The sequence below is a fragment of the Prionailurus viverrinus genome, chromosome B3 (genome assembly GCF_022837055.1).
Source record: "Prionailurus viverrinus isolate Anna chromosome B3, UM_Priviv_1.0, whole genome shotgun sequence".
Classification (NCBI taxonomy): Eukaryota; Metazoa; Chordata; class Mammalia; order Carnivora; family Felidae; genus Prionailurus; species Prionailurus viverrinus.
In genome coordinates this window covers 58,700,093-58,988,450 of record NC_062566.1, presented here as the reverse complement: position 1 = coordinate 58,988,450, position 288,358 = coordinate 58,700,093, and the positions used below count along the sequence as shown (strand labels likewise).

General features: G+C 41.2%; 3 protein-coding genes, 1 long non-coding RNA gene and 2 pseudogenes across 4 annotated transcripts; 3 read left to right on the top strand and 3 right to left on the bottom strand.

Moving 5' to 3' along the window:
• Window positions 1-69,933: 69,933 nt before the first annotated feature.
• THBS1 (thrombospondin 1) lies at window positions 69,934-85,650 on the top strand. Its single transcript, XM_047863183.1, has 22 exons — window positions 69,934-70,107; window positions 70,701-70,796; window positions 71,053-71,612; window positions 72,537-72,612; window positions 72,910-73,109; window positions 73,222-73,344; window positions 74,257-74,350; window positions 75,797-75,970; window positions 76,267-76,443; window positions 76,741-76,914; window positions 77,169-77,296; window positions 77,408-77,560; window positions 77,931-78,149; window positions 78,604-78,711; window positions 79,229-79,388; window positions 79,502-79,620; window positions 80,857-81,091; window positions 81,273-81,500; window positions 81,671-81,942; window positions 82,376-82,473; window positions 82,578-82,717; window positions 83,556-85,650. The coding sequence occupies exons 2-22, from the start codon at window positions 70,730-70,732 to the stop codon at window positions 83,561-83,563; spliced, it is 3,513 nt and encodes a 1,170-aa protein (XP_047719139.1). The 5' UTR covers window positions 69,934-70,107; window positions 70,701-70,729; the 3' UTR covers window positions 83,564-85,650.
• Window positions 85,651-88,793: 3,143 nt separating this feature from the next.
• FSIP1 (fibrous sheath interacting protein 1) lies at window positions 88,794-284,890 on the bottom strand. The gene is made up of 12 exons (XM_047863184.1): window positions 284,689-284,890; window positions 279,308-279,440; window positions 271,840-272,023; window positions 267,235-267,389; window positions 265,759-265,852; window positions 241,842-241,940; window positions 239,139-239,263; window positions 236,308-236,418; window positions 228,972-229,130; window positions 212,457-212,597; window positions 98,958-99,468; window positions 88,794-89,800 (listed from the first exon to the last, which is right to left on the bottom strand). The coding sequence occupies exons 2-12, from the start codon at window positions 279,431-279,433 to the stop codon at window positions 89,754-89,756; spliced, it is 1,752 nt and encodes a 583-aa protein (XP_047719140.1). The 5' UTR covers window positions 279,434-279,440; window positions 284,689-284,890; the 3' UTR covers window positions 88,794-89,753.
• On the top strand, window positions 91,062-91,434 carry LOC125168230 (60S ribosomal protein L28-like). The gene has a single exon (XM_047863185.1). The coding sequence runs from the start codon at window positions 91,081-91,083 to the stop codon at window positions 91,294-91,296; it is 216 nt and encodes a 71-aa protein (XP_047719141.1). The 5' UTR covers window positions 91,062-91,080; the 3' UTR covers window positions 91,297-91,434.
• On the bottom strand, window positions 165,308-165,439 carry LOC125169365 (uncharacterized; annotated as a pseudogene).
• On the bottom strand, window positions 237,666-237,984 carry LOC125168229 (cytochrome c-like; annotated as a pseudogene).
• LOC125168231 (uncharacterized) lies at window positions 250,288-271,012 on the top strand. Its single transcript, XR_007153049.1, has 3 exons — window positions 250,288-250,397; window positions 254,297-254,466; window positions 270,884-271,012. It is a non-coding gene; the product is annotated as an uncharacterized LOC125168231 (long non-coding RNA).
• Window positions 284,891-288,358: the final 3,468 nt, after the last annotated feature.

Below are 288,358 nucleotides of genomic sequence, written 5' to 3'. Positions count from 1 at the left end.
CTTGGTGCCTCTCTCCACCACCCCTCCTCTTTAGCAAGATAGCGAGAACTTCTTTACATGTTGGCCGGGTTCTGATAGGAAAAGTAGAAGCTGCGAGACGCTTTAAGGTCTCAATTTGGAAGTCCCCTGGAACATCATTTCCTTCATGTTCCATTGGTCAAAGCAAGTCCCAAGGCCAGCTGGAGTCAGAGGGTGGGAGAGAAGCCCTGCTCTTGATAAGAGAGCAGCAAAGGCATGTTGCAAAGGGCATGAACCTAGGGAAGGGGGTCCCTCGCGGGGCCACTTTTTACAGTTTGCTCCAGACTGCTTGTCACAGGGAAGAACAATCTGACGCAACGGAAAGGGAAGTGGGACGGACAGCTGATGGTGAGATCCAAGCCTACTCTCTGCCTCTTGCTACTAGTGAATGGCCTCAGGCAAGTGACCTCCCAAGTTTCTTAAAATAAGAACTTTTATAACAGGGATGCGCAGTGATTTAGTTGGAAAGAATAACATGAGACAAATAAAATTAAACCACACTGAAATGGTGGGGTGTGATACAATTTTAACAATTTTGAATCCATATACTAATTCTGTATTGTTTGTACCCTTCCTCCTCCTTTTAAAAAAAAAAAATTTATGTTTATTTATTTCAGAGACAGAGAGACAGAGCACAAGCAGGGGAGGGGCAGAGAGAGCCAGAGACAGAATCTGAAGCAGGCTGCAGGCTCTGAGTTGTCAGCACAGAGCCAGATGCCGGGCTCAAACCCACAAACCATGAGATCGTGACCTGAGCTGAAGTCAGACACTTAACGGGCTGAGCCACCCAGGTGCCCCTATCCTTCCTCCTTCTAAAGGTGCTCAGTGCAAATGGCGGGTGACAGCAGAGGGAACTTCCGCATCCCAAAACGAACGGTCTCAGCGAACAGGCCTAGGTTTCAAGCCCTGCTCTGCCTCTAACTTGGGAAATCACCTACCTTCTCCGACTTGGAGTGTCTGCATCAGTGAAAGTACATTTTTGCGAGGATTACTGGCATTTTTTTCTTGGATTTGTGAAGATTATCATGAAAGACCTAGCACAATCAGCACCACGCCTTTTGCCATTTTTCAAGCATTTAGATTGTGACCCCCGAAAATGAAACTCCTAACTTGAGTCATCAGTTTTGCAAAAATACCAGTTTATCCTGAGCCTGTGTAGCTTTTTAGGCTTAGCTCTATTTTTTAAACAAAGTCAAAAAAAAAAAAAAAAAAGCTTTATTACCTAAATTGGTTTCTGTGGCTGGGAACTCTGGCTGGGGGCAAGAGATCCCATCGTGAGGATCAGAGCAGTGGAGGCTGCCCTCAGCTCAGGCTTCAGTGTGGCCTTGCTGAGGCCTGGGTTGGTCCTCTCTCTCCAGGCCTATGGGTGGGGCAGTCACCCAGACACCGTGCCTGACCTCAATTATTCTACCCCAAGGACCAGTCTTTCTAGGCTCCATATTCCAGCCAGTGCCGAACACGACTCGTATGTGCAGGAGCGTCATATCTGGGTATTTAAGCCACACTGTCTGTCAACCCGACTGGAAAAGGTGACATCGCAGTGCTGCTGCTCCCATCGCTTGACCTGGACGTAGCTGGCCTGTTCTACTTTGTGTAGTTTTCTGTCTTCCCGGCTCACACTGTGTTCAAATCCCCACTCCTCATCCAGCCAAGTACTCTTTTCCTGTGAGTGGACCCAGCTTGGCCTTGTGACCAGCACTCAAGTCAGCTGGACTCGGCTGCTCACACAAATCGATGTGGATGGCCCTGAGCACTAGGGTCCTGGGAAAGGGAGAGAGGTCGAGGAGATGACTAATGAGAAAGGAGGGATCGTGACACGCTTGGCCTCCTCCAGCCAAGAAGAACCTAATCCTGAATGGAACTGAGGGGATGGGCCCCTAGATAAAACATGCACCAGATGTAGGCGGTTTCTGCCTGGGCTGGATATCCCACTGCAGTCCGTGGTAATGGAGCCACATGGAGGTGGAGGGGTGCCGGCTTCCCAGGGCAGGGCTTGGCAGAAAGGACCTAGGAGTTCTAAGAATTGGATTCTCATTTTGGCTCTAACGACCTATGTCTTTATCTGTACAACAAGCCACTGACAGGTCAGAGGTTCTTAATCTGGTATATGTGGACCAACAGTGTGGGTCTGTGAGTCCCCTGAAATGAGGTTCCAAATTCCTATGGGCATCCTCCATATAAGTAAATCCAGTCCAAATGGTCTATATGAACTCAATCTGTAGTATTTCAGGAGCTTTTGCCATCCTACTCTACAGACATGTTCTGAGTTTTTTCATCTCTGGGTAAGGCCTTCCTCCCACTTACAAGCTTTCATCCTATATATATATATATATATATATATATATATACACACACATACATATATGTGTGTGTATATATATATGTTTATATATATATATATGTATATATACATACATACTGTATATATAAACATATATATGTATAAATATATACATATATACATACATATAAGATAAACTATATATATAAACATATGTATATATAAACATATATATGTATGTATATATGTATATATATATGTGTGTGTATATATATGTGTGTGTATGTATATGTATGTATATATATATACATACACATATATATACACATGTTTTTTTAAATGTTTATTTTTGAGAGAGAGATAGAATACAAGTGGGTTGGGGCAGAGAGAGAGAGGGAGGCACAGAATCCCAAGCAGTCTCCAGGCTCTGAGCTGTCAGCACAGGGCCCGATGCAGGGCTCGAACCCACGAACCGTGAGATCATGACCTGAGCCAAAGTCGGATGCTTAACCGACTGAGCCACCCAGGCGCCCCAACTTTCATCCTATATTAATCAGCCAACATCCAAGCTCAAAAAGGACGGTGTAGGGTATCATCATGGAGAAAAACATAAGGTCAGCATTAAGTTACTGCCGGGATTGTAGAGAATTCCAATAAAATGACATAGCATGAAGATCTGGCTCAAGTCATGACAAATATATGGTTCTTGCTAAGATCAGTTGTGCCTGCAGAATTCCTATTTGGGAAACAGAATGTTCCTGTCAGACAATTTAGCTATTCCTTCCTCAGAGAAAGCTGAAACTAAATAACCACCCACAAGAAGGTATTATAAATAAGACAGTAACATCATTAGCTTAATCCAGTACAGGGCCCTTCTAGACCCAAGCCCCAGGCAGTACTTGCTTAAGGCGAGCAACATTTTTCCAGGAAAAAAAAAATATGAGTCATGCTGATGTCACGGGACAGAATGTAATGCCGCCAGGATGTAATGTCTGTAGTGATAGGAGACCAGGGGTAGACAGCTGGGAAAAGAAAGCTCTAGAGTCCACCTGGCAAAAAAAAAAAAAAAAAAAAAATCCATACTGGGGTCTAGAAGCAAGCAGGCAGGTTCACCAGAGCTTCTTTCATAACTTACTGGCAAAGAGCTGAGGAAGCCGGGAGACTGAGTGTTACTGGTTTTCCCTCATTGTCAAAATCCTTGCTTTCCCTCATTGTCAAAAAATCCTTAGCAAAAGGAATGCTGAGCAAGCACAGAACCTGTCTCCACTCCAGACCAGAGCAGCTCATGCCCCCTCAGTAGAATTCGTTTGGGGATGCCCTGAATGTGCATTCATTCACCGATTCATTCCAGAAACATTCTGTGATTTTATCCACCGTGTGCCATTACTGTCCAGGCATGGGGGTTACAGAGATAAACTAATGTTGTCCGTCCTCAGGAACTCAGAGTCCAGGACCAGAAGACACGACGGACCACTTGGTAGGCCTGAAACAGGTGCACTTCACCTACATGAGAAGCTGAAAATTAGCCACTGGGTTTTTCAAAATGGAGGTTTGAAAGAAAGAGAGAGGAAGGGGAGAAAGAGAAGAAAAAGTCTTCCTGGAAATTACCAAGCCCTATCATCTGCTGGCAAGAATAAAGAAAAGCAAGCTAATTTTGTGTGTGTGGTGGTGGGGGGGGTGGTATTATGAAAATTAAACACTAGTGGGAAAGAAAATTCACCACAAAACCGTTACAAAATCCTGCATTCAGAAAACAAAGAGTCTGTGATTAACTAGGCCACAGCTCCCTTGAAAGTTGATTGTACTCAAGAACAAAATGTTTCTCTTGTGTTCTCAGCCTAGAAAAATGGGCCTTGTGCAGCAGAAGAGTGGGAGCTTAGAGGAAATGGGCAGAGAACTTCAAGGCAATAAATAATAGTTAATTTTTAGGGGCTTGTGTGCCTGGGACTATTCCAGGCAGCTTATATATACATTTGTGTGTGTGTGTGTGTGTGTGTGTGTGTATACACAAACATACATATACATATATACACATATGTATATATATAAACTGTATATATAAACATATGTATATATAAACATGTATGTATACATATACATACATATTGTATATATAAACATACATATGTATAAATATATACATATATACATACATATAGATAAACTATATATATAAACATATGTATATATAAACTCATGTAGTCTTCACAGTCCATAAAGTGGGTACTATTATTAGCCTCATTCTGCAGCGGGAAGAACAAGCACAGAAAGGTTAGGTAGCATGTCCAAGGTCGCATAGCTGGTCGAAAGCAGAGCTAGGAATTGAACTGAGCTTGCGCCGTGGGTCTTGGTAGCCCTGCTTTCCTGAAGCTGCAAACACGGGGAGGAGGTCTCTGCTTCTTGGCAGCATAGCCTAGTGAGGGGCCAGAAAGCCTGAGCTCGAATCCTGATGGTGTCACTCGGTGGTGTATGATTTGGGGTAAGTTATTTAACTTCTCAAGTCACAGGAGGTTCTCATTTGTCAAAAGGCACTGGCCGTCTTCTTTAAGATTATTGGGAGGTTGTGAGGATTAAGTGATATGAAAATAAAACCTCTACCAAATTCCTTGCTTACGGGAAAGCACTTTTGCCTGACTGTGGTATACGTTCCATCAGTCGGTTGAGCATCCGACTTCGGCTCAGGTCATGATCTCGCAGTCTGTGAGTTCAAGCCCCACATCGGGCTCTGTGCTGACAGCTCAGAGCCTGGAGCCTGTTTCAGATTCTGTGTCTCCCTCTCTCTCTGCCCCTCCCCAATTCATGCCCTGTCTCTCTCTCTCTCTCTGTCAAAAATAAATAAACATTAAAAAAAAATTGTAAAAAGAAAAGGTTATTACTTAGCATTTTCCCAGAACTTTAGAATCAGAAATAACTAGATCAACATCCCAGAGATCACCTAGTCCAACACTTGGATAGTGACATTAAATCAGATCTGAGGGCCCTTTCCCTTTAATAGTCTATAATTCTTTAATACAGCATACTATTACAGACATTTTCAGTGCTCAGTCTTATACCCTGCTAGATGCTTAGTGTTCGGTCAATACCCACGCAATGAATTCTGAGACTTTCCAAAGAGGCTAGGGGTACTTAACTTGGGTGCTGCACAGTCCAGAGAAGTGGGACTCTGAAATAATATGAAAAATCAGTGTGTGCCTTTTACTGGAAAACAGGCACACAGCTTGCATTATCTCCTCAAGAGTTCTGTATACATGCCTATATATACATATATATATATATGTATATATATATATATATGTATTATAAGAACCATGTTTTCTATAGGTACAATGATCAAAACATACTGGTGTAGGTCCCCTTTTTGGAATCAGAATATGATGCCTATGTGGAAAATAAAAGCTTTTTTTTTTTTTCTTTTTTTTTTTTTTTTTTTTTTTTTTATGAAATTTATTGACAAATTGGTTTCCATACAACACCCAGTGCTCATCCCAAAAGGTGCCCTCCTCAATACCCATCACCCACCCTCTCCTCCCTCCCACCCCCCATCAACCCTCAGTTTGTTCTCAGTTTTTAAGTCTCTTATGCTTTGGCTCTCTCCCATTCTAACCTCTTTTTTTTTTTTTTTTTCCTTCCCCTCCCCCATGGGTTCCTGTGAAGTTTCTCAGGATCCACATAAGAGTGGAACCATATGGTATCTGTCTTTCTCTGTATGGCTTATTTCACTTAGCATCACACTCTCCAGTTCCATCCACGTTGCTACGAAAGGCCATATTTCATTTTTTCTCATTGCCACGTAATATTCCATTGTGTATATAAACCACAATTTCTTTATCCATTCATCAGTTGATGGACATTTAGGCTCTTTCCATAATTTGGCTATTGTTGAGAGTGCTGCTATGAACATTGGGGTACACGTGGCCCTATGCATCAGCGCTCCTGTATCCCTTGGATAAATTCCTAGCAGTGCTATTGCTGGGTCATAGGGTAGGTCTATTTTTAATTTTCTGAGGAACCTCCACACTGCTTTCCAGAGCGGCTGCACCAATTTGCATTCCCACCAACAGTGCAAGAGGGTTCCCGTTTCTCCACATCCTCTCCAGCATCTATAGTCTCCGGATTTGTTCATTTTGGCCACTCTGACTGGCGTGAGGTGATACCTGAGTGTGGTTTTGATTTGTATTTCCCTGATAAGGAGCGACGCTGAACATCTTTTCATGTGCCTGTTGGCCATCCGGATGTCTTCTTTAGAGAAGTGTCTATTCATGTTTTCTGCCCATTTCTTCACTGGGTTATTTGTTTTTCGGGTGTGGAGTTTGGTGAGCTCTTTATAGATTTTGGATACTAGCCCTTTGTCCGATATGTCATTTGCGAATATCTTTTCCCATTCCGTTGGTTGCCTTTTAGTTTTGTTGGTTGTTTCCTTGGCTGTGCAGAAGCTTTTTATCTTCATAAGGTCCCAGTAATTCACTTTTGCTTTTAATTCCCTTGCCTTTGGGGATGTGTCCAGTAAGAGATTGCTACGGCTGAGGTCAGAGAGGTCTTTTCCTGCTTTCTCCTCTAAGGTTTTGATGGTTTCCTGTCTCACATTTAGGTCCTTTATCCATTTTGAGTTTATTTTTGTGAATGGTGTGAGAAAGTGGTCTAGTTTCAACCTTCTGCATGTTGCTGTCCAGTTCTCCCAGCACCATTTGTTAAAGAGGCTGTCTTTTTTCCATTGGATGTTCTTTCCTGCTTTGTCAAAGATGAGTTGGCCATACGTTTGTGGGTCTAGTTCTGGGGTTTCTATTCTATTCCATTGGTCTATGTGTCTGTTTTGGTGCCAATACCATGCTGTCTTGATGATGACAGCTTTGTAGTAGAGGCTAAAGTCTGGGATTGTGATGCCTCCTGCTTTGGTCTTCTTCTTCAAAATTCCTTTGGCTATTCGGGGCCTTTTGTGGTTCCATATGAATTTTAGGATTGCTTGTTCTAGTTTCGAGAAGAATGCTGGTGCAATTTTGATTGGGATTGCATTGAATGTGTAGATAGCTTTGGGTAGTATTGACATTTTGACAATATTTATTTTTCCAATCCATGAGCAGGGAATGTCTTTCCATTTCTTTAAATCTTCTTCAATTTCCTTCATAAGCTTTCTATAATTTTCAGCATACAGATCCTTTACATTTTGGTTAGATTTATTCCTAGGTATTTTATGCTTCTTGGTGCAATTGTGAATGGGATCAGTTTCTTTATTTGTCTTTCTGTTGCTTCATTGTTAGTGTATAAGAATGCAACTGATTTCTGTACATTGATTTTGTATCCTGCAACTTTGCTGAATTCCTGTATCAGTTCTAGCAGACTTTTGGTGGAGTCTATCGGATTTTCCATGTATAATATCATGTCATCTGCAAAAAGCGAAAGCTTGACTTCATCTTTGCCAATTTGGATGCCTTTGATTTCCTTTTGTTGTCTGATTGCTGATGCTAGAACTTCCAGCACTATGTTAAACAGCAGCGGTGAGAGTGGGCATCCTTGTCGTGTTCCTGATCTCAGGGAAAAAGCTCTCAGTTTTTCCCCGTTGAGGATGATGTTAGCTGTGGGCTTTTCATAAATGGCTTTTATGATCTTTAAGTATGTTCCTTCTATCCCGACTTTCTCAAGGGTTTTTATTAAGAAAGGGTGCTGGATTTTGTCGAAGGCCTTTTCTGCATCGATTGACAGGATCATATGGTTCTTCTCTTTTTTTTTGTTAATGTGATGTATCACGTTGATTGATTTGCGAATGTTGAACCAGCCCTGCATCCCAGGAATGAATCCCACTTGATCATGGTGAATAATTCTTTTTATATGCCGTTGAATTCGATTTGCTAGTACCTTATTGAGAATTTTTGCATCCATATTCATCAGGGATATTGGCCTGTAGTTCTCTTTTTTTACTGGGTCTCTGTCTGGTTTAGGAATCAAAGTAATACTGGCTTCATAGAATGAGTCTGGAAGTTTTCCTTCCCTTTCTATTTCTTGGAATAGCTTGAGAAGGATAGGTATTATCTCTGCTTTAAACGTCTGGTAGAACTCCCCTGGGAAGCCATCTGGTCCTGGACTCTTATTTGTTGGGAGATTTTTGATAACCGATTCAATTTCTTCGCTGGTTATGGGTCTGTTCAAGCTTTCTATTTCCTCCTGATTGAGTTTTGGAAGAGTGTGGTTGTTCAGGAATTTGTCCATTTCTTCCAGGTTGTCCAGTTTGTTGGCATATAATTTTTCATAGTATTCCCTGATAATTGTTTGTATCTCTGAGGGATTGGTTGTAATCATTCCATTTTCATTCATGATTTTATCTATTTGGGTCATCTCCCTTTTCTTTTTGAGAAGCCTGGCTAGAGGTTTGTCAATTTTGTTTATTTTTTCAAAAAACCAACTCTTGGTTTCGTTGATCTGCTCTACAGTTTTTTTAGTTTCTATATTGTTTATTTCTGCCCTGATCTTTATTATTTCTCTTCTTCTGCTGGGCTTAGGCTGCCTTTGCTGTTCTGCTTCTAGTTCCTTTAGGTGTGCTGTTAGATTTTGTATTTGGGATTTTTCTTGTTTCTTGAGATAGGCCTGGATTGCAATGTATTTTCCTCTCAGGACTGCCTTTGCTGCGTCCCAAAGCGTTTGGATTGTTGTATTTTCATTTTCATTTGTTTCCATATATTTTTTAATTTCTTCTCTAATTGCCTGGTTGACCCACTCATTCGTTAGTAGGGTGTTCTTTAACCTCCATGCTTTTGGAGGTTTTCCAGACTTTTTTCTGTGGTTGATTTCAAGCTTCATAGCATTGTGGTCTGAAAGTAAGCATGGTATAATTTCAATTCTTGTAAACTTATGAAGGGCTGTTTTGTGACCCAGTATATGATCTATCTTGGAGAATGTTCCATGTGCACTCGAGAAGAAAGTATATTCTGTTGCTTTGGGATGCAGAGTTCTAAATATATCTGTCAAGTCCATCTGATCCAATGTCTCATTCAGGGCCCTTGTTTCTTTATTGACCGTGTGTCTAGATGATCTATCCATTTCTGTAAGTGGTGTATTAAAGTCCCCTGCAATTACCACATTCTTATCAATAAGGTTGCTTATGTTTATGAGTAATTGTTTTATATATTTGGGGGCTCCGGTATTCGGCGCATAGACATTTATAATTGTTAGCTCTTCCTGATGGATAGACCCTGTAACTATTATATAATGTCCTTCTTCATCTCTTGTTACAGCCTTTAATTTAAAGTCTAGTTTGTCTGATATAAGTATGGCTACTCCAGCTTTCTTTTGGCTTCCAGTCGCATGATAAATAGTTCTCCATCCCCTCACTCTCAATCTAAAGGTGTCCTCAGGTCTAAAATGAGTCTCTTGTAGACAGCAAATAGATGGGTCTTGTTTTTTTATCCATTCTGATACCCTATGTCTTTTGGTTGGCGCATTTAATCCATTTACATTCAGTGTGATTATAGAAAGATACGGGTTTAGAGTCATTGTGATGTCTGTATGTTTTATGCTTGTAGTGATGTCTCTGGGACTTTGTCTCACAGGGTCCCCCTTAGGATCTCTTGTAGGGCTGGTTTAGTGGTGACAAATTCCTTCAGTTTTTGTTTGTTTGGGAAGACCTTTATCTCTCCTTCTATTCTAAATGACAGACTTGCTGGATAAAGGATTCTCGGCTGCATATTTTTTCTGTCTAGCACCCTGAAAATCTCGTGCCAATTCTTTCTGGCCTGCCAAGTTTCAAAAGAGAGATCAGTCACGAGTCTTATAGGTCTCCCTTTATATGTGAGGGCACGTTTACCCCTTGCTGCTTTCAGAATTTTCTCTTTATCCTTGTATTTTGCCAGTTTCACTATGATATGTCGTGCAGAAGATCGATTCAAGTTACGTCTGAAGGGAGTTCTCTGTGCCTCTTGGATTTCAATGCCTTTTTCCTTCCCCAGTTCAGGGAAGTTCTCAGCTATTATTTCTTCAAGTACCCCTTCAGCACCTTTCCCTCTCTCTTCCTCCTCTGGGATACCAATTATGCGTATATTATTTCTTTTTAGTGTATCACTTAATTCTCTAATTTTCCCCTCATACTCCTGGATTTTTTTATCTCTCTTTTTCTCAGCTTCCTCTTTTTCCATAACTTTATCTTCTAGTTCACCTATTCTCTCCTCTGCCTCTTCAAGCCGAGCTGTGGTGGTTTCCATTTTGTTATGCATTTCGTTTAAAGCGTTTTTCAGCTCCTCGTGACTGTTCCTTAGTCCCTTGATCTCTGTAGCAAGAGATTCTCTGCTGTCCTGTATACTGTTTTCAAGCCCAGCGATTAATTTTATGACTATTATTCTAAATTCACTTTCTGTTATATTATTTAAATCCTTTTTGATCAGCTCATTAGCTGTTGTTATTTCCTGGAGATTCTTCTGAGGGGAGTTCTTCCGCTTGGTCATTTTGGGTAGTCCCTGGAGTGGTGCGGACCTGCAGGGCACTTCCCCTGTGGTGTAGTGTATAACTGGAGTTGGTGGGCGGGGCCGCAGTCAGACCTGATGTCTGTCCCCAGCCCACCGCTGGGGCCACGGTCAGACTGGTGTGTGCCTTCTCTTCCCCTCTCCTAGGGGCGGGATTCACTGTGGGGTGGTGTGGCTCGTCTGGGCTACTTGCACCGTGCCAGGCTTGTGATGCTGGGGATCTGGCGTATTAGCTGGGGTGGGTAGGCAAGGTGCTCGGGGGCAGGAGGGGCAGGCTTAGCTCGCTTCTCCTTAGGTGATCCACTTCAGGAGGGGCCCTGTGGCAGCGGGAGGGAGTCAGATCTGCTGCCGGAGGTTTGGCTCCGCCGAAGCGCAGAGTTGGGTGTTTGCGCGGAGCGAGCAAGTTCCCCGGCAGGAACAGGTTCTCTTTGGGATTTCGGCTGGGGGATGGGCGGGGGAGATGGCGCTGGCGAGCGCCTTTGTTCCCCACCAAACTGAGCTCTGTTGTCAGGGGGCTCAGCAGCTCTCCCTCCCTTTGTCCTCCAGCCTTCCCGCTTTCCGAGCAGAGCTGTTAACTTATGACCTCCCAGACGCTAAGTCGCGCTTGTTGTGGGAACACAGTCCGTCAGGCCCCTCCGCTTTTGCAAGCCAGACTCGGTGGCTGTGCTTGGCCGGCGAGCCGCCCCTCCGCCCCGGCTCCCTCCCGCCAGTCCGTGGAGCGCGCACCGCCTCGCCGCCCTTCCTACCCTCTTCCGTGGGCCTCTCGTCTGCGTTTGGCTCCGGCGACTCCGTTCTGCTAATCCTCTGGCGGTTTTCTGGGTTATTTAGGCAGATGTAGATGGAATCTAAGTGATCAGCAGGACGTGCGGTGAGCCCAGCGTCCTCCTAAGCCGCCATCTTGCCGCCTCCTCCTGGAAAATAAAAGCTTTAAGAGACTTGCAAATAATAAACTTCACCAGCCTAGCGCAGAAAAATATGGAGTTTACTGCTGAGTTGGTCACCTGAACACAGATGTGCAAAATGCACGCATCAACGTGAAAAGGTTGTGTGAAAAGACACGAAAAGACCAGCGTTCCAGATATTTCCTGGTTTTTGTGTTTCTAATGTGGATGTTAATAGCTCACTCTTTATGGCTGCCCTTTCATCCATTCAGAGCACATTATTTTATGCCTAACTATGGAAAAATTTGGATCCACCATTTCTTACCTAGATGCCTTAGACAAGTCACTTAACCTCTGTGACCTTCAGTTTGCTCACCTGTGCGGTGCCAGGTATTCATGACAACCACACACAGTTGCTCTGAAAACCAACAAAATAATGTAAGGAGCACACCTAACACATTGCCAAGGGTGTATTAGACACTCAACAGATGCTGAAATGAAGGCAGGAAAGAAATGTTCTTATCTTATTCTAAACCATTGAGACCAACTTAAGATTTGCAAAGTGTATTCCACAACAACTACTATGATCTCTTGAAATCTGAGGAGAATCCTCACCCACTTTCAGAGACACTCCTAAAAGAGCCGTCAGCCACTGCGTGAAGTTCTGGTGCAGATTTTAATACATCTCATTGTATACACATATTCCCCCAAGGCCAAATTTGGTGCCAGGCTTCATGTGCAAGTCACCATGATTTGTATTACATCTCCAGATTCAGTGAAGTTTCTCTTTAAAGTTGCTAATTTGAAAAGGAAGGAAGGAAGGAAGGAAGGAAGGAAGGAAGGAAGGAGGGAGAGTGGGTAGAGTAGGGTAGGGTTAAAAAAAGTTTTGTTGTCTAGCAGAATCAGGATTCAACCCAGATCTGTCTGATTTTATGCTCCATGCTCTTAAACACCAAACCATTCAGCTTCTAGAGTCATATTCCCAAACAATTTACACATTTGTTTATACTTTGTGAACAAAAGTTTCCTCCCAACCACTCACTCACTGCCACCTCCCCCTCCCCGCCATCATCTCTTTACCTCCCTCCCCACCACACACACACACACACACACACACACACACACACAGATACACAATGAGTCCTCCTCTCTCTCCCTGCCCAGGGAGGTAACTGAATGCCTCACCATGTTGCTCAGAGCCCAGACTGGCTCTAAAGGTGAGGATGCTTCCTTCTATCCTCTGACTCATGAACTCTTCTCCTTTTCTCCAGTCCTTAGTATGACTGGTTCCTGGGATTCCATCCTTCACCCAGTCTTCTTCCCACCTTACATGTTGTGCCGTGGCTCACATCTCTTTGCTCACACCTCCCAGATCTACGGACCAGGCAAGATCTCTCTCCTGGGCCTCAAGTTCCGTGTCTGCAGGTGCTTTATCTCCAGTGTTTGCCTTGGTTTATTCACTGGATTGTTAGGTCCTCAAAAATAAGAACCACGTCTCATTTGCCATCATGTATCGCTCAAGGCTCTCCACTACAGGAGGTATTTCATATATTTTTTAATATAATGTATGGATCAGTGAATGAATGAATAAATGTATTCAGGTAATGCCTGTTTAATGATTAACAAATTAAGGTGAAAAATATATTCAAGAGGAGAAGCTATGCATGGTTTTTTCTTCTCTTCTAGAATAGAATATGCTGGAGAATAGCCTAAGGAAACGTGTATTCCATAAGATAAAACAGAGGTGCTAGAAAGTGGCATAGTCAGATATATTTGACAGACACTTGATTTTAAAAACTTAAGCAGGTCATTTGGATCCTCTAATATGCTCACTATAGTTCAAATGTCCAAAAGGAAATAATTTTCAGCATTTGTTAAATGTACTTGTGTAGATTTGTGTTTTGGTTTGTTTAATGCTCACCAACTGTTCTGCACACTGAGATTGCATGGATATCCAACTGGGAGACATGATGCTCCAGAATATCAGATCTTTGACTGACTTGTAAGAAAATAATTTTAAAAACAAAAACAAAAGCAAAAACACTTTAACCTTAACCCAGTCCTAGTATTCAAGAGCTTTTGACCTTTTCTAAGAACCACTCACTAGATCTATGTAGACCATTGGACACAAAAGAGAATTCAGCATTGGCCTGGCGTGAGTCACACCCCAGAGGCTCAGGGAGGAGATGTGGGTATGTCTCAAGGTCGCATGGGTTCTCTATCAACCCACTTGTCATGTGCAATATGGTTTTTTTCCCTACCTCCCCAACCAGAGTGATATTTTGGTCATGAAGCCCACACGCACTGGCTCTCAACTGCAGCTCCTCTCTGGGGCCCGCCTTGGGGTGGGAGCTGCTCCTCATGCTCCAGCAGCTGCAGGAAGCACTGAGTGACATCACCTCCCCCCTAAGCCAAGAAGCCTCCACAAGGTCAAGCCTGGAGCAGCCATCTTTAGACAGAAAACACACAAATAATCTACCTCTTTCCGCCCTGCGGAATGAGCTCACAACTCCAGGGATCCCAGCTCTATATGTGTGCCAGGTGAGGTCAGAATTAGTGTCCTGGCACTTCTGACACTCTGCAGGTGTTTCATTCATGGGACACCACTCAGCCTGTACCAGATGGCGGCGTGGGAGATGGACGTCCAGCTCTAGACCTTCCCTCACTTCAAGTTATAAAAGGCCTTTGGGGGACAGACTCGCCCATTTTCTTGGACTGGGTTGTATGGATGTTGCGCCAATCAGAATGGAATAGATACTGGAATAGGGTGGGGATGGAGAAGAGCTCCTCTAGAGAGTTCCCTACCAATAAAAATTCCTGGCAATTGCCTCTCTCTTCTATCATCAACTGCTATTCTCTGGATCACGGAAAATCCTGTGCTGTCGGTCATATATAAGGACACAGTTGAAGAGCTCAAGGAAAGCTCACTGGCTCACTGTAATGTAAGCGGAATTCTGTTGAACAGGACAAAAGGCCCCGCAATGAGTTTGACCAGCTGGGCTCCCTGCTCCCTACCCTGCTTTTTTCCAAAGCCAAGAGACAAAGAGGGTTCAAAATCAGTGTGTATTTGAGTTCCACACACACAAAAAAAGCTCCTTCAGGAGCTTTTCTGCTAGCATTGCTGTTCAATTGCTGATACAGTTGGCCTGACTGTACCCCGTTTGCTCATCACAGATAGAAAGTGGGTGTGAATGAAACCCATGTGTCTCTCTGGACTCCTCAGAAGGTTCTAGTTCGATGCCCATGTTTCAATTCCCCAGACTTTCCTCATTTGAATCTTTTTAGGGTTGAGCTTTTTCTATGTCAAGAGCCGTGTGTTTATCTGCCTGATTCGGTGACTTCTCAGGGACACTCACGTGGGTACGATAGAAAGATGTAAATGAAGGAATCCCATCACACACTGAATAGCAGCACCTCATCTGATGACTGAAGCTGAGGTGGCTTGTTCAGGAAAGGAAGAGATAGAGAAAGAAAGCCAAGTGGAAGAAAGGGAAGGAAGGAGGAAAGGAAAGGAGAAAGCCCAGGCTAGTCAGGAGTCCCTTGGATTTTACTAGTAAGTCTAAAGATATGAAACCTGGTTCCTCTGAAAATGAAAGAGAATGAAAAAAGCCTCCCTGCTTCCCCCGATTTGTGTCCTGATCCCGCCAGCCTCAAGACTGAGGAGAACCAGGCAGCCACCTGGTTCTCAGCCTACAGGCCTGAATGTCTGTGAGGCAGGAGCCTCACTCCCCGTGTGGCTGCTCAGAGGGGCCCTTGGAGGATCTGCTGTGGGCGTTCAGTCCATTCCTGCCTCTGGTCGGGACTGGCCCTCAGGAAGCTGGTTCACTCCAAGGTCATTCTCTTCCGAATTTGATGAGCAATCCTCAGAAAAATGGAGGGGGATCCAAAGTTTGAGTCCTGACTTCAAAAACATGCCAACAATTTATTTTCCTCTTGGGACTTAATATGTCCTTCAGGAAACTGCAAAGGAACATGAACTCGTGAAGATTCCTGCACATGTGAGACCCCGTCCCTTCATGGCACACAAAAGCCTATACCGGGGCAGAGGGAAATGCCTGGACCTGAACAAAAGACCTATCTCTAGCTGCTGTCAACAACAGTCGGCTCATGGCAAACTGGGAAGGGCCAGAGTGAGAGTCTGAATGCCTCACCCCCAGCCTACTTGGGGCCAGCATTGTCACATCTGTTCAGCATCCATCATATCCGGCCCTCTACCGGCCCATCCATGACACAGACATCCCTAAGCAAGTTCATGAAGCTTCCAAACTTCTCCTGAATTTTTCTCATCCCCAAACAGAACTAAACATGCCCATTCCCAGGAATTCACCTAGCTGCTGACTTGAGAGGGCACTTGAGCAACCGTTGTTGCAATGGAGCAAGTAGGGCATGGGCTTTGGAATCAGATGGCCAAGGTTCAAATCCTGGCTCTGCATTTAGTTGCTGGTAACCTTGGCAAAGTAACTTAATCTATCTGAGACTCAGCTTACCCGTGTTTGATGTAGTGATAACAATAACAACATTGTTATGAGAATTAAATTGTGCTATCTCTTTGAGAGCAGAATCCGCTTCATCTGAGTACTCAGCCTGTAGTAAGCACTAAATAAATATTTACTGGAGGCATGCAAAATGCTTTGCCGGCGTTGAGCACATAGAAGGCTGCAGTAAGTGGAGAGCAGTATCTTCCTTATTATTGTCTGCCTCTCCTCACTCGGAGGAACTTAGTTTGGCCATTGAATCAATCAGGGTCCTGACAGGAAACAGATGGTGCATTCCAGTTGAGGAGAGCTTAATGAAGCAACCATTTGGAGGGGTAGGGGCAGGATTAAGGGACCCAGCCGGGAATGATCCAACATTTCAGAACTAGCAGCAACAGAAAGAATGCCACCTCCCCTAAACCTGAAGGGGAAATGCTACCAGAACCCTGAGAGAGAGCCATAGTTGAGGGGGCAGCTCCAGAGAAATTAAATGCTTCAGTGGAGGAGTGGAGCCCAAAGGGAGATGGGAGAATGAAAACCCCACCCTCTGCTCTCCCACTGATGCCTCCCAATGGCCAAACCCAGTGCTCCCTGAAGACGTCCACGCAGGTCACAGAGCTGAGTGGAGAAGACAGCACTGCATCCAGTGGTGTAAAAGCACATGAAATCTCCAACGGGTTTCGTTCACGTCCGTCTTTCCTAATCTACATAGGTTCTTGCGCAGTTTTGTACTACAAAAGACAAGATCTTTTCCCCAAGAACAGGGGCCAACAGGAGAGTTTGAAATTTCACCTTGTATCCCTTCCTGTTGGGGGAGTCTAGACATCTGGGGCCCACCTGTTCCGTGAAGTCGGCTCCACAGCTGTACCGTGCCTTTGCTGCCCTTCCTCATACTATAAATGTCTGCATGTAAAATCTAGCAATGGGCTCGCTGTGCTTCAAAAAAAATGAAAGGTGAATCCAGGCATAAATAACCCACAGGTGAATTTATTTGTTAATGTTTGCAACACTTGGGTGATTCTTTAATAAAATTTACCTCCGCTAATATATGCAAAATTTTTAATCTACCCACATTTGCATGCCATCTGTTGTATCTGTAACCTTAAATACAGCGTCACTTTTGAGACGCTGATATATCTATGGAAGGGGATATACCATGTGAGCTATGTGAGCCACCAGAAGGTCTCTGCAGAGACCGCCGGGTCTTTGAAGATTAGCCGCATCTACTCTCCCAAAACAGCAGAGTTAGGGGGGTGGAGGACATCTTGCTAACTGGCATCCAGCCCGTCCACCCAACATTGGCCAGGGGACCAAGGCCTTCCGACTGGACATGGAACACATTGCTGGTATCCGGAAGACATGCTAGCCCACTTCAGGCTCACTTCATCTGTTAAGTATACGCAGAGATGCATCCAGTGAGGCGATAACCATGTTAAAATGAAAGCACACCCACGGTGAGATTGGGTTGGTTCTTCACGGGCCCTGCTTCAATCTGCTTACCTGGTCCTAAGAACGAGCAGAGTTTAGACACGAATGGTGGCAACGAAGGTAAGGATGGGGATAACCAAGAATTATGTGGCACTTATTGTGTTCTAGAGACTACAAGAAGTGCCTCACATTATCTCAAGCCACCAAACAAGCATGTGTTGTAGATTTTATTTTATAGATGTGGGAAACAAAGCCAAGCGATATTAAGTTACTTGCCCAAGATAACAGAGCTAGTGAGTAGAGGAGTCGGGATTGGAATTTGAGTAATCTAACTCCAGATTGTATTTTGAACCATTGAGCAATTCTGCCTCTGATTCTCTCCCTTAAATATTCACAGAAGGGGGAAAAAGCTGGAAGAATATGCGCTTTTCAAGTTAAGAGTGGCTTTCCTCAGAGAATGAAATAATGAGTGGATTTTTCCCTCTACTTTCTACGTGTTTGCTCTTTTCCTGATTTTATTTAGGAATCAATACTTTAATTTCATGCTGGTAAATATAAAGTTTTTGTCAAAAAGCCATTTTAAGGGTCTGGTACCCTTATGAAAGGCTAAGTCCCATAGAGGCCATTTTCCCCTCACTACTGCAAACCCTGTGCAGAAGAGAGGCCAAGAAAAAGCCCACATATACATGGTCAACTGATTTTCAACACAAGTGCAAGTCGGTGAAGGAAGAGCAGCCTTTCCAACAAATGGTCCTGCCTCCAGCGGATAGCCGTGGAGGAAAAAGTGAAGACTGGCCCTTGGCTCTCACTGTACACCAATAGTACCTTGGGATGAGTCACAGGCTTTCATGTAAGACCGAAAATTATAAACCTTCCAAGAGATGATAAAGGAGAAAAACTTTGTGACCTTAGGGTAGGCAAAGTTTTCCTAGATGGACAACAAAAAGAATGGACCCTTCTTTAGAAATGTTTTTGGATCAATGCTACTTCATCACCGTTAAAAATTGTATTCTTTTTTTAATGTTTATTTATTTATTTTGAGGGAGAGAGAGAGCGTGCAGGGCAGGGGCAGAGAGAGGGAGAGAGAATCCAAAGTAGGCTCCATGCTGCCAGCACAGAGCCTGACGTGGGGCTTGAACCCACAAACTGTAAGATCATGACCTCAGCCAAAATCACCTGGCTTAACCAGGTGAGCCACCCAGGCACCCCAAAATGGGTATTCTTAAGGCACCCGGGTGGCTCAGTTAAACATGCAACTCTTGATTTCGGCTCAGGTCATGATCTCATGGCTGTGAGATCAAGCCCCAGGTGGAGCCCCGAGTTCTAGTCCACAATGGGTGTGGAGCCTGCTTAAGATTTTCTCTCCCTCTCTGTCTCAAAAAATTAAAATTAAAATTAAAAAAAGGTTGTGAAAAAAAAAAACTTCTGTTCTTTGAAAAACACCACTAAGAAACCATACCGGCAAGCCATGAGGCCAGAGAAAATTTTCAAAGCACTTGTACCCAGAATATGTAAAGGACACTCAGAGCTCAATGAAAAGAAGACAATCTATTTTCTTTCATAGGGGAAAAAAAATTGAACAGACACTTCAAAAAAGAGGAAACACGAAGGGCCGAAAACACTTAAAAATAATGCTTAGCATCTTTGATCAGCGGAGAATTCTGAATTAAAACCACAATGAAGGGTGCCTGGGTGATTCAGTTGGTTGAACATCTGACTTCGGCTCAGGTCATGATCTCGCAGTTCGTGGGTTTGAGCCCCGCGTCAGGCTCTGTGCTGACAGCTCACAGTCTGAAGCCTGCTTCGGATTCTGTGTCTCCCTTTCTCTCTGCCCCGCCCTGGCTTGTGCTGTGTCTTTCTGTCTCTCTCTCACAAATAAACAAATATTAAATAAATAAACAAAATAAAAGCTAATAAATAAATAAATACAACAAACCACAATGAGATGTCAGTACATATCCACTGGGATGGTTCACATGAAAAAGATCAACCATAAGTATTGGTGAGGATGCAGAATAACTGGAACTCAAACTACAGGTGGAAATATAAAATGACACAACGCTCTTCTGAGAACAATCTGGTGGTTTCTTCAAGGATTAAACGTGAAGCTACGACACAACCCAGCCTTTCCTCACCTAGGTATTTACCAAGGTAAATGAAAACACACGTCCACATGAAGACTTGTATGTAAATGTTCATAGCCGCTTTATGTGGAATGACCAAAACAGGAAATGTCCATCACCATGCAGCCTCTCTCTCCAATGAGATACTACTCGGCAATAAAATGGAGCAAAATACGTATACGCGCAAAACACGGACAAATCTCAAAATCGTTATGCGGCATAAAAGATGACAAACCCCCCTCAAAGAAGAATACGTACCCTATTGTTCCATTTATATGAATTCTAGAAAACCCAAAAGCACATGCAGTGACACAAAGCAGAGCAGCGGTTTCTTGAGAACGAGGAAGGAGGGAGGGATGGCAGAGGGGCCTGAGAGAACTTTTGGGGCTGACGGAAATGTCGGTTGTCTTGTCTGTGGTGATGGTTTCATGAGCATATGCATTTGTCAGTTATTACCAAATTGTACACTAAACACATCTGCAAAGTTGCTTAAAAAAAAACCAAAAAACACCATTTTGCTGAGCTCCTGGTCTTGGGACCCATTCAGCAACGGCAGCCCCCGCAGCACCCTGCTTTGCCCTTCCTCCACAGCGGCCCCCGACTTCACACAGCCGCCCTGGCCCACCCTGCCACACAGCCCCTTTTATCTTGCTCTTTGCCTTACAACAGGCCTTTCATCCCTAGAGCCCTTTGATTTTTCCAGAGGTTTTACTACAGTGAAGGCTACATGCGTGCATTTAACCTATAAGAATTCCGCTCTAGACGTGAGGTAATAAAGAAAAGCAATTATAGGCTCAAGGGATGGGGGATGGGCCAAATGGGTGGTGGGCATTAAGGAGGGCACTGGGATGAGCACTGGGTGTTTTATGTTAGTGACGAATCACTAGTTTCTACTCCTGAAACCAATACTACTCTGTATGTTGACTAACTTGAACTTAAACAAGTTACAAAAAAGTAAAATCAAATAAAATAAAATTCCAAGAGAAAGAAAAAAATAAGAAAAGCAATTACAGTTTTTACAAGTAGAGAAACGGTGCACACAGCGAGTGATTCCCTGCACCTTTCCAGCCCACGAGAGTCTGAGGGGGGTGAAGGGGCTGTACTCGTCCTCCAGATTGTCCACCTGTCTCTCATTCTAGGGGAGTCTCATCATTTGAAGCGGAATTCTCGGGTTTAAACCACACGTTTCCGTACGACACAGCCTCTAAGTGAAAACCAACCATTCTGGCTTACACTCAGATGAGGCAACATTGGCCTGTCCCAGAACTAGAATCAGAGACAGTTCTATTTTTTTTATCTTTTTTTTTAAAATTAATATTTATTTACTGAGAGAGAGAGCGAGGGCGCAAGCAGGGGATGGGCAGAGGGAGAGGGAGACACAGAATCCAAAGCAGGCTCCAGGCTCAGAGCTGTCAGCACAGAGCCCAACACGGGGCTGGAACTCACCAACTGCGAGATCGCGACCTAAGCCGAAGTCGGAATCTCAACCCACTGAGCCACCCAGGTGCCCCAAGTCAGAGAGAATTGTAATTGAGCTGGAATCTCCCCAGTCACAAGGTTAATTGTGCTAGACTTGATTTGCATCACAGGTGCCAGCTTTTGAACCACACATAAGATGAAGCTTTTCTTTATCTTTTCCAATTTTCACAACTACCCCAAGAAGTGCCTGGGGCGAGTGTTATTACCCACGCATGACAGATGAGGAAGCAGAGCCTGAGTGATATTATGACTCGCTACCTACACAGCTAATAAGGAACAGCCTCATTCCAAGAACCGACATCTTTAGACAGCAAGTGGAGGGCTCCTTGAACCCTATCACCCCTCCACAGGTTGCCATTTTTCTTATTAGGCAAGATCATCACTTGGGGCCTGGATTTGTCCTGAGTGTCAAGGAGTATCCTCCCAGTGACACTAAAGTTATTTTCACAAAGCAAACAGAAGCTCCTACTAGTAACAACTTCCACCTGTGAGTAGTGTCTTCTCTTTTAATTAAAAAGGAAATTCTGTGAATCCAAACATGGTAGCCTTGTGACTCTTAAACCTACCAGTCACGGTCAAAATTTAATTCGCAACCAAGCTGTCAGTTATCCAAGCTTTGGGAGGAAGTTCACAAACCCAGAGGAGCCATCATCCTGGGGGAGTCCCGAGTGTGCCCAGAGGTCAAGAGATGGGTCTGAGCCCACTTACCACATGCCAGGCACTCCCAAATCTCCACTGACGGGGACCTGGCACCAAACAAATCATATTTAATTCCCAGGTGTGACCCAGATGAGAAACTAAAAGAATGGTTTCCTGCTACAGGATGCATACGCTGGAGGGGAGAGACATATGCCCTGATAGTGCTACCTACATCAGGGACATGTTTCCTGCCGTAAATGAGTTTCTGTCCCATATGAAGACGCACGAGCTTAGCATGGCCAATTCACACACGTAGCTTCACAGATTTGGTAGCAGTCTCAATTATCCTGGTCCGAGGCTGGAGAGTTTCCATGAACTCCGATGTATGGGCTGCACGGCTTATGCTCTTACCTTCTCTCACTAAATTCAGCCGTAGCATAGAGAGAGGCTCCAAGAATCAGGGGAAATCAGGGTGCCTGAGCTCTCCCAGCTCGTCGGGCAGAACCAGGAGGATATGTGACGGTTAAAAGAGATGCCAAGCACAGAATGCTAATTTCCCTTGTCTGCTGATCCATGCCTCTCAGAGGGAGAGAGGAGCTCAGGAACCTTGGGGTGCAAGCAGTTTGGGTCCTCATTTACAGAGTCCTGCCCAATAGACACCAGGCCTGTGGCTTCGGCTGTGGATTCGGTTTGGCCACATTACTGTCTTTTTAGGTCAAGGCATCTTTCTGCCTATACCTCCAATTTCCTCCCTTCTGGCCCAGTAGCAAACCAGGACCATAACAAACAGGCCACTAATGATCTGCAGATGAAGGAATGTCAGGAAAGTAAACAAATTTGCTTTCCCCTATTGCGTTCCTTCCCTTAAGGGAAGAAAGTAAGAGAGGCAGACTTAGAACTAAACTCAGAAATTTCCCAACAACACGTATCTCACCAGCTCCTGCCAAGGATCACCGGCTTTAAAAATGCTCTGCGGGCCGGAGTTCGGACAGCTGTACGCAACTCTGTCCGGAGCTGCCGTTGAATTTTTTCAGCTGTTTTCCAGCTGCCGGAGAGGGGCATGGAATAAAACACAGAGCCCTCACTCCTTGGCCAGGTGGGAGAAGCAGAGAAAAGGAGCAGGAAAAGCACTGTGGTTTCTTTCTCGAATGTACTTAAACAAACAAACAAACAAACAAACAAAGCCTTCCCTAGAGCACACACTGCTGGATTTCTCACCGAGCCTTGGACGCAGAAACTTCGGGGATGGTTCTCTGAACAGGGGGGATCAGCACCAGATCTGAACTACTGAAGGCCCCGCATCACGAAGAACTCCAGCCACCGGTAGGGGCAGCTCAAGGTCAACTTCATTTTAACAAACGCACTGCATTCTCCAAAGCCTAAAACACTCAGTGCATGGAAGGAGAAAGTGAGGCACCTAACAGAGCTCAGTGGCTGCCCAGGGTGTTCCTTCTGGTGCACTCCTAGAGCCAAGAACGAGACTCCATGCCTTTCGGACAGCCCAACCAGGCCAACTCCTGGGCATCCTGCCCCAGAATCAGACTGACAGGGAAAATATTCTATATGGGACTTCTCAGTATTTGAGAGGTAAACTATTCACGATCCAGTTCCATGATCCATTTTTAGACCTTCGTCATTTGCTAAAGCACACAGTCCCAGCCTGCTTGCTGCCTGGGGACACATCAAAACAGGCTCTAGGTAGACAGAGACGATCCCACCGATGGCAGCCCTACCTCAGCATTGCTTCATTAATCTCCATCCACCCTCACCTGGTAGATCGCCTTGGAAATGCGGCTCATGAATGTTGAAGAGCTGCCGGGTCAAATACAGTCATTAGGTTTCATTACACGCTAGTTGGGAGTTCATGTCTTCCTCAGGTCTGGGTCTGGACTACACCTCTTTGCCACTTAGAAGGTAGGAGAGCCCTCGGGTGTCTCTCTGTAGCACTTCCTACTAGCCCACAGCAGCGGTCGGAATTCCAATCCCAGCGTCCATCTATCACTAGTGGCAGGGGGGATGAGCAGCTGCCTCGTCCATGGTGGCATTGTTCTCTGTCTTTTGTCTGTCTGCTGTCTCATGATACTCATTTGAAATAAGGGATGCTGGGGCGCCTGGGTGGCTCAGTCGGTTGAGCGTCCGAATTCAGCTCAGGTCATGATCTCGCAGTTCGTGAATTTGAGACCACATCGGGTTTGCTGCTGTCAGCGCTGAGCCTGCTTCATATCCTGTCTTTCTCTCTCTGCCTCTCCCCTACTCATGAGCACATGTTTGCTCACTCTCTCTCTCAATCTCTCTCTCAAAAATAAATAAAACAAATAATTTTTTTAAAAAATAGGGGGTAGCTGGGCGGCATTACTGTGTGTGCATGCATGTGTGTGTTCAGTTTAATTTAGATCTCTAACGTCTTGAGAAAAAAGATAAGTTTTTGGTAATAGTAATCCATAATTTATAAAGTGTAAAGTTGCACTTGGATTGTGAAAGGGCTATGTATAGAAATTCATGCCATTAGTACATTTATATCTGAGTTCCTGAGCCCCAAATACCTGAAAAACTTGGCCTCTCTTGGCAAATTCACCACAGCACCAGGCTAAGTGCCTGGAGTTTGTCTCATAAGAAAATTCCTTGATATGATGAAATTATTTAAATGTGGCTATGGTACAAGCCCGGATGGCATCAGACTTTTAAATGTGACTATGGTCACCTTGGTAAAAACAAACAAACAAACAAAACCACTTACAAATTCTCTTTGTGAAACAGACAAGTCTCCTGCCTTTGAAGGAATATCATTTCTTGCTGGATTAAAATACAGCTTTTTGGCAAAAGAGCCGCTGTTCCAAATTCTGTTAGACGGGTGCAATATTTGCCTGTATGTTTCCAATGCCTACATGAAAAGACATTTTGGTTCATGAGCCAGTGAATGTGATAACTTGAATGCTAAGTCAGGAAGGAAAAAAATGGTATTATTAGAGAGGTGGGGTTTCTGACATTTTCATGTCTTTAATTAATGCTTACACATGTTTGGAAGCAATAAATGGGCTCGCAGTCAGATTCCAGAGCCCACGCACAGTAGCCATTCCCCCTCGCACATTCTTGTCCCACATCAGGTTGCTCTCCAAAAGTTAGTGTTCATTCCTGTTTACTTGTTCTCATCAAAGGAGACTATTATTTCAGAACCTTTATCAACAATGATAAATAATGATTGTGTTCCCCTGTTTACAGGACCCGCGCTAGATTCTGGGATGCAGAGGGAAAAATACAGGCATGAGGGCATTATAGTCTTTAGAACAGCTGTCCAAATAGACAACATGCAGAAGCGCAAGGCAGCCTAAGCCCAGGGCACATGCGTGGTTCAGGCAGCGTTCCTCAAAAGTGGGCTGAGGCTTCTGGAAAGCTTGCTGGAGGAAGCCTGTGCCCTTAAAGCAGAGAGAGGTACCGCCAATGACAGCACAGCAGAAGACACTTATGGCTGGGGTTGGTAGTTTGACGATTCACATAAAGCTGGTGGTTGGAAAGTGCACAATGGATGGCAGAACTAAAGCAGCCCCTCACATGTAGGAGGAAAGAATTTACAAAGGACAGACCTAGGAGGTGAAGGCAAGAGGGTAAGTGAAGGTCCAGACCACAGAAGTCTCATAAGCCAGGCTTGTGTGCCTCAAGTATAAATCAGATGCCACTTTATGAAGCTTCCATCAACCATCTATGAGAATTAATCCAGGAAATCTTAGTAGACTGTTTCACTTCTTTGTTTTTTTTTTCTGCCTTGTTTTGTTTTTGGTGCTTTTTACTTCCCATAAGCTTTACCTTCAGGTCCCTACAGTTTGAGTTTGATAGGGTTGTCAGAAAGGAAACATAGAAGAGATTACAGGTTGTGTAGTTGCTACTAAAGATTAGAATAGGAATTCCAAAGGCTTACTCACATGATAGAGCAACACCACCACTCCCAGAAACAAGCAAATTAACGGGCAAAAATTGAATACTTTTCTTGACCACATGAGGCACCGATCCAACTCTGGTTCTATCTTTGGTCAGTGTTTTTCCTGAAAATCTGCTTTGTAATTGGTCCCTTTATTCTCATCCTGAGAGACATATCTAGTGGATGAGGCAGCTGCATCTTTGATGTGAAAAGAGCGTACATATATTTCCAAAGAAGCTATAATTCACAAAATGCTCAGGTGTATCCCGTTTGATCTGCACCACAGTCTCCGAGGGCAGTAAGGACAGGCATTATTATCATTCCCATTTTACAGGCGAAGCAACTGAGCTTCAGACAGAGCACTATGACTTGCCTTAGGTCACATAGCTGGGGACAGGCTTGAGTCTCAGCCCCCTGGATCTACGGGGACTGTGCAGAAGTCTCGATCAAAATCCCACCCTCTTCTCTATGTAGCCTCTTGCTTAATATTTTGATATTAATTTCTTTTAATGTTGAGAACTCTGTGGTCTTCTCCAGACCACTTTTTAGACCATACCTATGCAAAAAGAAGAAAATTTTATGCCCGAGTCTGCAACTACCATGGTCAGAACTCCTGTTTACTACTCTAAACGCTGTGTTTTTAATCTTCCACAACAGCTGTAGAATATAGGGACTGGTATCCAGATTTGGCAGATGCGAAATCAGCTTGAACAAATGTTCAATGACCAAGCTCAAAAGAGCTAGTAATTGGCAAGGTGGGAATTCCCAAGATGTCAATTACACAAGCAAAAAATACCCCAGTAGAGGTGGGGGATTATGAGGTAGTGATTGTTAAGGTGTGATTTCTGGCTCCCCTGCATCAGAATCACACAGGATTCCTATTAAAACTTCATATTCCTGATCCAGAATGTCTGAAGGCTGAGACGCAGGCCGGGGGATCTACGTCTTCACAGGCTTTCTGGAAAATCTTGGCCAATGCTCAAAGCTGGGAAATACCAGCAGGAGGCATGGTCGGAACTGTGTCCCATGACTCAAAGAACCTGGGAGAATGGCATACATGGAGGAGGTGGAGGGGACTCTGAAAGAGGCAGGAGGGAGAGAAGGAGCCTCGAGGTTTTCACGTATCAGGAAAAAAGACTAGTTTGGGTATAGGAAAAAGATCACAAAATTGAGAGGCTACTGAGCTTTCGATCAACAATCTCCATGCTTCATCTCATTTCTTCTGTCAAGGAAGGAGCCTCAGCTGGGGATGCAAATCTGCCTCTAACCCACTGTGTGGCTCTGGGCTATTCACTTGACACCTCATTTTGGCATCAGTAGAATTGAGTGGTGGGGCCACATGATTGCTAATACATTGTCTACTGCCAAATTTGTTTTTCTAGAGTTCCATCCTCTCCCTCTTTCAAGTCTCAATCCGTGGTTTGGTTTTAGCATTACCTTCTTTCTCCTCCAGCAAGATTCGGCAGGAATATTTTGCAAGGCTCAAGGGCCACAGAAGTCCTGTGAAGGAAACTAGCTTAAGGCCAGGTCTTGGTAGAAGGAGCTGCGCTCCAGCAGAATAAGCACTACCATGGATGGAGAGATGCTGCCACACAGCTGTCACATCTGAGGGCACCCACTGTCCCACAGCCACTCCTGGGAGAGTATTTCCAAAGTCCACATTTCAGTGATCCCCTGACTTTGATAAAGCCTGAACACTCATTATGATAGGGAGGCTGATGTGTATCACATTGTCACTTAGTACCCCTTTGGCCAGCTGCAGAAAGCTGGAGAAACACTGCTTCAGCCATGCAGGCAAGCTGAGACAGGGGGCCCATGGTCCTGCCATCCTGGGAGAGGCCTGATCTGATCAAGCAGAACCTGCATTAAGTGTAATGCATTCTAAGCCAAAACAATGAAAAATAGTTTTCATTTTCATGGAGGGGCCTGGAACCATACATCCTCCTTGAAATGGAAAGGGAAATTTCCTTCCTAATCCCTTTTAAATTACTTTGTTCAACACATATGAAAGACATCAATCCCAACCAGCAAAGTTTCCAAGGAGTTTTGTGATTCAGCATCCTCAGCACCCAGTACTGACAGGAGAGCTGACTACTAGAATTTGAAGAACGATTTTACTCACTCGGGGTTAAAAGAAGAAAAAGGGGCACCTGGGTGTCTCAGTCAGTTAAGCAGCTGACTCTTGATTTTGATTCAGGTCATGATCCCACAGTTCATGGGTTTGAGTCCCGCGTCAGGCTCTGCACTGATAGTGCAGAGCCTGCTTGGGATTCTCTCTCTCTCCCTCTCTCTCTGTCCCTCCCCTGCTCGCTCTCTCTCTCTCTCTCTCTCTCTCTCTTAAAAAAAATAAACTAAAAAAAAACTTTTTTGAGGAAAAAGAAAAAAAGTCAATTCCCCTGTCTGAGTTCCCCTAGGCCATCATAACAAAGCAACACAAACTGCGTGGGTTGGACAACAAAAATAGATTTTCCCCAGTCTGGAAGCTCGAAGTCTGAGAACAAGATGTCATTAGGTTGGCTCCTTCTGAGGGAGGGGCCATGAGAGAAAGATCTGTCCCAGGCCCCTCTCCTTGACTTCCAGATGACTGCCATGCCCTTTTAACTTCACACCATCTCCCCTCTAGATGTATTTCTGTTCCAAATTTCCCACTTTTTTCCCCTTTTTCATCAGGACACCAGTCATGGACCATTAGGGTCCATCCCAAGGACCTCATTTTAACTTGATTACCTCTAAGACCCAATCTCCAAATAAGGTCACATTCTGAGGTACTGGGGATTAGGACCCCAACATATCTTTTTTGGAGGTAGATACAACTAAACCCATAACACCTCTCTCCTCATAAAAGACAGCTCCATGGTTCCAAAGGAAGGAGAAGAGCAGCAGGATTGATGTGTTTTCATGGACACGGCACCCTGAGTTTGGGGTGCTGAAAGAAGGGAATAATTCAGAGAGAATAGGATAAGCTCCAGAAAAAAATCCGGTCAGAGAAGAAGGTCCTATATAACCTACTGAGGGAATAGAAGTTCTGGGTTCCAACAGAGCATGATTTAGGTTAGCAAATTGCCAGAGCAATGGACTTCATCAATGGGTGGCCCTAAAATTCTGGAAGAGTCAGCTGTGGTGCAGGCTGTGCACAAGGACCGGGGGACCACACCCATCTACCACCTGGCTGCAGATGGCAGAGAGGACCCAGGGCTCAATGCAAGCCCACATGCAGCTGAGGCCTTCTCCTGACCCCTGGGAGGCCCCACAACCACCTTCCTGGAGAGGAGAAAAGATAGGAGTCGAAATCTGAAAGACTGAGTATTTACCCAAAAGCAATGTTTCCCTAAAGGTGACTGTTTTAAACTAAGAGACACTTTTAAACCAGAAGAGTCTTAGATGCTTTAATTGGCAAGTTGAACTACCAAGAAAGTTTTTCTTTCCTACCCAGCTGGGTGAAGGTGCTGGATCAAGATTAGATCCATTACCAAAAAATTACAAACTATGTTTTCTTTGAACATCCAATTCATAATATGCAATTGCCAACTCCCATTGTTCCTCCAGAGGGGAAAGCAGTTACAGACTAAGCAAGGAAACTTTTTTTAATATGAAATGTATTGTCAAGTTGGTTTCCATATGACACCCAGTGCTCATCCCAACAGATGCCCTCCTCAATACCCATCACCCCCCCTCCCCTCCCTCCCTCCCACCCCCCATCAACCCTCAGTTTCTTCTCAGTTTTTAAGAGTCTCTTATGTTTTGGCTCCCTCCCTCGCTAACCTTTTTTTTTTTCCTTCCCCTCCCCCATGGTCTTCTGTTAAGTTTCTCAGGATCCACATAAGAGTGAAAACATATGGTATCTGTCTTTCTCTGTATGACTTATTTCACTTAGCATAACACTCCCCAGTTCCATCTGAGGAAACTTTTGAGGTGCAGTTGAAAATCTAGTCCCTGAGCAGAGGCAAAGATGAAATCAAGAGTGAGAGGAGCACCCATGATAGGTGGGTGAGTGTTTAGAGCCTGGGAGCATCTGTGCAGATGTTACAAGACATTGTTTCAGTGCACATGAGACCACATCTTCACCCTGACCAGTTTCCTACATACTGTCTCAACTACTTGGCTGTGACAATACCAGCCAATTTCCCCCATCCCACCTCTCCTGTGAAATCCCAAGTCCACTGTGGTCTTCCTCCTGAACCTCTCCTCCTGCCTCCCAACCTGTCTCTGGATTTTGTCATTCCCCATTAATCTGCATTCACTCTTTTAAGAGTTCAATCCTCATTCACTTAAAACAACTGCATATTGAAAGCTTTCTCCAAATGACTTCTTTGAACCAGTCCATTGCTCTGGAAGGGAGCTTTCTTTCAGCACAAAAGCTAAGCAGGCAATAGCTTTGGGGGAAATGATGATATCAGGATTTGATGATGGAGATCATGCCAAATTTCAGCAGAGAGCCCCAGGGGGCTGAAGCGACTATGTGTTTGCTTTGGCACTGGTGTCCTCAAGCCACAGAGCACCATTTATGGAAAAGCAAATGGAAGCCAGTGGGCGAGTGAGCAGGAGAACAAGGAGGCAGTTGTGGGTATCTGAGCTCAGTTCTGAAGACGGTGCCCAGGGGCACCCACCTCCATGGGCACTCACCTCCGTGAGCACTCACCTCCAAGGCAATGGAGCACAAATAAGCTCCAACTTTCTACGTTGTTCATGCCTGATGTTTTTTCCTCCCATTCTAACAGAGGACTTAAAATAACACTTAACTAATTCTGTGTCTGTGTTGGCTTATACCTTGCATGTTTGAGCCTTCCCTACTTACAGATGTGGAACCTGTGGACTGGGAGGAGTATAGCATAGCCCCTGCCTGTCACTCCCACCTCTTCCAGAGCACATGAGCCTTCTCCCTTCAGACAGGGTTCCTTCTGCTGGGCCCCTTGTGGCAATGGCTGTGACAGCCTGCAGCTGCGGAGTCTTCTCTCCCTGCCAAAGCCCCAGTGGTCTCTCTGGTAAACAGCACTGGGGACTGAGGGGCAGGAGGACACTTCTGTGGAATCCACACATATCTGGCCCTGAGAGTCAATGTCTAATGCTCACCACCTCCCACTAGGCCTGAACACAGGGAACGAAAGGGGAGGAAACAAGAGCGACAGAGAGCCAGAGGACTAGAGGAGAGGAAACCAAGAAGGGGCCCCTTGACATTTGGCAGACTTCACTCTTGTGCCCACAGACAGCCTAGCCTCCAATGTTGTATCTCCATTTAAATGCTGTTGTATTCATCCATCTCCTCTCTAGCACAGAGGAGCAACTCAAAGGCGGAGAGGGGGATTTGTTCATCTCTGATCTCAGAGGCCTAGCATTGTGTGGTTCGCAGGTGTTCCTCACTGGCCTAGGCAGCTGACACATCACATAGCCTTCTATATGACAAATGTGCTCTGGGATCCAAACAGCCAGCTCAGATGCCTCTGCTACTATGTGACCCCTCTCTACCTACCCCCCCACCACTACCACCTGTCATACATTTCACCTTGATTGGTGGGCTCTGTGGCAGAGGCCACATAGTCTGAGGGACCCCAGTGTTCTCATCTGCAATGAAAGGATGGGGTTGAACCAGATCATCATCCCAGGGCCTTCCAACACCAAAGTCCTGAGGGTGTAGTACTGCAGAAACAGATTTGTCCTCATCAATCAGCTTTCTTCAGGGTTTCTACTGAGTAAGCCAATGTGTTTTATATTCCAGGGCCTCAAACACCCAGACCTGAGCAGAATCAGAGAAACTTCCTCTCTCCCTCTCTCTCTAGGGTTTGCCTTTCCTTCAGGGCTCAGCAGAGGGACTGAGTCCTTCCAGAAGCTATTACAGATCTTTCCACCTCTGCTTCTCCTTTGTCACTTAGCAGTAAGCACCTCAGCTTATTGTTCAAGCCTTAGCATCTTGCTACTCAAGTTGTGGACCAGCAGCCTCAGTAAAACCTGGGAGTTTGTTAGAAATACAGGCTGTACCTCAGAACTGCTGAATCAGAATCTACATTTCAATAAGATCCCCACGCGATTGTTCCATACAGGAAAGTTTGAGAAGGACTAATTTATCAGATGATCGTCAAAGCGGGTGTGATTGGAATCACCGAGGGAGTTTTAACCAAAAATATGACCCCAGGTCCCACTTCTCAAAATTCTGACTTAATTGGTTATGGGTGTGAGGTGGGCACTGAGGGTCTCAAAATCTCCCCCAGATGACTCTAATAGAAAGCACAGCTTAAGAACCACTGCTTTAGCATCTCTCCAATTGGGTCTTCTATTCCTTCATCCAATATCCAGCTATTGAACAAAACAATAATCCCTGTTTATAATTAAGTTATAAGTAGATTTTAAATCAATGTTTGGCACTGCTAATTCTAGTGAGTCCCAAGTTTATATCTTATGTCTTCCCTGGGCATGGAGGGCTAGGGAAGGGGGCTCAGACACAAGTTCAGCCTGGTAACTGACAGCTTTCCAACCACAACCTGAGATTCTCTCAGAAGGCAGAGTAAGGACTTGTCCTTTCATATTTAGACAGAAACAGAGTCCAGGGACGAATCAGGCAGATGACTAGCCTAATGGGCTCATTGTTGTTCCTGGTTAAGAATCTATAACTCTTGAAAGGAGGATCTGAGCTCTTTCCCTCCCTTTGGATTTAGGCCCAGTAGGTAATGCACTTTGGATGAACACCCTTACCACCAGGAAGCTCTAATCACATGAGCATAGTCCAACCTGGGGTCCTCGCCAAGAATGACAACACCAACTGGCAGGAGGCAGAGATAGCCAGCCACCATCTATGAAGGAATAAGCCTGGGGAAGCTGGCCAAATGAACTCTTCTTACATCACAGAAAAGTGCAAGGAAGAAGACAGTAAGACCCAGCTCAAGGTTTTCTGATTCCGAGTCCATACTGGGCCAGAGGATTCCTCTCCTTTCTCAGGGAATGGGCTGCCTGACTAGGGCCTTCCCAGATTTTTGAAGCTTGGTAGGCTTAATCCTTTATATGGAAAACTGGCTTACATTGCAATCGGAGTAGTTCATTTATAAAAAGAATTTTATAGTCCTGAAATGGGTATCCAGTGGAAATGGTAGAAAGAAGAGATCTGTCCCCAGTAATCTTTTTTAAAGTAGAGGCATTCATTTGCCAGGTACAGTTGGGTGGAAGAAGAGAGGCAACTGTGTGACCCAGAGCAGCTGTGTGACCTTAGATAAGTCACCTCCCTGATTGGGGCCTCAATTTCCCCATATGTAAAAATAGGGCTCAATTTGGATGATCTCTAACTTCCTATGTAAATATTTTATGTCCTTCTAAAGGCTGAAGCTTTCATTCCAAAGCCTTGTATTAACTGCTACAATCTCAAAATTTGATGACATGGTTCCTGATGGCTGGAGCTTGGTCCGTATTCCCATCAACTAGGAATGTGTAGAAAATTCCCGATAAGATGTAAAAGGAGATAATACAGGCAGCATGAGTTACTATCTGCCCTGACCACATGTTTTTGAAGTTCTTGACTTATTCCATTTTATTAAGCAGCAAAGACGAATGAACTCTTTGAGCCCACTCCAATCAGGCTGTCACCTCTACCTCTCAAATGCCCTTTCAGAGGTCACCAATAACTTCACATTGTAGACTGAGTGGTGGCACAGCTTATCTTTTTTCTACACCTCCCAGTGGTATTCCTTGAAGTTGACCACTCCCTTATCCTTGAAATATATTCTTCCTCTGACTTCCAGGACAACCCCCAACACACATGCCTCATTTTACTCCTGCCTCTCTGGCTGCTCCTACTTGGTCTTCTCCACTTGTTCTCCCTGTCTTCCCAACCACTTAATGTTACAGTGCCCCTGGTCTTTCAATCTCTTCTCTTTTCTTCTACATCCACTCCTCTGCTGATCTCACCAGTCTTGTGACTTTAATACTACTAATGATTCCCAACATTACGTCTCCAGCCCTGACCTCTCCCTGCTACAGGATGCCAAGTAAGCCTGAATGGCCAGAAATGCTCTAGATGCAGGGATTTGTTTTCCTAGTATAAGAGGGATAGAAACCATCTTGAGGCTAGCTGGTTTTTTTAAGGCTTTCTTTGTAGATAAAGATGGGTATTTGCTACTTACTAAATAAGCAACATGTTTTTCAAAATTCATAGAAACTTATGAGGAACAAGACAATACTCTAGAGAAAACTGGCTTTTGTCTCAGGCACATTAACTCATTCATTCACTTGGAGCACAGGAAAAACATGCTCATGAACCTGAGGGAAACATCCTTTTGGGGAGAGGCCAGGAGACCTTGTCCTTGGGGTACCTCTGACTCAGCAATACAAGGAGGAAAGAGTAGGATGCCTACCAACGAATATTTCATGTTTGCCAAATGAGTGAATGAATGAAACAAAGAGGGCATAGTTCTGTGCTGGCAAATGAACCAAAAAGCCCATTAAAAGGCAGATATTCAGTGATTATACTTTGAGCACCAAACAAATGTAAGAACCATGGTAGATTTGCAGGAGATGCAAGCTAAGATCACATCCTTCCTCAGGCTGTGTCACAGAGGCATTAAAATCCTTGCCCAACAGTCTAAGTTTCTAGGATCAATGAGCCAGGCTATCACACCCTGAGAGGCCAGATCCAGCCCTCATTTTGTGCTACCTTCCCACCCTTTGAGCTCCTTCACCATCAGTAGCCATCCAACGTCACAGGCCTATTTGTCCCTTCTTGCCTGAATGTATATGATTTTTTTTTCTTTTTAATTTGCAGCCTTTGAAAAATGAGTACATGAGTGAGCACAGAGCAAAGATTCTGGGAACTCTTTCTCAGAAGCCCCTTTTGAGGAAAGACTTCTAGTTCTTCTCTGCTTTCACAAGACTGGATAAAGATAGGCAAAGAGATATGAAGGAGGGACCACATTCTCAACAAGGTTAACCTTAGATTTGATGACACTCCAATAGATCCACAAAGCTCCACCTTTGGGTGGGTTTCTGAAACATGGAATTCTACCAGGATTTCAATCCTGGCCTTGGCTTGCCTGCCAAGCCACACTGTACACAAAGGTGAAGAACACCTTGTGCATTGAGCCATGTGTTCCCTCCAGTCAGTGCATGAACAATGTCTGCCCACACAGATTGCCTTATTACCAGCAGGAACTCACAGAGGGATATGTTCTCCCTTCTCCAAGTAGACAGCACAGGGGAGCTTCCCACCTCTGACCTGGAGGCTGAGCCAGGTCTTCCTCACCTTCTGTTTCCTGTGCTGAGATCCCATCAGAATAAAACACTGTAAAGGCTCTTTTATAATGGGACTGGCAAGGCTTGCCTTTATTTTTTTTATAATCACTATATTTTATGGTCCTTTTAAAATCACAAAACTGAGCAGGAAAAAGTTAGGAGATTTCTTGTTTATCTACTCTATTCAACAACTGGGCTGCTGCATCTCTAGTTTTCCCCACTCTTTATTAGGAAGTGGACACTAGACATTTTTCCCGCTGTGACCAAAGCTGCAGAAAGCTCAACCTGTTTTCAATTACCCTGTTGAATGCTGCATGGTTACCTCCCTTTTTGCATGGAAGGAAACAATAGCTAATGCTTTCCAATTCTAGTGTGGCTCTTAGTCCCTCTGAAAGCAGCTGACATACATTCCAGCATAGGGTGGGTCCCCCCAAAGGGTGATTGAGGATAAAGTGTGGGACCAGAGACAAGGGAGCAAACTAAATAGGCACCCACAGTGTTAGGATCCCTTCTTACAGGTGGGGATCAGGGGTGTCTGGCATATCATGATGAGGGCATTCCAACGCTGGGTCCTTAGTAGCTAAAGAACAAGATAAGCCTGTGGAGCAAAGACTTTGAGCCATACCAAAATGGCAGGGGTGAACAGGTGGTTATTCAAACTTTTAGTATCTACAAAAACCTACCTGGAGGCTATTAAAATCCATATTCCTGGACTCAACCCCTGTACTGCCTGCCTGGAAAAGGAAGTTAGTAGTTGACTATAATCCAGAGTACGAAGGGGTCCAGTGAGGCCAAGAAGAAGCTCATAGAGCAGGCAGAGCATCAGGACTAAGTGATTTAACTACCTTTCCTGTTTGACTGCTACTTCCAGCAGGCCTGACCCTGTTTATGCAGTTGAACCTGTACGAAAATAGACCTCAGCTCCCTCTTTTCCTTATCACATTAGCTATTGCACATTTTGGGACCCACACTTGGCTTCTTGCCCCGTTCCAACTCTTCTTAACATCTAACAATCCATCCTCCTTGTTAAGGTCTTGCCATGCTCTTGAATCTGACATTAGATACCACGACAGTTTTGACTTTTGCTTCCCTCTCTTCCCATTCTCAATACAGTGATGAGTTGCAAGTTCCCTCCAGCCACCCTGCCTTTAGCCAACCTGTACAGGTAAACATGCCTACCCTGGTCCAAGTCAGCTCCAGATCTTCGCATTCTTGTACCTTGGCATAAGCTACATGTGCAGAAGTCCTGTGGGATTTTTCCAGCTCCAGAGGAGAATCCACATACTTACGAAGGTAAAGAGTAAGTGGGGTGTGTTTAGAAGGAGAAAGGATAGATGGCAGATAAGGAGTAGTAGCCAGAGAGAAAAGTCCACATTTCAAGGTCAGTGATAACATCCTCCTTCCAATCAGAACATTTCCAAATCCCAAATACTGTTGGGAAATGAGAGACTGATTTTTTCTGGAATCAAATAAAAGCTTTGGGATTAAGCAATAGGCAAGCATACTCTCTAACATCTTGATGGAACTACATGGGAAGGTGGAGTCTGCAGCATAACGGAAATGTAAAAGAAAGTCTTACAAAGTTGACCATTAGTGGAAGAACTTCATTTCCTTGGAGTGGGCCAGAAATGGGCTGTGGAGGTCGTACTATTGCTTAGCTTCACCTGTAGTTCAAAAGCTTTGGCGTTTAGAACCAGTAGGAATTCTGAAGTCTAGTCTCCACTAGGCTCCACATGATCCCCCAACTGGCTTTGTGATCAAAGAACAAATTATGTCCCATGCAAAAACCCATATACTAAATACCCCACTGCAATATGACTGATAGAAAACAAATTTGATGCTCTAGGGAATTTATTTACTCTCATTCTCTCTCTCTCTCTCTTACACACACACATACACACACACACACACACACACACACACACACACATGCATGCACACACAACTTTGAACTGCCTAAGATCAAGAACTGTTCCTTATTCAATATACTCTATGTTCCATAATTCCTGGGGAATACTTTGTACATAGTAGGCCTTTAAAAACCATGCTAATAAGCAGGATTCACTATATTAAAATAAGCAGTAATCTTGATAATCTGACCATGGGAGGATCCATGAAGGATGCCAACTACAATTATCTCCAGGGTCCCTCTCATAAGAATGTCATCCCACAGATGCCCATCCGTCCTCATAGGCCCAAATCAATCAAGCAAAAGGACTAAAAGAGACTTTTCAGGCCTTGTATCTCCTTAACCTCTTGCCAAGTTTGCATGGTAGTGAGCATCTATGGCCAAGCAGCAGTCCCTGTCCATAGTCCAACCGTTGAAGATTTAGGGATTTGTAGCCTAGACCTATAACTTGCTTGGAGAGAGTGGCAGTAGTTAGGCAAGTAAGGATAGACAAGAATTATCAGTTTTACTCATTTTATCAAACTGTAGAAAAGCCATTATTTATCTCCCTCAAGAACCCCTTGTTGGTAAAGATTTGCAAGTGTAGGTTTGGGGTCCCTGCTGTTTTCTTCACTTTTCATAATGAGTCAACCATAGCAGGTTCCCCCTTCTTGGATATCAGCAAAGACTTTGGGAGAAGACTCATAGGTTTATGGGTCTGCCTCCTTTACATAAGGATGAGAGATCCCTGGAGACATTTTTCATCAGGGCTTGTCCAGGGTTTGGGCCAATCCCACTGCATTCCAGATTCCTAAGGTTTAGCTGAAAACCTTATGGGAACAGAAAGCCCTCTAAGTAGGAGAGAACCAACATCCTCACCCTAAAATATTATTGTCTTTCCTGGTAATTTTTTCTCTGATAGTTTGTCTTTTGTGAATACAGAAATAGATGACTTCCCCCAGAAAAACATTTATTCAAAATGTGTTGGGGTAAAAAAAAAAAAGGTTATAAAGCCAGTCTTCTGATTCCCTAGTTTTTTGTGCCCCATAAACAATTTGAGGAAACCAAATATCACATTTTCTCAAGGAGAAAAGCACCTGCCATTTTGGCAAATCAGGTGTGATACGATCTCAGAGAGCAGAGAAAGTTGCCTTGTCTTGGGTTAAAGGCCATAAGGTCAAACATAAAAGAAACAAAGATTCTGCATTGTTGAGCTGAATGGCCACCCAAAAATCCCCAAGAATGAACTTTTAACTTTCTCAATGGAAAGACAACCACAAGAAGTTTGGCAGCTCATGGAGAAAGTTCCTTCATGAATGTGTGACCTTTACAGCATTTTTATACTTCATCCTTATACAGAATTGACCCAGGGCCTGAAAGATGTGTGTCTTTTCCTGTTTTGTTTTAATTGCAGACTCAGAACACAGGGTACAGTTTTGCTTCTGTCTTTAGAGCTGTCCTTGCCTTGCCCTCCAAAGCCTGAAGCCAGCTGAGCATTTTTGGCCAGACAGAAACATTCTCCAATCCCAAGAATGCCCAGGAACCAACAGACCTAGGTGGTTCCTAAGCTTATTTCCTGTGTTCAGATTCTGGAGTGGAATCCCAGTTTGGCCTTGCTACAGAGGCTGGAAGGTAGGAAAGGTGAGAAATTCTCTAAAATGTTTCCAAGTTTTCTATTTACTGGATAGACAACAAACCAATAACTTAGGAGGAGCTAGACTGCTGGCAGCTATTTTCCAAGAATTTCCAAATAACTATGCATGGCCTAAGGGAGGGAGGTAGTAGAAATAGAGTAAGAAGGGAGGCAAAGTAAAATAAAATGATTTATTGGTGCCCTTGGCAATTTAAGGTCAGAGTGGACAGCACAGCTAAAATATATCTTGCTACTGCACTAGGGAAATGAGCTGAGGGAGGTATCAACGAGAGCTGCGAAGGGTAGGAATTTCGCTAGAAAAGCCGACTCTAGGTAACAGTGGTGCTGAGGAACTACTCCAGCAACTCGCCAGGTTATATGCTGTTTGTTTTAACTAGGACTATGTGAGAGAGAGAGAGAGAGAGAGAGAGAGAGAGAATGCATGTGTGTGTGTGACAGAGAGAGAGAGAGACATATGGAGATAGGCTATAAGATTGGAGGAGAAGTTAAAGGGTTGAGAAAGTCCTCTGTTCTCCGTAATTTAATTAGAGGAGGAAGAATCACTATCTGCAGTGGATAAAATAATACATTAGGAACATGAGAAGTCAAACTTTTGAGAAGTCAAGGGGGATTCAAAACCAGAGACAGGACAATGATCAATGAAAGAAACTGGCATAGAAGTGAAGTTCTTTCTTAGAGATACACAACAGACATGAGCCTCATTCCTGCTAAAGCTAATGTTCCTCCCTTACTTCAAGACAACGCAGGAGTCTCTGCCTGGCAAGATAACATGGTCTCTCTCAGGATCTAGCTCATTTCTCCCGCTGGCCACCAGAGAGTCAAGTTACAACCTAACCTGGCCAGGAAAGTGCTAAATCTGCAATGAGAGGAAAGCCACCATACCCTAAAGGAGCTGCAGGTCCCAGACAACATGTACCAGCAGGAGTCAGTAAACTTTAACTGGGACTGGATCCTGAGATAGTAGCATCAAAGAGAGTGGAATGCAAATTTGAATAAGGGAGAGATCATTGCTATGAAAGCACACCCTTTGACGTAGGATTTATCAACCCTGGTAAGCACCCAAGCTGGTGGTGTTAACATTTACTAGAATGGCACTTGCAAACTAGGTAAAAGCAATGGCTCACAGTAAGTAAAACAGAAAAGTCAGACTACCATGATACATTATGGAAGAAGAGATCGCAGATTCAAAGAAGTGGGCATGAGGTGGGGTACACAATGGAAGCTGGAAAACCTAGGAGGAGATTATGTTCTGCACGTGGCCAGGAGGACACTGCCTTTACCAGAGTGATGAGAAATGTACTGTGGAGACCAGAAGCAGCGGTGAGAAGCTTCGCAGTGACTATCCTCTGTAGGTTGGGCTGACCAGAGCAGATGCAGACGCTGTTACAGAACTGGGCTCCCTGAAAGCAATGGAGATGAAAGGAAACAATAAACACAATACAAGCCAAATAACAGCACTTAACTGTCAGGAACAAGAAGAACTCAGTACTTGTCTTGAGCAGCAAAACTGGAGTGACAGCCAGGATGCCCAACACAGAGGGAGCTATGGAATAGTTAATAGAACGTGGAATCCCTAAGGGCAAGAAAGAGGAGTTGTCAATGCAAATATTTCTCAACCTGTATTGTCGAAAGAAACCAAGACTGGATGATCAGGAGGCTAAGGGCAAAAAGCTGTGATCTCTTGCCCAGTTTCCGGAGCTAAACCAGTTTTCAGATCTATTTTTTGACTGTAGGAGAGGCCAGGTACCCAAACAGAATGATCCTGCAATGCCACAGCATGTGTGTGAGGTGCTGATTACCTCAGTCTTCTCTAAAGGGTCTTATGGCCATTTACTCAAGTAACCATAACCTGAGGAAAAGGGAATCTCCTAACACTTTGAAGACTGATTGATGCAGAGACATTCACCACTGTTACTATGGCGGCATGGGGGTCCTGGATGTATAGCTGATGGAGGAGAAAAAAAAATTAAGCTTTGTTCACAGATGGGTCAGCCTTATGACAAATGCAAGCCAGAAATGGACTTTAGTGTTCTCAGCCCACCCGAGATTGACCCTGACAGATAGTAGTGAGAGGACATCCTCCCAATGGACTTCTGGAGATGCACTTGGTCACTCACTTTGTGAAACACATATAAACATATAAGCAATGGTAAGCAACTTGGCTGGTTGGTTAGTGACCTGAGAGGAGGAAAATTAAAAGATGAGGAACAAGTCAATCTGGGGAAGAAGAATATGGAACCAGGCATGAAGTGCAGAGATTTCTGTATCTCATGTTAATGCCCACCAAAAAGCACTCACCATGAGTGAGGCACTTTACAGTCAAGTAGACAGAATGACTTGGCTAGTTGATGTCAGACAGCCTCCCTCATTAGCCACCCCAGAGCTGATAAAACAGACATGTGAACAAGGTAGTTCATGGTGGCAAGGATACAGGCTATGCATAAATCCAGCTTTCAATAAAAGCTGACATATCTACTGTTGCTGCTGAATGTCCAGACTATAGCAACAGAGATCATTGCCAAGTCCCTGGTATACAGAACCATTTTTCAAAGACACCAACCAGCTGCTCTGGGGTGCACTAATTACATTGAACCCTTTCCTACATGAGAGGGTCAGCAATCTAATTTGAATGAAATCAGAACATATTCAGGGTATAGGTTTGCCTTCCCTGCCCAAAGACCCTCATCCAGTATCACCATCTGAGGGCTTACCTCATGTTTAGTTCACTAACACAAGATCCCACAGAATATCCCATCACACCAAGGAACTCACTTAAAACAAAGGAAGAATAGTAGTGAGCACACGATCATGGGGTCCACTGGTCTTATCACATACACAGTAGCTTTTGATTTTACAGGATGAAGAAACAGTCTTCTTAGGGTGTTACTGAAGCATATTACAGTTCATGCTTCAGGATGGGGCATCATCCTTTAGGATGCAGTGAGCCCTTTTAATCCATGAGTATTACATGGGACCATGTCTTCTCTATATAGAGTACATGGTTCCAGATAAAAGTATGGTAGTTCCACCTACCATACCACCCAATGATCTACCCAGGGAATTCCCTCCATAAATTCCTGGCTCTGAAGATATAGAAATTCTGGCTCCAAGAACATAAATACTTCCACCAGGGGCACTGCAAGAATCCCATTAAACTTAAAACTTGGGTTGCTATCCAGGCACTTTGGACTTCTTGTGTCAAGAAATCAACAGGCGAAGGAAAGACACTATCAGCCTTGCAGAGGCAACTGACCATGGTCATCAGAAGGAAGTTGGACTGTTTTTGCACAATGAGAGTAGAGAATACTATGTTTGGCAATGAGAAGGACCTCTGGGGCCTCTCTTGGTAATCCCCTAACCAACTTCAATGATAAATGGATAAAAGCAGGAGTCACGGCTTGAGAAGAGCTTGATGACCAGAGCTTGATGATCATCTCTTTCAAGGATGAAGGTCTGGGTCACCCACCAGGTAACCCTCTGGATCAGCCAAAGTTCTAGCTAAGGGGGGAGTAAATCTACAATGGGTTGTAGAGGAAGGATTTGATGAGTGTCAGGTATGCCTGAGAACAGATGCATCAATGAGCACTATAATTTCTCCCATTAAATTTCCTTTTGCACATCTCCCTAGGAAAAGAGATTGACCATAATTCTAGAGGATCTGTTCCCAGATAGAATGGATTTTTTATAAGAAACCAGCGACTTCAAGAGATGCAAGGGTTATCCACTTCAGTGGATGCTGTGATACATTACCTGATTCTCCTCTTCAGTTCTGAGCAATTATTCCCCCAGTTGCCAGGACCATTAGCTGCTGAATGTTAGTAGGTGAGTCCTTCTCTAGGAATTGCCCTTGGCTAAAAGGAGATACCTCGTCTAAGGTTGTACCTGCTCCCTCTTTACAAGAGGCACCTGCAACCAATGAGTGGTCAGGCCTCAAAGGCTCAGCCCCTTTGCCTGAGTTTGGGACAATTCTAAAGGGACCTCTAAACTCCAGATCTCCCCAGGATCAGCTGAAGTCATTATTATAATACACCATAGTTCAACTTCTTCCTCTACCCAACTTCTCCCCTCACTGTCTCACAGATGTGGAGGGCACTCCCTAGTAAATTTCCTACACACAAATCTCTAGCTCAGAGTCTATTTATTTGGAGCATGATCCGAAACACAATACGCACACAAATCCTTAAAAGCATTCACACACGTTGACCCCATAGTCTCACATTCAAGATAGTTTAAGTAAATAATGAGAGGTGAAAGAAGAGTTCTGAGTTTGCTGTTGTGACATTATAAAAACTATAAAACACCTAAACGTTCAATAAGAGGGGATAACTAAAATAATGATAGAGAGTCCTTTGTAGCCATTACAATTCATATTTTTGGAACACATGTAGTGATGTGGGAAAATGTTCACAACATAATTTAAGTGAAAACAGTGGAATGTAGAACTATAAAATTATAAATGGTTCATAAACATATCCCTTAAAGAACTATAAAGTGTAAGAGAAATTAGATGACCCCATGGTGCATGTATGAGGAAAATCCAAGAACACAGTCAAATTTTGTTTGGGTAAAATTCTATCTCACAGCCAGACTGACTTTTAGATAAAATAAAATACAGTGAGATCTCCAGCACTGGATATTTCAAGAATGGCATAAATGACTGCTTGGCAAGCTTGATGTAGAGTGGAATTTAGTATTAATTTAAAATTTGAAGGTACCTTACGGCCATCTGGAATGCCATTCCACGGTGGGGAAGTGTCTTGGAGATGGGTGGTTTTAGTCTGCTTTCCTTTGCTTTCCCTTGGTTTGCTTTGATTTGCTTGGTTTTTCTTAGTTAACAACTTAACTCTTGAAGATGTCTGGTTTCTTTGGCTTACTTCGACAATTCAGGGAGAAGGAATTTGCTTGATCATTCCCACCTCAAAACCTTATAATCCTCAGGCCTTTATCACAAGCATTAGAGGAAAAGAATTCCAGTAAAAGAAATTCACTTAGTTGACAGCACCAAGAATTTCTAGGCAATAGGAAGGAGTGACCCAGCCCTAATACTAAGGGGGGAGGGAATGCTTTTTAAAAATACGATTTTATATTTGGATCAACTAACAGTGATAGGAAGTTATGTTTCATGTTCAAATCATCCGCTGGGCATAGTGTCTCACTTTGTAGAGCCCATCCACAACAGGGCCGTTCAGAGAATCTGACCCCATTCCACTGCCAATCCCCTGACATTTTCTAGGTCTGAATAAAAATCAAACATTCTCATTTTCCCAGTTCTTTACCCCCACCCTCAAGATAGTTCAATTGAATGCACCTGAATGCATAATTTGCAAATTATTGCATTGCACCTGAATGCATAATTTGAAGGTTTTAAGGAGTGAGATTTAAGGCAGACACATCATCCCTAACCACTACTCCAAATTCCCATGAAGACAGCCTATTCTGAGGAAGGAGGAGACTCCATTCGTGCTCCAAGGAGAGAAGAGTCCTTTGCGCATCTTCTTTGTGCCCTCCCTTCAGTGAGAAGCATCAGGCCCTGTTGCTGCCCTCCTTGTCCTTTCTAACCAAGGAGGTCCTGGCCTGGCCGTGGATGAGGGGTCCCTCAAAGCAAACGGAGCCCACGATTTGGTATTCTCAGTAAGTGGCCAAGGTCGTGCTGACAGTCTTTCCTTCCCTCTTCACCAGGTTATTCTCTGTAGTGTGATTAAAAGGCAGGACTATGCCCAGGGGAACTGGTTAGAGAACTAAAAGGGATGAAGGGATCCTAAAGTAACTGCATGACGAAACAAGCAAACCAACTGAAAAATAAGGGTAGTACAGAGGACTTCATTCCTCTCCATTCATAGACCTGGGGAAATCTCTTTGCTGCAGGGCCATCAATTAAAGAAAATTCCACGTGGAACAGGAGCACCTATGTTTATTCAACACCTATTTCTAAAGTTCTCACTCTAGGTCAGGCACTCTGCTAGGTGCTAAGGATATGGAGACCCAGACTCTGCCCTCACGGAAACTATATTCTAGCAGCTCAGAGATTTGTTAGGAGATTGCCCTCCAAACCTGGCATACAGAATGCCACCGCCAGACACAGCAGTCCTGCGGGCTCATCCATCCCTTAGATATTCCCAGAAATCCCAAGAAAGGGAAATACCAGCCAAAAACATCCTGAGAAAAAGGATAACCTGAAACAACTCAAGAGTATCTTCAGAGCTGCACCTGTTTCCCTCTCCTGCTCCACAAGCAGGGAGACAAGACGGAACTGGCGAGAGCAGATGTTCCAGGTGCCAAAGAAAAGCAGAAAACTCAGCTTGAGTGGCAGCCCTGGGCAAACCTGCACAAGAAGCAAAGTTGTAACCATCCCAGCTTAACCTCATTATCAATTCCCCCAGACGCTACATCCACCTTAAGCTGCCTCAAATATGCCCCAAAGCCTCCAATGAGCCCAGACATGCCGTAAGACACGAGTGTCTGATTAAAAATACAAATGAGGTTTAACCTCACGGGGGATGCCTCAGCAGCCCCCGGCCAATCCTCCACCCAGACAGGCACAAGTGGTAGAATGGAAAAAGCAGAGGTGTGGGGCCAGAGAGACCTGGTTCTCCACCTTCGTTCCACCACTCACTATCCTGTGACTGTAGGCAAGCTACTTAACCTCTTTTAAACTCGATGTTCTTGGCCATAAACTGTGGATAATAATGCCTGTCCGTATGCATTGGGGAAAAATTAAAATACAAACCTGCTCTTCGTTCCTTATTGTATCCCTCCTCCTCTTGTAAGGGAAATCTATAAATCTCAGCAAAAATAAAATAAAATAGGCATTGGCAGCAACCCCACCCCGATAGGGAGGCCCACCTGTGTTTGCTGTTGTTGGTCACCTTGGCCAAGAGGTGGGAGAGGGGACCTGGGGCAGAGGTCCAGGGCATCACCCTAGCAGAAGCCAGGCCTCTGGACAAAATGTGTGGAGGAAGCTGTCAGTATTATAGCCGCCCCCCCCCCCCAACAAGAAATAGCATACAAAGCAAAATGCATTGTCAGTTGCTTCAAAAAGTCCTGTGTTCTAATAGACGGTCTTGGCCATCATGAAGAGAAGAAAATAGGACTCGGCTTTATGTACACAGGTGATGTCACTGGGATTCGCTGCCTGTTGCCTGGCAATGCCTCAGGGCTGGCCTACCCCCACTGCTCCCTGGTACTCTCTACCAGGCAGCCTGTGCTCCGTCCCAAGTCAGCCGGCTCTTCCCCCACCACTGCCGAGCTTCTGTTTCCCTGTCTCTGTGCCCATCATGCCGCTCTTCTCTCCACCTGGACAGCCCTCCTTTCCCGTTTGCCCCTCACTTTCCCCACATATACATGTTCCAACTCAGACCGACCCTCCCCCAGTCACAGTAAGGTAATAGAAGCCAGGGCCCAGGGTGTCTGTGGCCCAGAGCCCAGGGTTTAGCTGGAGCCAGCCAGGGTGCCGCTGTGCACACCGCCGACCTGGGACTTACTCTGGTATGTGGCTCTACACCAGGGTGCCCTTAGAACCAACTCAGGAGCTTTAAAAAACATAAAGACAGACAAAGCCCACCCCAAACCTACTAAATCAGAATACCTTGGGGGGAGGGGATGCCTGGGCATCTGTATTTTTAAATGATTCCCCCTTGGATTCTAATGTGCAGCGCTAGCTAAAAATCACTGCTCTCAGATAAAGACTGTTCTACATAAAAGAAATTGGATGCCATGGTATGACTTCAAAGACTCTACAAACAGAGCTGCTGGAAAATAACACAAAAAGCAGGTGTTGGACACCCTGAACATTTACAAATCAAAGGAGCCAGGTAACAAATAGTTTGGAATGTCCAAAGACCCAGGTAAGAAATCCATGAAAGGTTTCATTATTTCTCAGGATTTATTGGCTAGCAGAGGGGTGGAAAGAAGTGGAAACTGAAAATGCCTGGACATTTGTCCTGAAATTAACCAGCACCTGTAGGTCTGTACTTAGCAACAGTCATAAGTAAAGATATAATTTGTAAATATATCTAGGACAGTAGAAATCTCAGGCAAGAAGCAAAAAGGCTTGCTTAAGGACAAAGCATACAAGGACGTGAGAGCTTCTTTTTTGTTTTAGGGAGGTAAGTATGATAGGAGGAAAGAAACACAGCAGACACTGCATTTTTGGACTTGAGTTGTGGCATTTTGCACAGCAACTCACGAAACTTCAATTGCTAACGTGGTTCAAATGGCCAGAGAGAGCAAGTCACATGGGTTGAATATTAGCCAAAGATTATGAAGGAAAGGTGAGACTCTGGCAAGCCTCCTGCCAGAAGAGGTGCTCAGCAGGGTGTCCTGGGGTCAGTGCTTGCTCAGTTTAGATTTAATTTTACATTCTAGCTAACAACATGGAAAAGAGAACAAAAGACCCCTGAAAGAAATCTGAAGAAAATTTGTAAATGAAGATGTTGGCAAACCCCTGGGAGAAGAACAAATTCAGATGGATGAGCCTACAAGGTTTAAGCTACGGACAAAACAGCATAAATCTGAGATTATTTATAAAAAGGCAAACTAGCTTGTTGGAGGGACATTAATCAGAACCCCTTATCCTACAGAAACAAAAGTACCCAAACCACAAAAGTCTCTAAACCGACAGAGGTAAGAGTGGCCAGCACCCTGGTGAGGGAGGGTCAGGCTGTACAGGAGTCAGCAAGCTGACCCCACCCCACCCCTCTGACCCATCCTTCAGATCAGCATCAGCCACATTATGGACAAAGGGAAAGCATGCTGACTGTATTGATTACCAGCCATAGGTGGCTTCTTGCTAGAAAAATAAAATGTTACAAGATATGTCTAATGACAAAAATAACCCACCCCAAGATCTTTTTCCCAACCATTGCCATACTTGGAACAGCATGTGCAAACAGCCAAACTCTAGAAAGTTTCCATCCTTCTACAGCAGCCTGATCTAAGAAGGAAAAAGGGAGGCTGAGTTGGCTGGTCAAGGGGAGAAAGGGCTCTCAAAAACTGCCATGGACTGACAGCCTGCTGTGGCCATAGCCCGTATTAGACATGTAATTCACATCGCTCCCATTAATACAACAGCAGAGCTGTGAGGCAGCTGTTTATACTGCTGAAGAGGTTAAGTGGCTTGCGTGCGAATACACATAGGGTGCGTGCAATCGGCTGTATTTGAATTTGTCCCCTGATCTCGGGGTCTTTGCTCTTTCCCTCTGCTGCCCAGTCACCCACTGTTCTCTTTAAAAGGGCTCCTCCCCCGTTTTACTCCTGACCTCAATTCCACCTCTCTGCCTCTGTCTCTAGAGCCTTTGGATTGTTTGGACACTAGCACACCAACCCTTTCACTGATGCTCAGCCAATGAGTAAGCTTTTCCTTTATGTATATATTGATGGTTCCCACCAATCTCATGGCCCCTGTGGCTCACTACCATGCCAGGGAGGAGGACAAAGATCCCCTTCTTCTGGGGGTGCCTCTACTCCTTGGAAATGTTTCATGGAGAATTCTAGTGAGTCACCTTCTGGCCCAGTGGGTCAAGAATCAGGCAGAAGGAGGGGCGCCTGGGTAGCTCAGTCAGTTAAGTGTTCGACTCTTGATTTGGCTCAGGTCATGATCTTACAGTTCATGAGATTAAGCATCATGTAGAGCTCTGCGCTGACAGTGCAGAGCCTGCTTGGGATTCTCTCTCAAAATAAATAAATACATTGGCAACAAAAAAGAACCAGGCAGAAGGCATTAAAAAGGAGCTATATGGTAGTTAGGCATTTAAAAGGACATGAAGGGAAATGCAGGATCCCTTAAGAAGGGTAGCTAGAGCTGTTTAGAGGGTAGACACTGGAGCTAGAGTGTCTGGGTGTATATCCTGGCTCCAACATTTTCTATATGAGTTTGAGCAATTCTCCCTGCCTCACTTTCCTCATCAGTAAAATGGGTTGTAGGGAACATTCATAGTGAAGTACTCAGAAATGCTCCTAGATGCTAGGAAAACAAAAATGGAGCAGAAGCAAAGATTCCAGAAGTCTCAAAATACATTCTAAACATCCCTCAATGAAGAATTTTCACATACTTACTTCTCTTGTTTACTTCTCCAGGGACTATTCCATGTTTCTCCTGTTTTGTGTAGACCAATATACCTCTCAAGTTGTTCTTATAACTATTTATCCCAAGTGAAATGGGAAATAACCAGCAAACAAAGGGTGCACTGAAGCTGGGTGGCTGTCGGCGTCGGGTCCTTTTGGGCAAAAAGAAGAAAGGAGAAATGATCAGGAAGCGGGATCCCCAAACGCCCAATCAACATCTCCAGCAATAACAGATGCTTCTTGCTGACTTTATATAAGGCTTTTATATTTGGGACCACCTGAACAAACTGAGAAGCTGCTGAGATATTGAAATTTTCAATCTGAACACAGGGTGCCTGAACCCAAGCAGAAAGAAAGAAAGAAAGAAAGAAAGAAGGAAAGAAAGAAAGAAAGAAAGAAAGAAAGAAAAAGAACGAAAGAAAGAAAGAAAAAGAATGAAAGAAAGAAAGAAAACAGATGAAGAAGTCCAAACAAGCCTGCTGGTGCCTCTTCTTACTACACCATCCAAAAACCATCTGCTGTGACAGCTGGTCCTGTTTCTGCCACCAAGGTGAGAAGACTCGACGAGGCCCCCTGCTTACTCAGGGGCGTGGGTCTCCCGTGAAAGAGTTCCCTAGCACACAGCCTCCAACATGAGCAATAGAAAACACAGGGAACAAGGAAATGATATTGTACATGGTTTTACTTCAGCAACTGGCCCCAAAGGCAGCTTTGGATGCCATCTTTGGATTTCTTGAGATTTTCCAATGTCTAGAACATAGAAGGTTCTAAAAACATATCTGCAGGATGAAAAAACTCAAAGAATGCCTGCAAGGGTGGCCAGGTCACTGTAATCCACTCCCAGAAATAGGGAAAAAGCATTTCACTAAACAGAGCACGCAATGATTAAGAGGCATCCCAGCATGGGACAGAGAGAACCAGACTTGGCGTCCAGCCTCAAGAGTAGTGTGTGAAAGGATTTCCCAAGGCTCTTGTTAAAAAGGCAAATCCCAGAGGCGCCTGGTTGGCTCAGTCCATTAAGCATCAAACTTCGGTTCAGGTCATGATCTCACGGTTTGTGGGCTTGAGTCCTGCATCTGCCTCTGTGCTGACAGCTCAGAGCCTGGAACCTGCTTCAGATCCTGTGTCTCCCTCTCTCCCTGCCCCTCCCCCACTTATGCTCTGTCTCTCTCTCTCCTTCTCTCTCTCTCTCTCAAAAATAAATATTTTAAAAAAAAAATTTTTTTTAAGACAAATCCTAGAGTTCCACTCCCCAGGAACAGAGATCCTGGGACAAGACTCAGGAATTTGCCTTTTTTTAAAAACAAGTTCCACAGGTGATGTCAAACCAGGTGGTCTGTGATTCATACTCTAAGGAACAACTGCTCTAGGTCCCCTTTACTGGTAGCCTTACTTTGAGCTTCAAAGATGATCTGAATGCTAGCCACCTTTTCCCCATAGGAACTCCTTAGCATCTCAACAATGTGTGGATATCACAGCCTCCAAAACCTAAATGCAGATAGAAATGTTCCAGAGGAGATGGCATGGAAGTCCATTCATCAGCAAACAAGTCTCAGGTTAGCCAGATGAGGAGTTTCTGGTGGGGACGAGCAGTAAGAAAAGGGGAGTAACATTGTCCGAACCACAGCCCCTGCCCCACTAACATTCCTGTCACGTGAAGTAAGAGCCTTCTGCATGAAAGCATGTGTTCCCAGGAAAGAAAATTCCTGGAAAACAGAGAGGTTTTTATTGCTTAGTTTTAGAAAGGGGACAGGGTCAATCCCTCCGTTATGATAAAATGTGGGTAAATTGAGAGCTCAGTATCCTGCAAAACATTATAAAAGTTTAATTTTATATTATTACTGGCTTAATTCCTAATGGCAGATTTTTAAGAGGAACAAAGTAATAATGAGCATTCCCCTGAGACCTCCGACAGAGACAGAGTGGGACTTCAGAGCTGAGGGATGTTCCACGGGAAAGCCAACTGGTCTTGGAGGGTGTTTGCTTGCAGCCTTGGGTCTCAGACACACAAAATTCAAGAGTTGAGGAAACAGCCCCTCCCGGGACCAGGAGTTCAATGCCTCACCAGGTGTGTGTGAGGGAGAGAAAGCAAACAGGACTGAGAAAGAACTAGCAAGCTAAACTCCTAACCTTAATCCACCGAAATGAAATGCAATCTGCCCACTGATCCAGGCGAAGGGACCAGAAAGACAATGCCAGGCCCTCACCTGGAAACTGCTGGAATGCAGTCTGTCAGCATAGGGCTCTGCTCTCTGCAGCAACCTGATGCCCTACGTTCTTCTAGACCAAGAATCTTTTCTATTCTGTTCAACTGGCATTTGTTGAGTGCCTAATGGATACTCTGGGAAGTGGAGGAAACCAATCCCTTCAGCCCAGTGCACGTGAGTATACCTGGGCAGTGGCCAGCATCCTACTCGAGATAAGAAGACACCCGTAAAGTCCCCTGTGGAATTTTAAAGAACAGTGTATGATCAGAAATTCAAATAACAAGATCTGAAAGCACTAGCTACTTAAAAGGAATTGTATCCCAAAGTTTTTGTTGTTGTCATTTTTTGTTTTTTAATTCATCCCTTAGAGGTCCAACACATTCATCCAAAGGGACAGTGTTACCAATCCTCAGCAGGTATAGGGTCCAAACCTAATGAAGTCAGAGTGCAGGCAAAATTATACCTGTGCAGTGAAAACAAGGAAAACATTTCTGCTACATGATTATCATTAACTTTATAATTAAAAATTATACTATAACTTTATAAAATAATTTTTAAAAACATTTACAAGTTATCTTTAATGATAACAGCCTCAGGAAATAACATTTCATCAGAATTTGCTGAAAAAGAGGAGATTTTTATAAAAAGGAAGAGGAAACCTGGACTCAGAAGGACTTTAGATTCTTATCTCACATGCTTTTAAAAAAAAATGACACTTCCTCTTGATAAAAAAATCATGCATGTTGTGGAAATGTTGAAAATTTTGAAAAACACATTAAAAATTAAAAGTAAAAAATATAGATTATACATGGCCAGGAGGATGCAACTGCTGTTAACATGCCATGGTATTTCCGTCGAAGTTTTTTATTCTAAAAATATATGCATGTGGTTGTTAATTGGAAGACACAAGCATTTTTATTATCCGCTTTTTCATTTTTTACTATAAAGTTGCCCATTTTATCACCATGTCATCAACACTGTGTTTATTAGCTTTCTTCTTAATCCTTGCCAAGTTGATAAGCCAAAAATCGTCTCATCTTAATTTTTATTTGTCTGATCACTAGTGAGGTTGGCCTTTGCTTTCCTTTGATTTAATGACCACTCGTATTTTTTTATATATATAATTATGTTTTGTGTCTCCTGCCTACTTTTCTGCTGGAGTATTTGTAGTTTTCTTGGCATTGAAAAGATTAGGGATATATATGAATATCTCCTTGGCCATATATATGTTACAAATATATTCACTGTCATTTGATTTTGACTTGGTTCATGGTGCCATTTAACTCTCAGAATCTTTAGTTTGTGTATAGTCAAATCTACCCATATTTTCCTTTTCAGTTTCTTCCTGTTTTTAAGTATAGAAACAACTTCCCCACATGATCCACCATCCAGGTTCATTTTCTTCAAGTTGGTATGATTTGATTTTTATATTTTAAAAAAAAATAATGCATTTACATGATTACAAGGCCAAATTTATAGCTTTATATATACACTCAGAGGTCTTGACTCTACCCTTGCCTCCCTCAGCCCCTCACTCCCATTCTCTGGAGGTTATCATTTTTATTATTGCCTTGTTTACCCTTCCAGTGCCCCCTTTTTGCAAACTTTAAAACAATTATCTATTTGATCCTCTGGAATTAATAGACAGCATTGCATATTGAAAAGGATTGTGTTTTTCCACTAAATTTTCTAATTGGTTATGATTAATATCAGAATGTTGATTTCTGAACATTTACTTTTAATACATTCATCTTGTTGAATTTTGAATAAATTGTCAGTTTGTTGTCTTAGGTTTTTAGATAGACGATCATATCACTTTTTAAATTTATACTGATAATGTCATCTACCTCCACATAGTATATTCTTACTCTAACTCTTATTTTGTTATATTGAAATAAACCACCATGTTTCTTTGTGTAAGTTTATAAATATAACTTATAATACTACTTATGATTTTTAATCATAAGAATCTTTTACAGCTCTCAAAGATAATGGCCAATGCCATTGGAGGTGCTGTTATCATTTATATTGGTTAGGATGGGCTAAGTTATGTTGCTTTAGTAAACAACCATGAAATCTTAAAAGCTTAGAACAATGAAGGTTTTTCTCTCACTTAGAGAAATCATGACCATGCATCGTGGGAAGCTCAGTTCTGTGTGAGCCAGGCTCCAGGCCCCATTCCATTTCCAATCACATTTTATTGGCCAAATCATTCCATATAACCATGGCTGCTTGAAAAGAACATAGAAATTCTATCCTACAATTTGCCTAAAGGAAAACCACTTGGAAATATGAGTGGACAGCACTAACAAACTACTATGTCAGTCTAAAGCACACACATCTATATACACACCCACAAATGTACATGAATAGATTCTTCACTGTTGATGATAGTTTTTAACATGTCTTGGGGTTTGGGTGGTGACAGAAGTAATCCATGTTAATTGTACTAACAAACTAGATGATTTTTATATAGACTCTCTAATCCAATAATGCTCGCCTTCCAATTCAAAGATTGAATTTTTTAAATTGATGAACTGTTGGGGCTTTTACTTATTTCTTCCCTTCTCCTTAGAGAGTCTAAATTAATTAAATTTTACTATAATTTGCTGGTGGATGATTTCCAAATTTAGGTTCATAATCATGTACAGCATAGCTAGTAATTTAATTATAAATGCAAGTAATCCCTAAGAGGCTATAGTTTGCTTCCAAATATTACTCATTTCAGAAAATTTGAGTAACCCATGCTCTAGAAAGTTCATTGCTTTACGACACTGATCAGCAGATGATCACATATTCATAAACGTCCAGTAATTACTAAATAATTCAGCCTGATAAATCATTTCTAATTGTGCCTAAGTCAAAGATATTATTTAATCTTTCTTCATTTGAGGTTAATTGCATTTATTATATAAAGCAACTCTTTGCCATGAGGAAAGTGGAATCATTCAATCCTCACCATCCCAAACAGAACAGGATCTTCCACTTCCATGGTCTCCATCATGCCCACGGGGTTGGCATACCTAAGACATGAAATCACATAGACATTCTCTTAGGAATCCCCCAAAACATGTCTGTGAATCAAGAGCTGGCAAATATACAATTATGGTTTCAAATCACTGGTTAGTAACACAGAAAACCTGCGTATTTTTATAGCATGCACTCCTTAAGAGATTTATCTATTGACGTTAAAATCCCCAGTAAAAGTTCTTGGTATGGAGGGTACCAGCTGTGGTAATAACATTTGTTAAGAACTTACCATAGCCCATACATCATGCTACGTACTGGCCCCACCTTCTCATTGAAGCTCTCATCTACCCTAAGAAGTAGGAACTACTTACTACTTTTATTTTACCAGAAGTGCACTGAGTCTAAAGAGAGTAAGGGTTTTAACCAAAGTCAGACAGCAGGAAGACCAGTTAGGAGGAATTGCAATGTCGTAAACTGTCAGGAGCTTGCAGGAGGTCACCATAGTGGAACTAGAGAGGAGGTAATTTGAGATACACTTTACAGCAACAGCATTGCTGATAGACTGAGTGTAACGGATAAAGAAGCAGCAGCAAACAGGAATGACTACCAGGAGTCTGGCTTCGGTACTATGATGATGGCACTTATTTACATGAGGAAGATTGGAAGAGAAATAAGTTGGTATGTGCCCCACCCAAAAAAAAAAACCCTTTATAATCGTAACACATGTAATGCATATAATACACACATATGCATATATACATCCTTTAAACATGATCCTGGAGGAGAATGTTCTTTCACTTGCTGTTTTTCATATTGTCCTAGTACAGGAGACCCTCAATCATGAGGATTTTGTTTGTTTGTGGTTTAGTTAACGATTTGGTCTGTTAAAGTAAGGCACACAATGCTGAGGAGAAATCTAGCACCAAACCACCCTTGAATGGACCCACCCCTCGTCTGGTTTCTATTAGCCTTAGCACTCAGCTAAGTTAGCATTGTTTTAAAAAGGCTATTCTTTGTCTGTTCTCCCTTGGAGTACATGTCTCACTTGTAACCCAACTATTTTTTGCCAGCCCAGAATTTTACTAATACTGAGCAAGTGCCCCGTTTTGGAAGACAATTCTGAATGCATGTTCCTAACTGTCATAGGGTGTCTTCTATTGTTTTTACCTTCACTGTTTTCCTTCACTGGTGTTTTTGACCTGTGTCTGGAAATGTCTGGTTTGTACCATTTTAATTTTATAAATGTTTGTGTCATTTTATTTAAATTTTAGGAAATAATGGATATTTCAAAGAATAAGCATTTGAACTCAAACAATTAAAGGGTAGAATTAAACAGAGCATGGGATGACCATTTGAGTCATGACCAAAAGGGCCTAGAAAAGCCTTTCCAGTATGCTCTGCAGGGATGTCTGTCCAGGCTCCAAAACATCAAAAATTTGGATACTCCCAAACAAGTTCTCGGCCACTCAAAATAAACCACCAAATCTGAGGAGATGATATACAATTAATTCTATCAGTTTTTTGGTTCACTGTAGATGTAAAACCATGTCCGGCCTTCATTTGCCTGCATATGTGAATAGCCAAAGAGCTCTCTCTGTCATGTGAAGAAAAAGGGAGCAAATCTAATCACAGGTATAAATATCCTTCTAGAACCGCACTTTAGATAGCATGGTCCATGGAACAACAGTTCCTTGGGATACTAACAAGCGTCCTGAAAGAGAAATAAAGATCTGTGGTCATGTAGCTATGCTAAGTTAAATAAGTTTAAACTATGTTCTTTATATAGACTTCACTATATCTTTAACATGATATTAATATGCATTCTGAATCTCCAATGCAATATTAAATATGCTCTTAGCTGTTTCCCAAATGTATGTAATCACAGAACCCTATTTTTTGAGAAATCTTTTGTGACACATATTTTGGGACTCTCTAAGGGAAAGAAAAACATAAATCAATGTTTAGTTGAAAAGACAACCTCATTTAAAATGAGCAGATGAAGGGAAGGCCACCATTTGGATCACGGGAAACTAACTCCTCATACCTAATATGGAGCCCATTTCTCCATTTGGTCGCTAATACTAAGATTTGTCCTTGTAAGGGATTCTCAGCACCTGTAAGTAAACACCTGTAGTAAATTGACCCTTAAGCATTATCATACTACCAACTGTAATGAAACCAAGTCTTGGACCAAATTCTGTTTCATATGCAGGCATTTATTAGATAAAAATTTATTAACAGCTCTTACAGCATGTTGTTAGGTAATGCCAGAGAAGTCCTAATTTTCTTTTTAGATGTTGTCACTAGCACCTTGAGTGAAGTGTTTCTTCAAGGCATACCTGACAACATTCCAGAGGAAGGATTCCAAAAACCTCAGAGTCCATATCAGACATCCTTCAACTAGAAATCCTTCAACTAAGTGGCTGGAGGGGCACCTGGGTGGCTCAGTGGGTTAAGCGTCTGACTTCAGCTCAGGTCATGATCTCACCCCTCGTGAGTTCGAGCGCCGCATCTGGCTCTGTGCTGACAGCTCACAGCCTGGAGCCTGCTTCGGATTCTGTGTCTCCCTCTCTCTCTGCCCCTCCCCAATTCGGGCTCTATCTCTCTCTCTCTCAAAAGTAAATAAACATCAAAAAAAAATTAAAACAAAGTGGCTGGATACAGGACAATTGAGGAGTCAAGTCTCAGGCACTGTCCCTAAGGGAAAGACTACAGGCTTTGCTGGATTCTTATGTTCTCTTTATTACAGCTCATAGAATGGCTCTAATATTTTAGTCAATCTATGTAACTATATTAATTTTCTAGGGCTTCCATAAGAAAAAGTACTACAAACTGGCAGACTTAAATAGGAGAAACTTCTTTTCTCACAGTTCTGGAGGCTAGGAGTCCAAAATCAAGATGTCAGCAGGTTTGGTTTCTCCTGAATCCTCAGAAGGCCATCCTGCTTGCTGCGTCCTCACACGTTCTATCCTCTGTTCATGCACATCCCTGGTGTCCCACCGGGTGTCCAAATTCCCTCTTCTTATAAGGACACCAGTCATATTGGATCAGAGCCCACTCTAAAGGGCCTCAGTTTAACTTACTCATTTCTTTTTTTTTTTTTTTTTAACGTTTTATTTATTTTTGAGACAGAGAGAGACAGAGATGAACGGGGGAGGGGCAGAGAGAGAGGGAGACACAGAATCGGAAGCAGGCTCCAGGCTCTGAGCCATCAGCCCAGAGCCCGACGCGGGGCTCGAACTCACGGACCGCGAGATCGTGACCTGAGCTGAAGTCGGCCGCTTAACCGACTGAGCCACCCAGGCGCCCCTAACTTATTCATTTCTTTAAGGGCCCTGTGCCCAAAGACAGCCACATTCTGAGACACTAAAGGTTAGAGATTCAACCCATGAATTTTGGGGAAACATGATTCAGTCCATAATAACATCCTAATTGCTGATTGCATCAAAGCAGCACATCTAACGTCCATCTTGTTAATTCGTAAGTCACTAATTTTCACAGGAAGGACCCACTACTGATTTTTACGATGCTAATCAGTAGTTTCGCCACTTCTTTACACCACTGGCTTTGCCATCAGTCAGGTACGAGGGCACCAACTGACAGAAGCTACTAGCAAGGGAGGCTGGTGAAATAAGTTTCTGGCTTTTCCACTTGGAGGTGGGGACTTATATAACTGGGCTCTTTCTTTGCAGTATCTGTATTGCTCCCCATATTTCAGCCTACGCAATACGATATCACGGGTGTGCCAGCTTCAACTCTAGGGGCAGCCAATTACATCAGTAGAGAAGCCACACTCAGGGCTGGTTCTACAGCAACGTTCAGGATGCAACACCAAACAAATGCTCCAGCTATTCCTAAACTCAGCAGGGTCCTTACTGGAGCAACCTGGAGTGGGGTTTGGCTGTATTTTATTATTTTATTTTTTAAATTCTTTAATGTTTATTTATTTTTGAGAGAGAGAGACAGAGCATGAGCGGGGGAGGGGCAGAGAGAGAGGGAGACACAGAACCCGAAGCAGGCTCCAGACTCTGAGCTGTCAGCACCGAGCCTGATGCAGGGCTCGAACCCACGAACCGTGAGATCATGACCTGAACCGAAGTCGGATGCTTAATCGACGGAGCCACCCATGCGCCCATATATTTTATTATTTTAGGTGGTCGTCTGCCTCCCAGAGATTTGGTGCATTACCTCACAGATAATTCTTGAAATAATTCCTGTCTATGCTTAAAGTGGTCAGAATTAGTTGCTTTACAGTCAAGTCATCTACCAATTCTCGGATGTCCAGAAAGCACATACAGTGGAGTCATCTTCTTTCTTACATAATCAATCACAGGTTGACCAGCTGACCAGCCTACATTTAGGCATCTTGGACCCAAAGCAAGGAAGAGAGGAATTTGAGATTTATATTATATCATAACTGGAATGTACTGTAGCAATCATCTAATACAGATGAAGAAACAGAGTTCTAGAGAAAAAAGATTTCTCAAGATCACACTCATGTTCATCCTCACCACCAAAAGGATGTTGTAAAGTAACCCCTGGGGCGCCTGCGTGGCTCAGTTGCTTAAGCACCTGACTTCAGCTCAGGTTATGATCTCGCCATTCCCAGGTTTGAGCCCCACGTTGGGCTCTGTGCTGACAGCTCAGAGCCTGGAGCCTGTTTCAGAATCTGTGTGTGTGTGTCTCTCTCTCTCTTTCTGACCCTCCCCCACTCACACTCTGTCTCTTTCTTTCAAAAATAAACATTAAAACATTTTTAAGTGGGGCGCCTGGGTGGCGCAGTCAGTTAAGCGTCCGATTTCAGCCAGGTCACGATCTCGCGGTCCGTGAGTTCGAGCCCCGCGTCGGGCTCTGGGCTGATGGCTCAGAGCCTGGAGCCTGCCTCCGATTCTGTGTTTCTCTCTCTCTCTGCCCCTCCCCCATTCATGCTCTGTCTCTCTCTGTCTCAAAAATAAATAAACATTAAAAAAAAAAAATTAAAAAAAATTTTTTTAAGTAACTCCTATAATTCATTCCATAATTTTCAGCGTAAGAATTCTTTTTCTTTATATTTAATCTCTAAACCTATTAATGTCACACTGGAAGATGAATACAATACATATTCCTAGTTGTTGGGGCTTTAAGTTAGGAGACAACAATTTTCTGTTTCACTCTAGACTCATAATCCATGGTGGTGGAGACAGGTATCAAGAAAAGAAAACACAGCTGGGCCTTTACTAGAGACATGCCTGGGCCAAGTTGTGCTACCTGTGCAACCTTTCACCTTGGCAGGGATCCCCCAGCCTTGGCAGTGATTCATCAGAGGGTCATCTGGGCATGTCTTGCTCTGTCCATCTCCATTTCACACAACAACTCAGCTAGGCTATTAAGATCAGCATCCTAATACATGGCAGTGGAAACTTCCCTGGTTGGGGGACCAAGAGAACAAGACGCTTGTGCCTGAACCTGGCCCACATGTCCTCCCCAACCAGGCCCAGCTAGCCAGGAGAGGCACTGTTGTTTTTTTATGGATGTCATCCGGGGTAATTCATTCCTCTGTGTTTGCCATTTAGCCATAACTGTGGTTGGAGAGTTTTTTTTTTTTCTTTGAGTTTTGTGTGTGTGTGTTTTAAACCTAAACTGTTCAAAGAAAATATGTGTTGTTCTTGGGCCTCTGCAAAGCATGTTTTCTGAATTAGATGCATTTTCACAGAGAATTAGTCTTAAAACCCCTGTGAGCTTAAAAATAGACCAAGAACTAACTGATTCCTCTCTCTTTGGAATTTAAAGTGTTTTTGTGAGTGGGTATTGATTTTTCTTTTGGGGGTGGGTGCAGAGGGAGTAGCATAATGAAGCAGATCAAGAAAAGAAAGAACAAAAATTTAACTATTTCCATACTGCCCATACTTTGAGACTTACTTACGTTGATAATAAAGCTTATCCTGGATATTCATTCATTTATTCATCCACACCTTCATTCACAAAAGTTGACTGTGTACCTATCAAGTTCAAGACACTGTGCTAAGAGAAATGGAGCATTTAAGAGCAGGATATTGATGTACAAACAAATTGAAGGTACCCTGATTTGAGCTTCTGCGATTTTTGACTAATTAAAGCTCAGGAAAAGTGGTATCTATGTTGCCAGCAAAACTGCCAACAAAGGAGTTATCAGACAGAACAATCCACAGTAAGTTTCAGCAGCCAAGAAAGCTCATTTCATTATACCCGTCCAAGGAGAAAGTTAATTACTGGCTTTGGTTAATTGCTCACCTGGCTCTGTGGTATTATCTCAACACAGAAGGCAAGAGAAGGCAAGAAAGAGTTGAAAGAACAATCCTTCCGAAATACACTGGAGAGAATCAAAACTACCGATGTTCCTCTCTGGGACCCTTATGACTGGTCAGATTCGCTTGCCCAGATCCTAAAGGGGCTTAGTGGAAGCAAAAAGGCTAGGTGTGAATGTTAATATATTAGTTAGTCTTTCTTCTGTATGGAAATGTCCAAGCCTTTCTGAACAGAGTCTTTCAAGACTCAGCTTATAAATCTCTGTGACCTCCGCACCCCCAAGCCTCCCCACACAACCAAGCCAGCCCAGACCCCTACTCAGCACTCCCACACATTCATACTTACCCTTGCAGTAAGCATTGGGTATTTGTGGGTCCCTCTCCTTCACAGGCCTGGTGGATACATGGTGGGTCTTTGGCACATAGCAGGCACTCAAAAAATGATACATACTACGAAGGTAATGAAATACGTTTTCAGAGCATGTATGTACAGGAAAACATAAACAAACACTCTCTGTGCACACTGAAATAATAAACACTACGTTAAATGTGGTTTACATCCATAAATAGAAAAGATTTGGCAAACGGCAACAACAACAACAACAACAATGTATCTCACAGGGTGCACGTAACCTGCCACATCTTCCAAATTACCGAAAGAGAGGTAATTAGCCTAAAGGTAACTCTCAACTCTGATCACTAAGAGTATAGAGCCCATTTGTTTTTAATAGCAGGGAGCATTTAAGAACAGGATGTTGAGACACGTACACACATGCACATTGGAGGCACCATGATTTGAGATACTGAAATCTTGGATCAGCTAAAGCTCGTGTTGATGGAGCTCACTCCTCAAACTTTGCAAGACTATCACATGTAGAAAACCTGTGACGTTATAATGAAAACTTAGACAAGTTCATCTGCAACATTAGTTGGGTTACGTAATTACTATTCTGCTCTACAGTAATGAGGTATCGGCAGTAAGCAATTCATGTAGATTATTAGAATAACTAGCAAAGCCAGGTCGTACTTTCCTTTCCCCCTTCTGGCTTCATTTTTTTCTCCAATGTCTGTAGAAGGGTCAGTGTCTATGGTATTCCTGACATCGTGCACTTAGCAATGCCTACCACACATGCACATAAGCACAGGCACCAAAAGACGGAGATCCTATGCCCACTGTCCTGATGATCTTTGACATGCCTGCCTCTGTTATCCTGGGGAGTGCTCCCCACTCTCCCTCCCTCCTCATTCCCTCTCAGATGCCTCGCCTCCAGGGGAAGAGTCAAGTTAGGTGGGCCTAAAACGTATGTAGTTTGGGAAGTCCTACGTAGGAAAAGTATTACAAACTTATGGGTTCAAAATCAGGGGAAAACGGATGTTCGTTTGCAATGAGACAAGTCACAGCGAACTAAAAAATACTTCACAAATACCACAAACATCACGAAATCCGGAAAAAATAATAGAGTATTTGTATTAGACACTTCTGCAGTGCTTTTCCACAGACTACCTTGTGGCTCCATACATTTAAACCTTTGTCTCTGCCCCGTTACACACATGTATCCCACGTCAGACACTACAGGACACACGCCACGAGGTCGCCTCTAACCCTGAACCTTCATTCTAGGACACCAGGTAGGCAATAGTAACGTTCATGGAAGCTCCTCCAATGCAAGGAGGGCTAGCAATTACTTCACTACACAAATATATCTCTCTACCACATCCCTTTCACCAGATCCAAAACCTGCCTGTGGCCACTGTAACTCTCCAACATGAGAAGCATGACAGAGGCAAGTTACGGTGAAAACGTCGGCGGCGCTGTGGTTAAAATCTTACTTCTGTTTTTTGTTTTTTCTCAAATGTTTATTTATTTATTTTTGAGAGAGAGCGCGCAGGGGAGGTGCAGAGAGAGGGGGAGAGAGAGAGAAACCCAAGCAGGCTCTGCGGTGACAGATGAGGGACTTGATCCCACCAACTGTGAGATCATGGCCTGAGCTGAAACCAAGAGCCAGACGCTTAACCAACTGAGCCACTCAAGCACCCCTAAAATTTTACTTTTGTGCATGTTAGTGAACGTACAACCGTGAGTCATTGCTAGAGCCTCTCCAGGGCCTTGGAAGGAGCCCAGGCACAGGAGGAGCCCTGAAACTAAAGTTCCATCAGCCTGTTGATAAATCCACCACCATCCCCCACCCACACCTCCTACCATGAATCCAACCTTTACCTCCCAGGTTTGACAAGACCATGAGGCTCAAGGTGCCAAGCCCCATGCCTTAAGGAGGACAGACAGACTGACAAGGGAAACAGGAAGGGGAATCCAGAAGGTGCCCTCTGCCTTGGGACACCTTGGGACAAAGAGGGATGGGGGCAGCGGGTTGAATTCTGATGGAAGTCAGGACTTCAAACTCAAGCAAGGGGACTCAAGGTCACTGGGTAATGAGCATCTAACTCATTAAGATGAGAAGGAGAAGAGGGGTGCCTGGGTGGCTCAGTCGGTTAAGCGACCGACTTCCGCTCAGGTCACGATCTCGCGGTGCGTGAGTTCGAGCCCCGCGTCGGGCTCTGGGCTGATGGCTCAGAGCCTGGAGCCTGCTTCCGATTCTGTGTCTCCCTCTCTCTCTGCCCCTCCCCCGTTCATGCTCTGTCTCTCTCTGTCTCAAAAATAAATAAACTTTAAAAAAAATAGTTTAAAAAAAAGATGAGAAGGAGAAGAGAGGGGGAGGAGGCAGGGGAAAGAAGAAGAGAAAATGAAAGAGAAGAAGGGAAGGGGAAGGAAATAAAGAAGAAAGGGAGGAAGAGAAGAGAAAAAAGAAGACATTTCTTCCGTGTACACCTCTTCCCTGGGAAGCAGCAGTGTTTATCTGTGTGTCATAATAACATTTACAAGCTTTCTTCAGACTATACACTCATCCTCTTAAATTAGAAAGAGTGAGAGTTCTCTTGGCTCGGCTCTGCAAAATGCCAGTTGTCATGATCTCACCAATAAAAAAGGGGGAAAAGGGGGAAAAAAACACCTCCCAAGAGACTGATATCACTTAAAACAAATGCCCGGTGGCCCTGCCATTTGGTCAGTGTCCACATTCCCCAGTGGCATGTGAGTTTTTCATCCAGACTGAAATTGGACACCAATCTCCATGTCATATGCAATCTTCAAATTTCTCCACACAATAGTTGGAGTTTTCTTTATGTTTGCTTGTCTTACTCTTTTTAACTGACTCTCATAATTTTTTTCCAGGAAAAAAAAAATAACAGAAAACTTGGAAAGATCACTTAATCTGGACTGCACATGTGAAGACTGTTCAGAAAATTTGAAAAATTATAATTTATAAATGGGTGGCTTGAAGTAGCATGTTGAACCTCAGAAAAGTTAAATTCTTTGGGAGGAATGTGTTTAATCAGCATCAGGAACAAACTCCCTCACGGAAGTCCTGGAAACTATCGTTTCATAGCTTTGCAGTGTCATAGACTTCCTTAGTGACAGGGACCCCTGGAAGCCACCTACTTCCAGATCAACTACCATCCATGCCATTGGTAAAGACATTCAGAAAACATTTCACAACCCATCCCAGGAACATTCCAAAGTGTCATAATCCTCACTTTAAGGAAATCGTTATTTCCAAAGATACTGCCATTACTCCACACACGTTGTAAAAATAAATAGACCAACACCTTTACACCCTCAATAAGGAAAAAAGGTACAGAATTAAAGCACATTCTATTCCACTGCAAGCTAACTTGTCTGTTCTTTTTCCAGGCCTTGAACCACCTGTGAGGCTCTCAGACATGACCCAGGTCCTCCCTGGGCCCTTCAGTTGTGAGCAGAACAACTAAACTTCTCACTCTACAAAAGATTTGGTTGCTGATGGGCTGAAGGATTCTTTCATAGTTCCTGGAGAGCCTGCAAGTCAGAGTTACTCTAGTTCCATAAGAATCAAAGTGATTCTTAGGGGCGCCCGGGGTGGCTCAGTCGGTTAAGCATCAGGTCATGATCTCATGGTCCGTGAGTTTGAGCCCCGCGTCGAGCTCTGTGCTGACAGCTCAGAGCCTGGAACCTGTTTCAGATTCTGTGTCTCCCTCTCTCTCTCTGCCCCTCCCCTGTTCATGCTCTGTCTCTCTCTGTATCAAAAATAAATAAACATTTAAAAAAAAAATTTTTTTTTAAAAACAAAGTGATTCTCCATCGTGTCCAAGGCTGGGTAAATCTAAAGTGATGGTGCATTTCTAAAGCACTTGGCAATCCCAGCATCGAGCCAAAATGTAGCACCTCTCCCAGAAGCAGAAGTAAGTATTACAGAAAAGTCAAGAGAGAGAGTCAGGAAACCACAAGAGTCAGGGACTCTGAGGAGAACAGAAAGAAAAACAGACGCAGCTTTGGTCAACAAGCTGTGTTCAGCATCTTCTGCTCTGCCCTTCCCTCCTCCCTCTTCCCTTCACCTCCTGGTCTCCCACCTCTCATACCCTGTTGGTAAAAGGCAAATTGGAAAGTTCTTCTGCTGATTTTAATACTGAAACATCTTTGAAACCATATGAAATGAATCTCGAACAGCAGAGTGCTATCAAGGGAAAGACTGAGCTGGAGGTCAGGGCCCCAGAGCTGTTTTCTGGATTTCCACCACTGACAGGCTCTGTGACCTTTCTCAAGTCACTTCACCCCTCTGAACCAACTTCCTCATCTATTAACTGAGTGGCTGGACTAGATGGCTCTTTTTTCTGACTTAAAAAGTTCCAGGATTTTATTTTTGGAGGAATTTCAAGTGCTGGGAAAGAAACAAGACACTGGGAGGGAGGTGTTCTTCGGATGCATTACACTTACATCGACCAGTGATTTCCCTTCCCCTTATCTGTAAGGCTGCCTTTGGAAGTGCACCCTTCTTGTGAGGTGGCAAACACAGAAAAGAAAAAGTTCCCGCACTGAAACCCAAACCAGCCCATACTCATGAATGCTCCGGAAGGACACTGAGATGATAAAGCATAAAAGTTGCACAGAGTATAAGGTCTGAGGATCTGATGCATGACATGGTGACAACAGTTGATGCTACGATATTATATAATTGGCATTTGCTAGGAGAATAGAACGTAGGTATTCTCACACGCACCAGAAAGGTAGCCATGGGGCGTGATGGATGTGTTCATTAACTCGACGGAGGGAACCCTTTTGCAATATGCACATATTTCAAATCAGCACGTTGCACGTGTATTGCCAATATCTGACCATTTTACTTGTCAGTTTTACTTCAAGAAAGCGGAAAATAAAAGTTGGACAGAGAGAAGAGTGTGAAAGGGGAGCTGAAGAGGCTGCTGCGAAACAAGGCTTTCACCATCCACCCAAGTTAGCCCTGCACCCCCGCCCAGAGGACCGACGGGTCTTTTGTCAAAGATGGCATTGGAGGCCTGTCATTATTTCTGCTAAGAGGAGTCCCCTCACATCCCTTTCTTGCTAACCCTCCCCACTTCCATCTCTGGGCCCAGAGGCAGAGATCTCACCACCTCGTTTTTCCATCTTCTCACCCCATGTCCTCGATTTCCTAGCAGGTCCATTTGCTAACTCCTTCCCTCGGGGTGAGCTACTCCCCAATAGCCTTTCCTTTGTGTGTATCTCAGCAGTGCCGGGTATCTGCAATTAGTGGGCTGCTGGCAAAGGCACAGGAAAAGAGAGAATGGCACAACTGCTCCAGAAAGCATTTGAATAATGTCTGTGCAGAGTCCTTAAAATATTTTATCCTGTGACCTATTCTCATTTCTCTTATCCTAAAGAAGCCAGAAGAGGTGCAAGCAAAGTATGAGTGAAAAGGCAATTCAGACAGATGGAAGAGAGCTGCACGCGTTGGGACGTTTGTGGCTCTTAGTAACAGGAACAAAGTGGCTTAAATAAGCAGCACATATCCAGAGAAATCTGGAGATATGACAGCCTTCAGGACTGGTAGTCTTAGAAGCTCAAAAATGTATTCTAACATACTATATTCTTTTTATGTCTCTGCTCTTTCTTCTCCAGCGTTGGTCTCTTGCTAAGTTTGGCTCCCCTAGTGGCCAACAGCTCTTATTGCATTCTTGTTCACGTCCAAATGGAACCAGAGAAAGCCTGATTTCACAGAGCTCTTTCTCAAAAATAAGAAAGCGCTTTTCCCAGAAGTCTTCAGCAAACTTTTCATTGGCCAGAATTGGATAACATGCAAATTCCAAAATCAATCACTGTCTGGGAAGGGGACGATGGTCGTGGAGAAGGCAGTTATCCTTATTGCTTCTCGGCCTTTTGGCTAAGATCAAGTGAAGGCAGTTATCCTGAAGCCAATAGTTCTACCTCTTCTTACTGAGATCAGTTCCCAGAGAGTACAGCCTCCGTCCTGTTGGGAGGGGTGCAATGTATGGGAGTTCCCTCATGCACCCCAAGAGCTACGGCATATCTACGTGAAATGGCACAAGTGGTTAGGGAGGTGGTGGGTAGTCCAGTCCTTTTGTGCCATAAATTCACGTGCGCACAAAGGGATTTGGCAATTCAACTATTACAGCCCTGCCCAAGCCCAAGCCTTTGGGTACTTACAATAGAGTCCTTATATATAAGAAAATAAAAGTTATTCGGAAAAACTGAACACTAAAGAACGTAAGCAGATGAGTTACATGGCAGACCTAATGCATGTTTCAAAGTTTCACAGAAAGAAGAAACAGTGGAACATAAAGCCACTGGAGAACATCTCATGAAAGAGGGGGATGGATGTTTGACTGAAGAATAAGAAAAATCCGTTGGAAACTTCCCTCTGGCCCTGACCATCAAGGCAGCTGAACTGAAACAACTTTGAGCTATGAGCTAGGGCAAATATTCAGAGGCGATGAATTTGTGATGTCTTCATTTTAGAGATGCTATGATTTTGGTCTATTCTAGAATTCCACGATTTTTGGGTGCTGCTCACTTCGAAGAAATTTTCCACGGCTAAACACCTGCAATGTATTTTTTTGAATCCCTGCACAAAATCACAGCCCACCTTGCTGTTCTTTGCTAGATAAGCAAAATTTTTTCTCAATTATCTTGCTCTCCTTAATTGCATGTCATTTTTAAACTAGGTATTACTGGGGCGCCTGGGTGGCGCAGTCAGTTAAGCGTCCGACTTCAGCCAGGTCATGATCTCGCAGTCCGGGAGTTCGAGCCCCGCGTCAGGCTCTGGGTTGATGGCTCAGAGCCTGGAGCCTGTTTCCGATTCTGTGTCTCCCTCTCTCTCTGCCCCTCCCCCGTTCATGCTCTGTCTCTCTCTGTCCCAAAAATAAATAAACGTTGAAAAAAAAAATTTTTAACTAAGTATTACTGACAGTCCTTTCCTCCTATTTACTGGCAGTGTTTTTAGGTCAATCCCACATCCAATTAGGGGAACTTAGAAAAAGGAAATCCTACAGCAAAATGCCATATGCCTTACAATTTAATTTTAAATACATAATCCTCAAGGATGGCAACTTGGCAAAGAGAGAACTGGACCGTCTCCCTGGAACACCCATCACTCAGGTCCATGTCAGATTATTGGCCTGAAATCCCAGCATTTGTAAATGTGGATATACACACACAAGAGGGACAATATCCCCCCAATTAAAAGTGTAGGCTTTCTTACTCTTTTTTTCATTCCTGCTTCTCTCAAAGCTTCCTAGAGGTTATTTAGGTTTCTAGGGAATATGTGCAGCACACACGGAGCAGCCGGAGTGTGTGTGAGTTTCTAACAGCTGCCCAAACACCCCTTCCACCGTGATGGGTCCCTTCCAACAGAAGGACCTTTGTGACCTGAGGAAGGCCTTTGTGTTTGAGATAAATAACCCCTACACCTCTGTCAGCTTTCTTTGACAAGACAGCTCTTCCCTGCCACCATACAGGTCACCTTCCTAGCTGTAAAAGCATGTTGGAGGATGAAATTTTTCTCCTTGTTTTGTTGAAAGAAGCCAAGTTCCAAGAAAAATCCAGAGGGATTCCTAAGGTCCCTTAGTCACGGAAGCAGCTAGCCCTGAGGGGGCATTCCAGGGAGCTTTTACTCTATCCTTGTGGCTAAGCCCAGGGGAGATGATTGTTTTATAAAAGAAAAGATGTATCCTGCTTCTGTGGGTTTCTTGTAGACTTGAAGCCCCCAGCTGATCTGTATAAAAATAGCAAGTGGGCGAAAGGAATGGGGGAGGGGGGCATCAGCATGCCATCCCTCCAAACACTGTTCCTAAGTAACTGATATTATGAAGAATTATTGGCAACTGTAAAGAAAAAAAAAATGCCTCTCCAGGAGCAAACAGGATGCTAGCTAGCTAGGGAAGGAAAGGGACATATATGGCTGCTGCCTCTGGAATCTTCAGATCTACTTGCATGAGTCATTACCTATGACTTCCACAATAGGAATCTGATTTGACGAATCATCCAATAGAAACTTTTATTTCTGTCTCTCAACATGTGAAATCTATCTGTCAGGTTTAGTTATTATTTGAGCAACCAACAAACATGTGTCTTAGGAGCATACTTGTCATCTTCCAGAAGCACTTGATGTATACTGAGTAACTAGAAAACACAGATGCCGCAATCCGCGCACACGTGCACGTTGTCACACAACACTCCCACACAAGAAAAGCGACAGGGCCCTTGTGGTGAAGGCAAAGTCGTGGGCGTTTCCAGCAGTTAGGAGTCCTGCCAGGTGTGGGGACTGAGAAGGAAGGTGAACCAAAGGGCTTTCCCCAGCCTGTGGCACAGCTCCTTATTTGGTGAGGCTACTACCTGCGTCCTGTGTCTCAGGGCCAGCCTGACAGTGCAGGGCCACAGCAGGGGAAGTGTGGCTGCTGACATCCCGGCCCTTAGAGATGAATGGAATTCCAGGCAGCTGGAGTCATGCTGGCTTGAGACGGTGGTTTGGAGACCAGACTTCCAATGACAGAAGCATTAAGCAGCCGCGCTCATGGCAATTGGTGCACCCGCAGAAATGTAACCCACACCTCGGTTTCGGGAGCTGAAAAATGAAAAGAACGTTGAGGGAGGAAAAGGGGAAATAAAATGATAGGCAGAGGGTAACGTATTACTTTCTGGGTCTGTTCTGTAAATAGTTTAAGACCCCAAGAGCCAGATGGTTCCGCAAATCCTCCAACCGGGAGTCACGTTAAGAAGCACGAGTGGGCATAAAAACTGTTTTTCAAGACACAATTTCAGTTTTGGCTTGGGGGAAGAGGACAGGAGTAAGTTTCCTTAACATTCCTGACTAGAAAGAAGCCGTCCTCGCGGGTGCCCTTCATCAGAATACGCATGCCGCCCCCAAGCGGCCAGCCGTGGAAACGCCGTAGCCGGGGCGAGAAGCGACCTTCTGCGCGCCAGGCAGCTGCAGAAAGTGTGCCCCGACGGGCAGCGGGAACGCGAGCTCCGCTCACCGCCCGGCTGGCCGACGCGTCCCGCACCCAGCGCCCGTGGGGGGGCGGGCGAAGGGCGGGAGAGGCCGAGCGCGTGGTCGCACACCCCGCCCCCCCGGTGGATGGAAGAGGGCCCCCAAATACCCCCAGAGGGAACTTCTTTAACGACTGGTTCTTTCTTGGCCGCATTTACCCCGTCGGACTCATCTGGCTTTGCAAAGGGTCTCGGTGCATAAGTGTCAAACGTCGCCCAGGTATTCAGGGAGACGCGTTTGCTTGAAATCCCGCCCGGCGACCCCCCCCCCCGCCCCCACCACCACTATGGGCCCGGGGGCGGCCAAAGCCCGGTCGCCGCTCGGGGCGCTCACACCGGACTCCGGAATCCAAAGTGCCGAGCGCGAGTGCGCCAAGGCTGCGTGGGCGGGCACCTATTTTTCTGAGAAGTTCCACCGCTCCTCGGCCCCGACCCCCGCCTCCCCCCTCCCTTCACTCTCTAGCTGGAAAGTTATGCGCCAGGCAGCGGGGGGCGGAGAGAGGAACCCAGACTGGCCCCCCTCCCGCTTCCTGCCCCGCCGCCTCCCATTGGCCAGAGGAATCCCCAGGAATGTGAGCGCGCCTTTAAAAGCGCGCCGCTCCGCCGCCTCGCCAGCCACTGCCTTCGAGCCGGCCGCAGAGTCCCGGCTCCCGCGAGCCTTTCTGGCGCTGCCTCCGACTCCGGCGGCCGCCTCCTCCTCGGGTGCCCCGCTCGCCCCGCTCGCCCCGCGCCTCTCCGGGACTCGCCGCCTGTCGTTGCTCCCTAGCCGCCGCTCCGGGTCGCTGCACCCGTGTGCACACAGGTAAGGAGTCCCTAGGTGGCCGCCGAGGACCGGGTGCTGCCCTGGCCAGACACCTCGAGCTCTGAGGCTTCAGCCCCTCGCGGACCCTGGATCTCATACCTCTTCGCCTTTCCCCGCTGTCTCTCCCAGCTGATGGGAGACTTTTCTCGTGGAAGGGCTCCAGAGCTATTCTTTCCCGCTTGGGGTTCACAAACCAACTCGTCAGGACGCCCCTTCCACAAGATTTTCTTTGATTCTTCCATTGCTCCCTACACCTTTTTTGTCACTGGTCTAGACCTCTAGTTCCCTGTGCCTCCCTGCACACCCGAAACTGCGGCTCCTTGTCCTACTGTTTACCCTCGACTTGCCAAGGGAAAGTCCCCAAGTTGTTGGTCTTTGCCCCAGTGCCACCCCCAAACTTTAAAACCGTTGTCTCCTCCCCTTGATTCTTTTTCTTTCTGATGTCCTGTCCAAAGTAAATACTGTTGTCCTTCATTCCAGCAAATGTGGGGCCAAGGGGGGATCCCCCAGGGCCCTGGCCCCAAGCCCAGCCCCCAGTTTTTGCCCACCCTCCCTGCTTGGCTGCCTCTGAGGATCTGTATTTCCTGTTACAGGCTCCCTGCTGGGCACAAACAGCTCCACTATGGGGCTGGCCTGGGGACTCAGTGTCCTCTTCCTGTTGCATGTATGTGGCTCCAACCGTATTCCAGGTGAGTCTGTATGATACCTTTTGAGAGGGGGGGGAAGATGAGAAGGTGCTGGTTACCCCACGTGTGCCTCCCTGTCATGCTCTCCACTGCTAGCTGTTTCTCCCCAGAGCCCTGATTGAACATCAGAACGCAGTTTTCCTCTGACCATGGCGTTTATTTAGTGCTTTCACTGGTTGCCCAGAGTGTTCGCCCTGTCCCTTTGTCCCCATCCCTGGCCACAGCCTAGAAGGCTCATTGTATGTCCTCTGTTGAACAGAATCCGGGGGAGACAACAGCGTGTTCGACATCTTTGAACTCACGGGCGCTGCCCGGAAGGGCTCTGGGCGCCGGCTGGTGAAGGGTCCTGACTCTTCCAGCCCAGCTTTCCGCATCGAGGATGCCAACCTGATCCCCCCTGTGCCTGATGACAAGTTCCAAGACCTGGTGGATGCCGTGCGGGCAGAGAAAGGCTTCCTTCTCTTGGCCTCCCTGAGGCAGATGAAGAAGACCCGAGGCACACTGCTGGCCATAGAACGGAAAGACCACTCTGGCCAGGTTTTCAGTGTGGTCTCCAATGGCAAGGCGGGCACCCTGGACCTGAGCCTAACCGTGCAGGGGATGCAGCATGTGGTGTCGGTGGAAGAAGCGCTCCTGGCGACCGGCCAATGGAAGAGCATCACCCTGTTTGTGCAGGAGGACAGGGCCCAGCTGTACATCGACTGTGAGAAGATGGAGAACGCCGAGCTGGATGTCCCCATCCAAAGCATCTTCACCAGGGACCTGGCCAACGTTGCCAGACTCCGCATCGCAAAAGGAGGTGTCAATGACAATTTCCAGGTGAGGCCTCTTCTCCAGTTCCTGGTCCTTGGGTTCGACTGCTAGGCAGCTGACTTGTCAGGAGAGCTATAGCAGGAGAGGCAGGATTTCCAGTATAGAAAATATACTGGAGGACCAAGGCAGTGGTTCCCAAACTTCAGGGCGCATCAGAAACACCTGGAGCGCTTGTTAAAACACATACTGCGGCACCCAGCACCCTACTCGCAGAGATTCAGATTCGGTGTGTCCGCGATGGGGCCTGATCATTTGCATTTCTAACAAGTTCAAAGTGAAGCTAATGTTGGTGTTCTGGGGACCACACTTCATAAACCACAGATAGAAGCAAGCAATGGTTTTCCTAGAACTGCCCGTTCAAGTCTTAGATCCTTCATATGCTATTCGCAAGGAAAGGGCTTACTTTACATGCATTCTACCAACTGTAATGTAGCTCGTAATGGGTAGTGTGAGCATGGTATTTACCACTTTGCCATTTGATTCCTCATGGGAATGTAGCCAGTCCCAGGAGCCGCTCTCAAAAAGGTTAAAATAGTGCTTATTTGCTGCCACGGCTTCTTCCTTGCTTAAACGTCTCGATCTTTGCAACCCGGGCTTTGAAACTCCCACATCTAACTCTTTGACACTGGAGAGTGTCGTTATATCCTCTGTCCCTGGTGTCCGATTCCATTTCCTGTGTATCCAAGTGGGCTGAAAACTGATTTCCTTGTAAAATACTCAAGACTTGGCAGAAGGCCCAATTAAGATGGTGAAGTTGTTTGGCAGTTTATGTTGGCGTGTTATTTTGACATGGTCATCTTTAAAGCGCGCTCTTTCAAACTGTTAGAACCTCCTTTGTGTGCTTTTCCTGGCATAAACCCTCTCTCCCACCCATTTCCCCCGCTCCCACTCAACACTACTGGACAAGTAATGTGTGTCCTCTGCCCCCAGGGGGTGCTGCAGAATGTGAGGTTCGTCTTCGGAACCACACCAGAAGCCATCCTCAGGAACAAAGGCTGTTCGAGCTGTGAGTACCATCCTGTTTTGGGGGGGCATATGAGGAAATTGGGGAAGTGCCACCCCAACCAAGCTGAGAAACTTAAGTAATGGTGGTCATGCTTAAATTACCCCAGATGACCTGGTTAAAAGCTACGTGTAGATCACTCTTGAAGGTCCCTTTTATACATGTGCCTCCCCTCCACCTGTGTCCTTCACCCCAGGTGTCCTGTCTTTACAAGTAGGAACTCCAGGGGCTGGCTGGTGAGAGCAGCCGTGTGAAGACCTTCCATTACTTTCCTCATTGTATTGCTTTCTTCCTTGGCAGCTACCAACGTTCTTCTCACCCTCGACAACAACGTGGTAAACGGCTCCAGCCCTGCCATCCGGACTAACTACATTGGCCACAAGACAAAGGATCTGCAAGCCATCTGTGGCATTTCCTGCGATGAGCTGTCCAGCATGGTCCTGGAGTTGAGGGGCCTGCGCACCATCGTGACCACGCTCCAGGACAGCATCCGCAAAGTGGTCAGTGCCCCTCCCCTCAGCCCTTTAGCATGAGCAGCTGAAGGTGTATCGCAGGTGACCCCAAGTGACTGAAAATGAAGTTGGGCACTAATGGCCTTTCTCTCCCTTCTAGACTGAAGAGAACAAGGAGTTGGCCAATGAGCTGAGGAGGCCTCCCCTCTGCTACCACAACGGAGTTCAGTACAGGAATAATGAGGAATGGACTGTTGATAGCTGCACGGAGTGTCGCTGTCAGGTGGGGATCGTTACAGACTGAAATACGAATTGATGGCATGTGTTTGGGGCCAGTCTCTAGGGAAATACTCAGATGGCCTGATACCAAAGTGGATTGTTCTCCAGATGCAGTTGTGACCTCTATAAAATCTTGAAACTCTCAGAATGTTTTTCAAAGTCTTAATTATACCCCAGGCCAAGTATCTGAAAGACAAGTCTACTAAGACATCTGATCTAATTTGCCTGGTTTAGTTCAAAGGCTAAGTGTTGAATGTTAGGTAAATAAGACCTGGTTGGAACATTCCTTTTATTTTCCCAGCCCCCGACCTGTATTCAGCAATGACCCCCAGATTCCCATAGTACAGTACTGGTTGTTCAAATCACTTAGCCTGACACCGTTAGGACGTAACTGTCTACTTACCTCAGATAGCACTGTTGGCGGTGTCTGTCACTAGCTATCCCGAGTGCCACCGGAAGCTGCTTGGAGGGTTTGCCTGACTCACCGAGCAAAGCCAAGCTTAAATACAAATCCAGATCTGTATGTGAAGCAGGAAAAATGCTCACTGTTCTCTTCTCTGTAAAGAGAACATTTTAAAATTTAAAAGCCCTGGCTGAGTTCTGAGTTCATTTTCAGACACAGATGGAAAGACTTGACTCCTGATGTTCAGTGGTTCCCTTCGGACGAATTCTTTGTGCTGTCACTTCTACCACTATGTAGCCATCAAGAAAGACCTCTCTAGGGCATGGAGTGACAAGTAGCTAGCACTAGAATGGTCTCCATAATATGGTGGCTACAAATAGGACAGACAGATGTACTGAAGTCCTTCCAGTAGAGCATTTATACCCAGGACCGTGTTTCATCTTGAAATGTTACAGTATATAAACTTCTGCCTGCCACACACTTAGTAACCCATTTCTCCCTCTTGCCTTCCAGAACTCTGTTACCATCTGCAAAAAAGTGTCCTGCCCCATCATGCCCTGCTCCAATGCCACAGTTCCCGATGGAGAATGCTGCCCACGGTGTTGGCGTAAGTTCTTAAAACCTTATAACCATTCCTTAGTGACTAGCTCAGTTCTCCATAAACCCTGGACCGCTGAACAGGACACTAGAGCCCCACCCCCATTTCCATTGTGTGTTTTAATTCAGTTTCTTGCTGCAGCATCTGGTTAACTGATGGCTTGGCTGCCATATAGGCGATAATGATTTTGGTATAGCTTATTAATTTTGACTTGATGCTCTGAAGAAAGGAGAGATGAATTTGTAGCAGCACTAGCTCTAAATTGGCTGCCTTTTAGAATTCAACACGATGGCCTAGAGTTAAGAAAAATCTCAGCAGAGAAATAGACGGTCTGTAGTGCAAGCTTTGGACTTAATTGGGTCTGAAAGTTGCATCTGTCTTACCTGCAGGAATAGGAGAGAGGCCTACGAATGACAGCAGGTTCGGGGCCCTGGGAGCTTCTCCCAGACACCATACTGTTCCACGGCAGACACCCTATCCCCTGGTTTTTGTGGGCAGTATAAGTTAATCACTTTGCTGAGTCAATATTGAATGTAGTATGTACAGGTCATAAAAATGACCTCATCACAACTAAGAAATAAAGCAGGAAAGTAGCACTCACCGTACACACACACACACACACACACACACACACACACACACCCCTATATGTGTACACTCCACACTGGCCACAGCTCAGGACAAGCAGTCTCATCGAGGCTGTGTTAACGATACTGACACTGGGATGATGGCTTCCGTAACTGCTTCTGCTCAGCATACACTTCAGGTATGGGCTCAAGGCAACAAAGCCAGCTGGAGACTAGTGGAGTCCTGGACTTCAGTCCGGGATTGCTAGGAAGACTTCCAGCTGATGGCAAGAGAAACAAATTCTCGGTCCTGTGTCTGATACAGCTACATGCGATCCTAGTCCTGGTGCCTGGGTGGCTGGTAAACACACCCCTTGTCTTGTGAAAACCTGCGCAGAGCAGACCCCACATGCTAGGGTAAGAGGAGCCGTGCACTGATTAACCTCATGACCGAGTTGGAGGCAGAGCCAAGAGCAGCCACACTGCTTCCAGCTCACCTGCCAGACACATGGTCTGTGGCTCCCCCGATGTCCAAAGTGACTCATATAAGCTGCCTGCGGATCTCCTGGTCTTGGAAGCCTGGGACTAGAAATGCCTACCAAGCTCTCTTCAGTCAGGAAAGGGAAACCCACTGGAAATGCTGAGAAAGGAGACCCCGTGAATAGGTGAACATATGCTACTGGGAGAAGGCTTCGTGGTGCTGACCCAGGCTGAGCCTTCATTGACCCTGGTGCTGTAATGCAATGACAGGGGGTAAACCTTTTGGCTGTTGGCCTAAGAAACCCCTTGCCTTTCACCTTCTGGCAAAGGAAAGAGGTCCTGAGGAGCACAGTCTAAACAACAGCATATCTTGGTGATCGCACACTAAATGACCCCGCTTCCTCTGCAGCCAGCGACTCTGCGGATGATGGCTGGTCCCCGTGGTCTGAGTGGACCTCCTGCTCTGTGACCTGTGGCAACGGAATCCAGCAACGCGGTCGCTCCTGTGACAGCCTCAACAACCGCTGCGAGGGCTCCTCCGTCCAGACTCGGACCTGCCACATTCAGGAGTGTGACAAGAGATGTGAGCATCGTGGCCCCTTAGGAGTGTGGAGAGCTGACTTGTTCTTGTCCGCTTCCAGAGCATAGAGGTTAAGGGGACAGTTTCTAGATGGTCTGAATCTGAACCCCAACTCTGCCCACCTGTGCACCCCTGAACACAGCTTCCCCTCCCTGTGGCTCCTTCCTCAATTGCACATTGGGGATAATAGCTCTCGATAGGGTTATTTTAAGGATTTCACCTAGGTGATGCATTTCAAACGGTTAGCATAGAGCTTGACCCCTTGTAAACACCCTGTAACCATCAGCTTTGCATTTTAGTTAAACAGGATGGCGGCTGGAGCCACTGGTCCCCGTGGTCGTCTTGTTCTGTGACATGCGGTGATGGTGTGATCACAAGGATCCGACTCTGCAATTCCCCTAGCCCCCAGATGAACGGGAAGCCATGTGAAGGCGAAGCTCGAGAGACCAAGGCCTGCAGGAGAGACGCGTGCCCCAGTGAGTGAGAGCGTGCCGCACCCCTGCAGACCGGGCACCCATGGCCTCCTGTTTACCGGGCCATGAAGGGGGGAAAGGTTACTTCCTGGGGAAAAAGTAGAAGCCAAGTCCTGCATGCTCAGCAGCTTCTTTTAAGGAAAAAACAGAAAACCATTTCAAACTGGCCCTCTTCACAAACGTGGTCCTCCTATGTCCGAGTAGGAGAGGTTTCTCGGACAAAGTGAGGAGAGTCTTCTAGGAGAGGTGAGATGTCAGAAAATGGACCTTCACTTTGGCATGTGGTTCACTTTCTTGCAGTCAATGGAGGCTGGGGTCCCTGGTCACTGTGGGACATCTGTTCTGTCACCTGCGGAGGAGGGGTGCAGACACGTAGCCGGCTCTGCAACAACCCCACACCCCAGTTTGGAGGCAAGGACTGTGTTGGTGATGCGACAGAAAACCAGATCTGCAACAAGCAGGACTGTCCAATTGGTGAGTCATGCGGCCCCGGATAAAACCACCCTGGGTTTTTTGTGTAACTGAAACCCATGGTCAACATTCGGGGGATGCTCCCGCTGTGAATGGCCCTGAGTGTTTTGACTACACTGTCCACCTGGCGTTTCGGAGTCCCCTCAACAAGTGAACAGTTACATGTTCCCCACAGTGTTTCACACCGTATTGTTTTGTGAGGAGCGTGGCAGTAACAGCCGCTTATACCCACCATCTGCCTGTCTCTCTCATCCCAGATGGATGCCTGTCCAATCCCTGCTTTGCTGGGGTCAAGTGTACCAGTTACCCTGACGGCAGCTGGAAATGTGGTGCTTGTCCCCCCGGCTACAGTGGAAATGGCATCCAGTGCAAAGACATCGATGAGGTGAGGAAGCGATGGCCGAGTGCCTAGATCTAAGAAAAACGGCTGAATTCGCAGTCTTCCCCTCGGGCGGCGTTCCCTGAACAGTAGGCAAACGGTCATTTTCTCCCATAGTGCAAAGAAGTACCTGACGCCTGCTTCAACCACAACGGGGAGCACAGGTGTGAGAACACGGACCCGGGCTACAACTGTCTGCCCTGCCCCCCACGCTTCACTGGCCCGCAGCCCTTCGGCCGGGGTGTGGAATATGCCACCGCCAACAAACAGGTAGACGACACCACACGAGCAGTGTGTGTGTGTGTGAGGGGGGGGGGGGGTCGTCCTTCACTGAAACCGCCAGGAAAGGCGGGCATGGCATTTCACAGACTCCACAAAGAAATAGGGAAAAGGGTCAGTGTCCAGTCGAAGTTTTAGAAACAGGACAGGACAACCCCATTGTAAAGCCAGCAGGGGAGAAATCGTCTGTCGCATTTGAAAATGCTGCCCTGGAACAAGTTGTGAGCTGATGGGCTAGGACACCCGCAGGGGCCAGGGAAGAGGGAGGGACAGAGTACCCCACACTCCTCCTCACTGAGGAGCGGGATCTGGGGACTCTCGAAGGCTCTGCATATGCACATCAGGATGTTGTCGCCCCCAGGTATGCAAGCCCCGCAACCCCTGCACAGATGGGACACACGACTGCAACAAGAACGCCAAGTGCAGCTACCTGGGCCATTACAGTGACCCCATGTACCGCTGTGAGTGCAAGCCCGGCTACGCAGGCAATGGCATCATCTGCGGTGAGGACACGGACTTGGACGGCTGGCCCAACGAGGACCTGGTGTGCGTGGCCAATGCCACCTACCACTGCAAAAAGGTACAGCCTGCTTCCTGAAAGAATCCACATTCCCCTGATCCACAGAAGAGGCCACGCAGTTTTAAATGCCTGAAGTTTGCAAATGAAACCAACAGATGAAATTACACAAAGGCAGAACGGCACAAATCCTTAACATGAAGTCACTTGGTGCCAAGTACGTGCACAGGGCAGACCCTTTTGGCTGGCGTGCTCCAGAGTTGGTCACGTTTCTCCCAGACGCCAGTGGAGAGGAACTTGCGTTCCCAGCACGCATAAAGCGCACAGCATTTCTACAAATGATCTCTGCCCCCAGGAAAATGCTTAATTTCTTGTCTTCCTGTTAAAAAATACACCCCATCAGGGAGCACAGCATTCGACTCGCTCTCGGTGTGCTGTGTCTGGGGGCCCTGCCCCACGCGTGAGCCGAGAGCCGGGCACGCAGTCTGCAGCTGTCATGTGGGTCATCTCTTTCCAGGATAATTGCCCCAACCTTCCCAACTCCGGGCAGGAAGACTATGACAAGGATGGAATTGGTGACGCCTGTGATGACGACGATGACAATGATAAAATCCCAGATGACAGGGTAAGGATGCTTTCCAGTCATCCTTCTCTTCTTCTACTTAGTAGGATTCAATGGAACTACAGTACATGTACCAGGAAAAAACAACCAAACGTGTATATAGAAGCTAATAGTCATTCGCTGGTAGTTGTAATGCCTAAATATTGCCAAGAGAATATTTACATGAGGGTTTTGGTTTTTCATCTCAACCTTCCATCCCCACCCCCACCAATTTGAACAAGAAATGACAATATATAAACAAGGACCCTCTGCTCCCCAGGTATGTTTCACATTCTTACCTGAGTTGCAGGACAATTTATTTCAGCCTACAAAGAACGGGGATGGTGTCCTTATATTTCCATTTCACTGACGCACAACAAACGAGAACCTGTTTTTCATTCATTATGCTCCGGTTTTTAACTTCTACAGTGATCATGAAGTAGAAAATGTTAGATTTTTGCAGTTGTATATAACACATACGGTTTGAGGCTGGAGCTGGCTGCATGGACAGTGTTGTAAAATACTCCTTTTTTTTTTTCAGGACAACTGTCCATTCCACTATAACCCAGCCCAGTATGACTATGACCGGGATGACGTGGGAGACCGCTGTGACAACTGCCCCTACAACCACAACCCAGATCAGGCTGACACAGACAACAACGGGGAAGGAGATGCCTGCGCCGCTGACATCGACGGGGATGGTAAGGCGCCAGGGGCCATCTTACTTCTCTGCAGCCCCGGATATGGGGGCGTGGCTTATCAAAACGTCAGAGGCTAGAGATTCCAGCCCTTACTGGTCACCTGTTCCCTGCAGGTATCCTCAATGAACGAGACAACTGCCAGTACGTCTACAACGTGGACCAGAGGGACACGGATATGGATGGGGTCGGCGATCAGTGTGACAACTGCCCCCTGGAACACAACCCAGATCAGGTAGGTGGACCCCTGGCACAGCCTCCCAGGAGAGTACTGGAATAGCTCCTGTTAGGCTTCTAAGAAAACAGCACTTAAAGAGTTCAAACTGTTTTGTGCCATGGCTCTTTGAGGTCTCCTAGCCCAGTTGTAGTATTTTCATACAGTTTGCCTGATGACAGCTCCTTGCAGAGTCCCAGAGATCTTCCGTGTGACCATCTTGTAACTTCACTCTGGTCTTCTTTGAGGTCCATGTGACTTACTTTGTGTGATCTACCAGGGTCAACAGAAATTATACAAAGCAAAAACCTGACTACTCTGGTAACGTTAATCGTTTCTAAGACTGAGATGGAAGACAAGATTCTTAAAAAATTAATGACCATTTTCATGGCTAAGGATAGAATCTGGCTGTTAAACCTCCAACTAAAAATACTTGCAAAAGCTCAAATTCCTGTTTGCAATGCCAGATAATTTTGAAGACTGACAAACAGATCGTTCTGTTCTCTACCTATGTGAGAGAGTGCTACAAATATACATGAGCCAGAACAGATTCCATGTCTGAAAATATTTCTTTTCATGTGTAATTGGCCATAATTTTCTAGCAATGTAAGTTAAGGCATTTCTTTTCTCAAATGCTTTGTTGTAGAAACTTAGAAACCAGATTTTTTTTTTAAGTTTATTTTGAGAGAGAGAGAGAGAGAGCGAGCACGAGCAGGGGAGGGACAGAGTGTGGGAGAGAGAGAATCCCAAGCAGGCTTTGTGCTGTTAGTGTAGAGTCCAACGTGGGGCCCTGTCCCAACGAACCATGAGATCATGACCTGAGCCAAAATGAAGAGCCAGGCTCAGTGAACTGAGCCACCCATGCGCCCCAGAATCCAGCTTTTTAAAAATAAAAATTATATAAGATTATAGAAATGATAGATTGAGCTTTTTCTTCATAGCGCTTATTCTTATGAGGTCCTGGAAAACAAAAAGCAATAGGATAAATAGCTTTGGGGCCAGAACAATAAAGTTCTGGATCTTTGGGATAACGTTGCAGAGCAAATGGCACGGAGGGTCCACTGTTTGTGGAGTTTGGGTCTTACCATAAATTTTATTTCTTTAATAGCATTTAATCTCCTGGAAGGGTTGGCTCTCTTCTGGCAGAAACTTACAGACCTGAAACCCCACTGGCCATATTAAACATGGGAGAATCTTTTATAAGTTATCTTTAACAGTCATGACTGTTTCAGAACCATTGGCTTCTGTCTCTTTCAGCTCGACTCTGACTCAGACCGCATCGGAGACACCTGTGACAACAATCAGGATATTGATGAAGATGGCCACCAGAACAACCTGGACAATTGTCCCTATGTGCCCAATGCCAACCAGGCTGACCATGACAAGGACGGCAAGGGAGACGCCTGTGACCATGATGATGACAACGATGGCATTCCTGATGATAGGGACAACTGCAGACTCGTGCCCAATCCTGACCAGAAGGATTCTGACGGTGAGTTAGGGGAGCCACTTTAGGAGACTGACACCATGGCTCTCTCAGAGACCATAAAAGCAAAACCAAATGGATAATTGCGAGGATGAAAACACTATATGCCAACTTAGACAAGAGAGTGAATTTCTGACACCAGCAAGATTTCAAAATTCCACTGAACTCTTGCCTTTTTTGACCTTAGGTGACGGTCGAGGTGATGCTTGCAAAGATGATTTTGACCATGACAATGTGCCAGACATCGATGACATCTGTCCCGAAAACATTGATATCAGTGAGACCGATTTCCGCCGATTCCAGATGATTCCTCTAGATCCCAAAGGGACGTCCCAAAATGACCCTAACTGGGTGGTGCGCCATCAGGGTAAAGAACTCGTCCAGACTGTCAACTGCGATCCAGGACTTGCTGTAGGTAAGGAGTTCTCCAAACAAAAGACAAGTGCATACACGGGAAAGAAGCAAACGTAAAACCTGGCACTTAGGTGTCTCCCTGAAGTATTATGGATGTCTGGGAATGTAACCCAGGAGCTTCTGAAGGGCTGCAGCTGTTAACCCACATCTGGCCTCATTTTCATTTTCTAGGTTACGATGAGTTTAATGCAGTGGACTTCAGTGGCACCTTCTTCATCAACACTGAGAGGGATGATGACTATGCTGGATTTGTGTTTGGCTACCAGTCTAGCAGCCGCTTTTATGTGGTGATGTGGAAGCAAGTCACCCAGTCCTACTGGGACACCAACCCCACTAGGGCTCAGGGATACTCAGGCCTTTCTGTGAAAGTGGTGAACTCCACAACAGGGCCAGGCGAGCACCTACGGAACGCCCTGTGGCACACGGGAAACACCCCCGGCCAGGTGAGAACAAGGCCCCCGAGGAAGGTGCTGGACAAGCCCTAGGGACCCTGTGCTTTGGCCAAGACTAGCCCCAGGCAGTCTTAGATATCAAGTTCCCGGCCCCAGCAACCCCAGCATTAAGTTTTGCTTTGTAAAAACCAAATGGCGGCCTCTGAGAGGGGAGCTCCCTGTAACCAAGAGTTCCCTTCAGATCCAAAGACCATTTCAGCCTCTTCAAACAAAACTTTCCTTCCTCTTTCTGCTTCCTGTGTTTCAAGGAAACACATCATGATTCCTTGATTCAAGGCCACACATCAAATGAAAGGTCTTGGAAAAAATCCAACATTGCAGCCCTCTAATTTAGGCCCATTTGGTACCCTTCAAGTACTCCTTCCTATAGAATGAAATAGAAATCTTGATTCAGCCATGTTTCAACCTTTTCCTTTTCCTTCAGGTGCGCACTCTGTGGCATGACCCTCGTCACATAGGCTGGAAAGATTTCACTGCCTACAGATGGCGTCTCAGCCACCGACCAAAGACGGGTTTCATTAGGTAAGATGGTGCTGATTACATTTCACTTAGTCACACACTGATGGGGAAGGAGGAGGCAGCCAAAAATTAGGAGTGTCACTAACGAGATTTTCTCTTCCCTGCAGAGTGGTGATGTATGAAGGGAAGAAAATCATGGCTGACTCAGGACCCATCTACGACAAAACCTATGCTGGAGGCAGACTGGGGTTGTTTGTCTTCTCTCAAGAAATGGTGTTCTTCTCCGACCTGAAATACGAATGCAGAGGTAGGAGCAACGATACACTGAACCCACGTTTGACATCTCTAATTAAGACTAGTATTGAGGGTGCCCATTATGGGAGCATCTGTTTAAAAGACGGTTTTAGGGACCGGGTTATTTCTATTTTGCTGTTGAAGACCACGATAAAAACAAGGCCTATAGGCTGTGGCTTATGAAATCTGGACTCCTTGTTAAGAACCTCAGTTTGCGTAGCAGTCTCTGTGCTCTCATTCCCAGTAGAAAGATAAACTGTGGACAAACTGGTGTACAGTTTGGACCCCATGAATACTACTTTCAAGTTTGATCTGTTTCTGTGCCTTACACACTACTTAGTCTTATTCCCAACATTCAAGCATAAGAGGGCCTGCCCAGCCTTTCCTTGTGTGTAAGGGTAGAAAGGGTATACTACCGTCAGACTGATGGGCTCAATTAATTCTCACTAGAACCTCAGTTCATTTTCAGTCTTTTTCTCTCTGTGCTTACTTGAGTCTCAAGTCCAGCGCTGGGCCTACCACACAATGTCTAATGTTTACTGGGCCAAGACCTGATGCCTACCAGGATCAGTCAGTAAAAAGACGGATTTTACTCCAGATTTAAATTATGACGTAATCTTTGAGTCTGAACGTGGAACACTCCCTAAACACTGAAGGCTTTAGAAAGCATAGTGTACGTACACCCTGGAAGGTCCTGCTCCGTCAAGCTCATTAACATTTAATAAGTTGACAGTCTTAAGCTTTTGTCAGTATAAAAGTAGAGCTATGCTAAGGTTCATTTGTTAACTGTTAACGCTAGTGCCTTCGTGAATGAATTGGCTTATCTATTTATGTGTTTGTTTATTGAACAGATTCCTAATCATCCAACTGTTGATCAAAAGACCGATCCTAACCAATGCTGGTGTTGCACCTTCTGGAACCACGGGCTTAAGAAAACCCCTAGGATCACTCCTCCCTGCCTTTTCTCTGCTTGCGTATCATTGTGGACTCCTAGGATATGGGACTTGCCTCAAGAAAATGCCGTTTTCCAAATCAGACTCAGCATACAGCCTCTGAATGCAAAGACAATCTTCCAAGAACAGAAATAATTACGTTGGTTTGCTTTCCAAAAAGCAAAAGCATCCCCCGCGTCAGTGGGCAGGTGGCTGCCCCACTCTGTTTTTGTCAGGGTAGGGTGCTAGCGTGAGGCCATCTCTGAGCAGTGGACTCCAAAGCGTTTTCAGGCGTGTGGGAGAAGGGAGGACTCACTAGAATTGGCAAACCACCATGCTTGACCCTTAGAAAGAGGAGGAGCAGGGGCCAAAGCCCTACGGGGAGGGCGTGGCCCCAACAGATGATTGTATGAAGCAAAGGTGGAGCTGTTACATGTTCGGTACTAAATCATTTTCAGGGGATTGAAAGACTTGCTGGATTTCATGATGCTGACCAGTGTTAGCTGATTAACCGCGTACATAGGCACTTAAATAGAAGCAGGGAGGGGAGGGAAAGACTGGCTTTGGGACTCCCTCCCAGAACCCCATCCCTTAGACATCACCTGCAGTGACCAAACTAGGGAATGAGAACTAAACCATTGTAAGGCTGTGCTGGCTGCCACTGCCTGGTTACCATGAAATTGTCGGTTTTATTCCAGATGTAGCTTGTGCAGATGTAGCAGGAAAATAACAAAACCTACCATCTCAGCACCGGGCTGCCTCCAAAGAGACGGGCAGCCGGGCTTGTATTTTTATGGTTAGAAAGGCACAAAATTCTCAACTAAAACATTCCTTTTCTCTTTTTTTCTTGAGTGTCATGGAGTTTTCCAACTATCTTAGACTGTAGTTTTTGGTTTTTTGTTTTTGTTTTTTGGGTTTTTTTTTTTTGTTTTTGGTTTTTTTGTTTTACACACACTTTACAATATAAAATATTTATTTTTTACTTACTCTGGAGGATCTGTCTGAAAGACTATTCATGGAACAGGAAGAAGCGTAAGGACTATCTGGATCATCTTCGTTAGGAGTCTTCATGACTGTAAGATTGTAAATACAGATTATTTATTAACTCTGTTCTACCTGGAATCTAGGTTTCACGTGGAAAGTGTTTGACAGCAGGTAGTGGAGATTTATCAGCAAATCTCTCACAAGAACGGCACAAGGAAAATCAGCAGAGCAGGCTGCTCTTTGCTTTGTGCTCAGAGTGAATGATTTGGGATTTTTTTGTCTTTTCAAGTGGAATCAGTTGCCATTTGCTAGTGTTTGTAACTTTGAAAAAGAAAGCCAAGAGTCCTTTAATACTGTTGTACCCTATCCCTTGTGCCTATTTCCAGGGAGAAGAAAAGCATCTACACTTTGTCATTTTTCCAAAAGAGGAAAGAAAAAAAAAAAAAGGTGAAACTTATATACAAATATTACCTCATTTGTTGTGTGACTGAGTAAAGAATTTTTGGATCAAGCAGAAAGAGTTTAAGTGTCTTACAAACTTAAAGCTACTGTAGTACCTTAAAAAAAAAAAAAGTCAATGTTGTACATAGTATAAAAACTCTTTGCAGAAAAGTATTCCCAATAAGGAAATAGCATTGAAATGTTAAATACATTTTCTGAAAGTTATGTTTTTTCTATCTTATATACCATTGCTTTATTTTTATAAATTATTTTCTCATTGCCTTTGGAATAGATCTCAGATTGTGTAGATACGCTATTTAAATAATTTATCAGGAAATACTGCCTGTAGAGTTAGTATTTCTATTTTTATAAAATGTTTGCACACTGAATTGAAGAATTGTTGGGGTTCTTGTTTTGTTTTTGATTTGTTTTTCGCTTGTTACCCCCAGTTTTTACTATTTACCAATACCTTTTTCTAGGAATGTGCTTTTTTTGTACACATTTTTATCCATTTTACATTCTAAAAGCAGTGTAAGTTTGTATATTACTGTTACGTACAAGGAACGACAATAAATCATATGGAAATTTATATTTATACTTACTGTATCCATGTTTATTTATTCTCTACTGGCTTTGTTATGAGGTGTGGGTAAACTCCATTCCTAAGCCAATACAACATACAGAAGACATTACAGTAAATATTTGTAACATTGACAGTTTCTATCCAATTGAAGGTGACTGATTTGCTTGGAAAACACATTTGCTGCATTTGTGGAATCAAAACAAAACATTAGCCTGCCCTATTAAAAACAAAGCAAGGACTCAAAAGGTGGACCCCAATAGGATACAATTTTATGTTTTAGAAAGGTAATTAAACGTTGAGCCCATTTCAGAGTACAGTTCTGTTTCTAAAAAGAACAATGAAAACAAAGGGAAAAAAATATAAGCGAGGTGCACACAATGCTCACGGCTACATTTTCTGGCCCATGCATGACGGCACTGGATAGGTAGCATACAATTACATATCATCGAGAAGCGTTAGAAGTGTGAATGAGGGAGGAACCGTCATTACCAAATTGGGCCAAACTTTATAGACATACCCTGTCAGAAGATGAATTTACCTTTGGTCAAAAACAGGACTAAAAGGATTTGGAAGAAATCCAAAAAATACACATCAAGTATCAAATTTTTAAAGAGAAGACCAAAGCATTACAATAAGTAGAACTTGAGTATGGGTGAGCTAACAATGAAACCAAAATATTGACTAATTTCCAGTTTTAATAACAAGTACAATCAGAAATCTTGTGAGTAGGTTAAAGGTCTGGCTTTGGGGGTCCATGAAACACCACACATGACTGGCTGAGACAGATTCTTGTTGATTTTCCGTCTCATTCTAAAAACACTTCCCCCGGGGCACCTGGGTGGCTCAGTCAGTTGAGCGTCTGACTTCGGCTCAGGTCATGATCTCGTGGTCTGTGAGTTCAAGCCCCTGGTCAAGCTCTCTGCTGACAGCTCAGAGCCTAGAGCCTGCTTCGGATTCTGTGTCTCCCTCTCTCTCTGCCCCTAACCCACTCGCATTCTGTCTCTGTCTCTCTCAAAAATAAGTAAACATTAAAAGAAAAAAAAAAACACTTCTCCCATCTAAGGCAGCATAATCATACAGAAGTATAAATTACCAAATCATTTCATGGTGCCTAGGTAAAGAATAAAGAACTATAAGATATCAAAAAGGGCTACAGAGTTTGGAAAACTGATCTGAAAGATAATTCTTTGAAACAGGACATCATCCCTTCTCAGAGGAGCACAAACATGGCAAGTCTTAGGAGAGAATTCTAATTCACTTTTTTTTTTTTTTAAGTAGACTCCAGGTCCAACGTGGAGCCCAATGCGGGGCTTGAACTCATGACCCTGAGATCAACACTGAGCTGAGATCGAGAATCTGACGCTTAACTGAGCCCCTCAGGCAGTCCCAATTCACTTTTTAAGGAGCAAACCTACGGGAACTGTAAAGATCCTGATAGGACACAAAAAGTGTCCAGGAACAGGAGCTATTTTCCCAGGTATCCTTCGTGTTCACTTTGAGACTGACCTTCAAATCGGTAGATTGTACGGAAATAAAAGGCTTGTTAAGAACGAAGATTATGCCATCAAGATGCTAAGAGAGTTTTCCTGCTAAGAGAGTTTACGATCATGTGTTTTAGAGACAGTTGGATTAAAGGGCAATAAACTTTAGGTCCTGTGGGGATTTACAATAAAGGTGGTGCGGGTAGTTTTCCTGAGAAGTCATAGCAAAAAACTTCAATTTTAAGATCCTAAATTTGTTTCTAATAGGAGCTAGCTCTTGCTCTTTCATAGTTTTTCTTCTCGATCTTGTTCTGGGGGAAAGAATCAGGTCTAGAGGGAACCTTAAAATAATAACACTGATTTTTAATAAGAACACTTTCCCTATCAGGGTAACATTTTTTAAAAAAATTCTGGAGCCTTTGCGTTGAATTATATTGTATCCCTTGAATGCACCTGATCTCATCTGAATTGTATTCTAAATTTAGCTTACCAATCCTTGTTAGAAGTACCTTCAGCTGACATGCTAAGGAATGAACTGTGTCACCTCTTTTCATGAAAAAAATCCATTACTTGAGATCATTCTGTATTCCTTCCCTTCTCTTAAACTCCTATAATAGAAAAGCTCAGTATGCCTCAAATACCGTTTGCAGAAACACATTAGAAAGCCATAAGCTCTCACCACCCCCAAAAAAACTCCCCCCCCCCCAACCAGCCCCACTGCACACACTCAAATACCAGAAGCACAGAGATTTAGAAACCTGAGCTCTTCATAAAGTTTGATGGGCAAAAATGGCTCCTCTCTGTCACCACTGCAAATTCTCACCCATAACACCCCTCCCCTGACCCAAACTTTACAATGCATGTGTCATTTTTAGGAGCGTCCAACAGCATGACTTTAACATCTGCTGGTACCCTCCCCCAACAAAACTCAGCGTCAAGATAAATCGCACTGTCACACATTGACATCAATATGAACCATTGTTAGTTTAATGTAAACTGAAAAAGGAGGCTCAAAAAAGAAATCGCTTATCCATTCCTCTAAATGTAATAGCTATAGAGTTTATTTTCCAAAGTCAAGGAAATGTGATATAAGCAATCATTAACATCCTCAACTATCAGCAGATGAAAATGTGTGTGAGCAAAAAAGAATCATGCTACATACCTATTACCCCAACCTTCATTAAAGGTAGCACAATAGCTAACTCATTTTTTTCATCAGAAGTAAATTGGACTTCGTGCCAATTCATTGTATAAAGTGTTGACATAAAATTTTCTCATGAATCCAAGTTACTGACTTGTAACTAGACAAAACTTCTCTCTCAATAGTACCCCAGACCATTTCTTAAGTAGCTCATCTTTATTTGCTGCATTCTACTTTTTTTTTTAATGCCCTCTGGAGAAAAAAGTGTGAGTGTCTTCCCTTTGCCCTCTCTATGTGGTGCTTATGGCGCTTTGATTAAGAATATCATCCATCCCTGCTGCGTAAGTATGACCTTAGAAGGTCCTAGAAGAGGTCATAGGAGACCTCTTCATATGGTCCTTTCATAATAGTTGTGTATTAAGTTAACACCTAGAAAGTGGTGGTCTCTTTCTATGACATCTGTAAGTCTAATGTAGAGGAGCAAGAACAAATTATTTTATATTTTACTAATTAATTAGTATCTGCCCCTCTGGTCTCCAAGCTACTTAAATTTAGAGGGTTTTCCATAGTATTCTCATTGGGAGAAAGTAGAAAGTTAGTAATTGCAGTGGATGTATGTTCACTTTCTCCTCAACACTCATGGTTACTGCTGACTCTTTAGGATTGCCCCTAGTTTCTAGAGGTTATTCCAGGGAGATTAACCTAACTTCCATCTAGGACAGTAAGCATGAATCCTGGAGTATAGCAATCATCAGAGTCCATCCCGCAGCCACAGAATTTGCTTCAGAGAGAATGTGATTAAGGCAGTTCAGTTAAAGTGAAGCACAGAACCTCTGCTCAAAATCCTGACATATAAACTCCTTCCAATCTGGATGATTTATTTGCTGCATTCTAAAAGGCAAATTCTGCAAGATGGTAAATGGTAATAAAAATCAAGTAATTCAAGTAAATCAAACTCTTGCTTGAGCAAAATACCACTGCTAGTAAGGAAGCAAAGTCCAGGCTAACATTGCTTTGTTGAGAAAATTCATTTCTTTCTATGGCAAGTTGTACTTAACAGGCACCAGACGGGAAGAAAGCTGGAAAATCAGGGCCCAAATAAGAAGTCATAGTGATTCCATCTGTCTAAACCACAATGAAGTTGTAACATATAAAATCAAATACAAAGTCATCATAGTACTTCAACTAGTTTTAACAAAGCACACACATACGTAAAATGTTGGTTTTATAACATATCCCTGATGTTGCAAGATTAGCAATAAAACACAATTTCACCAGGCATTTCAGTGAAGAAAAAAATCACTGACCAAATGCACCCCATGTCTCAAAAATATCAAAGAAGCAAAACCTAGGAAGAGAGAATCCAAATATTAAAAATCAGTATTTGAGGAATGGTCTCTATAGATGCAGTCCATGAATGTAAGAATTCAGAAAACAGTTTAATTTACCAACTTCCTTCAAAGCAAGCACGCCCAGAAAGTCATCGCTCAAGATTCTTTCCATTCTTCTGTCACATCTTCAGTCTCCTCTTCATCTGCACATTGAAAACAATAACCACAATTTTTAGGTGATATAACTAAAACTATAACTATTTTTCAGATGAGAGCATCCTGGATTATCCAGATGTGTCCTGTTTTCAATAACATCCTTAGAAGAGAAAAGTAGAGGTATGGGGATGCCTGTGTCATTCAGTTGGTTAAGCATCCGATTCTTCATTTCAGCTCAGGTCATGATCTCACGGTTCATGGGTTCAAGCCCCAAGTCCACTCCTTGCTGACAGCTTGAGATTCTCTCTCTCTCTCTCTCTCTCTCTCCCCCCCCCCACTCATACATGCACACATACGAGCTATCTCTCTCAAAAAATAAACTTTAATAAGAGAGAAAAGCAGAGGGAGATTGGAGAGACACACACAGAGAAAAAAGGCAATGTGAAAACAGAGACAGCGATTGGCATGATGTGACCACAAAGCAAGGAAACCAAAGAAGCAATAGCCTCTCAATAGCCTGAGACAATGGAAGAAGCAAGGAGGCATTTTTCCCTGGAGTCTCCAGGCAGAGCATGGCCTTGCTGACTCTTTAGTTTCAGACTTCAGGCCTCCAGAACTTCAAGATAATTAATTTCTGTTGTAATAATTTGTTGTGGCAACCACAGGAAATGAATACAGGTATATAAATTATATGTCAGTAATGTATTTTTTTAATCTTTTAATTAATGACAAATGATCTGGAGTTTCAGAGAGTGAAGTGAGAAATGCAGTGATATTGTGAACACACGGAGAAGTAATATTAAGCAGGGAGGAAGGCGGGATATATGAGAAACAGACCTCAATATCTCACCCCTGAGATGAGGATAAGACCATGACCCAGGCCTCCGCAAGTACTATTTCTTCTATCTGGAGTGTTCCGCTTCTCGCCCACCCAGTAAAAGATCATCATCCTTGGGGGCTCAACTTAAATGCCACTTCCCCACCTCCCCACGTTCATCATCCTGTCTGTGGTATTGCTGTGCACCTGTCCAGAAGCTCTTACTACACTTGTCTCGCCCCTGCTGTGGTTCTCTGCTTAAGTTCCTGCCTTCCTCAATGGACTATGAAATAAAGCAGAGCAGTGATTAGGCCTTATTCCTTATATCCTAGAGCAATGTCCTTAATGAATGAATACAATGAGCACAGTAGAACCCTGGCACAGTGATTTCAAAGCAATGGCTACACAACTGAATCACCCAACACACCTGAGTCCTCCAACATGGACTTTCAAAAAGACTGGTATGCAGTCTTTCCACCTCTGGCTGCCATAGTGAAAGGAGCTGCCGCCATGTCTGCCCGCCTACAATGGGTGGTCGTGCAGAACTGCTCCAGCTTCCTGATCAAGAGGAAGAAGCAGGTGTACATCACAGAGTCCAATAAGCTGAAGGCTCACAACTCCCTCTGCTACAAGGGGCTGATGCACCGCCAGACTGTGGGCGTGAAGCCGGCAGCCAAGGGCAAAAGGGTAGTAGTGGTGGTCATGAAGCGGAAATCTGGCCAGTGAAAACCTGCCACATCCTACGTGTGGACCACCGTCAACAAGAATGCCTGGGTCCCCCTCAGCAGCATCAGGCACATGATCCGCAAGAACAAGTACCACTCAGATCTGCGCATGGCTGCCATTGGCAGAGTCAGCGCCAACCCCTGCAGCCACAAGCCCATGATAGTAAAGAGAAAGCAGGCCCACCCCACGAAGAGCTTCTGAGCACCTGCCTCTCACTGCCAAAGCAATGAAGATGTCAACCACCGTGTAAAAAAAAAAAAAAAAAAAAAAAAAAATACTGATGTCCAGAGCCAACCCCTAGAAATAGATTTCATTCATCTGGGATGGAACCCAGGCACATTAGTCTGTTTTCAATCTCACCTAGTCATTCTAATATGTTACCAAAGGTAAGAAGCATTGCCTAAGGGATGGACTCAGTATAGCTTAAAATGCCAGACAGCTCTGAGGCAGATGCCAAGTAGAGAGCTTTGAAAACCAAAAGTATACAAAGCATAGATGATCCCATACTGGCTATTTCTGTCTCCAAATAAAGCCATGCAACAGGAGAGAACCCAACCTAGGATATGCTTGCTCTGGTTGTCAAAGGGGAAGTTTACCCAAAAGCAGTACAGGAGGGATGTTTAGAGAGGTAAAACAAACTGGAGAAGGTAGTATCTTCATTAAAATGAAATTTAAGAAGAAAAAGTAGGGATTGAGCACATTATCAAATAATTGACATTATTTTCACCATTAGTTTTTTGTTTTTTTTTTTCCACAACCCTGGAGTAGAGTGACTAGTAGACCAGAGCTTCTCACACATTAACAAGCATACATCACCTACTGGATCATCTTTTTAAAATGCAGAGTCTAATACAGTAGGTCTGGAGTAGGGCCTGGGACTCTGCATTTCTAAAAGCTCCTAGTGATGCCAGTATTTCTGGTCCATAGATCTAGTCTGCAGTGACAATCTTCATCTTTTCATTTTACCCAATATGAATGAAGCAATGGAATCACAAGTTCTCAACTGATAAAATGGTAATACATTATAATATCAAAACACTCCAACATGCCATTGTTTACACTACTAAACAAAATGATCAAGTGGTATTTTATCAGTAGATCGAGTAAATAATCAGTGGCACATATTTATATGAAAAGTCCACCTCAAATCAAGAACCGGCTGAAAGAAAATTAGGTGAAAGTAACTTGAAAAGATAAGCTTAACAAATATAAACTTACTATATCCTCAAGTTTTACATCAAAAGGTGATTACCACTGGACACTTGCAATAGAGCAGCTCTGGTATTTTGATCAAATAAATTTGGGAGGTTAAGTTACTAAGAGCATCTGAAAAGCAGTGAGTAGCCTTGCAAAAGTAATTTAGCAAACAATAACTAGGAAGCCTGAAGGCACTCACAGTTTGAGAGAAACAGAACTTCATCAAGGCAAGGATGAGTCAAGTATTTCCCTAAGAGCAAGCCAAACTATTTTTTAATGGAAAAAAAAAAAAGGTTAGCTAGTAGTGTTACTATTCTAGAATCTCAGGGCTCCACTACAAACTGGGAAGCCTGTGTGACAACAAAGAAAACTTTCTCAAAACAATCCAGTGCCTTGGGAACTGTTCAGGTGGTCTAAGGACGTATACTAACACTCACCCCCTTCAAATCACCCCAACATCCTTCACAAAAGCCGATCCACATACAACCACCTCAAGATACAATCAAGTTACAATCAATGGTGAATCACTGTATCTTACACCAGAAACTAATTCAACACCATACGTTAACTATACTGGAATTAAAATAAAATTTAAAGATACCTAAGTAAAAATTACAATCAAGTAAACTTGAAGCATATTCAGATGGTACATTACCACTGTTGGTAGAACCTGTTCTGAGAACCCCCAACAGAGAACATAAATGAGCTTTGTTACAACTAAACCGAAACACCTATTTCTCAAATAAGCAAGGCAAAATCTTGTAGCTTGCATTAATTCGGCAGACTGAACTCTCCACACCGGGCACTCTAATTTAAGTAAGTCAGATTCGGGCCCTGGACACAGGTATAAAACAGACCAGCAAAAAACTTCCAGATGATCCTGATGCTCAGAGCGGTTAGGAGTAATGCTCCATGGTTTGTAACAGTGCTTCTCAAACTTCACAGTGAGTATCGTTGGGCGATCTTGTTAGTAAATTATGATTTAGTAGGTTTTCTAACAAGCCCCCAGTAACTGAACCACACTCTGAGCAGCAAGGGCTTATAACCTGGGATGGAAATCCTAGGGCTCCAAATGCCCAGGCACATGAAGTAGAGAGGGGCAGACAGGGGGCCATGTCCCCCTGCATGTATGTGCTCCTTCTAAAGGGAACATCCACTCAGCTCTCCTTACTGGTTTAAGGACCTGCTGATTTATCAGGAAAGTCAGAAGCCCAGGCTTTTATGGGAAATCTCCTGATTAAATGTTCAATACATTAGTCCCTCTTATCCACAAGGAGTATGTTCCAAGACCCTCAGCTCATACCTGAGATCATAGATAGTACCAAACCCTACATACACTAGGATTTTTCCTAAACATCCATGCCTCTGGTAAGGTTTCATTTATAAATTAGGCACATAAAAGATTGAAATAACCAATAAAATAGAACAATAGTAACATACTGCGATCAAAGTTTTGTGCACATGGTCGCTCCCAAAATGTCTTGTACTGTACTCACCCTTCTTGTGATGATGTGAAGTGATAAGATGCTTACACGAGGAGATGAAGGTGAACGGCACAGACATTGACATAGTGTTGGCCTACCGTTAACCTTCTGACCTACTGTCAGAAGAATCACCTGCTTCTGGAATGCTGCGGACCACAGGTAACGGAAACCACAGATAAGGAGGGACCAGTATAAGCCAACTCAGTCTAGTCACTGACCTAATTATGTGGACTCTCTCATTCGATCCTTATTGTAAGTATTAAAGCCATCTTATCTTAGATAAGGAAACCAAGGTGTAGAGAAGAGAGATTAAGTAACTTGCCTAAGATCACTGCTAATAGAGCAAGCATTCAAACCCAGATCTGCCTCACTCAGAGTCCACACTCCCAACCACTAGGTGACATCATGCAGGTGGGTGGGCACAGCAGCCCTCCCTCTGCTCCTCTATGTTCTAGTCTGGGATCCTACTACTCACCCACACTACTACAAGCTTTAACTCATTAATTTGCTCTCTGGTTTCTTGTTCTCACTTTCAGTTTACAGTGACCAATCATCCAGTTTGCCAGAGACTAAAGGTTTCCAAGGACAAGAACCATTCAGTGGTAAAACCAGGACACTTCCTGAGCAAACCAAAACAGTGGCCCCAGTCTTCATTTAGGGTTGTTATTTTTAAAACAACCTTATCTGACTCATTTGTTACAGAAATTTTTAAAAGCACTATTCATCATACGGGTCCTATGGGAAGGAAATTGAATTTTGTTTTCCTTGAAGAGTTAGTATAGTTCTGACCCCCCCCTTTTTTTTTTTTTTTTGCTACGTGACAGGCTTCATGTCCCTTTTTGCCCTATTCTATTATTTTTGTTTTTGTTATTCATATTTTCCTCTTTACTATATGAGCTTCTGTTGACAAGGAACTCAAACACTTAGTGGGAAAAAGAATGCTGTCCATGCACGGATGCCTTTTGGTTTGGATTATTTGGAAAGCAAGTCAACATAAGAACTTGAGTAGGGGCACCTGGGTGGCTCAGTCGGCTGAGCATCCAACTCTCAGTTGAGGCTCAGGTCATGATCTCACGGTTCATGGGTTCCAGCCCCACATAGGGTTCAGGGCAGAGCCTCCTTGGGATTCTCTCTCTCCTTCTCTCTCTGACCGCCCCCCCCCCACAACTCCCTCTCAAAAATAAAGTTTTAAAAAAAGATAATTTGATCAAATACTAGACTAACCATAGACCTGAAGGACTTTTTCTCTGAAGTTCCAGCACACTCCGTGGTGCCTCTGAGGTTAGGTGGTACCAAAGAACAATTACTCCCTGCTCTCCTCACACTTGGATGTGGAAAAACTTACGCTGGGGAAACATCCAGCCTCGTTCCAGCCTCCTCCACTCTCCACAAGGGAAAAGAGCCAGTTCTCTGACCAGTGAGTTTGGGGGAAGAAACAGCTCAGCTCAGCCCCTTCCTCCACAGGAGTTAGCACGCCACCCCTCCCCCGCCAAGGGTGCTTCTTGACTCCTCCAGGCTATTGGTTCCACATGGACAGGTTTCCACAGGTGAGGCTTGAGTCTTTTCACCTCTGCCAGTGACTGGGTGTGTGAGTTCACTTGGAGGACGTAGCATTCGGAAGACCATTTGGCTGCCTACACAGGTCACGACAACGCCCTACATTTCATCAGCAATGAAGCCAACCTCCTTATTCTGCATCCGTCACAGTCCATCTATCTCTAAGTTGGTTCCGACCTGGGTGGGGAAGAGAAAACCCTATTTATCAGTCCCCTCAAGCCCCCACAGTGAGTGAGCGCAACACTGAATTCACTGGACGTTGTATCCAGAAAGTCAAATTTTATCAGTAGTTACCGCTAAGCTGAAAGCACAAGAAAAATGGAACTTTTAATACAGCTCTGAGGCAAATCCTTATTTTTCAATACCACGATTTAAACTGGACCTCAGTGGCATTCAGTTTGGTTCTCTTTTTGAAGTTGTATCTGACTCTGCCTTCTAGAAGAATTTTAATACTTGTGACAGACCTCGGTTCATCAAGAAAAAGACTACTATATACAATAGTACTTGCTACTGAAAGAGAAAATGAAAAATGGTCTTTCTCATTCACTCCTGCCTGTTTCTAGAAATCTGCTCTGAATCACATTCATGTGTGTCTATTTCCTAAGAAAGACCTGAATATAATGTTGCAGCTGAAAACACTGCTATTCCTCTTTAAAGTTACGTCTGTAAAGGGCTTTTTGCCAAGAAAACTGGTTTGGCATTCAGTTTTGGTGTTCCCTTTGGTAGAAAGCATAAAATTTCCATTTAGTATTTTAGAATAAAATTGATTAGCAAAGTATTTCGATCTTGAACACTGAGGTTACTAAAGTGAAAAACTCCAACCTCCAATACGCTGACAGGCACTCAAAATGATCGTGCAGAACCTCGATCATTAGTATGTAATAAACAGAAACGTAACAAACAAAAATGTAATAAACAGAAAATAAAATGTGGCTCACATATTCACATGTAGGCCATCTCAAGCCTCCAAACTCACAAGAGTTGTGCTAATCGTACATTAGGGTTATCTGGTGCCTTCAGAGGCATGTTCCATGAAGTTGTAGGTAAACCCTCACAGCTTCTTCCCAGCAAGCCATGTTAAGTTCTAGTTCATTCCATCTTGTTATGTTCTGCTCAGAAGCAGATATACATCAGTGTGACTCAAGTTCCCATAGAAGCAAAGTCATAGTTTAGCAAAGTACTGTTCTAAACCCCCTTACCAAGGGAATGAGATCCCAAATACAATAAATCACCACAAAGTTAGCAGGTTTGCCTACAGTAGACAAAGAGGAGATACTTTCTCTGACGACAACGCTTTATCCAAAAAGAAAGAAAATATACTGCAATTTGAGAATAGAACAAAGTTTTCATAGTTCATTTGTTAAATGAAGATCCTTAGTGGGGATATGCGGAATGCAGCCGTCTAATCGAATTGTGTATTGTAAAAATGAACTCTGCTGTTGGGTAAAAACTTCATAGCTTGTAAAATTTCATTTAAAAAGGGGGAAAGTTCCAAATATTTATAGACAATGTGAGGCTTCATAGTTCCTTATTTATTTATTTATTTATTTATTTAGTGAAAGAGAGAGTACAGTGGGGGGGGAGGGGCAGAGAGAGAGAGAATCCCCAGCAGGCTCTGGGCTGTCCGCATGGGTCTCGATCCCACCACTGTGAGATCATCACCTGAGCCAAAATCAAGAGTTGGACGCTTAACCCACTGAGCCACCCAGGTGCCCCAAGGCTTACATAGCTCTTAAACAATACCACCTGCTTTCATTCACACTGTGAAGAATAAGCGTGAACTATATTTTCAGCATATTATTCTAAAACTGGATAATTTAAATTGTTTCATTTATTAAATAAGCACTTGGTTTAGGACGGCACTTTGGACATCACAGAAGTAACAATAAATCAAAAGATAGGATCTTTGTCCTCAAAAATACTACACAATTCTAAGGAAGAGAAAGTGTGTGTGTGCATAACAACTTCAAGACAGTATGTGTGAAATGATCTGATAGGGGACCAATGTTCTTGGACATTCAGAGGAGAAATCAAACGTTTAAAAGAGAGAAACAAGGAAGGTTACATTCAGAAAGGATGGGGTTGGAATTCATCTGCCATTGAAGGGGTACCTGAACATTCTTCAGAAGAAAAGAGTAGGGGCTAATACAGGGGCAGAGGAAAGCACTGGAAATCCTGAGACAAGATTAGCCATAACCTGAGTAACAATTAGAGAACTAGGTAGAGAGTGATTACAAAGAGATTGAAGTCAGACTGTGGAGGCCTTGAACATCAAGGGAAAGAATTCGGATTTCATTCAGCGGGCAGTGGAGAGCTCAAGAAGTTTTCTGAGCTGGGAGGTGTGGCTATCAAAGCTGTACTTTGGAGGGGTTTGTTTAGTGGGGGTCAGCAGGGGCTGGAGGAGGTGAGAGATCAGAGGCGGGGAGGATGGACCAGATCAGATCAGAGGGTTTTTACTCTGGTCCAGCTGAGGCAGCAGGAAGAACAAAGAAGGGATGGGCATGGGAAACACTGCAAAAGTAGAGCAAACAATACTGAAGGTTGAAGGTGGGGAGCAAAAGAGACAGGAGATTCAATGATGACTCAAACAGAACCTGGGTGAGTGAGGAAACAGAAAGAAAAGAGGAAAATCTGAGTTGAAAAGGAAAGATGAGGAAATCAGTTTGAGGCCATAAACTCATGGAGCCGGCTAGCAGGCAGTTAGAAATATGGGACTGGGGAGTTAGTTCAGAATTAATAGATTATAGATTTCATTGGTAATATATAGATAATTATAGAAAGATATAGATTTAATAGAAAATACATCATCAATAGTATTATCTACGTTAGAGGAAAAGTTGAGGCTATTTAAATAGACTTACCACATACAACACAGATTATGTTAGACTTCTAACTTAAATAATTGAATATTTGTTTATGTCAAAAAATATCCGTAGTGTTTATAACCTGTACCATTGTACCACTGTAAAATGCAACACCGGATCAAGACAAAATGCCTGAGTGCATACAAGTAGCTGGGATGGGAACTTGTGTAGAAACTAATAAAACCACTAATAAAACGCATTTCACATTTTACAAATTCATCCCTTGGAATAAATTCTCATCACTGAAATTCGGAAGTTAAAAGACTAAGCAAACTATCCAAATAATTTGTATCTGTCCAAACTAAATTCTCTTTCATTCTGAAATCATCACCGTTTCCTGTATAGCCACCCAGAATATGTATTAATTACCATTAGGAATAATATATCTCATAAGAGCACTAATTCCAACCTTGATCTCATACAAATGTTGATAAATTTGTTATGTTGCATGATATTGACACCATCTATGACTTCCTATCCTGTTCTACCTTAAACTATAACACCTTTATATTGAGATGCTTAGTATTATTCACCAAAATACACATCTTCTACGCCTTACCCATTTTTGGTTTCTCTGGAGAGCTGACTTCCAGACGATGGTCTTCAGATGAAAGGCTCACATTGATGTCATACAGTGGATCATCCAAGAAAGAGGGCCTTTTCAGTCTCCCAATGCCAATAGTCTTCGACATAAAATAGTCCTTTGTGTCACTAATAACCTTGTCCTTGGGAAATTGGAGGCATCTCAAATTCTCTGCTTCGATGACAAGTGCTTGAGACATGTAATGCCCAGTCAAGGCTTTGGTGAGATAGTAACCTGTACATGTTTCACATTCTGCATTCTCAGACATATTTGCATCTTTTACCTCTGTGCTGGTGACTTTTGTTTCTGACCCATTTAGTAGCTCAGAGAGGACAGATCTGGAAAGATGGGGGGACTGGGCTGTTGAATCCTCTACGTCTTCCTTTTCCCTTTCTGAAGAAAGTCTAATCATGGATTTTTGTCTGAGTGTGCATTCATCCAGAAGACACTTTAACTGTTCCTCAGAGAGAGGTGATGTTGAATCTAACTGATGAAACAAACCAAATGTTTTCATAGTTAGGTGATTGAGTAAACACATTTATTTTTGATAGTTTCCAGTAATACAGTATAAGTGTAAGTGCCAAGAAATCCCTTATACAAAACACTCAAATAGCAAAATCATTCATTTTAAAGTATCCACAATTTCGGGAGAAACGTACAGCATCCCCAGAGAACAGCTTTAGAATCCATCATGCCTACTCAAATCCTGGGAAAATCCCTGAAAACTGATGGAAATAAGTTACCACACCAAATTAACCACTAACACTCTCTCTACATGTGGAAGTAAGTTGAAATGGAGATATTAGAAAAGCACTTTCAATTTTATAAGTCTTAGGACATCAAGTAGGGAAGTAAGCAACCAGCCCATTGATAACCAGCTAGGAATCCTGCCATAATCTCCATTAGGTGTTTCTCTGCTTTCTACTCCTCCTCAGTGTGAACCCCATCACCACCCAATTTCTTAAAAATCTGGGGGGAAAATCTCGGGCAAAGAGGTCAAACTGCACCTGCCCCTGGGGATTTATCACTCCTATGTCTGTCCACAACTTTGAGTGGACAATATGACTGAAGACAGAAAAGGAAGGGTGAAGGGGTGATGCATCCTGAGATGTGTAGTTGTTTCAAAACTAGATCTAGACAGAGGCCAGGGGCATTCCAATAGCAGTGCATTCTGGGAGGAGGATTTGATCACAGACATTGCATCTCTGCTGTACAGGCTATCAGGGCTGAGCATTTCAACTAAGATCTTAAGGATTCAGAAACACTGTTTTCTTCCAGTGATGTTCTTAGGAAATTTAAAAAAAAATCAAATGAAAGTATAGAGCTATGTTCCACAAGAATTCAACTGAATAGCATGCCCCTTGAATCGCATCAATCTCAAAAGGAATAGGATTAAAATATACTGAAAAACACTGAAAATAAGTTCTCCTTCTCTAAAGAGTCAGCACCATTCCTGATTTATATAGTGGATTATTTAGGAAAACATGTATCCTCCTTTACAGGAGAATGCATTATCTGAGAATAAGAAGTCCGCATAAGAAGACCTAATCATGAATTGCAATGGCCTTAATTTCTACTTCAGTAAACTAAAACAATGCTATTGCCCTACTTAGGATCCAGGAGAATTAACCAAATATTCGACATGTATAAAGTATCAAGGAGGGAAGGTATTATTGGATAGTTAATTCCCTATTATTGTGTAATGTTTCTAAGGCAGCTAACAAAAAACAGTATGTAAAACAAGCTTTTAAAACATATTTTGTGTCTTAAAATTACATTTAACTTCATATATTAAAAACTAGTTTTCATAGTGACAAGTACACAAGAAATTACCTGAGAATATATTCTTAATAATTATCTGGGATTCAAAATTTAGATAACTCACTCTAAGATTAATATACATGTCAGAAAATAGGAGTTGGATTATATATTAGCAAATGCTTCTTTTAATTGCCAGACACTTTAGGCATCCAGATGTGGTACTTTATCCATTATTAGGAGAATTCCCTTCACCCTACCATGAAAATCTAGTCAACCAGAAAATAAAGGCAGTCCTTGAATGGTAGTAGATATTTAAAATACACTTTCAAAATCTGCTTATTTAGAATTGTTACATTGGGGTGCCTGGGTGGCGCAGTCGGTTAAGCGACCGACTTCAGCCAGGTCACGATCTCGCGGTCCGTGGGTTCGAGCCCCGCGTCGGGCTCTGGGCTGATGGCTCAGACCCTAGAGCCTGTTTCCGATTCTGTGTCTCCCTCTCTCTCTGCCCCTCCCCCGTTCATGCTCTGTCTCTCTCTGTCCCAAAAATTAAAAAACGTTGAAAAAAAAATTTAAAAAAATAAAATAAAATAAAATTGTTACATAAAATTGGTTACTTTTAAACTTTTTTTAAGGTTTATTCATTTTTGAGAGAGAGACAGAGCACGAGCAGCAGAGGGGCAGAGAGAGAGGGAGACACAGAATCAAGCAGGCTCAAGGCTCTGAGCTGTTAGCACAGAGCCCAACATGGGGCTCAAACCCATGAACCACAAGATCAAGACCTGAGCCAAAGTTGGACCCTTAACTGACTGAGCCACCCGGGTGCCCTACATAAAATTGCTTAAAATGGGTAGACAATTCCCTGAGATTTAGAAAGGGCCCATTGTCACCTTCACAAATCATCCTCACCAAAGGCTTATCATGTGAAATTTCCAGACAGTAGGGGAAGAAAAAAAAAAAAATACTCCATACTAGAGGAGGATGAAGGATTATGCAAGAAGGTCTGGGGTCAGGGATGGGGAGAAAGAGGAGGTAGAAGACAGATAGATTATCTGATATATTTGACCACTTCCACAAATAATATTGATAAAATAGATGCTTGGTAGTTCTGATGATGTATTTGGCAAGATACACAGAAAATTAAGTAAAAGGAACAACAAAGCAATTATGGACAGACTGTGGGGAAAACAAAAAGCTCTATGAAAAGAAAGGAGAGTTAGTCTCAGATAGATAAAATAGCAAATTAAGCAAAAGAAAATAAGATAATTTAGGACAAATAAAAAGTTGAACAAGAAAGGATACCATAGGATTCTACTTGCTTTTGCTGTAAATAATATTTGCATGGCCATCATAATATAAATAGTGATGATAGAGGTAACCAAAAATTGTGATGTGACTATTTGGGGGAAATAAGAGGAGAGAGAAGGAATTTTAAGAGTTAAAGTTAAATCCTTAGCTACCATTACAGGAAGTCAACATACAACTGATATAGTAATACAATACTATTGTATTATTGATATAAAATTTTATATTATTGTAAATTGACATAAAAGTGATCAACTAAGATAGCAAGTTATTAAAAAACAACATAGAGGTAAGCAGTAGGGGAAAATAACTAAAAGAATTAAGAGTGCTTGACTCTGGAGAACAAAAGGGGTAGGGAAGGCTGGGGCAGGGAGCTACCATTTTTGCTTACAACATTTTAACACAACTTGTTATTTTCTTACTATAACAAAAACTAAAATTAAAATGAAACATAAAAATAGAAGTAGTTTAAATCTATTCAATTTTTTTTAATAAAAATGAATTCAAAAATCAAAATCTGAAATAGTACAATGAAATCTCCAACTGATTACATCTTTGGGCATCAGAAGCAAATCACGTTTCACAGAGCCTGAAATTTATAATCTTGCAGCAGGGAAGGGGTACTTCTTTAAGAAAAGGAATACAAAACTGCAAATAGAAAATAGGTACTAGAGGAGTTTCTGTTTCTTAGAATGTGAGAAAGGTCACAACAAATGACTGGAGCCTTGGAAAGCCATGTCCATCTCTTACATTACCTCTTTAGGTCATTTGCCAGAAATGTTTATATAGAAATGTTTCCTGATTGCAACTTAGTTTCCTCTCCCCACTCAAGGCTCATACAAGTGAGGGGCCCTGAAGCTTAAGCTTCATTGGCTTCATAATAAGTCTGCTCCAAGATAAATCATAACACATCTGAGTCTGTGTGTACACAGAAATAAGCTCAACTACAATCACACTGATCCTCTGGGGGAAGCAGCCTGATGGGAAAGAAAACACCAGAGACTAGAACTTGGGCGTTGGTCCAAGCTTTGCCACCTTGTAAAAGTCACCCAAGGGGCCCACCTCCTTCAGTGGCAAAAGAAGGAATTGAAGAAGATGGTCTCTAAATTAACCTAGAACTCTAAAATTGATATTTATGAGTAACTACTCTAATAATAAAAATAAATATAAGAATAAGTTTTCTGTTGACATTAGCGTATCACCTTGATAGAATTCATGAAAGCAAAACAATAACAAAAAGAGAACTTTTATTTCCTTAATTTCTTCACAATACCAATCCTGAACTCAAAAAGTAAGCAAAAATTCCCTGGTCTCAAGACCTTACAAGTAAGTAAAAGTGAACCAACTACACGAAACCTTCAAATTAAGTTAATTTAATTACAGTGTTTTCTGGGTGGCAACACAGATCAGAACCTTCAACAGGAGTCATCTTTCTCACCTTTTGATTCCCTGCAGAGACTTGCCCACAGTGTAAGCTCAGGAGCTCACTGTTGTGGGAATCAAGTGAATTAAGGTTGCTGAGTGTTTTGAAACAGCTACATACTACATTAATATAAGTTATTACAAATGCTGGACTGGACCCTATCACAAACATCCCTAATGACCCTTGATAGATAAAGGACCATAACCCACCCCCATCATTAGGATTACTTTGAAACTCCCGAGCTTAACGAGCTCCATAACTGAGCGACTCCCAGCAAGCACAGTCAAGTAACCATCTGTTTAAGTATTCACCTCAAAGTATTCGTCTTTCACGCCAGTTCTAATTTTCCAGTATTTCATAAACAAGTTATTATTCATTCTATTCCTGTCTCTCACAAAATTCATCCTAGTGCATCTCAGGCTTCATTTTTCCAGACCAGAACCCAATCTATTTATCCTCCTTATGTGAAAGCCCCTCTGTTCCCATCTTCGTTTTAGTAGCCCTTTCGTGCACCTTCTTTCTTGTTTTAGCCAAAACACACACATTCCAGAGTCAAAGAGGAAATACATTGGATTTTCTCAACAGAACAAGAATATAGAATACTTGTGGTGCTAGTTCTCGTGCATCTTGCTGGTCTTGTTGACATACCTGGTGATGTCTTACAGAACAGTAATCACTAGCAATTATTAAGCACCTACTCTGGGCCAGACACTGCTCAATGCGTATGATGTGCATCAATTCCTTTAATCTCCCCAACAAACCGATGAGGTGGGTACTACTGTTATTCCTGTTTTATAGATGAAGAAAGTGAGGCACCAAGAAATTAAGTAATCTGTGCCTGGTCATACAGCTACTAAGTGGTAGACCCGGGCTGTGAATCGATGTAGTCTGGGTCCATAGCTCACGTGCCTAACTACTAGGCTCCATAGCCTCTCAGTGTAAGTGAGTTCTCCCTCTACCATTCCCTAAGTATCTTTTTCCCAACTGGCAGTCATTTTTCTGTCCATTCCCTCAGGTATGAAATCTCTTCCTGTAGAGGATTTTACCGAACTTTGAATTGTATCACCCAGACTACCTTAGTGTCTTATGCAAACTTAAGAGTGCCCTCTCTTTCAGCTCATCTCAGGAAGAAAAAAAAGGGGGATAACCCCAACTCTACTCCCAGGGTGCCCACTATTTACACTTCTCCATCCAGATAAATACCAATTTGGTGTAGGAGCTAAGTCTGATGAGGAGCACAACTTGTAATTGCTGGAGGTAGATCACGGCCTCAATTACCCCACCCTCATCCCTGCCTCTTCCCTTATGCTATATATCTGGAGTTTCCCCAGCCATAAAAATCCCTAGTTATTTGGGCACTGAATTTGTTGACAAGGCAATCAAGAATTTGTCTCTGGTGCAGATAATCAGAAATCCCACTACTGTAAATGAGCAGAGGCTATCTCATCCTTTGATGTAAGCTTATGTGTAATGTTGGGCTTTCTGTGGGTTTTTTTTTTTTCCACAAATGGTGAGTTCCTAAGGACACACCCTATAAAGTCAATGTGGTTATCACAAGTGAGAAAACAGTTAAAAGCCAGAATGTCCTAAATGATTAACAACAAGAATATGGATGTAAAAAATAGCTTCCAATGACATCAAGCTCTACTTCAAAATAAGCAAGTAGAAAACATTGCACCCTTTCCTTAATTGTCAAAAGTTTACAACTTTCCCTTGCAGCCACTGGCTGGCAACACATAAGTAGTAGTTTATTTTAGTAAGGTTTTTTAGCCAGAAGGAACAGCAATCCTTATCTAAAAAAAAGAAAAGAAAAGAAAAGAAAAGAAAAGAAAAGAAAAGAAAAGAAAAGAGAAGACAAGGGAAGGGAAGGGAAAGGAAGGGAAGGGAGAAGAAAAAGTCAAGCAATGATCTAATCCTTCAGCTTTCTCTTGTCTGGAAAACTCTCTGAGGCAGTAGAGATCATTTGGTCTTGGATCTAAGAAATCATCTCATGGATACCAACAAGTAGGAAATGAAGGACAGAGAGACCTTTTGGGGTCGGGAGCTGGGAAGCCACAGGAACCTAGGTCATGTGCTTCATCTTTCTCTCACTGAGTCCCTGTCTCAGGGAGTCCCTTAACTCCCTGCTTGTCTGATGCATCCTCCTCTCTGCAAACAAGCTTTCTCTGCTTATTAATGCTTTCTGCTGTCTCACAACCTCAGCTTGCCTATGTAGCATGAATTGACTCTGGTTCTATTCAACATAACCTTAAGAGTCTAGCACCCACCAATGACTGACAATGATCTTTATGCCCATTGGCTCAAATTTTCAAGCAAGATGGCCTGGCTGGTCATTGACTCAATGGAGAACTGATGATATCAGCTTCAAGGGTCCATCACTAGTCCATTCACCTGTGGTGAGGGTCCCATGGTATGAACATGGCCACCCAAGTCCATGTTTTTGGCAGTGCTGTGGGTAAGGGGGATTTCTCAGAGAAGAAGATGTGAACAGAGCAGGAATCCCTGAAATAAATCTACCATATGTAGAGCATCAGAAGGAAACTTGACACTCAATGAAGTTGTATGGCCAACTTCATTGATTAGAAATCATGGTGTTTTCAAACTTCACCAGTCTCATTCAATCTGAGTACTCACTGAATAGTTCATTGAGAAATAAAAGTAGAATTACTCGTTGGGAAATATTCACTTGTGGATAGAATGGTAAGTTGGACTTCCAGTTAGAATACAGAGCAACCCTACTATCAAGCGCTACCCATATGCTCCCAATCAGCCCATACAGACTCAAAAAGTTCATATCACTTGCTGTGCCTCTTTGAGATGGAGCAAATCTAAAAGTCATGGGCGTAAAATGATTGGTGTTCCTTTTAATGTCTGCATCAATAGTGCTACATTTTCACAGAAGGAAGGCGCTTATTCGTCCTTGTCTTCCTAGCTCCTTCCCTCCCTATTCCATTCTTCCACCTTCCCCTCTTTCACTGAGGCTACCCCAATCACGCAAAGGCCAGTCTGGCAGACACAGCACTCTTAGGAGGCCACACCAGGGACCAAGGGTGCTGGGAGCCAGGTAAGCTCTGGCATACTTCTACCCAGAATAGTCACAGGTTGTCTGGCCAGAGGAGAATCTGAACTCTAGTCAAAAGGGAAGCAAAGGTCATTGCCAAAGAAACTATGTAAAACATTAGGAATGAGGGTTGAGGCAAGGCTGTAAACAGGAAAGTGAGTCAGCCCCCAGGTCAGAAGCCGGGAGGATCCGTGGCTAGAATAACACAGAGTGTGAAATAGGTCAAGGCAAGTGGCTCTGAGATGAGTTTGTGAATGGTGTGGTGGTATTGGAAGGTATGTGGGGCCTGGCATATCAAAGTAACCATGCAGAACAGGACACCGCCCTTGCTCAGGCCACTGATCTTCCCTGAACAGCTGGGCCAGGCAGGGCCTGGAAGGTTTTGCCCGAGGGGTTTGCCTCGTGAAAGGCTGCCATGCCCCCTGAACATTCTGTAATGGTTCTTCAACAGCCCAGCAGCCAGAGCAGATCTTCCTGGCATCAGGAATGCAGACTTCCTGTTGTGTCACTTCGAGGATGGGAGGGGTGGGATGGCAGCGTGGTCCCAGCATGTGAGGGAACGGTGAGCATGGATGGGAAGAGCTAGAAGCTGGAAGTGGAATCCTCAGTTCCGGCAACTTGAAAAGGGGCCAGGAACTCCGCATTAGTGGGTGACATAGTCAGAAGGGTGCAGTTGTGTTCAAAGGAAAGTTAGACCAATTTCACTACTTTGATTTCTAAAAGGATGACCTGAAAAGGGGCTCTAAGTCTTCTATTTGGTGGCAATTTTTCATTCGAGGGTTGCCAGAAGCGGCTGTTTTCTAGCAGTAGAGACAGCAAGTCTGCTCAGATCAGATTCCCCTTGTTCAGAGCAAGTTGCTGGAATGGCCCTTTTGTCACATATCTACAACTTCCTGTTCAGAAACAAGGCTCGGGTTCCAGCGCTGCAGCTAGGCAAGGAGCCTGGCACCCCTGCTCCTCATACTCCCAGCAAAACGAAGCTTGGCTGGTGGGTTGCTGAAAATGAAGAGACCAAGTTTGTAGACAGAGCACTTTTTTTCTGGTGAGCTGGACCACCTACCCACCCCCCATTCTCCAAGGAAATATATCCAGTACGTCACTTTTAGAGCAACTAATTCCCCCTACTATGCAAGATTGCTGGTTTATTGGATAATAACGATTATGAAAATCATTTTCATGGGGCATCTGGGTGGCTCAGTCTGCTGAGCATCAGACTTGACTTCGGCTCGGGTCGTGATCTTACCACCGTGAGATTGAGCACCACCTTGGGCTCTGCACTGACAGAATGGAACCTGCATGGGTATTTCTCTCCACTCTCTCTGCCCTCCCCCCCCCCCCCCCGCCACTCACACACACATGTTCTCTCTGTCTCTGTCTCTCTCTCTCTCTCTCTCAAAATAAATAAACTTAAAAAAAAAAAGAAAATCATTTGGATTTGCATGGTCTTCCCTATTTTCAGTTTGAAAGCCTATTTTTACTATGTTAGAGAGACAGACTGGGTCAAGGGAGGCCATGATGGGGTCAGAAGTCAAAGAGGCCATTAGCTAGTTAAATGCTTTAACCTGGGCCAGAGTCCAGATCAAGCCTCACCCATTGTAGGAGGTCACGTGAAAGATGAGTCAAATTAGATTAATTCAGTATAATGAAAACCTAAAGAACCTCTGTATGCCCACAGGGCTCCCCCTCTAGAAATATAAGCACTTCTCTTGACATCAACTTCCCAAATGAAGAAAGGGTAACCCTAGAACTCTATCTCTGGTATCTTCAACATGCATTTTCTGGGTGAGCTGTGGTCACTACAGGAGCTCACTTAAGGCCAGGTCAAGGGAGTACATCCAACAGGTGTCAGGAAAAATAAATGATCACCCAGTCCAGAAGGGCATGGAGGAGGCCATCTACAAGAGCTGAAACAAGGTGGTGATATGGCATGGCCTACCGGCCTTACACAGCTTTATCGATGGATTGAATAAGATCTCCGGACTCTGACCATAAGCACTTCTTTCCAGAGACATGGGCCCTCAGTATGTGATCAGTGCCACATTCATCAGCTGCTCCAAGGACAGCTCTTCCTCTTGCTGTGAGAAGTATCTCACTATTGTAGCATTATCTGGGCCCTCCCTCCAATCAGAGAGAACCCTCATCTGGACCCCACCCCCATAAGAGATACCCCTTAGAGACATGCGCAGCCCTAGGAACTGGAAAGGGAAACTGAATATTTCCTTGAATGGACAAGAAGCTTCCTAGCAGCACAAGCAAGCCTAGAAACCAACCTGCACTGACATCGAAGTGCTCCGTGTGACCGGATTCAGTTTAACCATCATCCAGATCTACATGTTTTCCTGATGCTGAACGGACCTAACACAGCTTGTGCTCCCCCAAGAGCTACAGATCCGGATATCACTACTGATGTCAATGCCACAGCTCCTCGTGTCACCGGTGAGCACATCACGTCCCTCTGGCCTGCCATCCATGACTTCTCTATTGCTGCTGAGGTGTGAGTTGCTAGCAAGTGTGGTATCGTCAGCTGGCCACACCTGAGCTTATGCAAACTGGATGTCCAGGTCGGCCCTTGGGGCAGACTTTGACCAAGAGGAGAGAGGATCCACTGACTAAAACCCTGTCCCCTCCTCCCTGTGGAAGGATGACCATGAAATGTAGTCACTATCATGGATTCTCTCTGAAGATAAGATCAGAGAGCATAAGATCAGACAAGCAGCTACACTTGCCAGGAAACAGTGGCCTGACCAATACTACATCTTGTACATTCCATCCTCCCTCCTTCTTTGTCTCGCTCCTTTTCCCCACTTCTTCTCTAGGGTTGCTTTCGCAAGTTATGTGGGAGCATATAAGCTTTTGCCTCTGACTGTGCTGTTCCAGACTGAGACAGCCACAATATGCAAGAGCTCCCAAGTCCCGGCAGGTCTCTGGACATGACAGGTTGAGCTGTACAGGGTGAGCCCGGGAGCACAGGGCCAAGAGCTCCACCTCAGTCTCTGCAAATTGGTCAAAGCCTCGCAGGGCAGTGCTAGCCTGGTGCAGGGACCGCAGAGCTAGGGCCAGCACTGTCAAGGCCATAGGAAGAAAAGTGATGCCTCCTCGAGGCTCATGGCTTCACAGCTGGTTCCTACTGGCACTGCTGGACGAGAGCAGGAGGCCAAGAGGCCGCGTCAAAGGAGAAAAATCCTTTGGAGTCCTGGGAGGACTTCTGCCCAGGGCAGTCGGAGGTAGCATGGCTGGAGGGAGACTCTGACGTGGAGCTAAGGAGAGAAGGCCAAGGTCAATACCTTAGGTTTGAGCATCAAGATAAACAGAAGAGAAATGACAAACACCAGGTATAAAAGACGTGATGGTATGGTGTTCGGTAATAAGGCACATTTGCTACAAAAACAAGGCGGGCCTGCCTTCATTCCACGTGGGCAGAGTCCAAGACTAGGCCTGGGGTCTGAGGGAGTTAGGCAGGAGCAGACCCTACCATGTCAGCGTCCAGTGAAGGGCTAGGGCAGTGTGCAAATAGGTGACGTTCCCCTATAGCTTAGATGTGCCTCAGCGCCCTTTCTCCACGTTGCTTTCCCGTGGCCATTTGTGTTCCAGTTGACAAGTTATGTGTCCCTTAGGCTGCATGCCATCTTTTTGAAAAGACAGAAACCCCCAGATGGAGAGGAGGTACCCTGAACAACAGCGTGGAGCAGGAGACAGAGGGTGACGTTTCCAGGTTAAAATCCCAGGTCTCTCACTCCTCAGCTGTTCTGTACTGGACACATTACCCGGCCTCTCAAAGCCTCATATATATAATACATAATATATTATTTATATACTACATATTTATTTTATATATTATGTATATTATATTATGTTTAATATAATTATATATTATAATATATATATTATTTATTTTTGAGAGCAAGAGAGACAGAGCACGAGCAGGGGAGAGGCAGAGAGACAGGGAGACACAGAATCCAAAACAGGCTCCAGGCTCTGAGCTGTCAGCACAGCCCGACACGGGGCTCGAACTCACAGACCGTGAGATCATGACCTTAGCCAAAGTTGGAGGCTTAACCGACTGAGCCACCCCAGCGTCCCTCAAAACCTCAAATTTCTAAATGGTAAACTATAAACTCTAACGACTAGCTGACTCCCGACTAGCGGTGAGGAATCCTCACAACTAACGGTTTGCAACGAGCATGAGATACTGTGTGTGAAGCCAGCGCCCTGCCTGATGCAGAGTAAACAGAGTTCCAGGGAAAGCCACCACATAGATAGTAGCTCTAGGCTTCAATTTGAGGAGCCGACTGCAGTAAGTGGCTAAGGGACACCTCTAGGAAGTCAGAGACTGAAGTCTGCACGTTGCACTTGCGAATTCCAAGTTCCGTTGGCCCCTACCTTTGAGGGTGTCTCTGGGAAATCAGGAATGGGGCTTCGCAAATCATCTAACAACAGTTTGCAGTGCGTCAATTGTCATGCGTACTCCAGGGATTAGTGTGGGGACTACAGCGGCCATTGGATGCTGGGAGAGGGCACCCAAGAAGGAAAGATAGGTGTATGAATCTCAGTCATCCCGGCAGGAAGTTTTACACTGCAGGGCAGACCCTATTAAGTCTCAGTACCATAGAGTAATATAGTGACCATAAAGGACCCAGAAAGGGGCTGGTTTCCAGGTACTTTTATCTTTGCTTGAAATAATCAATGTCAGGGCTCATGATGAGTCGTGAAGAACAGGGATATAGGGGAAGCGGGTTTGTCCCTTGCTTCCTGTGCGACACACACACAGAGGCACACACAGGACAACCCCCTCCCTTTCGCCAACCCCCTCTTTTTCCTGCCCCCTTCCCTAAGTTACCCTAAGATCTCATGCTGCCCCCTCAGCCCTCTCCACCTGGGCACACCCCCCTCAAAAAGCGTCCTCGATTCCAAACCTTTTCAAATGTCCTATTGCCCTCACATCAAAACCTACCTATCCCGAGATGCGTTCCCTCATTACTCTCCCTAAGACTGAGCAATCCAGGTCATTGTGTGACCTTCCTAAGGGACAAGCTCGCATTTTACAGGAGCCTCTTCAAATCAGAATGACTTCATCAAAGGAGTGATACTAAGAATGGGAATGTGGGTCTGTAGGAGGCTGGTAGAAAGTTACGTGGGAGACACCATTTTTAGCACCCTCGAATCAGGTCACAAAGTTAGGCCTGGGTGAGTTCTATAAATGATTGGTCCTGTCAAATCCCATCAGATCTGCTTTTCCTCTTGGGTATGAACCTAGCGCCAGAGAGTTAACTCCACGTTTTACTTGCTAATCAAGGAGAGCTTTTTCTGGTCACCAACAGGCGACCTGTAGCTTTTCCCAGGATTGAGCAAGTGCTCTTGAAGCTTTACCCTGTCTAGACATGTATCCGAAACATCTAATTACAGCTGTACATTCTGTAGAGCACACAAAGCCCCACGTTATTACATAAACATGAAGCTCTCTCTTAATATTGCCGCTCAGTGAACTGTCCTTTTACATTTGCCAATCTGGAAGTGAAGCCACGCTACCACTGAGAATAAGGATAATTTACTGTGAACAATAACGTCCAAGTTTTGCTGTGACCCAAACTGTGGGAGTTAAATTCTCTACAAATCAAACAAAAAAGCCATTTGGATCCGAATTCAGAAAGATCTAAATAGCTTGATGGATATTCTCTCTTAAATGGTGCACTTAATTTTCCCTTCCACAGAGCCAGAGGCTCGACGGCAGAGATAACGCTTTCCACCTGGTCCGCTGGTTGTCGGCCCCCGTGTTAGGCAGGGGTCCGGACCGGCTTGGTCATTAGTCAGCTGCACTGGGCTTGGGCCATGGAGTGGACAGGGTTTACAGTCCTGGATGATCCACCATATGCCAGGAATGCTGATACACATTATCCCATTTCATCTTCCCAGTTCCCCAACAGGAGGAACTGGGAAAGCATTCTCTACGTCAAACAGACAAGGAAGGTAAGGCTCAGAGAAATTAAATGTCTTGGTCCAAGGCCCAAAACTAATAAAAAAAAAAAAATGAAGCCAGATTATAAAGCTAAGGCTTTTCCTACTCCTGTCTTCACACAGATGCTCAGAAGAGCTGATTAGCTTCCATTTTCCGGGGGGGGGGGGGGGGGGGGGGGGAAGCACTCTGGCAGCAGCGTGGGCTCATGACATGCCCTTTCACTCTATTTCACCTCTGAAAATGTGATACAGCAGAGCAGCCTAATAGCCAGAATTGCCTCCGCAAAAGTAATTCATAAACGCGAGGCCGAAGTGTGAACAAGAGGCCCTCTCCAGTGAGTCACAGCTGCCCTCTGCACTCCCAAACCTGGACTGCCAGGATACATCAGCACAGCACCTCCTGTGTCTGCCTTCCCTGATGGATGCAAATTTCTCAAGGCTGGAATCAGGTCCTCCTCATCTCTGTGTCCCCCGGCCTGTCACGTAAGATGGACACACAAGGCAAAGGTTTGTTGGCTACATGAAAACTTCCTGGAGCGTCCCGCCACCTTCTGCAGGGGCCACATGCTCCTATAAACCAAACTCCGTGGTCTTCCTCTGTGCCCTTAATAGCCAGCGGTCCTAGAATGTGGGCCAGTCCCTCTTCTCTCCCATGAATCCTGCTCCTGCCGGGCCCCGCTCTCCCCACACAGCCTTGGAAGGAGATGGTTTAACCAACTGATGAGCCTTCACTTATGATTTGGGCAGACCAGATAATGATACTTTAATTCCTGAAGAGTTTCTTAACATTTCAGATCCCAACAAGGAGAGACAGACAAATTGGTCAAAGGGAGGAGATACTTCTGGTACCCTCCATCTCTGCCTCCACAGGCAACAACTCACCAGACTTGTGTGCAAAGATGATGCTAACAAGGATTCTCCCCATCCCCAACACCCCACCAACCTTGTGCCCACTGACCAAGGAAAAATGCTTCAGATTCATAAAAATTCCAAGTGCAATCAAAAGCCTGTATTGGGGGCCTTTTGCTGTGATAGTCACTAGAAGCCTGACATAGAGGTTTTATTTGGTCTGCCATGGAAATAGAACAAATACTAATCAGTCTTTTTGGTTAGGTTTAATTATGGAAAACTACTCACGAGCTTATAGAAGAGGGCTTCACAAGGATGCAGAAAACCATTTCTTTCCATAAGTGTCCATAGGGAAAGAGTCTTCTCAAAAGGTTCTTTATCAGTAAATAAATACTTCAAATAAACAAGCCAAAGTAGGGCCCTACCTTTTATGGGACATAAATCATAATCATGTCACATTAACAGTCTCTCTTTCGATTTCCAGGGATGAGCTAGGAAGGGCTCTGGTCTCTGCACCAGGTGAGGTGCTGAGTCACTCATTTTGAATGGAATGTGGATCGTATCAAGACTGACAAGTACGATCGATGTTCAGAGCAGTGGTGTTGTTGGAAGCATTGCCTAATTAAATAGGCTAAAATATTTTGGCTCAAGAAATAGAAAAGAAAGCAGTAAGAACTTTAAACCTTTGTGCTTTCTGATTTCATAATATAGAAAATACTGTCTCTGGAAGTGAGACAAAATAACGACCAGTCTGTATTTTCTTCTAATCAAATTTCAAATTAATGTTTTAACTTCAGGTATGCAGGGTACAAACACAATTTCCCCTAAATCACTTACCACTTAATATCAATTAATTTAAGTATGACAGGCTGAAAAATACAAAATGCATAAAAACAAAAACACAGAGAGAAATGGATTCAGAGAAGTGCTTCACTGGCTGGATGTAAATTCCCAAACTATAATTACTATTTTAAAAAAAAATTTTTTTAATGTTTATTTATTTTTGAGACAGAGAGAGACAGAGCTTGAGCAGGGGAGGGACAGAGAGACAGAGAGGGAGACACAGGATCTGAAGCAGGCTCCAGGCTCCGAACTGTCAGCACAGAGCCTGACGCGGGGCTCGAACTCGTGAACCACGAAATCATGACCTGAGTTGAAGTCGGCCGCTTAACTGACTGAGCCACCCAGGTGCCCCTAATCACTATTTTTTAATGTCCAAAATCTTCCCCACATAGACTATCCTTGTAAAATGCCTAAACAATTGATTAAACTTAATCAATCTAGGTTTTTATTATTAGTAAAATGTATGGTTTAGATGAATTCACTAGTTAACTAAGCCAGTTAACTTTTTCATAACTTGTTAAAATTAATTGTGCATTTATAAATTACCCTGAATCTATCATTCCATAGCATAATTACTGTGTTATAACTAACTTACCATATTAAAACTAACAACATGTGACAGGGATGCCAGTGGAGATGAAAATCTAAATGTTTTTAATAACTCTAATAAATATATGAAATGGAAGATTCATTGGAGGTTTTAATATTGTTTCAAAACTGAAACAATAGCATGTTTTCTATCTAATTTATTTCAACATACATTTCATATTTAAGTGCTAGATATTAAAATGTCAGATCAGCTGAAACTCTCAAGTTTGTTACTACCTATGCCCTCTCCAGCCACCACTCCATTTCTACCATTTTCTTTCCAGTAAAACTTCTTAAAATGGTCTTACCGTCATCAGATCCCTCTCTCTCTATCTTCTGTTAAGCCCACTCCAAACAGGACCTAGTCACTAAGCCACACTGAAACTGCTCTTGTCCAGGGAACCAATGTCCTCCCCAGGTCTGAAACAGCAGTCAGTTCCCAGTCCCCATCTCTCAAGACCCCAAGCAGCATATGACATAGCTGATGAGTCTCTCCTGATTTTCTTCCTTCTTCACTAGCTGCTCCTCCTCAATCTTATCAGCCAATTTTTTCTCATTTTCCCAACCTTGTGGATGGATGACCCAAAGCTCAGTCCTTGGATGGGTTCTCTTTTCTACTTATTCACACTACTGTGGCGATCTCATGCATCTATACAGGGCTGACTCCCAAATCTATAGCTCTCGCTTGGACCGCTCCACTAACTTTAAACCCATCGATACCCCACTTCCTATTTAACATGTCCACTTAGATATGAAATACACATCTGAAATTTAACATGTCCAAAACCAAATCCCCGATCTTACCCTTAACCTCGTTCCTCCCAAAGTCTTCATTCCAGTTAATAGCAACTCCAGCTTTCCGGTTGCTTGGGTGAGAAACGTGGAGCCATCCCTGGCTCCTTTCTTTCTCTCTCATGCCATACCTATATATCTGTATACTATATCTGCACATCTTTTTTGTTCTACCTCCAAATATATCCAGAATCTAATTCATTCCCACTTCTTCGGTGCTACCACCCTTACTCATCATCATTTTTCACCAGATGGCTACATAACCTCCAAGCTACTCTTTCTGCTTCCCTTTGTTGCCCTACTGAGTTTTCTCAACCCAGGATGATCATATTAAAAATGTAAGTTAAGGGGCGCCTGGGTGGCTCAGTCGGTTAAGTGTCCGACTTCGGCTCAGGTCATGATCCCGTGGTCTGTGGGTTCGAGCCCCGCGTCGGGCTCTGTGCTGACAGCTCAGAGCCTGGAGCCTGTTTCAGATTCTGTGTCTCCCTCTTTCTCTGACCCTCCCCTGTTCATGCTCTTTCTCTGTCTCAAAAATAAATAAATGTTAAAAATTTTTTTTTAATGTAAGTTAAATCACTGGCTGCTTTCCTGCTGAGAATCTTCCAGTGGTCCCTGGCTCCTTCAAAGTAAAAGTCAAACTTCTTGGGGGTTTGGCTCCCCTAACCACCTCTCAGTCCTTAATGCCTGCATCCCTCACCATTCACTCCCTCCCACCAAGCTCACTGCCTTGAGGTCCCTTGAATCTGATGGGCATGCTCCTGTCTTAGGTCCTTTGCCCTTGCTTTTCATCCTCCTGAAACGCTTTTACTCAGACATCTTTATGACTCGTTCCCTCATCTCTTTCAAGCATTGGTTCAAACGTCATCTCACCGAGCCCTTCCCTGACCTCCCTATGTAAAAGTACAACAGCGTCCACCTGTTCTTGCACATCATATAAGGCTTCCTTGCTTTATTTCTCTCCATACGTAGCATTTGCCCCTTTCCACACACTCCCCAATTCACTGGTTTGTTGCCTAACTCCTCCCACTAGAAGGCAAGCTCCATGGGGCAGAGATTTTGACTAATCATGTCACTACTCTCTCCCCAGAGCCCAGGAAAGCATTTGACCTAGTAGGAATGTAACAAAGACTTGGTTAATGGATGAAATCATTTTTCTTGGAGAGTTACGTGCTGCACGTGTATGTGCATCTTTTTTTTATTCTCTGGTAAAATTTTATCTCCCACCTGATGAGTAAGATTTGCACTATTTAGAATCCTTGCTCAAATAATTTCTTAAATCACTTTTTCTTGCCTTTAGTATCATATAGTAGTGTCACAAACCAATATGCTTCTTTTGACAGTTTAGTGTTTTAAAATTCTTCTTTAATGCCTTTACGAGGAATATGTGTATTTCTCTAATCACCCAGAACAAGCTTTCTCTCTATGGTCTTACCCTCATCCATTTCATACCTTTTATATACCCTTCCTGGTCTCTGAAGGAATTTCACTTGGCAACACCTGCATAAAGCATATTATAGATTTCATAAACAGCCCCACGTCCAAATGCAGCCTTCTACTTTTTTTTAATGTTTGTTTATTTTTCAGATAGAGAGTGCCAGTGGGGGAGAGGCAGAGAGAGGACAGAGGACCCAAAGCAGCTCTGCACTGACAGCTGCAGGCCCGATGCAGGGCTCAAACTCATGAACCACAAGATCATGACCTCAGCTGAAGTCGGACGTTCAACCAACAGCTACCCAGGTACTGCCCCCCAACGCCCCGCAGCCTTCTACTTGAATTTATCCAGCAATTCCATTTTTTGCCCAAGACGCATAACTTTCTTACTACGTTTCCCTTTATTCATTTTCATCACCACATTAGCATCTGACCCTTCAGGACTATTTCTTACAACAAAATAAAACATCTACAATATGGTGAGCATCACTGTGTCAGGACGAAGGACCGAGAATGGAGCTTCACTGTTGCATGGATGCTGGGAGACCATCTAGATTGTTTGTTTCCTTCCTGCTAGCACACAGGTATCTTCTACCAGGACATCAGTAGTATCTGCTATATCCTACTCTCCAGGTTCTATTAGCATGTCACAATATACTGGACTAGAACAGTGCCCTGGGTGATGGCCAACAAACTTGTAGACAAAATGGTGACATTGAGCCACTGCCTAAGGCAAAGCCGTGAATATATTCTGCTGCTCCTACCAGATAAAAACAAACTGTTTTCTCTTCTTATTTGCCTGGAGGAAAAAAGCATGTGTCAGATTTAAAAAAAATTATAGCAAATATTGAGTCATATCTTGAGTTGCTCCAGTAAAGAGATTGTATCCTGAACAGAGCAAACATCTACTAATCTCTGTAAGGTCTTACTATTTCTTTTTCCCCAGTTACTCTAATAAATCTGCTCAGGTCTGTTTTGCAGGACTCTGTCTGGCAAGTTCTTGACCCTGCTTACATTTTTTTTTAATGTTTATTTATTTTTGAGAGAGAGAGAGAGACAGAGCATGAACAGAGGAGGGGCAGAGAGAGAGGGAGACACAGAATCTGAAACAGGCTCCAGGCTCTGAGCTGTCAGCACAGAGCCTGACGCGGGGCTCGAACTTACGGACCGTGAGATCATGACCTGAGCCAAAGTCGGACACTTAACCGAGCAAGCCACCCATGCGACCCTGACCCTGCTTACATTTAAAGGATGTTGGACTTGGAGCACCTGGGCGACTCAGTTGGTTAAGTGTCTGACTCTTTTTTTAATGAAATTTTTAATGTTTATTTATTTTTGAGAAAGAGAGAGACAGATTGTGAGCAGGGGAGGGGCAGAGAGAAGTAGAAACACAGAATCTGAAGCAGGCTCCAGGCTCTGAGCTGTCAGCACAGAGCCTGGCACAGGGCTCAAATTCACAAGCCATGAGATCATGCCCTGAGCAGAAGTCAGAAGTGTCCAGCTCTTGATTTCAGCTCAGGTTATGATCTCATGGTTTGTGGGTTCAAGCCTTGCATCAGGTTCTGTGCTGACAACATGGAGCCTGCTTAGGGTTCTCTCTCTCTTCCTCTCTCTCTGCCCACCCCCTGCTCATGTGTACACACGCTCTCTTTCTCTCTCTTTCTCTCTCTTTCTCTCTCTTTCTCTCTCTCTCTTTCTCTCTCTCTCTCAAAATAAATAAATAGGGGCACCTGGGTGGCGCAGTCCGTTAAGCGTCCGACTTCAGCCAGGTCACGATCTCGCGGTTCATGAGTTCGAGCCCCACGTCAGGCTCTGGGCTGATGGCTCAGAGCCTGGAGCCTGTTTCCGATTCTGTGTCTCCCTCTCTCTCTGCCCCTCCCCCATTCATGCTCTGTCTCTCTCTGTCCCAAAAATAAATAAACGTTGAAAAAAAATTTTAAAAATAAATAAACAAATAAATAAATAAATAAATAAACTTAAAAAAATTTCTTTGGGGTGCCTGGGTGGCTCAGTCAGTTGAGCATCTGACTTCAGCTCAGGTCATGATCTCGCCGTTACTGAGGTCAAGCCCTACATCAGGCTCTGTGCAGACAGCTCCAAGCCTGGAGCCTGCTTCAGATTCTGGGTCTCCCTCTCTCTCGCTGCCCCTCCTCTCTCCCTCTCTCTCTCTCTCTCTCTCAAAAATAAATAAGCATTAAAAAATTTTTTTAATTAAATAAAAAAATAAAGGATGTTGGGCTTATGAATTAATCTCTTTCTGGGAATTAGTGGAGGGGCTATGATTTCCTGTTATAATAGCTAAACTCAAGCCTGTTTACCAGAAGATCCAGAGTTTGGGGTTGTAAAGATCAAGTCGCATAGCTAAGTGCCTATCTATTTCAATCACAGGGATCTCATTATCAATGGCCATTTCTAAAGACCCCCTGCTGGTCATTCCAATGAAAACGCCTGTCCTTCTGCCTGTCATGGTGGCCAAGCTGCCTACCTTGTCTTGTGATGGTGAGGTGCTCCTACTGAGGCTCCGTCATCCCGGGACCCTAATATCCCTAGTACCATCAGAGACTCCCACTCCAACTTGAGCATCTTCCATTAGCAACCCTGGCCTACAGAGATGGCCACTCACTTTTCCCAAGGATGTCCCTAGGCCCCTCATCACTGTATCTCTCAAGTCCTTATTGAAGAGAGTTTCATTAAGATCCTCTCAAGGGATATAGTTAAAATATGGGGTTCAATACCCATGATACATCCCCTCCAACAATCTTATCTCCCTGAGTATTTGAATCCCTTGCTTCTGCAGTCTGTAAAGGAATTTCTAGCATCTCAGTGGGATTCAAGTTCAAGTTGTGGTCAACCAATCGAGGAAACAAGCAGAATCAGTGCCACCCATTCATGCCAGTACACTAAATCCACGACCTCTGGCTGAGTGCTCCCAAAGCAGTAAATTCAACCCATCTAAAATTCTATTCTTCTTTCTCGGACATAGAATCTTCAAAATCCTCAGATTTTGTTTCTTCAAAATTCTCAGATATGTTTCCCAGATTTTTTCAATATTAATTCGCAAAATCTTGCAATCATTTACCACCATAAGCCTCTTCCTAGCTCTGACTTTGTCACTGGTGTTTTGAGGTATGCTGGGATCCAAGTTCATGGGGCGTAAGGGGCATAAGGAAAACTGACTTCGTCATGCAACTCCTTCCCGTGACAGAAAATTCAATCAAGGCAGGAATACCCTCATCGGAGAGGGCAGAGATGCTGCATCAGCTGGCAAGGGTAGGCTTCACGACCCTGGGGATCCAGGGTGCCCTAAGTTTACCCTACCATTCCCCTGTTCTAGTTCTCAGGGTCCTACTTTTTCTCTCTAAATGCCCAAACTTCAACATAAAGGATCTGGCTGTGAATTCAACTGACACTCCAATTTGGGCAAGCCACATTTGGTTTTTGACCTTTTCAACCCTGAACGACAAAAGATATGAGATACTTTTTAGTGCAGTCACAGCAAAGTCCCTAGTTTTTAATCCATGCTTAGAGAAAACAATTTACGAATCTGAGGTCATATTCTTTCTTTAAGCTGCTCAACACCCTTAGATGCAGCTACCACATCAGCCCAGCCCTTCAAATCCTCAGCCCTCCGCAATGTATGGAAGCTCCCACCTGGTTCCCAAAAGCCTCTTGTCTTCAATGAGTACTTCTTTCTAGAAGTTCACAGCAAATATGCTGATTTGCCACTTTATGTTATGGCGTGCAAGAGTCTCATCCCTTGTGTGGCTGCACTTCTCACTACCTTCAGCTCCAACTAAGCCAGACAACCAGTCCAGCCCCACTCCCCTCATTCCTCTGTGGTTCCATTTCCTGCAGCCATTCCCGGTGTCAAATTTCATACCAATCAGCTTTCTTGGTTGCAAATAATAGAAATAACAAAACTGAGACCAGCTGCTTCAAGCAGAAATCAAATTAACTGAAACAATGTTAGCTATTCTCACATAATCACTGAGAAGGCTAGAGAAGGGCTCTGGAAAACAATCAGGAACAATAGGAGGCTACCAACCACAACCAAATTCACCAGGCATGGTTCCAGGCTGTGACCTCCTCCGGACCACTCAGCTAGCTGAGTTAACTAACGGACCAACATCACACCACCAGAGACAGGATGTCACTTCTGGAATTGCTGCCACCACTGCCTCAGGAAACGGACATTTCTATCACCACTGCTGACACTGAGTAGATTCTCCATGCTCCCTGGCCCATCCCTTAGTTCAGAGTGGGTATGCATGATAGGCTGGGTGTAGCCTACGTCCTGTGGCAAAGGCTGCTGGGAAACTGAATCGTGGGGCTTCCCAGATTCTATGATGAGAGGCAAGACCTGAATCCTGCTCAGATTCGCAAAGTGGGGAATTTCCCAAACAAGGAGAAAGGAATCATATGCCAGCCAAACAGATTTTTTAAAAAACACATATAAGTATCCCCTACAAGTATCTTCTTTGTATTATGAGCAAACATCACTACAACAAAAGAAGGTAGATTTTTATGTGACCCAAAGTTGGAAATTTTCCATGCTAAGGGGAAAACAGTGTTGCAAAAGTTTCATTTACCTATGGGTGTTTGGCATCTATGAAAAAGAAAAATGTCTCATGGTGAAGAAAAAGAAAGCTGGTAGAAAAAAAAAATCAAAGTTCCCTTGAGCTTAACTATGCAAATTAGAAGATCTGGAAATAATGCTCTTGACCCCTCATTCTTTTGTCAGGTCTCACTAAGGCTGATTCATGAAAAGTATTTAAAAAAATCTATTAATATTTTCTCAAGGATGTTTTAAAATTTCACAAGGAGCTACAGGAAAATATTTGCTATCAATTTGTTATGGATATGAACATCAAGGAAGAGAAAATTCTGATAATAATTTGGTTCTCCACTTCCCTTTAAACGTGTTTAAAGCACACTATAGCAGAGCACATTAAAGCAATTTGCCCTCCAAGAAGTACAATTAAGAGTAGAAATAACAGAGCAAAAATGGACAACCAGAAATCTTACTGGGGAAGCAGAGGAGGAAATAGGTGACTGAGCAGATGAATTGCTGAGCACTTGGGTGATTATACATTGGCATTGGAGCAGGGCATTTTTTTCTCCATATTAAGAAAACAAAAGATATGGAAGGTACAGAAATACACAGGGAGCTCTCATCTTGAGCAGGAATGTATTTCCCCCCTCCTGTTATAATCGCCTGAGCACTATATAAGTACTTTAATTTATCTGCTTGGTAGCATTTAAATAATTACATTCATTTCACTATGTGTGTTTTTGTTATAGACATCCGGAAGACAAAACATTTGATAAAAATGTGGTTACATGGACCACAAGGAGAAGTGAAAGAAAAGAGGAAAAAGGAGGTAGCAAGAAGGAGACAAAGAGGGAAGTGAAATCACTATACTCTTTTAGTATTTCCTCTGTGGATGTACGTTTGTGTGTGTGTGCGTGTGCATGCGCGTTTGTGTGGTTTTGACTAACAAATTTACTCCATTTCAATTGAAACCTTAAACTTCATAACTCTGTTATTTTTTTCTTATTTCTAAGTATAAAAGCCAATACCAGTTGTTCACAACAGCCAGGACAGGGAAATAACCTAAATGTCTATAGATAAAGGAAAGGATAAAGAAAATGTGGTATCCAATGGGCTATTCGGCTACAAAAAGAAGGAAATCGTGCCATTTGCAACAACATGGATGGACCTTGAGGCATTATGCTAAGTGAAATAAGCCAGACAGAGAAAGAGAAATACTGGATGACCTCACTTATATACGAAGTCTAAAAATGCCAAACTCATTGCTGGAGGAGGTAATCAAAAGGACATGGCCACCAGCTGACCCTTGAGCTGGACCCAGGCAATCAGTGTCTCCTCACCCCCTTCCCACCATCTTTATTCTCAGAATATACACTTTTCCCACTATTCCCACAGTGGGAGCTGTTTCGAGGACATAGCCTTGAGAGACGAAGGTGTTGTTGAGACCATCTGGACAGTAACATGTGACTGAACCTAGTTAAGGCTTCTGTACAAACTTTAAGATTCTATGAGATGGGCACAGACATCTTGTGGGTGACCAGAACAAGCTTTATAGACAAGCTTTCTTGCTTATTAAAACTGGCACATACTGGGGCGCCTGGGTGGCTCAGTTAGTTAAGCATCCAACTTTGGCTCAGGTCATGATCTCACAGTTCGTGAGTTTGAGCCCCACATCAGGCTCTGTGCTGACAGCTCGGAGCCTGGACCCTGCTTCAGATTCTGTGTCTCCCTCTCTCTCTGCCCCTCTCCCGCTCATGCTCTCTCTCTCTCTGTGTCTCTCAAAAATAAATAAGCATTAAAAAATTTTTTTAACTGGCACCTACCAAACTACAGTGGACTGCCTCTTTCTTTGGTTTCTCCTTGCTGTCTTTGTATGGGGGCTGGTTTCAGAGTATACCCAGGAAGCTCCTAAGGTTGCAAACCAACATTCACATAAACAGTATGATGGTGGTTGTCATGGGCTGGGGGGTTCAGACGGGGGTGAGGAGATGTTGTTCAAGGGATACAAACTTCCAGTTATAAGATACATAAGTGCTAGGGATCCAATGTACAGCCTTGTGACTATAGTTAACAGCACTGTATTATATACTTGAAAGTTGCCGAGACAAGATCCAATTACGTGAGGTGATGGAGATATCGACTACTTACTGTGACAATCGTTGCACAATGTACACATATATCGAGTTGTTACACTGTACAACCTTAAGCATACACAATATTGTATGTCAATCATATCTCAATAAAGCTGAGGGGGAAGAGCGAATGCCAGGTTAAGACCCAAAGCTATATATTCAGAAATATGTAGGGGTGCACCTTTAGGTTTTAAATGTAGTCTATGAAGTCAGAGGGATATTGTGACACAATACTGGAGAGGAAAAAAAAGAAAGGAAAGGGGGGAAGAAAAGGGCAAATGCCTTCAAAATATGAGGTTAAAAATTTACCAAATCCTCTTGGCTCCCAAGTGACACCAAAACCCAAAGTGTACCACTTTACTTTCTTCTGAAGTCAAAGCTCTAGTGGTTGTTGCCAAAGCTCCAAGACCTGCGGGGGTCCAGAGGGGTTCAAGAGGAATGATTCTCAGCACTGGAGGCAATGAAGCGGAGAAAGTGTTTACCTCATGCCTTGGACAACAATTTTTTTTTTTTATGTGTTTCAACATAGTTGTCCTAAGTCTGCCAGTGAGTGAAAAGAAACCTAGGAAACTAACAAGCTTGGTCCATAATGAAACGAACAGTTTCATTTAAAGGCAGTAAAAGCAGTAACGACAAAAATGATTTCAAAGTTGCTATACAAAACTCTACAATTATAAATGCGTTCGAAAAGACTAGAGTTGGGAACGAGACAAACAGGATTTTCATATCAGAACTTTGCAATGCAGTGAATAATATGCTAGGGTTTCTCATGGGGTCCTATGATTTTCTGATGTGTTTCTTCCTACCAATTCCACTGGCTCTCAAAGTAGCCAGCAGAGGGCGAGCACCTTTCCTGTTTTGAAATCACAAATGCAAACAGGGACACATTGTAAAGGGCGGTATATGCAATAGCATACTCTAGATATTGGCGACTATATCACAGGGACACAGAGGTATGATTTTTTAATGTAAATCCCCAATAATTTATGAAGGGGAAAAAAAAGAAAGGCAAGAGCAACTTAATTTAGTCATAAAATGGTAGTTCCAAACCCTTCTCAAAATTAAAACAATGAAGTGTATTTTATTCTCACTGCAGCCATTTGGGCAATGGTCAAGTGAATCTTTTCAAGCGTCATAATCCCAGCACCTAGTAGGGTGCCAGCACAGAGAAGATGCTCAAAAAATACATGTTGGTTAAATAAAATGAATATTCAACACGTAGAACAATAATTCAATGAATATTTAAGTGTTGACCTCATGTACATACATTACTTATACTAAAATATACTAAGTCCCCACACAATGTCGATTAAGAAATAAGCAGAGGTGGGAAAGGTGAGAAAATAAAACACAGAGGCAAAAAGAGAGAGAGACAGGGAGAGAGAGAAACATCATTTGCCTTTGGAAAATCCTAATAATTATGCCTATTAACATAACATAAAGGCTCATCTGGTTATGCAATTATTTTCAGGACCTGTGGTAATGATGTAGAAAGAGAGAAACCTTAGAGCTGGAAGGAGACATAGGAGCCATCTAGTTCAACCTCATTGATTCACAGACGGGGAATTTCCCAGAGGGTTTGAGCACCTTGCCCTAGTGTCCTGGCAGCAGAGTTTAAACTGGAACCTGTGTTCTGCACAGTCCCAAAGCCTTGCACAGTCTTGTTAGCTTGCATCAACCACCCTTTTAACCATTCATAAGGAACTCAAGACTTTTCAAACCACTTCTTGGTTTGGACCGCCTCTAATTCCATTCTAACAGCAATGTGACACATTCATTCTCTACAAAACTCATGATTTGACCGAGCCCCACGGCGATATCAGAACTCACACAGGATAGACAGAAATAGCTCAATAACAAATATTTAGATTTCCAGTCTCTCATTTCCCACTCACGAGTTAGACCATTTTTTCCCTCTCTGGCATACTTTTTACCCTACAGTCAGGTAAAATTTAATAGGCAAACTCGTTAAACTGTCTAAATGATAATACCAGGCCCCCTTAAATCCAGCTGGTTAGTGGCAGGAACCAAATGCTTGGAAGAAGGGCAGGTGATCAATGTCCACAACGGATGCTCACAGGAGTCTTTAAAAAGTGGTAGAAAGGAAAGCTACATGAGAGGAAATAAAGTTGGCAGAGCTCATTCATAAAACATCCTCCTCCAAAATTCCTCTTTCCAGTTGGCATTATAGAGAACCATTTGGACGTCATCCACTGGGGTACTGAAAGAACACTGTAGTGCACATCACCTTATTTGAGTCTCTTCACCCCCAAAAGGGCTCACGGACACAAATGATTGGTTACTACAAATGAAGATCTATTACACAGGTGGAAATCTTTGGAGACAAAGATGCCTCAAATAGCCACAGAGGGGTATGAGTAAAGAAGATAACACAAATACATACACAAAATTTTTCTAATTCAAACTGAAAATGTTGTAAATGTTTTTTAATTCCCATTATCCTCCAGAAGGAGGAAAGCAGGAGTTTCTCTCTACAGGACACATCTCAGCAGCCTAAGATGTGGTATCAGCCTATTCCCACCATCAGAGCACAGAAGCAAGGTTCAGGCCCTGGTTATAGAATCAACATGGGTAGATGACAACTGCCAAATGCACCAATGAGTAAACGCTGTCACCTGCCTGTCATCACATCATCTATAGTAACCAGTTCTATACTAGGCAAAAAAAAAAAAAAAAATCCTCAAAACTGTTTACTGACTCCAATTAACAGGGTTTATGGTATTTGAAATTGAATAAGCATTATGACTAATACTGTAAAATATGACATATAAAAATGATATAAAACCATCGTGGTGTTCTATTTGCCTTTCCAATGGAAGAACTATGAGTCATGGCTTCCAGTCTGTTTGCCACTTTGCCATTTACATGATTTAGGACCCAAGTCTGCTCTCCTTCCTGGGCAATGACAAAATTTCACAGGGTTAAAACACGAGCCTCGCCAACGGTGTTCCAGGGCATTTGCAGCAGCCAGCAAACATAAAATAGGAAAAATCCAGAACTCCGAACAGATCACCCAGCTGCCAGTGCAAATTTGTGGCAACCCGTAAGCCTTAATAATATTCACCAAATGATTGATCCGTTCTTGATTACAGGGTGCTAAAAAAAATGCAAATGGCGGTCACAAGATGTGGGTTGAGACCTTTGAAATCAACCCTCATTTCTTCAACCTCACATTTGATGTTTGGCTTTAAAGCCTCCAGTTTTAATGTTACACTCGTCAGAGTCAGTGAAACTGAAATGACTCATAGATACTATAACTCCATTAATATATCACCATTATACCATTCTGCAAGTACTCATGGTGCAAAAGCAGAATGCCACACGACCAAGTAATTCAGCTGCTGATCCCTTCATGATAATGAATAAAGCAATAAGCACGCTTCCTAATTTTAATGAGACAGAAGTATCTTAACGCAAGCTCCCCTCCCCTTGCCTCTATTTTTTATTTATTTTATTGTCTTTAACCTGCTTGTGGGCCAAGAAACCAATTCCTAGCCCGGAGTCAGAGGCATTTACTAATGACCTTTCCAGCAGGGCTCACACATATGAGTGGCTTTCTCCAGCTCACTCACAGACTTACAGACTTGGGGCGGCTTTCAACAGCCCATTTCTACCTGAGGGCCTTTACTTCACTGAATTCTTTAGTGACAGTGATCTATGGAATAAAGAATGCTGCTTGGGGTAGGAATGCACACACGTTTTCGGCTATTTTATATTCAGGCCTGCTGTGACTCAGCTTGCATTTTTCATTTCTGGGGGGAAAATGTCTCATTAAAAGTAAGAAAACTCAAGACAATCCAAAACTCCCTTTTTTTAAGGGAGATGGAGAATAAACTATCAAAATGATGTAGATTTCTCTAAGTAGTGCGAAGAATCGTTAAACAACACCCATTAAGACTAAGTACATCTAAAATAAATAACATATGAGTTTATTCCTTTGGTAAAGTGCATAAATTGGTTGTTTGTTTTCATTGCACTTGTTGACCTTCACTGAGCATATCTGTAAAATAACTTTTTATACTATAATTTTTTTCCCAGGAGTACGGGATAGGAAATAAAAGTCCTCTAATGGAGGGGCGCCTGGATGGCTCAGTTGGTTAAGTGTCTGACTTCAGCTCAGGTCATGATCTCATGGTTCATGGGTTCGAGCCCTGCATCAGGCTCTGTGCTGACAGCTCAGGGCCTGGAGTCCGCTTCGGATTCTGTGTCTCCCTCTCTCTCTGCCCCAACCCCGCTTGCACTCTCTGTCTCTTAAAATGAATAAACGTTAAAAAAAAATTTTTTTAAACAATTCCTCTAATGGAGACAATTTCTTTACATAATTGGCTTAGTCCTTAAAGTAGTTCATTCTTAGGTGGTTGTCATAATATTAAATCAATACATTCATATTCAGACTTTGCCTTTGGAGAAAGTCCTGGCAGTATAATTAATCCTTTGCACCTGAGGTCAGAAATGTGGCAAAATGAGGCATCACGTCAGGCTGGCAGAGCAAAGTTCAATTATCAAGTGGGAAAGAGAACAGAAAAAAAAGGGTCCGATACATGAAGTGACTGCTATTTTATTAGAACAGGGATTATATGTATAAGAAAATACCTAAAAAGCAAGTTGACAATGAAATAGCAAGAACTTTGTGTTCTTATGGGTTTCAACACAGCAGAAGTCATTAGAATAAACTAAAACGGGCTTTTTTGGTTATGTTGAGTACAGTCACAATGTTACATTAGTTTCAGATATACAATTTAGTGATTTGACAAGTTTATACACTTTGCTATATTCACAATATAGCTACCATCTGTCCTATTACATTGCTATTATAATATTATTGACTATATTCCTTATGCTCTGCTTTTATTCCAGTGACTTATTCATTTCATAACTGGAGGCCTTAAAACTGAGCTTTTAAGTGTTGAGGGTACTTCTGGAAAATATCTGCCCACACAAACCCTAACCTTATTTCAGATGATGTTCCTATGTGGAGAGGCCCAACTAGATTAATTTGTGCATTACTAAATAGTGAGGTATCCAAAAGGAGTGGTTTGAAACAAATTGATGACGAGAAAAAAAAAATGGGGAGGGGTGGAACGCCTGGGTTGTTCAGTCAGTCAAGCACCCGACTTTGGCTCAGGTCATTATCTCGCAGTTTGTGAGTTCGAGCCCCGCGTTGGGCTCTGTGCAGACAGCTCGGAGCCTGGAGCCTGCTTCAAATTCTATGTCTCTCTCTTTCTCTGCCCCTCCCCTGCTTGTGAGTGCACTCTCTCTCTCTGTCTCTCTCTCTTAAAAATGAATAAACATAAAAAAAAAAAGGGATGAAGAACCAGATAAACAGAAAAACAGTCTAGCCTGCTTTCTGATCAGAAACAAGCCTGCCCACTACCCATGAGAACGTAGGTAATGCTTATCAGTCTCAAAAATGCCTGAAATTATTCTGGGACTTCTGGATATATCTTGAAAAAGTTGGACAAAATTGCTTCTTACCTTTTGTAAGACACAGTAGACGTTACCTACAAGTGGGAACACCGTGTCTGGCCCTTATATCTGGATTTGCCTGCAACTTACTCCATACTCTACCAAAGCGCTTTTGCAAGTTATGCTTCAACATAAATATTCTTTCATAGGCAAGTTATTTAAATTGGATCTAAGCTTCAAAAATCAATGTCACATTTTTCAACCTTCCGGTTTAGTGTGGTATGATTGGAAAACTCTGCAAAGCTAAGCAAGTGTGCCAACCATAAATGAAAATAAAGTCTGAAGGGGCAGAATGTAACTACACGGTTTACAAGCCTACAAAGGATCTAGTGTCATGAAGTTTATGAGTAACAAACCTTGGTGACAGTAATTTTCCTCGCCTAAAACTCTGTCACCTAAAATAATCTGCAAGATACCCTATTATTACATCTGTATGTAGACCTCCCATCAGGTTTTAGTACCTTAAACACTCAATTTCTGAAATCTCCCTATACACGTGAGCCCTACAAGTGCACCTCCTCCTGGATTGCATGCTTATTTCATGCTGAATGCGCGTGCGTATAAGTGCCCCTCCTGGATTTCATGCTCATTTCATGCTCAATGCACGCGCGTATCCGCAACACTTCCCCTCACTACAGGAAAGTGCATTAACCTCCAGCCGCCAGGCCTACTGTGCCATGTCCCTTCCATGTCCCTACCAGTTAGGCTTGAGGGTCTCAAACAGCTGTTCCAGAGGTGATTAATGACTGGAAATGCGCAGCCCTTTCGTTTCCCTGGGGACAGGTCACCCCAGACCCTCTGTTAATACCACCAGTCAAGCTGTCCTGCTGAAGCAGCATATCATTCCCTTTCTAACGACTGCTCATTTATCAGTCAAATCTGCCAAAATGATTCTTTTCGGGCATGCATCTGAGACACAAGAAGAGGGACCTTTGTTTTAATTGCCCATGACTTGCTCTATCGGCTCCGAGAACTCCAGAGACGTTTTGCCAAGTAGTTTCAAATTCAGAAGCTGAGAAGAGTGTTTCTACTGGAGGTGAAAAGCAGCCTCTAGATACAGAATGTTCAAATCCACCCCGAAAGGCACCGTGATTTACAAGCACAGACTGAAAAGTGAGCTTAGCAGAGAGGATGTTTTGAATATGTAACTAAAGGCAAAACTATCTTATAGTTACCCTCTCTTTGTTCAGGAAACTCCTTTTCGAGGTTGGCTGCCCTCAACAGTTGAGAAAATAAAATTACTTAATTCACGTTTTCAAATTGCTCATGTAAAATGATATAATTCCATTTCTCATCCAGGCGTCAGTGAGCTGCATAATTATCAGGAAGTCCTTGCAAAAGAAGCTTTTCAAAACAAAGCTGCGGTTCAGAGGTATGGGAGTAGCTCTCTGGAGGCATAATTTAGGATTTATTCCATATTGAACACGTACGTGGCTTTGTCTTCTGGTTAAGTGAGGCTCAGATGTCCATCCCTGGACTCATTACACCTTTACCCTTTCCACACCTTTTCACAGAACCCATGACTCAACTCGTGTGTTACTCTGGTTTGGGTGGTGTTTTTGAACAGCCTCAGGCCATGGGACAGTAATTTATAGCTAAAATTTCAGAACAGTGGTTCAAAAAAAAATTATCACTTAAAGGCTGAAAACATACACACCAAGAATGAAGGGAGACATGGTTTTTAAAAGACTCCTTTTTTAATTTCAATTTAAAAATGCGTATTTAAATGTTCTAACACTATCTGCTACGTAAGAACATACAGATACTGAACGAGTATATTGTTCATAAAATGATGAGAATACTGAATGGCATCTAAAGTCCGGAATCCAAAAGTGAATTTATCATCACTATGTTTTACCCTTGAGTTAACTAAAAGAAGTTAGTCACTAAATGCACCATTAAATGCACATAGTAATCTATATAAAATTGTTATCCAAAACAAAAGAAGGAAAGAGAGAAACTTGGCATTGCACTGGCAGCTTAAAATTTCCTAGACAATTTTTAATTCTTTAATATAAGACATTTGCCATATGTTCACAGGGTTCACGGCTTTGTAACACTCACTACAATATAGTGTTTTCATAATTTAGGTTTGATATACATCAGTGGTTCTACAAATTTAATAATCTTAGAGGATGAGATCTATACGTCAGAATCTATTTTTTTTTAATTTTTTAAATGTTTATTTATTTTTGAGAGAGAAAGAGACAGAGCACAAGCGGGGCAGGGACAGAGAGAGAGGGAGACACGGAATCTGAAGCAGGCTCCAGGCTGTGAGCTGTCAGCACACAGCCCAATGCAGGGCTTGAACTCACCAACCACAAGATCATGACCTGAGTCAAATGAGTCACCCAGGTGCCCCTATAAATCAGAATCTTTTAAGGCTCTCCAGATGATTCTCATCTTCAGTGGCTGAGAACCACTGATGCAGACCAGTGACCTCCAAGACCTTACCTTCTTAGGAAAAAACATATGCAGTGACTAAGAACCCAGGAAGAGCAGTTAACAAATACAAAATACTAATTGGGTAAAATACAAAATCTGCACTCACAAGTAAAAGTAGACTGAAAAGCATGGAATGTGTGGTGTGGTAGGTGGTTTGAGGGTGTATCAGGGAGACTTCTAGGAAAGATACATTATACATTTAATTAGAAAGGTCAATGGTCAATGAATCACAGAATAAAGGGGAGGGCATTTCAAGACAAACCCTTAAAATAATCTGAGCACTCAAGCCACAGAGCACTCAAGCCACAGAGTAATAATGGATAGAATGTATCTCATTTTTACATAATTGTTTAAAAAGGAATGCTATTTAAGACCGGGACTTTTTATGGGAAGTTTTTTATTTATTTTGGTGGATTTTTATAATCGTTTATAATTGGAAAATATTTCACCCCGAAGAGAATTGACCTCTTTGGCCTAAGAGTGAATGAAAGAGAACTAAGCAGAAAATAACCAATAACTCAACTACAAAATGAAGACAAGTACGTAAGCATCTGACTGAATACTATTCTAGTCTTTTTTTTTAAGGTTTATTCATTTTTCAGAGACAGGGAGTGAGTGGGGGAGTAGCAAAGAGAGAGGGAGACACAGAATCTGAAACAGGCTCCAGGCTCTGAGCTGTCCGCACAGAGCCAGACGCGGGGTCCGAAATCACGGATGGCGAGATCATGACCTGAGCCGAAGACGAATGCTCAACCGACTGAATCATCCAGGCAACCCTTAGTCTTCTTTTTTTAACAAAGGGAATTATGTCAACAGTCCTAAGAGTTTTAAGCAGCAAAAATATGTATAAAGAGAAGTCACATGCTTACACACATAAACAGATTTCCAAAAGGAAGATGCCAAAAACATTGGAAAGCCGGTGTCTAACCCCTCCAGCAACTCTAGCTGGTAACGTTTCCTGACAGAATAATTCATACTGAACTTCACAACCTGCAGGCATAATAAAGGACAAATACATCTTGGTAATAAAGACATGGGTTTCTGGGTAAAACATACTTCTAGTTTCTGGTCTCCAAGTACATTTTTTCCTACTTATTATGATAATACTTCCCTATGCCTTTGTCCTTCAAGATATCAAAGATGGCTATGATGAATACTCTAGCTCATTACTTACATTTAAAAAGGGTTTCCTGTTTTTGTTTTTACTTACACATGTTTAAAAACCAGAATGTGACCTACTTTCTACCCACAGATGTTAGTGTTGCTTTCTGTGGCTCCTTGACTCTCACCATACACTTGGTCTCTTCCATCCCTACCTGGCTCCACACCACTCTCAGGTTATTCTTCCCAAACCACTATTCTACGGAGTCATCCTCTACCCAGGCACCAATATGAGCTCCCTGTTGAATGGAGTCCTGAATATTCAGTGTGACCCTCCATGATCTGATGATTTTGTCTTGCGAGGGCCAAGGGCAAGTTGCCCCAAGATGTGCCACTTCGGCAGGCAGATTATTTTGAGCTGAAAACAATCAAGGCCCAAAAGACCCGGTCAGAAACTTTGACCTTCCTTCCCCCTAACAGCCTAAAAGAATTTAGATAGAGAACCTGCTCCAGAAGAGAGCTATTACCAGAGATGACTACATTATAATATGAACTAGGTGTGGTAGACAGGAAAGAATTTAGCAAAGTCTGTTTGCTAAAATTCCTCTCCATGTCCTATTACTCCTGTATGGCCTAGCAAATATTTGTTTACCAAACATTTTTCCTCTTCTTGTAAATTGCTTTCCTTCCCTTTGAAATTCCCTTCCTGCCTGTCTTCAGAATCTCATGCATGTATGTATTCCCCGTATGTATGTAATTAAATCAGATTTTCTCCTGTTAATCTGTCTGATGCCAACTTAATTTTAGACCAGCTAGGAGAACTTCCAAGTGTACAGGAAAGGCTTTCTTCCCCAACAACCGCTGCAATTTTGTGTCCATCTCTCCCAAATCTTTCATTCTAATTAAGCCAAAATCCTAACTGCCTTCCATGGAAATCGTGTTTTCACTCACCCATTCATTCGGTGAACCTCTGCTGAGCCTCAGATGAGTGCCAGGTATGGTGCTTATCCTTGGCTCCACACTTTCGTGTATCCCTATTTCTATCTATACACTCGTACCTCAGCCGCTTTTAAAAGGCTGGCTCAAGTGCCCCCTCCTGCACAAAGCTCTTCTCAGCTATGCTAACCCACCACTCAGCTTCTGTACCCTCAGGAGTCCTAAATCATCATCTCTCAATCTGAGTTCACACAGCATGGTCCTAGGACACTTTCAGAGATTCCATTCTTCAACTCAAATTGATAACTCTGGGGCAGGGGTGGGGGGTGGGGGGGTGTTGTTTGTTTGCTTGGTTGTAAGTTTATTTATTTTGAGAGAGCACATGCATGAGTAGGGGAGGGGCAGAGATAGGAAGAGAGAGAGAGAAGTGCAAGCAGGAGCCACACCACCAGCACGGAGCCCGAGGCAGGGATCCATCCCATGAACCTGCGAGATAATGACCTGAGCCGAAATCAAGAGTCGACACTGGACGCTTAACCGACCGACCCACCCAGGCGTCCCTATTAACCCTGGTTTAAACAAAGTTAAATTTGTTTCTCTGCTGTAGGAATTATCAGAGCCTTTAAAAAGCTAACATTAGTTGTGAATTCCTAAGAGGGGTATATAGTAGTCGGATTTCACAAGCTTACTCGGGCATAGAGCTTATATTTTTTTACAGCTTAACTACTGATACCCCAGGGAAATCTTGTTTGGGAAATGTTCTTTGTTATCTAAAATTGGGACCACATGATTTACCACATGATTTGTTGGCTCTACAGCAGTATCTTGTTATTCCTGTCCTTTCTATACATATTAATCCTTTTCAAATATCCAAAATTCTAAGTTATTCTCCTTTATTTACTAACAGCAAAGACGTAAAGCATAAAATGCTACCTGTCTCAACCTTTGGTAAAATTTCTCCAAGATGCATTAATTTGTCTCCCTGCCTTGGTAAGCAACTAAACGAATGAGTGAATCTTTGATGACTGAGGCAAGATGAAATAATAAAAATGACAATAGCACCATTCTTAAAAATGACTTCAAGCAGACCACCCCCTTGGGCCTCAGTGTCCTCATCTAAATAATACGGGGAATGTCCTAGTTCTAATGGTCTATCTTCTAGCATCTCTGTTATGCTTCCTTAAATGAGTATTCACTGTACAACCCTGTATGGATAAGAGCAAAACAACCAGCTATTAGACTGAATTCATCATTCCCAGAACATTCTTAAGACGTCTTTGTGCTGCACTTTGCTTTCTTACTATTCTAACATTAGTTTTCTTATTTCCCTCCTTTGAAGAAAAACAATTCCTGTTAATTTAGGTTTCTTATGATTTGAATTTGAGTTCACAGAAGTTTCACCAGACGAGGAATGGAATGCCCCACAGCTATAATAGTAAGAACACTCTTGTGCTCTTTAATATACAATATACATCTCTGGTAATTGGTCCCACGGAGTCATAGAGGGCACTGGCCACAGAGAGAGGAACTCATTTAAGGGGGAAGGTGGGCATGTACCCAGGAAAAACACTATAGTAAGTCTCCTTGTCTACTTATAGGTCAGGTTCTAGTGGCTCAACAACTAACTAGTTCATCGGAGAACTTAGGGATTTCTAAATCAACAGATGTTAAAGTTCTTATGTTTCAAGAGCCCTTAAAAAAAATTCTTAACATAAATCCATGATTCCAGAAATGATAGTTGATGAAACAATCTCTATTCCATTATTCTAATGAATTTTGCAATACTAGTATGGTTTTCTCACAACGTTTAAGGCAAAATGACATACAACTCAAAACTGCCTATTTTTCTTTCAACTATCATTAAACGGGGATAAACATTACATTCAGTTCAAGCTCCAATGAATGAAAACAGCATTATTTCCTTCAAGAAGCTTTAACGTGTCTGACTTTGGGCAAGCTAACTTCTCTGTACCTCAGTTTTCTCATCTGTAAGTTAGAATAATACCTAACTCACAGGGTTGTCGTCAATATTCAAGAAAAGGATGCATTCCAAACACTTGACACAGCATTGTCGCTATTGTTGTTGTTGTTTTTAGTATGGTTGCTGTTACCGTTGTTTGTTTTTTATGGAAGTACAATTGGCACACACTGTTACATTGGTTTCAGGTGTACAACATAGTAATTTGACAATTCCATTTGTTATGCTATGCTCACTACATTTTTGTTTGATTGGTATTATTATTATTATTATTATAAAAAAGACAGAAAGGATTCTATTAAGCCTCTGGAGGAGATTACATTACTTTGATTTGAAATACAGAATCTTTCTGCACTGTTTGAAATCAACTCACAAAAATAGTTAGATCCAAGTTGGAAAAGCCCAGAAAATCTTTTTGCCTTTCACAGTTTCCACCGCTCGACCAATCTGTCTGCCCCAGGCCATGCCATCCAAGAAGCTTAATACAATTAAAAGGGGAAAGAAGTAGAATGAAGTTGAATGAAACTGGATTGAAACAGTCAGCTCAATTCTTGATACCCAGGTTAGAGGATGAATTAAGGGGTGAAAGGTCTGTCCTCTCCAGACAGGAGGCATGGATTGTATTTCCATAATGTCAATAACCAGCTGTGTGACTGGAAGCGGGTCAAGAAACCACTAGACTAGATGATCTCCATGGTTTCTTTCCAAATCGGAGTCAGCCTCAAAGGCCACACTGTTGCTTTCTGTAAAGTCAAGCCTAAAGGGGAGGATCAGTGTAAATACTATCTTTTTAAAAAGAAGCCCAGTGCTATTCGAGAAGGAAGCATAACTCCAGCCTGAGGCCTACAATCTCACTTTGTGTGCTCAGAGAAACGCTTCACGGGAAGATTAAAATGACACAAAGGGATACATTGGTTAAAAGCTAATTCTACACATTAGCTACATTGGGAGTTACTAACAAAGTGTTATTTCTAGATTTTGAGCTTGCATCTGTGTTTACAGAAGCAAATTCTACTTATAGAGGACCAGGGAATGTTGAAATAAAAATGTGTCGTAGATTTTGCACATGCAGGCTAACAAGCAAAAGATTTCATCTACTTAAACCTTTCTTCCCATTTTTTTAAAAATCTTGGATCCTACTTATCTAAGCAGTCTCCCTTTCCACTGGATTTCATTTAAATAACTTCAGAAACCAAAGGAAAAATAAGCTTTTCTACAAAATGGGTCACATGCCTTTTTTTCTACGTCTTCAGCACATTTCATGTGTTATAATATCTAATAATTATTAACTAATAGGAGTTCCTCAAGCAGACACTATCCTCTTTTGGATTAGCTCAAACACAACTAACTGATTAACAACAAGAATTTATTAAGCATTAACTGTGTGTTGTGCTAGATTTTCTGGGGGAACAAGGCTCCTTAGACTCCCCACCCTCCACGATCTATAACAATTTGAGTAACGTGGATGATGCAGACTAGAAACACAATGGAGCTCAGAATATTCCATTCTTTTTAACTTGATACGAAAAACAGCATCCTGCAGATTACTAAAAATGGTACAGAATTGAAAGTGTAGTTTTCTGGGAAAAAAAGAAAAAGAAAGAAAGAAAGTATAGCTTCTGGTCTCCAGAAGCTCACCTAGTGAGGGTTAATAAATTTCAGATTCTGAATATGAGAACTTGTACTTTTTCAATAGTGTATTTTTATTTTTCCATGTATGGTGTATAGTTATTTCCATTTTTCCAATTTTCCTACTCTCATTTCAAATTGAATATAGGTATATAAATTAAGAAGATCACATATGTAAAACACTTCAAGATTCTTTAAAGGCATTTTAGAAGTCCAAGAATGTATATGTGGGAATGTCAAGAATGAATGTGCTTAGGGACCAGTATATAATTTCAGGTATGTGTTTCCTATTGCTTTTTCCTCTCATTCATATTTATAAGAGGTTAAGTCTTACTAATTCCAAAGGTTTCTACCACTCGTAGAGAGATTATATAAACCACTAAATTATTTGGTGCAACAGATAACAAAGTCATCTGCTCTACCTCGGTGGTTTAAGCCCAACTTCGTGGGTTGCCTAAGAAAGAAGAAGCTGTCCTCTCACGTGCCCAAGGGCCCAGGAAATGGTCTGAAAGTCACACAAATTGTCTGGAAGACATGGTTCTTAAGGTTAAACCAGAAGGGCAGCTCTTGTCATTCATCAGATTGGAAAATTATGACTTTCTCTTGTATTTGCTGCCCACAAAGGTAGAAAATTTCAAAAGAACACTAAATGAGAATACCGAAGGCCTAAAATACTACAACTGAAGGGAAACTTTAAACACATCAGCCACAGAGCAAAACTGCTAGAGCCCCTTGACATAAAATAAATCCAGTTCAGTCCGCCCAATCAGACCCAAGACAGCTCCTGCAGAAGCTGTTAAGAGAGGAGACCACAGCATATGTTCTCTTGGGCATACAAGTGTATGAATTTTTCACCAGTCTCAGGCACGACAGCCTCATTGGGGCTAGTCCAAAAGGACCCCACACCCATCGGGAAGACCTGTGACCAACTGCTCTCGTGACGAATGGCCTAAACAGGGAACAAAATTCCATGGCCCCCAAGTATGGTAAATGATGAATGACAAGGAAAAAACTTGCCTATTCTGACCATATGAATTCCTTTCCTTTAAAGGGAGGCTGTTTGCCCAAAGGCTTAAAGGTGAATCACAAAACCACTCATGTTCTAGAAAAAGACACACTAGCTGATAAAAAGATGGTTTCTCCAATAATAAGTGAAAAACATCAAGACATTTATGATCACATGCTATTACTTTAAGTGGACACTCCCTATCCTTCATCAGTGTCATCAATCAAAGTATATCAGGGTATGGGAGTTTTTGTAAAACTTAAAATCCCAAGGAAATTCCACTTCATTTATGTTCTTCAAGCTACAGTTTTCTGAGCACCTGTTTTCTCCTTGTTAGCAATGTGAGAAGGAAAAGTGTATAAAAAGAAATGTAGGACATATGAGTGACTATGTTATATGAGAACTTGTCCTTCTGGAAAAGAAATTTAAACTTACGGGGAGTCTTTTTTTAAAGGTCTTCATGGATATATGCCATCCCCTTGCCCCAGCAGCAGTTGGCTTTCAGATTCCAAAATATTGATCTAGAGACCTATTATATATCAAAAGGGCATTTCTATTCTAGACATTTTTCCAGAAAAAAAAAAAAAAACATGCCTTAAAATGTAACTCTTCTGTTCAGATGCAATCACCCAACTATTTCTTCTGCTGATCTAACATCCCCACAAGACTGACCATGCATTCATTCATGCAATAAACCTTTAGTGAATGCCTATCCAAAGCTCATGTAGGAATCATTTTATGGGGTCTAAAAATCCTGGATTTGAAACGTAAAACCTGTGCAACCTCAAATAAATTTCTTAAACCCCCAAGCTTCAGTGTCTCTATCTCTAAAATACTGGTTGGTGGTGGGGCACCTGGCTGGCTTCATTGGTTAAGTGTCCGACTTCACCTCAGGTCATGATCTCATGGTTTGTGAGTTCAAGCCCCACATTGGGCTCTCTGCTGTCAGCTCGGAACCTGCCTCAGATCCTCTGTCTCTCTCTCTCTCTCTGCCCCTCCCCCACTCATGCTTTTTTTCTCTCTCTATCTCAAAAATAAACATTAAAAAAAAATTTTTTTTTTAATTCTGGTTGGTGGTATGCAATTACCCTTTAAGAGCCAAGCCAGAGAAGCACCATCCTCCTTACTCAGATGGGAGTGGGCTACGTTGACCAACCTAGAGGAAGACCATGATATATTTCGGAATGCTTTTAGGATTCAACTTACAATCTCACATAGATTGTTCAATTTACCCTTCCACTGGTCCAACAATAGGATCAGTCATTAAAACAATAAAATCAACCATTTCTATTGCATATGGAGGAGCCATAGGCCTAGACAGTGGCTGAGATGCAGAGGCCTCTGAAAGCATCAATCACCATCAGTGTCCAGGCAAACATGACTCTGTTGCTGGAAGTTGCTCACGAAGACAGTAAGAGGCAGAAATTGAATATAATATGACAGAAGTGCCTAAAAATCCCAGGGGCCTCAGAATACCGTAGCTGGTTGCAGGAGTGAAAGGAAGGTGGGGTTCTGTCACTCTTAGCCTGTTGCTACTGACAGACCCCCAAGTGGAAGAGTCACGTGGCAGGAATTTAACTTCTGTGCCTTTAAACACAGAAGTGTCTTCATTAGCTTGCAAGAGACGTTTGGTCCCAAACTGTCCTGCTTAAGTACTGAAGTATGTCAGGTCATTTCGAACCTTTGTTGGGGCTGCTATAGTTACATTTCACCTGAAAAGTATTCATTTTTCAAGATTAATTTCCTGAATGAAGACTTCCTTGCCTACAACCTTTTATTGTATGTAATTTTTAAAGGTCCAGTAGCATTGTTTGACTGTGAGCTAAAGAAAGACCTGGGTTATTTGCCTTTGTGACTCCAGAACCTAGTCCATGCGTAGCATATCGGAGGTGTTTGATTTTCTACAATGCTCAAGCAGTCCTGTTGAAGAGTCCCCAGTGTGAAATCAGGGAAAGGAGAGCAAGCAGTGCTTGAGCTTTGTTTGGAGGTAGTCCCTGAGATTTTTTCCTGTAGAAGAAACAGACTATGAACCAACAAGGCTCAATGTCACTTTTTATCTGGGCTGCTCAGGATTTCTGGGGAAGCAGCATCCAGAACTTCCACTGTTAAATAGTTCATATTGCCCAGGCAGCTAGACAGCTAGATGTCTTCTTTAGAGACCTAACACATATCCTATCCTATAATGATAGGATAATAGGGAGCAAAAATGGGAGGGACGTGGAAGAATGATGTGGGATGGATATTTTCTTTTTTTATTTATTATTTATTTTTTTTTAATTTTTTTAAATATATGAAATGTATTGTCAAATTGGTTTCCATACAATACCCAGTGCTCATCCTAAAAGATGCTCTCTTTAATACCCATCACCCAACATCCCCTCCCTCCAACCCCCCCATCAGCCCTCAGTTTGTTCTCATTTTTTAAGAGTCTCTTATGCTTTGGCTCTCTCTCCCACTCTAACACCTCTCTTTTTTTTTTTTCCCTCCCCTACCCCATGGGTTCCTGTTAAGGGATGGATATTTTCCATTTGCCCTTAGAGATCCACTCCACACACTTCCCTGCATTCTATGCACCCTGGGAGGCTGACTTGTATGAGTCTCCTTGACCTCTAGCTTCCTGTCAGATTCAGTCGGTTAAGCATCTGAATCTTTGATTTTGGCTCAGGTCATGATCTCACGGTTTGTGAGTTCAAACCCCACATTGGGCTCCCCACCGACAGTATGGAGTCTGCTTGGGATCTCTCTCTCCCTCTCTTTCTCTGCCCCTCCCTGCTCGCTCTATCTCTCGAAATAAATAAACTTCAAAAAAATAAAAGGTATTTGCCATGGAAATTAGTAAAGGGGCTCAAGAATATTTCAAGAGCACAATTTATAACTTCTTTACTAAAACTTCAAGAATTTCTTTCATTAAGGTAAACAGATGTGACTGTGGAAAGCCAAGGTTGAACTGCCGTACTCCAGACATAGGTAGCTTTCCTGAAACTACAACACACCCTTACCCACTTGTCACATTAAATATGGAAGACTCATTTACCAGACATCACAGCAACCAGGTTACAAGATCATTAGTTATCATACATGATTTGGCACACGCTGAGTAGTGTAGCTTTGTAATGCCTTGCTAAAGCTGTCACTTTCCACAGCTTGAGTTGATATTAAATTGAAAATTTTGAACAAAGCTAGAATACCCACAAAATCTCAGAAACCTATGCTTCCTAATGATAGGAGGAAGGTGGAAAGTAGCTGGTACCTTCATGATGCTCCCAATGTCCCCAACATAACATCTGAGCCTTCCAGATAATGCCCCAATCAGCTGTACCCCCAAAAGGAAGAGGACTGGAGAAAAGGTCAGAAACAAGACAGAAAGGTAACAGAATATGAAATCAGCTATGTATATTTGAAATGTAAGTCATAATTCTACTTATTACATGAGATTATTTTTTAATGGGCATGATCTCACAGAAGGACTTCATTCTGTGCTATCCATACAACTCTGTCCATTCTTCCCCTACCTCCACTGCTGCCCTCCACCCACTCTGGCCATGCACCCCATGCTCAGATGAATCTGAGCATGCCCAGAACAGAGTCTTGACCACAGTCGACACTTATTTGGCAAATAACTGACTTTACTGCCTTCTACTACCCATTTAACAAATTCTTCTTTAAGCCTTACTATGTGCAAAGCAATACCTGTGCTAGGTACTACTGGACAAAGGAAATAAATAATCATGACCATCTTTTAGGGGTTTGGCCAGCCTAGGAGGGAGACAAAGGCACACGTAAACAATGCTAATGTCAGCCAGACTATGTTAAGTGTCACAAGACAAACACAAACTAAGTGCTTAAAAACAAGAGGGGACAATTCAACAACAACAACAACGATGACAACAACAACAACAACAACAACAACAAAAATCCAATCTAAAAACGGGCAAAAGACTTGAACAGACGTTTCTCCAAAGAAGACAACCAAATGGCCAAAAAGCACATGAAAAGATGCGCAGCATCACTAACCATTAGAGAAATACAAATGAAAACCACCATGAAATACCATTTCATGCCCATTAGGATGGCTGTTCTTTTCAAAAGGAAAAGGAAAGAACAAGTGTCGGCAAGGATGACGAGAACGGGGAACACTTGGGTGTAAAATGATGCAGCCACTGCAGAAATAGCAGTTCCTCAAAACGTTAAACACAGAATTACCATATAACCTAGCAGTTCTACTTGTGAATGAACACCCAAAAGAACTCAAAGCAGGGACTCCAACAGATACTTACAGATGCATGTTAATGGCAGTATTATTCAGAAAAGCCTAAAGATGGAAGTAACCCAAGTATCCATCATATATATATATATATATATATATATATATATGATATATATATATTTATATGTATGTGTATCATATATATATATACCACACATATGTATATGTATATATATGATATATACATACCATACATATATATGTATACACACATATATACATATACAATGGGATATTAACCAGCCTTAAAAAAGAAGGAAATTCTGACACCTGCTATAACATGGATGAACTTTGGGCACATTATGCTAAATGAAATAAGCCAGACACAAAAGAACAAATCTTGTATGTTTCCACTTACATGAGGTACCAAGAGTAGTCAAATTCAGAGAGACAGAAAATAGAATGGTGGCTGCCAGGGTCTGGAAGGAGGGGGAACTGGGGAATTATTATTGTAATGTACTCAGTTTCAGTTTGGGAACATGACAAAGTTCTGGAGATGGACGGTGGTGATCATACGACAATGTGAATGTGCTTAATACCACTGAACTGCACACTTCAAGAGGGCTAAAATGTAAGATATTTAAAGTGCACATCGGGCTGACTTGATATATGTGTACATTGTGAACAGAGTCCCAACATCTGGCTAATTAACACACCCATCACCTCACATACCTTACCATTTTACTCATCAATTAGACCTCAATAAAGCTGAAAAAAAATGGTTAAAATGCTAAATATCATGTTATGTGTATTTTGTCACCATAAAAAAGAAAAACAATGGGGGAGAGAAATTGTTTCTCTGTGAAGTCTTACGGGAAGGCTTGACAGAGAAGAAGGATGTTGACAGCCGAAGGACACTGGACAAACAGAAGTAGGAAATGCGGAAGAGAGAAAGTGCCAGTAAAGGCACTTGGGTAATTAACTGGTGGCTGTCTGGGGCGGGGGAGCGGTTCAGGACAAAGTTACATGACCACAATAAGAAGTACAGATTAGAGAGGCTGAAAGAGCACCTGGGCATATTCCCAGGGCTGTAAATGCCCGACCAGAACATCTGTACCCAGAGGAAGGGAGAACATGAGTAGGTTTTGAGCCCTATAAAGATGCTTTATTAGCATCAAGTAGACTGGCTTGGGGCATGGAATGCATGGAGGCTAGGAAGCCAGTGAAGAGTTTGTTACAACAGTTCCGATGAGAGCATAAGGAAGGAGGGGCACCTGGGTGGCTCAGTGGGTTGAACGTCCAACTCTTGACTTCAGCTCATGTCATGATCTCATAGTTCATGAGTTTGAGCCCCCATTGGGCTCTATGCTGATAGCATGGAGCATGCTTGATATTCTCTCTCTCTCTCTCTCTCTCTCTCTCTCTCTCTCTCTCTCTCTCCCCACTTCTTCTCTGTCCATCTGTCCACCTCTCTCTCTCCCTCTCTCTCCTTCTCTGTCCACCTCTCTCTCCCTCTGTCTCTCAAAAATAAGTAAATTTTTTAAAAAGGAGCACAAGGAAGGAAGGGGCTTTTACAGCATAATGCTTTATTTACCACAATGTTTCTCAGCCTTAACTCTATTGCACAGGCTGCTAGGAAATAATTTTTTAAGTTAAATTATTATGATTGTAATGTTACTTAAATGTGTACGACACAGGGGCGCCTAAGTGACTCAGTCCGTGAAACGTCCAACTTCCGCTCAGGTCATGATCTTGCAGTTTGTGAGTTCGAGCCCCCCATTGGGCTCTGTGCTAACAACTCAGACCCTGGAGCCTGCTTTGGATTCTGTGTCTCCCTCTCTCTCTGCCCCTCCTCCCCCCCTCAGAAATAAACATTTAAAAAATTGAAAAAAAAAAGAATTAGATATAAATTCCTTATACCTATAATTCCTATGAAACTAAAAACCAAAACAAAGTTCTAAACCTAGACAGTCTTGTTCTAAAGCTTGGCCTCTGTCTCCAAGTGGACACTTCCTGAGGATCTCAAATGTCCTCCCTGTGAAGCGACCAACTGTGTGGGGGTGTGGCACATGAAGCAGAGGACTTGGGTTCAAACTTGGGACTCTGCCATTTACTTAGCTGGAGACTTGGGTAAATTGCTTACTCCACATGAACCTCAATTTCTTCATCTATCAAGTAAGCGAAGTAACCAACCTCAGATAGTTTTTGTGAGAATCAAAAGAGAGTTGTGGAAAGTGCTCCATTACCAAAGTATCTTCTTTTTTTTTTTTTAATTTTTTTTTCAATGTTTTTTATTTATTTTTGGGACAGAGAGAGACAGAGCATGAACGGGGGAGGGGCCGAGAGAGAGAGAGAGACACAGAATCGGAAACAGGCTCCAGGCTCTGAGCCATCAGCCCAGAGCCCGACGCGGGGCTCGAACCCACAGACCACGAGATTGTGACTTGGCTGAAGTCGGACGCTTAACCGACTGCGCCACCCAGGCGCCCCACTTCTAATAAGTTCTTACTGTCACTATCTTGCGGACTTATTTTAATAGGCAAAAAAAAAAAAAAAACCTTAAAAAACAAAAAACCCACAAAATTTGCTGAATTAAGTGACATTTTTGTAAGTGTTCTGAACTATTAGGAGATCATAATCAAAACTGACATTTTTCTGGGAAAGAGACAATCACTTATTTTTAACTACTTATATTCAGGGGACCATGTGCCCTCATTTACAGAGAAGAAAGTGGGCAGGTCGTGGGCCCACTTGTATTTGTAACAAAGGCAACCTGAGCCCAGGCCTCCTGGGTCACAGTCTTCACCAATTTGAAGACAGACAGCTCCTGAATAACGCTGAGAAAAAGCAAAGCAGCACCTTATTGTGGAAGGCATCATCATGACCCTTCCGCACCCTCCACCATGGGCTAAAGTGGGTCTCAGCGCAGATTCAGCAGTTTCCGGGGAAGGTGAAGAGTCACTGTGCCTCAGAACCCTCTCTAGTGCTCTGGGTCAGAGCTCATTCTTCACCCCAGAACACAACACAAAACACAATGCAAAACAGTACCCTCACTAGGCTTCCGTGTCAACTCGCGCCTGTCACATTCTGATCCGTTAGGCAGCATGATGCTATGCTTGTCCCCAAGTTCCTATAACTCTCTTTTCCAGAACAATGTCTCAGGCCAAGTTTATCACATTTATATCTCTGTAAACATTGGCTTTCTCTCCCACTCATTTTCAAAGAGAAGTCCTTTGAAGGCAGAGTGATTAGCACTAATGAAATTGTATACTTTCCAAAATCCTGGGGCGCCTGGGTGGCTCAGTCGGTTAAGTGTCTGACTTCAGCTCAGGTCACGATCTCACATTCCGTGAGTTCGAGCCCCATGTCGGGCTCTGGGCTGATGGCTCAGAGCCTGGAGCCTGCTTCCAATTCTGTGTCTCCCTCTCTCTCTGCCCCTCCCCCGTTCATGCTCTGTCTCTCTCTGTCTCAAAAATAAATAAACATTAAAAAAAATTAAAAAAAAATCCTATGAACTATTAGATTGTGTACACACACACATAGGCACACACACACACACACACACATATATTATTTTTTGTAAGTTTTGTACTTAAAAGCCAACTTTGAAAGACTGTGAAAAAAGTTTAAACAAAAATGCTGCTTTTTAATTTTTATCTATTTATTTACTTCATGCAGCCATCTCTAAGAGGAGTCCCTGGCACCGAATCTGCGCCCTAAGGTTTGGGCTTTGCGCTTGGCTGGCCCCTGCCGCAGACCTCACCCAGATGCAGGACCGAGTGGACCTGACAATCTCTGTGAAAAGCCCCCGGCACAGGTACTCAGAATAGGGGCCGTGCACTAGGAGTGCCTGAAAACACACGGCAGTGCTCACATCTGGATCTCGGTACTTCCCGCAGGGATGGCCGACTATTAACATAGTAACAATGAGTCAGTCACCTGCTCCCTGTTCACCAGTGACTCCAGCTTCTTCTTCAAGCACTGTGGCTGTGACAGCGATTCCTTAGCTATCAGCTCTTCTCAGTGGAGAATCACGTAACAGGCTCTAGAGCAGGGGGAGACATGGCAATAATTGGCACGGGTGCTAAATCTAAGAATGGGTTCTCCGCAATCTAGTCCAGTGAAGAGCCCAGGGCATCCACTAAGGGAAAGATGGAGAAGCAGTTGCCGTGACCACTGAGACGAAATCAGCAGGAAATCGGAGGACCCTAACACAAAATGCATTTCTTTTTTTTTAATGCTTATTTATATTTAAGAGAGAGAGAACAAGTGGGGGGTGGAGCAGAGAGAGAGGGAGAGAGAGGATCGAAGCCGGCTGTGCCCTGACAGACAGCAGAGCCCAATGCCGGGCTCAAACTCACGAACTATGAGATCATGACCTGAGCCGAAGTCAGACACTCAACCAACTGAGCCACCCAGGCACCCCCAAAATACATTTCTTGAGTGTCTCAGCCAAAAGGAAAAAAGACCTAAGTGCAAAAACAAAACTATAATCATAGCTTCTCCTATGATGCAAGGTAATAAAAGAGAGTTTGAGTAATAAAATCATCAAGAAGTAAAATATTTGGGTTTTCAAACCCAGAGTAAGTCCGGAAGTTGACAAAATGTTTATCACGTGAGAAATCTCACCTAAGTGAAGAAACAGGGAGCAGTAGTAACCTGAATCAGGATCAACAAAGATATCAACCAAGAAGTCTTCTTTGTAGAGGCACCTGGGTGGCTCAGTCGGTTAAGCGACTGAGGTCAGGTCAAGATCTCTAGGTTCATGGGTTCGAGCCCCAAGTTGGGCTCTGTGCTGAGAGCTCTGAGCCTGGAGCCTACTTCGGATTCTGTGTCTCCCTCTCTCTCTGCCCTTCCTCTGCTCTCTCTCTCTCTCTCTCTCTCTCTCAAAAAGTAAACATCAAAAAAAATTTTTTTAAATAAAGAAGTCTTCCACATAGGTCAGTTTTATACGAAGAGTCTCAGAGAAGAGTTCAAATGAAAAAGCAGATAGAGGTTGCACAATTTACAAAAGTGGTTTTACACACACCACAGTTAATCCACATCGTCATCATGTTAAGTTGATATGACAAAAGAGTATTAACAAACAAAAATAACTCATTTTTATTAACCTTAAGCAAAAAAAAAAAAAAGAATCTTACTCTATTCTTTCTGTGCTGGAAGAAAAACTTGCACGCCTTTAATTCGGTAGTAAACTTCCTGTGTTTGGGGAGGCTTAAATAATGTTTATAAAAATAGCAAACAGGGGTGTCTGGGTGGCTCAGTTGGATAAGCGTCCGACTTAGGCTCAGGTCGTGATCTCACGGTTCGTGAGTTCGAGCCCTGCATCGGGCTCTGTGCTGACAGTTCGGAGCCTGGACCCTGCTTCGGATTCTGTGTCTCCCTCTCACTCTGCCCCTCCCCTGCTGGTGCTCTGTCTCTCTCTCTCAAAAATAAAATAAACATTAAAATTTTTACTCCACCATTCCTCCTTCTTAAAACTAAAATGATACAGTACCAAATTCTACCAATTCTTTCCTTTACACATAAAACAAACACTGGGAGCACCCACAGCTTGTCAGTCCTATGTTAATCCTAGGGGACATAGAAGTGAAGACAACCGGGGCGCCTGGGTGGCGCAGTCGGTTAAGTGTCCGACTTCAGCCAGGTCACAATCTCGCGGTCCGTGAGTTCGAGCCCCGCGTCGGGCTCTGGGCTGATGGTTCAGAGCCTGGAGCCTGTTTCCGATTCTGTGTCTCCCTCTCTCTCTGCCCCTTGCCCGTTCATGCTCTGTCTCTCTCTGTCCCAAAAATAAATAAACGTTGAAAAAAAAATTTTTAAAAAAAAAAAAAGAAGTGAAGACAACCAAAGTCTGTGCCCTCTGATCAGAAAATTAATATTAATACAAAATCACAGCCAGCAGATACTGGCTGAAGTGCTTTCATGTGACAGTACAAGAAAGTGCCAAAAATAAAGAATTATGGGTAAAAAAAAAAAGTTATCACAGAAATACATGACTACACAAATTCATAAGAAAGACTTTACCAACAAAAAAATTCTGAAAACCCTATCAGGGTTTTGGCATTCATCCAAGAATAGCGTATCTATTTAGTAGAACCAGTGAGAGCACAAACACGCTGGGACATAGGTTAACTTAATTTGATATTTAGCCAAAGAGTATGGACTATGTATTTTGCAATTAAATAAAATAAAATATGTGGATGCATTTCTACTCTTTAAACATTTAGGCTGCGTTCTTTTACTTCCATTCTTCAAAACAATGAGGCATCTATTAACATTGGTTATCGGAATACCATTTTAGGTAATGAAATATTAAGGATCAATGTAAATTAACCAATATTCTACTAGGAAATTTGATTCTTCTTTCAGCCTCAGCAGACATGGCATCTATTCCTTTAATCAATATAATTTATACAAACAAACAAATCTCCCCAAATTATCTGTGATTGCAAAATAGGTATATTACATTAAAATAAGTTTTTAGGGGCACCTCAGTGGCTCAATCAGTTAAGCATCCACCTTTGGCTGAGGTTATGATCTCGCAGTCTGTGAGTTCGAGCCCCATGTCAGTCTCTGTGCTGACAGCTCAGAGCTTGGAGCCTGCTTCAGGTTCTGTGTTTCCCTCTTTCTCTGCCCCTCCCCCATTCATGCTCCGGCTCTGTCTCTCTCTCAAAAATAAATAAACATTGGAGCACCTGGGTGGCTCAACCAGTTAAGCATCTGACTTCAGCTCAGGTCAGCTCAGGTCATGATCTCGCAGTCTATGAGTTCCAGCCCTGCGTCAGCTGTTCCAGTGAGCTGTCAGCACACAGCCCGGAGCCTGCTTCAGATTCTGGGTCTCCCTCTCCCTCTGCCCCTCCCCGACTTGCGCACGCATTCTCTCTCTCTTAAAAAATGAATAAACATTAAAAAAACAAACATGGCTTTCTTAAAAAATAAATATTCAAAACATTTTTTTAAATAATCAGCTTTTAAGTTAGATATAGCAATACTTAGCTCACCCCAAATAATCTAATTCCAAAATCTTGTTTATATTCAACCACTTCTTATTCAAAAGTTATATTAAAAGTCAATGGATTCCTCAAAAAGCTAAACGTAGAGTTGTCATACAACCCCAGAAATTACTCTCTGTGTATATACCCAAAAGAACTGGTAAGTCCAGGGGCGCCTGGGTGGCTCAGTTGGTTGAGCGTCTGACTTCAGCTCAGGTCATGATCTCACTGTCTGTGAGTTCGAGCCCCGCGTCGGGCTCTGTGCTGACAGCTCAGAGCCTGGAGCCTGTTTTGGATTCTGTGTCTCCCTTTCTCTCTGACCCTCCCCCATTCATGCTCTGTCTCTGTCTCAGAAATAAATAAACATTAAAAAAAAATTTTTTTAAAAAAAGAACTGGTAAGTCCAAACAAACACTTGAATACTGATGTTCATTACTCAGAAATAGCCTTACTCAGCATTACTCAGAATAGCCAGTTTATTTCCTCGTATGTAATGAACAAAAATCATTACGTGAATAAATGTGAATGCTTTGTCAGTATATATACCATTGTAACTTTCTGATTCTGAAGTTTTTACTGCACGATTACTTCCAAAATTGGAATCCTATAAGGTAGAAAATTCAGTGTCCCCGGGTCCTCTTACAATAGCAAAAATTTAATCATAATTCTGAACTGTGTTCTGAATACGCAGTATCTCTAAGACCAAAGATTATTTCAAAACATGAGATACACACAGGTTAATGTAGGACCCCCTGACCCCATCTCCCGTCGCCACCCCCATAGAACCTCTACCCATCTATGGGAAAGGGAAAATTCACCAACCCCCAGCCGACCTCGAGGGCAAGACTGACCAGGCAGCCCCAGGATCAAGAGAGGAAAGAGAGAAGGAGGGGCCTACGTTTCTGCCTTGACAGCCCAGTGCCAAGTCAAAACCAGCACACTGTTGTCCTCAGCTTTGGCCAGTCCGACTGCAGCCCTAGCCTCCTCAGGGAAAACTGGAGAGAGACTGAAGAGCCAGGCAAAGCGTCCTTAAGTTTTGCCGAGCTCGGGAGAGATAAAGAACATCTGCTCCCCGACCCAAGAAAGCATGCAGTAAATAGCAGAAATTTTTCGATTTTCTTCGCCCCATCCATTGTGCAAATAGAGTTCACTGTGACCCTTTTAATGACTCCTAAGAAATTAGTTGAACTCATTGAAAAAAATTAAACTCAAAAAAAAAAAAAAAAAGAAAAAAGAAGTGGGGGGAGAGCGAGAGCGAGAAGAAAGGAACCATTGGGTAATTTATGATGTTATAATAGTTTTGATTGACTCTAAGCCGATTCCTTGATTGTAAGTCTTGTAATCAGATTTCTTCTAGCAAACAGTAACTTTTGGGATATTTTAGTAAAAGTAATACACGATCTCGTCTAAAAGAAATATGGCTGATAAAAGTCTTTAAAAGATACACTACATCAGTAACAACCAACTGGCTTAAAACAAAAGAGTATTTAACTTAGAATAAAATTTGATTTATTTGACCTAAGAAAAGTCTTCTATAAATTTTTAACAGCTGCATCCTAAGTCTCAGTGAGTTCTCTTGTGAGAAGTGGATACTTTAATCCAAAAGCAATAATTAAGAAAATGAAGCATCTGGGGTGTCTGGGTGGCTCAGTCTGTCAAGCATCCAACTTCGGCACAGGGCATGACCTCGCGGTCTGTGAGTTCAAACCCCTCTCCAGGCTCTGTGCTGACAGCTCAGGGCCTGGAGCCTGCTTCAGATTCTATGTCTCCCTCTCTCTGTGCTCCTCCCCCGCTTTGCTCTGTCTCTCTGCCTCAATAATAAATAAACATAAAAAAAAATTTTTTTTTAAATGAAGCATCTGGAGACCTATTGGCCTCTCTAGTGAAAACCATACTAGATTGTTGGTATGTAGGTTAGGGACTTTCAAAACACTAAGGAGCTAAACATTCCCCTTGGGATTTTTTCCTCCCAGTTTTCTTTACAAACTCTCTTTCAATATATAGTACAGGGGTAAAGCCCTAGTGATGCTATATCCAAGTGATGAGATGGCCTTTTTTAGACAATAAGTGACTGGGAATTTAAGACTCTGCTACAAATTTTGATTCTTCTGAGGTGACTTTAGTTAATGTAAAAAATTTCCCACTTAAATCAATCACATATTCTTTTACACAATCTTACTATTTGGATATCTTTCACATTAGGATCTCATTACATGATTACTCTGAGAAAAATTTGAATGATACAAAGATCAGACTCTAACTCCACAAGCACTGTGTTCATGCACCTTAAGCTTCGAAGTGGCCTTTTTTGGGGGGGTGCGGGGAGGCAATATTGGCAAAATTCATTTTTCCCAAACTGCTAAAATGAGACAAGGTAGACTCAAGGCACTATAGGTTTGGTTACAGATGCCAGAACTAATTAACTTACTACCTTGGTCTTTCCCTCAAGTCACACGCCAGAGAAAATTTGACTCTGTAAGAGATACAGCTTCCTAACCACCAACATTAATTTTTAGGTTGTATCTAATAGAGTTCTGCCAGCTGGAAATCAATCATTTTTTCCACTGAGATGCCTGCTTTTAACAGTACTTCAGGATATAAAAATATTATTTAATCAGCCATTCAGGAGCCTGCTCTCCCACATTCCATTAACAGCTTCTAATACAGCATAAGCATTGTAAAGATTATGCTCTTGGACAGGCCAGGATGTCTTGGAAATTATTAGATCACCCCCTTAAAGCTACTGCAACCCAAATGAATGAGTCATAGGGCTACCTGGGAGAAAATTAGTATCCCATCTTTAGAAATAAGGTTAACTACAACACTAAAAGACTGTTTCTTTAATGTTCAACTGCTTACCTCTCTTTCTGGCTGGAGAGGGGATGGAAGAAAGGGTGTGAGGAGGGAGTGAAGATCATCATTCAAATGTACTCAAGCAAAAAATGTAGGCAAGTTGTATAGGTTTTAAATTTTAATAAAGTTATACGGGTTAGCAGGAGTTCAGATGTGTCAAATGCCTAGAATAAAGCAAGTCAAGCCCAAAAAATACGAGCTATAAATACAAAATTTAGAAAAGTTGAAAACCCAGGATCTAAAAGGTTCTTTAGGAGATGGATTGTCATGAGTATCTACCCGAAAAGGAGGATATCTTAGCAGGTAAGATATTCTGCAATAACAGATGTTTCAGAAATTAAGGATATGTGGTCACGTGTCCTACAACTCTCTTCCCAATTAATTTGCAAAATACTACTTGCAGCTGAATAATGAGTTGGAAGCAGTGAGGTGTTCTCCAGCTTTCTACACTGACCAGTACTGGAAAATTAAACCAATCTCCCCAGTGAGACGGGGATGATTAGCTTAACATCCAGCATAGGCTATATAAGGTTAAGAAAAATCCATTAAGTGGTAGGAAAAATATAGTACAATTAATGCTTTGTATTAATTGACTTTCTTAAAAAGGTCCATTAATTGACAATAAAATGCAAGTACTATTAAACAGCACTTAGAAAAGCAAAACAATTCCTTGCTAGTTGCAAATGTAAACAAATCTGCTTAATGGCACAGAGTAAGATACTATGACTCAAAATACGGCCAAAAGATTACTGTCTCACGTACCCTCTCCATTTTCTCACTGACAAAGAAAAACTTGTCCAGCAAAAAAAAAAACAAATGACATATTTAAAATATAACCTTAGAAAACATCCTTGCTGAACTCAGGCAAGCTCTCGTGTTAAAAATGTGTTTTGATAAAATTAATTCTGCCCCAGACTTGAAAGATTCATGATGTGTAAAATAAAGATTCCTTATAGGCCTACTCTGTGGTTTTCAAATCCCCTAAACACCATGTAATAGTGACTAAACTGAATCCAAGCCTTTCCCACTTGAAAATAAGTAGATCACAGCACGACACCCACTAACACTTGTACATATTTCTTCAACAAAACCCAAAGGTCCACTAACATGTTGAATTTCTAAATACACTACAAACAATTGATATCGCAACAGAAGAAACCGATTCCCCAGAGAATAGAATATGATATATAAATTTAATTTGTAATAGCTACAAACAATCTCTATATCTGTCAGTTTGTCTATTTGTGTTCCTACCTAGGACAAATATATCCAATTCAATACTCAGTGCAAATTAAATTCTGATATAGAGGAAAGGGAAGGTAATGAAAATTCACACTTAGGTCTCTATGGTAGCAGCAGTTATATTCAAATCAAAACAATAGGAACTGGACTTGGCACACTCATAATACATCCTTATAATATAAGGTTAGGAATGAAAATGGACTAAACCATTTTCATTGAAGGTAACTTGAGCAGAAGTAACAATGTGCAACGTATTGGAAAAATAAGGTATGAAACAAAAGGGGTTGCAGAATTAATTTCCAGGATAAAACATTGTCCAAGGGGAGATAAAAAGGGAATAGGCAAAAGTCTTAACGGGATAACTAGGCTTTAAGAATGTTTCTTCAGGCATTATCCGGTGATCCTATGTGCTATTTAAACTGTACTTCACCGGCAAGAAAAGAATTTTATGAAGATAGATATTGTGCAATGGAATGTAACAAAGTATTGTTCAAAGGTAACGTCTATTAATTTCTGTCGCTGATTTTGGATCCATTCCTAAGGGTAACTAAAAGCTTTGGGAATTGAAAACGTTAAAGGACTATTAAAAGAAATAAATGCAGAGGAGTGCAACCATGAAATAACACGCAAGAGTTGGGGGAGAGGGTCTTCACATTAAGAAAGCCCTGGCAGTAAGCAGATTTTTTGTATTACTAAAATTGTATTATTCTTCAAAATCTAAAAATCATTCAGCAGTAATGGTCTTACCTGATGTAATTTATTTCATTTAAAAGCAGGCTAATGAGGGGTGCCTGGGTGGCGCAGTCGGTTAAGCGTCCGACTTCAGCCAGGTCACGACCTCGCGGTCCATGAGTTCGAGCCCCGCGTCGGGCTCTGGGCTGACGGCTCAGAGCCTGGAGCCTGTTTCCGATTCTGTGTCTCCCTCTCTCTGACCCTCCCCCGTTCATCTCTGTCTCTCTCTGTCTCAAAAATAAATAAACGTTAAAAAAAAAAAATTAAAAAAAAAAAAAAAGCAGGCTAATGAATTGACATGTCATTGGAAAAGGGTGAGGTATTTTTTTGATGTCAACTTGCAAAAGTCTTTATGCTTAAAAAGAATTAGAATTAAGAAATCTGTTATAATTTTGGCTAAATGGGCACATCTTAAAGGATTTTTTTAAATATTTGGTATTCATAAGACCTACGTAAAATGGGTCAATAATCCATTCATTCATCAAATTGACTTGTAGTCCATCAAAACTTCAGTCCTGAATGAACCCAAACATCAACCTGCAGCCAAGGCGCCAAATAGTAGTAGCCTATTCATACAGAAAAACCAAAGTAAGCAGAATTACTTTATTTTAGATTCGTGATCGTTCACCCCAACACGGCCCAGAAATCTGGCTCTGTCTCAACCAACTACTTCACACCTGCTCTTCTCTCCTTCCACCACTCCAACACACACGTGAACCTCACCTTGGCTGATGACCTCACTCGATTTTGATGAGCAAACAAAAGTGTTTAGGTAAGAGCTCTTTTTTCTTTTTTCTTTTTTTTATTTGAGTATAGTTGGCATATGTGTTACCTTAGTCTGGGGTGTGCAACACAGTGATTCCACAGGTTTGTTCGTTATGCTCTGCTCACCACAAGCGTGGCTACCATCTATCACCATGCTATGCTATTTTAGAGTACCATTGACTGTGTTGCCTATGCTGTGCCTTTGACTCTCGAGACTTATTCGTTCTAAAACTGGAAGCCTGTATCTCCCACTCCCCTTCGCCCATTGTGCCCGTCCTCCCCTCCCGCCCCTCTGGCAACCATCAGTTTGTTTTCTATATCTACAGACCTGATTCTGCTTTTTGTTTGTGTATTCATTTGGTGTCTTGTGTTCTTGTTTTTTCGATTCCAGAGAAGAGCTTTGGAAAGTCCCACTCTCACCAACCATAAGAGACTCTTAAATACAAAGAACAAACTGAGGGTTGCTGGAGGGGAGTTGGGTGGAGGGATGGGTTAAATGGGTGATGGGCATTAAGGAGGGCACTTTTTGGGATGAGCACTGGGTGTCATATGTAAGAGATGAATCACTGGGTCCTACTCCTGAAACCAAGACTACGTTGTATGTTTAACTAACTTGAATTTAAATTTTAGAAATTAAAATTAAAATTAAAAAAAAAAAAAGAACGTCCCACCATCAGATTACTAACCCTTCCATCAATTCCCATTTTCCCTTTCCCTCTGCTATTGCCAGGGAGAGGTGCTCCTCCTCCAATCAAAGCTAAGCCCCTCACCTCTGCATGTTCTCTTGACCCTCCAGAAGGCATCACTGACTTGTCCAAGGGGAGAAAGCACAGAGACATCCAGAAATAACTTCCCTCCACTCTACCTTAAAAAATACTACTATTTCCTTTCCCTAAAACATAAGTTCCATCAGAGCAGAGATATTGCCTTGTTCACACTGGCTCTCCAACACACAGAGTGCTGTCATGCAGTAAGTGTGCCATAAAAATTCCTTGAATATTTGTTGAAAATTACATCCTCTTCTCCTGCCACTCCTATCGCCAGCACTAGCCAAGTAGCATGATCCCCACTACATCCAAGGAAAATTAATCACTGTATAACATTTGTATCCCTCCCACAACACAGGAGGAACTTTAAAAATATATACTCTCCCTTATTTTGACTGTCATTCCAAAACTACAAAACAAGATATTAAGAGGAGAGGCTGTGCCTTATTATTTACCACTTGTTGAATTCCAAATCCATGCCTGAATGAGTTCATAAGTTTCTTTAACTATATTGGGGGTAAAGTCCAAAACTCCTTTATGAGTTAAGTTCCAACTCATCTCCTGTTTTTTCACAAGAAATGTGTATGCTAAAATATCTGTTTAATGAATAACAACAAAAAAAGACTCTTCTTTATTTGCAACAAAAGTCATTTAGACATAAAGTTGACAAGTAAAGGACCACTTAATTTACCGGAAAGATCATCTGAGTCTGTAATGAAAACACTGAAAACTGAAAATGTTTTTCCCCCAATGCCATAGACTAAGACCATGGTGAAGTCAATTAACTAGTCTTTATCTCACCAAGACCTAGAAGACCTTTCATTGTCCACCAATCCACACCCTTAGATTTCAAGTTTTTTGCTATTGTGAAGGTGGATGATAACTTTAGTCTGTTAACAAAAGCAGAATAAAGTTTTAATTAATTAATTATACTAAAAATGTAAGGGGGGAGCAATTAATAAGAACAAACAAGATTTCCCCCCCCCCCCCCCGGGTCATACCACATAGGGCTAAACAAAAGCCACTCTTAAAAAAAAAAAAAAAAAAAAAACCTCACAATACAATAGCTACTTTTCCATGTGGATTCCTACAAGATCATGATTATGCAAGAAAAACACTGAATTCCCTTTTTTTCTTAAATTCTTGTGTTTCCCAAGAGAGGTTCCACTCTGTGAAATGTGAAATGTGAAAACGGATGCTCTTAGAAGAATCTCACATATTTATTAACCAGTAGATTTAAAAATTAAAGCAAGTATCAGCAATTTGGAGCTTCTGGTTAATCAGAAAAGAATAAACAGTGAAGGAAGAAACTCTACTTTAATCAACTTTGATAATCAACTCTATCGATCTATCATAGGCTGTACTGAAAATAAAATAAAACAATAAAATAAAATAAAATAAAATAAAATAAAATAAAATAAAATAAAATAAAGCAATGTCTGTGTGACTAAAAACAGCCAGTCTCGTTTCTGGTACCATTGACATATATTACAGAATAACATGGCCAAGACTCAGACTAACATTATCTGCAAACTGGTAAGCCTGCAATTTGCAAGTAGTTTTAATATTGATAAAAAAGATACGAAAGCTTCCAAATAAAGTTGCTCTTATTAGGATTTCAATATTGTTATTTGCATGAAGAATCACAACTATTTTTCAGTTCACGAGTCCTGCCATTCATATACAGGAACCACTGAAATGTCAAAGACACAACGCTTAAGTTAAATTACCCATTGTGTTAATTTATTCAAAGTGAAAATAAATATCCACCTGGGAAGCTTTGTAAAGTAAATGGTTTCAAAATAAAACGCAAAGACAAAATGGCCAGTTGAACAGACTACCTACCAAAGTGAACGAAACACAAAAAATTTCAAATTTTTCAAATCAAATATATAGTCCTTCTCATTTTCAGTTGAAGAAGCAATACTGAACTTCAGTCAATCATGTCTGATTTTCAGGATGCCTTTAGAATTGAAGTCTAAGACCACAACTAACAAAAAGCAAGTACTTGGCTGCTTCGCAGCAGGATGCACGGATTCCTTTTTCTAAGAAGAATTCCAGACATTCCATGTGTTTCCTATAAAAATAGAAGATGTCCATTTTAAAGTAGCCCAGCCTGAACTCATACCAGCATAAAATGGCCAAGAAATGCACTTATTACGAGAACGTTTACATGTGCTGTTTGTTGTAAGCAAACCACCTATTTCCACTCTCCCCTCGAGCTCTTACTTATAAAACACCGGGCACTGTAAAAAGAGCTTTTGGTCCGAGGAAAAACATTAGATTAGCAAAGCTTCTAGGATGTGGATGAAGGGCTTGATTCTCCCTCTCTCACAAATCAAGTCCTTAAACATTTTTTTTGAATAATAATATTTGAAGATCTCATTTCTCATCATTCAATGGCTCGAGTAAGGAAAATAATTTTTTAAATAAATCAAAGTACCATGGTTTTTTAACCTGACACAGTGACATGCACTAAAATATACATAAAAATAATAAAATAAAACAAAACATACTAGGTTTAAGAAAAGGTAAGGATTTTTTTTTTTTAATTGGAGACATCAGAGCAAAGACTTCATTCTTAGTCTTTGTGGTAGCAAATGTGGAGCTTAATGTAGGGGGATTTACACTGACCTACGTCTAAACTTAGAGAGCCCAAACAGTGAGGTAGGAAGCACAGGCTGAACAAGAGAGACTTATGTGAGCCTTCTAAGTCCTTCACTCAAAAAGGTTCAATGACTAGCTCCCTGCCAGGACTGAGCTTGGCAGAGCCAAAACAGAACTAGTACGGAGCCCATGTGGAGCTAAATCTGATAGGAAAGAAGACTGTCACACGCACACAGCAAGTAGTTACCTCCTGTGATCAATCCTAAGAGGGAGTATTAGAGGAAAGTAAGAGGGTGACCCAGTCTAGTCCAGGGATTAGCAAAAGCCTTCCCAAAGGAAGAAAAATATACACCAAGTGGCAGTTAACCAGAAGGAAAGAGAAAGAGCACTACCAGATTAGGAATCAGTATGGGCAAAGGCCCAAAGCAAAAGGGCCAAAGCCTATTGGGAGACCTAGTGAGGCAGAAAGAGGGGGAAGATTTGGGTCTGGAAATGTAAATAGTGAGAGATGAGGTTGGCGGGCTCCCGGCAACCATCAATGTCAAGTATTTTGACCTTTATGAAAGTAATTGGAAGTAGGAAATAATAGGCTTGAATTTCCATAAAGAATGGACTGAAGGTTGGCCTAACATATAACATAGACAGGTGGGAAATAGTTACCAGCCGACGGCAGTAAACCTAGAAAAATAACCGAGACTAAACCAAAAGGCTAGTAGAAGTGGAAAAGGGAGAAGCGGCAGTTTTTAATGAGCTCAGATCTGGTACTTCCATTCACCTTCTATATTGAGCTGTACCATTAAAATTCAAAAAAAGCTCTGCATAATAAGCATTCCATGAATATTTGTTGATTTAATCTGTCTTTTTCACTCTGTGCTTCTTCCTCTCCTTTTTTTTTTTTCAAATTTTTTAATGTTTATTTTTGAGAGAGAGAAAGAGAGAGACAGAGCATGAGCAGGGGAGGGGCAAGAGAGAGGGGAGACCAGAATCCGGGGCAGGTTCCAGGCTCCAAGCTGTCAGCACAGAGCCCGACATGGGGCTCAAACCCACAAACAGTGAGATCATGAGCTGAGCAGAAGCCAGATGCTCAACTGACTGAGCCACCCAGGTGCCCCCTTCCTCTCCTTTTTTTAATAATAGCCCTTCCCATGTCTGTCTGGAATGGCCTCACACCTCAGAAGCAAGTTCTTCAGAAAAGTCTGTCGATTCATTTCCTAATATATTAACACACAGGTATGGGGGAAATATGAAAGAAAAATATGAGGGAGAAAAGTTCTCCCTGTCTTCAAGTTCAAATCTTCATTTCTCTACTGACATTTTACAGGTTGACTTGGTTTTGACATTTAAGAAAATTAGCAAGTACGGTGTTTCCTGCTATGAACACCAGTGTATTATGTGCTTCCATCTACCCTGTTTGGTCAACAAATCAACTTCATTCCTTTTATTGACTGACTGACCAGAACACTGAAGGTCAGAATGAATGAGAGACTTGCCTGTCACAGAGCCAGACAGAACACAGACCGGAAGGCCAAGCCAGCTGGAATCTAAAACCTGTGCCCCTTCTTGTTGGCCATACCAGTTCTCGAGTCCTACCATACCTGCAGCTCACTTTTTCTTCACATACACTGACACCCATTTAAGAATAATACAGCCATGGGGCGCCTGGGTGGCTCAGTCGGTTGGGCGTCCGACTTCGGCTCAAGTCACGATCTCACGGTTCGTGGGTTCAAGCCCCGCGTCGGGCTCTGTGCTGTCAGCTCAGAGCCTGGAGCCTGTTTCAGATTCTGTGTCTCCCTCTCTCTCTGCCCCTCCCCTGTTCACGCTCTGTCTCTGTCTCAAAACTAAATAAACGTTTAAAAAAATTATTTATGAAAGAATAATACAGCCATCACAGCGTGATGTCAGTTTACCAAAGGCTAAGAGAATAGGACATATAATATAGTCTTCCTAGCTCTGCTCTGAATTAACCACAAGATCTTAAGCAAATTGTTTGGCCTCCATTTTTCACTGATCAGATGAAGACAACGTTATGACTATATAAAATCTATGTACTGTTGTTAATAATAGTTATAAGAGTCCCATGTGGTGGAGCTCAGTCCCTCACGTCAAGAAAGACTTTCTGCCCAGCTGTAGTGAGTGTGGTCAGCAGACAGTCTCCAGCAGGCAGCTCTTCCATGGGCCTCAGCAGCCGAGGGCCTCTTGCTGGAGATCACAGGTTCTCCAGGTTGGCCTGCCTTTGGTGACCGGGCAAGGCCGGTCACTTGAGCCAACATCAGCCGACATCAGCCTCCCTCTACCTAAACCTTCCCTTTTATAGGTGGCAATTCCTAGTAACCATCTTGCACCCCAAATTCCATCTCCACACCCGATTCTAGAGAATCCAAGTTGCTTCACTCCATTGACTTTGGGAACATTAACTGGGTCAACATAAAACTTAACTGCATATTTGAAATGCCAAGAACTCAGGTTACTGTGGAGTAACTGGATTTGAAGTTGTTCTCTTAATTTACAGAGGTATATTTTTATTTCACGTTTTAAGCAAATCAAGTCCTGGCGGATGCTTTTGAAAAATCTCAAGTGAACGTAAATGTCATGCTTGAACATTTGACTCTTTATTCCAGATAGCTTTGTGAGGAAGTTATGAAGCTAAAAATAAAAGGATAAAATTAAAGCGGCATTTCTAGTAAAATGACAGTGTCGTGCGATGGCACTGCCGTGTCACCACACTGTATGACAGAGAGCAACTGTGTTAAAAATAGATGATATTCCTGCTGTAACCAAAACAGAAGGGAACTTACGGCCTCTCTGCAAACCCAACTCTTATACTTAGGAGTTTACAGGGAACATTTCCCTTCATATCACATATCATATCAAAACAAAAACCTATACGTCAAAAAAAAAAGCAATAAAGCATGTATTCTCATGATAATAGATTATTTCAGGTTGATATCCTGGCTGAAGTCGGACGCTTAACCGACTGCGCCACCCAGGCGCCCCTCAGGTTGATATCCAAAGGACTTATCGTTCTCTACTTACAGAGCACAAACTTTCAACTGTCTCTTGCGAGATCAATTCCGAAATAGAAAATGGGAATTCATACCGTCAATAGGGTTACTGTTATATGTGCACGTGCAATTAAAAGAATACAAAAACAAATACAATAACCAGAAAATGTGATGTTCTTCAGTCTGGTTTTCAATGCACGGCACAAAGCTGGTTCCATAGCTGTTTGACATCAGTGAATAAACAATCAGCATTTTTACCAGCAAAGCACAATACATAAAATCGATAAGAGAAAGAAGATGCACTTATGCGTGACTGCCAAGGTGTTACGCAGTTCGAGCCATTTAATTTCAGTGCTCCTGTCAGAGTACAATCATGCTCATTCTAAGAAAGTCTTTTCCTCCAACCTTCCTGGAAACTGGAAATTAATATATTTCCCTGCTTGCTTATAGCCAATGGTACAATTTTACCTTTATCTAAATCTGGAGGTAATGTTTAAATGCTGGAATTTTAAACTATCCAGGTAAAGGAAATTCTTAAAACATTACATAGATAGCAGTGATATGAAAGGAAATCAAATCTCTAAATATATGACCACTTAATCAGATATGCAGAGAGGCCTAAAGTCCCCATATTCACTGCCCGGCATTTCTTCATTCAAACACTGTTTACTGAGCACTTATGTGCCAGTCGATGTTTGAGTGAGTAAATCTGTTCCAGTAGTGACTACTCTGTTTGGTAAACAGAAACAGAAACGCAGGAAACAAATTTGGCCCAAAAGCCCCACACATGAACACGGAAAGAAATGTACTCCCATATATGAGGAATAAATTAAGGAACCATATAGCAGATATAAACTAAAGAGTGGTGATGGTTCCTCTCCTAAGGGTGTACAAAAGAAGACTGAAGAAAGGTCAATTGGTCAATTGGTTCAGCTGGAATGCTGAACCCAACTTCTTTTATGGGCAGAAAGAGCTGTCAGCGTTTGGTCAGCTGCTATCCTAGTAAGGCTGTTCAAATGGAAAGCCTAACAGGGCTGCCATTTTACCCTGCATGTTATTCAATGCTACCAATAAATTAAATACACTGCAAATACTGAATGCTGAGCAATGCCAGAGAAATTCTCGGGAGTCACAAGCTTCCAAATGTATTGTAAGCACTCTGCCACATCCTTACAAACAGAATCTGAGAAGTAGGATACTGTTTTTCATTTTCAAGCTCAGGCATACTCTCGACTGAATTCAAAACAAAGCCAAATACACGCTACTTGAGCAAGAGGGAGGCTGCAAAAGCAGCACTTGGACAAACTGGCAGAAAAATGTCACCTCCCGCAGAGAAATGGAGGTGTTGAAACAAATCAGGTTGATTCTTGTTTTCATTAGTGTTGAATCATTTACAGGGCAGATTTCATCTGCAATGAAAATCTGTTCATCAAGTTGAAAGATGAATGATAATTGCTTTGTGAGCATTTTAATATTAACTGGATCAAAATAGGGAACTAGCACAAGGGCAAAAACTAAAATTTAACAATTCTTCCTCAAACTTGTGTCATTTGGGGGGTGTGCTGAAGAAGGAAAGAATTTTAAACAGAAAATTTTATTCTCTCACCCTTTGGTTAATTGTGTTTAATTAAATACTTGGTAAGTAGAAGAGTAAACTAACTTTTTAAGTTGAACCTCTTTTTCAAAAACTCAACTGTCTGTGTGGGATTAGGGAATCCGGGATTCATTCTCTAAAGACTATGTTAATGTTTAAGTTGGTTGTGTTTTAAAGAACCTGAAGGCTCCTGCAGACTGTTTTCATTCTATGCCACTACCCCACTCCTGGGCACAGCTACCAAATTTTAGTGCCACCCCCATAAAAGCCAAGGGAGTAAGTTTATTTTTCCCAAGGTTCAACAGAGATCTCTTGTGCTTAGTGTGAGGGCAGTGGATTCCTGCATTAATGCATATTTTTACTAAGTTCTCACTTTATTTCAGCATACTACAGATATTTTCCAAGGTTTTTATAAATGCTCTAGTTTTCTGACTTAAAAATCCAAAATACAGTCATGAATGCCACATATCTGAATACTCCGCACCCAAAGTGAATAATGCGAAAATTTCTAGAAACTACCAATCGGAGCACTGAATCATCTTAGATTCAACTTTTAGTAGAAAATGGCCAAAATGGGGCACCTGGGGGGCTCAGTGGGTTGACTGTCCGACTCTTGACTTCGCCTCAGTTCATGATCTCACGGTTTGCCAGATGGAGCCACAAGTTGGACTCTGCACAGACAGCACTGAGGCTGCTTGGGAGCCTCTCTCTCTCTCTCTCCCACTCCCTCCCTCGCTTTCTTTCTCAAAATGGCTAAAGAGCATCCAAAGTTTCCAGAGATTCTCTCGCATGGGCAGGGAGCTGGCTTCCCCAAAAGGCACAGAGAATCCAACGATTCAACCACCCAGGTCCCACTGAGTTCTGGGTTCCACATACTTCCAAGTCCGAAATCCAAAAAATTAGGGACATGTAAACACTGTCCAAGCAATCGCGTCCACATAGGAAGTGGCTGCGAATGTAGGTTTTGGTCACAGAGACCAGGGGGTGCCTCCTGGTTTTGCCAGTTACTAATGGTGTGACACTGGGCTAGTTATTGAATCTCTCTAAGCCCCCGACTTCCTGGTATGAAGATGAAGATCAAAGATCTGCTTTGGAAAGGTTGCCTGGGTGGCTCAGTCGGTTGAGCATCCAAGTCCAGCTCAGGTCATGATCTCACAGCTCATTAGTTTGAACCCCCATCCGGCTCTCCTAGCATCTCGTATGGGGCTCCCTGCTGTCAGCTAGAAGTCTGCTTGGGATCCTCTGCCCCGCCCCTCATTCTCTCTGCCCCTCCCCCACTTGCGCTCTCTCCTTCAATAAATAAATATTTTTAAAAATCTGCTTTAGGAAATTGGACTGGAACCTAGGGAGATTCTGAGGGTCCGGCATTCAGTACGGTAGCTGCTGTGGGGGTGCTCGGTACTGGGGTGATCGCTGTTAATATTGTTCTCAGCACTGAGATCAGTCCAAACACTTGTATCTGCTTAGAAAGGGCCTGGCTGTGAATGACATGACTGCCCGTCTCTCCCCTCCCCCCATTAATCGACAGAAGAGAAAAAGCACTGGTTGAAAAGGAAGGTAAGGGTATTTTGGCACTAGGCCTCTTTTCAGAACTTAGGAAATAAAACAACTGGTGCCTCTAAGCACACTCAAGGGAAAATCCAGGTCAGTAGCTTGAAACTTCATCCAGCTGCATGGAGATAACAAAAATTAATTGTACACGATGCTGATATGATCATCATAGTAATAACAATCGACAACATTATAACACAACAACCTGGGAGAAAAATATCAGGCAAATTTTTTGGATTACTGATGCTCAGAGTGGTTATTCAAATTTCTAAAGACCACACAGCTGGTAAAAAGAAGAGCCAAGATTCAAATCCAACTCTGTTTCGTTCCAAATGTCCGTAACCACTAAAATACATTCCGAGTGTCCTCCCCAAAAGCTACAAACCTCATGCCCCAGCCCTACATGATAGGATGAGATGGTTAGGATGGGTGGGATAGAAATTCATGGCATGTTCATTACAGAAGTGTGTGGTCTAAGTAACCAAAAGAAAGGGTCAGGCTCTCTATACACTGCAGAGCATTCCACACAAAGTGTCAACCTAGAACGAGGGCCATTTAATCATCTTGCAATGTGGGGACTAAACAATTGAGAGCACAGGATAATCACAGAACTTTTCACTCTTAGGATGTGCAGACCCTAAAGCACATGTAAGCCATGATATTAAATCTCACAACCACAAACAGCCAAAAGGTATCTAAAGAGGAGGAACTTAACCAATAGCAGTGAAAAATGCAGCACTTGAAGAAGACTTTTTACCAACCCAGGAATAAATGCAATACAGTCTGATATAGACAAATAAGGATTTATTTTTTTAAATCGTACAATTGGATTAATCATAATTCTTCACTTGATCTTAGCCAAAAGGCTGAGAAGTGATGGATTAATCATAATTCTTAGTTCATAACACCTAGGCTTATCTTTCCTTAATGGTCTATGCATGATCAGCTTTTGTATTTAATCATTTGTGTTTTTATGCATATATTTGTTTGCTTTAGATACTATACTGTATGGCCATAAACTCACCACCTGACATGGGAACTGGAACATTGGCAACAACTGATGTCTCCCAAGTGCTTCTCCCTACCCACCTGTGTTAACTGTTATCCTGAATCATGTACTTGCCACTGACTGCTTTTTGTTTTGTTTTGTTTTGTTTTGTTTTAAGTAGATTTACATATTTGGGGGGGGAGGGGCAGAGAGAGCGGGAAAAGAGAGAACCCCAAGCAGGCTCCAGGCTGTCAGTGCAGAGCCCAACGCAGGGCTCAATCTCATGAAACCATGAGATCATGACCTGAGCCAAAACCAAGAGTTGGACACTTAACCAACTGAGCCACACAGACACCTCTGACTATTTTTTTTAATACATAGTTTACCCTGTGCATGTATATCTGAAAAGAATATTTTTATAGTTTTAGTATTTTTAATTTAACATATTAGAAGTTTAAATGAGGGGAAAAAAGATAGATCAGTAGATTCTGAAAAGCATTTGATAAAATTTTATGCAAATTCTTGATAAAAACAGTAGGAATAGAGAAGGGACTATCCTTAACCTGGTGTATTTTTTTTTAATCTATAACAAACATCACACTTAATTGGAAAACATTAGAAGTATGGCCTTTGAAATCAAGAACAAGAAAACAATGGGGACACCTGGGTGGCTCAGTCAGTTAAGCATCCGCCTTTGGCTCAGGTCATGATTTCATGGCTCATGAGTTTGAGCCCCATGTCTGGCTCTGCACTGACTGCTCAGAGCCTGGAGCCTGCTTCAGATTCTGTCTCCATCTCTCTCTCTGCCCCTCCCCCACTCCTGCTCGGTCTCTCTCTCTCTCACTCTCAGATATAAACAAACATTTAAAAAAAAAAGAAGAACAAGAACAAGAAAAGAACGCCCATCATCATCAATTCTATTCAACATTGTCATGAAGTTCTTAACAGTACCAGGAAAAAAAGGCAAAAATAATGGAAAAGAAGAAAATAAAAACGTCAATGATGATTATACACATAGAAAGCCCAAAAGAATCCACAAATAAGTTACTATTTTTTTAAAAAGAGGAGCACCTGGGAGCTCAGTCGGTTAAGCGTCGGACTTCGGCTCAGGTCATGATCTCATGGTCCGTGAGTTTGAGCCCCACATCAGGCTCTGTGCTGACAGCTCAGAGCATGGAACTTGCTTCGGATTCTGTCTCCCTCTCCCTCTGCCCCTCCCCAGCTCACACTCTGTCTCTCTCAAAAATAAAATAAACATTTTAAAATAAAATTTAAAATAAATTTTAAATTTTAAATTTAAAATAACATTTAAAATAAAAATGTTTTAAAAAGAGAGTTTAGCAAGATAGCTGGATATATAAGATCCATATACAAAAACCAATCACATTTCTATACACCAGGAATAAGCAGCTAGAATACATGATTTACAAGACATGATGTATAATCACATTAAAAATATCAAGCAACTAGGAATAAATATTTTTTTAAATAGATGGAAGATTCGGGGCACCTGGGTGGCTCAGTCGGTTAAGCATCTGAGTTTGGCTCAGGTCATGATCTCACAGTTCGTGGGTTCAAGTCCCCCATCAGGCTGTATGCTGACAGCACAGAGCCTGGAAGCCTGCTTCAGATTCTGAGTCTCCCTCTCTCTGCCCCTTCCCCACTCAGACCCCGTCTCTCTGTCTCTCAGAAATGAATAAGCATTAAAAAAAAAAGATGCAAGATTCAAACATGTGAATATTTACACTTTATTAAAAGACACTAAAGAATACCTAAATAAATTGAGAGATGTATCAGGTTCCTAAGGAACACCTAATATCATAAAGATGACATTCTTTCCAAATTCATCTAAAAATTCAATACAATGCTAATCAAAATCCTAAGAGAATTGTTTATGGAACTTAAGAAGCTGATTTGTAAGTTCACACACAGAAGCAAAGAAAAGGCAAGTCTTCCTGAAAAAGAAGAGCCAGGAGGGGAGCTGTGCACTATCAGATATTAGAACCACTTACAAAGCTGACTGACTATGACTCAGGGCAGGGATAGACGTACTGACGCATGGAACAGAAGAAAGCTCAGAAAAAATCCCAAGCACATATATGACCTTAATATATGACAGAGGTGGTGAATTATATGATAAAAATGAAAACTGAACCTTTATTTCACATCATACAAAACCTAATTCCAGATGGATCAGAACTTAAAATACTGGAAGCAAAACTATAAAAATTTTAGTGAGGAGTATATTTTCTAATTCCTTCTGATCTTGACAGGGAAGGTTTTCTTTAAAAGAGTTCATTATAAAATATTCATGAATTTGACTCTGTTAAAAAGCAAGGACATCCAATCGTTAAAAGTCACCCTAGAAAAAGTGGAAGAAGTTGCAAACCAGGAGAGGATATCTCCTATCCATAAAGTTTCCAGAGGATTAGTATCAAGAACATATATTTTTTTTAAAATTCCTATATTAATAAGAAAAGCTGAATCAATGCGATTTTTAAAACTAGGCCAAAAACATGAACAGGCCTTTTTTAAAAGAAGGAATACATATGGCAATAAGTATTGAATAAACATTTAACCTCGTTAGTGATCAGCAAAATACAAATGAAGACCCTTCTAAACCCACATAATTAGCAACATTCAGAAGTCCGATAGCATCAAGTGTTTAAAGAGAATATGGATGACAAGACTTCCAAAGTGTTTCTGGTAGGAATGTAAACTTAGGTACAACTGCTTTGGAAGACAGGATTGCATTATCTTATAAAACTGAACATTCAGACACTCTATGACCCATCAATTCTACTCCAAAGTAGAAACCAGAGGAACTCTTACACATGTAAAACACACAACACATACAAGAATGTCCACGGCAACAGCATTCATAATAACAAAAGGCTGGAAATAACCCACATGTCTATATACAAGAAAATATGTAAATAAATTTAGGTATATTCCCACTATGGAATAGTACGTTGCCCGCAAAAAGAGTGCACCATTGATGCACGCAAAAATATAGATAGACCTTGGCAACGTGATACTGACTGAAGAATTAAGCGCCAAAAAATTATCAATGCTATGATACCCTTCTATCAAATATAAAATTCAAGGATGTATTGAACCAGGCATCCACATTTTTCCACGTCCACAAACTGAAACCTCTACCTCTCTAAAAACTCATCCTAGACATACAAGTCTTCAGAATTCCCATGGCATAATATGCAAACCACTCCATTTATTTCATTTGGTAAACTAAAAAATCGTACACTTCATCAAAATCAAATGAAATACAAATGGATAAAACTGAAAGTATACAGTGGCAGACATTACACCATCTCTCATCACTTATTAGGCATAGTTGGCTTGCTCATTTGAGTATGGAGATCATACTAATAACTCGAGTAAACCAGAAAAATATGGTATTTTATTGTGAAAAGGCATGTTTTGGAAAACAGCTCAGTCACATAATTTATCTCGCCATACTTGGCAAGGCTACTTGTATATACAGTGCCTATCTGTAGCCAGTTTTGAGTGAAGAGGGAAGGCCATACATTTGCCTAAAGATCACTTTTAAGTCCAGTAAGGAAATCTTTTTAGCTCCTAAATTAGAAGCCAGAGAAGCTTGGCAGCTTTCACATGTGGGAAACCTATCGAGCAGTGAATAGAATAATTATTCCCAAGGACTGAGCGTTCTGGACATAAAAATGCAGCTCAGTGCTCCATGAAAGCCACATTCGCCCTCCCACTAACTTTCAGGCAAACTAAAAATGTGGGCTTTTTTTCTTTTCTTTTCTTTTCTTTTTTTACGCACCTTAATGTCATTAGTCTGTTCTGATGACAAATAATTGCTTTTCATTGCCAGATATGTAATATATTAGCTATATGAATACAACAGATTAACCTGCTGTCCTGAAAACTGCTATTTGTGTCCTGAATATTAAACCAGCGCTTAATAGGTATTGGAGAATCTGCAAACTAAATGTAATAGCATTACCATGAGTTGTTATTACCATAGATATTTAGGTTCCACTCTTATATGCCTTATCCACACTTATAAAGACTATACATAAAATAAGGGTCTTTCTCCTTTGAAAAGGAAAACAGAATACTGATAAGATAGTTTTAAGCACTGTGCATTTAGTATTTTTTATCAACCCTTCCATGTGTCAGAGTGGTGTTCTATTCGTCAGTGGCAGAAAGTATCAAGAGACTGGGAGAATACAGTAGGAAAGCCCCCATAAAAGTATGGAAATGAGAATACTCTACAAATGTAGATCAATGCTTTGTGACAGAAATGGGGATGTTGAAATGGGTTAGGTTTTCTAAATCGGTAATATCAAAAATTATTTGGGATGTGATTCATGATATGCAGTAACCAAAACACAAATACTTTTATTTCCTATAAAGTATTCTATGACACCCTAATTCCAAAGAACACATATACACATTCCAAAACTTCTTGCATACATTGACAATGTCAGTGACATGCAAATTAACACAGCCTTTCTGGAAAGCATGAACCTGAGTTTAATCATACATATATCTCTCCCCCAACTAGACTATGAATTGAGAGCAAGGACTGTCTTCTTCCTTGCTATATCCATGGTGCTTAGGGAAACATTTTTGACTGGGTGAATGAACTTGGCATTATGTATCAAGAACCTTTAAAATTTTTTCACACTCCTTTAGACCAGTAATTCTACTCCTAGGAATTCATCCTAAGGAAATTATCAAAGACAGAAAGAGAAATATATAAGAATGTTTGTCACAACATTCTTTCTAGTAACACAAAATCTAAGTGTCCAACAACAAGGAAATTGGTAGAATGTGGTGTACCACACAATGTAATATAGTATTAGGTAGTTATTTAAAAGCATATTCACAAAGTGTAATTATTGACAAGGGGTATTTTCATAAGATAACACTATATGTACAATCTAAATAATGTGTATATACATCTATATACACCTAGATTCTAATTTATTGCAAAGGTATGCATGGGTATATTTGTATATACAGAAAAAGAACTCGTAGAAAGAGAATTACACCAAAATGCTCAAAGTAGTTAACACATTTTGCTAATAAATACAACTTAGCAGTCCATATATTTAAAAACTTACAAAAGTAACTAAAGTTATACTTAGTAAATGAAAAATAAATAATTTAGCCAATAATAAACACACTCTTTCTTGTGTGTGTTCTATCTGTAGGCTATCCAATAATCACCAAAATGAAGCATTTGGGATTTAGTCTTAAAAAGTCAGAAACAAGACATTCATAAGGAAGAGGAAAATATGTAAATACAGGTTAAACACCACAAGAGCAGCTCCACCCAAATGAGCACATGCTTTAAAAATAGTCACACACATAAAATATCTCATCGGAAAGGTAAATATCAGTGAACACTTTGTTTGAAATATAGAAGAATTCATATTTAGAGTAATGATAACAGATGCACACTTTACAAAAACGCTCGAAAATCTTTTAAAATAATAAATACGGTTGTTTCCAAGCTTTGCTTTCTAAAAATATAAATTCAGCTACCAAGTCTTATCAAGGGTGTGGGATTTTCCTCTTTTAATAGTGTTTTATGTTATTGCTACCTAAAGTCAATGACAATATGCGAACTGTGGACAAATGCAGTGGAAACGCTGTAACCCCACAGGAAGGCAATCTGAAATCACATGGCTGAGTCTGCCTCCCTCTATCCTCTGTCCATACCAAGCCACAAAGCCTGCTAAAATGAAACAGTGGAGACTAAGTTCACTGACATGCTTTTAGGTTTTTTAATTCTTCGGATATGTTCTGTTGTCGTTGTCTTTTTTTTTTTTCTTTAATTTAAGAATCATGCCCACTTTTATAAAGGTCTCAGAAAAATTCAAAAGCAAGGGTGTTAGGCTATCCATATGTGCAGGTCCCTTCTTAAGCCGGCGTCCTCAACTGGTTACTCTGTCTTTGAATCTGTTTCTCTCCTTGTTAGTTAAAACAAGCTCAGTAGATTCTCATGACATTTTAGGAGGTTCTACACTCAGACAGCCAACACTGGATTTTAAGAAAGATGGAAAAGAGGGGCACCTGGGTGGTTCAGTCGGTTGGGCATCCACCTTTGGCTCAGGTCATGATCTTGCAGGTTGTGGGTTTGAGCCCCGGGTCAGGCTCTGTGCTGACAGCTCAGAGCCTGGAGCCTGCTTCAGCTTCTGTGTCTCCCTCTCTCTCCCCCTCCCCCACTCATACTCTGTCTCTGTCTCTCTCTCTCTTTCTCAAAAATTAAAAAAAAATTTTAAAAAGAAGAAAGAAAGAAAGAAAGAGAAAGAAAGAAAAAAAAGAAAGAAAGAAAGAAAGAAAGAAAGAAAGAAAGAAAGAAAGAAAGAAAGATGGAGAAGAGTTCAGTATAATTATTGCAAGAGCCTGGGAGTCCAGGTAGGATAAAAACTAAGTAACCAGGACCCCTGAATATATTCAATCAAGCTTTAGAAACCAAACAGATCAGGACAAATATCACACAGCCTTGTACATTTTTCTGAACTGTTCCCCCGCCAAACTGATATGGAAAAAAGAAACTCCAACCCAAGTAACACCCAAATTTTGGTCAGTCTCAGCTACTATTCAGTTGGGACAACCATGAAATCTAATTTCCTTTTTTTTTTGTTTGTTTTAAGTTTATTTTGAGAGAGAGAGAGAGCACAGGGGAGGCACAGAGGGAGGGGGAGAGAGAGAATCCCAAGCAGGCTCTGCTCCTGACATGGAGCCTGATCTCACAAAACGTGAGATCATGACCTGAGACAAAACCAAGACTGAGCTATCCAGGTGCCTCCATGAAATCTAATTTTAAAATAAGAGCTCTTCTGGGGCACCTGGGTGGCGCAGTCAGTTAAGTGTCTGACTTCAGCTCAGGTCATGATCTCACGGTTTGTGGGTTTGAGCCCCGCATGGGGCTGTGTACTAACAGCTCAGAGCCTGGAGCCTGCTTCAGACTCTGTGTCTCCCCCTCTCTGCCCCTCTCACGCTCATACTCTGTCTCTGTCTCTCAATAATAAAATAAAATGTTAAAAAAATTTTTTTTAAATAAGAGCTCTTCTATATTTGAGATGACACAGAGCTTGGTACAAAGATAACCCAGTTGAACAGGCTACTTTACCACCATATACAAGAAAAGCAGAGATACCAAGAAGAATATTTATGTTAAAGCATTTTAATGATTAGCCAGTGCTAAGAAATATTAATCTATTAAAAGGATTAACCCAACAATGTCATCACATGTGTTTCCCTGGCTACATAATTTTCCATTTGTCACGGGTACAAATTTTAACATTAATATTTGTAATAGCCACAAGGTACCAAAGCTATTATTTGTCATAATAAATGTTCAGCTTTTCCAGCTCTGAATCTTTCAGCACCCACCTGAATGTTTACAATCATGTAAGTGAAGTCTATACCACAGTAATCTGAAGACTAAAACTCTTAAGCAAGCTCCCTAGGTACTAGACTAATTTAAATGAATGAAATGTACTTCTTCTTTTCTTTTTTTACTGTTTTTTAATATTTCCATTTCTTTTTGAGACAGAGACAGACCAAGTGGGAGAGGGGCAGAGAGAGGGAGACACAGAATCTAAATCAGGCTCCAGGCTGAGCTGTCAGCACAGAGTCTGATGTGGGGCTCAAACTCACGAGCTGTGAGATCATGACCTGAGCCGAAGTCAGATGCTCAATGACTGAACCACCCAGGTGCCCCTGAAGTATACTTCTTCAAACAGAGAAGTGGGGAAATTTTAAGAATGAAACCCAGAATCTTACATCATCAGGGTAGTCTTAAAGCATAAAAAAAGTAATTTTAGTATAAAAGGAAACAGTTCTTTATAGAAAAGCTAGTAAACATCTGACATCACTATCCCAAAGAATTAGCAAAAGATAAAAACATAAACAAGTTGACAAAGAATTAGCAAAAGATAAAAATATAAACCAGTTGACAAGTTGACAAGGGTGTTTGATAAATACACATACAACAGGGCAGGAGCCAGTTCTTAAAGAGGACATATGCAGGACACCTGCCTTCCCTCAGAGACAGTGCTGTAGCTGCCGTGACAGGGACCGCAAGTTGTCTCTCAAAGACTTTGACATAGTATCAGTGTTTTTAGTTGGCCATATAGCCACTCAACTAAAGACTCATTTCCCAGCCTCTCTTGCTGCTAGGAATGGCCATATAACTAAGTTTGGGCCAGTCGGTTGTGAGTATAGAAGCTATATGCAAATTCTGAGTTATGACCTTCCCCCTGGCTTGAACATGGTTGCGATGGTGACAGGAACAGCAGGCATCTTAGACCAGGGGCTGGAAACCAGGTGAGCATCAAGGTACAAAGAACCTGGGTCTCTGATAACTACGGAATGATAGCCCTGGACCTTCCATCTAGACACACGTGTGGCAGAGAAATAAACTCTATCTTGTTTGCACCATGATTCTTCAGGGTTTCTCTATAAATAGCCATCCACTAAATTCTATTCCTGAAATCATTATTACACCATATGTTAACTAACTTGGATTTAAATAAAAAATATAACTAAATAAATAAATAGCCATCAATCAGTCAAAATAATATAACAGCTAACATTTATTTAGCATTTATTACATATCAGACACTGTGCTAAGTGCTTTACATAATCTCTCACTCACTCAAAATAGTACTTTAAAGCACTTATGGAGTACTTATGGAGGAGAGACAGCTTATGGAGGAGAGGCAGCTTGTCTGAAGTCACTCAGCTACCAGGGCTTGGACACAGGCCTATGTGACGCTGGTGCCATGGCCAGACTCTGAACTACCACCCTCTGCCCTCTAAATTCCATTTGTCTGATATCCAGAGCAACCATGGTCCCCTCCTACAAAGCATCTCAAGCACACTGAGTTTGTGCCTCAAATTTGACTGGCATATCTTCAAGACTATGCAGAAGCAAAACTCTATCATACTCTCATTGGCCCTGGCAACGATTTTTTTTAATATGATACTTAAAAAGCACAAGCAACAGAATAAAAAAAAAAAAGTTGGACTACATCAGACTAAAAAGCTTCCACACAGCAAAAGAGATCAATCATCAACAAAATAAAAAGACAATCTGTAGAATGAGGAAAAAAAACATTTGCAAGCCATATATCTGATACGGGGCTAATATCCAAAACATACAAAGAACTCATACAACTCAATATCAGACCACCAAATAACCCCATATAAAAATGGGCATTTTGGAGAATAGACATTTCTCCAAAGAAAATATACATAAGGCCAACAGGCACATGAAAAGATGCTCAACATCACAGATCATTAGGGAAATGCAAATTCAAACCACAATGACCACAGTGGAGTTACCTCAGCCTATTAGAAGGGCTAGCATCAAAAAGACAAGAGATAATAAATGCTAGTATGGATGTGGAGGAAAGGGAACTCCTGTACACTCTTGGTAGGATCATAAATTGGTGAAGCCATTATGGAAAACAGTATGGAAGAATCTCAAAACATTAAAAATGGCCCTATCTTACGATCCAGCAATGCTACTTCTGAGAATGTAGTAATGAAAACACTAACTCGAAAAGATATCTGCAATCCATGTTCATTGCAGCAATATTTACAGTAGTCAAAACATGGAAACAACCTAAGTGTCCAAGTGTCCGTCAATGGATGAATGGATAAATGTATGTTGTATACATAAGTATATAGAATAGATATGCATTGGAATATGTGTATATATATATATATATATATATATATATTATATATTAATGTAATATTACTCAGTCATAAAAAATGAGGAAATCCTACCATTTGCAACAACATGGATGGACTTTGAGGGCATTATGCTAAGAGAAATAAGCCAGAGAAAGACAAATATTGTATGATCTCACACGTAGAATCTCAAACAATAACAACCAACTCATAGAAAAAGAGATCAGATTTGTGGTTACCAGAGGTGGGGGTGGGGAGGGGAAACTGAAGGAAGGTGGTCAAAAGGTACAAACTTCCAGCTGTAAGATACATAATGGGATGTAATGTAGAACATGATCACCGTAGCTAACACTGTTGTATGATCTATAGGAGAGTCATTAAGAAAGTAAATCCTAAGAATTCTCATCTCGAGAATTTTTTTTGGCTTTGCTTTTTTCTCCTTTCTTTTCTTTTTATTGTATCTATATGAGAAGATGAACATTAGATGAACCCAGTATGGTAATAATTTCACAATGTATGGAAATCAAACCATCATGACCCACACGGTGAACTTATACAGTAAAATGCATGTCAATAATTTCTCAACAAAACTGGAAAGACAAAACTATACACCAAATAGTTAAGAGTTTTTTTTGGTTTTTGGTTTGGGAGTAGCTTTTTGTTTGTTTGTTTAGAAAACAGGATATTATGGAGGACCTTTATTTTCTGCCTTATATATTTTTATAATGTTTGAACATCTTATAATGTTTTTTATAACCAGCTAGCATTACTTTTATTATCTGAAAAGGCAGTAAAGATTTTTTAAATTTTTAAATTTTATTTAAATCCAAGTTAGTTAACACATAGTATAATAATGATATTGGCAGGGTGGTAAAGATTTTTTTAAAACACAGCCCAGGAATTTTCCTGTTTGGAAATTTTAAAATGTGTAATTGAAGGCATGCCTGGGTGGCTCAGTTGGTTAAGCGTCCGACTTTCGCTCAGGTCATGATATCACAGTTTGTGAGTTCGAGCCCTGCATCTGGCTCTGTGCTGACAGCTCAGAACCTGGAGCCTGCTTTGGATTCTGTGTCTCCCTCTCTCTCTGCCCCTCCCCTGCTCATGCTCTGTCTCTCTCTCTGTCTCTCAAAACTAAATAAACATCGGGGCGCCTGGGTGGCGCAGTCGGTTAAGCGTCCGACTTCACCCAGGTCACCATCTTGCGGTCCATGAGTTCGAGCCCTGCGTCGGGCTCTGGGCGGATGGCTCAGAGCCTGGAGCCTGTTTCCGATTCTGTGTCTCCCTCTCTCTCTGCCCTTCCCCCGTTCATGCTCTGTCTCTCTCTGTCCCCAAAATAAATAAACGTTGAAAAAAAAATTAAAAAAAAAAACTAAATAAACATCAAAAAAATTTTTTTAATTAAAATGAAAATTAAATAAAAATAAAAATTTGTAATTGTCAGTTATAAAGAAAAAGTGCCAAAGTGCTAGAGAAATGTAATGATGTGGATGAAATGTTCTAAGAAAAACAAACTCAGATTTTTAAAAATCAATTTTCAGCCATATTATACTAACACGGATATACAGCAGCCTACAACACTAACTCTAGGGTAACATGGGAAGAAAGTTAAGTGAGAAAAATTAGGCAGAAAAAATATAAAGGTAAAAGAGATCACATGAAAAGAATTACAGAGGTGTGATAAATGTACAAAATGTATGGGCTAGAGATGGGCTAAAAGGTTTTTTCTGAGCTTCCTAGAAGACAGGGCAAAAAGGTGCTCAGAATGTCAATCAGATCATAGAAAGTGAGCCATTAGAAGGAAGCACAACTGATTTTGGCACCAGAACCCACTGAGATGCCTCTCTGGCAAGTCCACAGCAGGAAGGTACTTTTACACATAATGAATTGTGTCTCCAAACACATGAAAGATTCTTGGACTTTGGGGCCCATTTTCAAATACTGAAGTTCAATAATTTTAAGGCCAAAATTTGAATAACTTAAAGCTGAAAGACATGCACATTACACAGAAGCTGAAATAAAATGGTCCCGATACAGTTACCGGACCAGTTTCCAACCACCTTCTCCTTTATATAAATGATATAGTGTAATTTACTTTCCATAATTTACTTTCCTTGCAGATGCTAATATCCTAAATATTAGTGACCCATTTTTAAATATTCAGCACTAAAATCATTATGGTCTGACATTTTTATAGGCATATAAAACACATTTTGTTCCAACTGTTTTTATTAGGAGAAATGTGGCCTGCTGAAAACCAAAACCCACATATTTTACTTTGAAAAAAAAAAAGGCAGCTGGAAATATAAAACCCCACACATTTGCTTTTAACACTGCTTGGGAACTAAAACCTATAATGTGAACTTGACATCTATTAATGGGTTGCTCAAAGAAACTGAGACTATGTTTTAACAGAAAGCAGCACTCTGAGCTCACGCCACAACCCATGGTATTCTCACTGCTCCCCAGCAAGGGGGTGAGTGGGGTGGCCATGCCTGCTGAGGCTCCCCGGATGAGGGCCTGCTTTCACAGGCATCTCTGTACCGTTGTGTCTTCAGTCTCAAGAATACAGAAACAAATTCTTTGGAATTTAGCCTCTGGGGAGGCAAGCGAATTATGTTAACCACATGCAAACATTTATATTACTCTCCGGTTTATTTCCATTACCTTCCCCCTGAAATTGCAATTTAAAATCAGATCTTAGAAGACTACATATGACAAGACATCCATAGTTTTTCCTTTTCATGCCTCATGAAAGGACAAAATTTGTGAAGCCAATTATTTAATATCATTTAAAGTTCAGCACTGTAATCACAGATGTATTGAAGTGAATATTTGTTTCTTAAAATACAATGTATCCCCAACTCTCCTGCTATAAATTCAATGTCAAGCACAAATGGAGGAAGGAGATAGTCAGAAGTAACTCTGACATTTGGAAATGAGGGTGGAAAAAACTCCTGGAACAAAGAAGTGATTTTAGCAATAACGGGATGAGTCAACGTATAAAAATTAATCCTGGTCCACGATTAGGGGATGAAAAAGAATGAAACTAAGTATAAGTAAATAGTAGATATAACTAGATAGGAGGGGGTGGAGGCAAAGTAAATCGGCAGCAGAGGCCTGGTTGGTCTGAGTGGGTTCTTGGAGAACAGGTCAGCAGAAGCTAATGGGATGGTTAACAGTCGAATGAGCCAAATGATTTCCAACACATCCCAAACACAAGTCTATATAAGCTGCTAGTTGTTCCTTTAGTACACGTTTCCAGTTGGAACTTCAAAACCTTAGATACACCACAACCAAGTGGGGTTTATCAAAGGAATGCAAGACTAGTTGAATATGCAAAAATCAGTGTAATCTACCAGATTAGCAGTCCAAAGGGGAAAATATGTATATGATCCTATCGACTGATGCAGAAAAGCATTTGACAAAATTCAGCATTTGTTCACGATAAAAACTCAGCAACATAGGGAACTTCTTCAACCTGATAAAACCTGCAGCTAACATCATACTTAATGGTGACAGATTGAATGGTTCCCTCCCAAGATCAGAAACAAAGCCAAAATATCCACTCTCATTACCCCTATTTGACATTGTATGGGAAGTTCTAGCCAGTATAAGAAAAGAGGCAAGGAAAAGAAATAAAAGGCATACAAATTTGCAATAAAGAAATAAAGCTAATCCTACCCACAGACAACATGAATGGCTATGGAGAAAATCCCAAGGAATCAGGAGGGGGGGGGGGGGAAGCTCCTGGAACAAAGAAGTGATTTTAGCAATAACAGGACGAGTCAACATATAAAAATTAATCCTATTCCTATATACTCTAGCAATGCACAATTAGAAACCAACATCATGTCACTCACAAAACTTCCAAAAGATGAAATACTTAAGTATGAATCTAAAATATGTACAGGATCTGTATGTTAAAGACTACAAAATCCTGCTGAAAGAATCTTTTTAAAAAGACCAAAATAAACATAAAGGCAGATCAAGTTGATGGACTGGAAGATACAACATAACAAAATTCATAGAACCTTATGCGGGGAAAAAAAAGTCATTTTTCTGTATGTTAATTAAAAATCAAACACCTTTAAAGACACATTTGAGATCATTTAAGCTTAAGAAATTACTGTTAATTTTGTTAGGTGGATAATGGCATGGTGATTATATTTCTAAAAATTCCTTATCAATTACAGATTCTCACACTAAAGTATTTAGGGTGAAATGACCTGATGTCTTAGGTGTGCTTTAAAATAACTCCAAGTGGGATAGGGTCAGGAAGGGGGACATGACCTTGATAACTGTTGAAGCTAAAGATGGGTGACAGGTACCTAAGTTTTCATTACACGCTTCTGACTACATTGTTGTTTGTGTTTGAACTTTCCATCCTAAATCGTTTTTTAAAATAAACTAAATTAAAAAATAATAATAAACTAAAAAACAACTAAATAATAATAATAATAATCTAAAAAATAAACCAAACGTGATTCAGAGAGGACATTAAGGTGTATGGGCAACATTATTCAAAAGTTGGAGAACAGAAATTCTGGCTGTGATTCCTGTCTGCCTCACTCACCATTGTATCCTTCATGCCAAACACAATACCTGGCACACAGGACATAGGACACAGTCCATAAATTGTTGCTGAATGAAAAACAAATGGTAAGCAAACAAAGGGTCAACTTCAGCCCTGTAGAAGCATATAGCACCAAGAATCACAATGAATTATTTTCCTTAAGTGAAATCCAAATAGGGGAAACTGGCTGAAAATCTTTCTTGAAATGTTCAAAATCCAGATCCATCCCTCATTCCTTCCCTTCCAAAATATCTCAGCCCACACTAGTTTTCTGTTTTGTGAACCCTTATAGTAAATGATCTCAACAATTTTTTAGTAAATAAAATACAGTGTTGAACTGTCCTCTTATGTATGGTGTCTGAGCTCTGGCTTTCTCATCAGATGATGAAAATGAAAATACCTACCGTGGATTGAGTCCTCACCATATATCCAAACACCGTCCTAAACACTGTGCATTCAACCCTGCGAGATCAGTTATCCTTATCTGCACTCACAGATGAAGAAACTAAGGCATAGAGAGGTCAGGTAACTTCTCCAAGGTCATACAACTAGTAAGAAACAGAGCAGAGAACTCAACATAGGCAAGTTGGCTCCATACTTGTCTCAACAGTGCCTCTTACAAGGATCTTGAGAACCCAGCCTCCACAATACATATTTTTGTATTCTTCTCAGCAACTATCACCTAGCACAGTATTGGGCATGAAAATAGACACTTTACAATCTAAATGATTAATGTGTTATGCAGGCTCTTGCAAATTCAAAGAACATCTTTAGGGAAAATTTTTAGCTAAAGTCTGCATCGTTCTAAAGAGATCTCCTGTAGTTTCTTTATGTTTTATTTAATTCCACCATGAGAATTCCCTGGACAAAATACATATAATACATATTTTATATATATATATATATATATATATACACACACACACACACACACACAGACATATATAAAAATGTGTGTGTGTGTGTGTGTGTGTGTGAGAGAGAGAGAGAGAGAGAGAGAGAGAGAGATGACAAAATGTTAGTACTTAATCAGACGTTAAGATTCTTTATGAAGGGGCGCTTGGGTGGCTCAGTCATTTAAGTGACTGACTCTTGATTTTGGCTCAAGTCATGATCTCACAGTTTTGTGGGTTCAAGCCCCACATCAGGCTCTGCACACTGACTGCCCGTGGAACCTGCTTGGGATTCTCTTTCTCTCCCTCTCTCTCTGCCCCTTCCCCACTCATGCTCTTTCTCTCTCTCAAAATCAATAAACTTTAAAAAAAGGTTCTTTATGTAAACATTGGCCATAATGAACCCCAAAATAATACCAGTAAAAATCCTCCTAGGGAAATTTATTTTATAACCTAGTTTAAGTCCTTTTCTACCAATGTTTTCCCCCACCCATGTCCCCTAAACACACACACACACACACACACACACACACACACACACACACACACAGAGGAGCCTTCAAAGATTTCTTGTCACTGAGGACATAAACTCCCCAATTCCCTCTGGGAATTTTGATCATTTTTTAATGTTTATTTTATTTTCAAGAGAGAGGAGAGAGACCACAAGCAGGGAAGGGGCAGAGAGAGAGAAAGGATGTGAAGCTGGCTCCACACTCACAGTACAGAACCCAATGTGGGGCTCAGACTCACCAACTGTGAGATCCTGGCAGCAGCTAAATTCAGTTGCTTAACCCACTGAGCCACCCAGGCACTCCTTGATCCTTCTTAATATCTCTCACTAAGTTTGTTTTGGAAAACCTCAATATTTGACACAGTTCTGGATTACATGTGGTTTAAGGATTAAGAAATGATTACAGTCAGCTATCTATGGTTCTAATGAAGTATGTGCTTGCTGAACATAGCTCATCTGAAAGAAAAATTTTTTTTCTCAGATGAGTTTTCCCATTGATCTTTTTCTTCAACACTATCCTACTAAAGAAAAACTTAGCTTAAAAGAACAAGAAAGGCTTTTAATGAAATTTCACTGCACCTGGCCATCATCCAAAATTTAGTGAGGTCCCACAATACACTCCCGATACTGTGCATGTCTTCTGTATATTTACATGTGAGCTCATTTCAATGAAATGGTAAACTACTAAGCTAGGATTTTTAAGTTCAATTCAAATCTTTGCTGACAAAATTAGCAAAAAGGATAGCAAAAAACATCCAGCTAATAAAATTAATTTCAAAGAATGAATTAGAAGTAGAACAGCTTTAGTGACCATAAAGCAGAAGTATAAACATTGTCCTATCAAGGACAACATTATGCTAACTAAATTCTCCATCTGTATCTGAAAAGGATTCTGCCAGAAACCCCAGCACTATAGGCAATCTACCTCTGATACTCAAATCGCCATTGGCAAGAAAATACAGACGTGACAATGTGACCACTAGGTGGCATGTCCACACCATTTCTTTCATCCTTACACCATCTATCAGGGCTTTCCCACAAGATTCAAAACGCAAGTGTCTCACTTTAACAAAGAAAACAAATTTAGAAAACATATTTTTAATGAAACATGCTTCCTGTAACTTTCTGCGTATAACGTTTTGGTATGTAATCATAAAAGACGATCTCACCAAACTAATTGTAATTTGATGTTCTGTCTCCCTCTCTCTTTGGCAGTGTTATCACTCCAATATGACAATATAGAATTGGGATAAATTTAGTTTCATTCTCTTCTGTCATAAATAGCTTCTACACATGTATAACAAGAATCATTTCTGCCCCTCCATCATGTAAGGTGGCTAACACACGTGTCTAAATGAGAAAAATAAAATACAATAAACAGTGACCTCTATTACTTTTCAAATCCCAGCAGATGATGGCAAATGCCAGGTGACCCAGCACCCAGGGTAGAATGCACATCATTTCTCCTTCCATTTTAAAAGACATTTTTAAATAGGTCTAGGCTGTGACCCTGCAGCACTCACAAAAAAATTAGTAAATTTCTCAAGACCTGGGTGGCACCTTTAGCTCAAAAGGGGAAATCTGAGTAATGGGCATTTTGTTTAGTTGAAATTTTTTAAATTGTGTTCGTTGGCATGGTGCAATTAACTTGTATTTGCAAAATATCACCTCAGTTCTGTCTATTTATTTGTTTTTATTTGCAAAATACCGCCTCAGTTTCAGATGGCTGCAAATAGGCTGGATCTCAAGTAAAGGTAAAAGTTACGTGTGGCTTCTTGTAAATCTCAGTCTCTCCTTTGCCTACCCAGCCTGTGTCCTCTACCTGTCAGCTTCTTGCTGGATAACACCTCCCACTGTTGACACTCAGTGCCCTTTCACCTCTCAAACTAATCAAAAAGGGGTAGAATGAGCCCTTTCCATTCTAAAGCAAATACTTGCTGGTCATTTGCAGAGTGGGTCCTTCCCTCCCATGTGGTCCCCTGACCCTTTGTTACCTGCCTTTATTTTAGCCCATAATACCTCACACTGTAACTCTCTACAAGAGGGTCTCCTCCCCTGGGATAAAAGTTTGTCAAGAAAGAAGACTGGGTCTTAATCAGCGTTCCCTAAACCTACTATATGTTTGTAAATAAGTTTTGTCAAAAATGCTTGTTTAATGGAGGTATCCTCTTGCCTTGCCCTATTTACATTTTAAGCCTCTTTTCTGCGGAAAGAAAGACTTTACCTCCATTTGATGCAAGAGTTATTAATTTTAGAGTTCAAGAACCAGCTTTTCTGTACATGTATGCAAGTCATTTTTCTAGGAAAGAGCTTCACAGCTTTCATCAGGTTCTTCAAGAGGTCTCTAATTCCAAAAATTCAGAACCCAACTATGCTAAAGAACTTTAGGTGTAAGGAATCAGAAAAGAGGCGTATTACTAGGTACAGGGGCCTTTCCACCACCCCCAGAACCATCTTATTAGGCAGCTACCTACTTTGCTCCTTGATGATGTCTACTGAATACAACATAGACCAACTTGTCCCTACTAAGAAAACCAGACCAGTTGGTTCCAAGGTTGTTACAACCATATGTAGTCACCAAATAAGCACTTTAAAGAAACCACAGCTATAGGCAGACGATGATGATTAGACAATATGTACAGCAAACCCTCTCATCAGAAAGATAAAGCCACACTGAAATCAAAGTATTATATTTATAATAATAACAAAAAGATTAGTTCCTTAAATGTCCAAACAAATGGTGTATATCACCAAAGTCCTCCAAGGGAAAAATACTGGAAGCAAATGAGGCATCATATGGGTACATTATTATTTTGTTTCTACCATTCATCTTCCAATATGGGTTTTGTTAGGTCACTCATTTCTCGTGTCAGAAATAGTCTCTTCCACTGCTCCCTCTAATCAACATCTAAACTATCAATCAAAACCAACCTTCTAGGTAGGAGGCCAGCACCTGTGTACTAAGCTTTCGGGGGCAGGGTTAGGTTCAGATGGTTCATAGTGGAGTTTTTCTGATGAATTATAAAATCCTGCCTTGGCCCAGTCTCAGAGACCCTTGAGCAAATGTTAGCTGAGATGTGAATGAAGTCGTGAGAAAGGACTTTTTCCAAACAGCGCAAGCCAAGCTACCCTATTTTCTGCCATGTCCCAATCCAAGCCTCAGAGGAACTCTCCACTGCATGGGGACAAAAGGGCATGCTCACCAGGAGGGGAGGAAAGGGCACCATAGAGCCAGACCACAAGAAAGAGAAGAGTTACCCAAAGCCTACTGCCACTAATTCCCAGCCACCTCTGGCCAGAGCATTGCCCCAGAGTCTACCCGCCTCTGGATGAGGAAGAGGACTGGAATAGAAAGAGAAATAGGGAGGGACCAGGCCAGGCCACTTCCCATTCCAAAGAAGTCATTCTGCCCAACTCCAGCCAGTGGAAGAAGAAAAAAAGAGAAAACGGGGTATGTTCACGTGTGATAGCTTCACCCCTAGAAAATGAGGTCCGGTCAGGGCTTCAAAGTAGAACACCATTCCTTCTCATTGGGAATGGAGTATCTTGCCCTAGACTGTTAGATGGAGCAGGGAAGAGGCCTTGGACTCAGACTTGAGGACAAATCTACCTAGCATGATTTCCAAGGTACTTGGGAAAGTTCCACTCCTGCCACAGACTTAGTCTCCACATGTCTTCTTCATTTCACAAAGTTGATACAATCTACTATTTCTAGGCAGAGGTTAGGTATCAGGTATATTCATTCTGAACTAAATAAGACATAGTCCCTGTCCATAGCTTTATAGAAAAGCCAGACATGTGGCAGAGCAAGATTGATAAAGGACATGACACTTGGATACATCTTTTAAGGGTAAGATAGTAAAATACAGGGGGAGGAATACATATACAAAGACTTGGTTGCATGAAGAATCTTTACGTGTTTGGGAAACAGCAAGTAGTTGGTGGTGGTGGGTGCACTGGGCAGACGGGGAGCTCTATAAGAGCTGGGTTAGAAGAGAGGCTGTGACTAAGGGGTGAAGGCCCATACGTTCCCAGCCAGGGAATCTGGATATTATCCTAAAGGTTATGGGGCTATTCTAATACGGGTAAGCAGGAGAATGACATTAGAAAGACCATTCTTGTAGCAGTGTGGAAATAGACTGGAGGGATGGCTATAGGAGGGCCTATTAATTTGCTGAGGCAGAAAAGGATCTGAAAGACACTGAGGAGGAAGAATCCCCTGACAGGACTCCCTTCATAACTGTGGGGTCGGAAAATATAGTCCCATCTCTTATTTTTCCAGTTAGTTGTTTTTGAGACCCCACAGATCTATGATATTAGCCGCAATTCCAGTATCTCCCCCTAGAAGCTGCTTGCCCATCCCTCCCCTCAAAGTGTTCAAGAACTCTGTGGTCTGTTCTGCTTCCAAACACCAGGCTGAAAGAGAATGGGAAGTTCGATCAGGCCACAATGGGTCCACCCTTCCAGCTGCCACGGCCCCTGGTAAAGCCACAGAGTTGCCATTTTTGTCCACTACTGCCATGAACCCTCGTGTCCCAGATTCCTGCAGAGATTACAGCAGTGCCTCATATCAGGGACCCCAGTGTACTGCTGTTTTACCTTCACTCACATATTCGGTCAAAGGACCAGTTCTGTCAGTAGGAAGGACCAGGCTCAGTCAGTAGAACCTTCCCCCACGAGCCTCCAGAGGCCCTAATGTTAAGTCTGGGTCACCAATTCAACTTCCTCCTTCCACCACGGTGATCGTTCCTTTAGGCTCCTTGGAATATTTCCTTGCGAGGGACCACAGCTGGGGCAACAACAGTCCTTTAGGGAGGTTCTGGTAGACGTGAGCCAGGAAAAAGAAAGGGGTTAGAGTCTGGTTCCTTTTCCTCTCAGGAGGGTCCTTGGCTCCTATACTGGCAACCAACAGTGCACAGTAAGGGATACTAGCCACAGTGACTTTGTCCAGCGGCCAATCTCCAATGGCTCTTCTCCTAGAAAGAGGGTATTATATGCCTTATATTTGCAAAGCTAATAGGGTCCGTTCAAGTGTTTAGGGAAAAAGTGACTTTCCACATCCACCTGAAGAGCAATGTGCCTAGACATTTTACTCAACTTAAAAAAGGAAACGGAAGAGAAGATGTGAAGAGTCTAGCCTTGGTGACCAGGCAGGTGGTGATACAACTGCCCCTGTTCAGTCAGTCCCATCAATAGGGCAGCACCTACATATAGGATATGACTTGGGCAAATTGGAAAAGGCGCCCATCTGGGTGGAAGCAAGCTTGCTGAAGGGCATGGACAGTAGAGCCTTATAGGTAAAGAGAATGTCTCCCCGTCCTTCAGGTGAACTCGGGAGCATGCCAGTGAGCAGGGCTCACCAAATGGGCACAGTAGATTTCAGCCCCTTCTTGTCCCCTAGCCAGACACCTCTGGGCGGTGCACCGTGACCCAGGAGCCCTGCCTGAGGTTGCCATAGCTGAATATTCTTCTTCAAGAAGTGAAGTTGTGGGATGAGTCTCTGACCTTGGCAAGTGAGGGTGCTTTCTCCCCAGGCTCATCCATTAAAAAGAAGTAATCTCTAGGGGCGCCTGGGTGGCGCAGTCGGTTAAGCGTCCGACTTCAGCCAGGTCACGATCTCGCGGTCCGTGAGTTCGAGCCCCACGTCGGGCTCTGGGCTCATGGCTCAGAGCCTGGAGCCTGTTTCCAATTCTGTGTCTCCCTCTCTCTCTGCCCCTCCCCCGTTCATGCTCTGTCTCTCTCTGTCCCAAAAATAAATAAACGTTGAAAAAAAATTAAAAAAAAAAAAAAAGAAGAAGTAATCTCAATAAAGTAAGATGGGGCAGCAGAAAGGACTAACGGGTGCGCAGTGTTTTCATGGGGGCTGGGGTTGATAGGTCTCCCAACGGATGTGATGCTTACCTAGCTCTGCTCTGAAAAGAGAAAGTCTCTGTAGTTCTCTCACCCACTGTGAATAGCCAGTTCTCAAGGGGGCAGTCATCAGACTACTTTTTCACAATTCTTTCAACAGGCTTAAAGCCCTGTGAGATAGATAGATAGATAGATAGATAGATAGATAGATGATAGATAGGCAAAAGGCATTTTTTTCCAAAGATGTATTTATTTTTGAGAGAGCTCAGGTTGGGGAGGGGCAGAGAGAGAGGGAGACAGAGGATCTGAAGCAGGCTCTGGGCTCTGCACTGACAGCAGAGAGCCCGAGATGGGGCTCAAACTCACGAACTATGAGATCATGTCCTGAGCTGAAGTCAACATTGGACAATCAACCTACTGAGCCACCAGGTTCCCGCTAGAAGGCATGTTGTTTTAAGGAACTAGAATACCAATTATTTGCCAAAAGGGGGGAAAAATCATTTTTTTATTTTATGCTGCCAGTAAAATGCTAAATTTTGCAGAATGCTAGCAAGTGGTTCTCTTTAAGTGCTTCGAATTATGGCCATTTTCTATAGAATCTAACAAAAATATAAAGAATGCTGACAGGAAAAGATAATTTAATCGAGAGCTTGCTAAGTACATAAGCTTAACAGTGGAGGGAACGTCCAGTGAACAAGTGACATGAAGTGGAAGGAAAGAGTTCCCCCAAAGAAAGATGAGACTTTCATTCCAACACCAGCTGCACCACAAGCTAACTGTGTGGCCTGCAGCAACCACCTCATATTAATCTCTAAATTGCCCGGTGTTGAGGGTTGTTTAAACACATAGTTTGTGTAGAAAATGATTTGCAACTATAAACCACTATTCATGTGTATTATAATTATGTCCCTACAAATTGTGGTTATTAGTTCACATCCCAAATCTACCTAAGCATTAAACACTATTTTACATATTTTAAAAGGACATTATAAAGTTTTGAATTACATTTTGGCTAGAAAAAAAATTCAGAGTTGTTTAGGGAAAAAATAATGCATCATCGACATCTTCAATTCCATGTCCTAAATAAAGGGTTTAATCCCATCATATAACACAGCAAAGCCTGTTAACCTATAAAAGGAAAGCACTAAACCCTTAATTTAAAGACTAGTTACAACTGATTAAAGGATACTTATAATTTAGTGTGTAAGAATGTATGCTGAAATATAATTAGTGCCTACGAATTAAAGCAGGATGGCTTAGGCTAATTCACAGAAAGCTATTGGAGAGACGACCCTGGGTTTTAAGAGAAAGAAAGAAAAAAAGAAAAAGAAAAGAATGATCCTTGTGTTTGCACAGCAGCTAAGCAGCTTAATGTTCCTCTAATCAATGTGAATGGAAAGAAGGGGGAGTGGGAGCCCTTTCCATCACATCAGCCCCCACCCTGCCTGCAGCTCTCCCGGCGTGGGTGCCAGCAGAAGGCGCTGGGCTCGGTGCCCTCCGCTCACTTCCTGGCTTAATTGATATGGTAATTAGAGCTCTGTTGCCAGAAGGGAGAGCATCTGCCAAAAGTAAAGTCCCCACAATAACAAAACTGACATATGCTGTGATATCGCCAAAGTGCTGACTAAGGAAATTCTTTTATCTCCTTTTGAAGCCATAAAGTACTATTCGTGTTATTACTAGCCGGGAATTTTTAACAGTCTTGCACTGACAGCAATTATTTAACACATGCACAAAACAATAGTTTCACACCACTTAATAAACCTTTGAGCTCTGTGCCTTCCAATGCTCTCACTGGCTGGATTTTATGGTCTAGTAGCTCCTGAACAGCCAAGTATACACGTCGCAAAAGCAGTATAAAAATGATTTGAAACAGCCTTTCTTTGTGCCCTCACAGATCCATTAAATGAACGGGGCGAGCTCCATGATCATGGGCTAATTAAAAGATTTGTCCACTTTACTCTCCATGCTGAGCTACTGCAATAAATCTCTGGGGAGGAATCAAGCTGAGGGCACAGCTGTTGACCTACCCCTGTATCTAATTTTTTCTAAACATCTGCCAGAGTGAGATTTCAGTATTTTAACCATCTATTTAAGATAGGACCGTATTATTACCTTTCTCAGGAAAAAGAATTCATTCATTCAAGTATTTGAACACCGACTCTGCTAAGCCTGAAATAGTACGGCAACATACAAGGAGGAAAATCAAAAGGACTGCCTTCTACTATTATCTAATTGAGGAGCTCTGAGCATGTAATGATGGTAGAGGCCATATATGTTTACAGAACTCTCCTAGAAGTCAGGAAATGTGGGTTATGGGCAAACCACCTAAGTCCCACATCTTGGTGTCCTAACCTGTAACAACAGAGGTAGTAATGATTCCACCACCAACTTCCAAGGTTATCATGAAGTTCAGAGAACCAAACTGTAGGGACGACCACTTTGCAAACTATCATGACAGGTTGGGATCTTTTTGTTTTGCACTCTGATTTAAGGACTTTAATATGTAGCCATCTTAGCCACTGAGGCCTTGTGACCTCACTCCATTACTATGAGTTATCACCGGGAGTTCCCTAACTCTGTCAAAAATACAGAAATCAGAATATCAAAGTTTTTTAAGAGTTATGAAATTTGTCTAAATGGAATATATGGTTTAAAATTGAAGGCTACAGGGGCGCCTGGGTGGCGCAGTCGGTTAAGCGTCCGACTTCAGCCAGGTCACGATCTCACGGTCTGTGAGTTCGAGCCCCGCGTCGGGCTCTGGGCTGATGGCTCAGAGCCTGGAGCCTGTTTCCGATTCTGTGTCTCCCTCTCTCTCTGCCCCTCCCCCGTTCATGTTCTGTCTCTCTCTCTGTCCCAAAAATGAATAAACTTTAAAAAAAAAAAAAAAATTGATGGCTACAAAACAGCAAGCATTATAAAACAAAGTCAACTTTAAAAAGATCCAAATTATATACATATTAAAATTCTTAATAACTACATAAGTTCATGTCTTAATACATATTTATGCGCAAGGTTTGAATTACACTATGACCCGTTCTTCAAAGGCATTTTTATCCAACTAATCAAAGAGTTAAAATATACCTCATGTGAGTTAGGTACCCTAGAAAATATTGTCATAAATATCTATTTTCTTAGCCCATTTTGTAATAAAGATGGACTGTCAGCGGGGCTTACATTTTCTCAGCATACAGAATTAGAGAACCATAGGGTTTAGAACACTTTGTCTTGCTTTTCTGTGGCTTGTGCTTCCCTAACATTTGTATATGTCAACATGTTACCTGTTTTCTTAAACTGCAAACAATAGCCACGCCCACTCGAAGAAACGTCCTAGCTGCCCGCCCGGAGTTGGTCCTTGACCTCTACTATAGGATACACCATGCTGGTTATGCCTTTGGCATTCTCTGCCAGCCTGCCCTCCAAGGCCATCTATTCCCCACTCATTTCCTCATGGCATCCAGTACCCGATTGTCCCCCGCTCTGCTTGTCTCACTCCACTCTTTCTCTCTGAATACCTCAAGCTTTACCTGTCCTGTTTTCTTTCCTATCTGCCAAACTATCAAATATGTCCTTATACACTTTATCCTTCAGGATCTTTAAATTATTGTTCAGGTACTCCCATTATTTATATATGTATTTGTTTTGTGTCCCCTCTCTGACTTTAAATTCTTAGAGACATGAATTCAACATGTTACCATATTTTATAGTCAATCTTGCCATGTTATTTTCATATCCAAAAGCACGACAGTGGATGAAAACATCACTTGGTGGGTAGACTTTCCACACTACGGAAAGCCCTATTTTTTATTATTTTATTTTATTTTTAATAAATATTTTAATAAATTTTAAATTATTTAATTTAAATATATGAATAATTTAAATTTTAAATTATTTAATAAATGTTTAAACATTTTATTATTTTATTTTATTTTACTTATTTTTATTTATTTATTTTAATTTTTTAGAGAGAGAGATATGTGAGCAGGGAAGACGGGCAGAGGGAGGGAGAGAGAGAAACGTAAGCAGGAGCCACACTTAGCCCAGCGCCCAATGCTGGGATTAATCCCACGACTCAGGGATGATAACCCGAGCTGAAATCAAAAGTCAGACCCTCAACTGACTGAGCCATCCAGGCGCCCCAGAAAGCCCTATTTTTAACAGGTATTTCAAATCTTTTTTCCACCCCCAGCTTTACTGAGATAAAACTGACACATAGTATGATGTGATTTGAAGGTGGACAGCACGTTGATTTGATATGTTTATGTGTTCCAAAAACATTGGCTACCACCTCTATCCCATCACATAGCTTCCATTTTTTTTCTGTGGTGAGGACACACAACATTCAAGCACATGATTCCATCTCCATATTGGGCAGCAAGTATTTGAAATGTTAATATCTGTTAAGAGTTCACTGACTGCCTGATGTTGCTTTGAGGAACCGTCTCAAAATTTGTTCATTCTCGTCTGTTAACATTAAATTAAAATATTAAAAGCAGACTCCCTCAAGAAAGTACCCTCTTCTATGTTTTTACTTGTCACTGCTTATCTAAATGTAGATCCAAAGACATGGAGCTAAGAAGAGATTATTAGCAGAAAACTTCAAAGCTAGCGCCTGGCACTTTAGCAACTGCATAATTAGATGGCGATTTCCTTGACATTACTTACTCAAAACATACTCTAGAGATGATGCAGGGCTTAGACCTGAAAGGATAGAAATACTTTTGATGGATCATTTCAAGAAACACAAAGCAAGTTACAACAGCCAACATGTATTTCTCATAAGTAACTCCATATGATAATAAGTTAGAGAAACAGCACCTTGCAAATTTTTTAAATACTGGAAAACAGTAAGTAGAGTTAGCATTTTGGAAACAGCTAAATCTGTAACATATGTGTCAAAGAGCATATGTTCTAAATATATAAAGATAGCTTTTCAGTAAAAGAAGTGAAACACCTTGATAAAAAAAAAGATACAAAGAGGGAATACAAACCACTAATTAACATATAAAAACATGTCCAAATTCATTACTAACCAAACAAATGCAAGTTAAAGCAACAATATCATTTTTAAACTATCAGGTTGGCAAACATTTTTAAATGATAATAACATTGGCAGAGATGTAGCCCTCTGGATCACAGTTAGTTTAAAAGTATAAATTAAATGTCATCTTTGGAGGGTAATCTGGCAACATATAGCTAAATTCTTTACACATATGCTCTGACTTAACAATTCCACTCAAGAATTTATCCTAAGAAAGTAATTCAACAAATGCATAGACAAGGTTGCTCGCTGCATTTTGCCTTATAATTTTAAAAATATTAATTATAACTAGACATGAACAAATAGAGGACTGGCTCAAATATACACACACAGTAGCATACTATTTATAATGATGAGGTTGGTAATGCTTTCTTAACATGATAATTTGCCCATGATGCATTGTTAAATCAAAGAGCAGCTATAACATGTATGCAGAGTATGATCACAGTTTTATAAAGAGACCAAGAAACAAAGGGAGGCTGGGGGGGTGGGTATTGTAGGTGGAGGTGTGAGTATGTGGGGAGTATGTGAACAGGAAAAAATGGCAGGCAGCATAATGGCCAAGGGTTGTCTACATTTGCATGATAGGTCACCTTTGTAGGTGACATTATGGGTGATTTTTCCATTCTTCTTTATATTTTTCAGATGGCCCGAATTCTCTAAAGATCCATTTTCACTGTGAAGCTAAACTTAAATCATAACCAGGTATGCATAATTACTTCATTATTAGAGGACTCTTTCAAACAAATTCTCCTTTATCTTCAGAGGCAGTCATATATTCTTTCTAGTTGGGCACAGGAGACTCCTTTGTCTTGACAAAATATGTCTCTACTTCTTGTATGTCCACAGAGACCCTTTAAAAATGTGCTTTACTGGGTGTTATACACAGGGGATGAATCACTGAAATCTGGAAATCAGTGGATTTCACTGGAATCAGTGAAATCATTATTGCACTATAAACCAACTTGGATGTTAAATAAATAAATAAATAAATAAATAATAAATAAATAAATAAATAAATTTTTTTACTGTGCTCTAACACTCCCAGTGATAGGTATTTCAGTGGAGGCAGGAACTGAGATGTCAGAGTGTTGCTACTCATAGAGTATATGATGCTGGCTGGCCAAAAAAGAAAGTAAAGAACTAGATATCCTTTGGAATAACATTAGGGAACTGGGATTAATAATAATCACATTAGCAAATAACGCCCAAAAAAAGATTGTTGTGATATTCTAACTTCTAGAATCAATACCAAACAGTTGATATCAAGCCCAACAGCTATAAAAATGAGGTAATAAAGTCTTCCCTGTGTTCCCCAAATTTGTCTTCACTCATCTTTCCCAAATTAAGGAAGAACAAAGGCCTGTAACAGCAGAATGGTAAAACAGGTTAAGTAAATTCCCACCATTTTTGATCGACATTAGGGATAATTCTAAAAAGACACAAATAGTGTCTTACTCCTTAAAATACCCAAGAGGTGAAATTGAGAGTATTAGTTCTGTTTCCAAGATTACACATGCGGTTTCAATAAACCTTGCATTTTGATTTTCATTTGTTGGCCATACTTTTTTTAGATCGTATCTAACAGCCCAGGTCAGACTCACTTCAAAAATATAGTTGGACACTTTCCAGAAGACCTTTTTCCTCACCATTGTTAGAGTCTCCTAGAAATTTTGTAATGCCTATTTCTTCTGCAACCTGGAAAACTAGAAACTTTGATGAAAATTTTTCCTTTTTGTTTTAGAACCGATATAGCTATACAGCACATAAATTACTTTGTTCTTTTCCACAACTGCCTTGTCCAACACAGTAGTCACCAGCCACGTATAGACCTAAAATGTGGCTAGTCTGCATCATAAGTATAAAACACATAAGGGGTTTCAAAATGTAATATGAAAAATGTGTGTAATGTTTCATTAATAATTTTATATGGATTACATATTAAAGCAACAATATTTTGGATATATTGGGTGAAATATGATTTCTTCTGCTTCCTTTTACCTTTTTAAAATGGCTATGAGAAGATCAAAGCTACATGAGTGGTTTATGCTGTATTTCTTTGTACAGTGCTGGTCTACAGTGTTGGTTCATCATTTCAAGATTCTTTATTTTTTAAAAGTTTTTTAATGTTGATTTTTGAGAGAGAGAGAGAGAGTGAGTGAATAGGGGAGGGGCAGAGAGAGAGGGAGACACAGAAGCTGAAGCAGGCTCCGGGCCCCGAGCTGTCAGCACAGAGCCCAATGTGGGGCTTGAACCCACAAACCACGAAATCATGACCTGAGCCGAAGTCAGACGGATGCTTAACCGGCTGAGCCACCCAGGCACCCCTCAAGATTCTTATTACCATTTCTATAACTCTGCAAACACTCTATATTTCCTTTAAACGAGGGGTCTTCACCAGGGGCAGTCTGCAGGAGGTTTGCTCCCTCCACCATATTCTGTAAAATGCCTATTGCTAATTACTCGTTTTCCTCCAAAATGACTTCTGTGTTTACTGGCACTTCCCCTGCAACATTCATCTGAGCACTCAGTGCTTCTTGCCATCAGTGTTATCCCCCTTGATGTCCTGCCCTCTGCCATGTATACTTTAGCAATGGGAGAGGTTACAGTCTGCCTCTACTGGTGCTAGGTGTTCAAATTCACGTTTGAGGTTCAAACTCACATCAAACAAGGCAGACAGATACGTTGAAGCGCCAGGGCAATTCCCCACCAAAACTCATTAATCTCTCCCGTGCGTTAGCATGTAATGTTAACCATTTTACACCCGACTGGAAGTAGGCTACTGTATCAGTTAAAACTGCTTTCATAAAAAATTAAAAAACACACAACCTTCCTCACATCACCAAGTTTAGTTTGCTATTCTAAATTAAGAACTAGGTCAGAAAAGATGCACAACATCACTAGTCACCGGGAAAATGCAAATCAAAACCATGAGATATCACTTTACGACAGTCAGAATGACTAGTACCCAGAAGACAAGAAATAACAAGCGTTGGTGAGGATGTGGAGAAAAGGTAACCCTTATGCCCTGTAGGTGAAAATGCAAACTGGTACACCCACTGTGGAAAACAGTATGTGGGCTCCTCAAAAAATTTGAAATAGAATTACCATATGATCCAATAATGCCACTACTGGGTATTTACCCAAAGAAAGTGGAAACAATTCAAAAAGATACATTCACCCCCATGTTTATTGCAGTATTATTTATAATAGCCATGATATGGAAGTAACCCAAGTGCTGAGTGATAAGTAAATGGATAAAGAAAATGTGGTATGGATAGATAGATATACATATAGATAGATAGATAGATAGATAGATAGATAGATAGATAGAGATATATAGATATATAATGGAATATTACTCAGACATAAAAAGAATGAAATCTCGCCACTTGTAAAAACATGGATGGACCTAAAGGGTATTATGCCAAGTGAAATAAGTCAAACAGAGACAAATATCATATGACTTCACTTATAGGTGAAATCTAAAAAACAAAACAAATGAACAAACAAACAGAAATAGGGACCCACAAATACAGAGAACAAACTGGAGGTTGCCAGGGGCAGGTGGATGAGGGGATGGGCAAAATGAATAAAGAGGAGTGAGGGGCACCTGGGTGGCTCCGTTGGTTGAGCGTCCGACTTCGGCTCAGGTCACGATCTCGCAGTCCGTGAGTTCGAGCCCTGCGTTGGGCTCTGTGCTGACAGCTCGGAGCCTGGAACCTGTTTCAGATTCTGTGTCTCCCTCTCTCTGACCCTCCCCTGTTCATGCTCTGTCTCTCTCTGTCTCAAAAATAAATAAACGTTAAAAAAAAAAAAGGAGTGGAGGTACAGGATTCCAGTCTTGGAATGAGGAAGTTACGGGGATGAAAGGTACAGTATAGGAAATATTGTCAATAGTATTGTAATAATGTTGTATGGTGACAGATGGCAGCCTTACTTACTGTGGTGAGCATAACATAATATACAGCATTGTTGAATCACTATGTTGTATACCTGAAACGAATTCAACATTGTGTATCAACTATACTTCAATCAAAGTAAGAAAGAGAAAAAAAAGAAAGAATCAAACATACAAAGAGGTCAGAGGCAAGTCGACAAGGGATGAGCTGATGGCTTCAGGACGTCATTACTGCCCCACCTCCCTCTACCTGTGATCTCAAGATGTCACTGAAGTGCCAGGCAAAATTGCTTTACTCCAACCCAGAAGAAGGGAAAGGATTAAGGTCAAAAGGCATATGTCAGCATCATTCTCTTTCTCTTTTCACGAGGACATGTCGACTTCTATCCCATTGACCACAATTGGTTTACGTAGCTACCCATAGATACTGAGGGAATCTGGGATGGCAAGTATTTTTAACTAGGCTCTCGCTGTCCCAGGGTTTTATCAATAAGGAAGAAGAGTAAATGGATTTGGGGTAGGTCATTGGTAATGTCTACTATTGCTATATCTTTTATAATGAATACAATTGTAATTCTTTCCAAGAGATTGGAAAAATACTAGAAAGACTGAAATTACAGAAAAATCCAACACAATCCACAATCTCAATGTAGGGTACAAAAGTACAAAAAGAGAAGCCTGGAGAATGTAATGTCTATTATATGAATCATGTCTTTTTACTGAACTCTTACTTGTTTGAAGCATTATCTTTGTGGATAGTAAAAGTTCAACATAAAAGTTCAAACAACAAAAGTTCAGTCAACATACCAACAAAAACTTTTCTAAAAGCTCAGTTCATATCATATCAAACAACTGCTCGGAAAACCTCATGGGCCTGCAATAGCTTGCTAATAAATATGACCCCATTTCACTTGTACAATTTTATTTGCCTTGTTCCCTTTCCGTCAGACGGGATAAAAGGAGACCCTTCATAACAGAAAGAGTTCTGTCCCCAGCCATTTGTAAAATTCCAACCTCCTGTCACAATCTGACTGAATATCAAATTCAGCATTCCACTATTACATTCATCTAAAGTACGGTTACTGTTGTCACTGGACGCCACTATCTTTTTCCTCTTTGCGAATCTTACTCGCCACCACTAGAAGAGCTTTTTTAATAATAAACATGGAAGCGGTGCCTGGGTGGCTCAATCAGTTAAGCGTCCAACTTCAGTTCAGGTCATGATCTCGCGGTCCGTGGGTTCGACAGCTCAGAGCCTGGAGCCTGCTTCAGCTTCTGGGTCTCCCTCTCTCTGCCCCTCCCCCCGTTCATGCTGTCTCTCTCTCTCTCTCAAAAATAAATAAATATTTTTACAAATTAATAATAAACATAGAAACAGCTTTCAATCCCGCATAAGCATTAAGGTCCCTGTGATGCCGGGTTGAGTCAGCTGGGCTGTGTTGGCCGTGGATGCTCAGCCAGCAGCTAGAGGCACATACTAAGTGACTCACTCCCAAACAAGAGCCCTGCAGAAAGCCTGGCTCAGATTCTCACTTCAGCAAAATTTGAGTTTCTAAAATGTCATGTATCTTTGTGTAATTAGCATAAAGTCAAAACTTTATATGATTACTCCATAAATGCTGATTTTGTTTACTGTTCCCTAAAATGGCCCTAGCTTTCCCACATCTGGCCCTTTTCCACAAAGTATCTTCTTTCTATAATGCTCCCTCCCCACTACACAGAGTGAAGCCCTCCTCGTTCCCCAAGCTTCAACGCGGATTTCACATTTTCCACAAAGCTTTTCCGGATCTCTTCCTACAATCATTTTCTAATTTGAACAAATATAGTACTTTCTTTGCACTTCTTGTCACCTGTCACTGGTTTTATTCTGTTTTATATTTGTTTACTAGTTCTATGCTCTCCATGAGATTAAAAGCTGAACTCTCTATCTCACGTTTGACTTTTATACATACTAAATACACAGAAATTTGTTTCATTTAATTAAATCAGGATTTTAGGGGCGCCTGGGTGGCGCAGTCGGTTAAGCGTCCGACTTCAGCCAGGTCACGATCTCGCGGTCCATGAGTTCGAGCCCCGCGTCAGGCTCTGGGCTGATGGCTCAGAGCCTGGAACCTGTTTCGGATTCTGTGTCTCCCTCTCTCTCTGCCCCTCCCCCGTTCATGCTCTGTCTCTCTCTGTCCCAAAAATAAATAAACGTTGAAAAAATAAATAAATAAATAAATAAATAAATCAGGATTTTCTTTTCTTATTGCACAGAACAATTTAATCTTGCAACATTATTGACCACCATAGTTTTTCTTTCTTTCTTTCTTCCTTTCTTTCTTTCTTTGTTTTCTTTTCTTTTCTTTTCTTTTTTTTAGGGAAAGAGCACATGCATACACATGTGAGCAGGGGAGGAAGCAGAGGGATAGAGAGAGAGAATCCCAAGTAGGCTCCAAGCTCAGAATGGAGCCCAACATGGGGTTCAATGCCATGAACCTGGGATCATGACCTGAGCCAAAATCAATAGTCAGATGCTCAATCAACTGAGCCAACCAGGTGCCCAGACCACCATGGTTTTTAAAATTTGATCATGAATTATGACCCTCAAAAGAATAATTAGCCCATTGCTTTCCATTCAGAGGTCCATAGAAAAGTCTTAAAATATATCTGAGTGGATGGCTTTGAGGAGGGAAGAATGACTGTCCACAAGTACCTACACCAGGCATTCACTATTCTGCTCTGCAGCCCACTGGTGCCCCCACTCAATTCAAGCAGCAGAATCCTGTAAAGCAAAGTTTCTTGAGCTTCTGCAGAAAAATGAACAGATCTCCTGAAAGAAAAATCAGGACACAGGAATTTTGTGCCAATCCCAGGTGAGTTCCCATTTAAAATGTATCTTTAAGTAGCAAGAAGTTTTAGAATAACTAGGATATTTCAGTGCTTGGTGATCAGAGCAATTGAAACCAAAGCTGTGTTTGAAAATTGAAGCTGTGTGATTATAGTATCTACATCTTCTTTTGATTCCAATATGAGCTTTATTTCTGCCTAGAATCATCCCAAAGACATACTAATGGTTTGCTATGGATGGGTAGAAAACTACAGAGAGAAAGCTTTGGCTTCTATTAGATTGAACTATACAAAATTGCCAATACTCTTATCATTTTTGACCTATGAAAAGTGCAGTTACATACAGCTCACACTAATATTTTTTAAACTCTGGTATTTCATGTTATTTTAAAATTATATTCTAGAAATTTTTGATTTGTAACAAAAAATACATAATAATCCTTAAAAACAGATCAGGGGTCAAAAGAATGAAAAGACAAGCCACAGAAGAAAATACTTACAAAACACACATCTCATAACGTACTTGTATCTAAAATACACAACGAACTCTTAAAACTCAGCAATAAGAAAACAATCCAATTTCAAAATGGGCAAAAGATCTAAACAGACACCTTACTAAAGAAAATCTACTATGGTAAATAAGCATCATGTTCAACTTCATAGGTCATTAGGCAATTGCAAATTAAAATGAGTCACCCCTACACACCTATTAGAAGGACTTGAATCGAAAACAATGACAATACCAAATGCTGACAAGGATGCAGAGGAAAAGACCTGTCATTTACTTCTGGTGGGAATGCAGTTGTAGAGTCACTTTGGAAGAAAGTTTGGCAATTTCTTACAAAGTCAAACATGGGTTATCATAGGATACAACAATCACACTCCTAGGTATTTACCCAAATAAGCTGAAAACTTATGTCCATGTAAAAACCTGCACCCAAATGTTTATAGCAGCTTTATTCATAATTGCTAAAACTTGTAGGCAGCGAAGATGCACTTTACTAGATGAATGGGGTACATCCGTACAATTCATACTCTTTCTCGGAATAAAAATAAATAGCTTATTAAGCCACAAAAATACATGAATAAATCCTAAATACATACTGCAAAGTGAAAGAAGCCAATCTGAAAATTCTGCATACCATATGATTTCAATTATACGACATTCTGGAAATATGAAGACAGTAAAAATATAACATTCTGGAAAACTATGAAGATAGTAAAAAAAAAAAAAATCAGCGGTTGCCAGCAATTTATGGAAAGGAAGAAAGGAATGAATAGGGTGGAACAGAGAGGATTTTTAGAGAAATAAAAATATTCTGTATGATATTGTGATGATGGGTACTTGTCCTACATTTGTCAAAAGCCATGCAATGTACAATATTAAGAGTGAACCCTAATGTAAACTATGGACTTTATGGTTAATAATAATGTATCAATATTGGTTCATCAGTTATAACCAAGGTGCCAAGCAAAATGTTAATAATAGCGGAAGTGGAAGCAGGGAGTAATGGTGAGAGGGTATATGGAAATTCTCTGTACTTTTTGCTTCATTTTTTTCTGTAAACCTAAAACTGCTCAAAAATAGTCTATTAATTTTTTAAAGGCTACATACCATATAATTCCAAAAACCTTGCATTGTGAGTAACTTGTTCTGCGAGTGTTCTGCAAGACAAGCAAACATTTCTAATAAATTTTAACTTGATAAAAAAGCGATGTCTTGCAATACGAGTAGTCCGTGATGCCGAATGTCACATGATCACACCTGAGCCAATGGTTCTTGAAATTCACTTTGATATACGAGTGCTTTGGATTACAAGCATGTTTCCAGAACAAATTCTGCTCACAAAACAAGGTTTTAACACATTCTGGAAAAAGCAAAACCAAAGAGAAAAGATCGGTGGTTGCTAGGGGTTCAGAGGGATAGGAGGAGGAATGAATAGGTAGAACGCTGGGTTTTTAGGGACTGAAATATTCTGTAATATGTTCTGTAATAGTAGAAGCGTGCCATCACATATTTGTCAAAATCTACAGAACTAAACAACACAAAAAGTGAACTTTAACATAAAATATGGGCATTACTTAATGGTATCAAGATTGGTTCATCACTTGTAGCCAATGTACCACACTAACGCAAGATGTTCATCATCAGGGTAAGTAGGATGGGTTACCTGTACCTGTACTGTAGAGGAACTCTGTACTGTCTACATATTTTATTCTTCTTTAACCCTAGTACTGGTCTAGAAAAATAAAGTCTATTTGAAAAAATTAAACGTTTCAGGGAAGATACTTCTTTATTAAATCTGGGACGGATTCCAGTTAAGAAACTGTTCAATGTACACATTTCAAATAATAAGAGCTAACACTTTAAAAAGCTACAGTTAAGAGAAGCAGTAAGAAAGGCAGATTAACAGTTGGGGCGGCGGGGGGGAGGTCTTGTAGAAACTTGGAGAAAAATAACAGAGATGCAGTCTTGCAAATGTCAGTTGTATGTGATTACACTCTCTCTCTCTTCTTTCTTCTGCCCTATGATTCAGAGGCAGATAAGCTGTTCTAGAAAAGCCACATAACAATTTTCCTCTAGCTGATTTGAAAATATTGATGATGTTCTCAGCCCTATAAGGGCTGATGGAAAGCTTTAGAAAAGTTACAGAAAAGTGAGAGGGAAAATAAGTGTAAATGCCAGAATCCTGTATAGGAATCAGGGAAGGTCTAACTCCAAGAATTTCCACTTTTATTATATTTTCATTTCATTGGTTCCATTTCAAATCTTCCTTTGCCATACTTTCAAAAGCCCCTTTTATTTCTTTAAATATGTTAAGCAGACTTATTTTACATTCCGAAATAGTCTGTTCCAAGCTGCAGTCTATGTGGAACTGATTCTATAATGTGTTTTTTCTATTAACTCGCGCTTGTGGTGCCTTATGTCCTTATGTATGTGTGGAGAGGGGGGTTCTTTATTATGAGTTCGGGGTCCTTAAACTTTATTTGTAGGGCCTCTCTAAGGTCTAGATTTAAATTGTGTTCTTCTAGAGAGACTTCCTTTTCCTACAACCAGAAACCAGGAGTACTGCCAACCTAAGACCACTTTCAACTAAACATTCAACTTGAGGTTTTTCAGGCCCCATAAGTAGTGTGAACTCAAACTCAAAACTTACCTCCATGCAGGTTTACAGTTAGAGATTCTCATGGGAGACTTCTTTCCTACTTCACCCACAACCAAAGCAAAGACTGCTTACACCCATCTTCACCATCCCCTCTCCACAGCAGGTTTTTTCTTGCTCACCCACTGCGGTTTTAACAACTTGGTGAACCAACTCTGTGCAGGAGTTCTGATTTGACCTCAGCCTTGGGCCCTGTCTCCTCAGCCCCTTACACGTGGTCTATTGAAATCCAGGCTTTAGGCCATTGAAGATCAACACATATCTCAGAGACAAATGTTGGCTCCAGCGGCCACTTACCCCTTATTGTCTTGTCATTTCTCTCCTCCCAGAAATTCCCTTTTCTGCCAGCTCAGCCATGCTTTAAAAAATTACTTTAAAAAAAATACATCTTATACCATATTTAGGTTGACTTTACTAAGAGGAACTTCTCTAAATCCCTAGTCTGCCATATAGCTAGAAGTAGAACTCTCCTACTGTTCTAAGTAGGAAACTTTATATAATTCATAACCCCAGGCAGTATTTTTCAGTCTGTTTCAGGTTGTTCTGACTTGCCCCCATGGCCATGGAAACGCCAGTTGCACACAATGAATCTGGTTCTGGTCCCTGGCCTCACATGGATCAATTTGACCTCACATCAGTCAAATTTCCAGCTTCAGGTCTGCTAAGTTTTGGGTTTCTACTGCATTTCACATTTGTTCTATTGCATTCCACAGAGATAGACATCTTTCTTTGCTATTATACTGTTTTCTCAAATTTTCTATATAGTTGGAGCCAAGGTAAGTATAAACTTAGGTTAATACATGATCTTGACAAGAAATCGACATTAAACTATGTTTTTCAAATAGAACTTTCAGGTCAAATTTTATGGGAAGTTTTTTGAGGATCATATATGTTTTTTCCTAAAACACTTAGCATCTATGGTCAGTGGCCAATGATATAATGTTAATAAGACAGAATGTTGAGAACAAGAATTTTTCTAGGTGTACAATATACTGATTCAACAATTCTATGCATTACTCAGTGCTCGTCATGATAAGTGTACCCTTCATCCCCTTCCCTATTTCACCCATCCCCCCCACCCACTTCCTGTCTGGTAACCAACATTTCTTCTCCATGTTTTTTTGCCTGTCTCTTTTTTCTTTATTCATTTGTCTTGTCTCTTAAATTCCACATATGAGTGAAATCATATGGTATTTGTCTTTCTCAGTCTGACTGATTTCTTTCACTTAGCATTATACCCTCTAGAGCCATCCATGTTGTCACAAATGGAAAGATCTCGTTTTTTATGACTGAGTAATATTCCATTGGTATATATACCACATCTTTATCCACTCATCTATAGATGGACACTTGGGTTGCTTCCATATCTTGGCTATCTTTGCAATAAATAATGCTGCAATAAACATAAGGGTGCATGTATCTTTTCAAATCAGTGTTTTTATTTTCTTTAAATATCCAGTAGTGGAATTACTGGATCATATGGTAACTCAATTTTTAATTTTTTGAGGAACCTCCATACTGTTTTCCATGATGGCTATACCAATTTGCATTCCCACCAACAGTGCACAAGGGTTCCTTTTTCTCCACATCACCACTATTTGCTATTTTTCGTGTTTCTTTTTAGCCATACTGACAGATATAGAGAACAAGAATTTAATAAAAAATCTCCAGACCCAGTAAACTAGAGATGGAGGTCTCCATAGTTCACTATAATATACATGAGCCAAAGGGCTAGAAACTAAAGACCAGGGCCGAACCCAGTGATATCAAGACATAACTATCCAGTAGGAACATAGGTCTGGAAGACACAAGGTGAAGGTAAAGAGGGAAGAAGACAGCCACATCGTGGTGACTGAGACCCATGAGCTACAGTGCTCAGAACCGTGGGCTCAACATCACAGATCAGCAACGGGCCTGCACTCACTACTCCAAGTGTACTCTGCGGACCAGTGCTAGTCCTCAAACCATTTGTAATACATCTGCCATGCAGTAAGAACCTATGCCAGAATTTAAATCAACTGTTTCACCAAGAAAACTTTTCTTGATGAAGTAAAAATACATGTACTTACGTTCTGGTAGAAGTCCCCTACCCCCCACCAATAACAAACAGTTCCTTAACCATCCACATTAAAATGACTGCTTTAGACAGTCCCTGCTTTGGCTAGAGGTAGCCTTAGATGGTAACAAGAAGTAGATCCAGAATCCTGAAGGTCTGTTAAAAGAAAACCTACTGGCTGTAGCTGGTTAAGAAAAATTAAAGGATTAAAGACTACATATGAATACAAATAACATCTCTACCGGGAATTCATCATCTCCATTGGGAATAAATTCAAGAATTTATTATACTAAATGAAACTAAAAATGACCTTACGTATGGGAAAAGAAATTAAATAGTATTACAGCCACATGTTAACAACCAAATAATAGGTTTAATCTCAACTTCTAAAATTGTCATAAGTTTTAATTATGTATGCATTCTAATTTTATGTCAATAAATGCTATACTGGTTAAATGTGAGGGTGTGGCATATCATAATCTTTACAACACTTACTGAACTTTATATAATTATATTTAATTATATCCTTTAATAGTATATTATTTGTTTATTTCTTGAGGTATGCACACACCCTTGTTCCATGTAACCACATCCATGGCACATGGCCTCAACAAATGAACTTTGAAAACTAATCCAGAAAGCAAAAGGTGAATTATGATAAAATCTAACTAGTCTTGTAATCTATTTCTAGAGACTCTGCCCAAAAATAAAGCTTTTTAAAAAATAGATAGTATTCTAAAACAAAGTTGCCACCAAAATTTTCATTTTTAAGATGACTTTCAAGACTTGCACATTATCATTCAGAAATAGTACAATACCTAAACCTTCTATAACAATAGCAAGTCTGCATTATAATAATGCATATATTACAATTACATGTGAAGAATCATAATCCAGAAGAAAATATCCTTAAAATTTTTAAAAATATTTTATTATATAGGCATAATACAAAGTACATAACCCCTCTTGTCCCAAAATATATTATATATATTTTTAATATATATAAAATATTTATTTTTTATATATTTTAAACTGAAATCTATTAACGTATTTTACAAACGTTTTTAATATGATGGTTGAAACAAAATAAGTTCATGAAAAAAACCATCCAATTACCTTTAATATTTTATTCCCAAAGCAATAGAGCTAATTGTGCTTTCAATTTATTCTGCAACATATTTGAATACTATACATAGTTGATGACTTTAAAATGGTTACTGACTCCATTCATTCTAGAATAATTCCTGAACACCAGCCATGTACCTATAACTGCTACATGCTGTTTCACAACCATTACATGATACTATTCAGCTGCAAAAAGTTTGACCAAGATGCATCAGATGATGTAGAAATAAATCAGTGCTTCTGAAAATTTTGTGCTCTATTTACTTGTTTCAAAATGTGTTTCTTTCTACCTATGATTTCTAGAATGGATTTTGTAAGATTTGCTCTACTGTTAATGTGCAAATCCCACTCTCACAATTTCACAATCAAATATTTTGCACCATCATTGCACACACCTACCAACACCCACAGAAGGAAAAATAAAGGCTGTGAACCCTATAAAAATACCAATAATTTATGTGTCAATGTTATAACTTTATCTGCCTTCCTGAAAGCTGTTACAAATGACAAAGAAAGATTAAATAATATCTACAGTTCTGAACAATGACACCAAAGAGAGAGTATAATTACTTTTCCAACTCAGGCCTTTCTTAATGTATGAATACCAAAACATACTAGTTAGCCTTCCAGCTTAACCACAAACATGTCAGGTTTGTTTGGAGTTCCAGTGCATTTGGGTAAAACGTATAAATGGCTGGTAACAGTTTAAAGGCTTTAGAATGAAGCCCACATTTGTTGGTGGCCCCAAAACTTAGCTGAAAATTGGCTGACATGAGTAGGTGTGACTTAAAGAGGCTGAATGTAATGAAATGCTCACAAGCTAAAATGTCAAAAGCATTGAGGATTGGCCCAAGTCTACCACTAACTAACTGTGAGTCTTGGAAAAATCATTTAGCTATTCAAGACCTTGGTTTCTAATCCATGGAACTGGCCCACATGACCTGTAAGGACCCTTCAGCTCTCACATTCTATAATTCTGATTCTATGGCTTGTTTAGTAATTGAAGGTAGGCCCTCCACCATTCACTGAGCAGAAGAAATCTCCAGCCTTCTGATTGGTGTCCATGTATTCTTATACCAGGTTAAACGGCAAGAGCATGTCGAAATAGGAATTGGAACACAAGGATTTATCATCCTTTGTGAACCACATTCTTATCCACAATGCTCAGCAACAAGGCTTAGAGTGCTAAACATTTCGATGCAATAATGACAATGCAGTTCACCAAACAAGGCCAAGCTCAGTGGTTTCCAGGAAACCGAAAAGGGAAAGAATGTGGAAAGAAATAGTAGAGACTTCAAATGATGAAAAAAAAAAAAAATGAATGAAATTCAAACTGAGAATCAAAAGAGACACAATAAAGACCTAAAAAGTGTGGTCAATGCATTTAGAATGATTAGAACCATGGAAAGCTTTTGCTAACAATACTAACAAAACATCTTTGAGAATATTTTATCATTAAAGGAGTCCATGAGATGAGATCAGCATGATGATTCTTTCTTGGAAAATGCAAAAACTAAAATTGAATTCTTCTGATTTGTGAAAGCTAGGATTATTATGCCACTTCATTAATGGCATTTTTACCTATTTCTAGAAGCTCAAGATGTTCTTTATTTGAAAAACATCCCCTTAGTCTTATTATCAATACCTCTGAAAAATTAGACCAAACATGAATTATTACTATTTATGTAAATTACTCAAGAAGCCTATCATTACATTAAAGGGTTAAAATGTATGTAAATAAAACAATGAAATGATACAATTACCTCAATGATGAATCCCTTTCTTTAGGAATAAAGACACTTTTTAAAAATTTTTTTCATGTTTACTTATTTATTTTGAGAGAAAGATAGCATGAGCAGGGAAGGGGCAGAGACAGAGGGGGACAGAGGATCCCAAGTGGGCTCTGTGCTGACAGCAGAGAGCCCAATGTGGGGCTCAAACTCGTGAACCAGGAGATAACAACCTGAGCTGAAGTTGGACACTTAACCAACTGAACCACCCAGGTGCCAAGGAATAAAGGCAATTTAATAGAAAGTGGAAAATAATAGAACTAAGCTATTAACATTTATATGCTATTTCCCTTCAGATTGTTGTCAGTATACACACATATATATCACATAGTTATAGTTGATACTTACCGTGTATCTAGAATTTTTATTTTTAGGTTTCAGATCACTCATTTCCAACTAAAAGTCCTTTATTGACAAAATCCTTGTATTTGTCATTTTTATTATTCTACTATAGTATTAAATGGATAAGACTGTATAAATTGCTTTGGCATTCTATTTAAGAGCATTTAAGCTGTTCCTTACTTTGTTCAGTTTAGTTTTCCTTGGCTGTTATTGCTTTGTACATATTCCTAAAAGTGGAATTGTGCAGGTCAAAAATATAAATAATGTCATAGCCATCGTCATAAAAATTGACAAACTGCTTTTTGTGGGAAAAAGAACCAGTTTAAAAAGTTTCCAAAAACTGAATATTTACCCAGAAAATAGATAACACTAGTTCAGGGGTGCCTGGTGGCTCATTCAGTTAAGTGTCCGACTTTAGCTCAGGTCATTATCTCACAGTTTGTGAGTTTGAGCCCCACATCAGGCTCTGTGCTGACAGCTCAGAGCCTGGAGGCTGCTTTGGATTCTGTGTTTTCCTCTCTCTCTACTCCTCCCCCACTTGCTCACGTGCTCCCTCTGTCTCTCAAAAATAAAATAAAAACATTTTTTAAAAAAACACTAGTTCAAAGGGATATACACCCCTATGCTTATAGCCAAATTATGGAAGAAGTCCAAGTATCCATCGATAGAAGAATGGATAAAGAAGATGTGGTATGTGTGTATATATATATATATATACATATATATATATATACACACATACATACAATATATATATATATATATATATACACACATACATACAATGAAGCATTATTCGGCCATAAAAAAAAAGAATGAAATTTTGCCATTTTCAACAATACGGATGGAGCCAGAGAATATAATGCTAAGCAAAATAAATCAGTCCCAGAAAGCCAAGCACCATATGACTTCACTCACATGTGAACAAAACAAGTTAAGAAACAAAACAAATAAGCAAAACAAATAAGCAAAGGATTAAAAAGAGAGACAAACCAGGAAACAGACTCTTAACTATAGAAAACAAACTGATAGTTACCAGCGGGGAGGTAGGTAGGGAGATGGGTGAAATAGGTGATGGGGATTAAGGAGTGCACTTGTCGTGATGAGCTCTGGGTGGCGTATGGAAGTGCTGAATCACTATATTGTACACCTGAAACTAATATAACACTGTATATTAACTGCATTGGAATTCAAACAAATTTTTTTTAATTTTTATTTTTTCTTTTTTTTTAAATTTTTTTAATGTTTATTTTTGAGAGAGATAAAGAGTGAGTGGGGAGGGGCAAAGAAAGAGGGAGACACAGAATCCGAAGCAGGCTTCAGGCTCTGAGCTGTCAGCACAGAGCCTGATGTGGGGCTCGAACTCACAAACTGCGAGATCGTCACCTGAGCTGAAGTTGGACACTTACCCGACTGAGCCACCCAGGCGCCCCTTGATTCTAAGGCTTACCTCCATCTTCAATTTCATCCTCTCTGCTATATCCTTCCCTTTGTTATCATAGAAACAAGCATATGTAAATGCCATCTTAATAATGTTAATAATAAAAATAACAATACTAATAATAAACATTTAGAGAGCACTTAAGACATGCCAAACCCTGTTCGGAGCACTTTATATACATGCTAACTAATTTAATCTTCATAACAACCTATAAAGGGGATAACTATCCCATTCTATAGATCAAAGAACTAAAGCACAGAGAGGTCAAAATACCTGTCCAAGGTCACACAGCTAGTAAGTACAGAGTTGAAATTCAAACCCAAACAGGCTGCTCCAGTGTATGGCTCTTAACCACTATGTCCCATGTATAGAAGCTTACATAACAAAACTACAACGCAGGGAGGTAATATAGAGCAGACTGGGTTGAAAAGAGTCAATGGGCAAAGAAGCCCGTACGGCACCTAAAAGAACAGAGAGTGACTCTCTGAGCTAGTGGGAAAATCAGGGGACAGGTACCAGAGACCACTGTATGCAAATGACGGAGAGGTTGTCTGTGGGATCTGTCTTGTATGGCCTGTTCTATGAATACAGCTATTTTCATTTTCTCTTGATGCTATCATCTCAAATCATCTCCATACAAGGAGCCAGCTTGACAGAGGAACTCTCATCCATGGTCGAAGCCAATACTCCCAACCCCACCAGGGAGCCCACCAGGCGAGAAGTAAGTGGCTCAGCACAAACCCCATCCGCCATGTCATCGTGCCTACTTTCCCTCGCTCCTAACAGCTCCTAATAGCAAGATCCAGTGACACCAATACAACTACTACCACCTTCAGGCTTTGCCAAATCCCACTGCCTCGACTAAGCTTGACTGAAGCGAATGTGCATTTGCAGCCTCAGCCTACCACCTGAAACACGGAATTAAGTCATTTTTCCAGCCCTTGCTGACAGATCAAACCTAGGATTCAGGTGGTTCCAGGACTACCCCCAGGGCTCCACATTGCCCTTTTCCTCACTCTTTCCCCAGTTCATCCCTAAAATTGAATATGGCCTTTACCCATAAATCACCAATTCAATGTCCACAGATTACTGCTTTCACCCAAATCAGTGATCCTGAAACAATGTTCTCTTGTAATAGGAAGAAGAAGACAAAACTGTAAAATTAGCCGTTTCCAGAAGCTATCATACAGACAACATATTCTTTGCTCTATACGTAGCAAGCTAACTTTTTTTATACATATGAAAGACAATCTCACATTCTCCCAAAAAGTGTTACTAAACTTCCAAAAGTAACTTTCAATAGAATATTTAAACCAATTACTACTGAACAATTGGGAAGCACACACACTAAGCTTTACATGTTATAAATGACATCATTTCTCACCCAAAATATGCCAACATTCACAGGCAGAAGGTCATCTAGCCCTACTCGCTTGATTTTAAAGTCAGAAAACCAAGTCTTCAAGAGACTAAGTGACTTCTTCAAGGTGACGGAGTAGGCCCCTGACAACTCTGAAACAAGGAGTCAGGTCTCCAGATTCCCAATGCACAAAGTACCCAGAAGTCTATGAGGTGCAATGAGCTTCAAAGAGTTTTAAACAGACATAGTATGTTCCCTGAAAAGGACACACATGTGGTACACAATGTGATCCATAGGATATTGTGAAACTCTAAGCAGTCAAAACATAAAGACTCATATGCCAACACTCATATGCCTTTATCACACAAGTTTCTCAAAGTGTTGACTGTAAAACAATAAAGTTGAAAGTTAATCATTTCAATCCTGTCTCTTCCACTCAGTAGCTACATATGCTTGAGGAAGTTACTCAACCTCTCCACGTCTCTATTTCCTTGTCTGGAAAATGAGGAGAGTAGTGTTTACCTCACAGAGTGGTTATAAAGACTAGGTAAGTTAATAAGTTACAAAGTACTTGGAACGGTGCCTGCCACTGTAGGCCCACAGTCGTTGTTCTTCTCTACTTACATATGATTCTTTTCCACTTAGATAACAACTAACTCTTAGTATTGATCATACTTCTGTAAATCTATCCAACCTTCATATGACACTGGAAAAATATACAAGATTTCCTAAAGGACCCAGGTGTTGAGTCAAAAATTAAATAATAATAGAGACATGGTAGAAAATAATGGATACAAGTCCAAGGCATAAGACAAATGGTGAGAAATCAGGAGAACTGAATTAGGGAGAATGACAGGCTTTGCCTGCTTTGGATTGGCAGGCATGGGGTGAGAAATGCCAACCATTTTCAAAATGAGTCAAACCACAAACATTTTACTTACCGCATCAAGTTTGCAATGGCCTATCACTACCACCACAACTATTGGCCAAGAGCCTCTTTACACTCCCTAACCATTCTTACCTCTTCCACTTCCTCCCCGTATCAACAGATTCAAGGAGAAAAAAAAAAAAAACCCTCAGAAAATAAAAATGAAGGTCTCCCTGAAACATAATTCCCATTTAATTTCCCATGAAAAGTAAACAAAAATGAATTCTAAAGAGAAGCACAATGCATGTATTCCCCTTAGATCTGTTGCCTGACTCTCATTAGGTAGACCTAGCTGTCCTTTAGGCTGAGAGTCAGTGAAGCTGTCCATGGCTGGCAAAAGGTTAAGAGCAATTCAGCAGGACACGGTCATTAGGGGTGAAGAATCTCAGTCAGGACCGGGCCACACTCTTGGAGAGCTCTAAGGAGATCAGAATGGAATCAAAATCACTTACCTGACGCTCACTCCCATGGAACAGCATATAAAATAAAATAATAAGAGAAGAGACTGACCAGGGTTAAGCGGCTAGACAGGAGGGGACAGTGCTGACAGAAGGGTGATACAAACAAGGACAAAAAAAGAGAAGATTCCAAAGAGTCATAAAGAACTGCGGCAAGATATGACAGCAAATTAGACATACTGGTTAAAACTTAATGAGGCTTGAAGATCACCCAAGATAACAGGATTTAGTAGGAGACAGAAAGTAGGTACTGCTGGCAATTAGGACAAGACCAGCCCTGGGAGAGAGGATGTAGGTGGAATCACAAGTTTAGCCTTGTCATGTTTAATTTCAGGTAAAAGCAAGTATCCAGGTGGAAGCATACTACGGGTAGCTGCAAAATCAGAATATTATGGAGCATTTCTATGGGTTCAGAATATCAACCAATTCACAATTGTGCTAATTTAAGAGCTTTCTCTCACCCGCAGTGATATGTCTTTCAATGACAATCAATTAAAACATGAAATAGGCACACGAAGGATTTAGAATGAATTAAAACTGAGTAATAATATATTATGAATTATGAACAAAAAGTGGGACTACTTAAGGCATAAGTTCGATATATAAAGATGATTTTGTGGAGAATAACTACCAGATTTTTCCGTTAAAAAAAAATTTATGTCACTGTCAGGCACAGAATATTAGGCATATGGATCATCATTCTGACTTCAGATAGGATTTCACAGATTTATTATATCACATAAAGTAAGTATAATATTCCTTTAAGTTCTACGAATCATATTTTTAGCTTTTATTCAAATTCTTACTGACATATTCCCATGTCAGTTTCCTCGATGGACTTAACACATAAAACCAGTCATAAACAGTCAAAGGAAACTGGAGGCTTTTTTAAATACAATCATTGGTTACAGTTAAACTTTAAATAAAGAAGACTTACCACATTTTCCTTCATCTTTCTCAGTTTGTCATCTATCTCTCTCAGCCGGTTTTGCTGATCCCGTTGCTCTTTGGCGTTCCGAAGTACCTTTTCTCCTGGAGTTATTTCCATATTTTTATCATCATCATTAAGGTCAGGTTCCTAATCAAAAAAAAAAAAAAAATTCACACACAGGCTGGAAATGTACCATTACATGCTGTCCCAAAGCAAATGAACTTTAAAGGTTTGGCTTTGCTTCTCAAACAATATTTCTTCCCTTCAAAATGATATTCAGGGGTACCTGGGTAGCTCAGCTGGTGGAGTGTCTGACTCTTGATCTCAGGTCTTGATTTCAGGGTAATGAGTTCCAGCCCTGCACTGGGCATGGAACCTACTTTTAAAACAAATTATATTTATAATTCCCTAAACTCTTCCTCTTTGAAGGAGAAGGGTCCAACTATACATAAAACAAGTAGGAAAATAAACTCAATCATTTAGAAATCAAGAAGTTACAGTGAAAAGAGAAGTGGCCAGGAAGCAGCAACCTGGGCTCTGGTCCCTGCTCTATACATATCAGCCCAAGATCTTGGGCAAATCACACTTGCTCTGGACTCCAAGTTCATCATATATAAATAACAAGAAAAAAAAAGCCTGCCTATCCATACTATGAGAGGCAGATGTTTGCTTAGTGAACTGGAATAGGCAAAGTCAGGAGTTTTGAATCCTGGCTCTACCTGGCTCCTGACTAAGATGGCTTTCGGGAAATCAACTAACCTGTCTGAACTTCAGTTTTAGCATCTGCAAAATGATAATAACATTCGGCCCCCAAAGTCATCACAGTAGGTAGTAGGTATGCAACAAATCTTAGTGGCTAACAAATGTGAGTTAAATATGCCCTCTGAAAGGAATAAAGATTACATAATGGATGTAGTTCACTATTATCAGCAATATTTGAATGGACAGAACCATAATCTTTCAAAATTAATGGATATAAAAATGAGTATTTGAGAGGAAGTTGGCTTTATATCTATAACTTCACTTCCTATCTTTTCTCCCACAGATCTCCTACTCTGTGCTGCCATGCAGGTAACTGACATAATGTCATAAATGTTGTGTTTGAAGTTACTCAAACCAGAACCCTCCAACACTCTCATCCTTTACAGAGCTTGTATCATGCCCATTATCTACCCCAAGTAAGAAGTACTTGTAACCAGTGTCTCCTTGAAGATGCTTGCATTTCTTGTATTTAGGGTTATTTTGGTGCCTTGAGACCTCAGCTCTGTGATGAAAAACACTGATTCAGAAAGAGTATTGATTATGTAGATTAACTGCCATTTTCTATTGAAGCGATAGGAGCAGCACTCTCTCCAGTTAACCTAAGATGAAGCTGGAACATTCCTAAGACACTGAATGTCAGGGACTTTGTTAATTAGCGATTCATAAATGAAACAGAAAATTCAAATAATACAGTTTCATTTTAAGAATAAAAGTACATTTAAAACTACACTTTACCCTCTACCTAAACTTTATATAGTGTGATTTTAGTATGTGACATTGTCACTACTTTTTAGCTCTAAATAATTTGTAACTTGTTTTGTTATTTAGTTTTTTATTTTTTATTTTTATTTTTTTAGAAAGAGAGAGCACAAGCAGGGGAGAGGGGCAGAGAAAGAGAGAGAGAATCTTAAGCAGGCTCCATGCTCAGCACAAAGCCCAACGCAGAGCTTGATCTGACAACCCTGGGATCATGACCTGAGCCAAAATCAAAAGTCAGACGCTCAGCTGACTGAGTCACTCAGGTGCCCTGTTATGTACTTTGAATTAATGGTTACTTAGTATATTTTTTTTGTGACTGCTTCTTTTTCATAGAACTTGGATCACACCGTATTGTCATTTTCTTTTTTTTTTTTTATTTTTTTTTCAACGTTTTTACTTATTTTTGGGACAGAGAGAGACAGAGCATGAACGGGGGAGGGGCAGAGAGAGAGGGAGACACAGAATCGGAAACAGGCTCCAGGCTCTGAGCCATCAGCCCAGAGCCTGACGCGGGGCTCGAACTCACAGACCGCGAGATCGTGACCTGGCTGAAGTCGGACGCTTAACCGACTGCACCACCCAGGCGCCCCCCGTATTGTCATTTTCAATTTGAATTTTTTCACTTATCAATACAAATCGATTATTTTTCTATATCATTAAATGTTCCTCAAAATCAATATAATCCCATACTATTTTATTACAAATTCTGTTTTTTAAAAAAATTTTATTACAAATTCCGTTTTTTAAAAAAAATGACGGGAAAAGTATAATTTTTTTGGAAGCTAAAAATATTTAGCCTCTGGGATAAATGTCTCATTAACTTCAATTTTTCTTGAAGGGTCACCATCTCGCTTCATAATACCTATTAATGAAGGCCCTCCTCTCTTACTGCCTCAACATTCACCTAAACGGTAGTTTTCAAACTCCAGTGGCCTTCAGACTCACCCACAGAGCCTGGGAAAACTTTCAAAGGCCAAGCCTCCACACCAGAGTTTCTGATTCAATAGGGGACGGACAGCCTGAATACAACTACTTGAAAATTTGAGAACCATCCACTTAACTTGAGCCTCTTAACTGATCTGAGGGCCAACAGTCTCCCATTCACTCCACCCTGTGCAGAGATGCCACGGAGCAAAGCCACTGAGCAAAGTCCTCGATCATTTCTGGTCTGTACCCTGACTAGCTCTTCAGCCTCGTTTCCCACTGCTTGGGTCTCAGACCCAAAACCATGGCAATACTCACTATTACTAGTTCTCTACTACTCCATGCCCCTTTCCTCCAGCTCCTCGTGAAGACTCCAACTCTTTTTGAGCACAAATATATTTCCCCTATAAAATGTTCCCTAACACACTTAGGAAGGGCAGTTATTCTCTGGGTCATGCCACATGTTCCCTCTTCGCAATTACCACACTGTCACTGCTCAGAGAGGGACCATGACTAATCCTACTCTGTATCCCAACACAAACTATAACCCTGAAGCTGTATAAGCACTGGCCAATAGACTGTACAGCTGACCCTTGGACAACAAGAGTTTGAACCACATAGGTCCACTTTCACACAGATTATTTTTCAATAAACAGTACAGTGCTATAAATAAATGTATTTTCTATATGGAAACAAATGAAAATGACAATACAACAATCCAAACGCTTTGGGACGCAGCAAAGGCAGTCCTGAGAGGAAAATACATTGCAATCCAGGCCTATCTCAAGAAACAAGAAAAATCCCAAATACAAAATCTAACAGCACACCTTTATAAAGGAATAGAAGCAGAGCAGCAAAGACACCCCAAACCCAGCAGAATAAGGGAAATAATAAGGATCAGAGCAGAAATAAACAATATAGAATCTAAAAAAACTGTAGAGCATATCAATGAAACCAAGAGTTGGTTTTTTGAAAAAATAAACAAAATTGATAAACCTCTAGCCAGGCTTCTCAAAAAGAAAAGGGAGATGACCCAAATAGATAAAATCATGAATGAAAATGGACTTATTACAACCAATCCCTCAGAAATACAAGCAATTGTCAGGGAATACTATGAAAAATTATATGCCAACAAACTGGACAACCTGGAAGAAATGGACAAATTCCTAAACACCCACACACTTCCAAAACTCAAACAGGAGGAAATAGAAAGCTTGAACAGACCCATAACCAGCAAAGAAATTGAATCAGTCATCAAAAATCTCCCAACAAATAAGAGTCCAGGACCAGATGGCTTCCCTGGGGAATTCTACCAGACGTTTAAAGCAGAGATAATACCTATCCTTCTCAAGCTATTCCAAAAAATAAAAAGGGAAGGAAAACTTCCAGACTCATTCTATGAAGCCAGTATTACTTTGATTCCTAAACCAGACAGAGACCCAGTGAAAAAAGAGAACTACAGGCCAATATCCCTGATGAATATGGATGCAAAAATTCTCAAGAAGATACTAGCAAATTGAATTCAACAGCATATAAAAAGAATTATTCACAACGATCAAGTGGGATTCATTCCTGGGCTGCAGGGCTGGTTCAACATTCGCAAATCAATCAACGTGCTACATCACATTAATAAAAGAAAAGATAAGAACCATATGATCCTGTCAATCAATGCAGAAAAAGCATTTGACAAAATTCAGCATCCTTTCTTAATAAAAACCCTCGAGAAAGTCGGGATAGAAGAAACATACTTAAACATCATAAAAGCCATTTATGAAAAGCCCACAGCTAACATCATCCTCAATGGGGAAAAACTGAGAGCTTTCCCCGTGAGACCAGGAACACGACAGGGATGTCCACTCTCACCGCTGTTGGTTAACATAGTGTTGGAAGTGCTAGCATCAGCAATCAGACAACAAAAGGAAATCAAAGGCATCAAAATTGGCAAAGATAAAGTCAAGCTTTCACTTTTTGCAGATGACATGATATTATACATGGAAAATCCGATAGACTCCACCAAAAGTCTGCTAGAACTGATACATGAATTCAGAAAAGTTGCAAGATACAAAATCAATGTACAGAAATCAGTTGCATTCTTATACACTAACAATGAAGCAACAGAAAGACAAATAAAGAAACTGATCCCATTCACAATTGCACCAAGAAGCATAAAATACCTAGGAATAAATCTAACCAAAGATGTAAAAGATCTGTATGCTGTAAACTACAGAAAGCTTATAAAGGAAATTGAAGAAGATATAAAGAAATGGAAAAACATTCCGTGCTCATGGGTTGGAAGAATAAATATTGTTAAAATGTCAATACTACCCAAAGCTATCTACACATTCAATGCAATCCCAATCAAAATTGCACCAGCATTCTTCTCAAAGCTAGAACAAGCAATCCTAAAATTCATATGGAACCACAAAAGGCCCTGGATAGCCAAAGTAATTTTGCAGAAGAAGACCAAAGCAGGAGGCATCACAATCCCAGACTTTAGCCTCTACTACAAAGCTGTAATCATCAAGACAGCAAGGTATTGGCACAAACACAGACACATAGACCAATGGAATAGAATAGAAACTCCAGAACTAGACCCACAAAAGGATGGCCAACTCATCTTTGACAAAGCAGGAAAGAATATCCAATGGAAAAAAGACAGTCTCTTTAACAAATGGTGCTGGGAGAACTGGACAGCAACATGCAGAAGAAACTAGACCATTTTCTTACACCATTCACAAAAATAAGCTCAAAATGGATAAAGGACCTGAATGTGAGACAGGAAATCATCAAAACCCTAGAGGAGAAAGCAGGAAAAGACCTCTCTGACCTCAGCCGTAGCAATCTCTTACTTGACACATCCCCAAAGGCAAGGGAATTAAAAGCAAAAATGAACTATTGGGACCTCATCAAGATAAAAAACTTCTGCACAGCAAAGGAAACAATCAACAAAACTAAAAGGCAACCAACGGAATGGGAAAAGATATTTGCAAATGACATATCGGACAAAGGGCTAGTACCCAAAATCTATAAAGAGCTCACCAAACTCCACACTCGAAAAACAAATAATCCAGTGAAGAAATGGGCAGAAAACATGAATAGACATTTCTCTAAAGAAGACATCCAGATGGCCAACAGGCACATGAAAGATGCTCAACGTCGCTCCTCATCAGGGAAATACAAATCAAAACCACACTCAGATATCACCTCACGCCAGTCAGAGTGGCTAACATGAACAAATCAGGAGACTATAGATGCTGGAGAGGATGTGGAGAAAAGGGAACCCTCTTGCACTGTTGGTGGGAATGCAAACTGGTGCAGCCACTCTGGAAAACAGTGTGGAGGTTCCTCAAAAAATTAAAAATACACCTACCCTATGACCCAGCAGTAGCACTGCTAGTAATTTACCCAAGGGATACAGGAGTGCTGATGCATAGGGGCACTTGTACCCCAATGTTTATAGCAGCACTCTCAACAATAGCCAAATTGTGGAAAGAGCCTAAATGTCCATCAACCGATGAATGGATAAAGAAATTGTGGTTTATATACACAATGGAGTACTACGTGGCAATGAGAAAGAATGAAATCTGGCCTTTTGTAGCAACGTGCATGGAACTAGAGAGTATGATGCTAAGTGAAATAAACCATACAGATAAAGACAGACACCATATGTTTTCACTCTTATGTGGATCCTGAGAGACTTAACAGGAACCCATGGGGGAGGGGAAGGAAAAAAAAAAAAAGAGGTTAGAGTGGGAGAGAGCCAAAGCATAAGAGACTCTTAAAAACTGAGAACAAACTGAGGGTTGATGGGGGGGTGGGAGGGAGGGAAGGGTAAGTGATGGGTATTGAAGAGGGCATCTTTTGGGATGAGCACTGGGTGTTGTATGGAAACCAATTTGACAATAAATTTCATATATTAAAAAATAAATAAATAAATGTATTTTCTCTTCCTTATGATTTCCTAAATAACATTTTATTTATCTTTCTTTATTGCAAGAATTCTGTATATAATACATATAGCATACAAAATATGGGTTAATCAACTGTTGACACTACCGGTAGGGTTTCCAGTTAACAGTAGTTAAGCTTATGGAAAGTCAGAAGTAAGAACGCAGATTTTACACTGCATTGGGTGTCAGTGCCCCTCATCCCTGCACTGTTCAAAAGTCAACTGTAATCTGGTTCTCAGAACTCTGTTGAACTCTGAATTGAGTATTTCAATTTCAAGAAGAGATTATTTTACATTTTGTTTTCCATAAAAGGGGACACACTTCTGGTAGCTCTCAATCTCTAGAAGCATCCAGAGGCTGAATTATGATCAGGAATATATTTAAGAACGAAACCTAATGTTAGGGAGGCATTTGAAAAAGATGGTATAAAGGTCTCTCTGCAGCTTTTTTTAAAAAAATTTTTTTAATCTTTATTTATTTTTGAGAGAGAGACAGAGTGTGATCAGGGGAAGAGCAGAGAGAGAGGGAGACACAGAATCTGAAGCAGGCTCCAGGACCCAAGCTGTCAGCACAGAGTCTGATGCACGGCTTGAACTCACGAACTGTGAGATCATGAAATGAGCCGAAGTCAGACGCTCAACCGACTAAGCCACCCAGGCACCCCTAGGTCTCTCTGAAGCTTTAAGCATCCAGCATTTCATCAACTTTTATAAAGATATATCTACCATGAAGTAGGATACAGTGTCTTAGTCCGTCTGAGTTGCTATTATAGAAGACCACATTGAAGGTGGCTTATAAACAACACAAATGTATTTCTCCAAGATCAAGGCATTGGCAGACTTGATGTCTGATAAAGGCCTGCTTCCTGGTTCCTAGAGGACCATCTTCTTTGCTGTGTCCTCACATGGTAGAAGGGACAAGAGAGCTCTCTGCATCTTTTTTATCAGGGCACTAATCCCCTTCATGACGGCTCCACCCTTATGACCTAATCACATTCCAAAGTCCTGACCTCCAAATAACATCACACTGGGGATCAGATTTCAACATATGAATTTTGAGAGGACACAAACATTCAGTCTATAAATTATAGTGAGATGAAAAACATCCAAATTGGATTTCATTTTTAAATGGAAATCTTTTTTTTAAGAGATAGCATTTTAATAATCTACAACTATGATTTTATTTTTAGTTTTTGGGTATGCGAAGAAAAGACACAGAAAAACATTTCTAATTCAGACTTCATTTATATTTTAAATTTTGCTTATTCAAAGCCACCATTAAGACAATCCACAGGCTGAGAGTAAAATTTAAAACACACAAACCTGTCAAAGGACTTGTATCCAAAATATGTAAGGAACTCACACAATTCAATAATAAAATAAGGAAGAATAAATACTAAAAAAGATAGTGTAGCTTTAAGGCGACTTGGATACTTCATAAAAGAAGACGCATGAATGACAAATAAGCACGTGAAAAAGCCCTATACATCATTAAGTAATCAGAGAAATGTAAATTAAAATCACAATCAGATATCACTACACAGCCACAAAAATGGCCCAGATGAAAAATTTTGTTAACCCCAAATATTGGAAAGGTAGGGACCAAGAGGAACTCTCAAATGTTATTGATGGGAGTATACAATGGTACAACCACTTTGGAAAATTGTTTGGTAGTTTCTTAAAGAGTTCAGTGTTTGTCTTTCCTATGACCCATAGTTCCACTCCTGTGACTCTATCCAAGAGAAATGAAAATGTATGACTTAAGCCTTGTACACAAATGTTCACAGCAGCTTTAGGCTTATAGGCAAATGTCCATCAACACGAGAATGGGAGAACACCTGACTCAAGCTAGGCCAATCAGACTCTTTCTCCTTGACTGCTGTCTTGTGGGTAGGTTCAATCAATGAACTGGAGAGCAGGAGAAACGAGAGCTTGCAGTATCTTCCCCTTTTCCTTCCTGCTCTGGCATTAAGGTTTTGGCAGCAATATATCCCTAAGGGGCCCATCAGGAGAATTATCTTAGATTCAACTGAATATTCATGTGCAAAGACAGAGGCCACGGGTGGAGCTAGTCTACTTAGATGAACATAGGACAGGAAACACGGCAGGGTAGTGTCAGGTACCCCTGGTCAATGGGAGTTTTTGCCACAGTCTGTGTCATGACAGTATAGGTACAAGGGCAAGGAAGCTACTGTGGCTCAAAAGCTATATATCTCATAAGAACACCATCTCTTGAAATGATCCCACAGGCACACCCCCACAGTGTCCCAGCCAGGGACATGCCCAGTCTCAAGAAACACTGCACTAAGTGAGACTGAAAGTAGAGCTTCTCCACCAGGCCTTTATAATTCTCCCAATCCCTGGGTCATCTTTAGCATGAGCAAAGTTGCCTCCTAACATTGTTAACCTTCCAACTTTCATCCTATTGCCAGGGAAGCAGTTAGAAAGCTAACTACAGCTCAAATTCTCATGATGAAGGGGGAAGGATTGATTAATCCTTTGCCTACACCTTCTGTGATTACAGTTTTGGATGGCAAAACTGTAAATGTTTGTTTATCATTCTCCCACAGCTCCAGCTCTCCCTAAGTTCCAATACACTTTTTCTTCCCCTATCCACTGTTGCTAGTCCCTATGTGTCCTAACGTCCCATATTGGCTCCTTTAAATCCATAAATAGTTCCTTAACTTACTTATCTTCAAAATCCAAGCTGGCTGTTTTCTCTTTCTTGCTCAAAATTCTAACTGGTATACCGTGTGTGTGTGTGTGTGTGTGTGTGTGTGTGTGTGTGTGTGTGTGTTTGCAGAGAGAAGTAAACTCAAAGGAAATTGAATTTGATGGTAAAAATCTTGTTTCTTTCACCTTATTTTTCTTAGATGTTTTTGTAACTCCTGAATTTTCTATAATAAACACATATTAACTTCCTAAGCAGAAGTCATATTTTATTTTTAAGAAAACAGAAATATTATTCTAGCAAGGCTATTTCTGTTCTGCTCTGACAATGTGACTCTCTGTACCCAAAGGTACTGGCCCAAAAGTTAGGTTTTAGCCCCAGTTCTGCTGGTATAACCAGCTATATACTTTTAAGCAAGTCATTTTCTCTTTCTGTCTCAAGTTCTTCCAAAACGCTTTCTTCCAACTCTCATATCTTATGAGTTCTGTAATTCTCTACTGTTAGACCCAAGGATATGTAACAGCCTTCCTCAGTTGTAATCTGATAGCATAACCATATAGTTCAAATATTTGAAGGATAGCAAGCAGTGAAAGATAGGCCAACAGGGAGCAAAAAAAGATAATCATTGATTCTAACAACAGCAACAAAAATCCCACTGGCATTTTCAAGAAGCTCTGTTGGTACCAGGAGAGGTTCTCTTGTCAAATCAAAGTGCCAACCAGTACTATGCATTTTCATGATCATCAGGAAATATCTTGGGGCGCCTGGTTGGCTCAGTCGGTTAAGCGTCCCACTTCGGCTCAGGTCATGATCTCACAGTTTGTGGGTTTGAGCCCCGCATTAGGCTCTGTGCTGGCAGCTTGGAGCCTGGAGCCTGCTTCAAATTCTGGGTCTCACTCTCATTTTCCCCCTCCCCAACTCACACTCTGTGTGTCTCTCTCTCTTTCATAAATAAACATTAAAAAAAATTTTTAAGGAAATATCTTGATTTCCTATGGTAGGAATGTTTTGAGCAGATTCTCTGACCAGCCATATCATTTCTGGTTTTCAGGCATACAGAAATGTTTTTATTCAGTAAAAGTAAAATTCAGTTCAATAAAAGCTCTCTGTGATATGCACAGAATATCCAAGGAGCCACAAAATGAGAACTGTCTCTGAGGTCAATATTTATTGATTTGACTAATTGATTGCCAACATATTCTAGGTTCAACCTTAGAAAAATATCTGTGGTGTTGACTGAGCCAACAGGGGTCTTTGAAACTAACTAAACAGAAAAATACAAACCTGCCTAAATAAAGCCAGCATTCCCTGTGTTATCAAACAAAAGCTATCTTTTTCCAAAAGCAATTGCTATTTTCTGTCATCAGGTGGGTCATTTGCCCAGCAGTAGTAGAGGTAGGGAAAAAATCTTTCAGCCAAATTGTTTTTACCATTTTAGAATATTGCCATGAAATGAAAGAAACCTTGACTACACAGGAGACTTAACACAGAAAAATAAAAAAATATAAATATAAACTTTAATCTGTAAAACACAGGTGGTAAGAAGAACTCCACAGATTCATTTGGGAAATGTTTGACAAGTTAGCAAGGACATTTGAAGTAATTTCTTGTTCATTTCCCAATCAAGAAATCCATACTCTTATGACATGCTTCTATAGTTTTTGGAAATGACACAATGGTCAATAAGACTTCTGTGCTTGTGACTAGCATACATAAAAAATTCCTAGATTCCTGCCCTCAACCATCATATTAAGTAATCTGACATCAAGTAGACTAGATAGCCATTACCTGAACTCTGCAAACCCCTGGACTCAGCAATAAAACATGTTATATGATTACATTTTATATTTCTTCAGCTTTAGCTAATGTTGAAACAGGAAGAGACAAAAAACTGTTAATTGTTGTTGTCAACAATAGTATGCTTTTGGTAAGAAAAAAGATGAATACAACTACAATTTTCCTCAATCAAATGTTTGTTAGTTTTTTGTTGGCCTTCCCAAAATGTGTACAACTGAACCAACATTTTAAGAACAAAAACAAACAAACAAACAAACAAATGTAAGGAAGACCTTTATATTCAATTAAACCAGTTGGTTTAAGAACAAAGAAATGCCTGGGAATGCAAGCTGGTGCAGCCACTCTGGAAAACAGTATAGAGGTTCCTCAAAAAACTAAAAATAGTACTACCCTACGACCCAGCAATTGCACTACTAGGCGTTTATCCACAGGATATAGGTGTGCTGTTTCAAAGGGACACATGCACCCCAATGTTTATAGCAACACTATCAACAATAGCCAAAGTATGGAAAGAGCCCAAATGCCCATCAATGGATGAATGAATAAAGAAGATGTGGCATATATATACAATGGAGTATTACTCGGCAATCAAAAAGAATGAAATCTTGCCACCTGCAACTACGTGGATGGAACTGGAGGGTATCAAGCTAAGTGAAATTAGTCAGAGAAAGACAAAAATCATATGACTTCACTCATATGAGGACTTTAAGAGACAAAACAGATGAACATAAGGGAAGGGAAACAAAAATCGTATAAAAACGGGGAGTTGGACAAAACAGAAGAGACTCATAAATATGGAGAACAAACAGAGGGTTACTGGAGGGGGTGTGGGAGGGGGGATGGGCTACGGGTAAGGAGCATTAAGGAATCTACTCCTGAAATCACTGTTGCACTATATGCTAACTAATCTGGATGTAAATTTAAAAATATATAAAATTAAATAAGTTTTTTTAAAAAAGAACCAAGAAATGCCTCTTAAAATGAGTACAATTTTGAAGACCTTCTCCCAACCAGAAAAAAAAAAATCTAAGCATGAACTGGAATTCTAGATTTAGTAAGACTGATTGCATGAAACGTGAATAAATTACACTTCTTTACAAGAGCCAAACTGAACAGAATTTGTTATTGAATCCAGTTGCTAAGGACTTAAGAAACTGAATACCTACAGAACTCCTATATCTTAGATATTTCTGGAGAAAGCTGGAACCTAATACAGCTACAAATAAGAAATACAGTAACTAAATTATAGAACATCGCTCAATTTTATGGTGGGATTTGCAACATGAGGAAAAAACTAACTGATTTGTTGGAGGGTTAGGGGATGGATGTGGAAAGGTATGCAGAGTTAAACCACAGATTGTAAGGAAAAAATGGCTTCAATTCGTTCTCTTCTGCTAAGATGAAATGAAAATAAGAAGCAGATGTCAAAACTGCGACCACGTGATATTATTCACATTACAGCCACAGCAGTGATAACGCCATTCTTCCTTCTGAAGGTGACCACGTGCTTTGTTTTACACTAAGGAAATCAGACATGTGAAAGCCAACTTCTGCTTTTAAAATATTGCCATAAAGTTAAGAGCCAGGCCAAGGTATCCTATGAGAATATCCTAATCAGCAAGCCCAAAAGGAAAAGAAGATTTCTTAACTACTCCTTTCACAACAACTTCCTTAAGCTCTGAGTCACATTTCTGGAGTCCCTCAAATCATCATCCTCGGCTCATGTGCCTACCGACTTCGCACCTTATTAGTTGCCACAGTCAACAAGTCAGAAAGTCTGAGTGTTCCAACTTGTTTGGGAAAGTGTTTTCTTGACCGAAATTTTAAAAAATCTCCAGAGGAATTTTTTAAACATCATGCCTTCAGAAAGTAACCTTTCCTTTCTCTGCTACCACAGACTTCCTGTACTTTTCATAAGATCATTTCCATATTGTCGTACTTCCTCCACCGTGCGGTCATCCGACAACTTGTTCTAGGTCTACACCTATCCTCCAGGACCCTGCAAGCTGCTTTAAGGTCAAACGTGAAGCTGCATAAATCTGAATATTCAAGATTAACCACCACAGCATCTCCTATGAAAGCAGGCTTTCCAAGATGTTTTGATGTCCCGTACAGGGGCTGGATCAGTAACCTAAATGCGTGCAGTAGGCCTCAGGGTCTAGCAATATGATATGGAGTGGTGAAAACTGTGGCAAACTGGAGAATTTGTGCTCCACGGAAAGCAGGAGTTGCTACTCGGATGAGTTCTGCAGTTTGCCAAGCAAGGATTCAGGTCTGATGTTGCCAGATGTTCTATTTTCTCAAGAAAAACTAGATATTTAGATGACATTTAGATATCTATATGAATTCACCCAATTTTTACACATTGACTGAAAAAACTGTAAACCCTGTGTGGGCTAAAGGAAATCCACATGTGAATCAACTTTGCCCTGCAGGCCACCAATTTTCAACGTTATGCTGCATCATGGCAGCCTTCTCTGGGCCTCTAACTCCTTCTGCCTTATTTACCAGTTCCTTTTCCACCTCGTGTCCCTCACTTGTGGAACTAGACTTTCCTGATATTCCTTCTGGATGTGCTTTCTCTCTCTCCCCTGAACCCCACTGCACTTTGCTTTTATAGCTTTCTATTGTGCTTATCTATGTTGTCTTGTACCACATTTAACTATGTATATCCTGTGCCTCCCACAAGAAAATGTGTTCCTTAGGTCACTTATTATCTTTTTTAATGCTTATTTATTTTTTTGAGATGGGGAGAGAGAGAGTGGGAGAAAGGCAGAGAGACAGGGGGAGAAAGAAAAAATCCCAAGCAGGCTCCACGCTGTCGGCACAGAGCCCGATGCGGGGCTCGATACCATGAACCGTGAGATCATGACCTGAGCCGAAATCAAGAGTCAGACACTTAACCGACTGAGCCACCCAGGCACCCCAAGTCACTTATTATTATAACAATAACATCACTGGTTGAGTTTTGTGTCGGACACACACTAAGTAAGCACTTTACACAAATCGACTCATCCACCCTTTCAAAGAGCCCTAATATGTAAGTTTGACTCCTGAAATCAATACCACACTGTATGTTAATTAATTTGAATTTGAATAAAATGTTGGAAGGAAAAAAAATTTTTAATAAAAAATAGTAAAAGATAAAAGAGCCCTAAAGAATATTATTACTGGGGCGCCTGGGTGGCTCAGTCAGTTAGCGTCCGACCGGATCAGGTCATGATCTCGCCGTCCTTGAGTTCGAGCCCCGCGTCGGTCTCTGTGCTGACAGCTCAGAGCCTGGAGCCTGTTTCGGATTCTGTGTCTCCCCTCTCTGACCCTCCCCCATTCATGCTCTGTCTCTTTCTGTCTCAAAAATAAATACACGTTAAAAAAAATTTAAAAAAAAAAGAATATTATTACTATTTTATAAATAGAGAAACTAGGGTTCAGGGTGCTTCTGATTAATGCCCAAGTCCTCAGAACCAGTAAGTGGAAGTGAACTCAAACCAGAACTCAAAGTGAGGCTTTTTGACTCCATAGTTCTACACTGGCCTGACTTGTCTTTCAGCGCCCTACAATTCCTACCCAGTAAGTACTTGATTAATATTGTTGAATCAATTGCTGAAAACCAGAATTCACATTCTACTTAAAAGACATTCTTTCATAAGGAGCATGAAGAAAAATTACTGATGAGTTAATGGTTTGCAGAAGGGTTAAAAATAAAAATAATATGTATATGTGCTATGAATATTTGTGGTTCAGCAACAGATTGGAGCCCATTCATCAACTGCACAGATACGCAAGGTTTAACCAAGATACTTTTCAGTGTATTTATCCAAAAAGAATTCCAATCCAAAAATAATATCTGCAAAATAATTTGCCATGTTAGCATTTCTGGCTTGAAAATTCAATGAGCAGTGCTGGCTTTAGTTAGAAATGAGGAAACGCCAAGAAGAAATTGAACAAAAGATTTAAAGAGTTTTTTTTTTTTTTTGCATTCAAGAGGCATTAATTATTTCTTTTCATCAAATACGATGTTACATTTCTGTTTCTGCATCCAATGGGAATCTCAAAATGCAGTTTTCTCTTTTCTCACTAAACCTATGTTGTCTCACATAAAAATATATTATCTCAGTACGTGACAACTAAGTAACATACTGGTTTTCCCTTTGAGTATTTAAAAAAAAATTTTATCTGAACTATAAATGTGAATTCTGAAAGTATGATTTAAATGATGATGACAGAATCTCACCATAGTCGCTTTATTGAAATCCTAATGGCTAAACAAATTTCTGAATTCTCAGTCTCTCTTTAAAGAATGACATTTGATCGCCATGAAAAAGGTATTTTCTGTCTTTAGAATCACTATTCAGCTTTGAGATCTCAGATACTCTTAAAATCCAACAACATAATAACAAAAAAAAAAAAAAATCAGGTGTAACACAAAAAGAACAAAGATTATCCCGGAACAATTTTATTTCCACCTCTTGGCTTCCTCCCTTTAGGAAATGGCACCTAGTAACTTAAATAAACTAGCAGCGCAACTAATGTCAAAGTCCTGGGGTACATTTGAGTAGGGACAGAGATTCCAATGCTCTGTTTTCCGCTTTTACCCCAATCCAGAAACGAGTGGTTTCTGCTACCACCACTCTTGCTGTGTAAAGGGCTCAGAAGCAGCTGTGCCCAGGCCTTGCCAACATGACCTAAGGAAGCCAAGATGGCTCCATAAAGGTTTTGCCAGTGACCAAGCGCGAAGATATTCTTCGCAATATCTTAACACTCCTCTTTCCCTTTGAAGCAGTTTCAACTGGCCCAAAGCCAGAACCCCAACCTTCAGTTGATGGCTTAAAGACTCAATATAAAGCAGAATTATTACCTATAGAATATTTATTTTTAAGCCTTTTTTAGGAACAAAAAAAATCACATGCATCTAAGATTATACAGAAAATGATTCGGTGAAATGTCTACAAAACTGGTAGAGGGTTAACGGAATAACAAAAGGCTGGCCATTTGCTGTTTAGGTGAAAACTACCACCCAATCATGAACCAGATCCCACGAAGTACTGAGATATGGGGGTGAAAAAAAAGAATTTTCTTTTTACAAAGCTGCCATTACTCTTCTGTTTTTCTAAACAGAAAACTGTAAAAGAGTATTTCAGAAACTCTCCAGGGAGGAAACATGTTCCTTTCAAAATCCTCACAGGAGAGAAGTCATCAGCATAGTGAGAGCTTCACTGCTTGATGTGAAATTCAAAGAGCTGGAAGAATATGGCAGCATCAGGGACAAACGGCTGCCATCGCTGATACTTTGAACCAGAGGAATTAAGAGAAATAGAGGACGAATGAGTGCTTTACTGATTTTCTTCCCTATCCTGTCTCCTCATCGTGATCAAGAATTAGCTTAAATCATAAAGATGTAATAACAGTAAAATAAATACTTCCTAAGTGACCCTTCCCCGTAAATTATCAACTGAAAGAAAAATGAAGAGAAAGGGAAGTCACCAAAGGAAAACACACACAACGCACGCACTTACGGAAATTACTATCATTGCACTCGGAGTTATGAAAAAAACAACTGGGAAGAAACCTCTTTAGTTAACAAGCAAATTGTCAGATTATGTGAACTAGCTTTAACACATGAACCTGAATAGTTTGTGTTTCCTTAAATTAAATCCACCTGATCGCTGTGGTTTCCATGTCTCGGAGAAAAGTCGGAAGTTGCTGGTGAGGCTGCAGAAAGTTCCTGGAGCTTTGTGTCGATTTCGGCAAGCTGCTGGTGCTGGGTGACTGCAAATGTGTATCCTTCTCCTGGGACCAGCCAGCCAGACCGATCGCCCTAAAAGGAAACAAGAGTCACAGGGTCATTCCCATGCTACACTTTTTCCAAAATATCCCTTTCAGTCTGACACATCAATGCTCAGGACTTCACACACACATACACAAACACACACACACAAACACACACATTACAAAAAACCCCACGAAATTAACATTGGGATAGTGAAAGAAAAAAATTAGTAGTTTATTGTTTCATTATCTGCCAAATCTGTATAAAGTATATTCTACATTGTGGGGGGGGTTTTTTTTCCCCCCTGTGGAATAAATCTCTCGGCCTTGCAGTCTGGTTCTTATAACATTCTCATTTCTCCATTTTGAAAAAGTAGTCTGTGATATGTTAAATAGGAATAAATCATGTTTACCCTATAATCGACATGGTATTTTCAAGATTTGTCCCTGAAAAGTAACATAGGGTCTATAAATGCAGTTGTTTGGGTTTCACGAGCCTATTTATCATCTAACTCCTTATTCAACTAATATTCATGTCATAATGGGTTAAAACCCACTCATAACATTCACTCAAACATCTTGTGCTCAGTGCCCACTGAACATAGACACTGCACTGGGCACTGGTGATTCAGTAGGAATCTCACAAGCTCTGCCCTTAGGGAGTTCTCAGTCTTCTGGTAGCAAAGATTTTAACAAGGTATGAAGAGTGCTGGTAAGCCAAGGCGCCATGGGGACCAGTGAGGGTCAACTAACCTTTATGGACATGAAGGAGCAGAGAGACAAAGTGGTTGGAGAAGGCTTCCTGGAGGAGATAATCAATCTTAATCACATCTTTTTTTTTTTTTTTCAACGTTTATTTATTTTTGGTACAGAGAGAGACAGAGCATGAATGGGGGAGGGGCAGAGAGCGAGGGAGACACAGAATCGGAAACAGGCTCCAGGCTCTGGGCCATCAGCCCAGAGCCTGACGCGGGGCTCCAACTCACGGACCGCGAGATCGTGACCTGGCTGAAGTCGGACGCTTAACCGAATGCGCCACCCAGGCGCCCCAATCACATCTTAATCAAGGAAACAACATGGCTGGCTATGCATTTTAAAACTGGAACTTGCACGGGCAAGACTGGAAACCGAAAACCCAGTTAAGAAGCAAAAGCCATAATCTGGAACAAAAGTGATGAGCTGCTAGACTAAGGAATATCTCCTGGGAATACAGAACATAGAGCAGGTTCCAGAGATACTTACAAAGTAGAAATTACAGAATCTGGAGATAATTTGATGGAAGCGTGGACGGAGGAGTAAGGATCAAAGATAAAAACCAAATTCTGGATTTTGAGAACTAGGGGTATAGTGGTCCTATTGACCAAGCTAGGGAATACAGGAGACATAATAGGTTTGAGGAAGAAAATGGTGAATTCTGTTTGAGACCTTCTGATATTCACAGATGTCCCTAGGATATCCACAGATTATGTTAGGTAGTTAAAAATATCAAAATAGAGACGTAGACTGTATATAAATATTTTAGACTCACCCACCGATCTATAGTGGTTCAAACTGTTGAACCATGGGAATGGGTGAGGCCACACAGAGAAACATGTAATACAAGGACAGAAAAATCATGAAAACACTAGGAATAAAGGGGCAAGTGGAGGGTAAGGAAGGTTAAGAATTTCATGCACTTTGGTTTCATGACTCTAATACCAGGAATCAATCCCTAGGCAGTAATCAGAAGAGATACATGCAAAAACTTATGCAGAAAGAATTACATGTCTCCCCCTGACCCCAGCATCCAATGTCCCTTCCTGTTTTGGTGAAACCAAACACTGCATGAGACTTGGTAGGAGACAAAGCCTCATCAGACACCCCTTCTCCTCACCCACTGGCATCAAGAAGACAAGCAAATGACCTAGAATCAGCCAATCAGAAGCGAATGCCCTGGACTTGGACTCCCGAGGGAGAGAGAGAGACAGAGATGCAAAGATACAGCGGAAGTGAGGCAGTGATTGATGGTGACAGCAGTGACCTGGAGGACCCAGTGTTGATAGCAGTGAGGGTGGCAATGGTGATCATCTAGCAGGGATGTCTCGTGGCTGTGAGGCAGCCCCTAACCAGCCTGTTTCCAAGGAGTTTCTGAAGCCATGTTTCTGGGTACCTTGATATCTTCCCGGGTTAGAGATGTGTTTCTCCAAACTTCCCACCAAGTCTGTGGGCTATCCAAGTTTCCCAATACATTTATTCCTTTTTTTTTTTTTTCAACGAAGTCCATCTCTGTCCCTCGCAACCCAGAGGGACTCAGATGTTTTTTGGCATGTCATTTACAACAAAGAACAATTGCAAAAGTCTCAAATGTCTAAAAATACGGAAAAGTGAATAGATTGTAGTCTATCCATACAAGGATATGATACAGTAATAAACATTTTAAATACACTTATAAGTTGGGATATGAAAGCTATATACATAATTATAAGAAAATATATTACTTTATTGGTCACAAATAAGAAACTTCAGTTAATTCTTCCTAAATAAAAGGGATATAAATACTGTACGATCTAAGTGAGAAATAATAGGGAGTCACAAAAAAATAAAACTATGGAACCAATGACTAAACGTTGGTCAATAAATTTTAAATTCTTGTTTGAATGGAATTCTTTTTTAATGACACTGGGAATAAAAAGGATGTCAGATTAAATTCAACAGAAATGTAAATGTTTCATGCACTATGCTGTTACAGAGGGAAATTATATATAATATGTAGTAGATGGCATCATGTTTTTCCATCTAGCACTTTCTAGACACCCTTGCTAGGTGTGGGAAATTGCAAGCTTTTAGAAGTCTTACCTCCCTAAGACAGAACCCAGAAAATGCTCTTAACCAGCTTCCTTTACAGCGAGGGGTTCAGGTCCGTAACCAAGGATCTACAACCGAACTCACACATTCAATACTGATTTAGATATGAGTAATTTGAGATATGATGTAAAACCCATTTTGGCAGTAGAGACATTTGGTTTTGTGCCATTCATTGCAAGGGTAAATTCCTAATACAGAAGGAAATCTTTTAAAAATTTTAAGTATCCTAGAGAGATTCAAGAGAATATCTCACCAACACAATTAAACATGCCACTATAAAGAACCACCCAAGGGCAAGAGTTCTGGAGAATTAAAACATAATTATCACCCTAGTCATCATCTTTCAGGTGCATCGGCTTATCAGAGATGGGGGGACAAAGAAAAGGACACACAGTGTCAAAGATACAGCAAATCTGAGGAAGGGCAAGAAGTTTGGTATGGTTTAAGAATATCATAGATGGATCCCTTCCTCCAAGTGTTCCTAAATTCTTCCTGCCACACTTCCTAACTTCTTCCTCTGAATCTGCTTCAACATGTGCCACAATCTATCTGGTTTTATAAAATTGCTGCATAAAATGTCTATCCCTGACACCAGATAATAAGACGCCACCTTTCCCCTCAGATGATGCACAGAAAAAACTCTCAGCAAATATTAGTTTACAAAACAAAAAAACTGTAAAAATTACAACAATCTCAAAAGAGGACTACATAGCTAAATAGCAGAAGAGACGTGGTTGAAAGCCAACTTGGAAAACTATGAAATGAGCTTATATAAGCAAAATGACAAAAAAAGATGAAGGTTATGAGAAACATATTATTGGACCTAGAGGAGGGATAGAGGAGGTTCTCTCCCCACCTATATGCTTGTACACTGACTGATCTGATCCCCTTTTCCAATTTCCTTTTTTCTTGCCTTTCTCTGCTATTAAAATAAGAAAGTAAGATACCTGAATCCCCAGTCTCACTTGCAGTGGTGTATGAAATGAATGTGGCTACATGACACATCTTGGCTGATGAGCCACAGGTGGAAGTCCCAGGGACACCATCCCTTCCCAAATGAAACGCAAAGCCTCAGAGGAGTGTCCCTTTTCCCCTTCCCCCTTCCCTCTTCTTTCTGCCTGGAAAATGGATACATTATCTACAGATATAGCAGCAATCTTGCAAACCTAAAAACAAAACCATACCAAGAATACAGAACAGGAATAAAGAAAGACACTAGCTACTTACACCTGGAGCAAAATTGTTACTGAAGCAAAATACACTCCTTACTTGCTTTTTTTTTTTTTTTTTTCATTTTTTAATGTTCATTTATTCTTGCAAGAAAGAGAGTGTGAGCGGTGAAGGACACTCAGTCAGTTGAGTGTCCGGCTTCGGCTCAGGTCATGATCTCATGGCTCATTGGGTTCGAGCCCCACGTCAGGCTCTGTGCTGACAGCTCAGAGCCTGGAGTCTGCTTCAGATTCTGTGTCTCCCTCTCTTTCTGCCCCTCCCCTGCTCTTGCTCTGTCTCTCTCTCTCTCCCTGTCAAAAGTAAATAAACATTAAAAGAATTTAAGAAGTTATTATATGTATCAATAATTTGCTAAAAACAAAAAAAAATAGGAATTTTTCAAACCATGAGAGGAAAATGGGGAGAAATTAAGAAAACAAAATAAATCTAATCAATGAAATGTCAAATAGACTGTCCAAAAAAGGCCCAAACATTATCAGTGGTCATAATAAACATATAAATTAAATATCCTCATTAAAAGATTAAGAATAAGGAAATAATAACAAAAGATAGAGAAACAATTACGGACACAACAGCAACAACAAAAACCCAGCTGTACGATAATTTGTAAATAATCTACCTAAAAACAGAAGTAAATGATACAAAAAGAGTTTAAGGGGCTCCTGGGTGGCTCAGTCAGTTAAGCTTTGACATCAGCTCAGGTCATGATCTCATGGTCACGGGTTCGAGCCCCGCATCAGGTTCTGTGCTGACAGCTCAGAGCCTGAAGCCTGCTTTGGATTCTGTGTCTCCCTCTCTCTCTCGGCCCCTCCCCTGCTCATACTCTGTCTCTCTCTCTCAAAAATAAATAAACATTAAAAAAAATTTAATAAAGGAGGGACAAGGCATAAATACTAACAGAAATAATATTTAAAAGGCAACATTAATAATAAAAATTTTGTTAAATCATGTCTAGGAAGAAACATGGCACGCCCTACCCCCCACCAGCCACAGGCATTGCTGCAATTGAGCAGTTTTTGGACCTAGAGTCAAAACTACCCTCTGCACCTACCTCTCTGAGGTTGGTCTAGATGCAGAACCTGAGCTAGGGATTCTGGTTCAGGTGACTTGTTGAGGGAGTGCTCTCAGAAGAGAGAGGGTGGGGGCGCCTGGGTGGCTCGGTCGGTTAAGCGTCCGACTTCGGCTCAGGTCATGATCTCGCCGTCCGTGAGTTCGAGCCCCACGTCGGGCTCTGTGCTGACAGCTCAGAGCCTGGAGCCTGTTTCAGATTCTGTGTCTCCCTCTCTCTGACCCTCCCCCGTTCATGCTCTGTCTCTCTCTGTCTCAAAAATAAACGTTAAAAAAAAAATTTTTTTTTAAATAAAAAAAAAAAAAAAGAAGAGAGAGGGTGACTGGAGTTCTCCCAGGAGAACTCCACCTCAGGAGAAGGGATAGGGGATGATGGAAGCAGGCTAGGACAAGAGAAACAAAACCAGGCAAGGAGGTGGTGTCGGATGAAGCCCAGCTGACCCCTGGGGAAGCTCTGAGGGACAAACTGCAGCACAGAGCTAATCCCATCTTGAGTTGGGAGGGGGTGGAGATGGAGAGAGACTGCCATCCTAGGCAGTTCAGCCCCCATCTAGCCCATGGCAATACTCTATGGAAAAAGGCAGCTATGCACCCTTGGCACAGGGCAGGGGGCTGGATGCACGGAAGGGACTAGGTAAAAGGGATCTGGGCAGGGTGCCAGCAGCACTCACTACACCTCACCTCCATAAACATAGGAAAAGAAGAACTAGATGACAGGGCTATGGGCTTCAAGGTACACGGGAGAATACATTTCTTTGTGGAAGTAAAGAATCTTGCTGTAAGTTTAGTATGCAAACAAGTGCAAACGCTGAGCCACCGCACCCCTTAGATGACCAGCCCAAGCCCTATAAAGACCCACACCTGCACCCTGGATTGCAGGCTGTTCCCCTCCTTGGACTGAGTCTGTGCTCCCTCTAGACTCTTCAGGGACCTGGATGCTCAAGGTTAACTGGGCAGGAGCATGATGGTGCTCTTTAGGAGTCCTGAGGACTACACCAGTGTAGGGATAATAAGAAATATTCAAAATAAAAAGAGACAGGGAAACATATTTATATGTCATTAATGACTAAGCCCATTACATCACAGGTAGCAGTTGTAACTGTGAGAGCTAATGTGTAGTGACTCTTATAATAACATAAAATAATCCTCTTCAGAGTCAGTAATGAATTGACCAAGAAAAAAATCTGAAAATTTTAATGAAAATAAATTTGTAAAACACGATTTTTTAAAAGACAGAGAACATTGTCCCATAATTTAAAAACTTATTGTAAATGTGTGCTAATGTCAGTGACATGATAAAGAAAATAAATAGGGGCGCCTGGGTGGCGCAGTCGGTTAAGCGTCCAACTTCAGCCAGGTCACTATCTCGCGGTCCGTGAGTTCAAGCCCCGCGTTGGGCTCTGGGCTGATGGCTCAGAGCCTGGAGCCTGTTTCCAATTCTGTGTCTCCCTCTCTCTCTGCCCCTCGCCCGTTCATGCTCTGTCTCTCTCTGTCCCCAAAATAAATAAACGTTGAAAAAAAAAAAAAAGAAAGAAAATAAATAAAAATTAAGAAGTGTAGAGGTCTCCCATCCAAGTACTAACCAGGCCAGACCCTGTTTAGCTTCAGAGATCAGACGAAATCAGGCACGTTCTTGCAGTGGATGGAACTAGAGAGTATTATGCTAAGTGAATAAGTCAGTCAGAGAAAGACAAATACCATATGATTTCATTCATATGTGGAATTTAAGAAACAAAGCAAATGAACGTAAGGGGGGAAAGAGAAGGCAAACCATAAAACAGGCTCTTAACTATAGAGAACAAACTGAGGGTTGCTGGAAGGGAGGGGGTCAGGGGAATGGGTTATACAGGTGATGGGGATTAAGGAGGGCACTTGTGATGAGCACTGGGTGATGTAGGGAAGTGCTGAATCACTACATTCTACACCTGAAACTATATTACACTGTATGTTAACTAACTGGAACTTAAATAAAAAATTGAAACTACAAAAAAAAAAAAGGAAAAGAAGAACAAAAACAAGAAGGAGAAGGAGGAGAAGGAGAAGGAGGAAAAGGGTAGAGTCACTGAATATCAGAGCTTACGTACCTCAGGACTGGACAGCCCCGAATCTTTGTCATCTAAGTCCTTCAAAAGTTCAGTCAGCCTTTTCTTCTCTCTGTCAATCATAAGCACTGGCATTCCTGAATCCTTAGCCAACTATAGAGTGTATTAATAAAAAAAAAAAAAGTAAATATTCAAAGCAATTCATCTTCAGGAAAATAAAAGTGGGCCCTGAGGTTTCTATAGTACAGACACATTAAGGTAAAAGTTGTGAGATTAGGCATTTTTCATTTGTGACGTACATTCCAGCTATAAGCAGGCCCTCATGTTAGCCATTTCAACAACACTTTATTTAAAATATAAAACAATAAAACATGGGAAGTTTGCAAACCTCTCGTTATATATCAATGTAATAACTTATCTGCTGAGGTATTTGGAAGGATCTTGCCACTTCCTATGTGGCATATATCTACTGACTGAAACTGCTTTTATTTATTTGTTTTTATCTGTGATTTTTAATTATCTTAAGCCTTACTACATAATTTACACATGTGTGCTGATGGCATATGTCCTCTACTTTAATCCTTCTAATGAGTTGGCAAAAGCACCATTAGCAATCACACATATGTGGTATTTCTACAGTTGCATTATTGAAGGGCTGTTTAAAAGACAATCCTGAATTATAACTTAGTCTGACTGAGTGAAGAATTCGCAAGCGAAGTTCGCTACTATAGTGTGACAGGTCACACTAAATTTTAAAAATATCTGGCCTTACAGCTCATCTATAAAACGTGAGAAGTGTTAAATATTCTTTGTTTGGTATTATACATAAGCCACATGAAAATGTGTTTAATTAAGCAAAAGGTAGCATTTTAGATGCCGTGAACTTTAATTAAATCAGCAGTTAGGACCAAAAAGATAAAGTGGACGTTGCCAGCTTCAGCCCTGGACTTTTACAGGCTAACTAACACAACATTAAAACCCAGCTGAGTCTTGCTGTTTGTTGGGAGAGTAAAGGGATTTCCTCGGTATTTAAATAAATATAACAAGTTATATAATTCTAAGTATTAAACCCATCTCCTACAGGTTTAGAGATGGCAGTTACCATCTCTGTGAAAAGTTGAACATTACCAATCGATTCCAACCCTATCTTTCAAAGGGGAAAACAGGGACAGCACTGGTAATTCTGGTAATTCTGAACCAGGATTACTATCCAAGTTCAAAAAGCTGATCAGATTCACTTAACCACAAGCCAATCGTACTTAAATCAGGACTGTCCAAAAGGAATAGTCTGTCAGCCATTCCTGATCCAAATTCTGGTGTCTGAGATCAATTTAAATATGGTACACATAAAAGAAGTCATGAGACATTTGGTTCTGTAATAAATAAGCAGTGGCCAACGATTACTCCTTAGTAGCTTTTTTGAGATAAACTATCAAGTCTGTCCTCTCCCTTTGTCTTCTTAAAGCCAGTGAAGATCAGTTTTCTTCCAGGGATGTACTTCTTGGGATTCTCCAACTACTCCATCAGTGTCTCCTCTCCCCAGGTGATGTCTTTATTCTTGTTGGCATCCGTGTAAGAAACTCCAGGGGCCTGACTTGTCTCTCACCCAAACAGACCATGGGCGCTTGTCTCATTCTTGTGCGTCCCTCCCCTTTCCATGGTATGGCACTGGGCACGCGACTGAACAAAGTTCTTCTTGCCCTTCGCAACATCATCCATCGTAAAGTCACTCTTTCGTCACACCCAAAAAGAAGTGCCCGCTTGCAAGCTGCACATCCTGCTGTCTCCTAAATGAAATTGCTTTGACATTTCAAGAGCGTCATATAGGAAATTTGAACAAAGATTCAGCGACTGTTGTTAAAAGGGGAAAAGGGAAATCTATGTGGGGGCTGCTGTGTCAGCAAGAACCCCGGGTGTGGGGAAAATGCTACTGCTCTTGGCAAATTAAATAAAGCAGCATAAAATGGGCCAGCACAGAGAGATCGGGTTGGAGATTTCCTTCAGATCAGACGAACATAAAGAGAAAAACCAGAGGTCCAGAGGCCAGTCCTGGCAGTGGCACATTGACCCACAAATCTAGTCTACCTGGAAATGACGTGGCAGTCGTGGAAGAAGCATCAGGCTTGAACTGGGAGGAATTATTTAACTCTCTGCTCTTATGAATAACTTTACACTCACCAATGCAGTTTTCTAGTAACCTGACTGCCTGAGTGGTTTGCCACAAGCCTTCTGCCCACTGCACCTACATTTCTTACCGTAAATTAATTAATCAGCATTCTGGTCTAATAGGGGAACCCCTTTTCCCTTGGTTAGTTTGCCTTGAGGACACCAAGTCAGGCTGTAGGGTCTGGAAGATCAAGGTTGAAATAATCAAGGCAAGTGACAAGTGATAGGCTTCCTGGAGGCTCAGCTGGAGGGGTCAGGGGACAGACAACCAACTGGCCTCTCCAGCTGTGCCAGGAGCATTTTCCATGCAAATTTCTAAATGCACCAGCTATAACATCAGTCTCATTACTTTCAAAAGCCAATTTTACTAATATGCAATTTAAAATCTGGGAAGCATTGTCTGACGCTATTACCTAAATAAATGTTTTTCAAATTGCAGGAACCGGATTCATTTCTGGGTAGTGAAGTAAACGTATTGAGTTGCAGCTAGCATTTTTAGAAGAGGTAGAATAAGATAGGATGGAATTAAAACTAGTAAAGTTAAGTACTGGTCCATAAAATTTTTCTTTCATTTATATAGACTGTTCCAATTACATACATATGTGTCATGATCAAAAAAAAAATATTTAAAGACACTGAACACAACTATTTTCATTTTCATAACTCTTTAATCCCATATTCTGGTTTCTAAATTTCTAAGTACATACCTCAATGTTTCGTTTAATAAAATCCTGGCTGTGTTTACCCCTGAGCTTAATCTTTTCTGTATTTGAGAAAGGTTTCTTTTCTGCTCTGATCAATGACTCATTTCCTTCCACATCATAGGTAAAATCTAATATTAAAAAAAGTTCAAAATTTTTCATAATTATAATTGTCCATTATGCTATAATTTTACCTTATGCACACATTTAAAATATATAACACACATAGAAAAACTTCCAAACTCCAAATCCAGAAACCTAATATATATATGGAGATTTATTCTTATGGGTAAAAAAGATATAATACATACACACACTCACACACATGAATATTACTCAGCCATAAAAAATAGTAAGATCTCGCCATTTACGACAACACAAATGAACCTAGAGGAATTATGCTAAGTGAAATAAGTCAGACCAAGAAAGACAAATACCATATGATTTCGCTCATATGTGGAATCTAAAAAGCAAAACAAATGGATAAACAAATAAACAAAAAGCCAAATCAGACCTATAGTATGGAGAGCAAAGTGATGGTCTCCAGACGGGGGGGGGGGGGGGGGGGGTAGGAGATGGGCAAAATGGGTGAAGGGGAGTGGCAGATACAGGTTTCCAATTATGGAATGGATGGTTCACAGGGATGAAAGGCACAGCGTAGGGAATCGAGTCAATGACATCATAATAGCGTGGCATGGTGGCCGAGGGAGCTACACTTGTGGTGAGTGTGGATTAACATATAAACCTGTCAATGGGGCGCCTGGGTGGCGCAGTCGGTTAAGCGTCCGACTTCAGCCAGGTCACGATCTCGCGGTCCGTGAGTTCGAGCCCCGCATCAGGCTCTGGGCTGATGGCTCGGAGCCTGGAGCCTGTTTCCGATTCTGTGTCTCCCTCTCTCTCTGCCCCTCCCCCGTTCATGCTCTGTCTCTCTCTGTCCCAAAAATAAATAAACGTTGAAAAAAAAAAATTTAAATAAAAAAAAAAAAAAAACATATAAACCTGTCAAATCACTATGTGGTACATCTCAAACTAGCATAACATGTGTGCCACCTATACTCAGAGGAAATTAATTAATTAATATATTTTATTTTAGTCTTTATATGAAACAAAACTTCCCCAAAAGACTAGAGTCATCTATCCTGTGATTCTATTAATATGCCAGCACCCTCTCTGAACAGTAAGTGTGTGTTCACACCCGTCTTTTAAGCAAGGTCTGGGCATAAGTGTCCTGGATGTTCCACATCCCATCCGCACAAAGCCTTACAGCTCATCTCACTTTGTCAGTTTTTCCCGACCTTTGAAAAGAGGCCTGAGTCACCTTCTGACCCTGGGTGCTCAAAACAAGGGTGAGAAAAATACTTATGGACTCTTATTCCCTTTACTAAATATCTTTCTTCACTGTCGTCATGTTCAAAGCATTTAAAGCAAGATCATGTGAAAGCTTCTTTAAAGCTCTAAAAACAGGCATAGGGAAGACTTTTCTTAAGTGACAAATGGAATCTACCCTACAAATCAGGACAAATGGCCACATTAAAGTCCAAGAGGGAAAAACACCAACCAGTAGCTCAACACAGACAAGGTTTGCTTAAAAGTTATCTGGGCCTTATAAGAGAGGGTACATCAATAAAAAGGACTAAGGGAGCTAGTAAGTTGGCATATTTATAGCTAATTATCAAAGATTCAACACAAATTTAATAATTAAAGAATATATTTTGATAACAATACCTAGAAAGAACCGGGAAGAGAGTAAGATCTCTGGATTTAAATTCTTTTCAAAGAAAAATAAATTTGAGTAAGAAAAAAGTTTCACTTAAATTTAAGTTACAAGTGTCTAGGCAAATAAATCTGGGCTTTATTATTGGGATTTTATTTCTTTAATCAATAATGTTTCTTAACCAACTACCATTAGTTAAAGTACGAGTTACTTTTTTGGTGCATGGCCTCCTTAGATACAAAACAGAACTTTTCCCCATATTACAACTTGTATATAGTCTTTTGAGCTGAAATATAAAGTCTATTCATTCCGTCAAAATTTTATATACTCTTAAAAATACAATATTAAGATAACTCATATTAAATGCATCCACATCTACATTTATAATGATTTCTTTAAAATACACTTTCAATAAACTATAGTAAAAACATTGGACTGCCTGGTCAGAACTGTCTCACTAGAAATGTCCTCTTCTCCCCATCCTGGTGGTGATCAACAGGAACAGAAGTTTCCATGTTTCTATAGTAACCCCAACCCTTGCTCGGTTTGATGAGTTGGTTGGACCAGTGGTCAGCATTTAACCCAAGCTGGATCAGTTGGTATCTTCTCTGCAATTCTGGCACTGAGTTTCCCTCTCAATGATTAAACACAGAATATGCTTTTGGGAATCAAAAAAGCTGTCTACCTCCAGGATTGTTTCCATAAATTTTCTTTTTTGCTTAAGTTAGTTTTCCATTACTTGCAGCCAGCTTTTCTTTAACTCTTTATCATAAAAAATTTTAAATATCCAAAAGTAGAATGAATGCTATGATAAACCCTCAACAACTAACTTCAAAAATGATTAATGCATGACCAATCTTGTTTCATCTTGATTCATTCAGTCACTTTCACCTGCCTCTGGATTAAATCAGATCAAATCATTTCATTTGTGAATATTTCTATATATAGCTATATTTCTTGTGACAATATGCAAAATCACACAAATTAAAACATACCTTGATTGACATTCTGTTTACGGTTTTCATATTCTTCTGGAGGGACTTGAGTGTGAAACACTGAAAAAAAGGTGTCTTCATGCTCATAGGAAGAAGGATCTGTGGATTTAAAAACTCACTTGTTCAATACACAAAATAAGTGGGAAAGTGTCTACATGAACAATTGTTTAAACGTAAGATCTAATATTCTCTGCAATATTCCTCAATCCCCTCCACATATACATTTCTTAAAATGTCACTTCCAAGTAGAAATTATAATTATCTTTGTACACTTTAGCCATTGAAATGAACAGGAGAAAATCCAGATAGTCAAAAAGCATTTCCCTAGAACTTCTGTGCAAAGAAGATGTACAAGTGTGTGCTAAAACATCGCTTTAACTCCCTGGAATTAATGTATCCAAATCCCAACATTCATATTATAGAGAATACGCACACCGAGTAACTTTGTATTTTTCTCTTTGTTTTAGGTCCCCAAAGTAAAGATTTCAGATATAGGGTTAGTCATCAAGATAAAAGCATTGTGTTGGGAATGCAAACTGGTACAGCCACTCTGGAAAACAGTATGAAGTTTCCTCAAAAAACTAAAAAAATAGAACTATGCTTCAACCCAGCAACTGCACTACTAGGCATTTATCCAAGAGGTACAGGTGTGCTGTTTTGAAGGGACACATGCATCCCCATGTTGATAGTAGCACTATCAACAATAGCCAAAGTATGGAAAGAGCCCAAATGTCCATCGATGGATGAATGGATAAAGAAGATGTGTGGCACAAAAACAGACACATAGATCAATGGAACAGAACAGAAAACCCAGAAATAAACTCATTATTGCATGGTCACTTAATCTTTGACAAAGGAGGCAAGAATATGTAATGACAAAAGGGCAGTCTCTTCAACAAATATTGTATGGAAAACTGGACAGCTACATGGAAAAGAATGAAACTGGACCACTTTCTTACTCTATACACAAAAATAAACTCAAACTGCATCAAAGATGTAAATCTGAGGCCTGAAACCATAAGAATTTTAGAAGAGAGCCTAGGCAATAATATCTCTGATATCAATCATAGCAACATTTTTCTAATGTATCTCCTGAGGCAAGGGAAACAAAAGCAAAAACAAATATTGGGACTACATCAAAATAAAAAGCTTCTGTACAGTGAGGTAAATAATCAACAAAACTAAAAGACAACCTACTGCACGAGAAGATATTTGCAAATGACACATCCAAAAAAAGGATTAGTATCCAAAGTACATAAAGAACTTATATAACTCAATACCCCAAACCCAATCATCCATTTAAAAAATGAGATGAAGACATGAACAGAAATGAATAGATTTCTCAGAAGAAGACATACAGATAGCCAACAGACACATGAAAAGATGCTCAACATCAGTCATCAGGGAAATGCAAATTAAAACCACAATGATATATCCCCTCACACATGTCAGAATGGCTAAAATCAAAGGCACAAGGAACAACAAATGTTGGTGAGGATGTGGAGAAAAAGGAACACTTGTGCACTATTGGTAGGAATGCAAACTGGTTCAGCTGCCATGGAAAATAGTATGCAGATTTCTCAAAAACTCAAAAATAGAATTACCATATGATCTAGTAATTCTACTACTGGGTATTTACCCAGAGAGTATGAAAATGCTGATTTGAAAAGATATATGCAACCCTATGTTTACTGCAGCATTATTTATAATAACCAAATTATGGAAGCTACCCAAGTGGCCATCAATAGATGAATGGATAAAGAAGATAAGAACACACACACACACACACACACACACACACACACACACACACAGTGGAATATTACTCAGCCATAAAAAGAATGAGATCTTGCCATTTGCAACACCATGGATAGATCTAAGTGAAATAAATCAGTTATAGAAAAAAAAATACCATACTATTTCACTCATGTGCAATTTAAGAAACAAAAGATATGAACAAAGACTAAAAGAGACAAACAAACAAAACTTTTACATGTATAGAACAAACAGATGGTTACCAGAGTGGAGGTGGGTGGGGGATGAGTTAAATCGGTGGAGTAGATTATGAATACACCTACTACGATAAGCACTGAGTAATGTATAGAAATGTTGAGTCACTATATTGTACACCTGAACCTAATATAAATTATGTTAATTATACTGAAATTAAAATGAAAAATAAATAAATAAGAATAAATTCCCTTCAAAAAAAAAAAAAAAAAGAAGATGTGGTATATATATACAATGGAGTATTACTCGGCAATCAAAAAGAATGAAATCTTGCCATTCGCAACTATGTGGATGGAACCTGAAGGTATTATGCTAAGGGAAATTAGTCAGTCAGAGAAAGACAAATATCATATGACTTCACTCATAGGAGGACTTTAAGAGACAAAACAGATGAACGTAAGGGAAGGGAAACAAAAATCATATAAAAACAGGGAGGGGGACAAAACAGAAGAGACTCATAAATATGGAGAACAAACTGAGGGTTACTGGAGGGGTTGTGAGAGGGGGGATGGGCTAAATGGGTAAGGGGCATTAAGGAATCTACTCCTGAAATCATTCTTGCACTATATACTAACTAATTTGGATGTAAATTTTAAAAAATTAAAAATTAAATTAAAAAAAGAAAAAAAAGATAAAAGCATGTGTTTGAAAGAGAAAACCAGAAGACTCTTAGCAGTTAGGTTTCTTCCTTTTAGGATTTACACTCTTGGGCTTACACCCATAAAGAAATTAGGAAATTGTGTTTTTCAACTCTTATTTCAATGTCATTTATTTTATGTTCTCCTATTTAGCTAATTTAGACATTAAGATATTTGTAAGAAACTGCTAACATAAATAAGTATCCTATTTTTTTAAGTCTCTTTCTATGTCTTAATGTGAGAAACTGCCAGGTTGTGGCAAAGAAATATTTTTGCTTCCGAAACATGATAAATCTTAAAGATATTACAGGATCCACCACCTATCTTTAAAGCAAACTTGATTCAAGCACCTCTTTGAGATGATACAGGCAAAGGAAGTACACAGAAGATACATTCACCCCAACATACAAATATCACCAAATTCAAAACATACAACTTCTGATAGTAAAAAGAAATGTATCAATTCCAGTTCCCTAATGTGGAATTCATAATAATGTAGCATTGTTGGAATTGTCATTCCAACTTTAATCCCACACAATCTTTGAGGAGGAGTTAATCTAGCAAATCAGTGGTATAAGCCTTGAGTGGAAGAGGGATAAGCTACTTTTGTGGAAAAGACAAAAAGGTTTAAAGTTCTTGTCAAGTGGTAGTATATTTATTTTTGATCCCATAATTCCTTCTTAATAGGAGTTTCACTCACTTTTACACTGAAGCATCTATAAAGATGCAAAAATATGAAATCTTGCAATACTAAAAACTATTACAGCAAAGTGATATTTGGAGATTTTTAAACTAAGGCCTTTTCCGAGGCTAAAATTATTCTTGTGACTCTGTGGCTCTTTACCCATATTCTCAGCGGTATTCTGTATATTCAGTACCTCAGAGAGAAAGTAAGTACAGCCTAGAACAAAGGCCTGATAGCTCAGCTTTGAGTTTAAAAGACAACAGTTTTGGAAGTCTGGTATTCAATTGCAGAAGCTTAACTCCTCAAGAGAAAAAAACAAAAAGCATCTTCTGAATTTCCAAATTCCTCCTTTAGAAAGCTCTTCCTTACAGTAAGGAAACAACTGATTACTATAAAGGAAATGTCAGAACTAGAAAACAGCCATTGGGGGTGGGGGGTGGTGCCTGGGTGGCTGAGTCGGTTAAGTGTCGGACCCTTGATTTTGGTTCAGATCATGATCTCACGGTACATGGGATAGAACCCCAAGTCGTGCACTGACAGTTCAGAGCATGCTTAGGATTCCCTCTCTTCCTCTCTGTCTTCTCCTCCCCTGCTCATGCATGTGTGCACTCGCTCTCCCAAAATAAATAAATAAACTTTAAAAAGAAAAGACAAGAAAATAGCCATTGGGTAACCATCATAATAATACTAGATTCAGGGGTGCCTGGGTGGCGCAGTCGGTAAAGCGTCCGACTTCAGCCAGGTCACAATCTCGCAGTCCGTGAGTTCGAGCCCCGCGTCAGGCTCTGGGCTGGTGGCTCGGAGCCTGGAGCCTGTTTCCGATTCTGTGTCTCCCTCTCTCTCTGCCCCTCCCCCGTTCATGCTCTGTCTCTCTCTGTCCCAAAAATAAAAATTAAAAACGTTGAAAAAAAATTTAAAAAAAAAAAATAAATAATACTAGACTCAGATAAGAATCACCAATAGATGATAAAAGCAGCAGGTGAAACTTTGAAGAATGACAGAATAGCTTCAGAGTATATCTCCACGAGAGAACTTACTCAGTAAAAAAGGAAAAATACTAACTTTACAGTGGAGAAACCTGGAAGACACCACTTCAACCAAGTGATCAAGGTTAACCTTACAGTGATGGGACAATCGACATCATGCACTTTCTGCTAGGATCCCTGGAGGACACAGTGGGATTCCTGCCCAAAATGTATAACATGAACCTAAGCTTGTGGAAATATAAACAAACCCAGACTAGGTAACAATCTACAAAATATCAAGTCTATGGTCTTCAAAAACGCCAATGCCGTAAAACACAAAGAATGACCAAAGAGACATGACAACTAAATTCTTTGTTACAAAGGATTTTAGCGGGACACTTGGCAAAATATGAATAAAGCCTGTAGATTGAATAATAGTATTGAATCAACATTAATTACCTGATTTGTGCATGTGTGTGTGAACACATGTGGCCTTGTGTGAAGAGAGAGACAAATCTATACAGAGAGAGACAGAGACAGACAGAGACAGAGGAGGATGTGGTAAAATGTTAACACTTGGAGAATCTGGATAAAGCGTCTTGAAAACTCTTTGTACTTTTCTTGAGACTTGACGTCTGAAATTATATCAAAATTAAATTTAATAGGAAATTTTTAATAATTCCTCTCCTCACTAGAAACATTTATTCGGGGGGAGTTGGGGGAATCTCCCTTTGGAGATCAAGAGCCAGAGTGTGAGGGACTGAGCACATTTTAAATAAGAGCCTTACAAGAGAAAGATTGCAGGATGTGATCTTAAGTTGTTTCCTGCCTCCTAAGGAAGAAATCAAAGCCCATCCCACACGGTGCAGAAGGACCCAGAAGAGCATCGGAGGAAATGAGGTTAGAGTAGATACAAGTGACACAAGTGTGAAGCTGCTTCCTGGTACACATTCCCTTGGAGGCAGGTGAAATCCTGAAGTTGGATTGAGACACCCCCTCACACACACCCAAAGAAAACGAGGAAAGCCAGGTGCCTCACTGCACACTTGGAACTCTGAAAGAAGACTCCACACACAGTGCTCCACATTTACACGTGACAGCTGCAAAGCAGCAAAGGCAGTGTGCCACATTTAGAGGGAGACAGGGCCTGAAATTCATTTTGTCTCTCTCTCTCTCTCTCTCTCTCTCTCTCTCTCTCTCTCTCTCTCTCTCACACACACACACACACACACACACACACATACACACACACTTCCTCATGGCTGGCCTATGGCATGGAGATCTAGAAATTCTCACTTACCCCTGTGAACTAGATGAAGCCCTCCCCCATTACACATCATTATGCCAACCAAAACTGAACATACCCAAATGTCCCTTACAATTGAGAACTATTCTATTAGACTATCACTTCAATAAATGCAAAATATCAAAGCAATGACCGTAATATTATACGTTGCTATATTAGCTTTTAAAATATAGGGCTTATAAAAAATTCTAGAGAACAAGGGAAAGGCACCATCATTTTCCACTGAACTATTAGATCAATAAGGAAACAAGAACACAATAACAATAGAGAATAGTGAGAACACCATAAAGAATGCACTTGAGAGATAAAGCTATTTTCAGAAATAAATTCATAGCAATGATGCTTTTATCATATTGTTACAGACTGAATTGTATCCCTCCAAAATCTGTAGGCTGAAGCCCTAACCCTCAATGTGACTATACTTAACAGGGCTGTTAAGGAGGTAATAAAAGCTAACTGAAGTCACTGGATGGGGGGCCCTTATCTAATAGAATTTATGGCCTTCCCAGAACAGGAAAACACACCAGAGATAACCTTTACCACTTCCGCCACTTCTCTGGAGCACAGAGAGAAGGCCATGAGGACATAGTGAGAAGGTGGCCATCGGCAGGCTGGGAGGATCGACCGCACCACAAAATGAATTTTCCACTATCTTGATCTTTGACTTCTAACCTCCAGAGCTGTGAGAAAATAAGTTTCTGCTGTTTTTAAGCCACCCAACCTGTGGTATCTTTTTATGGCAGCCCTAGCAGACTAATATACAGATTTTAAGGAAAAATAAAATAAGCTTAACTAACTTGACTAAAGAAGCTAGAGAAAACAATAGCAAGGTCAAAAAAAGAAGAACGAAATGAGCCAGAATTAGCAAAGAAATTCAAAGCTGGCTCTTGAAGGTAGAAAAATCTACAAGTGTAATTTTAAAAAGAGAAAACACTAATTGTAATGAAGATGACATATTTTGATGAACGAATAAACACGCAGATCACTGAATCAGAAGAGAGAGTTCAGAAATAGACCCACAAAAATATAGTCAATTGATCTTTAACAAAAGAGCAAAGGCAATTCAATGGAGAGAGGATGACCTCTTTAACATGGTGCTGTAATAACTAACTAAATGTCCATGTGAACAGGAAAGAGAAAAGAAAAGAAAAGAAAAGAAAAAAGAAAAGAAAAGGAAAGGAAAGAAAAGAAAAGAAAAGAAAAGAAAAGAAAAGAAAAGAAAAGAAAAGAAAAACAAAGAACACAACAAAAACAAAGGGAAGGGAAGGGAAGGGAAGGGAAGAGAAGACAGAGAAGGCCAGACAAGACCAGACCAGTTCTAGACATCTTACACTTTTCACAAATGCTAACTCAATTGAATTACAAACCTAAATGTAAAATACACAACTACAAAACTTCTAAAAGAAAATATAGGAGAAAAAGCCATGTGATCTTGGGTTTGGGGATATGTTTTCATATATAACACCAAAAGTATGATACATGAAAGAACAAAATTGATATATTGAACTTCATTAAAATTAAAAACTTCTGCTCTACCAAAGACACTGTAAAGAGAACGAAACAACTAGCCACAGGCTTGAAGAAATTATTTACAAAACACATATCTAAAATATACAAAGCACTTAAAAAGAAGAAAACAATAATCCCATTTTTTCAACTTTTTTAACAGTTATTTATTATTGAGAGACAGAGACAGCACACAAGCAGGGGAGGCGCAGAAAGAGAGGGAAACACAGAATCTGAAGCGGGCTCCAGGCTCTGAGCTGTCAGCACAGAGCCCGACATGGGGCTCGAACTCACGAACCATGAGATCATGACCTGAGCCGAAGTCGACGCTTAATGGACTGAGTCACCCAGGAGTCCCACAATAATCCAATTTTTTAATGGGCAAAATATCTGAACAGACAGCTCAGTAAAGAAAATATACAAATAGCAAATAAGCATCTGGAAAGATACCATCATTTGTCATTAGGGAAATGCAAATTAAAACAACAATAAGATACTACTATCTGTCTGTTAGAATGGCTAACATACAAAAAACAATACCGATTGCTGCCAAGGATGCAAAGCAACAGGAACTCTCACTGTTTGCACTGTTTGCAGATAGGAATATAAAACTGTACAGCTAACTTGAAAGACAGGCAGTGTCTTTCAAAGTTAAACAGTGTTACTATATGTTTCAACAATCCTGCTCCTAAATATTTACCTAAATGGAAATTTTATGTCCACAAAAATACCTGCATACCATGTGTAAAGCAGTTTTATTCATAATCACCAAAAACTGGAAGCAATCAAGACACCTTTCAATAGGTGAAGGTATAAACAAACTGTGGTACATCCATAAAATGAAATACTATTCAGGGACAAAGAAAGTAAGCAGCTCTCAAGCCACAAAAAGACATCAGATGAATCTTAAATGCAGAGTGCTAAGAGAAAGAACCCAATCTGAAAAGGCTACATGCTGTATGATTCTAATTACATACCATTCTGGAAAAGGCAAACTACAGAGGCAGTGAAAAGACCAGAATGGCTAGGGGTGCAGGGGCAGGAGGGAGAGTTGAATGGGAAGTCACACCAGGGATTTTTCACAGGGGTAAAACTATTCTGCACGATAGTCTAATACTGGTTACATGACACTGCACGTTTGACAACCTATAACTTCACAGCACAAAGAGTGAATCTTAAGGCATGAAAGTTTTCAAACTATTATTAGAATGTGAATTAGAATTAGAATTCTTATTAGATGTCATAGAATCCCAGGATGGAATGTAGAATGTGACCAAACAATCTAACTATGTTACAAATCTCTGAAGCGATCTCACTGGAGGGAGCAGAGGAAAAAGGTGTTCACCTTGAGTAACTTTGGAAATGAGTGGAGTCTGCAAGCCTAAAGGCAGTAGAGATGGCACCTGAGCACTGGACGCCAGCTGATTGTTTCCTATAGGGGTACAGGTGAACAGTTTTGATATCACTACACGTATAGTAGAAGTGAGCAATGGGCGAATGAAGGGCCAATGGTGAGAGCCAGGTTTCTCCTTGTTGGGAGTGGAGATTACAGGTAACGAAGGGGAAATGGCTAGAATGATTTATGTGGTAAAATAATAAAGTCGGAGATCTCAGTATAAACTCATGTTTAGCTTAACATAGATACAGATGGTTACACATAGAAATATTTAGGGGCGCCTGAGGGGCTCAGTTGCTTAAGCGTCCGACTGTTGATTTTGGCTCAGGTCTTGATCTCATAGTCATACCACATTGGGCATGGAGCCAGACTGGGATTCTCTCTCTCCTTCTGTCTCTGCCCCTCCCCTGCTCATTCTCCCCCCCCCAAAAAAAGTAGCTTATAAAAAAAGTACTACTTAAAAATAATGCAGGGGTGCCTGGGTGGCTCAGTCGGTTGGGCGTCCGACTTCCGCTCAGGTCATGATCTCGCAGTTTGTGAGTTTGAGCCCCACGTCAGGCTCTGTGCTGACAGCTCGGAGCCTGGAGCCTGCTTGGGATTCTGTGTGTGTCTCTCTCTCTCTTCCCCTCCCGCACTCACACTCTGCCTCTCTCTCCCTCAAAACTAAATAAACATTAAAAAAATTATAAATAATGCATACAACAGGTTAGTATACCCACAAATATTTCCTTTCTCAGAGGCTCAGAATCAGTGACTCCCCACTAGAAACAAGCACACCCAGCATCCAGATCTTGGTATCTAATATCTTTCTCCAGTCAGAGGAACCAGGGCTCCTTGAAGAGACAACTGATTCTAGGTCTCAGATACGAAATACACAAGCTGAGTCTGGTGCATCCTGTAGTGCCAGAGAGTAAGGAAGTGTTCAACAACAACAAAACAAAACCCACAGTTGTTGAAGGCCCATCAAAGGGACACAGGAGTCAATTGAAAGAGCTCTCAATGACCAAAGTTGGAAAAATTTGAGCAGAAAATAAAGTAATATTAGATTAAAATCCAGTGTATGAAATAAATATCCACAAGTCTATATTGATATAAATAAATGATTGAATAAACAGATACATGGGAAGAAAAGATAAATCTCCCATGCAGAATAATTCAAAATAATTTATGTAAATACTCTGCCTTCAAGGAGGTGAAGCATAACTGCCCACCTCTCAAGTAAGAGCTGTGCACAGTAACTTCCTTCCAGAGAAGACAGGATGGAAAGGGGGAAAAATTGAAGAACTTCACAGTGGAGAACTCTAACAAACACCTCTTCAGCCAGGTGATCAAAGTTAACATCAACAGTGATGAGTCATGTTGACAGTTATGATGTGATGAAATGGAAATGGCATTTTAACTCTATAGTCTTCCAAGAACATACAACCCTAGTCAACTATAAGAAAAGCATGGATAAATTGCAATTTCTGGAAATTCCACATAGTACTTGATCAGTACTCCTCATAACTGCCAAAGTCATCAAAAACAAGGAAAGTCAGGGGGTGCCTGGGTGATTCAGTCAATTAAGCATCCAACTCGATTTCAGCTCAGGTCATGATCTTGAGGTTTGTCCGTTCAAGCCTCACAACAGGCTCTGTGCTGATGGTGCAAGACTGCTTGAGATTCTCTTTCTCTCCCTCTGTTTCTACCCCACACTCACTCGCTCACTCTCTCTCTCGCTCAAAATAAATAAATAAAGCTTAAAAAAAAAACAAAAAACAAAAACAAAAACAAGGGAAGTCTGAGAAAGTGCACAGCCAAGAGTAGCCCAGAGAGACAGAAGGACCAAATGCAATGTGCTATCCTGGATGGCCCCTGGAACAGAAGAAAAAGCATTGGGTAAAAACTAAAGTCTGAATAAAGTGTGGGTTTTAGTTAATAATAATGTATCAATATTGGTTCATTAATTGTAACAAACATACCATACTCTGGTAATAATAGGGGAAACTGGCTGCACGTATATGGGAAATCGTTATACTACCATCCTAATTTCTCTGTAAATCTAAAACTGTGCTAAAATAAAAAGTTAATTTTATTTTTTTTTAATTTTTTTTTCAACGTTTTTTTTTTAATTTATTTTGGGACAGAGAGAGACAGAGCATGAACGGGGGAGGGGCAGAGAGAGAGAGAGGGAGACACAGAATCGGAAACAGGCTCCAGGCTCCGAGCCGTCAGCCCAGAGCCTGACGCGGGGCTCGAACTCACGGACCGCGAGATCGTGACCTGGCTGAAGTCGGACGCTTAACCGACTGCGCCACCCAGGCGCCCCAAAAAGTTAATTTTAAAAAAGAAAACATTTTAGATTAAGAGGAGGAAAGGAAAACACAAATGAAATTAGAAATAAGAATATGGAACGTAATAAACAAGGAGAATTAATCTTTTAAAATACTATATGAAATTTTTTTTAGTAAAATGTTAAATCTTGGTGAAATGGATATTTTGGAATCTCCCAGACATGGGTGTATTGCCAGAATTGACTCAGAAGATGAGAAAACTGAAATATAATAGTAAATATGAAAGAAGCTAAGAAAAGCGTCGGTGAATTGCCTCCAAGAAATTATTTGAACCAGATGGTTTTTCCAGTGAAATCTTTCAAGTTTTTAGGGAACAGATAATCCCCATGTTATATAAACTATTTCGAAGCATAGAAATAAATGAACATCTAGCCCCAATCATTTTATGAAGTGAACATAACCTAACAAAGCATAGGCACACACCTCCTAACCCCACCTCTAACGTCAACACCATAACACACGTGCACATGGACACACACACACACAGAGGAAATCTCATTATAAATCTCATAAATACAGATGCGAAAATTCTGAATAAATTCAGCCATTGAAATCTGGTACTAAATTAAAAGAATAATCCTCTCTAACCAAGAAACACTGACCCAGAAATAAAAGACTTTCCTAGCATTTAAATACATTGATTTTTAAACATTAGTGTGTCAAGACAGAAAAATTTTATGATTGTTTAAATAGATAATAAAAGGCATTCATAAATTTCAACACTAAGTCTTTATGAAGTTATCAGAATAGGAATAATTATTGAAAAGGACACAAAAATTCATACACTTTCCAGGTGATCATAAACTAACAAGACTCAAAGCAAACAACTAAAGATAATTAGAATTGATCAGGTAATTTAATTATCACTGAGAGCCAGAAGAGATCAATGTCCCAACTCAAGCAGTCAGGCAGAAGAGGGCAAATCCTTCCTTCATCCATCCTTGAGTTCTATTCAGACCTCAACAGATCAGCTGATGCCCACCCACACTGGGGAAGGTAATGTACGCAACTCAGTCTACCAGTTCAAACGGTAGTCTCTCCTGGAAACATCCTGGATGATACACCCAGAAATAATGCTTAACCCAGACATCTAGGCATCCCATGATCCAGTCAAGTTGACACATAAAATTAAGCATCACAAAGACTGGATGGATGATGAAACCATTAATCCAGATAGAAGAAACATACAAAAGGAGGAACAGATTTTAACACTAGGAAGTAAGGGAGAGGGGAGAAGAAAAAGAGGAAAGCCAGAAGGAAATAATGATACCAGTAAAAATGTTACGGGTCCATGACTGGCTACCTGTGCCAGATGCTACAGAGAGGTCACACAGGATAAAAATTGGAAATATGCCACCAGGTTTAGAATCTAAGAGGACTCCTGATTGAGGTAGTTTCTGTTGTGTGAAAGGAGAAAATACAGACCACCGAGGAGTTGAGAAGTAAATGGAAATTGACCAGGTAGCCCCAGTAGGTGTGGATTATTCTTTCAAGAAGTCTGACCTTTAAGGAGAGAATGGAAAGTGAGTGGTACCTGTTTGGGAGCAGGGTAAAGAACCCAGGGAGGAGGTTCTATCTGTATCTTTGGCTGGTTTGATGGCTCTTTTCTGTTTTAGGACCAGAAGATTCAAACACAGTAAACTGAAGACAAGGAGACAGAGAAGGAGAGACAGAAGCTCTACATGAGACACAGAATGATGGATGGATCAGGAGCCAGGGGCAGAGTGAAAGGGATGGGACATCGTTGACCTTGGCCTTGGAGAACAGCACCTTGTCTCACTCTGAGGTAAGAAATATGGGGGATGGAGTATAGTCAGAGTGCACTTTACAGACAGAAGGATAGAATGTGAAAGGGATTCCCACCGAGGTGACTGTTTTCTCTGGACAGTAAGCAGGCCAAAGTGAAGGACTTGCAGAAGACAGTAGGAGGTTAAACAACCAGAATAATTTGCAATAGCCACTTTGGAGAATGCAAAAGACATCAGTAGGCCATACTGAGACTGTAGCAGAGGTTAAAAGCCAAAACTCCTTAGCTATACTGGTTAGCGCAAGTGATTTTCTCCCTCAATCCTCTGCAAATCAGAGCTGGAGAATTTTCTTAGAATATTCAGTGTTAACACCCATGAGCAGAAGTAACATATACCTGTATTTCACAGAAAATCACAGAGGTATTTACCGGCCATTAGAAACCTGATTGATTAAGATGCCACTGTTGTTGTGCTTACATGCACTTACAAATTTGGAGCTGGAAGCACAAGAGGTCAGGGTAACAAAGGAAGAAGGAATGACCTCCATTTAAAACACTGATGAGGAACAATCCTATCACTGCCTCAGAGAGTACGAATTCTATCTCTATCCATCAGAGAAATTCTAAAAACTAAGGGGAAACTCCGAGTATGATAGAGTTTTGATTTTCACCAGAGTTCTCTACAAAAATGTAAAAGCAGTCCCTCAAAAATGGGGTGGAAAGACTTGTAAAATATTTCTAAGATCTCTAACAAGTGCAATATTGTCTACTTATTGTCTACTTCAAACAGTACTTAAACTTGAAGTTATTAACTCTGGATTATAAAGTCAAAATGTGGTAAAAAAAAAAAAAAAAAAAGAATCTAATGTGGTTTTTATCTTTCTCTTGGCATCAAGGCCCCACTTGTGTTTAGTACCTATCAATAAAACTAAATATACAACTCAACAATAAGTATCTTTTCATTTGTTTTGCTGTTGGTTCTTTGTGATGTTAGCAGGAGGCTAGGATGTATTTGGTGTTTGGGGGAGCTGGAAAACAGGTTGGAAATTGTCATTGTTCCACCTGCCCAAAGTCCCTCAAATTACTCTTAAATAAAAGGCTAAGCAAAGGACTAGGGAGACAAGGAAGAATACTCATCCTAGGGTGCCTGGGTGGCTCAGCCGGTTAAGATCTGACTTATGATTTTAGCTCAGGTCATGATCCCATGATTGTGAGATCAAGCCCCATGTCAGGCTCTGCTCTGAGTGTGGAGCCTGCTTGAGATTCTCTCTCTCTCTCTTTCTCTCTCTGTCTCTCTCTCTCTCTCTCTCACTGCTCCTGCCCACCAAAAGAATAATAAAAATTTTTAAAAAGAACACTCATCCTAAGAATTTCTCCCTTTTTCCAAAGGGAAAAGAGGCAGAAAGGAGGTTTGGGTATGTTTGTAGATACGTGTTTAAAGTTCAAGTTTAAATCAGTCTGGCTCTAAAGTCCACTCTTTTAACGTGCATATTTTAACTAGATGCTGCCACCTACTGGATAATTTACAAGGGTTTGTGCTTTCCTGGTAACAAAGAAAAACTTATGGAGGGGAACAGGGCAAAAGAATTGAATTGTTTTCATAGAAACATTTTACTTGAAAACTTACAGCTATATATAGGCTTGATCAAAATAATTATTTGTTTCAATTTTATATTTTTAATTAAGAGAGATAGCCAAAGTTCAGTGAATAACATGGGAAAGAAACTAATCTCAAAATAGAACAGATGTAAGTAGTTTTGCACCACTTTCTAATATGTGTCTGTATTGTAATAGCAGGAATTTGAAACTGTAAAATCACTGCTATGTGGTCAAATTGGACTCTTGCATTTATCTTCATTTCTTTCATACGTGCAGTGAAAATATTCTACTAATAATACCTTTCTTAAACTGAGGATTCCAAAAATTTCCTCTTCTAGAATGAAGTAATAACTATGTTATGTAAAATATGAAGAAAAAGCATGTAATCAGGCTAATGATGCAGTCCAAAGTAAATATCTCCTATGGTTTTTAAGATAGTTAGAAATCAAATCAATATGTGACTGTTAAACTTATGCCTAGGATGCAAAAAAAAAAAAAAAAAAAAAAAACACACCAGGATTTTTCATTAAGGAATCTGCCTTCTAAAAAAGACCAGTCACCAAAAAGCAAAAAGAATCTACTTAAATCTCAAGAGCCAGGAACACAGTAATATCATCTCTTCACTGGTGCACTAGTCCAGCGTGATCTCAAGACAGTAAGTAGCAAGAGTGAAAAGAAATAGGCATTTGGTTCACCTAATAGTATCATTTATTCCCATTTCCTTTTACATCAACCCTACTTTTGCATCTTATCTGCTCTGAGCACGATAAACACTGTCAGTACACAATAATTGACTAAGAATTCAAAATCTAAGAACTGAAACTCTAACATGATAATGTTTAAACCAGTGGTTCTCCCTGAACATAGGTTTCAGGTCCCTGGTAACTCCAGTTTTCAGCTCATAAAATCCAATTAGTTTCCATGTCAGAACATTAGTACTAATCTAACATCACTGTAAATGTTTGCAGGGCCTATAGTAGTCATGTGACTCCAGAGACGTGAGCGCTATAGGTTTAAGCCAAATGTACATGGCATGAGCTTTAAAAACGAAACGTATTTGGTGGGGCACCTGGGTGGCTCAGCTGGGTAAGCGTCTCTTTGTTTCAGCTCAGGTCATGATCTCACAGCTCACAGGATCAAGCCCCACATTGGGCTCCAGGCTGACAGAGTGGAGCCTGCTTGGGATTCTCTCTCTGCCCTACCCCCGCTCACTTGGTCGTGTTCTCTCTTTCAAAATAAAACAAACTTTAAAAAAATGAAATGTATTTGATAGTTCTGCTTTAATTTTGAAGAAAAGACAACAGGGCACCTGGGTGGCTCAGTCAGTTGTGTGTCCAACTCTTGATTTTGACTCAGGTCATGATCTCATGGTTCATGAGTTCAAGCCCCACATCAGGCTCTGCATTGACAGCACAGAGCCTGCTTGGTATTCCATCTCCCTCTCTCTCTGCCCCTCCCCTGCTTGCTCTCTATAACTCTATCAACATAAATTAAAAAATAAACTTAAAAAAATAAAAAATGAAGAAAAGACAACTGATAACAAAAGTCTTGCCCTGCAGGGCCAAAAGTTCCTTTAATAGTGAACTCTATGCCTGAAAGGTTAACATCAAAAGCCCCCCTTACTATTTTACAGTCCCTGCTCCAGAGTCAACCACAGGAGGCACATATGCCTCTTAGAAATGCCCCATCCATTAGAGAAATCAGCATTTAGCTCCAGCTTTCTGAAATATAGATGCTGAGATACTGTAACATCCAGTTCTTTATTTGGAAGTCCTGCGTCTATGAAGATACAGAATTACTGACAGACGTGAAGGAAAATATAAGAAACTGTACTTTTCAAGACAGGTTATATTCATACCATAGCCTTCAGACACTGAAGGGAGTAAAACAGCATTCTATAAATAGCCATAACTTTAGAGGTGCTTTGCAGTCTTTCTTCTTAGTGTACTCACAACTGAACAACTCTCAACGAGAAAAACAGGCTTAAGAAAAACATGTTCTTGCAAAAAAACTTCCCGAAAAAGACAATATACCTGCCCTAATAAAACGTATTATAAAGCTACAGTAGTAAGAACAGTGCAATGCTAACATTAGAACAGATAGAAATATTATAATGGAAGAGAATAGAAATGTTGGAAACAAGCCCAATTCATGATAAAGTTAGCATTCCAAATAAATGAGGGAATGATGGATTATGCAGTAAAAGTACTGAGGTAACCCGTGTTAAAATCAAAAACAAATAGAGAGAAACCTTAGAAATGATCTGAGCAGACAACACCAGTTTAGTCATACAAACAAACATAATTTAGCTTCTTTTGCAAGAGTAACTTGACCTGGATCATCTCTTGCTTAGGCCTCTAGAAATCATAAGTAAAACTTAGTGTCTTCCAAAATTGATATGAAGTAACCAATCTGCTTTATAACAAAATACTCCTGAGCCTCAGTTCATGTTTTGGCTTCAGTGTTCCCAGTTTGCAAGCTGACTTTTTTCACGCGTGCATGATAAACTTCTACTAATTACTACCGTAATGACTCTTTGATTTTATTTCTGTTATTCGTGATCTTTTGATGCTAGCTAACAAACTGGGGGTGGGGGGGTGGGGGGAACCACCAAATCAATTCTCTACCTCATATATGACAACAAAATGAGTTCAAAGTAGACTAATACTTTAATTTTCATAAAACAATAACTGTACAATACATTTTTATGTCATCTTACAGTGGAAAAAGACTTTTTAAGCGGAACAACAGTCAATGATAAAAGAAAAGAAATGACTGGGGTGCCTGAGTGGCTCAGTCGGTTAAGCTTCCAACTTTGGCTCAGGTCTTGATCTCATGGTTCATGAGTTTGAGCCCCATGCCGGGCTCTGTGCTGACAATTCAGAACCTGGAGCCTGCTTCAGATTCTGTGTCTCCCTCTCTCTGTGCACCTCCCCCACTCATATTCTGTCTGTCTGTCTCTCTCTCTCTCTCTCTCTCAAAAATAAACATTAAAATTTTAAAAAGAAAAAAAAAATGACTGATTTATTTTTTTTTCTTTTTAATTTTTTTTTTAACATTTATTTATTTTTGAGACAGAGAGAGACAGAGCATGAACGGGGGAGGGGCAGAGAGAGAGGGAGACAATCGGAAGCAGGCTCCAGGCTCTGAGCCATCAGCCCAGAGCCCGACGTGGGACTCGAACTCATGGACCGTGAGATTGTGACCTGAGCTGAAGTCGGACGCTTAACCAACTGAGCCACCCAGGCGCCCCCAAAAATGACTGATTTAGCTAAATAAAAAAATACTCAGTTTGGGAGAGCAAGAAATACCACAAAACTAAAAATAAATTAGAAATAATGTTTTTTATATTTATGACTGTCAAATATTAGTATTCTTGATATGTAAAGGAGTCCTTCTAAACAATAAAAAGGAATACTTCATTTCATAAAAGAATCATTAATTCACAAAATGGCTAAAAGAATAAATACTCAACCTCCTTGATTATCACAGAGGTATAAATTGCGACTCCATTTTAAAAAAAGCTTTAAAACAACTATTAAACCCACTGTTATCATGGGTATACAAAAATAATTCTCAGATACAATATTTGATTTGTATTTGATACAATATTTGTCTAAATTGGTAAAACCTTTTAATAAGTCAATATGAATAAAAATCTAGGGACACCTGGGTGGCTCCGTTGGTTGAGCATCTGACTTCAGCTCGGGCCATGATCTCACTGTCCGTGAGTTCAAGCCCTGCGTCGGGCTCTGGGCTGACAGCTCGGAGCCTGGAGCCTGTTGCAGATTCTGTGTCTCCCTCTCTCTTTGCCCCTTCCCCACTCATGCTCTCTCTCTCTCTCTCTCTCTCTCTCTCTCTCTGTCAAAAATAAATAAACATTAAAAAAATTAAAAATATTTTTATATACGGATAAAATTTTTAAAAGGCCCAAGCCCTTTGACTAAGTGATTTCTCTTTGAAGTTGTATTCACTTCCTGTAGCTATTGTCGCAGTTTAACACAAACTTGGTCACTTAAAACAACAGAAATTTATTCTCTCACAATTCTAGAGGCCATTAGTCCAAAGTCAAGGTGTCGGTAGGACCACACTCTCTCCAGGGGCCCTCAGTGAAATTTCATTCCTTGCCTCTCCCAGCGTCTGGTGGCTGCCATCATCACCTTGGCTGTAGGCCACACCACTCCAATCCCTGCCTCAATCTTCATGTGGCTTCTCTTCTGAGTGCCTCTTCTCCCTCTGCCTCTCTCTTATGAGGATACCTATGATGGATACCTATGAGCTCATGTAGAGCTCTCTTCCATATTCCAGGATTATGTCCTCATCTTAAGATCCTTAACTTAATCACATCTGCAATGACATTTTTCCAAATAAGGTAACATTCACAGCTTCTAGGAATTTGACACGGATATCTCTTGGGAGGCATTTTTTCTTTTTCAACCTAGTTGTCAACCTAATTTTTCTTTTTTTTTTTTTTTTTTTTTTTTTTTTGCTTTTGTCCTTTTCTTTTTTTTTTTTTTTTAAGAGAGAGTGTGAGAGCATTAGCAGGGAAGGGGGCAAAGGAAGAAAGAGAGAATCTTAAGCAGGCTCTAACTCAGCAAGAAGTGAGACTGGGGCTTGATCCCACAACCCTGGGATCATGACCGGAGCTAAAATCAAGAGGTGGACACTCAACCGACTGAGCCACCCAGGTTCCCCACAACCTAGCTTCTCAATTACCACAGAAGGTAACAATGGAATAATTACTTAAGGATGTTATTGCAGCATTATGTATAACTGAAAAAAATTGAAAAAAAGAAATAACCTAAATGTTTAATAGCAGAATTTTAGTTAAATAAATTATGGTACATCTATGTAGGGAATTAATATACAGTCATTAACGATAATGCTGACACAGTATAAGGAATATAGTCAATGCCATTGTAATAGTGATGTATCAGATCAGATGGTAGCTATACTTGTGGTGAACTTAGAATAATGTAGGGAGCACCTGAGTGGCTCAGTTGGTTAAGCGTCTGACTTTTGATTTTGGCTCAGGTCATGATCTCGTGGTTGGTGAGATCAAGCCCTGTGTCAGACGCACATCATCTGAACAAAGCTACCTGGGATTCTCTCTCTCCCTCTCCCTCTATCCCTCCCCTGCTCATTCTCTCTCTCTCTCAAAATAATCTTTAAAAAAAATAATAATGTATAGACATGTTGAATCGCTATGTTGTACATCTGAAATGAATGTAACATTGTATCAACTATACTCAAAATTTATTTTTTATTTTTCTTAATGTTTATTTACTTATTTTGAGAGACAGAAAGCATGAGAAGGGGAGGGGCAGAGATAGAGGTATAGAGAGAATCCCAATCAGGCCTCGTGCTGTCAGCACAGAGCCCAACACGGGGCTAGATCCCACTAACCATAAGGTCATGACTGGAGTTGAAATCAAGAGTCAGATGCTCAACTGACTGAGCCACCCGGGCGCCCCGACTCAAATTTTTTTAAAATGCTGATGCAAATCATTCCAGTTATCTATTGTTACATGAAAAAAAATCACCCAAAATTTAGGGTCATACAGTAATAATTATTGCAGGCAAGATCAACTAATGGATACTAACATTAATGGACAACAGTTTGAGGAAAGATATTTGCATAAAGTATCTCGCCCACGATATTTATTAATTATAAAAGGAAAATTAGTAACTTTACAATAGAGAAACATAGCAGACACTACCTTAACCAAGTTTTCAAGGTTACTATCACCAGTAACATCAGAACTTAACCTTAGGTACCCTGAGCGTGACTGACCGAGAGCCCATAACTTCTGGGGTATTCTTGCCAAAAATGCATTAACTCTTTCTAATCAAGGGAAAACATCAGACAAACTGAAACTGAAGGATATTTTACAAAATAGCTGACCAGTACTCTCCAAATGCGTCAAGACCATGAGAGACAGGGAAAGATGGAGGAACTATCACAAATTCGAAGAGACAAGAAAACACGACAACCAAGTGCAAAAGGGGATCCTGGGTTGGATACTAGAAAATAAAAAGGACATTAGTGGAAAAACCGGTGAAATTTTAAGAGGGTCTGCAGTTTAATAGAATTATACGAACGTTAACTTCTTAATGTTGATCACTGTAAAGTCAACCCTTGAACAACATGGGGGTTAGGGGTGCCAAATCCCCATGTAGTTGAAAATCCATGCATAACTTTTGACTTCCCAAAGACTCTACTAATGGCCTACTGTTAACCAGAAGCCTTACCAATAATGTAAACAGTCGATTAATATACACTTTGTATGTTAAATGTATTATATCTTGTATTCTTAAATAGAGTAAGCTAGAGAAAAGAAAATGTTATTAAGAAAATCGTAAGAGAGGCGCCTGGGTGGCTCAGTCGGTTAAGTAACCAACTTCAGCTCAGGTCATGATCTCACGGTTCATGGGTTCCAGTCCCGCATTGGGCTCTGTGCTGACAGCTCAGAGCCTGAAGCCTGCTTTGAACTCTGTTTCTCCCTCTCTCTCTGCCCCTCTCCTGCTCACACCCTGTGTCCCACCCTCTCTCTCAAAAATAAACATTAAAAGCACTTTTTTTAAAGAAAAGAAAATTATAAGAGACAATGCATTTATAGTACTGTGCTGTAAAGAGTCCACATATAAATGGACCCATGAAGTTCAAACCCATGTTTCTCAAAGGCCAACTGTACTATGGTTACACAAGATACTAACATCAGGGGAGGCTGGGTAAAGAGCAAACAGGAACTCTATGTACTATTTTGAAAATTTTCTGTAAGTTTAACATTATTCCACAACAAAAAGGGAAAAGACAAAGAAAAAAACAAAAACAAAAAACTTAGTGGCACAAAACAGTGACCATTTTATTATGCTCATGATTCTGTGGGTCAGTAATATGAGGGGCACACCAGGAATGATATGCCCCTGCTCCACCATGAAGGAGGCCTCAGCTGGGGGGCTGCACTGGGCTGGAGATGTCTGTGGCAGCTCACCTGAGACCGTGTGTCTGGCCTTGGCTATCCTCTACATGACATTTGTTAGGAATGCAATGGCCAAGGTGGCTCCTTCTTTCACATCTCTGGTGCCGGCACTGAGATGCTGACCAGGCAGTGTATTAGTTTCCAGGGGCCGCTGTAACAAGTAACTGTGGGATGGATGGCTGAAAACAATAGCAATTTATTCTCTCCCAGTTCTAGAAGCTAGACATCTGGAATGAAGATGTCCGCAAAGCCGTGCCCCTCTGAAGTCTCTAGGGAAGAATCCTTCCTTGCTTCTTCCCAGCTTCTGGTGGCTCCCAACGACCCCTGCCATTCCTTGGCTTGTAACTACATCATTCTAAGCTCTGCCTTTATCTTCACATCACCTTCTTCTTAACCACGTCATTGTGTCTCTGTGTCTTCTTTTCTTACAAGAACGCCAAACTTCAGCTTTAGGGCCCACCTAATCCAGTAAGATCTCATCTTAACTAATCACATCTGTAAAGATTCTATTTCCTTTTGTTTGTTTGTTTATCTATTTATTTTTGAGAGACAGAGAGAGAGTGAGAGAGAGCACGAGGGGAGGGGCAGAGAGAGAGAGAATCGCAAGCAGGCTCCTGTCAGCGCAGAGCCTGACATGGGGCTCAATCTCAGGAACCATGAGATCATGACCTAAACTGAAATTAAGAGTCAGATGCTTAACCAACTGAGCCACCCAGGCACCCCTGCAAAGATTCTATTTCTAAATAAGGTCACATACTGAGGCTCCAGGTAGACGTGAGTTCCGGTGGAACACTACTGAACTCACTGTAGGTCAGAACTGGCCAACATCACGTCCTCTGGGTAGCCTTCATATGGCTTGTTTGGACTTTCTCACAGCATGGCAGCTTCAGGGTAGTCTGACTCCTTAGGATGGCTGGCTTTCCTCTGAGTGGGCCTTCTAAAAAGAGAAGCCGAAACTGCCAGTCCTTTAACGGCAAGGGCTGGAACTGGTGGTGTAGGATTACTTCTGCTGTAATCTATCAGTCAATGTAGTCCTAGCCCAGCCCAGACTGAAAACACAGGGAGAAAGAGACCCCATCCCTATCAAGGACTGGAATGAACATCATAGAGGGAAGGAACTATGGCAAACATCTTGGAAACAAACTATCACACAGTTCTGCCCTTACTGACAGCTAAGGGTGCCCATGAGATAAAAATTAGTAGGAATCAGATTACAAAACACATATATATAATTTGATCTCATTTTTATTTTTAAAATATATATAGATATCTGCATGGAAAATGTCTCAAAAGATAAAGAGTAAACAAAAATATTAATAATGATTATCTCTGCAAGTTAAGAATTTAGGTGATTTTTTTTCTTCCAGTTTATCAATATTTTCTAATACAGATTATGCATGTATTATTTCTATAACCAAATAGAAGAAGTAGAAAGTAAATGATCTATTATTTTAATAGGCAAATCACTTTGGGTTTTTTTTTTTAATGTCTTTTACTTATTTTTGAGAGAGAGAGCATGAGTGGGGGAGGGAATGAGAGGGGAAACAGAGGATCCAAAGCAGGCTCTGTGCTGACAGCAGTGAGCCCCATGTGGGGCTCGAACTCATGAACCTTCCTGAGCCAAAGTCAGACACTCAACCAACTGAGTCACCCAGGTGCCCTTAGTTTTTGGTGTTTCAATTAGGATATATAAATGGTAAATTTCAACAAAGCCAATCTAGATATACATCTGTCTAGGAGAAACTCAGATTCATTTTTTTTTAAGTCCTTAGTCATAGAAAGGACAACCCAGATAGGGCACCCACTTCCTGGACAGAAACATTTGGTGCATTCTAAATCCAAATCTCCTGGGCCCAAGCAGCTTTTGAGCTCTCACCGCTGGATCCAGAAAGAAACAAACCTCAAGGAATTTCATTCACATCAAAACTCATGCTAACCATCAGCAATAGTCTGAGTCAGGTTGTTGAGGCTCTGCAATGTTAGACACTCACTTTGCAAAAGACAAATGGATCCCAGGAGTCTCAGAGAAATCAGGGGCCCCTGCTTAGAGTCAGTTTTACCCCCCAACGGTATTGGATAACCACTTACGTGATGCAGGCTAAAGGATTTCCAAAGCGTCCTGCCAAAAACCTAGCAACCACTTCCCAATCCCCCAAATTTTCACCACTGTATAAGGAAGCTAAAGGCTACATGACTCTATCACACTTCTTTGGGTGAAGAAGGAGGAAGAGAAGATAAAGGAGGAGGAGAAGGAGGAGGAGGAAAGGAAGAATGATAAATATACATACACACAGATGGCAAATTAGAAACATGCATAATGATTTGGCTGGTCTCAAAAACAAGACTGGAAGAGAACAGGAAATAGGACGGATTTTTATGAAAGGGATGGCAGAAGCCTGAGTGACACATCGTGGGAGGATTCTAGGCAGTTAGGAGACTGCATAGACTGGGTGTCTAGAGGCCTCTTAGAGGCACAGGAAGTAAAGGCAAAGACATATTGTGTCGATTTCCCAATTTTTCACTGCCCTGTCCCCCTCACTCTTGAACAGGTACAAACCCGAGAAGCCTCTGAAACTTACCGATGCTCAGGAAAGTTCCATATAATCCTACCTAATGTGATCATTTCCCATAGAGAAGAGTTAAACTCACAAAGAAAAAGAAAGAATCACTTAACTGGGATTTTTACTTTAATTCAAATATTCTATGACTCTGAGATTAAAAAAAAAAAAAAAAGATAAATTTTACTCACCGACAGTTTCTTCTGATGCAGCAGTCAAAGCTAGAAACTTTTTTGTATTTTCCATCTCCTCATTACTTTGCAAAGCTTCACTAGTTTTTGCAGACTAATAAAAGAGAAACAAGGAAAAGAAGGCAACTACACTCTTCGATATTTTGTACAGTTTCAACATGGATTACAAATTGTGTAATTTGTAATTCCACAATGGACCTGAACAAAAAGGGACAGGTCATTTTTATCTCTTTAAATAGGAAATCTATTAATATCCCTGTTCCCACAAATTCTAGCAATGAATAGTCCCAAACAGAGTTGTAATATATGTCTATCATTATATAATCATTATCTCACTTAAATCTTCTTCAGCTTCTGTTTAATATTTCCATAACTAATGAGTAGCCTAAAGGTCCATCATGAAATTATAGTTTCAGACATTTCAGGATTGATACTATATTTTATTATGGGTCCAATTATTATTCCTGTTTCCAAACAAGTAAAACTTTGCTTTGAGATTCAACAGGAATAAGTGATAGGCTAACTTTTTATGACAAATTTATACAAATCGTTTCTCTAGTTTAAATTAGTGCAATGTGTATGGTGCTTTCTACTCCATGGTCTACCTGGGAATCTTGTAAAAATGTATTCTTCGTCACTTCGTTATTAATGCAGAGCATCATCTAGGAAATGTCCTTGAAGTCAGTCGACTGAGGAAGGAAGAATTTATCAAAAACAACTCATCTGTTATTACAGTGCTCTTTACCTAAAAGTGCTCTCCTTTACGGGACAAAGTTCAAATATGAACCAATGGCTAAACGTCAAGTCAGAGCAAATATATGGTCAACTTCCACCCCTCAATACTACAGAGAATAAAGGTCCAAGAAGGCCAAGGAAAGCTAATCGAGCACTAGAGATGTACTGAGACAGAAGCAAATAGAGCATGGTCACAGACCACAAGCACTTTACAGCTTCTAAGAGATCTTGACCAGCATGTGAAACAGTGAACACCCCACTTCTTGGTCACAAAAGTTTACTTAAAAAATAATGGCGACCAGGGGGTTAAATTTGTGTATATTTATGTGTTTATCTCCAAACCGTAAGCTTGCTGAAGAAGCAGCAAACAGACTTGATGAAAGTAGGGACCCCATCACTTTCTGCTCCAGAAACGGAGGAACCCCAGCCTGACACTGGTAAGAGAGGTCTGCTGTGCTGCCCATGGAAAACAAACATGGCAGTGTAGTGCCTGAAATCTGGAATTCTGCAAAGTTACCTTGTCTAGTTCCAGAAAACGTCTAGTACTTGTCTAGTTCCAGAAAACGATCTCCCTCACCTCCCCCCCCCACACACACACATACATATACACACCACCATCCTACTTCTACAAAATAAGTCAATAAAGGCAGACCACATTAATACTACCACAGTCCATGCTTTTCTTACTCATCTTAGAGGAAATTATTTCTTCCACATCAGCAGTGGTGAGACAACTCTTACCTTAAGTTCTTCCCACAGCTTTATTCTCAGGTCTAGACCTTGCTTCTTAATTTCTTTTTCTCGGTATTGTTTCTTCACCAATATTTTATCAAGCCTCTTCATCTTCTGAATAGCATCTTGAAGTTGAGAATCTAATTCTTTTAATTCAGGTTCATCTATATTGTGTTGAAAGTAGGAATGAGCTTGAAGTTTGGTACAACCAGAAAGTTTCGTTTTGTTTTTACTGTTTGTTCTTTCATTCAACAAATGTTTATGGCTGGTGAGAATAACTGACATATTTTACAAGGTGCTTTCACACATATTTTTTCATATGATTATCGAACAACCTATGAAATATAATTATCTAACAACCCGGTTTTACAGCTAAAATAACTATCTTTTCTTTTTTTTCCTTTTTGAAATTTTTTTTGAGTATAGTTGACACACGATGCTACAGTTTCAGGTGTATAACACAGTGATTCAACAACTCTGTAACAAGCTATGCTCACCACAAGTATAACTACCGTCTGTCACCATACAATGCTGTTACAGTGTCATTGACTATACTCCATATGCTGTGCCCTTTATCCCCATGACTTAATAATTTCATAATTGGAAGCCTGTATCTCCCACTCCCCTTCACCCATTTTGCCCATTCCCTAACCCCCTGTTTCTGACAACCATCACTTTGTTCTCTGTATTTACAGGTCTCATTCTGCTTTTTTGTTTGTTTGTTTGTTTGTTTGTTTGTTTATTCATTTTTGGTTTTGGGGATTGCACATATAAGTGAAATCATATGGTATTTGTCTTTCTCAGTCTGACTTGTTTCAATTAGCATAATACCCTCTAGGTCCATCATCCATACTGTCACAAATGATAAGATCTCATCATTTTATGGCTGCCTTATGTTCCTGTGTGTGTGTGTGTGTGTGTGTGTGTGTGAGAGAGAGAGAGAGAGAGAGAGAGAGAGAGAAAGAGAGAGAGAGAGAGAGAGATTGAGAATGTATACAACATCTTCCTTATCCATTTATCTATTGATGGACACTTGAGTTGCTTCCATATCTTGGCTATTGTAAATAACACTACAATAAATATAGGGGTGTGTATATCTTTTCAAATTAACATTTTCATTTTCTTTGGGTAAATACCCAGTACTAGAATTCCCGGATCATATGGTATTTCTATTTTTAATTTTCTAAAAAAATCCTCCATACTGTTTTCTACAGTAGCTGTACCAATTTATGTTCCCACCAACAGTACACAAGGGTTCCTTTTTCTCCACATCCCCGCCAACACTTGGAAAGAACTCTGTTCTTTCAAATAGCTAATAAATTATGGTATTGAACTCATAGGTGGGTCTTATCTCATTTTCAATCCCAAAATATTTCTCCTTCATTCTGGTATACCTTCTATATTCATAAGTAAGGAATAAGAAATAAGACAAAGACCCTATCCTAAAACTGCTTCAGACTAAAAGAGAAGGCATGTAGCTATTTGTGAAATCGATGCAGTAAAATGTAACATGTCAAGAAATGAAATGATTCCAACACAGAGAAACAAATTCAGAAAAGTACTCTATGTAACTAGACAGCTTTTATCTATGCCCCTCCCATTTGTTCTATTTTTTTTTTGAAATACCTATAAATGGATAATTGGTAGTAACTTATTTAAAGCTAAGGGCTCTTTAGAACTTTCTTCACTCAAGTTTTAACTTATGATTAATGATAATGTTAATAATAGCAGCTAACATTTATAGAATTATCTGATATGCTCAGTGTTAAGGGCTTTATTTACAGGCATTGTGTCATTTAATCCTCATCATAATCCTGTCAGGTAGTATAGTTATTGTCCCATTTTACAAATTAGTAAACTGAGAATAATTTTTAACTGAGTTACATACACGTCCAAGATGATATAAGTAGTAAATGGCAGGGCCAGTTTCCACCCAGATCTGTCTGATTTGAGAGTCAAAACTCTTCACCAACAGGTAATATGTCCTCTGTGAAGTCTGATGAAAGATGTTAATCTGGCAATGAGCATAAATGCTCAAATACTGAAGTCTCAGCCACTCCAGTTTAGGAAGTGGCATATTATGCTAAGACCAAATTTTGCAACTTTTTAAAATCCAGAGTCCAGTGTGTTTCCCTATAATGTACATCACTTCCTCTTCAAGGAAAAGGGGATATTTTCAGAAGGGAACTAGCTTATCCAAAAAGAGGCTTATCGATAAAGAGGCTCTACAGATCTTGTTGCTTACATATTTCAAATGCAACAGCCTTTAGTTATAATTCCCAAATGCCAGTCCTTGCACTCCATATACAGAGGTGGTCTATACAGCAGACATCTGGAAGTAACTCATGCAGTTCCGAAACAGTATAAATAAGTTCAGTGTAAACTGAGCCAATAGCTAATCGCAACTATAATGCCTCATTTCCTGATAACTATAATCCTGAGTCAACAGGCCCAATTTTGAGAGCGAAACTCATCCCAAATATACTCTTTAAGTCACCATTTCTCAAAGTTTATGACCTCAGCTTCCCTTTACAACCTTGAACGTTATTGAGAACCCAAAGTAGCTTTTATGTTATATCTATTGATAATTACCATATCGGAAATCAAAACTGAAAAATACATATTTATTCATTCATTTAAAAATAATAAACATGTTATTAGTAATTACATGCTAACATAAATATAACATTTTTATGACAAATAAGTATAGACTCCAAAAAAATTAAGAAGGGCATTGTTTAAAATTTTTAATATCTAGCTGAACAGAAAACAGTTGGATTCTTATATCTGCTTGTATAATCTATTGCAATCTCTTGTTTCAGTTAGAATGTATGAACAAAATCAGGCCTCATACAAATATATATCTGGAAAGGGGAGGAGAAATTTAATAATCTTCTCAGATAATTGTGGATATTCTTCTTCGATACTACATCAAAACTCGACAAGGGGTGGTTTCTTAAAGAGTGGTTGTAATGTGAAATACGTAACTCTATCAGTGAGCTTTTTGTATTTATTCCATTAAAATCCATGCATCTATCATTTGTGCTGAATGGATCTTTTACCCTTCATTGGTCATTTGGAAGATAGTGGTTCACTGACTTACGCAGACCTTCAAAATGTTAACACGTTTCAGGATACAGTATTTTTAAAAAATCACATTTGTTCACACTGCCATCAAATTTTATCGGAAAAGTCTAAGTCTTGGAAAGCTGTCAGTCTCACAGTGGCATACACAAGTTTTCCAAAATTCTAATTTTCACTTGAAAGTCCAAACTTTATCACTGACGAAAGATACTGTCAGTTATTTTCCTTGAAATCACACGCTCATTTCATCTTTAAAAAAAAAAAAAATGACTTCCAAATACCCAAGTCTGAATGATACTAGTTGGTCCGTCAGTCATTCTTTCACGTAAGAATGATGCTCCGTTAAAAAGCGGCCAGCTCGGTTCTCGACTTAAACTATCATACGAGTACTGTTCCTCAACACAAACTTCCCATTTTGGTGTAGGGCAGAGTTGCTATATACACACCTCCCATTTTACCTCACAGGCAATTAAACAGATGTGTATTTCAAGTCCAGGTTTCATGAGATTAACGATTTCTACTGCTCCACCAAAGATGTTCTTGAGTGACACAGGCTATTTCTTTTCCCTCCCAGTGGCTGGTCAGGAAGAACACAATGACCGACTAGTACAATGCGATACACTGCCTGGATTCGTGCTAACACAGGAGCAATTTTACGCACCGTCGCTTTTGTGCCATCACCGCAAATGTCCATGTAGTGGGCGGAAAGGCAGGTATCATTATTTCAGTATTACGATGAATTATATTACTGATATATCAATATTATGACGAAAGAAGTTTTTAGTTTGCAAAATTCCTAAAAGGGGCTCAGCAATCCCCCACGGCTCTGCACACCACATTTGGAGACATGCTCTCCACTCTGACCAGTATTAATTTAATAACCAGGGTGGGAAAAAAGGAGTCTTTTAAAATCCAAAAGTTACTAGGGGCGCCTGGGTGGCGCAGTCGGTTAAGCGTCCGACTTCAGCCAGGTCACGATCTCGCACTCCGTGAGTTCCAGCCCCGCGTCAGGCTCTGGGCGGATGGCTCAGAGCCTGGAGCCTGTTTCCAATTCTGTGTCTCCCTTTCTCTCTGCCCCTCCCCCGTTCATGCTCTGTCTCTCTCTGTCCCAAAAATAAATAAACGTTGAAAAAAAAAATTTTTTTTTAATAAATAAATAAATAAAATCCAAAAGTTACTAAGATCAAATAGGATTATCCTGAAAAAGGCATTTAGAAATTACGGGATACATTTTATTGTATCATTGAGACATCAAAAATATCAATAAATCCTGTCATAAGTGGCAGAAATACTTCCTACTTGATTAACGTGAAATGACCCACAGTAACGATTTCATTAAATGAAAATTTTATTATTTTTCTATGTGTTTTTAAGGACTCAGTACTATTCTAAACAAAAGCTGGTGCTCACAAAGGTTTACCTCTTTTTTTCACTAGGATTTCTTTAGCTGATAAAAAACAGATGTAACTCTAATATTTTAACTATAATATCTGTAATTATCATTAGCCTATCACCTGGTGAGTATCCTACCTGCACATCCAGGGATTATCTGGTGTTGAACCAAGTTCAGATCTTCATCTGAGCCTTCTTCAGCCAATTTTGGTTTTGCAGAATCACTTTCCCCTTTATCATCATTATTGTTTCCATTTTCCTCTGCATTACTCCTCTCAGAGTGGCCCTTTATACCAGAGTTCAACTTGATTGCAGTATCAACCTAAACATTATTTCCAAAGAAATAATTTTCATAAATAGGTAAGGTTTTAAAACCTTAACATTTGTAGACTATTTTAACACTAACGTAAATACATGTGAGGACATACACATACATACGCTAGTGTTAAACTACTCTAGAAACAGAACTTTTAATTAACTCTAAGTTAATTACGCAAATATAATACCATTTGCACCAAAAAGACATGCCCCATTCTCTGGCAAGTTCCAGCGATAATGGAGAAGGGTCAGGAATCCGTCCCAGAACCCCTCTCTGCCAGCTCTGGACATGAGGCATGATGGTCCCTGCTTCTGGAGCTTACACTCAGATGGAAAGTCAAAGGTCTAGAGCTGCGCTCCCATACAATGACCATGTGACATGTGGCTATTGAACAGTTGGAAAGCAAAGAGTCTGAATCGAGATGTGTTTCTAATGATACTCTTCAAGTCAGAACCATGTGCTTTGGTAATTATTTTTATGCTATTCACAATTTTTCTGTCATTTTGGTTTCTCTTTCCATTTCAGCAATGCTCATTTTGAAAACACCAGTTTGGCACAGCTGTGTTTTCCTGAGAGAGAGCAAGAAAAGACATCCACGGCTGCATCAGGAAAAAGCAGGGATCGTAGTGCCCTGACAGCCATGAGTGGCAGTGAGAGTTACATTAGAAGTGAACATAGTCCAAGAGAGAGGCAAAACCTCAGAGAGATTCAGCCCTTCTGGAAGGAATGCATTTCCCTTCCCAATGGAGGAAACCTCTGCTCCAGGCCATCAGGGCTTGGCCCTTGGAGGGTGGTCAACTCTCGGCCACTGGAATCTGTGTCCCCTTGTGAATCTTCAGGGCAGAAGGTGGATCGTGTGGAGAATTAAACTGCCAGGGATACAAGACTGCACGCGAGCATCTCTGTTTACCTAGACTAGGACATAAGTCCCAGCAGAACTGAGCTGAGTCAGTGGTATAATGATCAGAGCCAACATTTACTGAGGAATTCTTACTGGCCAGGGCCTGTGCTAAGTACTTTATACACACGGCCTCATTCACTCCTCAACGACACTATGGTATAGGCATTACTAGATCCAGCATAGAATGAAACTAGCTGACGCCCAATTTATAAATAAGCAAAACAATGCCTCCTCTATGTGATCTGGGAGGTGTTAAAGAGGGTTCCCTGTTCAAAAACATACTCTGTGAAAGGCCAGGTTAAAGCCTTAAATTCTGTAATAACCAGTAAATCCTTAAGGCTATAGAGTTCTGTGAAAATCTTGAAATTGCTAGAAGAGATCACATGAGCCCTGATGCTTATTTATATCTTGGCATAAATGAACTTGGCTGACTTTTCCCTGAGAACGGTTCTTATATAGGGAAATATAGAATATATAACACATAACTAGATATTAGCAATATACTTGGATAGCACACTTCAGGACACAACAAGACTCTCACATATATCATCCCACATGATTCTAACTCTTAGAATGAGCAGGAAGCAATGAAGTAAAAAGACAAAACTGGAGAACAAATGGCAATCTTGGCCCATTTTACAATTTTACCCAAATTTCCCCACTTCATTAGCACCAACCTTCTTTAGTTTATTTGAAAATAAACTAAAAAGAGCTTCCGGAAATTAAAAAGATATCATTAAATTTAAGAATTCAGTGGATCAAAGAGTAGATGTGACACAGCATAAGAAAGGATTCAAAAAATTTTAAATATATGTTAAAAATTCCCCCAGGATGAAGCACAGCAAAATAAATGAATAGAAAATATTTTTTTTAAAAAAAGATGAGAGACATAAAGATAGAAGGGAAAGTTTCAAAAGACACTTAATGTGACTTTCAGGATGATGAAATAGAAAAAACAGTGGGCAATACTAGAAACTTTTGAAAAAAACAATGGTCGAATATTTTTCAAAATAAACAGAACACACAAATCCTCAGAGTGAAGAAGTACTAGTCTCCAGAAGTATAAAATAAACAAATCCAAACACCGGTGAGTAATAGTAGATACTGAACACAAAGAGAAAAAAAATTAAAGCAACCAGAGAAAATTATCTAAATGAGACAGCCCACAGTGTAATGAATATCGGATTTCCAAAAGCCTTCTCACTAACAAGAGAGGCCAAAATCACCTAAACGTAAAGCATAAAACTATAACACTTTCAGAAGAAAACACAGGAAAAAATCTCGGGAACCGTGGGTTGGACAAAGAGTTCTTGGATACAACCAAAAAACAAAAACAAAAACAAACAAAAACAAAAAACAAGTCTCAAAACAATGTTGACAAATTGCACTTAACAAAATTTAAAATGTTTGCTTTTCAAAACACATGGTTAAAAGAACGAAAAGTCAAGCTACAGACAAGGAAAAAATATTTGCAAATCACGTATCTAAGAAAAGACTCTATCTCAAAAACATAAAGAACTCTCAAAAGTTAACAATAAGAACACAAGTTTAAAAGTTAGGGAAAAAAAGAAAAAATACAATACCTTTTCCAAAAAAGATACGTGGGTTACAAAGAAGCACCTGAAAGCTCATTTATCATTATTAGTCACCAGGAAGATGGGAGTTAAAACCACAATGAGATACTGCCATATGCCTATTAGAATAGCTTTTTAAAAAAACTAACAATATCAACTTCTGTGAGGATCCAGAGCAGCTGGAACGCTCCTATATTTCTCATGGGAATAGAAAACAATTTTGCAATTTCTTATAGTTAAACATATACCTACCATACAACCCAGAAATCCAACTCCCAGGTATTTACCCAAGAGAAATAAAAGCCTACTCTCCCATAGGAAAAAAAAAAAAATCAGATGCACCTGGATGGCTCAGTTGGTTAAACGTCCGACTTCAGCACAGGTCATGATCTCATGGTTCCTGAGTTTGAGCCCGGTGTGGGGCTCTGTGCTGACAACTCAGAGCCTGGAGCCTGCTTGGAATTCTGTGTCTCCCTCTCTCGCTGCCCCTCCCCCATCCTCTCTCTCCCTCTCTCTCTCTCTCTCTCTCTCTCTCTCTCTCTCTCTCAAAAATAAATAAACATTTAAAAAGTTTTTAAATAAAAAGAATTCAGTATACAAATATTAATAGCAGCTTTATTCATAATCACCAGAACCTGCAAACAACCCAAATGTTGCTCAACATGTGAATGTGTAAACCAACTGTGGTATATCCACACAATGGAACACTAATTGTCAATAAAAAAGGAGTGAACAATTGATATACATAACAATAGAAGAGTCTCAAATGCATTGTGCCAATAAACAAAAGCCAGACTCAAAAGCTGCATACTTTTTAATTCCATTCATATGATTTTCTGGAAAAGGAAAAACAATAGGTACAAAGAACAGATCAGGGGTTTCCAGGATTAAGAGTAAGGGAGATTGAGTAGAGGCAAAGAGGTAGGTAGCATGAAGGAATTTTTGAGGGGTGATGGAACTGTCCTATATCTTGATTGTGATGGTATCACTCTACACATTTGCCAAACTCAGAACTATACACTGAAAAAGAATAAATTTTACAGTGTATAAAAATTTTAAATTAGAAACAAAAATCAACGAGATACAATGTTAATAGCTAAGATTTAATATCGCAAAGTCACAAACTGTCTCCAAATTCATCTATAAATTCAAAGTAATTTCAGTCAAAAGTCCAAGAGTAATGTTTGCAAGGCCTGAAAAACCAATCTAAAATACAAGAACAAAAAGGCCAAGAATAGCTAAGACAGTTCTAGAAAAGAATAAGATGGAGAGACCCATCCTACCAGATATCAAGAAATATTACACAACTAACAAGTGTTAACCCACAGTAATGATGCAGGATTAGATGAAACAAAACAGAGAGCTCAGCTAGAAATCGTATTTTAACAAGCCACCTGTGGTTCTGGATGCATGTTAGAATCATCCAGTTTGAGGGGCGCCTGGGTGGCGCAGTCGGTTAAGCGTCCGACTTCAGCCAGGTCACGATCTCGCGGTCCGTGAGTTCGAGCCCCGCGTCAGGCTCTGGGCTGGTGGCTCGAAGCCTGGAACCTGCTTCCGATTCTGTGTCTCCCTCTCTCTCTGCCCCTCCCGCGTTCATGCTCTGTCTCTCTCTGTCCCAAAAATAAATAAATGTTGAAAAAAAAAAAAATTTAAAAAAAAAAAAAAAAAGAATCATCCAGTTTGAGATATCTGCACAAGATTTAGACTGCAGACGTGAGGGAGAAGCCATCTTCCCAAGCTCCTGATAGGAAGGTGGCAAGAAATCTCAAAGGCTGCCATCTCCGTATGTCCAGTCACCAGTTTTGTGGTTCTGAGGGACTTGTGGCAGCGTCAGAGGCAGAAGCTTTCTTTTTTTTTTTTTATTTTTTTTTTTTTTAATTTTTTTTTTCAACGTTTATTTATTTTTGGGACAGAGAGACACACAGCATGAACGGGCGAGGGGCAGAGAGAGAGGGAGACACAGAATCGGAAACAGGCTCCAGGCTCTGAGCCATCAGCCCAGAGCCTGACGCGGGGCTCGAACTCACGGAGTGCGAGATCGTGACCTGGCTGAAGTCGGACGCTTAACCGACTGCGCCACCCAGGCGTCCCGAGGCAGAAGCTTTCTGATCTCTGGATTTCAGCCATGGAGGTGTGACCTAGGAACTAACAATCCAAGAGAAGTTTCCTCCCATGATTCCCTTTCCCGCTGGCCCTCCACTGATGCTGGCCTTCCACTGATTTTGAGAAACTGAATTTCTATTATTTAATCCCTGTCTGCTGGAAATGCCTAGAGTGGTCTCTAGTTCCTGCACTAAATCATAACAAATGCTTTAAGAGTTTCGTAAGGTAGAGTCTGGTCCATAAATCAAAAGAATAAATGAGTGTGGATTCATGAGCCTGCAAAGATTTTTTTTACCGTAAGGTTTCAAATTTTTGTTTACCACAAGCTTAAAACTAGTACCACGTTGCAGATGAAAAAACTGATTCTTAAAAAAAAAAAAAAAAACATCAAGTTTAGATATTTTAAGAAAAGAAAAATAGACCACTAAAGAAAAGAAAAGGAAATCATGGCGAGGTAAGGTACCGACTAAATATACATTACATGGTCTTTAACCAGAACTATACTTCTTAAATCACTGAAACTTTTTGGTTAGTATCCAAAATCTATAAAGAACTTATCAAACTCAATACCTAAAAACCAATAATCTAGTTAAGAAATGGGCAGAAGACATGAATAGATACTTTTCCAAAGAAGACATCCAGATGGCTAACAGATACATGAAAAGATGCTCAACATCACTCATCATCAGAGAAACACAAATCAAAACCACAATGAGATACCACCTCACACCTGTCAGAATAGCTAAACTTAACGACACAAGAAATAACAGGTGTTGGCAAGGAGGTGGAGAAAGAGGAACCCTCTTGCACTGTTGGTGGGAATGCAAACTAGTTCAGCCACTCTGACAAACAGTGGGAAGGTTCCTTAAAAAGTTAAAAATAGAATTACCCTATGATCCAGCAATTGTACTACTAAATATTTACCCAAAGGATACAAAAATACAGATTCAAAGTGGTACATGCACCCCAACGTTATTAGCAGCACTATCAACAATAGTCAAACTATGGAGAGAACCCAAATGTCCATCAACTGATGAAGGGATAAAGAAGATGTGGTATATATATACAATGGAATATTACACAGACATCAAATCTTGCCATTTGCAACGACATGAGTGGAGCTAGAGTGTATTTTGCTAAGTGAAATAAGTCACTCAAAGACAAATACCATATAATTTCACTCATATGTGGAATTTAAGAAACAAAACAAATGAAGATATGGAGGTGGGGGAAGAGAGGGAAACAAACCATAAGAGACTCTTAAAGATAGAGAACAAACTGAGGGTTCATGGAGGGAGGTAGGTGGGGGTTGGGCTAGATGGGTGATGGGTATTAAGGAGGGCACTTACGATGAATGCCTGGATGTTATACATAAGTGATGAATCATTGAATTCTACTCCTGAAACCAATATTGCACAGTACGTTAACTAGAATTTTTTTAATTTTTTTAATGTTTATTTATTTTTGAGAGAGACAGAGACAGAGCATGAGTGGGGGAGGGGCAGAGAGAGAAGGAGACATAGAATCCGAAGCAGGCTCCAGGTTCTGAGCTGTCAGAATGAGCCACCCACGCACCCCTAACCAACTAGAAATTAAATAAAAATTTGAAAAGAAAAAAAAAAAGGATAGGACCTGAATCCAATAAGACTGGTGTCCTTATAAGTAGAAGAAAAAACACCAGGAGTATGGGAGCATGGAGAAAAAGGCCCTGTAAGGATAAGAGAGAAGCTGACCATCTGCAAGTCAAGGAGAGAGGCCCCAGGAGAAACCTAACCTCTTGGCACCTGGATCTTGGACTTCTAGAACCATGAAAAAATACATTTTTGTTGTGTAAAAAAAAATTAAAATTAAAAAATAAAATTACTGAAACATCTTCATATTAAGAGTCAATGTTGGCACAGTAGATATTGGAATACAAAGATTTCTTCGTTTTAATTTTTTTTTACATTTATTTATTTTTGAGAGACAGAGAGAGACAGAGAACAAGTGGGGGAGGGGCTGAGAGCGAGGGAGACACAGAATCCAAAGCAGGCTCCAGGTTCTGAGCTGTCAGCACAGAGCCCAACGCAGGGCTCAAACTCACAAACCGTGAGATCATGACCCGAGCCGAAGTCGGACGCTTAACTGACTGAGCCACCCAGGCACTCCTGGAATACAAAGATTTCTTATGAAAAAAAAAGGAAAAAAGCTTACAGATGAGCATTAACAAAGCATAACTGTGAACAAATAAGCCACACTCCAAAGAAAAATAAAAGAAGGAGGGGGAGCAGGAGGTAAAGAAAGACACAGAATTTTCACATTAAATGGTCTAAGGTAAAATCCAAGAAGAAATCTGTGAGTGTTCCCAGAACACACCCTCTAAAGAGGATCCTTTAGGGGCGCCTGGGTGGCTCAGTTGGTTAAATGACCAACTTCAGCTCAAGTCATGATCTCACAGTTTGTGGGTTCAAGACCCGAGTCAGGCTCTGTGCTGAAAGCTTGGTGCCTGGACCCTGTTTCAGATTGTGTCTCACTCTCTCTCTACCCCCTCCCCAGATAATGCTCTGTCTGTCTGTCTCTCTCTCTCTTTCTCTCTCAAAAATAAACACTAAATAATAATAATAATAATTTAAAGAAGATCCTTTAGATGGGATGTTAACTACAGCCTTGGTTTATCAATTGCTAGAGTTCAGGAGAAGGACTTAACATCATTTCTAAATAGCAAACTACCATGAAGGATGCTGGTTCTGGTGAGAGCACCTCCAAAGAAGCATTTGAACCTCTACTCCCAGGACGGGTTCTTGAACTTGAGGCTGGTTTTGAAATCCCATCTAAGTTTCCCTTTATAATATCCATTGATATCCTGAAACAAACAAAAAATTAAAGCAAGTTATATCTTATATGTATAAATGTTTCATTAGTGCTAATGCGCAATTAACTCAGAACCTTTGTTAATAAGGATTACGTTGCTACCAAAGTCACACTACCCTAATTTCATCAAAAGATGTCTGTGGCCACAGGTTTTATGTTACTATAGGTGAAAATCATTCTACCCAGAATGTTGGACAAAAGAATACAGACTGCTATCTCAATGGCTTCCTGTGTCTCAGAAAGAAACATTTACTTTGTCCTTGGCCTGAGAAGATACCCAGGGAGCACCATTACTCTCAACCTAGATTCACGCTTCATCGTAATGATTTGATAAAACCTCAACTTTTGTCTGGTTTTGCCTACCTTATTTTACTAGCGCTTCCTGTTCTAGCTCACCTTTCAGCCTAGGTTTTCCTCTCAGCTCTGATTTCTCCTCTCCCCTTTGGAGCCACATTTTTATGGAGTACCTATCTCCAGGTCACTGCTCTTTTCCTATCAATCCTCCACTTTTAAAACCCATGATTCTACCTCGCCCTCAGAAACGAGAAAAAAACCTACTTTCTCTGACAGAGGAGAGACACTTATTACCTGGCCACACACATTGCCAATTTCTATTTTTCGTGTGACACCATCCACAGGCTTGTCATCACTGTGGCTCCCTATTCCCAGTGCTGTTTTCTGAAGCAGGAATTATTAGGCAGGGTGGCTTAAACTAGTAGGAGAACAAGGGCATTGCAGGCACACTGATCCTTCCAAACTGTGCATTTGATCAGGACCATTTCAGATTTGCTCAGTAATGGTGGGGTATCATGCATGCTGAGAAAATGGAAGAAATAGAGAGAATTCCAGATTCTGGTTTGTCATACAGGTAAACAGATCTTCCAACAATCCTTCCGTAAATTTCATAATTTCGCTAACGTTCTAATTATGAATTAAACCATTTCTCTCATAACAGAAAGAGGAAAGGCAATTGGGCCTCTGGCCCAAGCAAGTGTAACAATGTCCTTTTTGTACCCTACAAAATGATTCATCTCTCTTTCTTTCTTTGAACAGCAGAGGAAGAGTCCAGGGAAGTTTTGGACACAGGAGGAAGCACAAACAGAAACAACCTGATGTTCCTCCAAAGCACACAGAGGGATAATATGATTTGGCCTCCAGCCATTCAGTGTGCCAAAGCTGACGCTTAAGGGATCAGCAGGTCAACTCTTTCCATCTTAGCAAATGAAAAAGGCATTGATCTTCACATTATTCAAACTCTGCAAAAGGATTTGGGCTCACTCAGGAAGGCGCTGACATTATTATTGTGGGATGACGGATCACCCTGGCCCATCACGTCACAATCAAAAAGCATAAGTCACCAAAAGGCCAAATGTCTTGTAAATGCCATAAGCAGCCTGTCAAGGGAGACTTATTGTAGCTTACAGAGGGAGCAATGAGATGGAAGCATTTGCAGAGCCAGGATAATACCTGTCAGGAAGGGGAATAGAAGCACAGGGAACCGTCAATGACATGGATCAGTGACAAGGCTCCAGAAACCTTGCAGTTTGCTTTAGTAAGAGGTTTGTTCTATTATGTTTGCTCCGGAAAATAATAAATTAAACAAAATACAGTTCCCAGGATGGGTGGGTATATAACTGATCAATCTTAGGACTTCGCCCATGTAGAAAAACGTAGTGGAGGAGGGGCGTTGAATTAGGATCTTAAAGATGTGCTTGAGTGTTAAAGAAGAAAGCACAGTAGCCCCATAGAAACTCCACAAGAAAAATAAAGCATTGTCAGAGAAAGTAATCAAACGATAAATACTTATTACAGAAGCACTAAATGTTGATTTAACCAAATACTGTGCCTTACCTATATTGAGTGTATGTAGGGAGGAATATGCAAAAGGAGAGGAAGTATAAAATATCTAATCTGTCATGATAGGAAATCAAAGAGAACGTCCAAAAACTGACAAAGCCAAGCAATCGTCAAATAAACATAATATTTACAAGTTCATAATGGTTGCTTCTGGAGAGTAAGACTAGGAATTGCTTCTCTTTTCTTCCTTTGTAAATGTTATAGCAGAGTTTGCTATTTTTTACTATACCACTTTAATAAAAGTAAAAATTGATTTTTTAAATAAAAAATAAATGTAAAATAAGAAATCCCCAAGGGAGTAGAAGGAAACATAAATATAATTCATGTAATAAGTTAATGACTTATTAAACATAAGAGTGTAAATCAAAAAGGAAGAGACTAATAGTTTTGATTACATAACATTTAATGCTCTTGAATGGAAAACAAACAAACTAAAAAGAACTCTAAAGTAAATTAAAAGGCACCAGAGAAACTGGGCAAGTTATATGCAACACAGATAATACACAAAAGGTTAATGAATTTACATACTTAAAGAACTCTTACCAATCAGTAAGAAAAAGAAATATTCCAATAGAAAACTAGTTAAGGACATAAACAAGGAATTCAGAAAGAAAGAAAGAAAGAAAGAAAGAAAGAAAGAAAGAAAGAGAAAGGGAGGAAGAAAGAAAGAAAGAAGAAGGAAGGAAGAAAGAGGGAGGAAGGAAGGAAAGAGAGGAGAGAAATGTCCGATTCTCTAATTAAAGGAATATACAGAAAAGGACCTGATAGATGATCACAAGTCAAGGACTGAACAGAGGTGGGTTCTTATGGATTGGCGGATTCATGGATGTTCTTGGTCTTTTATTTTACCTTTGGCTTATCTGTATTTTCAGATTCTCAACTAAGTAGATCTTGAATTCATAATTATTTATTGTAGGAAAATTTCTAGAACATATTAAAGTGTATTTAAAAATAAATAAAAATCACCCAATATTCACCACTCTGAGTTAACCTCATTAGCATATTTCTTTTCCATTTTTCCTCTATATGTTTCCACCAAAATTGGACTCATATTATGTTTCTCACTTAACATCATAAGATGAGCATTTTCTTACTGCATTAAAGATATTTCAAAAATAAAATATGATTCACTTCGGGGCGCCTGGGTGGCTCGGTCAGTTAAGCGTCCGACTTCAGCTCAGGTCATGATCTCGCGTCAATGAGTTCCAGCCCCACGTCGGGCTCTGTGCTGATAGCTCAGAGCCTGGAGCCTGCTTCAGATTCTGTGTCTCCCTCTCTCTCTGCCCCTCCCCTGTTCATGCTCTGTCTCTCTCTGTCTCAAAAATAAATAAACGTTAAAAAAATTTAAAAAATATATATATATATGATTCACTTCATGATATTCCTTTAAAGGGCTGATATATGACCAGATTCTAAATTGTAACAAATCACTACTGCCATGCACCAACTTTTTATAACATTCATTTCAAACAAGATTAATTTAAACCTTTTCATACAGGCTTGTGAGAAATGCAACCACCAAGGATCATTTAAAACCAAAATGGGGACACATGGCTGCCATAATTTGCTACTTTTGGATGAAAGGAAGAATTGAAAGAAAATGAATCCTCCTCTGTTTAGAAATAATAAATAGCCAGGCTTTTTTTAAGTGGAATTATACTTATTTTCATGATTTTAATGTCTAAAAATTATTTTGTTAGGTTTTTTTTGTTACTTTATACAATTATGATGTAAGAAAGACTTGCCCATGCGAAAGAAAAAGTCAAATAATATAGAAGAATATAAAACTTATTTTTAAGTTTTTTTTTTTAATTTCTTTTGAAAGAGATAAAGAGCAGGTAGGGGAGGGACAGAAAGAGAGGGAAACTGAATCCCAAGCAGGCTCTGTGCTGTTAGCTCAGAGCCAGATGCAGGGCTGAACCCACAAACCACGGGATCATGACCTGAGCCGAAGACAAGTCTTGCACACAACCGACTGAGCCATCCAAGCGCCCCAGAATACAAAACTTTTTAAAGTCAAAAATTTCCTGGGCACCTGCCTGGCTCAGTCAGTTAAACCACCCACTCCTGATTTGAGTTCAGGTCATGACCTCAACAGTGTGTGAGATGGAGCCCCTCATCGAACTCCACACTGACAGCAGGGAGCCTGCTTGGGATTCTCTCTCTCCCTCTCTCCCTGCCCCTCCCCTGCTCGTGAATGCGCGCACTTTCTCTCCCTCTCTCAAATAAAGAAACATGAAAAAAAAATGAAGTCAAAATGTTCCTCACCCCAAGAACCACTTGGAATAGATTGGGGGGGGGGGTGTCTCACTTTTTTTTTTAGGCATATGCAAACCTATCCTTTTTACCTACCTACTCCTCCCCAACACACACACACACACACACACACACACACACACACACACACAAATGGCACACACAATTTTAAGTTAACCCCTTTGTACGAATCTTTCTTTAGTTACATTTACATACCCAGAAGATAAACTATGCTGAGTCAAAGAATTCTTGTGTTTCAAATTTTGGTAGGTTGCCACACTGTCCACCAAAAAGGCTGTACCAAATTACACTACTACCAACAGGGTATGATGAAAGTTCCTCTTTCCCCATTCTGGCCTGGGGTCAATCTAAGTGTCAAAGGTATCTGAGTTTGATTTACATTTCTTTAATTACCAGACAAGGCTTCAGTCAAGTGTTTACTGGTCACCTTTTCTTCTCCTGTAGCATGCCTATATATATCCTTTGCTATTTGAGGTCTATTTTAAATGACTGGTGATTGGTTTTAATTATAACGTTTAATTTTTTTTTAATGTTTATTTATTTCTTAGACAGGGCATGAGCAGGGGGAGGCGCAGAGAGAGACAGAGACATAGAATCTGAAGCAGGCTCCAGGCTCTGAGCTGTCAGCACAGAGCCCAATGTGGTGCTCGAACTTCCGATCCTGACATCAAGACGTGAGTCAAAGTTGGACGTTAAACAGACTGAGCCACCCAGGTGCCCCATAACTTTTAGCTCTTAAGGAACAGAAGGCACAGGACAGGGGGAGTCCTTGATACGAGGTCCTAAGGTCAGGAAAAGTTTGCAGCAGGCTCCAGGAAATCCTGGAGACACAGTCGTCGTGGAGGAAAATGCTTGGGTCGCCGTGGGGTGGCCCCCGTAGGCTCCGCCCAGCCCGGCTGAGCCCGCCCCCCTGCTGGCCCTGCCCCCTCGCGCTAACAGCCAGTCTCCGGGCCCAGCAGCCGGACACGACTCCGCCTCGCCCTCTCATTGGCCCTGCCCCTCTCCCTGACAGCCCAGGGGCTGTCCCTGACACGACACCGCCTCGCTCACTCTTCCGCCAGTCGCGCGGCGTTAAAGGTGGTGTCCTAACAGGTGCGGTGCCTTACCTTCGCGGCGGAAACTCTGGGAGCCAGTCACCAGACAGCAAAGCATTGACGGGCGCAGAAGCGCACCGGCTGACAGCGTCACCCCCTGTCCCCCAAAGGGGAGGGTTCTTTCCCGTCACCACAGCTTTTCTGGAAGGGGAAGGAGCTGTGCGTCCAAAGCCCTCCTGCCTCCAGGGACGCTGTTCCCCTGGCAACCAGAAGCACGAAGCTTCCGGTATCGCGATAAGAGAAAAGGGCTGTACCATGCGGGAATGAGATGTGGGGGGGCCAAGGGAGGCGAGGAAAGCTGAGGGGAGTCCCGGGAGCTGGGGCAGTCTTGCTGTTTCCTCCGCCTATCCGAGGACAGTGTGGCTGGGGAGTGGGTCGTTCGTATTCACTTGGAAGGAGGATGTCTGGATGCTTATGTGGCTGTCTACCATTAGTATGATGCTCTGTAGGTCTGGCATCCTCCCTGAGCTCAGTTTCCTCCTCTGTAAAATGGGAATGACAGTAATTCCTCACAAGATTGTTGTGCAACCCAAAAAGATTACGTGAAGTTCGTGCTAAATTCTGGATTTCATTTAAATAAAAAATACTAGTTTTGCAAAGTTGGGCTACAGTCCAAACTAGTAATGATTTTTATTTGCACTTTCTTTTCGGGGGGGGGGGGGGGCGGATTCTCTCATCTTCGGCACATAAAGACTATTTCCATGGGTTCCCAAACTGATTTTCTTCATCCCCAGCACCATCAAATTTCTGCTTTCTAGTATGGACAGCACTTTACAGTTTACAAGGCATTTCCCCATACACAGCCTTGTTAACTTTAGGTAGGTAGCATGTGTATTCTTTGAGTGTTTTTCAGCGAAGCAAATAGACAAAGGTAAAGTGAGTTGGTCAGGAAACCACAGCTACAATCTAGGGCAGTGCTGGGTTTAAAACCTGGCGGTAAATGCCATCTATATAGTACTAAATCCTGCGTTTCTATCTCCAACCCGGACTTCTCCCCTGAACTCAGCACGTTTATCTAACTATGACATCTCCACTTAGATGTAAGAAGCATCTCAAACGTAACATGTCAAAAAACAAACCTCTCCACGATCACACCCACTACCACTCCACTCTCTTATCTATCTCAGTAAATGGTAACTCCTTCCTGCCAGGCTCAGACCAAAACACCTTGAAGTCATCCTCAGTTTCTATTCCTCCATCCACCGATTGATGCTACAATCGATTTGTTATAAACCCTACCAGCTTTACATCTAAAATATATCCAGAGTCTAACTACTGCTCACCACCTTCTGTGCTTCCATACTGGTCCATACTGCCATCACCTCTCACCTAGATTTTTGCAACAACCTTCTTCCTAACTTTCCTTGCCTCTACTACTTTCAAACCACAGCCTGAATGATGCTTTCAAATCCAAAGGCAGACCATGTTACTCCTCCGCTCAGGACACTCTGTGGCTCCTCTGCTTCATGCAGTCTTTACAACGCCCACAGGTCCTAAATGACCAGGCTCTATGTTTTCTCTCAAACTTCCAGTCCTACCATCCTCTCCCTGGTAAGCTTAGCTCTAGCGTCACTGTCCTTGTTAGTGTTTCTGCGCAGGAATTTCTTCCCAGCTTTTTTCAGCAAATGTGTATGTTTTTCCAAATTAAAAAAAAGTTGAGAAATTAGAAGAAGTATGTTCTAATTCTCCTATGAAAATTAAAGTTTATCAATCAACATAGAAATGTTGCTGAAGAAATCCCCTGATGTCAAGGTGAAACCAAAAGCAGGAAATGCGAGCACTGTGTCAGAAGTTAAGGTCAACATTCTCGGAACCTGGATTGGAGCATGTCACAATCTGATTTGTCAGTCTTGCGTGGCACTGGTGCCATTTTCCACATGTGTGTTCCCGGCCCTGTCTGCTGCTGAGTCATTCTTGCAAATAAAATAAATATTAATTAGTTGATATTCATGGTATATTTTATACAAATTCTATGAATTGTGTTCCAAGAAATAGCAAGTTTTGACTCAAAAGTGAGTCCTTCAATTGGCAATTCCCACCCTATGATTCTGCAAAGTGCTGTTAACCTCACTTGAAGACTTGTATGTTAGGTTATTCAAATGGTACCCAATCATGTTCTCTGTGTTCTCCAGTGTTTGAATATTTGCTATAGGCTACAGTTCTTGTAGCCACTTATAAACACTTCTATAAAAATGATTCAGATAGCATGATAACAAGAATATGAAGAAGGTTGAAAATATTTTAAGAGTAACTTAAGGCTTTGAGAATTGCTGGAAATTTTGATTTCTTGTTTCTGCATCCCAAAGATCAATATGTTGAGAATTTGGAACACTATTTTTTGTTGTTGTTCCTCCAAGATGGAATAAGCTCCCACCACTCCCCCAACCCCCACCACGTGCATGCGCACACACACACTCAAACACACTCCAGCCCTCTGCTTCCTCTGCCAGGAATACAGTTGCCCAGCTATCCACATGGCTCACTTCCTCTATTCCCTCAGGAATAGAGCCTGCTTCCTCAGGCAGTTCTTTCCTGACCACCCTATATAAAATAATAATCCCCAGCTCCACATTCCCTATCCTCTGTTCCCTTCACTCTGTTTAGTTTTGTTCATTTGTTGTTTTTTTATATAAAGAGGAGAGATGACATCATTTGTATTCTGATACTAAATAGCTGGGTTATCTTGGGTTAATCTGTTAACCTTTCATGGGCCATAATTTCCTCATTTGAGAAATGTGGACTAGTTTTTCTGTTGCTTTAAATTTTTTGTATGCTTTTTTTTTTTTTTTTTTTGAGAGAGAGAGAAAGAGAGAGACTGAGTGCCAGTGGGGGAGGGGCAGAGAGAGAGGGAGTTACAGAATCTGAACCAAACTCCAGACTGTGAGCTGTCAGCACAGAGCCGGACTCAGGGCTTGAACTCACGCACCTCTAGACCATGACCTGAGCCAGCTGGATGCTTAACCGACTGAGCCACCCAGGTGCCCCAAATGGGGACTAGTTTTACCGTTCTTAACTCTACTGCATTCGAATCACCTGAGGAGATTTCATAAAATACTGATTGTGGGGCTGTATCTGAGAGCAAATGAACCTAAAATTCTAGGGCTTCTCAAACTTTAACGTGCAGATAAATCAACTGAGGCTCTTGTCAAATGCTGATTCGATGTGTCAGGTGGGACCCAAGATTCTAACAGGCTCTCATGTGATGCCAATGCTTCTTATCCACTGGCTACTCTTAGAGTAGCTGGACACTAAACAAACTCCAAGTGTCTGCACAATTGTAATATTCTGTGAATAAAGGCCATTCTTTCCATTTGTATTTTTGGTGACTAATGGTGCTCTTTAAGAGAATAACACATTTCAGATTTCTTGGGGATGTGGGGAGAGAAAATCAACTTAAGAAAAATCAAGGCTATGACCCATCTGCCTTTTTTTTTTTTAACTTTTGCTTTTAAAATATATACAACAGGAGATACCTAAGAAGCAAGTGAAAAGAAAACTCAGGCTCAATAGAAACAGTGTTTCTTCACTGTAACTTTACCATTACCAGTAAGTCCCCACTGACTTCATTTCGCAGGAAACTCATCTCATTTTCTGTCATTGTCACTTTCTTTATTTACCTCCTGCTATTACCTGTGAACTGCAGAGAGGTTATATGCGCCTTGAGGGCAAATTTTAACAAATT

Bases quoted from the DNA above. Each gene is read 5' to 3' on its own strand.
- LOC125168230 (XM_047863185.1), top strand. From the start codon at position 91,081: ATGTCTGCCCGCCTACAATGGGTGGTCGTGCAGAACTGCTCCAGCTTC.
- THBS1 (XM_047863183.1), top strand. From the start codon at position 70,730: ATGGGGCTGGCCTGGGGACTCAGTGTCCTCTTCCTGTTGCATGTATGT. The intron at 75,971-76,266 runs GTGAGCATCGTG...TTTGCATTTTAG, and splicing joins TCAGGAGTGTGACAAGAGAT to TTAAACAGGATGGCGGCTGG. The intron at 78,712-79,228 runs GTAAGGATGCTT...TTTTTTTTTCAG, and splicing joins ATAAAATCCCAGATGACAGG to GACAACTGTCCATTCCACTA.
- FSIP1 (XM_047863184.1), bottom strand. From the start codon at position 279,433: ATGGATATTATAAAGGGAAACTTAGATGGGATTTCAAAACCAGCCTCA. The intron at 267,390-271,839 runs GTAGGATACTCA...AACACAATATAG, and splicing joins GATAATCCCTGGATGTGCAG to ATGAACCTGAATTAAAAGAA. The intron at 241,941-265,758 runs GTGAGTAAAATT...TTAAATCCACAG, and splicing joins TGCATCAGAAGAAACTGTCG to ATCCTTCTTCCTATGAGCAT.